The sequence below is a fragment of the Drosophila subobscura genome, chromosome J, assembly GCF_008121235.1.
Source record: "Drosophila subobscura isolate 14011-0131.10 chromosome J, UCBerk_Dsub_1.0, whole genome shotgun sequence".
In the NCBI taxonomy this organism is placed as follows: domain Eukaryota; kingdom Metazoa; phylum Arthropoda; class Insecta; order Diptera; family Drosophilidae; genus Drosophila; species Drosophila subobscura.
Genome location: NC_048532.1, coordinates 12,865,554 through 13,109,346, shown reverse-complemented (window position 1 = coordinate 13,109,346; position 243,793 = coordinate 12,865,554). Strand labels below are relative to the sequence as shown.

General features: G+C 48.3%; 15 protein-coding genes and 2 long non-coding RNA genes across 30 annotated transcripts; 6 read left to right on the top strand and 11 right to left on the bottom strand.

The window, feature by feature from the left end:
* Positions 1-4,791: 4,791 nt before the first annotated feature.
* LOC117894497 (platelet glycoprotein V) lies at positions 4,792-7,032 on the bottom strand. 2 transcript variants are annotated; one of them, XM_034801607.1, is made up of 7 exons: positions 6,425-7,032; positions 6,223-6,366; positions 5,862-6,172; positions 5,657-5,805; positions 5,339-5,598; positions 4,984-5,266; positions 4,792-4,920 (listed from the first exon to the last, which is right to left on the bottom strand). In XM_034801607.1, exons 1-7 carry the CDS (start codon positions 7,012-7,014, stop codon positions 4,837-4,839), a joined length of 1,821 nt encoding a protein of 606 aa, XP_034657498.1. In that variant the 5' UTR covers positions 7,015-7,032; the 3' UTR covers positions 4,792-4,836. The 2 variants fall into 2 exon arrangements, with proteins under 2 accessions (XP_034657498.1, XP_034657497.1); XM_034801606.1 differs by having other exon boundaries at positions 4,792-5,266.
* Positions 6,874-7,820, top strand: LOC117894499. The gene is made up of 4 exons (XR_004648879.1): positions 6,874-7,015; positions 7,106-7,378; positions 7,455-7,590; positions 7,658-7,820. It is a non-coding gene; the product is annotated as an uncharacterized LOC117894499 (long non-coding RNA).
* Positions 7,821-9,767: 1,947 nt separating this feature from the next.
* On the bottom strand, positions 9,768-11,233 carry LOC117892956 (uncharacterized oxidoreductase YjmC). Its single transcript, XM_034799289.1, has one exon. It carries the CDS (start codon positions 11,202-11,204, stop codon positions 10,041-10,043), a length of 1,164 nt encoding a protein of 387 aa, XP_034655180.1. The 5' UTR covers positions 11,205-11,233; the 3' UTR covers positions 9,768-10,040.
* A 29-nt stretch (positions 11,234-11,262) lies between these two features.
* Positions 11,263-28,876, bottom strand: LOC117892949 (dynein heavy chain, cytoplasmic). 8 transcript variants are annotated; one of them, XM_034799273.1, is made up of 15 exons: positions 28,537-28,876; positions 27,241-27,815; positions 26,349-27,183; positions 25,684-26,287; positions 25,523-25,628; positions 25,108-25,146; positions 24,733-24,888; positions 20,617-24,672; positions 20,504-20,530; positions 19,285-20,437; positions 17,058-19,166; positions 16,665-16,860; positions 15,255-15,372; positions 11,584-15,188; positions 11,263-11,524 (listed from the first exon to the last, which is right to left on the bottom strand). In XM_034799273.1, the coding sequence occupies exons 1-15, from the start codon at positions 28,778-28,780 to the stop codon at positions 11,359-11,361; spliced, it is 13,989 nt and encodes a 4,662-aa protein (XP_034655164.1). In that variant the 5' UTR covers positions 28,781-28,876; the 3' UTR covers positions 11,263-11,358. The 8 variants fall into 8 exon arrangements, with proteins under 8 accessions (XP_034655164.1, XP_034655163.1, XP_034655166.1 ...); XM_034799272.1 differs by lacking the exon at positions 16,665-16,860 and adding an exon at positions 15,873-16,071; XM_034799275.1 differs by lacking the exon at positions 20,504-20,530.
* A 219-nt stretch (positions 28,877-29,095) lies between these two features.
* On the top strand, positions 29,096-31,931 carry LOC117893482 (probable leucine--tRNA ligase, mitochondrial). Its single transcript, XM_034800112.1, has 4 exons — positions 29,096-29,264; positions 29,325-31,119; positions 31,184-31,422; positions 31,482-31,931. The coding sequence occupies exons 1-4, from the start codon at positions 29,175-29,177 to the stop codon at positions 31,929-31,931; spliced, it is 2,574 nt and encodes an 857-aa protein (XP_034656003.1). The 5' UTR covers positions 29,096-29,174.
* Positions 31,932-31,960: 29 nt separating this feature from the next.
* On the bottom strand, positions 31,961-38,757 carry LOC117892952. Of its 3 annotated transcripts, XM_034799283.1 has the most exons (5): positions 37,207-38,757; positions 36,989-37,138; positions 36,461-36,904; positions 35,255-36,404; positions 31,961-35,203 (listed from the first exon to the last, which is right to left on the bottom strand). In XM_034799283.1, the coding sequence occupies exons 4-5, from the start codon at positions 36,093-36,095 to the stop codon at positions 32,127-32,129; spliced, it is 3,918 nt and encodes a 1,305-aa protein (XP_034655174.1). In that variant the 5' UTR covers positions 36,096-36,404; positions 36,461-36,904; positions 36,989-37,138; positions 37,207-38,757; the 3' UTR covers positions 31,961-32,126. The 3 variants fall into 3 exon arrangements, with proteins under 3 accessions (XP_034655174.1, XP_034655173.1, XP_034655172.1); XM_034799282.1 differs by having other exon boundaries at positions 36,461-36,909; positions 36,989-38,757; XM_034799281.1 differs by having other exon boundaries at positions 36,461-38,757.
* Positions 38,758-38,873: 116 nt separating this feature from the next.
* On the bottom strand, positions 38,874-119,520 carry LOC117892961. Its single transcript, XR_004648773.1, has 8 exons — positions 119,188-119,520; positions 118,850-119,012; positions 85,935-86,037; positions 85,579-85,838; positions 85,291-85,473; positions 79,509-79,556; positions 49,967-50,064; positions 38,874-39,421 (listed from the first exon to the last, which is right to left on the bottom strand). It is a non-coding gene; the product is annotated as an uncharacterized LOC117892961 (long non-coding RNA).
* Positions 40,295-42,284, bottom strand: LOC117892957. Of its 2 annotated transcripts, none has more exons than XM_034799291.1 (2): positions 41,828-42,284; positions 40,295-40,694 (listed from the first exon to the last, which is right to left on the bottom strand). In XM_034799291.1, exons 1-2 carry the CDS (start codon positions 41,900-41,902, stop codon positions 40,350-40,352), a joined length of 420 nt encoding a protein of 139 aa, XP_034655182.1. In that variant the 5' UTR covers positions 41,903-42,284; the 3' UTR covers positions 40,295-40,349. The 2 variants fall into 2 exon arrangements, with proteins under 2 accessions (XP_034655182.1, XP_034655181.1); XM_034799290.1 differs by having other exon boundaries at positions 41,780-42,276.
* Positions 51,816-56,253, bottom strand: LOC117892960 (titin). The gene is given in 4 exon segments (XM_034799293.1): positions 51,816-54,126; positions 54,129-54,245; positions 54,290-55,579; positions 55,664-56,253. Coding segments are annotated over 4 exon segments (3,543 nt in total). The 5' UTR covers positions 55,667-56,253; the 3' UTR covers positions 51,816-51,993.
* LOC117892950 (dynein heavy chain 3, axonemal) lies at positions 65,996-99,924 on the top strand. Its single transcript, XM_034799280.1, has 53 exons — positions 65,996-66,239; positions 66,306-66,509; positions 67,985-68,026; positions 68,108-68,377; positions 68,441-68,586; positions 68,647-68,744; positions 68,800-68,947; positions 69,614-69,730; positions 70,347-70,513; positions 70,573-70,864; positions 70,917-71,502; positions 71,559-71,773; positions 72,955-73,145; positions 73,363-73,547; positions 74,365-74,482; positions 74,556-74,703; positions 74,761-74,918; positions 75,321-75,387; positions 76,205-77,095; positions 77,150-77,254; positions 77,327-77,497; positions 77,871-78,018; positions 78,080-78,178; positions 78,230-78,344; positions 80,105-80,273; positions 83,279-83,472; positions 84,385-84,587; positions 85,614-85,801; positions 86,430-86,600; positions 86,781-87,989; positions 88,046-88,189; positions 88,283-88,465; positions 88,803-89,008; positions 89,069-89,383; positions 89,443-89,674; positions 91,498-91,623; positions 91,771-92,858; positions 92,916-93,227; positions 93,293-93,440; positions 93,809-94,019; positions 94,077-94,211; positions 94,287-94,459; positions 95,086-95,253; positions 95,482-96,041; positions 96,102-96,276; positions 96,351-96,523; positions 96,826-97,308; positions 97,366-97,545; positions 97,603-97,762; positions 97,821-98,230; positions 98,730-98,940; positions 99,012-99,050; positions 99,159-99,924. The coding sequence occupies exons 1-53, from the start codon at positions 66,020-66,022 to the stop codon at positions 99,480-99,482; spliced, it is 13,191 nt and encodes a 4,396-aa protein (XP_034655171.1). The 5' UTR covers positions 65,996-66,019; the 3' UTR covers positions 99,483-99,924.
* LOC117892955 lies at positions 101,516-103,117 on the top strand. The gene is given in 3 exon segments (XM_034799288.1): positions 101,516-101,564; positions 101,635-102,271; positions 102,274-103,117. Coding segments are annotated over 3 exon segments (1,287 nt in total). The 5' UTR covers positions 101,516-101,561; the 3' UTR covers positions 102,921-103,117.
* Positions 103,332-105,545, top strand: LOC117892958. Its single transcript, XM_034799292.1, has 3 exons — positions 103,332-103,491; positions 104,915-104,998; positions 105,075-105,545. The coding sequence occupies exons 1-3, from the start codon at positions 103,446-103,448 to the stop codon at positions 105,353-105,355; spliced, it is 411 nt and encodes a 136-aa protein (XP_034655183.1). The 5' UTR covers positions 103,332-103,445; the 3' UTR covers positions 105,356-105,545.
* LOC117892954 (ammonium transporter Rh type B) lies at positions 109,257-122,106 on the top strand. Of its 3 annotated transcripts, XM_034799286.1 has the most exons (10): positions 109,257-109,635; positions 109,666-109,844; positions 111,628-111,796; positions 112,219-112,384; positions 112,450-112,711; positions 115,706-115,896; positions 116,501-116,695; positions 116,757-116,850; positions 116,913-117,015; positions 117,321-117,535. In XM_034799286.1, the coding sequence occupies exons 2-10, from the start codon at positions 109,676-109,678 to the stop codon at positions 117,352-117,354; spliced, it is 1,383 nt and encodes a 460-aa protein (XP_034655177.1). In that variant the 5' UTR covers positions 109,257-109,635; positions 109,666-109,675; the 3' UTR covers positions 117,355-117,535. The 3 variants fall into 3 exon arrangements, with proteins under 3 accessions (XP_034655177.1, XP_034655176.1, XP_034655178.1); XM_034799285.1 differs by having other exon boundaries at positions 109,257-109,844; XM_034799287.1 differs by lacking the exon at positions 117,321-117,535 and adding an exon at positions 121,745-122,106 and having other exon boundaries at positions 109,258-109,844.
* Positions 122,107-142,596: 20,490 nt separating this feature from the next.
* On the bottom strand, positions 142,597-168,178 carry LOC117892953 (connectin). The gene is made up of 4 exons (XM_034799284.1): positions 168,058-168,178; positions 160,688-161,739; positions 157,149-157,365; positions 142,597-143,501 (listed from the first exon to the last, which is right to left on the bottom strand). Exons 2-4 carry the CDS (start codon positions 161,699-161,701, stop codon positions 142,636-142,638), a joined length of 2,097 nt encoding a protein of 698 aa, XP_034655175.1. The 5' UTR covers positions 161,702-161,739; positions 168,058-168,178; the 3' UTR covers positions 142,597-142,635.
* Positions 168,179-188,947: 20,769 nt separating this feature from the next.
* LOC117894896 (ubiquitin-conjugating enzyme E2 L5) lies at positions 188,948-201,151 on the bottom strand. Its single transcript, XM_034802186.1, has 2 exons — positions 201,141-201,151; positions 188,948-189,501 (listed from the first exon to the last, which is right to left on the bottom strand). The coding sequence occupies exon 2, from the start codon at positions 189,491-189,493 to the stop codon at positions 188,951-188,953; it is 543 nt and encodes a 180-aa protein (XP_034658077.1). The 5' UTR covers positions 189,494-189,501; positions 201,141-201,151; the 3' UTR covers positions 188,948-188,950.
* Positions 201,152-206,332: 5,181 nt separating this feature from the next.
* On the bottom strand, positions 206,333-209,091 carry LOC117893481. Its single transcript, XM_034800111.1, has one exon. It carries the CDS (start codon positions 209,089-209,091, stop codon positions 206,359-206,361), a length of 2,733 nt encoding a protein of 910 aa, XP_034656002.1. The 3' UTR covers positions 206,333-206,358.
* Positions 209,092-223,004: 13,913 nt separating this feature from the next.
* LOC117894897 (ATP synthase-coupling factor 6, mitochondrial) lies at positions 223,005-223,709 on the bottom strand. Its single transcript, XM_034802188.1, has 2 exons — positions 223,370-223,709; positions 223,005-223,307 (listed from the first exon to the last, which is right to left on the bottom strand). Exons 1-2 carry the CDS (start codon positions 223,666-223,668, stop codon positions 223,136-223,138), a joined length of 471 nt encoding a protein of 156 aa, XP_034658079.1. The 5' UTR covers positions 223,669-223,709; the 3' UTR covers positions 223,005-223,135.
* Between the last annotated feature and the right edge of the window lie 20,084 nt (positions 223,710-243,793).

Genomic DNA, 243,793 nt, shown 5'->3' with positions numbered 1-243,793 from the left:
TGCTGCTGCGGCTGCGGCTGCGGCATGCACCATGGGGCGGGCCGAGAGAGAGAGTGCGTCACAAGCCCCTTTGCAAAATAGTTTCACTGATGGAATGTTTTTGCGTGGCTGCCCTGGTTTATGTCCAGCCTGAATAAATATTCAATATTATTGTTCGACGCTTTGGCCTTGGTCATTAAGTGTTTAATAACCAGTGAGCCACGCCCTGCGGCACCCGCTCTCGATAGTTTTCGACATCAAATTAAAATGGGAGCCCACACAAGTATCAATATTATTGGAAAACTTGAGGCAACTCGAGCAATTTTCGCAGCGAAACTTTTGCATTTCGCCCATGGTGCTCGAGGGCGTATCAGCCAAACCAACCCGCAAACCAGCCACCCACACACAAACACAGGGGGAGAGTGGGATGGAGATACCCACATCGAAAGTCAAATTGTGAGCAGTCGAGCCAAAGTCGAAGTTGAACTATCGGAGGGAGGGCAGCGAGTGTCTGCGAGCGCCTTGTAAAAAATGCATCACGTACTGCGAAGGTTGGCGTCTACCGCCTGCCGCCTGCTGCCTGCTGCCTGATTCCTGGCAATGTGATTAGACCCCAAGCGCCGAGTGCGAGTGCACAAACTTTTCCGCCAACCGCCACCGCAAGGGGAAACCCACAAAACTGACAAGATGCTGCCTGCCAGGGAAAGGGGGAGAACTACCGACTGACAGCACAAGTGCGGCATATGCGCAGCCCCCAGGCCAAAAACTACAACTGGGCAATAAAAATTTGTCGCCCGGCCAATAAATGTAGGCGAGTGGCTTACCAAAGCCAAAGAAGCCATCTCGGAAAACACCGTCACCGAGAACTAGCAGCAGCGTGGAAAAACCAACCGAAAAAGCATTTTCATTGCCGTATTTAAAATGCCGCAAAACTTGCTGCAAGCGAGCACCCAAAAAAAACACCGAAAGAGGAGCGGAAACAATGGAAAAACAGGTGACACCACAGGTTGACTCGAGGCGACTCCAGGCTGCAGCAGCGGTCCAGCCAGCAAACAGATTTGAAGTAATAAAAAATTGAAATTAAAAGTTCCACTTCAGTTGGCCACTTGGCTGGCCACCGCACCACTGGCGGAATGGCACTGTCGGATGGCTCTGTGGGCATGGCAAATGGCGACACACTTTTCACACGAAAATGGGTCGTTAAAATTATGAGCAAATCCGCAGTTTGAGGACACCGAAACGGGCATCGGAAGAGAGAGAGAACCCCCACTGTTTGAGTCTCTTTTTGGGGGTAAGTGTTTCCCCATAGCCGGGGAATTTGTTTCGAAATAATTGATGCCAGCTCTAAATAGTTATGATATCATTTTGGAGAGCTTTTCGTTAGCATAACTTTCGTTTACTTAAGCATTTTGGAGTCGGTTTCCTTTTGAGATCTTGGACTCTTTGCATCGCTGATTTGGGGGTGGGTCTTGGGTAAACATTTCCCCGGTCTATGCCACCCACCTGCCACTGCTTTTGTCCCTTCTCCGCCTCCTCTTTGGGTATCCTCTACAGCTGGCTGCTCAATGAGGTCAATGGGCAGGCATTTCATTTCCATAATTTTCATTATTCCGCGTTTAGTGCAAATCAAACAGATTGTTGTGCGGCAACAACAAAAAAACAAAAAAAAACGAATGAAAAGAATGAAGAATTTTAATTGTTTCGCGTCCTTGGTGTCAATTGTGTGTGTGTGTGTGTGTGTGTGTGTGCCAGTGGGTGGCTCCTCTGTGCTTGTGTCTAATCAAAATTGCTGTGCACACACATTCAGCATATTTCACACATCGTAGCAAAAGAGAGAGAGAGAGAGAGAGCGAAGGAGTGCACATAAGAATAATGTGCGACACGTTCGAGCATAAACCGAATTAAGTGTACGCCGCATTTTGCCAGCCAGCCAGAAGAGCCAGAGCCAGGCAGTGGCTGTGGCTGTGGCATATCCAGAAACATAGCTAGCAGAAATCTTCGAAAGTCGGCAGCCAGAGTCCGCAGTGGACGCGAGCATAGCCGCAAAAACCAGCCACACACCCGCACTCGTCCGTCCGTCCGATCGTCCGCCCGTCCGTCCGTCCGTCCGTCCGCCCGTCCGTCTGTCCTTCCACACATAAACACACTTACACCCAAGTCGCATCTTTATGCGTTGTAGCCTGTGCTCCAAAGTGGCAAGCAAACACACACCACATCGCACATCCCCCCGTCAGTGGCGACTCCTTATGCAGCATGTGCTAAATATGTATGAAAACCAAAAGAAAGATAAAAAAAGAGGAGAAAAAAGGGAACAAAAAAGGAGAGAATGTGGCAGAAAGTTTTGTGCTGGCGGTGGGCACCGCGTGGAAAGGCCAGGCCAACGTCTAAGTGAATTTGCCATAGTCAAATTTTGGTGCGGCTGCCTTGGCATTGCCTTAGGTCAGGCACGGAACGGAACGGAACGGAACGGAATCCACTCTGCCATTCTGCCACACTGCCACTCTGCCACTCCATTCGGTATCCTGTGGCACAAGTGCGATAGTAACCCAAAAGACGGTGGCAGTCCGGGTGCAGGGTGCGGGCTGCGTGCGAGCTGCATGAAATTTGCATTAATTTGCGTGGCCTGCTCATTCAAACAATTTAACTCAGGCACACACAATAAAACCCCCCGAATGCCGAATTATTAAAAATTTCAAATAAATCACAAATTTTGACCAACTTGCAGCATGTTGTGGCAGTTGCGGGTGGCAGAGAGACACGAGGCACAAGGCACAAGGCACGGCAGCAGATGCCGGTGAACGTCGTGGCCGTTTTCTGTCCCGAAACTCCAACTTCCGACCGAGTTCAGTGTGTCAAGCGTCTTCGGGTGTGCATCTAAGAGAGTTCTGCTGAGCAAAGAGCGCGCTTGAGCAGTGAGAAAGCGCTCGGCAGAGTTAAAGAGCAACTTCAGCGCAGTTATGAGTGATTTTGCGAGTGAGTGGGTGGGCCAGTGGCAGCGGTAGCGACATTTTGGCATGCAGCGGATAAAAGGGAAAGACTGCAACGAGGTGAATTCGAAAGCTCAGCGGAAAAAAGCAGTACGGAAAAAGAACAACAAGAGTGTCGAGAAAGCCATGTCGATGTTGTGTATGACTTGAATATGTAGAGACAGAGTGAAAAGTTCGTGTAGAATTGGCAATCAATTTCAGCATAACGAATGTTTTTGGATGCTTAAAATCACTTTCGGTTAACTTTAAATTAATTTAATTTGTGTCGCCATGGGAGAAACTGCTTACTTAAAGCTCGTACTAGCTCAGTTCGTACTAGTTTAGCCTGCATTTGTGGCATTCAATGGAGATGCTTACCCCTTCCTCTGGCTGACCCTCCCTCTCTCACATTTGCTTGTTTCTGGCGGCGTTGCTAGGCCTCCAGCGAGACGCTGCTGCTGCTGCTGCTGCTGCTAAGATGTTTGCTTAGCTGGCAAAAGACTTTAAACTTGAGGGAATTTGCATACATTAGGGGTGCGTTTTGGGATGTTTTGTTATTTTGTCGGCAAAAGGCAATTCAAATCCTTTTACTTCCGCTTTGGGCAGCAACGTATCAGTGGGTTGGGGGCAGGGACAGATGTGGCTGATAGCTGGATTCCCATTCACACTACCACCTACCCCGCCCAAAAAAGAGGCAAAAAATTGCTCCCGTTCCCCTCTTTCCCTCCAGTGTATTTAACGGTGACGCGTGCGTAGCGTATAAAGAAAAAATATGATTACATATTGTTGTGTATTGTATGGGGAATGGAAAAGGGTTGACACTTTTTGCCGCCAATGCCACTGCCGTGTGCCGCAAAAGCAGAGCAGAGCCGCAACCACTTTGAGGCAATCAGCGCCGGTTCCCAGACATCGCACAAACAACAGCAGCAGTGGCAGGGCAAACAACCGATGGGGCAGAAACAACAACAGCAAAAACAACAACAGACTCTGAGCTGAAATGGCGGCATTCAATTTTTAATATTTGCCTTGCAAATTTTCTATAAAATGCATTTGTAGTCTACACGATGACTACACCCTAGACTACACCACTTTCCCCTCTGGGTTTGGGTTGGGTTTGGGGATGGCCATTCATTGCCACGGATGGGAGCCGACAACGATGACAGCCACACTATCGGGCAGGAGCAGAATCAGCAGCAGCAGCCAGGAGTGGGAGTAGGAGGAGCACCCAAAACTGGCAACAGGAAGCAGCCAGCAGCCAGCAGCCAAGAGCCAGCGACGGGGAAAAGTGTGGAAAGTGAATGGAGCATGGCAATGTCAACACATGGAAATGGCAAGGACAGCGGCAACAAAAAAACACAGGGAGGAATAGGTAGGAACAACTATAAAAGCGGAATGCGATATTGCCAACGAAAACTACTGCATGGCAGGCAGAGGAGCAGCTCTCTCCCGGCTGGACTTGGGGGAGGGAGAGATTGCGGGCTGGCTGGCAGTCTGGAGCTGGGGCGGAAGCAATAAATTGGTTAGGTAAAAAGCTTGTCGCAAACGCAGACACCGGTAAAAAGCGGCACGCGAGACCGAGACCGAGGCCGAGACAGGGCCGTAATTTGTGCCAGTCGCAGGACAAGGAGTTCCTGTAGGAGATAGCGGCTAGGAGACGGGCAGCCCAAGGATGGTTTATTTGCCCATGAGGTTGCAAATTAATACTAAATGGCAAAAGCAATGCAAATCCATAATTGTCAGTCGCAAAAGTCAAGCGGAAATCATTTTGTGGCACAGAGGAAGTACCTAGGAAGTCTCGTCTGAGTGGGATCCGAAGGTGTATTTAGTGTGCTTCTCTAACATATTTTCTAGCATAAGCTTTAACATTGAATAACTAATTGTAAATCCTCGATCAATCGTGATGCACCTTTTTGATGGCCACGCTGGTTATCTCTGCCTCTTTGAGCTCCTCGTCGGTGGTCTTGTTGTAGATGTGCTTCAAGTACAGATTGAAATAGTCAGTATAGTTCATCGGAGTGGAGATGCGGTGCTTGCGGACCGGCAGACGTGGCGACAGGGACAACATGCTGGCCCACTGGCCATCGCACAGATCATCGTAGCGCAGCAGGCCCACCTCGTGCCCGCCCAAATCGCCGGGGCCCCGGCACATGGGCTGCTGTCCGTCCCAGAGTTTCAGCACAAATTCGCGTATCCAGCGGGCCAGGTAGAGGGCACGACAGTCGCAGTGCCACGGATTCTTGTCCAACTTGACGGCCACCAGCTTGTCCAGTCCATGCAGCGCCCCCGTGGGCAGGAACATCAGCTTATTGGAATCAATTCGACTGGCGGAAGAGGGAGAGAAAGTTCTCGGTTAAACTTTTGATGTGTGAGCCAGGAAGTGGAGGAAAACTCACAGCTTTTCCAGCTGGGTGAGCGGCTCAAAGGCTCTGGCATCAAAGTACTTGAGAACATTGTTGTTCAGCATGAGAATCTTCAGGCTGCTGAGTCCCTGGAAATCATCCTCCTCCAGGGTGGTGAGATTGTTGGAGAAGAGCGTCAACCGGGTGAGGGCACTGACATGCAGGAAGAGATCTGCGGGGATGCTGGACATTGAGTTCTGGCCGAGGAGCAGCTCATTCAGATGTTTCAGCCCCACAAATGCCTGACCATCGATCTATGGAAGAGTTTTGGATTAATTCTTTGCTCTGAAAGGGGTAAGAAAAATATGTTACATGACTGATCCGGTTCATTGTTAGATCCAAGGTCACCAGATTGACGAGATTATTGAAGATGGTGGCCGAAATCGATGAGATGCGATTGTTGTGCAGCATCAGGATGCGCAGGCTCGTCAAGCCCGCAAAGAAATCATCGTCTATCCGGGCTGTGGATGCACAAATAACATTAGATAATGGATGAGTAAATTCTGATTGGGTTCACCAATTTGATTCCAGCCAAAGTCGAGAGTTTTCAGCTTGTCCAATGAGCGCACACTGCCGGAGCCGAGCTTCTCGATCTTGTTCCGTGACATGTCGAGCTCCTCGAGCTCCAGTTGATCGCGCAGCAGGTTGGGGGGAAAGTTCTTTATTTGATTGTCGCACATGTTGATCACGGTGAGCCGCTGGGCATGGAAGAAGATCGTTTCGGGCAGCAGACCGATCGCGTTCTTGCTCAGATCGAGAATGTTTAGGTTGCGCAGCTTCCAAAAGGTGCGCGGATCAATGTCCTCCAGTTGGTTGTTCTGAATGCGACTAGAAAAGGGAGGGATAGAGAATAAATATGGGAGCAGAGATGTACTTACAGATGCAGTAGACTATCCAAGTCCTGAAACAAATCAAAGGGTAGAAAGTCCAGCACATTGTTCGAGATGTCCAACTCCTTCAGCAGCGTCAATCCCCGAAAGGTGTCCTTGTGCAGCGTGGAGAGAATGTTCCGAGAGAGATCACTGGTGAGTAAAGAATTCTTATTTAGAATGCTTTTGAAAGTAACAAAATTCTACTTACATGGACACCATATTCATGGGAATAACCTGGGTGACCGGCACCGACTTGAGGTTCGTGTTCCAGCAGGTGAAACTCTTGGTGTCCGGATTGCAGCGACACACGCCGGAGGTGCAGTGATTCCACTCGATCTGGCTGCCGCTGGACAGGTGCCAGATGGGCTGCTCCACGGACCGCAGACGACTCTCGATCTGACGCACACGCTTCACCAGGTCAAAGTTTGCCAGGTGGGTCATGGCGTTCACCTCGTCGCTGTTGGCATCGCCATTGCCACCATGGACTTCCTTCTTCGGCTTGGACGGCTGCTGGTCTCTGGCCGCAGACTGAGTGCCGTTTGGCATCGAGTTGATGAGCATCAGCAGCTGGGAGACAATGCCCAGCGACTCGCAGGCATTCAGCGTGCAGTTCCGAGTGTCCGAGGAGATCAGCGGCAGCAAGTACCGCTGCCGGAACTCATCGAGGCTCTGGGTGGGCAGATCCCTGCCCTGCGGCAGACCGGAACGTACTCCCGCCGTGCACAGCAACAGGATGATGCTCCATGATGATAATTCCAGGACTGGCAGCGACATGGCGTTCGCGGTTTCTCTCAACATTGTGAGTCGAGTGCACCTATTGCCAGCGCTATTTATAGTCCATTTGTTTTCGCTCATAATTTGAATCATTTACGAAAATTTCCATTTACAGCAATTACCTTAAGTAGTTCAGAACGCCACAGGGAGGCCCACTGAGCTGCAGCGTATCTTACGGTCGCTAAAGCTGCACCGGACAGAATATTACGGCGGACCCGACCAGACCCGAGCCGGCAAGAAACCGAAAGTCTCAGCGTGATGCAATTATCCGTGTTTGAACGCGGAACCCATCACTGGAGGCATCTGGAAGCAGCAGCCAGAATGGAAGTGCCAGCTGATGCATTCGGAGAGAAGGTTCTCGTCGGGGATTGTTGCCTCTCATTTACTGGTATGTAATTGATTGTGATTGCGTTTTGCTAGTCCTGCGCGTTTCAATTAATTACCTATTGTGGTTCTCTTTGCAGACAATTAAAGGCAACTAAAACACTTTTCTCCTACGAAGACCCAACCATTCGGCGACTTGGGGAATCTCTTTTGCTCGATTGACAATTTTTACGAATTTATTCAGCAGAAATCATTGGCCAGCAAGGCCAGGCCATGGTAAGTGTGTTAATAGACTCTGCCTCTCATTTGATCTCCCATTTTAATGTCTGCAATTCCATTTCAGTGTCTCTATTATGTATATCGGCCAACATTCATGAACATCTCACCCAGGAGAGGGGGCATCGAGGACGATGGACACAGGACACCTGCATCCCCGCTGATCTGAAGTACACATCGAACTACCCTTAAAAAATATAACTAAAAATGTATGTGTAAAAATGCAAGTTCTGATAAGAAAACGAGAAGGGACGTGTGAGACGCTTCTTACGCGTCACAACTTTTATACCCGGCACTCAGTACTACATCTGCACTTTAGCGGTTATTTGTCCAGTTTTACATTTTTTCTTCATCTGTCATCTACATCAACAACACTACTCACACCAACACGCTCCTTTAGCTCGCCACCCTCCCCTAGAAACTAACTGCAGAGTTGCGGCAGAGTCAGCGGCAGAGGCAGCGGCAGAGGCAGAGGCAGTGACGTGTCAGGGGCCAGGCCATAAACAGCGCGAAGCAGAGTGTAAATGCTGCGGGGCGGGGTGGGTTTGGCCACTGCAAACTAATTTCTTCATTGTGGCTATAATAATGATCCAATCGGATCCCAATTTGGTGATCTGATAGATATGGTCATTCCCTACGGAATGGCGTTTTTAGTTTTCTGTTATCTTCAAAATTGTAGATTTGGGAGGTTTTCGCCCTTTTGCGGGGGCGGAAGGGGGCGGGGCTCATTTTTGAAATACACTGGTTTCAGTGTGAGCATACAGCAGTCTGGTGCCAAAATTTGGTGGCTCTAGCTCTTATAGTCTCTGAGAACTAGCCGACAAACAAGACGGACGGACGGACAGACGGACAGACGGACAGACGGACAGACGGACAGACAGACATGGCTCAATCGACTCGGCTATTGATGCTGATCAAGAATATATATACTTTATGGGGTCGGAAACGTTTCCTTCTGTGCGTTACATACAACCGTTATCCGCACAAATACAATATACCCTATTTACTCTTCGAGTACCGGGTATAAAAAATGGTATTAAGTAAAGAAAATAAATAAAGAAATAATGTATTTAAAAACCGCGGCATACTTTTGTGGTTGGCGTTTTTAAATAAAAACTCAATATACTTTTGGGGGAATCTTTGCAAAAATAAAAAAGCGTGGCATACTTTCAGGGTGACAACTTAAAAGGGCTTAAAAATGGTTGATCCTTGTGGTCCTTGAGGTCCTTAGTGGATTCAAACGATTCACGAGACTCTTCCGCTCACAAGGACATGCATCACGTCCTGGTCGGATGTGAAATGGCCAAAATATAAAAATTATATCCTTAGTCCTTGATGTCCTTGATGCCAAAATGATGCAAAAGGATCAGGATTTTTGTCCTGATTACGAAAAGGTACGGCATGTCCTGATCGGTCAACGAACGGCCAGGATATGGCAAAAATGTCCTTAAAAGACAACAATTTTTAGTGACTTGAGATTTAAAAAAAACGGTCGTTTCATGGCAGCCAGCTTTTGATTGGACTAGAAAACATAAGACCAGCTACCTTCTGCTGATTTATGTTCGCCTAGTACTCGGTTCGAAAAGTGCCAAGCAATTTCAACAGTCGTTGAAGACAAAAACCAGTGGCAATTTCGGACCGAGTACTAGGCGAACATAAATCAGCAGAAGGTAGCTGGTCTTATGTTTTCTAGTCCAATCAAAAGCTGGCTGCCATGAAACGACCGTTTTTTTTAAATCTCAAGTCACTAAAAATTGTTGTCTTTTAAGGACATTTTTGCCATATCCTGGCCGTTCGTTGACCGATCAGGACATGCCGTACCTTTTCGTAATCAGGACAAAAATCCTGATCCTTTTGCATCATTTTGGCATCAAGGACATCAAGGACTAAGGATATAATTTTTATATTTTGGCCATTTCACATCCGACCAGGACGTGATGCATGTCCTTGTGAGCGGAAGAGTCTCGTGAATCGTTTGAATCCACTAAGGACCTCAAGGACCACAAGGATCAACCATTTTTAAGCCCCAAAAGTATGCCGCGGTTTTATCGTAAAATAAATAAACAAGTCGTGTTTTTAGTTAATTTTATTATAATAAAATAAGCTTAGCTATCGTGTGCCAGTTCTATTTTTATATATATATCTATATTATTCTAGCTTATATTAATGTGTGTATTCTACTCCCAATGACAAATTTCCCTTTTTAAAACTACAACAGATGGTGCTAGTACATAGTCCTTTTCGAGAAAAAAAAACACTGTTCCCAGTATTAAAAGTCCTTTTGGCCAAAAACAACATAGATGACGCTGGAGTAAAAGTCCTTTTTCGAAAAAGCCAACAGATGCCGCTGCAGCTGGCGTCCTTTTACGAAAATAACAACAGATGCAGCCACAGTAGAGTCCTTCACGATGCCACTCCCTCATACGGATTATTTGTTTTTCATTCTCCGCTCATCCGTCCTTTTTGAACAACTGAATGGGCTTGACGCTGAACTGTTTTGCAATGGCATTGTACTTTCGCAGCAGGCCTTTGTGGTATGGCAAAGCACCCAACTTCTCCACGAGGTGCATGTGGCGCATCTCCAGCTCCCCTGGCAGTTGGACAGGGTTCGCCACGTTAACAGGGCAGCTGTTCTGGATGCACTCGTTGAAGTCGTCGAGTCGCTCCATAAAGTCCGGGATAAAAAAGTCCGGATCGATTGCGAAAAAGATGTGGCCTAGGTTGGGGCATTTGCCACAGACATTCGACCTCCAGGGTGGAATCTGCGTGGAGAAGTTGGCTCCAGAAAGGACCCCGCACAGCAGATCAATCATGGCGGCCAGGCAGTAGCCCTTGTGTGCACCGGCAGAGGCTAGGCGCGGGTTACGCATGGCCAGCGTGGGAAAGCTCGTGGAATAGCCACTCTCATCCGCGGCCCAGCTGTGCGGAATATATTCGTCTTTGGTGACGGCCCATTCAATGGAACCAATGTCCTTCATACTGGCGGCCATGTCTAGCATAAAATACGAGTCCCGTCCCCTGACGCCAAAGGCCAGGCAGTTGGCACCAATGCTGGACACCTTCGAGCGCGGCGGCACCATCATCGGAGCCCCATTGGACATAACTAGTCCCGCATAGCCGTGGTCGAGCGCCTGTAGAGCGTACCAGCTGGCAATTCCAAAGTGATTGGACTGATTGGCCACCACAAAGCCGACGCCAGAATTTTTCGCCTTCTCCACAGCCAGGTCCATGCAGAATTTGCCCACAATGACGCCCAGGGCACCGTTACCATTCACATGAGCACTGGCCATGGTCTCACGGATGATCTCTGGCTCAGCGTCCATATCGGCGCGACGATGGCGCAGGTCGTTCAGGAAGAGATCGAGCTGGTTGAGGCCGCTGCCATATATGCCACGATAGTCGGCGGCCACTAGAAATTCGCTGACGCAGCGCAGCTTCGATTCGGGCACGCCAATCCGCTTCAAGCAGTCCCGTATAAAGCGACGCACCTCCTCCAAATGCACCAGCGAGTAATCCTCCAGCTTGGGATACATCATCGGCATGCGGAACGTACTCATGCGCCTTCGTTGTTGTCGTTGTCCCAGCAATTGCGCTGACCGGCGCAGCCAGAACATTGTTTTTGTTGATTTTATGTATATGGATATAGAATTTTACGAGTACTAAGGGGAGACGTAATCGTTTGCTGGATATTCAATAATGTTGATTATTTTGTTGTAGTTTGAATAAATATTGGGCATATTGTAGCATAGCGAGTATTAGATGCGATATTTAGTTCAAGGCGGTGGACGTGAGAACGGCCACGCCACGCTCGTAGAAGCTGTGCGAATCCTGCCCAGCGGCCACAGCCAAGTCCACGGTGAAGAGCAGCTCTGTGCGAGTCGAGTTCAGATAGACAGGCAAAGTGAGCTTGCTGATGCGTGGCTCCGACGATATCCTGAGGGAAAATCAAATTTTAGTGTATGCAAATTGAAGTTTACCAAGTCATGTACTCACTTGACCCACTTAAGGATGGTCACTGGTAGATCCATCATAATGGTGGAGGCCAGAAGCAGCTCGTTGTTTTTGCACTGAGCGCCCTGCAGCTTGAGTCCGGTCACGCCGAAGCAGCAGTCCTTCTGGTCGGTCTTGAGGCCTGCATCGGTGATGGTCACCTCCAGTGCCAGCTCCTCCAGCGACCAGCTATTGGCCTGCGCCACACACTGCCTGGTGGCCGTGATGTACGCCTCGGGATTGAGTAGGCCGCCCAGCCAAACGGGGAAGCCCTGCAGCTCCTTGGCGCCCGCCTGCGAGACCAGCTGCGACACCTTCTGCAGCTGCTGCACGCGATTGCTGAAGTCCGTGATCCACTGAATGACGGTGCAGCCGGCTGGGACTGTGTAGCGCTTCCAGCCCTTGGGTATGATGCCGCGCACCAGCTCCGAGAGCATGGAACGATGATGGTTCGTCTGCTTCTTCTCACCCTGACAGATTAGCACGACGTCCTGCAGGTCAAGGATCACCGTCTGCAGCAGCCGGGCGCCGCTGGTCACTTCGCGCTCGAAGTAGCGATACAGCGGATCCTTGATGTTCTCCACTGTGCGCTTGAGCACCTGCAGACTCTTGGGCAGCAGCTCCAGCCAGGCGGTGGCCGAGTTTTGCAGCGCCTTCATCCAAGACGGGCGTCCATCCTCGCTGCGAGCCACAGCCAGAGCCTTCTCTGCTGACTGCTCCTCCACGCTGTACGCCAGCTCGTCATCGTCCTCCAGTTGTTGCATTTTCAGCAGTTTGCTCACCAGATCCGTGCCGCGAGTGGTCAGCAGCACCTTCTCGGCATTGTTGGGCAGGCCCAGCCAGGAGGGCGTCTGACGATCCGTCAGGTTCTCGATCCACTTCAGGAAATGGTCGCGACGTGTGCCGTCCGGCATAGTGATGTGGCGCAGTCCTCCCGAAGCTCCGTCCACATTCGCCACCAGGGCAAAGTCAGCCTCGAAGCTGCGGGCGGTGAAGAGCTTCTTGAGGAACGACTGCAGCAGACGCTGGTCAAAGTCGTTGTCGATCTTGCCGCCGTAGATGGACTGGGAGAGCAGCGTGACGAGCGCATCCCACGGCACCTTCTCTGGGGGCAGATTGGTGCGGCCCATGGCCGTGGTGTCGATCCAGGTGTCCAATGTGTCGCAGGCCACGCGCAGATCCGACTCGTTGAACTCGTACTTCTTGGCCCAGCCGAGGGGCACGTAGCGCAGACGCTCCTGCACAATGGCGTGGAACCAGGCCAGCAGGAAGTAGAGTCTGGCCCGCTCGCTGGGCGTTTTCATCATGCGGGCCGCCGGCACCGTGGAAAAGGTGCGCAGCAGATTGGCCCGGATGCCCGGTGGCGGCTCAAACACGAAGATACGTCCGGCACGCAGCAGGTTGACCGGCACCTTCGGGTTGATCTCCATGGTGAGGAAGAGACGGAAGCCCGAGTGAGGCTGCAGCGAGTGCATCTTCTTCTCCAGCTGCACCAGCCACTGGGGCGCCAGGTGCACGTTCTTTAGCAACACCCAGCGACCGGTCTTGCAGGCCATGTTAATGGCACGCTCCGCCTGATTGAAGCCCTCGGCAGAGCCAATGGCAATGCTGGATATTTGCTTGTTCTGCTCAGCGGCCAAGTCATCCACACGGCCTGAGGCATCGAAGCCGGGCACCGAGCACAGCAGGGCGGGTGTATTGCAGTTCAGCTGCTTCTCCACGACGGCCGTAAAGTCCAGCTCCTGCTCGGCGTTGGGCATAAAGTCCTCGCCGAGGACAGTGTTCACCACATTGTGGGCAGCGGCAATGACGCGATCCGGTCGGAAGGCCTGGATGAGCAGCAACTGATGCACGGAACTGGCCACGGGACTGAGAGCCTTTGACTCGTCCCACAGCTGGGGCACGACCTGCTCGGGGGAGCTTTGCTGCAGCCAGGCACCCAGTTCTGGGATGGATTTCACCTTCTCGAGCAGTTTGCGGAAGATGGGAAGGCGCGTGGCCAGGCGATTGACGCCCTCAATCTGCTCTCCGCTGAGTCCCTCCACGGGAATGGGATTGGCCAGCAGACCCTCGCGGCTGCGCAGGAAGAAGTTGAACTCGGCGTCCAGATTGGACTCGGATGTGCTCTTCAGATGGATCTTGCACATGAGCAGGGCGAAGGTAAGGCGATCGTTGTGGATCATGCCGCGGGCAACGCGCTCGTAGCACACCTGGAACAGATCCTTGGTCACGATGCCCAGACGCTCGGAGTGATCGACGCGGCCCTCGAGTCGTGGATTGTTGTACAGCACCGTCGAGAATATGTCGAGGAACATCTTCAGCGAGTACTGGTAGAGGAAGTGCACCTGGTTGAGGCTGTCCATGGTGAAGTAAATGTTGCTGCAGGCCACGGACAGCGGCAGATACTGCTGCGACACAGTCTCAATCTCGGCAATCACCTTGTCCGTCTCATCCACCTTCTGGTTGATGTCGTAGGCCTCCTTCTTGAGGGTCTCCAGCGTGGTGATCACCGAATCATCGTCGAGAATCTTGCCCTTGGCATCGTTGAGTGCCTGCAGCAGACTCTTCTCCAGCTGGCGCAAACGCAGTCGGAACTCGCCCTGCAGCTTGAGCAGATCGGAACGCTTCTCATCAATGTCCGGACGCTCTGCCTTGAGCACCTGGTTGAGGCACTGCGACTGCAGCGAGCTGCGCGTCACGGTGAAGTTCACGAACGTCACCCTCGAGCAGATGTCGGGCGGGAACTCCACGGTGGGATCACGCGTCGACAGGAAGATGACAAACGAAGGCGACAAATCAATGTCCTGGTCGCCGAGAGTGATCAGCACGCGGCCGCCAGTGCGACGAAGCTCGCGATTCAGCACGGGGTTCAAAATCGGATCGTAGTTCTCCACATCCTGCACCAGCAGGGGATTGCCGAAACGCAGAGCCGACTCCAGGTTCTTGCGGAATGAGTCGTCCAGGAAGGAGGTTTTTGTTATCTTCTTGCCCGCATACTCGTTGAGCAGGAAGGTGGTGGCCTGCCCCGAGGGATCGATGATCAGCGGATAGCGGTTGAAGCGCTTCAGCATGATGGCATTCTCCGTGCAGAGGTCGTCCGTGGGCAGAGCATTCGCCTGCCAGCGCAGCCGCTCGTCCGGATTCGACAGATACTCGGTGCGCGCCATGTCCGCGCGATACTGGATGCTGGCCGACTGCAGGTGCTGCGACCAGGTGGTGAACAGATTCAACCGATAGTGCTGGTCGAAGTAGCCGCCGTAGGCAATGAACGCCGCAGACAGCAGCACGTCGCCCACAATGGTGGACATTTGGCTCTTGAATGTCTCGCTGGTCGACTCCCAGCGCTCGCGCTCAATGTTGAGACTCTTGAGCAGCGCAATCGAACGATCCACCTTGGCCTGCACATTCTCCAGATCCGTTTTGATGGCCTGAGCCTGCGAGATGAGCTGTGCATACTCCTCCTTGTAGGCAGCAATGCTGCGCTCGAGTTGCTCCACCAGATCCTTGGTCTCCTTGGCACTGGCCAGATTCACATCGGCCTGCTCCTCCAGGGAGCGCAGTTCCTCGCGCAGAGGCTCCACACGCTTCAACATGTCAGCGTACTCGATCTGTTGGTGGAAAACATATGCAGATGTGAGTAAAGAGTTGAGGGATTACTCTTATATAGATCTTACCTGTGCAATTGCCCATTTCACCATGGGACCGCAGGCCATACTGGCACGGTTCACCTTCTCAAAGTTGTAGTCGGGATTGCTCAGATACTTGGACTTCATCTTCTCGCGCACATCATCGCTTAATCGGGTTGATTATAGAGATTATAGATTAGTATTTCCAGCGGGCAAAGAGATAATTTGGGGGAGTTATTTGAATGATTTGAAGCAAGCAAAGCAGTAAGTTTTCTATGGGAATCAACGATAAATTTGACCAAAACCAACGGAAAAAAAATAGTTACTAAAGCCAATAAACCGATAGATAAGTAAGTTCAAGTTAAGGTTGGGGTTGGAGGTTAAAAGTGAAAGTTAAAGTGGGATAAGTATTTATATACATTACAGCTCGCATAATTGGAAAAGGATAAATCAAAAATCGAAACTCAAATGAAAATCCAACTCAATTTTTCTACGCTCAAAGGAGGAACTAAAGCACAAAACTTGAACAAAGACGAAAAAGAACAAAATAAATAAATACACTCGAGTATCTCGAGAACAAAATGTGTGTTGTTGTTGTTGTTTGTTGTTTGTTGTTTGTTGGTTGTTGTTGTTTGGGTAAATAATTGAATTTTTGTTCATGCTTACGTTATGTTCTCGGTACCGAAGTTAGATACAATTGAATTAATGAAATTTTCACGCATTATCACGGCACGGATTGACTTCCAATCGGTCGCATTCTCGCCCAGCAGCAGGCAGATCGATTCGAGGGCCAATTTAACCACCGATGGTGGATTGGCCATGGTTCGCACCTCAACGAGCTGTTGCTTGCGTATCGATTTGACAGCTGATTGATTGATTGATTCGATGGATTAATTAACACTTATCCAAAAGGGTTATACTATTCGTAAGATTAGGCTACAGTCTATAGTTAATTACTAATAAAAAACCGAACCGAACAAGCCCCCTTCCCTTTTCATGTAGGATTCGGTTAACCGAAGCCACAAGAATCTATCCTAATTATTTCCCATCTCTGGGGAGTGTTTGTCCAACTATCTTTTAGTTTTAAACACACACAAAACACAAATGAGAGAGGACAGAACTTGGATTATACACAGCAGCTATACACATGGGGGAGAGATTTCAGAGAGACAGAGCACTTCCAGAAGGAGGATGGTGGTTATGGGGTTTGGGGTTTAAGTTGAGTAAAGGCTTTGGCCTGTGCATTGCGTATGCTTTGGTGTGTGTGTGTGTGTGTGTAATTGGTTGTTGTATAATTTGTAGTTATGAATGTGAAGATTATATGATTGTTCGACTATTATTGGTTCGCTGGCCAATTAGTAAACAGACGCCACAGGGTTGAGACAATGAGTGAGATGAGAGATGGCAATGTCTGATGTGTGAGGAGTGTGGTATAGAGAGAGAAAGAAAGTTGCGTACGTGATCTTGTCAGTCTCCAAGTTAACGATCGAGGAGATGAAACTATCTTTCACGAGGATGCCGCGTATGGCCTTCCAATCGGTGGCACTCTCATTGAGCAGCTCGCAGACCGATTCCAGGGCCAGCTTCACCACAGCCGGCGGATTGGCCATCGACCGGACCTCGGCCAGGTGTTTCTTTTTAATAGAGCTAACGGCTGTGGGAACATAATGGATGGGGGTTGGTGGGATATCGGAGCAGATTGTGTGCAGATTGCAGTTTGGTGAGGGTCAGAATTGAATGCACGACAAGAATTAAATCATAATAAATATCCACAAGGGTAGAGACATAATCTTAGACCTAACTTAGAGTTCGTCCCGCCCAGAAGAGAGTGGTGTGGCCCGAAGAACATACCTGCTTGAGCATCTATCACTGCAGGTTCCACCTGTGCCAGATCGGCCATCACGTATTTGCGCTTCTCCTCAATCTTGATCGTTTGATCGGCGAGACGTATTTGGATCTCCTGTGACTGGATCTTCTTCTTTTCCGCCTCTTGTTGATCCTGGAACATCTGCTTGAGCTTGGCATTGGCTGCCTCGTTCTTGGCCTGCAGCTCCTGCTTCTTGACAGCGAGAGACTTTTGCATCTCCTCCACCTGCTCCACAGTTTCGGCGATCTTGTTGAGACCCACATTCAGATGGAGCTGCTGCTCCTCGAGGTCGCTGCGCTTCTCGTTGTACAGCTTCACAAAGTGATGGATAAAGTCGAGGTAGTGGCGTGGGGTGACTGCCATGGTGCGGCCGCCACGCTTGGCCAGACGAGCGTTGGCCTGATGCAGCGTTTGATGGACATAGACGCACGAATTGATCACCGCATCGCGATGGGTGGGATTGGCCGGCACCAGGGGGCACACGGAGGGGAAGAAGTCGGGCGCATGCCAGTTGGGACGCTCCAAATCCACGCGAGTGGTGAACTCCTTGCCCACCTGGAACAGGGCCGAGTCCGACCAGTCACCGAACCAATTCAGGACACAACGATTGAACAGCGCTGGCGAGGTGGCAGCACGATCCTTGAGGCCATCCGTTGAGGGGTTCATGGTGAAGACAACGTGCAGATTGCGCATCACCTGCTGCGTGAACCACTTGTACAGCTCGTCGCTGGAGTCCAGCATGAGGCCCTCGCGCTGGGCGCCCTCCTTGCACTGCGTCATCAGAGTGGTGTACTCGTCGCCCTCGAAGAGACCGGGAACCTCGCCGTTGGCCAGCAGCGTGTTCATGCGCTCCAGGAAGCCAGAGTCCAGCACGTTCGACTCGTCCAGAATGAAGGCAATCTTCTCGTCCTTGCAGCCAGAGCGGCGCAGCACGCAGCGCAGATCCTCGTCAAAGTCCTCGCTCGTGTACTTGTTGTGGACCTTGATCTGGAATATGGACAGACCGTTCATCCAGGCCACGAAGCGGGAGAGTGTCGTCTTGCCAGCGCCAGAGACGCCAATGAGCAGCAGATGGCCCTGCGGCTGGCGGAAGATTCGATCGATGCGGAGCACATGGTCCAGCACCTCGTCGAACAGCACCAGAGGCACATCCAGCTCCTCCTCGTAGAAGACCTTGAGGCGGGCGCGCACATAGTCGCGCAGCTCCTCGCGATTCACCGGCATGTAGTCCTTGGACAGCCAGTTGCTGTACAGGATCGGACGCTGGAGCGCCTCCTCCTGGTTGATGCCGGGGAAGTGCTTGTGGCCGACAATGTCAATGTTCTCGTTGGTCCAGCGACGTTCTGGATCATCCACCAGACGATCCTGGAAGAGACGCAGTGCCTCGTGGGCCCACAGCCGCACCAGACCCTCCACTGGGAGGGAGTCCAGCGGGCGGATGGCCTCACAGATGCCTCGCACCCAACGTGTCATCTCTCGGGGCGAGTAAACGTAATGCGGCTGCATGTCCTGCGTGAAGCGATCCTGAGAGGCCAGATAGAACTCAACCATGGCATTGGTGAGCGGCTCAGCGTATCCACGCAGGGCGGGCATCAGGCGCAACATGGCACGCGAGAAGGTGCCGTAGATCTGCTTGAGCGACGTCTCTCCCGGGTAGTCCACATAGATGATGGGCACGTGCCGCAGGAAGCGATGGGAGAGCGGCTTGCGGCCCGGATCCGTGGGCGGATTACAGGCGCCCACAAATTGGATGCGCTCCAGCGACACCCAGGCCTGGTCACTGGCCCGGTAGAAGCCTCTGTGCTCCACCAGTTGGCGCAGGAACGAGATGACTCGCTGTGTGCCATAGCTGTCCATGTCCGGCAGATTGATCTCGTCACAGAAGAGGACCAGCCACTTGCCAATCTGCACAGGAGACAGCACCACACCATTGGGTGTCTTGCGGTACTCGCAGTAGTGATCGAACGTCTTCAGCAGCAGCTCTGGTGTGGTGGCCGATGAGAAATTGAGGCCCACCACCTCCATGTCGGGCAGGGCACGCAGTGCCGAGAACAGAGTCATCGTCTTGCCAGATCCAGGTGGACCGCAGAGCACTGCAAAAGGGAAGAGGTTTGAATTTGCAACATAACTCATCAAATATATAGACTTTTCCCTTAAGATCTTACCAAAGAAGATCAAAAGTTCAGAGAAATATTAAAGAATTCCACTTACCCAAGGGTTTGTGCTCCGCCAGCCAAGTGTACAGCAGCGACTCGTGACGTACGGTGTCCAGAGTGGGCACCACAATGTCCGGGGAGGCCACCTTGTGGGTCTCCACCTCGATGACTGGCACCTTGTTGCTCCACGGCACCCATTCGCCGCTCATGCTCACCTCAAAGTCAATGATGGGCGCACCAGCGGCTCCTGGCAGCGGAACGGTGGTCACGCTGCGCACAAAGTCACCCAAATCGATGCGCACCTTGAGCTTGGCATCGCCGGCAAAGGACCAGAGGACACAGTACACCAAAGCCTTGGGTATGTAGTGCTCGAGCTGGTCGGCGGAGCAGGGGAAGTCCGGATGCTGAGCATTGAAGTTGAGCACGTTGCGGGCCGCTTGGTTGAGCATGGAGAAGAGCGAGCTGAGGGCTCGCAGCCGGGTAAAGTCCATGATGTGCTCCTGGTCCATGGCGTACTCCAGGGTGCGCACTACAATGCCATCGGCGGAGAAGAACGGCTGCAGCAGCAGGGCAATGTCGCGTTGCACCTGCAGCGAGGGGGAGACCTCCTCCTCCTTGTCCTTGGCCGGCTTCATTACGCCCACAAAGTCCTCGTCGCCATCCTCCAGGGGAATGCTGCGCAGCCGCGACAAATAGTTCTCGAATATCATCTCCGTGGAGAGCACATCCTCCGAGAACCAGACCATGCCGCAACGCGAAACGGTGGCCAGCGTGGCAAACTTCAGGTCCTGCACCTCGAACATCACACGCACATTGGGAGGCAGCGAGAGACGCTCGCCATTGGGCAGGGTCAGCAGCTTGTTGTCGTCCAGCACGGAGTTGAGATTCTCCACCCATTCGGGATCCACGTCGCCATCGAAGATGATCCACTGACGCTTGTTGATCTCGCCGCGCACATTGTCGATGATCTTGCGGAGAATGTGGGTGAAGAGACCGTCGGTCCACTCGCGTGTGTTGGGATCGAGGACGCCGTAGAGCGCCTCCTTGGAAATGGCCTTGGGATCAATCACATGAGCCACTCCCTCAACGCCCTCGAAGCGTTCCAGGGCCTTTAGGAGAGTTCTCCAAGCGGTGGACTTGCCGGAACCAGAGGGTCCCACCATCATCAGGCCGTGGTTGAGATTGGAGATTTGGTAGAGTTGCAGCACCTGAGAAAATAAGAGGTACATTAGCACAGGAGCAGATTGAGCAGAGTTTGGGGTTATCTTAGTTACTTTGTCCACCCACGTGGAGCCGAGTCCCTGAAGATTTAGTAAGCATGTTTGTGTGTGAATCGAATAATTATTCTATGAAACCCTCTCTTCCCAGTGCCCAAACTGTTGCTTACCTTTTCCATCCAGGCAGCGCCCTGCTCGTCTCCCTCGCCACAGACCAGATAGTCCTCCTGGCACACCTTGCGTATCTCCTCCTTGAGGCCCTTCATCTCTGCGCGCGTGTAGCCCACATTGGGGAAGACGTCGCTGAGCAGCGAGAAGAGCAGCGGAATATCCTCGGCCACCAGCTTGGGCACCATGGTCTCGCACACCGATTGAATGAGAATCTCCTGCTCGGGCAGATTCTCGGCCACAGAGGCCTCGTCGATGTTCTCGTCGCCACGCTGGCGCATCTGCTCCTTGATCTTCATGATGCGATCGCGCTTCACGTTGCCCGCGGAGATCAGCACCGACTTGAGGGCACGCAGGCCGAAGTCGTAGTGGCTCTGGTTGGAGAGCTGCTCGTCGCAGAGCTTGAAGAACGGAACGATCTTGCAGGCGAGCTTCTCGGCAGTGCGGAAGCCCTGCGAGAAGAGCATCACCTCGGCAATCAGCTGGCGATCGGGTGTGGTCATGGCCAGCGAGCGGAAGAGCTTCTTCAGATTGTCCGGCAGATTGGAGCGGCCGGCATAGCCCGGATTCATCGTGATGAAGATGGCCATGTCAGCGGACACGCGCACCTGTTTGCCCACCAGCTCGACGGTGATGCTCTCCTTGTTGCTGTCCATGTCGTACTTGAGCGCCTCCTGGATGGTCTGAATCTGCTGCGAGCAGGCAGACAGCATCCGCTCCTCCAAACGATTGAACTCGTCGAAGCAGCCCCAGGCGCCCACCTGGCACAGGCCCACAAAGATGCGGCCCATGGCCTGGAAATCGAACGTCTCGTCGCAGTTGAAGACCAGCACGAAGCGGCCCAGCTGGTTGCCCAGCGCCTTCACCGACTCCGTTTTGCCCGTGCCAGCGGGCCCGAAGGGAGAGCCTCCGAGGCGCGACTCCAGAGCCTGGGTCATTGTCAGGTAGCAGCGATCCGTGAGCGGTGTCTGCACCAGGCGATCCTGCACTCCCAGATACTCGAAGCCGTAGAAGAAGCGAGCATTGGCCATGTGGATGGTCAGCTGCTGCAGCACCTCCGTCTGGCGGGGATCGAAGTAGAAGCGCATCTCGCACAGCCACTGGAAGGACTTGGGCGATGTCACGCCGTTGGTGATGAGGCGCCTGGTGACCGTGCGCTTGTGCACGAACTCGTTGATGAGATGCTCCAGCTTGCGGCGTCGCAGTGGCGGCTGCTCCTGCAGCACAGAGTCGGCCAGGACATTCAGTGTGTTCTCCACGTTGCCGAGGACTCGCTGCATGGGCTTGGCGTTGTTCGTCTCTGAGGCCTGCTGCAGAGCCGCCTCAACATCCTCGGACCACAGGATCTGAGCAGCGAGAACCACAATCTGTGCCTGGTATTTGTCGCACCATTCCATGTAGGCCTGGGGATCGATCTTGCCATCGCGGAACTGCTTGATGTCCTGCACGGCCTGGGCCAGGAGGGAGGCCAGAGTGAAGCGCATCTGCTTCTCCACCAGCGACAGCCACTCGTTGATCTTGGGATGATCCACGGTGGACACGGGGTTGATGAAATGCACCTCCTCGCCCTCTCGCGACGATATGCCCAGAATGACGTTGCTCTCCTCGTTCAGGAGAATGGCAGCCACGCCGGCGAACATCTTCTTGAAGTGCTTCTGCAGACGGGCAATGTTCTTGCTGTTGCCAATAATCTCCAGCAGATCCTCGTCGCCCACAAAGTAGAATCGGGGGAAGGACGTACGCTCCCTCTCGAGGTACTCGCCGAGGGCCTTCTGAATCTTGCCCAGCAGATCGGCCAGACGCTCCAGCGAACGTTGCACGGCTGGAATGTTCAGCACGTCCATGACTTTCGGTGACTTTGTGACCTTCTTCATCAGGCCAAGGAACTCGGAGCTGATGCTCTGGAAACGCGAAGTCTCCACGGGGAGCAGCGTCTTGATGTCGGCACTGCCCGAGAAGATGCCCTCGAGGTACACCCAGCGACGCTGGACATCGATCCACACGTCAAAGAGGGCGTTGATGCGGTTCAGCTTCTCCTCCCAGGTGAGGGCCTCCTCCTCGAAGACCTTGTAGTAGGGCGACAGCTTCATGGCGGCCACCGAGTTGATGTGCTCCTTGACCTTGTTGAAAAGATCATCCCAGCCGCGGATGATGCGGCACTTGTTCTGGTAGTTGATCAGATCCAGCTCGTAGTTCTGCCAGGACTCGCGCACTTGCTTGAGGAACTCCTCCAGCGCCATCTCGCCCTGTGCCACCAGAATAATGTCCTTGACAATGCCCTCGTTCTTCTGCAGATTGACATCCCACACCTGTCCTAGGGTGAGATCGGAGATGACCCAGTTGACGCGCAGCTGCTTGGTCAACTGCTTCCAGTGGCGCTCCTTGAGGGCGTCCGACTTTAGCTCGACAATCAGCATGTTCACCTTGATGTAGCTCTGGATGAGCTTCTTCACGTACTCGTACGACTCGTACATGCGCAGGCGGGCAGGCAGCTCCTTCAGCTGTGCCATCATGGCCTCCAGCTGCTGGCGCAGCTTGCGTGGCTGCACCGACAGCCAGGGCTTCTCGCGCGTCTCGTCAATCTGGGTCCACACCTTCGACAGCTCTCCCCATACGCCGCGCAGATCCTGCAGCTCCTCGAGGGCCACGTTCATGCGCTCGGCACTGTTGTTGGGCACCGCCGACTCCTGCAGCTCCAGCGCCTCCTTGGCCTTGGCCACATTGTCGCGCTCCTCCTTGAGGCGCGAGTACTTGCTCTCGAAGATTTGCAGCTGCTGCAGAGCATCGTCCGGTCGGATCTTGCCGCCCGTGGGCTTGGTCTTCTCCCAGTCGTTGAGGAAGTCCACGGTACGCGTCTCCACGGCCTTGTCCTCGGCCACAATCTTGGCCTGCAGGCTCGCCACCTGTGTCTGGATGGCCGTGTCCTTGCGCTTGATGATCTCATTGAAAGCCGACCACTCGCCCTCGATGTTGTCCACGTGCAGCCAGTTGTTGGGGAACTGGAAGCGCTGGCGCTCGAGTATGCGCTGCGCCTCCCTGAACACCTCCACCTGCTTGTCCCACGATATCATGTCCTTCTTCAGCGACTGCACGTAGGTGATGAAGCTGACGGCATCCGAGGTGCTGGCCGCCTCAATGCTCTGCATCTCGAGGTCAGTGCGCGACTTGGACACCTTGCCGTGGAAGCTGGTCATCTCGGTGCCCAGCAGCGTTCCAAACTTGCCCAAGGCCTCCTTGTGCCAGGAATCATACTTCAGCGTGACCTTTGCCTGCACCTTGGCGTAATCGATGATGATGGGGCCATAGGCGCGACGAGTGTCTGACGTGTCGAAGGTGGTGCGCGACTGCTTGATGTCGTTGAGGCACTTTATCCACAAGTTAACATCCTCGCCCAGGCGGCCGTACAGCATGTCTGCCTGCAGATCCCACAGGCTCTGGTAGCGCAGCCACTCGTCCACATAGTTGCGCACTTCGCCCACCTTGCTGTTGATGGCTCCATATGCGCTGTCCAGGATCTTGCCCTCGGGCAGCTTTGTCAGCAGATTGCGATACGTCTGCGAGACGGGTTTCTCCAGACCCACCTGGTAGCGGGTGCTCTGCAGGCGCATCTGCGACGTGACAATTGCCTGCCAGGCGAAGAACTGCTGCATGATCTGGAAGCGAGCCTCCTCAATGGAGGGATACAGATACATCTGCTGATTGGTGATGCGAATCTCGTGTACGGCATTCTGGATCTGCGGCTCTCCGCCGAGCTTGTGCGTGGGCTGGGTCGGGGCATCAGTGTCCATGGAGGTGTCCACCTCCTTCTTGTTGCCAGTCAAAGCCTCGGTCCATGCCTGAATACCCGCCTGCAGTCGCAGCGCCAACTTTTTCTCCACCTCCTCATCCAGCCGCGTGACCCAAACGCTCAAATTGGAATACTGACGCAGCGAAAGGTCATCCACAGCGTGCTGAATCTTTGATAGAATCTCCACAAAGGTGGCAGCACTATAGGGACATGTCTCCAGCGAGCGTACATCCACATCCAGTTGCTCCTCAACAACCAACAAGTCATCGACCTACAAATGAGAGAAAATCTTGAGTAAAAATGCACTTTTGTGTTCCACATTTGCGTTTACCTTCTCCTGGAACTGCGTAACGCATTCGGAGAGTCGAAGCACGTAAGGATCCAGCTTGTACGATTCCCAAACGAGTCCAATGCCCTCGGAGACCAAATTCAAGACATCCTTGCGCAGTCCAGCCACCAGCGGCACAATGCTGGCACGATCTTCGATCTAAATGGAAACGATTTGAATTAGCTTAGGCATTGTTTATGCGAGAGGCATGGAAACTAATTCTTAAATTGCATGCGGGAATTGAATAAAATTGAAACTAGGACATATAAATGTTGGTTGCAGGTACAGGGAATATTTCTTGGGAAATTAACACACATTTTTAGGGCAGGGTGTGGGTGAGGGTGGAGGTGGGGGGTTACAACAACGCAACAACACTACCTTGAATACGGAATTTTGTGCTAGACTCCTATTATTAAGCTGCATGAAAGAAATGGTTGTTGTAGGTTCGATACAGAGTTCAAAATAGAGAGAGAGAGAGAGAGACAAAGTGAGTGATGGACTCTCGTGGCGGTGGGTCTATGTGTACTAGTGTCTAGTGTTTGGTGTCTAGTGGTGGTTGGGTAGCAAAATTCAAGCTGCACAAAGCAATGCAAAGAGAACAATGTGGAGCCAGTGGGTGGGAGACTCCAATACGTTGACATCGTGTGTGTGGTTGTGATTGTGGCAGTTTGAAGGGTGTATTGAGAAACAGGGCTGGGCTGTTATCAAATGAATCTGCGGATGCAGCACCTGCGATTCGTTTGATTACAGCCCTTCTTCGCAGGGAATTAGTAGCCAGTCAACGGCAGCTTACCTTCTCCAGGGTGCGTTCGTAGGTGCGAACACTCTCAATCAGCGATATAGCATACGGATAGATCTGGTTTGCCTGATGCGCCTTGTTCACAATGGTCAGCGGTACTCTGTGGAAGAGAATGGCATTAGAATCCGAGTCATCTCAAGCGGAAAAAAACATACCTGAATCCCAAATTCTTGATATTCCGCACCTCCTTGGCCAGCGTGATTATCTCTGGCAAAAAGTTGACCCTCAGCCGCAGCACATTGCCACGTCCGGTGCGAGAGCGCGTTGATTCAATGGTGAAAATGCGACCAGTGCTGCCAAAGTTGCGCTCCTGCACCTTGCGGGCCCACTCATTGAACACTTCAACGGTGGAGAGCTTGGCGCGGAAGCTAACGCCATCTTCCTTCAGTCGCTGGCCCTCGATGTGCGTCTCCCAGCCCTTGCCCAGCACATCCTCCACGCGCTTCAAGTACATCGTCAGCTGATTGTCGATCTGACGTGCCCAAATTATGGAACCCGCCACCGGGGGCAGATCTCGCACAGAGGACAGACGACAGCTCTTGCTCTGCGGATACTGCACCTTGAACTTCTCGTGCAGTGCCTCGATGTCATCCTTGACACGCTGTATCAGCTGCGTCTGGTACTCCCTGATGGCGCCACGAATGTGCGGGCGCACAAACAGCGCATTGAAGCGCGAGAAGATGCGGAACATCTCGTTGGCATTCTTTGCCGTTCCCAGTTGATCGCGCAAATGAGCCGTGATGCGAGTCTCAACGCGATCTGTGAGCAAAGGGAATTCATTTCAGTAATTTTCGAGCAAAGAAATCCAAATTCGAATTACCAATCTTCTCCTCGTAACGCTTCACTGCTGCCTCCCAGGCCTCTGAGCCCTCCTTGGTGATGTCCAAGCAGTCCACCTCCTTGACATTTTCGTAGGCCAGATTCACCTCCTCGATGGCATTGGCATCGGCGGCATCCAGGCTGTAGGGCTGCTTGGTCTCCACTGTGCTGCCGTCATCGCCCACAGCCTGCTTGGTGGGTCGCAGGACGCGCAGTATGACGGTGCGCAGCTGTTCGTGCTGGCGCCGGAACTTGCGCATGTGCTCCATGCGTGTCTGCAGCTTCTTGTGGGCTGGCGAAACGCGCCACACCATCTTCAGGTGCTCGTCCCGCTTCTTCTTTACAATGTCGCGGAGCAGACCCTGCAGCTTGTCGTACTCGTCGTCCCAGCAGCTAAAGATCTCGAAGCACTGGTTCATCACGCGCTCGAACTCGTCGAAGGGAATGTGCATGAGCCGCCGGGTGCCCAGCACCTTGAGCAGCTGCTGCGACAGATCCCGCGAGATGGCCTCGATCAGCTTGAGGCAGCGCTGAATGGGATACTTGGTGTTGCGCACCTTGCGCAGATGCGAGAAGATCTGCTGCACAGCCGGACGAATCTTCTCCAGCTCCGTGGCAGACAGCAGATCGTTGATGGGGAAATCCTTCATCAGCGGATTGTAGTCGGCCACAGTGGCCAGCGCCTGCTTCAGCTCCGTGTCCGTATCGAACGAGACGGTGGCATGGAAGCGCTTGCCATGCTTTAGGATGTCCAACGTCAGAGCCACCTCCGGGGACTCGCCCTTCTCCTGGATACGATAGAGGGCACGCTCCAGATTCAGCCAGAAAGAGATTTCCTAAAAAGATTCATGGTTAGACATCTCAAATTTGCATTCCATAATTATTTTGCTCACCTGCAGCGCAGTACCCGAGCCGGGATCACGATTCAGCTTGGTCACCTTCTTGATTTCGGTGATCCAGCGATTGACGCCATTCTGCAGCTGATTGAGGAACGAAGAATCCTCCACCTTGTCGCCAAAGTCCACCACCTTGGCCTTGCGTCCCTCATCCGCACACTTGCGGATCACTGCGTTGACGGTCTGATGTGCCGTGAGGGTAATCTCCGGAATGTCAATGTTCTGCTGCAAGTGCAGCAGACCCATCTCCAGCTCCGCCAGCTTCTTCTCCACCGATGGGGCCATCTTGTCGCCATCGCGGTCGGCACGGCCCGACTCCTTGACATACGACTTGAAGTAGGGCGCCAGGGACTTGCTGATGAACGCGTGCAGCGTCTCGTACGGGGAGCCATCGGAGAAGTTGATTAGCCGCAGCTGGGAGTGAATCGACTTGTCCGCCTCCACCACAACGCCGCGCTTGATGCATGCCAGCGAGGCCATGCGGCTGTTGGTGAAGTGTACGTCATTGCTGATTTGGTACGCCACCTGCTCCTTCTCCTCCTCCCCCTCCGCGGGCTGTTCGCTGTCGTCCTCTGCAAGAATCAAAGAAAAAGAATCATTCGTGTGGCTGCTATCGCACTGTTTCATTCACCCACATTTCACGGCCTCGTCGCCTATCTGGCCGTGAAGCTCAATGGCGTGGCACTGACATTATTTCATTACCAAGGCGTCGCCTTCAAAACATTCAGCGGCCAAGGGAAAAACCTTCAAAATTCGTACAGCCAAGGCTGGACCTTGCTCCCACATTTGTTGGCCCCGGTGCCAATGTCAATGACAACGCTCAATGCCGCAAGTCAATGGAATGAGCCCCAAGGTCGCTCCACTCCGCTTCGCGTTCGTTGCTTCCGCAAACAAACTTGTTGATATTTTGTTTGTAAACAAACGAAAGCCGGCCGGCAATAAACATGCCACAAGTGGCAGCGCTGCCAGCTGGTCTTTTTTAGCACATTGCTATCGATGTTTTAGACGTGAGTCACGATGTGCGGTGACGTCATGCGCAGAACGAGTTTTAGAAAAAAGCTAAACAAAAACAAGAACTTGCATTGATTTATAACAAAATCTTTGCAGACTTTGGCCAACATGAAGAATGACTCATTATGAGATTAGGGAATATAATCTTAGACACGGGCTTTAATCGGACTACTTTATATGCACTTTCTGGACTTTCTCCTGGCCCAGGGAACGCCATTTTGTGCCATTTTTTTTGCATTGACACTCCCCGTTTGCCAACGTTGCAAGAAAATGTGTTCTCACCTTTAATGCAGTTCCGCTGCACATACAGGGCCTGCACTTGGGGGTCCGAGAGGAACTTTCTGATAGTCTCCTGGTTGATTGGATCGTCCAGGGCTTTATTCAGAGATTGCGGCACCACTTCATCATCGGGCAGCAAGATGGTCACTGCCTTCCGCAGATAATTTGCAAATGCATCATAGTTGGCTATTGATACATTCACGCCGGGGTCCACCGATGTATCGGGGTTTTCCAGGGAATCACCCATGTCCACCAATGGTTTTTAAAACAAAAATTCACGATTTAATGTGCACAATAAGATTTTTTCACGTCTGCCTCGCCCAGTGAAAATTACGTGTGTGTGCACTTTTTTTCTACAGAAATGGCGTAGTAGCGCTGCCACACTGTTGAAATAATGTGCTAAAAGCAAAGGGCTGCCATGCTTTCACACAAATTGCGAACACAACGCTGGGCGCAGTGATGCCGTATCGATAGAATTAGTACCGCCAAAAATGTTACCACCAATATGTTGCCTCGTTGAGCGAAGTGGCAAGGTCAGGTCTTAAAACAGCTGTTGTGCTCAAGTTTGGGTTTTTGATTTTGTTATTCAATACGTGCGGCAGCCGCACAAATGTGCAATTTAATCAATTAAAATAGAGAGAATGCAGGCGCTACGACAATCGCGACCCTTTCGCGGCCTTCACTGGAGCTGTTGGAAGCGCTTCTTAACACACAGCTGCACCGGCAACGAGGTGAAAGTCCCCAAGTAAATCGAGGGAACCGACAGCCTAAAACTTCTCTTTTCATTGCAGTATTTGGAGCTGAGCAGCGATGTGAAGCACCGCATAGAGACACACTGGAAAGGTCAGATCAGTGGTGGACAGTTTGATGCCAAGCAGCCGGCAGACAAGTTCTACGTTCTCTCCATGTTCCCCTATCCCTCGGGCAATCTGCACATGGGCCACGTGCGGGTCTACGCAATCGGCGATGCGGTGGCCCGTTTCCAGCGAATGTGCGGCAAGAATGTGTTCCAACCGATTGGCTGGGACTCGTTTGGACTGCCCGCCGAGAATGCGGCCAACCAGCGGGGAGTGGAGCCTGCCGCGTGGACAGAGCAAAACATTGCACAGATGAAGCAGCAGCTGCAGCGGCTGGGCTGCTCCTTTGACTGGACGCACGAGCTGTCCACGTGCAGTCCACAGTACTACAGGTGGACGCAGCAGCTCTTTCTGATGCTGCACAAGCACGGACTGGCGTACCAGAACGAGGCGCTGGTCAACTGGGATCCCGTGGACCAAACGGTGCTGGCCGACGAGCAGGTGGATGCCAATGGCTGCTCCTGGCGATCGGGCGCCAAGGTGGAGAAGAAACTGCTCAAGCAATGGTTCATTCGGACTACAGCGTATGCCAAGCAGCTGCTGGACGGCCTGGACGATCCCACGCTGCGCGACTGGCGGGACATCATCAATCTGCAACGCCACTGGATAGGAGAGTGCAATGGCTACGCCTTCACGCTGCTCACCTCCGCCTCCAACCTGCTGAGGGTGTGGACTGCCAATCCGGAGCATCTCAAAGATCCAAATGCCTTCCTCGTGCTCCGCAGCAAGCATTATCTCTCGAAGCTGTCGACGGCGGCAGGCGGCGGCCTCAGTGTGGAGAATCCCTTTGCTGGCACCACCATTCCCGTGGTCTTCAGCGACGAGGCTGCCTTCCCACCAGACTGTGATGTGTATCTGGCGGCTCCCAGCTTTCGCAGCGAGGACAGGGAGCTGTGGGACTCCTTTGGACTGGCCATTAGTGCATCTGGCACTGCAGAGACTCGCCTCAATCCTGCCAGCTGGGAGCTGTTGCGGAAGGAGGTGCTTCAGGCAGCGACACGCCTGAATGCAGGCGGCTATCGCGTGTCCTCCAAGCTGCAGGATTGGCTAATCTCACGACAGCGCTACTGGGGCACGCCCATTCCCATTGTGCACTGCCCGAAGTGCGGGGCTGTGCCCGTGCCCGAGGAACAGCTGCCAGTGACGCTGCCCAAGCGGGAGTCGCCGGATTCACTGCTCTGCGAGTGCCCCAAGTGCGGGGGTGCACAAGCGAAACGCGAGACCGACACCATGGACACCTTTGTCGACAGTTCCTGGTACTACCTGCGCTTCCTGGACGCCCACAACTCGGAGCGCATCTTTGATCCCAGCCTGGCGAGTCAGTTCATGCCCGTAGACCTCTACATTGGCGGCAAGGAGCACGCCGTGCTGCATCTCTACTATGCGCGTTTCATGAACCATTTCCTGAACAAGTGCGGGCTGTCGCCCACCAGCGAACCCTTCTCCCGCCTGCTGGTCCAAGGCATGGTCATGGGCCGCTCGTTTCGCGTCAAGGGCAGCGGTCGCTACGTGCGCGAGGACGAGGTGGAGGTTGTGAATGCCAAGAAGAACCAGGCGCTGCTCAAGGAGACCCAGGAGCCCGTGGTCATGACCTGGGAGAAGATGTCCAAGTCCAAGCAGAACGGCGTGGAGCCCGGCGACATGTTTGACGAGTACGGCACGGACACCACGCGCCTGATCATCCTCGCAGATGTGGCACCCACCTCGCATCGCAATTGGTCGAGTGCAAGTAGGTTTCAGGGATTGCTGGAATATGTTTTGAGTTGCTTTAATTGTGTTTCCATTCTTTGCAGGCTTTCCTGGCATCCTCAACTGGCAGAAGCGACTCTGGCTGACGCTGCAGGAGTTCCAGGCAGCACGCGAGGAAGCTCCCAGCGATGTGGATGTGAATAGTGAGGAGTTTCTGGCGGAGGATGCCAAGCTCTTCGATGCGCGCAACTTTTATGTGAAGGGCGCCACATTCAACTACCGCCATGCGCATCAGCTGAGCGTGGCCATCTCCAAGATGCAGGGATTAACCAACTCCATAAGGGTGAGCATGTCCAGACTGCCCGCTAGCAATCCTCCAGCTAATCTCTTTGCTTCTCCCAGCGCACGCCAAAGCACATTCAGCGCCATGGCAGACAGTTTGAGCGCGCTCTGGCTGCCCAAATCATCATGCTGGCTCCCATGGCGCCACACTTTGCCTCCGAGCTGTGGTCCAAGTTTGTGGCAGTGAAGGGGCGCCTGAATGAAGCCAGCCCGGAGCTGCAGTGGGCGGAGGATGTGCTGTCGCAGCGCTGGCCGGACATTGATGCCGCCTACAACCTGGACCTCAGCATCAAGGTCAATGGCTTCGAGAATTGCGTGATCAAGGTGCAGCGCACACTCCTGGACAAGGTGACGCACAGCGATGCGCTGGACATAGCATTCAACACGGAGTCCGTGACGTCGTACCTCATCGACAAGAAGATTCGCACGACCAACTTTGTGCTGTACCCAGGCATCGAGGCCATACTCAACATTTACGTGGACAAGGTGCAGAAGAATGTTAATGTTTAATGTTTAATGTTTATGTTAAATATTTATAAAAAATTGGACTAGTTGTATGCAGATATTGCCTCCTGCCTGCCTGCCTGTATGCCTTACACGAATGGGATTGGTCGAATGTAAATGCCTAGGAGCGTATCGCTGCGGGTTGGTGCTCCTCTAACTAATAAGCCTACAAACTCCACTCAAACCAGTACCTTTCTCGCCTCACTTCATCAACTCACACATGAGATTACGCAGATAGACGTCCAGCTGTGCGTAGTCCAGCAGCGTATTGCGCACAATATCGATGAGCATGCTCGGCCAGAGCGTCTCCAGCTTGTGCAGCTTCTCCACCGCATTGCAGGTGTTCTCCAGCAGCAGGGCAAAGTGCTGCCTGCCCCGATCCCTGGCGCTGCACGCCAGAGCATTGGCTCCACTCTCAGTCGCTGTTGCTGCCGTTGGCGTGGCACTGACTGGGGGCGCTGTGGCTGCATTCTTCTTCCACTGCAGCGCTTCCTTGCCCACGACGAGGCGCAGGGATTTATTGTCTGGCCGCAGGAGCCACTCCTTGGGCGACAGCTTGCTGGCCGTGCACGTTTCGTCCAGGCGGAGGCGGGCCAGCAGCGGCTGCAGCATCACCTCGGGCATGGACCACAGCACGAGATCGGAGAGTCCGGCATACATGGCATTTGCGGCTTCTACCTCTGCCTCGGTCACCTCCTGGCCGTTCAGCTGCTTCAGGCCCCAGTGGGAGAGCCTGTAGATGGCGTACGCTCTCCAGGACACCTTCGCCGTGATGCCGTTGCCCTCCGCATCGATGAGCAGGCTGCCCAGGCCCTGCAGCTCCGCCAGTCCATTCAGCTGGCCGAGGCAGCTGATGTTCGTTTCGCGGAAGACAAAGTGCTCGGCGTGGGGGAAGCGCAGCTTGATCCTGCCCAGAATGGACACGATGCTGTTGAAGTTGATGTAGCTAAAGTTCAGCGTGTGCACGTCGTTGGCCTTGGCCGGGTTCCACTGCTTGTCGATGAAGCGCAGCGCTCCCTGGCCATAGATGTTCAGGTAACGGCCGCAGATCTCGATTAGGTAGTCGCCGCCCTGCTCCCGCTCTCGCTCCGCTGCACTCGGCTTCGAAACGGTGATGGCTGCTGCAGGTGTGGCTGCTGATCCTCCTCCTCCAGCTGCTGCTGCCGTTGCTCCGCTTGATGCTGCTGCGGCAGAGGGTTGCCCAGCACTGCCGCTTGTCCCCGCCGTCGCTGCCTTGCTCTGCGTTGGCACCACAGACAGCGCATTGGGCGTGGCCTTCGCCCGTCCCGTGCTGTTGGAGCTGCTGCTGTTGCTGGTGCTGCTGCTCACGGTCTGAGCTCTCACCAGACTCCCAGGCATGTACCGCTTGGAGGATCCTCCTCCTCCACCACGATTTATCTGAAGTCCCAGCTGCGTGATGGGCGCATGCCTCGGACGCTGCTTACTGCTGGCCGGACGACTGCCGCTCGAGCTCCCTGTGTTGCCCGTGGGCACTGGCAGCGTGGCTGTGTTGGATGCTGGCGCTGGCGGTGTGGGCGTGGAGCACGGCACAGGCGTGCCAGGAGCGGCGGGTGGCGTTAGCGTTAGAGCTGGCGGTGAGGGCGATGCTGCCGCTGTCTTTGCTGCGTCTTGCGGTGGAGGCACAGGCGAATCGACTCCTCCTTCCAGCACCCTGTTGCAGTTCTCATCGATCTTCATTTGCGGCGTCGTCGGGGGTTTGTTCCTGCTGCTGCTGGTGCCTGCTCCTCCCTCCTCGTTGTCGCTGCTGTAGCAGCTGGAGCACGAGTCCACATTCGGTCCCAGGCTGGAGGCCTCCGATGAGACGCCCTCCTCCTCTGGCAGTTTCTTGGCGATGGGCGGCAGCTTGGTCAGTGCCTGCAGCTCGTCCAGCTGCAGCTCCTCCTTGGGCTGTTCGGACTCTGTTTCGGGCTCCTCGTTGGCAGTGCCCTCGTTGGACTCGTTGATCTTGGCCAGTTCGCTGGTGAGGCGGCTCTTGGGGCGGCCCATGGTCTGCTGGGAACGCAGCAGCTCCCAGTTGGTGCGCGCATTCGAGATGACCTCCTCCCGGCGGATGCTGTGGTACGCCTCGGAGCTGCCGTGCGTGGACTGGGCCTGCTCCTTGTGCTGGCGCCAGGCGAGCGCCGCGCGTCTCACCTGCTCCGTGATGGGCATCTGGCTGAGGGACTGCAGCAGCGGCAGATACGACACCAGAAAGGACACACAGTCGCCGGCCAGCGACACGGGATTGTTCTCGATGGTCACCTCGAGCAGCCGCGAGGCGCGTGCTATGCTCGCCATGTCGTCCACTTTGTGCAGTTCGTTGTGGCACAGCCACAGCCGCTCCAGGGCCACCAAATGCTGGAATCCGTTGATGCGCCGCAGCTTGTTCCGCTTCAGGTTGAGCTCCCGCAGGCAGCGCAGGCCCAGAAAGTCCTGCTGGTTGATCTGCCGTATCTGATTCCCGGCGAGATTGAGGGACTTGAGCTGCTGCAGACAGTTGATGCGGCTGCCCAGCGTCGTCAGCTTGTTGCCGTGCAGGTCGAGCACGCGGAGCGAGTCCTTCAGCGAGGCCAGTCCACCGATGTCCGTGATGCGGTTCTTGCCCAGCAGCAGCACCGAGAGCACTGGCAGGCCATCCAGATTGGCTATCCGCTCGATCTGATTGTCGTACAGATCGAGGAAGACCAACTGCTGGAAGATGCTGCCGTAGCTGGCGCTCAGACTCAGTTGCTTGTTCTTGATGCTCAGCTGCTCCAGCGCACAGCTGGAGGCCACGCTGGGCTCCTCCTCCTCGCCCAGTCCGCCGCACAGCGACAGGGTGCTGCCATTCAGGGCGCTGCTCTCGTCGCAGCTCTGCAGTATGCTCCCAGCCAGTGCTCCGCCTGTGGCCTTCAGCTTGGCCCTGCGCTGCATCAGCTGCTGCTGGTGCTTCATCGCCTGCAGACTGCTGGACATGAAGCTCTTCGACTTCTCCATGCCATAGCGCATTCGCAGCGCAGGCGGCGGCTCCAGCTGCGCCTGCCCGTAGTTGTAGCCTCGCTTCGGCAGCTTCGAGCGTCCTCCGGCTCCACCGCCGTTGATGGCCAGCGCTTGGGTGGTCAGCGGACTGCCCGGACTACCACCAGCCTTGGGCGACAGATGATTTGCTCCGGCATTGGTCATGGCACGCGTCAGGCGCGGCTGCTGCTGCTGATGTCCACCCCGCAGGCCAGAGCGTCGCGTGTGTCCGCCCAGATCGGAGCTCTCCCTTGCGTTCCCATTGCAGTGATTGTTGTACTCTGAGGGGTTAAGGCATTGAGAGAGGTTCTGCTTCATAGAATTATACATACCATCCCTTGGCGTGGCCACTGCTGGCGGAGGAGCAGGCACAGACGGCGGCGGCGGTGGTGGCAGCTCCTTGGGTATGTGGAAAGTGTTGATCAGATTGTGCTGCAGCGACAGCAGCCGCAGATTTGGCTCCTGCTCGAAGATGGGAATGGCTGTGAGGCCACGACGATCGTAGTTGATGCGATCGGGCAGCTCCTCGCGCTCCTTGGCCAGCCGCTGGATGCGACAGATGCCATTCGGCTGCGGCGTGACAATTGCTCCGCTCACCAGCGTGCCACCCGTGCTGCCCACCAGCGTGTTGGGCGTCACAGCAGCCGTTGCCGGGCGGCAGTTCGATGCCGCCGAGGAGGACGTCGACTTGGAGCGTTGACGTGTGATGCCCACGCCACGATGCAGATTCCTTTGCTGATTTCGCAGCTGAGCGGCGGTGCCGTAGTTGCGCTTCAGCTGCTGCTGTTGGGGATGTCCCACTTGCAGCTCCGACTGCTGCTGCTGCTGTTGCTGCTGCTGCTGTTGGTATTGGGCTGCCGCTGCGGCCGCTGTGGAGGGCACTGGATGACGCTTCTGTGCGATGACATTGTGGCTTAGGGTGCTATGGGAGCGACCAATAGGACGCCGGCGAAGTCGTTGATTAAAACTAGGAACGAACGGTTCGATTTTCAGCAAAGATGTTTGAGGTAAGTAGTTCTGTTGTTGTTGTTGTTGTTGTTGTGGCGACGGGACGGGAGCTGCAACTGGGACGGGTGCTGGCACTGGCTGTGGCACTGGCACTGGCGATGGTGAGGGCGACTCGGGCGACTCTTCATTGAGCGTTGAGTACTGCCTGCTGTGGCATTTGGCCATGGAGATCAGCGTGCGACGCCTGGCATGTGTTGCCGCCGCCGTCGCCGTTGTTGTCCTTGGCTGCCCTTGCCCTTGCCCTTGCACCTGCACCAGCGCCTGTCCCTGTGCCTGTCCCTGCCCCTGCACCAGACCCTGGGCCGTTGCCGTGCGTGCGACTTCCACCTTCGAGTTTCATAATAGTTCTATCCGAGCGAGCGATTCCGCAAGTGCTTCCGACATGGTTTCCAAATTCTTTCCCAATTTTCTCCTCCTGTCTATCCAGAGCCTGCGCTTCCTAGCGTTGCATAATACGGGAGTAAGGGGCGTGGACTGCGGAGAAATCATTCAGTGGATGCCATGGACCCAAATATTTCCAATTTACTCACCCAAAAAGGAGGAGAGATGCACCTGGTTTCGGTTATCTAATTTGCGTTTTGCATTCAATTCATTGGCTGGACGTTGGATTATGGATTCCACAGATACAGTTACAGTTACAGCTACAGCTACAGCTACAGTTACAGTTATTGCTGCTGCTCCTCTTCCGCTTCTGTTCGCTTCACTTTCCACTTGAGTCGCGCGCTCTGTTTCCGTTGCAGTGGCTGCCTCTACTATCCACTCGGCTCGTGGTTTTCCTCTCTTCCGCCCAAAAATTTGTTTGGTTCAATTTTGGTTGATTTTTTTTTCAGTTCAGTCTTTTCCTCATCGAATGTTTTTCGGTCTCGGGCGCTGGCACTGCCTCTGGCACGGGCACTGGCAACGGTTCTGGTCTGGTTTTGGTCTGGTCTGGTTTTGGTCTGTGTGGTGCTAAAGCCTAAGCCCTCGTCCTGGGTCTGCTCTGGGCATGTTTTATTAGTTTGTTTATTCGGGTTATACATATGTATATGTACATATTGGCGCGGTTGCCATAGACCTACCTATGGTGCAGTCAGGAGACAGTCGCTTAGCGTCGCGTCGCCTCGTTGTCCTTATTCCACACACACACACACAGACACACACACACACACACACACACCGTTCCTCCTCTGCTCCGCATTCCACATTCAGTTATTGCCCATTGCCTATTGCTTCGTGATTTCTGTTATTAGTTTGTTTATTTAAAGCTCTTTTGGAGGCAATATACAGTACCCAGTACCTGGTTTAGGCCCCACGGCAAAGGCGTCCTACCACCACATCACCAGGACGACTGACAGCTAGACAGACAGACAGACAGACAGACAGACACACATCCAAATCCGCATGCAGCATATGAATATGGGGCTTGGGCTTGGGCTTGGCTTGTTGCTGCTGCTTCTAAACATACCAAAACATTGGATTTACTGGGCTGCAGGCGGTACACCGCAATTACTAGAGTCCATTGCATATGCTTCAAATGAAAGCAATCCAAATGCAGTGGCATCAAATGCAGGAATTGGCTTAAAGTTGTGCTGTATTTTCTCTGTTTTTCGGAGCTGACTGCATCAGACGAAAGCCGCGCGTGCACACGATCAGCCAGTAAGTTTAACTCCAGGTGAAATATTAAATGCATTTCGAATTATGATCAGGATGATGCCAAAAATCCCTTATTATCAGATACACAAGCCATTTATTTGCTATTTACAACCTAAAGCCGATTTTACGCAAAAGAAAAAGACAAATTGTGATGATGTGTACACACTTTCTCACCACACTGCTGATCGGTGGTGGTTTTTTGTTTCTTTCTGTTTTTATTTTGTTTTGCTTTTTTGTAGTGTTCTGTGCATTCACCTTGGCCGTGCTCCGTGTGCAACTTTTGAAGGGAAAAGTCGTTTGCATTAAAAACCCATTTCGTGGCTCTTCATTGCTGTTGTTGTTTTTGTTGCTTGTGATTTGCGTATGTCCCGCCAGCGCACCGCTGCCGCACCGCTGCCACCGCCCGACTATCCAGAAAGCAGCGGAGGGAACACGCACATAATTGCCTGCCATCGTAATGGCTTCACGTGCCAGCCAAGTGAGTGGTTTTTGGTTGCTCTCTCTGCCCCCCCGCCCGTCTCTCCGCCCGTGCGAAATATGCAAAAGTTAAGCGACAACCACAGGCACATTGAGGAGACGGGGACGCGACGTTGGCCCTGCAGCGATTGCAGGAGGAGTAAGTGGAGCGGTGTGTTGCTGTGCTCCGCCACACACCTAAACAATTAGCCAAGTCTACAGCCTGGGGGCAAAGGCAAAGGTGGAGGCACGAACATTGCCTGATAGATCCATCGAAGACACTGCAACAATTCGAATTTAATTGATGCCACTGCCACTGCCAGTGCCAGCGCCACTGCCACAGCAACAACAAAAATCGAATGTGCCAAAGCCCCGGGAGTGTGCGTGCGTTGGCATTTATGAGGAGGAAAGAAAGCTGTCGAGGCTCCTTTGGGGCCGCTCTTGCCTGCCAGACAGGACAATAGCTAAGCCGTTGATTGGCAGGCAGGGCAGGTGCATTGCCTGGTGCGAGACTGCGCCTGATTGCTGCCATTAGTCCTGTCTCAGCGTTCAATGAACTTTCCTACGTGTCGAGCAACAAGTGTTTGAATATCTTTACAGATTTGACAAATTTATACTATATTTTAGGTGGCCCAACGTCCTCCCATTTTGGTACGTGTGAATTCCCTAGCTACTGGTAGCTACCACTAGGGTCAAAATGATTAATTCACTTATTTGCTGTTGTTCTTTTGCTCTTTGCTGCCGCTGCCACTGCCACTGCTGCTGTTCTTCCTACTTTATTAATTATAAATAAACCCAGCAGAAAAGACAACAGCAACAGCAGAAACAAATTAACAATAATAAAGCGCGTTTCAGTCTTAATGTATGATTGTGTGGGTGAATGGGTGGGATGGCGTGTGTGCGTGTGTAAATTATTCATAACGGTATTATCAGCTTTTCTGCGCGCTGCCAGACTGATTAAATTGCCCATCGCACGTTGGGTGGGCCAACCAAACCAAGGCAACAACAACAATGGAAAAAAACGGGGGGCAAAGAGCACTTCGACAGAGTGCGCCAAAAGCTAATGATGGCACTCACACATGCACAGATATTAAGTGTGGGTGTGAACTCTGTTTGGGGGGTGTCAACTTCAAGGTAGAGACAGCAAAAAGAAGGAGATTAACTATACTTGTATGGCACATACCAACGATCCCTTTAAAGACTTTAAGTGCACGTAAAATGTAACTTGCGATCTGCCCTCCACCTTTTGTTGCACTTACCTTGAGCTGACGACGACTTTCTTCTGCACTCTCCCACTGTGCGCGCAATTTATCAACTCTGTCCAGTGGCTCGTCCACGTTGCCCCGTTGCCTGCTCCGATCCAACCCATTCTGTGTGTGGTCAGGGACAATTGCAGCAGCGAACTGTAATTATTAAAAAGTATATATGTATGTACTATAGCAGCAGCAGCAACAACAATCGAGATAATGAGCCCAAGAACAACACCCGGGGGAGGGGCGCAAGAGCAACAGTCGGAAAGCGAGAGTGAAAATGTTGCTAAAGGTTGAAGGAGAGAGCGCAGACAAAGGAAAGACAAAGAGCAAAGGTTGAAAACGCTATCGTGGTTCTCCTCCCCAGTCGGCTGCCACGTCTCGTCCATCCGCTGATTCCGTCCATCCGCTCTCCGCGCTCGTTATCTAGAGCAGCGTCGGGCACATGGACATGGACATTCGCCTCACGCAAAAGCCTGCAAAATTAATGGCCAACAAGGATGTCAACAGCAGCGGCAACAACCGCAAAGAGTGAGAGAGACAGAGAGAGCTGCAACGGTAAATAGCGCTAACCAGGCTCCTGGGTTAAGTCTACATCCATTGCAGCAGGACAAACGGACAACAATGCTGCAAGTGCAGCACGGTGGCAGGGCAAAGGAAAAACTTTGATAAAACATTAAAGTGTGGCAGTTCTCAAGAATAAACAAACACAAAAGGAAGCGTGAAAATCAAGCACACAGGCACTGGGCGCACACATTAGTTTCGGTGGTCAAGTTCTGGAGACACGTTCCCCCCACCCAAAACTGCTGCTCCTTTCAATGTGTCAGAGTAATCGTAATCAATTGAATGCATGCCGCCACCGCAAAAGCAAATATCATCAATGCACTGTGCACCATGTCGCTGCGGTGATGCTAATATCGAAATGCTGTCAACCCAGACGACCGCAGTAATTGAAACATTCGGAAACAGTCACCCAACATACCAGTGACACACTGATGCAAGCGATTTTGTATAGAAACTGTACAAGTATGTGGCTTAAGGTATAGTATTTAATCATATTTTGTTCACTTTGATTACAGTTTCAATCAGCTGACTGCAGTCTTCTGCTGCTGCTGCTTTTTCTGGGAAATCGCAGAAACCTCGAACGTTTGCTGGCATCCGTGTTGGACTCCAGCTGCATGTTGTACTCCCTTGGGTAGCTGGATGGCACTTCCAGCTCGCTGCTTCCTCCATTGAGTATTTGTGCTACGTGTGCCTCGTCGATTGTGCCTTTGAATATCAAAGGATATGGCCATTCGTGGCATATCGTGGGACCGCTGTAGTCGCGCAGCGTCTCGATTAGCCTATCCAAGCGTTGCATCTCCTCGTGGTCATCGTTGAGGGCCCTCACCTCGTCCAGCAAAGCGGCCACATCGGACTCGAGCACCTGGATTCGAGATTCGAGAGTGTGACTAGAAATTAGATTACCTGCAAAATCGCTTATTTTGCTCGATTTGCTTGAGCAGAGTGTGAATGGGAAGGGATGGGGCTGGGATGGTGTGGGGTGTGTTGCTTGCTAGCACTCGTGCAGTGGTGTCCGATGACACTGGCAGTAACTACGACGGCGTTACGGTCAATGATAGCACCGCCTGGGCAGTGTCCCCCCCATGCTGTCTGTTTCTGCGGCTCGGATTTCAGCTACAAAATCTTTTCAGGGGCCTCGCCTCGCCTCGTCAATGTCGGGTCTATTAGAACCCAATTAGCAAAGTCTCTGAACCCGGGAAACTAAGCTCATGTTCGATGCATGTTAGGGAGGCGCACTCTCGAGCCCCTCCATCCTCATGTTAGCCCAATGGCCCTACCGGCTTTCTCTAATTAGCGGTCCAAGTAATCACAGCGCCCCCTTCTACCCCTACCGCCTACAAAATCCCCTCCTCATTCGAAAAAGCAGACATTCTAACATTTCGTTACCAATAGTGGGGCTATAATTGCATTAACAGATGCCAAAACTGTGTCGCAACTGTTAACAGCGGGCTGCTATCTGGAATGTTACGCTAGCTAACAGCGGGTGTGAGAAATAAAAACAGTTCCGGTAAAAATAATAGGTACACCAGCTGATTAATAATCTTGAATTCAATTTCGTTATTATTCTTTCGATGTGGTAATGCCATTTGATGCAATGAATTGTTGCTTCTGTCGTACACTTGTGCACCTATTATTACGCACTCAAGTGTTAAACAGATGGAAATCATAATGCCAGAGAGGTGTGAGAGAGAGATAACGAAAGTGGAACGGAATGCAGCCAAAGAGAGCGGAGAGCGCGAGGTAGGGGTAACATTTACAGCTGGCTTGTCCCGCTAGCTTTCGGCAGCAGCAAATGTAAATGCAAACAAGTGTCACTCTGTGGTCGAGTGGATTACAACACTTGTTTGGCTGTGTGTGTGTGGGGTCAAAGAATGATCCGAGAGGGGACACAAAGCGGCAGGCAAGGGATAGGGATAGGGAAAGGGAACAGAGGGTGTGTTCAATTACCAAAAACTCAATATGCAAATTAATAACACATTTTAGCACTTGACGTACACGACCGCGCAAACTTTCCACGCTGTGCAGCAGCTGCCGGCGACGCTGCACCGCCGTACTAATTGGCGACGTCATCTCGTTGTGGGCAGCGGCGTCGGTGGCTGGTGGCCAGCGGCCGGCGGGGCAGCAGCTGCCGTTGTGATCCCGTTAAATATTTAATAGTGGAGCGGCGGAGGCGAACCAACCGACCACTGGCGACACTTGTCAAATTTTTGGTTCGTTTACCGAGAGCTTTTACATAGCGCTAATTTGTTCAAACTCTTTTTTGCTCCACAATTTTGGTTTAATTTTCCTTGTTTTTTTTCGTAGCAGTTTGTTGTTGGTGTGTTTGTTCGTCGCGGCTTTTGTTATATTTTTCGAGTGCTGTTGTTTTGGGGTCTTTGGGGGCTTTTCCGCGGCCTCTCTGGCCCAGGGCTCGGCGTTGAATGCGCGGCGGCCCTCTCAGTGTGTGGTGCCGCCGCCTCTCCCTCTTGACCGACAGCAATTTGTTTACGTGCGTCAATCAGTCATATACTTACACACTCTCTCTCTCCCTCTTTCTTTCCCTCTTTTATTTAGTCAAACACAATCGCGAGAGAGCCGTGCTGAATGGAGAACAAAGAATGAGAACCCGTGACGAGTTTGTGGCAAAGCTTTTAATCGGTTCTTCTTTTATGCGGACAGACTGAAAGTATGGCATGACTTTTGATCGTTTAGAACACGCTGAAAGCTCCACGAACGGAAGCTTTAATAAGCAGAGAGATCTGCTGAGTGTTTAACGGAAAGAATCTCAAACATTAGAGTTCGTAAAGGTACTCTTAGAATTTCTGGGGATTGCTTCAATTTAGCCCTTATATTTACTTCATTTATAGATTATTCTATTGTAAGCTTTGGGAGATGCACTTCTTAGAAGTTTGGGAAATTTTACTCCAAGATTTCCACAGAATTTTGACGATCCCTGAAGCACATACTTCGTGGAACTCTAAGCAGTTGGATCCACTGTATGTAAGCATCATTATATCAGTGTTTGTATTTTTTGCTATCATTGCTAAATATTCATTAGCTCAATTATTTTCTGTAATTTTCTTGTAGAACGAACCAACGAGGAAGAGTACCCTGAACTACTTTCCCATTTCATACCCGCATTCCACAATGCCTTCTGAGCACCGGAATCCAAAGGTCTTGGCTTAAACAGCTCTGCTTTTCGCCTTTGTTCGGATCCACCAATCTGCAATCCCTGCCGCCGCTGCTGTGAAGCCAAAACAAGCATCAGCTGCTGGCCATTAAAATTTTAATTTTGTGCACCATTTGACGCCATCTTGGCCCACTGGGCACCATCAGCAGAAGCATCAGCAGCAGCAGCAGCAGCAGCATCATCAGATGGAGAGCATCACCGATGCCATCGCCACTGCCATCGTCATGGCAATCCCCGTGCAAAGCCCTTGGCTTGAGCGATTATGTTGATGGGCAAACTGGAGGCTGCTTACCTGCATTGTCCGCCCCTGTCCGGACTCGGGAGCACTTGTTCCTCCGCCTGTCCACCCCCCACCCCCCGTCGATAATACGCTCAATTCAATTTGCATATTCAGTTGTCCAATGAAGCGCACACCACACAGGAGCAAGCAGTACAGAACACTCCTCGCCCCCTCATCGTACTCCAAATCCAATCCAATTCAACCCACTCTCTCTCCCTGGTCTTGCTCCTTCCTCATTCATTCCCACCTCATCTCACGTCCAAACAAATGGCTCGTTTTTTTCCCTTCTGCCATTCTCGTTGGCCAACTTGGAAGCAGCCGAAATGTGCCGCTGACAGCCAGGCACGCATGAGGAGATGCTCGAGGCTCCAGTCTCCCGTCTCCAGGCTGCAGGCGCCTGCTCGAGGCAGGACTCCGCCTCACCTGCTGTTAGTCCATTACGTTAGCAATTTAACTTGCGCCACGTAAACATGATTATCATCTTAAGTGCAGTGTGTGTGTGTGTGTGTGGGGGATGTGTGCGTGCAACAGAAGCCAAAGTGGGGGAGTGGAGGATGCATGCATGCATGGGGCATGCATCTCCATTGGGTTGCCTTGGGTATTAACGTTCACTTTGCTGTAAGCCAGTTGGTTCGCTGTTTAACAACTTTCAATCTGCTTAAAATTGCAATTAATTTAAACGCTTTCTTTTCTCCATTCTTGCCAAAACCATTGGAAAAACAACGAGGATGCCACACACACACAGGCACAAGGAACATTCCATTCTACGCTCCACATCCATCGCCATTACCCAATCCCGATTCCAATCCGTTTAGAGTGCTGGCTGCCCTAATTGTGCTTGTCAAAATCAGGCAGCCACCGAGCCACCAGGTACGCTCGTGACACCCACAAAGGGGAGCACACACGCACACACACACACACACACAGCAGCAGCCTTGGCAGCGGAACAAGTGGCAGTTCTGGACCCGTCAACCTCATCATCAGGTGGCGGCCGGATTCTGATGCGATTGCTGCAGTAGCAGATTGAACCGCAGCAAGGATGCGCCCACGCATATGCCAGAGAGACCGGCGTACGGGCCACCGGCGACCGGAGACCTCATCCCAGTGCCATTCCGGTGACAGTTGGTCCAAAATTGCAACAGACGCTTGATTAATTTGGGGGCGTGACCGTGTTAAAACTTGTGGGCGTGTCTGGGACACAACACCATTTTGAGGCCCAATACACGTAACGTGTGTGGGTGCGGAACAAGCGAGGGTATTTGATGATTTAGGGGTATGTTGGCCATGCCAGAGAGGGGAGAGCTGGGAGAGGACTAAAGTTTAGTTCGAAATCTAACGAAAAATATTTGTTTATACTGAAATATGTCTAGCTGCGAATGAGTTCTGTGTTCTACTAGGAAAAAGGTTCCCTAGAAGTTCCATATTTCTCTCAAATAAATCTCGAAAAGGAACCAAAAATAAGCTGTTGCTTATTATTCCATTTTCTAGCAGTCAAAACTTGGCGAAAGGGTATTTTAGTAGTCGTTTCTCCCCTTGCCAGGGATTACCCACTTAAACTCTCGCTCTCACTTGTCTCTGTGCAGTCCACTGACAGAGGGTAAATATGAAAAGCGAGAGCCAGCCACACAGCCAACACAGAGAGTCCATCAAAAAGACAGACAGTTGAAAAAAGGGGAAGCCCACAGACAACTACAACTGCAAATACATAAATACATACTGTACATGCATGCAAATGTGAATACAGACAGAGACAGACACAAGAGAAAGAGAAAGAGAGCGCATCAGAATGTACCGTTGACATGGCCATTATCAGGAAAACAAACCGGAGATTAACTTGGCAAAATGTCTGCAGACGTCACAAAAAAGCCAAAGCAAAGGCAGAGGCAAGCGGGATGGCAACAGTGCCACAGGATAGCCAGGATTGAGCAGCAGCAGGACGTGCACCACCAGATGCTGCATAATATATGTTTGAGTCGTAGAGATAGAGAGGAACCCCACCTGCAGACACACACACACGCACGCATTTGGTTTGCGGCCCTGTAAAAGTGACACACGAGCGTAATAACAGCTAAGACCTCGTCCTAAGCATCCGGCAGTCAACAACCACTTGCTGGATCCCGTATCCGTTCGTAGCATCAGCCTCAGCATCAGCATCAGGCCTCTGTGCTGGAGTCTCCTGACCATGCAACCCCCTTTTTGGCTGGGACGCCGCTGCACTCAGCATGATTACAAATTATAGCGTCTGAGCAATCCATGTCGGCAGGGACAGCGTCTGCCACTCTCTGCTCTGTGTGTGTGTGCTCGAAGGGGCGGACTTTGGTTGCCGCCCATAGGAAATATAATTCCACAACTTTTGCCAACGATGACGACGAGAGCCGGCCCGGGGGTCGCCAAGCGGGGAAGGTGTGGACAAACGACTAACGAATTTGTTGCTGCTGCTGCACGCACTGCCCTCCGTCCACAGAACTCAACTCTGAAGCTCTGGATCTGGATCTGGGTCTGCCTGTGGCTGCTGCCTGTTCCTTTGCCTTCTGGTGGTTGGCCAGACCTGCAGACGGTTCAGCACTTGCCGCTGGTTGGTTGACTCTGTCCAACCCACAGCTCGCTCTCCCACTCCCCTCCGCTTAGATAATTCTGTTAGCTCTCAATGTTTTCGTTGCTCGTTTCGTGCTAATAACTTAATTATGCATTTTGCCTGTACATTTGCTGGAAATGTCTGCCTTTTTGAGCTGCATTTAAGATGGCGACTGGGCACCGCAGGCGTCCTGTCTGTCTGGGGGATTTCGAGTGAAAGTCAAGGTGAAAAAGTGAAGGTGAAAGGCAGCAGCCGCCTGGAGAGGTTAAAAGCGAGCGCCAGGAAGGAAATTAGCCACAAAGTACAAGTCCATTTCCTCTGGCAATTCAACCTCTGTTGCCTTTCCTCTACACATTTCCTTGGATTCGATGTATTTCTACCTTTTTAGCTCTTATTTAAATAATAATAATAACGACATCTATCGCTGGATCGTTTCCCCTTTTTTAGCACATCTAAAACTTATTTTTACTACTACTATTCGTGCCACTAGAGACGCCCACGCTTTATGACCACTTTCGTTCGTTTCATGTGGCAGCTTTCGTTGGGTGTTTCGGTGGTTTGCTGCTAAGGTGGCACGTGGCAGAGTGCGCGATTTTTCAAGGCGCAAGGTCAAGCCAAAGTAACCCACACAGGCAGACACACACACACACACACACACATACACATAGAGCGAAAGACCTAAATCCTTTTTGATTAAATTCAATGGTTTATATCCAATACTCGACCTCTTTCCTTTCCCTTTCCTGTCTCAACATTTTATATGTCTTTGAAACGCATTTTTCTCAGCCGAATCCCCACACACACTCGCACACACGCACACACAAAGAGACATAAAACAAAATGGAGACTGTAAGACAGGAGAAAATAGATTGAAGTGTAATCATGGTTTTGAACTGCTCCTCCTCGGTCATACATTTAATCCGAGCCAACGTAGCAGACAGACAGACAGACAGACAGACACAAAATGGCCAAAAACGACAAAGACGGCCAACAAAACTGAGAGAGAAAGTAAGCGTTTAGCTAGGGTCTAGCTTCGGTCTTCCTTCTCTCTGCCACCGCTCCCCCCCGCAAATATATTAGAACAAAAGACATTGTAATTGGAAGAGAGAGGGAGAGAGAGACGGAGGCCGTCGGCTGTGGGGAGCTCTGGTTGTGCGCTCAGCTTTTTGGGACACTCGTGCGGCGATGCTTATTCCGCCTGACTGATTGGCAGCTCCTTTGTCTCTGCGCTGCTCCCCACCTAGATCAGGATGTCTTCGAGTCTCCCCACTCTGCACCTCTTGGTCTTGGCTCCACTCAGCACCTCTAGGTCGTGGCTGCTCCATGCGTTATCTAAGTTTGTTTGAATAAACTTGAGCGAATGTTTTGTAAGAAGATTTCCCTTACAACCAGAGACAGAGAGCGAGAGACTGTGACTTGGTTGACACAACTACTACACACACATATGGCTGAAGCAGCAACTGCAGCAAGGGGAGCTCCTACCCTGCCCCAAAATCATTGACTGACTTCTGGCATCCTGCCCCGGAGAATCCTTTTCAAGTTCGCTTTGCATTCTGATTGCCTGGCTGCCTGGCACTTGTAACCGGAGACTTCGTTTTGCTTCAATTTGATTCGATTCGTTTTGGTTTTGGCTATAAGTCCAACCAAAGCCACTTGACCCCCACTACGGCCAAGGAGTATCATAATAAAACGTATAATTTTCAGCAATTTAGCAATGCCGGACACAGACACGGCAGACACACGCAGGCAGGCAAACAAAGGCTTAGGTGGAGCCTCAGGTACAGATACAAGCGGAAACGGGGCGAATGTTTCGTTCGATTTACAAAATAATACTTAATGACCGTAAAATGATATAGTAAAAGTCAAGTGCTCCTTCGGTTTGCCTCACTTTTGTGTGGAGGAGCAGCAGCAGCAGCAGCAGGTTTTGGGTGCCATAATCATTTTGCGGTTTGATGTGTTTGGACTTGCCTCAAAAGATGATTGCAAATAATAATACGATACAGGGGACAGGACAGAGCAGGACAGTTGTGGTGTGGTGTGGTGTGGTGTGTGGCACGACGAATGACAGGTTGGCAAATTGATGGAATTTCGGGTGTCCTTTTGCTCAAAACAAACACACACAAAACCAGGAGTCAGTTGTCGAGTGATATTTAATTCCCAAAATGACTGCCGGTGCAAATGTATCTTCAAATTACTACCAATCCGGGCAGGCACTCGGCAGTAGAGTTGATAGTAATAATCTTGATTGCTTTTCCATATACAGTCTCTGAGCTGACGGAATGCTAAATGAAGTCTTAATCCTCCTGCAATAAAACTTCATTTATGGGCACGCCCCACAGTTTAGCAGCACAAGTAAACCCCTGAAAATGATTGAATATTTCAACTCAACAACTCTGTTGCTGCTGCCCTCTGTCCATCGTCCATCGTCCATCCATCATTATTTTAACTCGAAACTTGAGGTATTTTCCACACTCGAACCTTATTTGTGATGTGCCTGTCTGTCTGCCTGTCTGTCTGTCTGTCTGTCTCTGTGTTGCCTTTTGTTTGTCTTGGCCTTTGGCGTTGCTCGTGTCTCTCGGTGCTAGAATATTCAACTTGTGGCGGGCGGGTGGTGGAGAAGGCTCTTAAAATGGTCATAAAGCAAATTGTGAAAAATTATTGTGTATATAAAATTTAATGACATGTCAAAAAGGATATCCGGCATACGGCATGCGGCCCTAGAGTTCGCTCCCGCTCTCTCTTGTTGCTTCCACTGAGTGTGTCTCTGTGTGTGTGTCTGCTCTGACGAGCTGGACAAATGGCAAAGGTCCTGTCCTGTCCTGTCCTGTCCAGCACTGGCGACCATCATATTCTCGTGGGTGGACAGGACGTGTAATGTGCTGTAAGTCCTGCCACACATGACGCGCTGACAATTTTAGTTTAGTTGTTGGACTACGAGTATTTACCCGGACTTCTTTTGGGTAGGAGCACGAGAGCGAGGACGAGAACGAGGACGGAGTGACGGGGCAACGGACACCCAACAGAGCGACACACATAATCAAGAGCAACTTTATTATTTTGTTCAACCAACAACAACTGTATGTACGAGCCACTCTTCTCCTCCCCTCTCCGCACTCTTTGTGCGGGCTATTTTTATGCCCAGCTCAGTGCCCCGAGTCTCTCTGCGAGTATATCTTTATACATATACTCGTACAGCTGTCTGTTGTGTGGTCTTTATGTCCGTCATCATTATGCTTTCGCCTTGGCCTGGCCCCGCCTGTGGGTGAGTCTTTTGCTTGTGCTTGTGCTTGTGCCTTTCGCCATTTGCCATGTTCGGAGCTGCACATTTTATAGTTTTCAAAAGTCACAAAAATGTCAATTGCTTGTCTTGTGCCACACGCCTCCACCTCCATCGCCATCTCCTCCTCCTTCGTGGCCAAATGGCATTGAATAAATTATATTGTGGTCATAAAGTTGCAGCACCATGTTTACCCCACACACAGACAGACAGACAGACAGACAGAACGACATGTCCCTGGCTTATGTCATAATGGGGCTATGCATTGGTATCTCCAAATCTTGTCCTGGTTCCGGACTCATTTTATTTGCATGTGCAGCAGGATGGGAGCAAGGGGACAGAGCTAATCAGCGGCAGGAATTGATTTGGCGCCACAGTGGGATCAACAGAACGAACATTCCCACACTCCAAACCGCCTACGATAATGACCCAACATTAACTGATAAATTATGGCCAAGCATGTGTCGGGGGGGAAGGCAACTTTTGAATTTTAATCAAGCTTTGAATTTGAGGCACTGCCACTGGCTCTTGTGGGTCATGGCATTGGCCATAATTTCACTTTCATTACTCCTACTCGGGAATGTCCTGCCGCTGCCCTGGCCAGACCATAAATCTATTTACTGTCGGGTTGGTTGGTCTCCAGTTCCCTTCTCGGTAATTGAAAATATTTCAAATAATTCATAACATTTTTATGCGATTTTCCCCACTCGAAAAGTAGTTTCGTTTTTCACAAGGGTGCAGAAGTCCTTGTCTCAAGCTATCGGATCGTATAACTTGGCGTAGATAATTGTTTTAATGGTGTCATAATTTTGCACATTTGATGGCGTACTCACCCGAAATGCTTTCAACTGATTTATGCGTGTCCACCCTCCACTCCACCCACTCCCATCCAGGATTGTATGAAGTCAGCATTATTTTGCGGGTTGTAAATCTGTTCGAAATATAAAGTATTTGTATGATAAATTGCTTGCAGAAATTCAAATTCGAAATGGAATAAAAAAGGCATTAAAAATGGGAACTTTTGGGTGGGTTCGAAATATTAATTCAACACACAGAAAACCAGAAAACTTTGCACCAAAGACTGTGAATATTTTGGTTGAACTCTCAGCTGCCCAAAGCGGCAGAGACTAGCCCAAAAGTGGAAGTCAAACATTGAAAATTGAATTGGAAATTGTTCCCAACAAAAGTCTAAGTAATATTTAAAGTTGATGCCCATTTAAATGTTACCTTTTATCTATTTCCTTGTTACATTTCAATCACTATTTCCCCAAGTGTATGCACCTTCTCCTGCTCCTACTTTTACCCTAAAAAACTCTCCACGATTCGTGCCCAAAAGTGGATGATGCATCTGCGTATGGGGACGGACGGTTGCTTTAGGGGCCTGGGGCCCTACTTGTAGATGGAGATAGTGTAGGGGCCATGCCGTACGTACGTACATAAGTAACCAGTTCGCCTCGACTCGACTCGACTCGGCTCAGCTCTTGAGTAGACGAGTAAATAACGGCGTTGCATGATTTATGTGGCCAAACAAAGCGCAACAAAACGAATGTTGCCTTGTTGTCGGATTCCCCCCTCGGGCGATGAGTGCTGTGCCCACCTGAGTGCCCAAATCGCTGACTGACTGCCTGGGTACGGCCGTTGTCCCTGCTCCACATAAACAACAGTCCCCACAATCCAACAATCCACCAATCCACACATATCCACAGCCACATCTGCGGGGCTAACCACTTGAAAACGTTAAATAAGTTGTCTAACCGCACATTAAACCAATTTGGCACTGCGCTGGCCGCCTGTCTGGCACCTTGGATAGCGTAGTTTCCTCCTCTGGCCAGGCCAGGCCTAAGCCAGAACCCCAGCATGGGCACGGCCCACACACACACACACACACACGCAGAGAGAGAGAGAGAAGTCCCTGCCCTGCTGGCTGCCATAAATCATAGGGCAACCCACGTATGTGACTACTTTGGCTAGGGGATCGATAAATTATTATTAGTTGGGGCTGTCCGAGAGTCCCTTCTCTACCCCGAGCGACCTCTATCGTTTTGGTATCGTTGGGAGGCGCGTGCAAAGGAAGTTGTTAGATCCCCAAAAAGGAGCGCTGACCGAAATCCTCCTCGGCGTTGCGGTTCAAATGCCTTTTAACTTAACAACTTTTTTTTGCTGGCCCTCCTGCCAACACCCCGCACACACACACACACACAAATCAATGGGTGACTTTGTCCTGCTGCTGGCCAGGACCCGGGACTCGGCTCCCACGGCCAGTGCTAGGTCCAGGACGGGGCAAAGGCAAGCCCTTAACGTTGTGTGTAAAGTGGACTTGACATGAGATTAACATCTTCAAAAGCATAGCTTAAAGTATTTGTTAGAGCACGTTGAAGTTGCGACCGAACGAACAAGGTGGCAGAAACAGGGCCACGACCAGGACCAGGACCTGTGTGCTGACCCTTCACCCTTCTTTCATCCCGGACACCGTGCTCGCTGTTGCTGGCGTCGTTTTTGGATAATTGCGTTCTTGTGCGCTGAGCCATGGGCTTAACTGTTGCTGTCATAACTAAGCGAAAAGGTATACAATTTATGGAATCGAGTGGGCAGCACTGCTGGCCACCCACTCGTGGCTGCCACCGCACCCCCGCGACAGGTGGAAAGGGCCACACACGACACACACATGTTTGTACATTTCTCTATATTATAACAATTTTCGTTGGATTTATTTCGTTGATTTCAATCGTTAAACAATAGCAAACAGAAGTCCTTCTGACTTAAAGCCTAATAGTGGGTGGTTCTTGGTGGGGCGGAGGGGGTTATAATGGGGGAATGATTCGAGTCGTGAACGAGCCGCAGGTACAGTTCTTAAAGGTGCTTACAGGGCACGACGGTGGCGCAGCTTCAGGCGTCGCACAGTCTTGTACTGGTAGCCAGCATCGCCGAGCACGGCAGAGTCCTGGGCAACCTCCTCAACGGGAGCCTCATCGGCAACAACCTCCTCAGCTGCGGGCAGGTAATCGTTCGAGATCTCCGACACATCACGACGCTGACGGTACTTCAGACGACGGACAGTCTTGTACTGGTATCCATCGGCGGCAAGAACGGCGGAATCCTGGCTGGCTTCCTCCACTGGAACTTCCTCAACGGGTGCCTCAGTCACAACCTCCTCAGCTGCGGGCAGGTATTCGTTGGCGATCTCCGAAACGTCACGACGCTGGCGGTACTTCAGGCGACGCACCGTTTTGTATTGGTATCCATCAGCCGCGAGAACAGCAGAGTCCTGGCTGGCTTCTTCTACAGGAACTTCCTCCAGAGGGGCCTCAGTCACAACCTCCTCAGATGGGGGCAGGTAATCGTTGGCGATCTCAGAGACATCACGACGCTGGCGGTACTTGAGGCGACGGACCGTTTTGTATTGGTATCCATCAGCCGCGAGAACGGCGGAATCCTGGCTGGCTTCCTCAACGGGAGCTTCCTCAAGGGGTGCCTCAGCAGCAACCTCCTCAGAAGGGGGCAGGTAATCGTTGGCGATCTCCGAAACGTCACGACGCTGGCGGTACTTCAGGCGACGCACCGTTTTGTATTGGTATCCATCGGCGGCGAGAACAGCAGAGTCTTGGCTGGCTTCCTCAACGGGAGCTTCTTCCAGAGGGGCCTCAGTCACAACCTCCTCAGATGGGGGCAGGTAATCGTTGGCGATCTCGGACACATCACGACGCTGGCGGTACTTCAGGCGACGCACCGTTTTGTATTGGTATCCATCGGCGGCAAGAACGGCAGAGTCTTGGCTCGCTTCCTCAACGGGAGCTTCCTCAAGGGGTGCCTCAGCAGCAACCTCCTCAGAAGGGGGCAGGTAATCGTTGGCGATCTCGGACACATCACGACGCTGGCGGTACTTCAGGCGACGCACCGTTTTGTATTGGTATCCATCGGCGGCAAGAACAGCGGAATCCTGGCTGGCTTCCTCAACGGGAGCTTCCTCAATGGCGGCCTCGGTGACAACTTCTTCAGATGGGGGCAGGTAATCGTTGGCGATCTCCGAAACGTCACGACGCTGACGGTACTTGAGGCGACGGACCGTTTTGTATTGGTATCCATCAGCCGCGAGAACGGCGGAATCCTGGCTGGCTTCCTCAACGGGAGCTTCCTCAAGGGGTGCCTCAGCAGCAACCTCCTCAGAAGGGGGCAGGTAATCGTTGGCGATCTCCGAAACGTCACGACGCTGGCGGTACTTCAGGCGACGCACCGTTTTGTATTGGTATCCATCGGCGGCGAGAACAGCAGAGTCTTGGCTGGCTTCCTCAACGGGAGCTTCTTCCAGAGGGGCCTCAGTCACAACCTCCTCAGATGGGGGCAGGTAATCGTTGGCGATCTCGGACACATCACGACGCTGGCGGTACTTCAGGCGACGCACCGTTTTGTATTGGTATCCATCGGCGGCAAGAACGGCAGAGTCTTGGCTCGCTTCCTCAACGGGAGCTTCCTCAAGGGGTGCCTCAGCAGCAACCTCCTCAGAAGGGGGCAGGTAATCGTTGGCGATCTCGGACACATCACGACGCTGGCGGTACTTCAGGCGACGCACCGTTTTGTATTGGTATCCATCGGCGGCAAGAACAGCGGAATCCTGGCTGGCTTCCTCAACGGGAGCTTCCTCAATGGCGGCCTCGGTGACAACTTCTTCAGATGGGGGCAGGTAATCGTTGCCAATCTCGGACACATCACGACGCTGGCGGTACTTCAGGCGGCGCACAGTCTTGTACTGGTATCCATCGGCGGCAAGAACAGCGGAATCCTGGCTGGCCTCTTCGACGGGAACTTCCTCAACGGGGGCATCGACAGCAACCTCCTCAGAAGGGGGCAGGTAATCGTTGGCGATCTCAGAGACATCACGACGCTGGCGGTACTTGAGACGACGCACCGTTTTGTATTGGTATCCATCGGCGGCGAGAACAGCAGAGTCTTGGCTGGCTTCCTCAACGGGAGCTTCCTCAATGGCGGCCTCGGTGACAACTTCTTCAGATGGGGCAGGTAATCGTTGCCAATCTCGGACACATCACGACGCTGGCGGTACTTCAGGCGGCGCACAGTCTTGTACTGGTATCCATCGGCGGCAAGAACAGCGGAATCCTGGCTGGCCTCTTCGACGGGAACTTCCTCAACGGGGCATCGACAGCAACCTCCTCAGAAGGGGGCAGGTAATCGTTGGCGATCTCAGAGACATCACGACGCTGGCGGTACTTGAGACGACGCACCGTTTTGTATTGGTATCCATCGGCGGCGAGAACAGCAGAGTCTTGGCTGGCTTCCTCAACGGGAGCTTCCTCAATGGCGGCCTCGGTGACAACTTCTTCAGATGGGGGCAGGTAATCGTTGGCGATCTCCGAAACGTCACGACGCTGGCGGTACTTCAGGCGGCGCACAGTCTTGTACTGGTATCCATCGGCGGCAAGAACAGCGGAATCCTGGCTGGCCTCTTCGACGGGAACTTCCTCAACGGGGGCATCGACAGCAACCTCCTCAGAAGGGGGCAGGTAATCGTTGGCGATCTCAGAGACATCACGACGCTGGCGGTACTTGAGACGACGCACCGTTTTGTATTGGTATCCATCGGCGGCAAGAACAGCGGAATCCTGGCTGGCTTCCTCAACGGGAGCTTCCTCAATGGCGGCCTCGGTGACAACTTCTTCAGATGGGGGCAGGTAATCGTTGCCAATCTCGGACACATCACGACGCTGGCGGTACTTCAGGCGGCGCACAGTCTTGTACTGGTATCCATCGGCGGCAAGAACAGCGGAATCCTGGCTGGCCTCTTCGACGGGAACTTCCTCAACGGGGGCATCGACAGCAACCTCCTCAGAAGGGGGCAGGTAATCGTTGGCGATCTCAGAGACATCACGACGCTGGCGGTACTTGAGACGACGCACCGTTTTGTATTGGTATCCATCGGCGGCGAGAACAGCAGAGTCTTGGCTGGCTTCCTCAACGGGAGCTTCCTCAATGGCGGCCTCGGTGACAACTTCTTCAGATGGTGGCAGGTAATCGTTGGCGATCTCCGAAACGTCACGACGCTGACGGTACTTGAGGCGACGGACCGTTTTGTATTGGTATCCATCGGCGGCGAGAACGGCAGAGTCTTGGCTCGCTTCCTCAACGGGAGCTTCCTCAATGGCGGCCTCGGTGACAACTTCTTCAGATGGGGGCAGGTAATCGTTGGCGATCTCGGACACATCACGACGATGACGCAGCTTTAGTCGTCGCACTGTCTTGTAGCGGTATCCATCTTCTCCCACGAGAGCAGAGTCTTGGGCGATGTCCCCGAGGGGAGCATCGAGGGCAACTTCCTCTGCTGGCGGGACGTACTCGTTCACGATCTCGGAGACGTCGCGACGGTGCCTGGCTTGTTCGACAGGAATCACTGCAGCCGTCGCTGCGGCAATGAAGATGCACGCAATGAAAAGTTTCTGCAATGAGTGGGGAAATGGTGAGGGAAATGGTTGGAGGTAATCTTGATGGATGGCAGGTGGTCCTGCTGCTGCGATATTCACCATTTTGGGTATAGATCTCCAAGCTAATTGTTTTGTCGGTGGAATCTATGGGTCGAATGATTAATAGTCGCAATTTGTCGGCATATTTATACGCTCTAATGTTTGCCGTGCGGCGCTGAGCGTCGCGGCGCCAGCGCAAATCCAAACAATGACCGGCACTTTGTTTGCCAGCAAACAGCAAACGGAAACCGAATCGGAATCCGAATCCGAATGACAGCACCGATACCAGCAAAACGGTAACAAAAGCCACAGAGCTCCACGGCAGAGGAGAGCTTGGGATTTGCAAGCGCAAGCTTTAACATGCGCCACTCAAGCCCCAGCCCTCAAGTGCCTCCCTCCGCCGTTACAGCCTCTCCGTCTCGTCTTGGACTCCACCTCAGCATCAGCTGGAAGCCGGTTCAGTTGCTGGGGCACACGATATGATACGATGATTGCCCAGTGCGGAACCAAATGGAACTCCACAATCAATTGGACTCCACGTTTCGCTTTCATTTTCGTTCACATTGTTTTGGTTTTGTTGCCTTTTGTCGTTCGTTGCTTCGTCGAATGTTTCACGGTCAAGTGCGAGCATCGGTCACACTCTTAACAAGATCTAATGCAAAAATAATAATAATAATAACAAGATTCGAACATTTAAATGACAGCGGCAAGTATTTGGCGTCGTTCCATACACACATACACACTCACATAAGCCGCACACATACACATGTACGTAGTATTTTTATTAATAGCTGCGCGCACATGGCTATCGGTAATTTGCGTACTGCCGCAGAGTACAAACAGTTCAACGAACTGCCTTCAAATTTGTTGGCTGGGAAAAGGTCGCGACGCGTCACTCGCTCGTTTGCGGCTGGCACGTGTTCCTAACTGTACTGATATTTAATTGCTAATATTAGTTCTGATTGAAAATAAGGAAACTTAATTTATACAAAATGGTGAAATGGCAATTGCAATAGCAAACATCGATAGCGATGCCATCGATCGCGAGGAAAGCACGACTCGAGAGGTGGCATCGAAATATCGTATGGCAGGTGCACAGAGGCTCATTGCTACAGAACTACATCGATATCCTAGAAATTAGAGCAGGCGACACAGCGATGTTTGCAATTGGATTTATTTTAAGACATATATTAAGAATGGAAATAAAATAAAGAATGTTGATAAATTTTGTGAGGTTTTTTTGTTGCTACACCAAACTATTCAAGTCAAGCCAATTTTGATTGAACAAAAAACATCGTTGACATATGTATGTCACGATGTTGCTCCAGCCCTAATCTGCATGCACTCGATAGCTGATCTCACATTACTCACGACGCATCTCGATAACTTCATCGAAACATCTCTAAGCGGTGAAGCGGCGTCCTTTTCTTACTAATTCAGCTAATTGCCAAATAAAACAACATCCAGAGCAGAGCGGAGCTTGCTGCTTGGGTTGGGTAATAAAGTGTATCCTGTTAACCCTGCCAAGCAGCAAAGATATCAAAGATTTCTGCGAAAATATGCTGCACAAGGAGCAGCAGCAGCAGCAGTCGCCGCAGCAGCATGGGGAGAGCAGAAAACAACAACAGCTTACAAGTTGTGCGCATGTTATGCGCTGGGGAAAAACTTTGGCTATGAAATTCATAAACTTGGCAAAACAAGCAGCTTGTTCCTTCAAGCAAAAAAGAGAAGAGCAAGCAGGAGGAGGAGTAGGGAGTGGCAGTTCGCAGTTAAAACTTTCAACAAATCATGCATATGATGTTCTTGGGGGAGGATCCACGGCACCCTCAGCAGCACTTTCACTTTTGGCGCAACGACTAATTAAAGGACAAAATTGGGTAAGTTTTGTCTGTCTGCTTCAAGAGTCAAGAACTCATCCTAAGGTTTTGCGTGCCCCACCAATGTGTGTCAAGTGGCAGTAAGTGCAAAACAAAACAAATGGAGTGTGCAATCTGCTGTAAACAACCATAAATTTTGCGAGAACGAAAGCGAGCGCTGCCAGGGGAACCAGCACCGACCGAACTATCGAGCCATCATAAAGAGAGGTGTCCCCAACCCAACCATAACCAGGCCCATTCTGATTCCCAAGAACCAGCTGAGAACCAGCACCATCTTTATCGCAATCATTCACATCGCCACTTGTGAAATCATGGCAGGCAGGCAGGCCACCATCGAGAGAGAGAGAGATGAGTATGCGAATATTTTTGGAGGATGCAGGAATGGGGGGGAATAAAGTAACCGAAGCATGAACATCCTATGACACATTATAATATATATAAACGATGTTTCATGACAATCAATTTGTTACAATTCAATAGACACACTCGGTATGCTCCGGCTCTCTCGTATGTTCTCTGCTCTGTTATGTTATGTTGTGTTGTGTTGTGTTGTGCTCTCATTTATGTGATTATTTGATTTGATTCATACGAACAGCGCAGGCATAAACCCAAAACTTGTATGGAACAGTGCGGACGGAATCAGTGCTCCTCGTCGCATAGCGAATTTTATGAACTAGAAAGTATCATTAATTTAATACGCATTCGCATACGCAAACAAGCACATTTGATGCGCGAGACGAGGAGAGTGGGGGTTCTCTCTGTGTATGTTATATGGTTTACTGAATTGTGGGATCTGTGGCATGATGCGTCCTGCCGTCCCGTCCGTCCGTTAGTTATGCTCTTGATCATTGTAATGTAAATATGGAAACGGCACGCTCTGTCCTGTGCTGTGCTGTGGTTCTCCTCCCTGTCCCTGTCCCTGTCCGCGTGCTATCATAAATAAACATTCGACACAAACACAATAAATGTCAAAAAGTTTCGCCATTATCCGCTTGCCAGTTAATGTCCTTGTCGTTGTCATCGTCCTCGTCCACATCGTCGTTGGCGTTGTCTTGAAAGCATACAGCGCTTTATTATTTTAATGATTCTGCAAGGAGTGAGAGAGAGAGAGAGAGAGGGAGGGAGAGGGAGTGCGAGTGCGAGTGCCCATCCTGTCAGCACTATGGGGTCTGTGCCGCTGTCCCGTGGCATTGTGTTTACATTTGTAATTCAATTCGCGACCAACTCCACCATCTCCAGCTACAGAGCTCTACGGCAACCACGGCGCCGGCTCCGGCTCCGGCTCTCTGCCTCTGTCCGCTGGTTATTATTTTACATGTCGTTCGCTTGCTCACTATAATTTATTAGCAATTTGCATAATTTTCTTTCATAAAGCATTGCCACTGCTCTCCGCGCTCCCCTCTCTGTGCCCACTCCATTCGCTTTTAATGCTGACATCGCGCCGCGTCCGTCAACTCTTTTGGTCCAGTGTTATGCAAATGTTCCATTCCCAACTCCTCCCCTGCCACTGCCGCTGTACCGTCGTAATATTCACGACTTCTGCCCAGTTTACGGTTATGCTCGATCGTTATCAATGCTACACTTTGTGGCCCGATTATTGTTGTTTGTTGTGCGAATCTCTGAATACATCTCGAAATTTGCATTCACAGCTGCTGCCCATCGACAGATGCAGAGTTCAAGCACGAAGGTCTCGGAGATCGCACGGGCAGCAGCAGCAGTCGCTAAATGTTGGTATTTGATGAGGTAAATATGCGCAGAGATCGGGCAAAGATCGGGAGATCCCCGCAGAGATCGGGAAAGTTGTACTGAGGAAGAGGTTGTAGAAATGTCAGAAATATCCACTGGTTTACCCTAATTCCTTCACCTAAATAAACCCAAAATCAAGAGCCAACAAACATCAGCACATCCTGACTAGCCCATGTATCATTTATGCAGCTGATTTCCTCTCATTACCCTAATGAAAATCGTTGAATTTTCAGCATAGCATCGCATCAGCAACAGCAGCAACAACAACAACAACAACAACAACAACTCTCTGAACAAACAAAGGAACGAAACGAAACGAGACGAGACGAAAGTATCTTTATTATCTTTTAGCACTTCAGGAATTGTTTTTATTTTTCCTGCACTTTTCTGCTGCTCTTTTCTGCTGTTTTCCTGCTTTTTCTTTGGCTGAACTTTTGGCTGCATAAACAATTAAAAATTAATTTTAAAACTTTTGGCCAAAGATAAACGCGGGCGGGGGGAGAGGAGGAGCAAAGAGCAAGGAGCAACCCAAGCATCCAGATCCAGTTAGCTCATTAAACTCCGCCACATGGTCTTGCGGTTGGTGTCCTGGGGCAAGTTTCAGCAGTCCAGGACTACTCGTTGGCATCATTATGTAATCTGTGGCTGGCAAGCAAGCATCTGCTGGCTGCTTTGAAGTCAATGAAACTAAGCGAAAACTATTTAAAATACAATTTACTGCCAGCAAATCAATCGACAACGGATGGGTTTTGCAATTAGGCGAAGCCCCCAACAAAACGAGGGAACAAGGGAACAAGGGAACAAGGGAACAGTGGGGCAAAGCCACATGGTGGAGCACACAAAACACCCTGTATAGTCGCTGTACATATAGACAGAGAGTCAACGTTATTTCATAAACACGCTCAAGTGATTTGGCAAACTTATGCCTGATTGGCCTGGCCCCTCAAGCACAAATGCTAACCCAAAGGCACCCAACAAGCCTCCTAGCCCAAGCCTCAAGACCAAAGGCTCACATTTGAGGCTGAGGCAGAGCGAGAGAGAGAGAGAGAGATAGAATTTCTCTCTGTTTATTTGGCTGTCTGTTTGCCCTGACGGCAAAGGTCTCCGGCTGCCCCGGGTGCCCCACTGTTTGACTTGAAGGTATTAGAAACTAATTTGTACAGCAGCCAAAGCAGCCACAAACGACAGTACAGTGGAGTCGAGTGGGAGGAGTGCAGGAGGATCGCAGCGGAGGGAGTGAGCATCTCGGGGCAAAGCTAACCAGGATACAAACAGCAATTGTTTGCCTGCTGTCCTGTCCATCCATCCCGTCTATATCCCAGGCTTTTGGCCCTAGTTGGCCCATCCCCTTTGGTCCCTCGCTGCTCTCGGTTGGGCTTTGTAGCTGGTAGCTGGTAGCTAGTGGCAGCCGAAGACAATAAGTAAAAAATCCACAGGCATTGGCCAAATCCTTAACAATAGCTGGAACAGCAACAAACAGATGGCTAAATCATATGCCTCTGCTGCCAAAAAGCGGCATAGACACAGAGACACACACAAAAGGACAACACATACCAGAGTTTCGTCTCGGGTTCTTAAGTCGCTTGCGGCTTAAATTTTCTTAAATGTTACATTGTCTCTGGCCACGACAACGACAGCGGCAAAGGACAAACGACAGGACTGACTGTCGACTGGCTCTGTCGACCCGGACATGCCATCGCTTTTTATGGTTTAACTAAACAATCTTCTCATGAGTAAATATTTTCCGGCATATTTTGCCATCCAGCCAGATGCAAAACTTTACAATGAAGTTGGTCCACTGCTGCTGCTGCTGCTGCTGCTGTTGCTCCTTGGATAAGTACATTTATCTTTAAGACTAAAAACCATAACAATTTAGTGTGTGGAAATTTTCGAGCTACGCACTGCAAAATGTATCCACACACACACAGCTACAGTTTCCTTGATGGAGTTTCCTCTGTGGGTGTGTGTGCGTGTGCCTGGGCAGATATTCGCACAAATATTTACCCGGGTCGAACATTTTATCTGAAAATGCAGAATATGCTTAGCTAGGCCAAAACGCTGCCTCTGTCTGCCGCTGCCTCGGCCATTTGCTGTCCTTAAATCTAAATATCGCCTGCACAACGAAGACATATTCATTTCTGCTTGGACCAAAACTTTTTCAAAGGCAAAAAACTTGTGAAAAAGTTGCAGCAAAATCAAATTACATTGCATATGAATTCAATTAAATGTTTCCAAGCAACATGTTGCAGGCCAAAGTTTGTGCCCGGCAACCTTAAGATGCGCTGGCAACCCTTTCCATGGCAAAAACTTTAAGAATTTACAGCAAATATGTCATTTTATGCATTTTAAAGCGAAAACTTCCAGCAAAAAATCCATTCAATGTCCCACAATTATATAAAGTTCAAAAACGCTGATGACATCTGTTGTTGATACCCTTTGAACCTTAGACACAAAGGTCCCACTGGGCTTCTTTTTGTATTAGATTTCTTATGCTACTTTTATGGCATGCTGTTCGGATTATCCGATATCAAATGCCATTCACGCATCAGTTGCATGCATTTCCAATTGGGTTGACATTCCTGCCGGCCATCAGATGCCACTTATTCGCACTCGAAGCCGTGTGACCAGTGGTTCGTTGATGAATGCGTGAGTGAGTGCATGAACGAATGATTGAATGACTCTACACTCGAATTTGAAGGGAATTTGCATTGATGATTGTTGACATTAACAACAAATATGAATAATACCAGCGTTTGCAATTTGCAGATTTCATTTTCCAATTTCCACTCTTCAACATTATTTTTTTTTGCACCAAGGGAAATGGGCTAAGGGGGAGTGGCAAAATTCCTGCATTAAAAAAAAGCGAGTTGCAAATTGTTATGATTAATCTGAACACGAACCGGAGAGCCGGAGCCGGAGCTGGAGGTGGAGCTGTGGCCGCTGGCCGGGGGCAAACTTTTCATTATGGGCATTAAATTTTTGTGCATTTTATAAATTTAATTGAATTCTCGATTTTTATATTTTTTATCGCACTTTTCAAAAGCTAATTTATGATTGCTCAATGCGGCATGTAATTGCATACAAAAGCCTTTAATGATGGGTTCTCGCTGGAGCCATAGCTATGGGCTCTCCGTATCTGTATCTGCATTCTGTATCTGTATCTATACGCTGATTGGAATTGTGCAAAATGTCCCCTCTGCTGCCGCACTTTGACATTCCATAATTATATTCATTATTAATGATAACAACAAAAAAAGATATAAAATATAAGCGATGAATTATGAACGCTAAAAGTTGATTAAATTTAAGCGAATTTAAAACGGAAACCCATAATTAACCCAGCCATAAATATGGACGGCAAACCCTTTAAAATGTTCCCCAAAACATGGTCTGTAGCTTCGATTACTTTCTGGCAATTAGCGACTGGGAATTAAGTGCTCATCAGTGCGTCGTGTCTGCACGCCAGCAGCGCTTAAGCTCCCCCATGCCCATGCCCAATGCGAATCCAAATGCCAGTCCCAATCCCATCACTGCATAATAGAGCCAACACACAAATTAGTCCGAAAACCCAGCTAAAGCCCGGCGTGACGTCGTAAACAGAGCTGGAAATGCGCACCCAACATGCAATGCACATGGCCCTGGAAGTTCGAGTTGGAGTTGGAGTTGGATGTGGGATCTCCTTGCAGCAGAAGTCGCATTAGCACGAGGAGAAGGAGTAACAGTTCCACTGCCAATTGTAGCTCCGAGTTTGGTCGCACGATTAATCGTCGTTGCAAATTGTTGGCACGTTTTCAATTGACAACAGAGGAAGAGTGCGTCTCGGGGAGCAGCAAGTCAACCCCTAATTTGCACTATGACCCACCCCGTTACAGTTCAACCCGCAACCCCTCTGCTTTGCTCTCGTTTGTTGCGTGTAAATCACACGGTGTTTGCTCTTTCTCATTCTCCTGTTGCACATCTTTTACGTGCGTCAGGTTGCTTGACATCGAGAAACTTTCACCCCTCCAACTACACCCCCAGGTGGTGTCCCATCCCTCCCTCCGTACGCCCATTTGACAGGCCGTTTTAAAACGCCGACCACGACGCCTTCGTCGTTTATTTTGAATGTAATTTTTCAAGTCGCGACAGTCTTCCTTTCAGCCTTGGCCCATTAATCACGCGGACAAAATGCGATTCCTACCATAGCGATGAGGAAACAAAAAATGAAAAAATAACAACAAAAAGAAGGAAAGAAAGAAGACAAATAAACAATGGGGGAGAAAAATAAAAGAAAAGTGAGAGAGAAAACATAAGAGAGAAGAGGAGCAAAGTTTTGCCTTGACGAGGCAGTTCTTTAATTACACTCTGCCGCAAAAGGAAGGTTGAATTCCTATTGAGAGTTAAGACTCAAAGATGAACATAGATTGGGCGAATATAAACATTCACAGACTTCTTTCCGTTTGCATAGATTTAGCAATAAATGGGAGCAATGTTGCCTAAAATCTTTAGAAATTATTTGGGTTAATAAATTCGATCAAAGATAAAACTGATTACTGATTAAAACTCCACTTTCATTGACTTCTCACACCTAGAACTGCGACTACAACTATTACTGCTCTTTAGCTGAGGCTTTGGAAATGATTTATAAGAAAATTTAACTTATTTTTGATTTATTTCTTGGGATATTTCTTGCCATTGAATAATATCCAATTTCGTGAACCCTTTCAGCGCACAGTCCCCTGCTAAGCGGCTTAAGGGTATGATCAGATTCGACTTATTTCCGCTTGGAGAGAAAAAGTGTTGCACACTTCTCCTCCTCCTCCGGAAGTTGATGCCCGCTTGGATGCCTGAATGGAATGCCTCCCTCCTCGGTTGTTGCTGCTCCTCGTTGACTTTGTTAATAATGATGTTGCTGTTTCTGTTGCACACTCCCCCCTCCCCACACATAGCACACACCCCGCCCCGCTGCTGCTTTTGGCGATATTTTTAGCAATGAGGTCACGTGACTGACAGCCGTCGCATTATACACCCTTTGTTTGACGTGGCCCAAACCCCAGAGCCAATGACAAACTAAATGCAATTTGATGCGTGTCATGCCTAGCCCCCCGCCCTCTGGCGAAAATGCGTGGTAATCATTATTTGTGACAATTGATGAACGAAATCAATTTTTTTATTAGAACTGAGACTGAGGGATCAACCCCGCGGGCTGGGCGGCACTCTAAGCCGCCGCCCAGTGGCAGTTGTGTGGCAGTTAATAAATATTTGTCACGCATGGCTTTGGGTGCAGTGCAGCGACACTGGCAGGCAGGCAGGCAGAACCTGTCTCTGGCACCTGCATTGCGTTGGAATTGGACAGAACAGAGCAGAGCCGAGCCGAGCAGGGCATAGCAGCTTAGGCACGTGACAGCCATGAGCCTGGCGACCTCGTTGGGTTCACCAGGATGTGGACTATTCCCACGACTTGTCACCTTTCGCACACACACACATACACACACACACACATGCACGCTCCAAGAGAGTGCAAACCGCAGCCATAGTCGGCGGTGGTATGTGGCCCCTCAATGTTGGTCAAAGTTGAATGCCTCTTGAATGCCCGCCGGGAGTGGAATACCACAAAGGGCAGCGAGGCGGCAGGCAGCCGCATTTTGCCAGCCATTAATCAAATCTCCAATTAATTTGCCACAATTAATTGTAGTGATAATTGGAGGTTTCCCTTTGGCTCCCCCGCGCGCCAGCCAGCAACGCATCAAAAATCATCCTCTCTATTTGCGGATACTCGATATGAACTGACTGACTGGCTGGGCTGGGCTGGGCTGGCGAAATGCAATTTGATTTTGGCTCGTAAATATGATGGAGCTTTAAGGATTTGCAATCCGCCTGGAGTCGGGGAAGAGCAAACCCTATTAGCAGGACAGGCAGACGAGCAGGCAGGAGGACTGCCTGGCAGCCAGAAGGGTACATGCGCCAGGCTTATCATTATTATTTTCCATCATTGTCGACATATAATCAGGTTCAATGACGAGTGCAGCTCGCTCCTGTTGCTCCTTTGGCCAGACACACAGACACAGGACAGCCAGGCAGATGGGATAATAAATACAGTGGATGCCAGGAGCAGCAGCAGCAGCAGCAGCAGGCGGCAGGCAGCCAGCCAGGCAGGCAGCAGCCTTTATGCAGTTGTGGCTCTTTATTGAAAAATGTGTGCACAATTCGAGAAATGCAGCTATAGTCCTCGTGCTGCTGCTGCTGCTGCTGCTGTTGGTCCTTCGATGCCGAAGCCAGACACAAATATCAAATATTATTGAGTAGAGCGCAGAGCGTGCGCTGAAAGGTGAACCATTGATGGAGTGTCGGGGTGTAGAGACACACCATCACCATCCTTCAGCCTGTCCTCCAATAACAGCACTCACCGGCAGTCGGTTTGCCCGGTTGCCAGAGCAACCTCTGTGCCCCACACCCTGCGCCGTTACCATAGGTCCCTGTGGTGCCTGGTTGCCTCCTGGGAGGGAAACCAACTTTGTTTATAAACATTTCACGTTCAGCTTTGCTACCCGCAAATATTCCGCTGCTCCAGCTACCAGCAACCAGCAAAAACTTCTACTATCAGAGAGCGGAGCGCAGAGCATGATTTTTATTTGATATTTTTCTAAACAATGTCAGAGAAAAGTGTGTGCTCTGCCTTTCCTATAAATTAAAACAAATAACAGCACAGCCCAGACTAGAAATTGTGTTTCTCCGTGTTGTGTTTGCTTTGAATACCAGCAGCAGCAGCAGCAGCAGCAGGACACACACCAACACACCTTTCTGAGAGCTCAACATGCAGAAGAGAATTGCGCCCGAGCGGCGTCCCTACTGCGACAAGCGGCTGCAGGATGACCGCGTGAGGCGGCGGCGCACCATGCACCTGGTGCACGTCTCGCAGGCGCACAAAAAGACCGCCAAGCGGCCACTCAACGATTGCCCCTTCTACAGCATGACCTATGGCTTCGATGAGCTGCCCCTGGACCCAGTAAAGGAGTTCCTAAAAGAGAAGATCTGTGGGTGTCCGCTGCACAAATGTAAACCCAATCCCAGACCTAATTTGAGTTCCAATTTCCCCACAGCGCACATGCAGAATGACAACATTGTGGGTCGCTGCAATCGCGAGTTTGACTTTCACTCGTACAACCTCGAATATGTAAAGGATCAGTATGTGGAGTGCGACGATGACAGCCTGCAGGAGCTGCAACTGGAGGACATAGTCATGCCCGAACAGTTCGAGATGCTGCGCGATGCCAAAAATCATTCCTACAACTTTAATCAAACGGGTGAGTGTGGCACGGGATGGGGTTAGATGAATGTGTGGCATGGGGACCAATTAAATTGAACAACATTTACACATTATCTCAGGCGGGGTACGGGGCTTCACACGCGCGGGGGCTTAGCAGACAAATTGCCAGACATTTGGCGTTATTCAATGAGTGGGAGAACTTTACCGCAAAAGCATAACACTTAATACTTTATTAAATGCGAAAAACATGCCCCGACAGCATCCTACTTCTGCTTTCCCGCCTTTCCCCGCTGCTGCTGCTGCTGCTGCTGCTGCTTTCCCGCCTTCCCTCGTTGGAAAATTGTTCACCTGTAAACATACAAATTCCAAACATTATCCTTTTAACATAAAATTTTATAACCAAAATGTGAGAAGCAACAGCAGCAAAAAAAAAGAAGGTAAAACCGAAAAACAAATGCGTATGACATTTATTTGAATATCCTTTGGGAGTGCAGAACGACGGCATCCGGTGTAGGGATTGCCTGCCACAGGATGGGGTGCTAGGGCGCAGGGCGCGCGGCGGCGTCTAGTGACTCCACAACATGTTTATCATAGTGTTTTATTTAGCATTTACATCGACCATTTTTATGTCTCTCTCACACTCTTTTTGTTGCTGTTGGAGCATACTCTGCCAGGAGGGAGTTGACATGGGTTTTGGTATACAATTTGATAGGAATCTCCAAAGTGGAACTATCATTATTTTCTTATGAAAAGTTGAAGGTTATCTGCAGATATTCCCCCTGAAAAAACCACATCTCTGTCATGCATATTTTGTCTCTTTAGAACCCCCTTAAAGGGCATCCCATGGTCACCATCTACACTCTTTTATTAATAGTTATCTCCCCCGTTCAGTGTCCCTGGGAGCGATTTTTGTCGCTAGTTTGTAGTAAAAATGTTTCATTTTTGTGTCTAGTTTTTTAATATTTAATGCCTGCCCTCCAGAGGGGGAGAGGAGGGACTAATAGGGCAGCACAATGTTGTTGCACAATGCCATAAAAGCGTGTTCTCGATAGAGCGGACATTAGCATAAAAATGTGACAGGGCCAAACCGATAGCCACAGCAAAAGTGGGGGGGGGGCGGGAGGAGGATGCTTATCCCTGGACCTCCCCAGAGTGCGGCTGTGTGTCCGAAATGAAAATTAATTTTGAGTTTAATCATTTTAAAATCGAACTTTGCTGCCGTGACTTTTATTTAAAACCATTTTCCATGCTATACAAACAAGTTTATTTTCCCTGCCTTTGAGGCGGCAAAAAAAACCAGAGGAGCGGAGGGAAAAATCAAATTTGAAAAGCCCAGACAGACACACACACACACACACACACACATATTTATATATATTGCACACACATATCAAGTCGCTGGTCAAATATTAAATGGCATTTTCAATTTTCATTTCATTTTTTACATCACTTTTCGTTTGTTTTTCCCCCGCTGGCCGCCGACTGCTCTCTGCTGACTGCTGCCGACTGCAGCCTGCAATCAATTTCCCTGGATTGACAAATGGATGACTGGCGGTAATAAATAATCGTCCATATTTACATAACGGTGCATTATTAAAAATTTGATACACCCCACAATCCCCTCTCTCCCTGCAGTGCGGCCCAGCGAGCAGGAAATCTATGAAATGACCAGCAACCTGCTGAACATTTACTGCGAGCGGCGTGTCAGGATCTTCTACTTTGACTGCGGCACAAGGTCCTCGCTGTGGACGAATCAGCTGAGACGACAGCATGGTTCGCCCTCGGATTTAATTGCCGCCTACCGATCGCCGGCAGCCAGACATTTGCGCGTCAAATCGCTGCAGAAGAAGCCCAAGAAGGAGAAGTTCAAGGCGGGCGATCATTATGCACTGCGCACACCTCAGGGTAGGTCTTGACACCCCTAAATATAGGACTCTCCCTCTCTGATTATATTTTCTGTCCCTTCAGAGTGCCGCAACGAACTGATACGCATGGGCAAGGTCATAGATAAACTGATAGAGCCCGTGATGAAAGAGGCCAAGTACAACATTGATCACGATCTGCTGCATTATCCCGATCCGCCCAGCTGCATGGAGCGACAAAGGAAAGAGAGAGTGGGTTCAAGCTTCAAACTTTGAGTTTTTCTTATAATTAATTTGTGTTTACCCTTGCAGAAAAGACTGCCCTGCAAAGTGGGCAAGAAGCTGATATGTCGCGAGGATTTCATGACCAATGAGGAGTTTCTCCTTTGCCTCAAGAAAATGGAAGCCACGTGAGTGCTTGGCCGCCGCTTGTAGTCAGTTCTGATAGTCTCTAAATCCCCACAGTCGCTTTGCCTACATGTCGCCGCTGCTGCCCGTGGATCCCGAGGAACAGAAGCGTTCCATGCTGGCCAAATATAAGCAATCCTTCGACGAGGCCACAGCCAAGTTCACTTTGAAGATAGAAAAACGCTACAAATGTCTAATGAAAAGTGTGAGTAGGGGCTAGGCTTTGTGTAGCTGATAGTTTTTCGTGCTGTGGGTGTACACGTGTCATATAAACAAATACTGAATTATGCAAGACAACTTCCCACCAAAAACACATGCTAACAAAAAAAAGAGATCCAAAAGAGGCAACAAAAATTGAAAGCACAAAAATACACAGAGCCCCGGCAATGAGCGACTCCCTTCTGACCATGGGAACCATAAAAAACCCATCAAAAGTGAGCATAGCCATGGACATAAATAAATTTTATCGCTGACTTCGTGGACTCCAAGGGACTCTCTCTCTCTCCCGAATGCATGTCCGAGGCGGAGGCGACTCCCGCTCGTACATAAAAAATGATAATAATAAACTTAATACAAAGTAAATATGTGTGCGTGAGCGTGCGAGTAAATTAAGCAGCCCCTCCACTCCCCTGCCCGCAACTTCCCCTGCGAACGTGCTTATAAAAATTATATAATTCATACCTCGTAAATATTATGTTGGCCGTGGTCGGAGGCAGAGTTATGAATAACGTGATTAGTTGTTAAAAAAAACACAGAAAAAAGATACCGAATAACGCGTGTGTGTGTGTGGGTGTGTGTGGGCGTGTATTACACACCCAATTTGATGAATCTGTTTGCTGAATCTCCTTCGTTTTTTGTCTGTCCTTTGCAGATGTCTATACTGCAGCTGGAGACGTATCCATCGAGACTCATACGCAAGGCGCTGAGATTCATCGATGCCAAGTCCCCGCTGCTTCGGGATGCCTGGAGATTCATACTCCAAGAAGAGGTGAGTGCCCGTGTCAACACACAGCAGCAGCAGCAGCAGCAGCAGCTGAATCCCCAACTTTCAGAGTGTTCCAGAGTGGAAGCGTCTCTCTGGCAGCGTCAACATTATTAGCGAAAACTTAACTCTGGCTGGCGCTCGCCTTTCGGCACACAACTTTTGCGCCGAAAAAGTTTTCATCCCGGCAATGTGAGAGCATATTAAACACGCTCCTCAGAGGAGATGCCAGGTGGGAGAGAGGCATGGGCAGGGGAAGGGGAATGGGAATGAGATGAGATGACAAGTGACGGGGCGCGTGTTGATGTTTTGACGTGAGCGCCAAGCAAAAGTTTGGCAGGGATATAAGCACAGAGGACGGAGCACCGAGCCACCCAAGGAGCCAGGCACCAGCCCAGGCACTTGCCATCTTAAACGGCAAATCAGTGCCGAGTGTGAGGCGGCTTAATGAGCAGCCAGATACACACACACCCAGCTGTCGAAAGGTATCTCATCTCATTCCATAATATAATCCTTAAGCCAGAAAAACGCCCGAAGCAAAGTTTCGAATTAGTTCGCTTCGACTGAGAGGAACGGGAGAGAAACGAGGGGGAAATGCAATGTCTAATCAACTCATTTACAGCAACATTGGCCCGAACTGCCGCCAGAAGTTATATTAATGGATTATCTGTTTGTGGGCGACCGCGGCGTCCGCCAGGACTTGGCCATTCTCATCATTGTGTGCCTCATCGATCTGCAGGAGGATTTTCGCTATCACGTCAAGCGCACGTTCCTGCGCTATCTGCTGCAGTGAGTGCCCTTCCGAATGTACCCATAATATACCCATCAAACACTCTTCTCTTTGTTAGATCCACCATGGAGCGTCGCCGCCTGCAGCTGGAAATGGATCCGCCCGACTATCCATACCTCACGATCATCCCACCCGTGCCCTGGCGCTCCAATCTGCTGATGGGCAAGAGTCGCATCAGCGAGCTGCTCATGGTCTCCCATCCCGCAGTGCAGGCACTGAATCGTCTCTGGTATGATCTCTACGATGATCTGGTGGTGGTGGATCTGGCGCAGCTGCTGCTGGTGCAACGACCCCTGGATGCCGACACAGTCAATGCTTTTATTCAGAAGAGCTGCAGCGAGGTCAGAGATGTAAGTGGGATGGAAACTGCTTCCCTGTAGATACATTAACCCTTTCCCTTAGCTACTCATCAATGACTGGCTGCCTCGCTGTGCGGATCTGATGAACGACATGCGTGCCACGTGGAAGGATATGGTGCCGATGTATGGCAAGTACGGTGGCCGTGCGGCCATTCTCTTTCGCTGCATTCACGGCCTAATGTCGCGGCATTTGAACGGTTTGATCAGCAAGAGCATCAACTATCTGTTCAAGGTGCTGTGCGCCTTCAAGAATGGCAACGGCATCGACAAGTACTCCATGTTCGATCCCAATCTCCGTCGCACACCGCTGATGACGCTCATTGCGTCCGTGGTGGGCGCTCACTTTGACAACGAACCCATTGAGATGGGTCCCGGCGTGCGGCCACATGCGAATATTTATGTGTTTGATGAGGACGATGCCGATCCGTTCCAGCTGCCGCTGGTCAATGTCTTTGTGGACATGTCGCCCGAGGTGGATGATGTGGCGCAGTTCGAGATGGATCACAGCCACAAGCTGTACATTTATCCCTACATGAACGAGCTGCCGCGCATCTTTACGGATCACTTTAAGGCCATTCTGGCCGTGGGCTATGAAATACCACGCCTCGAATTTCTCATGTCTGGCGGAGGTGAGTTGTGGCTTCTGTTCTTCCCCCAATTGATTTGATTTCCTCTTGTTTTATAGATCCCGAAACGAAGGGATTTCTGCACTTTATCGATGAGGATCACGATGATTTCCTGGAGCTGTGCCAAAAGGTCGAGGAGATTGTCAAAGTCAATTGGCGCGGAGTTCATGTCTATCTGAAGCCCATCTACAAGTATTATTATGGACTCTTTCAAAAGCTGATCATGCCCATGGTGGAGAAGACGTGGACGGATAATGTTTTGCCTGATTTAGTGGTGAGCCCTCCCCTCTGCACTGCCTTCCGCTCCTTCCTCTCCTGCTTGTGCAGTGCCGCCTCAGGGCTGTGTGTGTTTGCGCGTCTCGTGTCTAGCAAATGGATTTAATTATTTATTTCGATTTGATTATACGCAATGATGCGTAGAATTAACATAAAATTTCATTATGCAATATTAATAGACTGCTGACAGACAGACAAGCCAAATGACAGACAGACAGAGGGACAGACAGGCGGTTAAAGTGGGTGTACAGCGGGGGGGTAGTGGCAAAAGTGCCTGGCAATTTATGTAATTTGACAAGAGTTCCATTTCCATCTTGTCTGCAGGCAGGCCCATCCTTTGGTGATTTGTGATTTTCTCAATTTCCTGACTAGCATTTGGGGCACGGGTGCATGCACCATGCATTGTTTAATTAGACTCCCCCCCCAGCCGACTTTTGGCATCTGTCTGTGCTTAGACAATCAGTGCAGCATTGCCACCGATGATGCCAGTGACAGGCTCAGTCGCCGTCCTTCATTCGCCCAATTAACCCCTTCCTGTCGATGGTCCCCGCGGCAGCTACTCCTGCCATTCCTGCCACTACAGTTTGCTGTTTCGCATTCATTAAGTTTTATGAAACGACCGACAATTTCCTCTCTTCTCTCGATTCGTCGGCTCTGGTTTGGGTTTTTTTTGTGTGTGCAATTTATATAGAATAAAAATTACTTCCGACTGCGAATGCAGCCCGCGCTGGTCCCCCTGCCCGTGCCCCTGTCCGTGCCTGTTCATGCATGTAATGCGAGTGCGTCTCGGTCCACACACGAATCGAATGGAGTGGATGTGGATGTGGATGCGGATGCGGATGCAGTGGTGCACGCAACAGCAGGGGTATCCAGTGCGGTTGCATGTGCTGCATACTGATTGCTGCTGTCATTCGATTGTAACATTTACAATTAAAATGAACAAGTTTTAGGACTAGAACCCAAACACCGAATGAACAAAATCGATTGGGAATCACAGATAAAATTGGCTAAAAGTTGCACATTGAAACTAATCCCAAGGCTAATGCTAGGAGGGTGCATATCTAAGCACTCTCTCTCCCTCTTTGATGAACATTTTAATATATATTTGTAGTACTTGAACCCCCCTCTCTCATGCGCCACTGTGTGTCTGCGTTGTCCCTGTGTGTGTATTCCCAACAGGTTGTCCAAGAGCTGTTGAAAAAACTGCGAGCCGTGATCGATACGACCTATTATCTGCGCGATTTCATTCCGCTGAACCTGTTCATGCTGGATAACCGTCATGTGAAGCTATCGCTGCGAATGTATGTGCAGACCATCTACGATTTCATAATTGATTTTTATAAAGCCCTCAATTGGAACGAGAATCGAGCGTAAGTACTGCCAGCAGGGGGGATTTGTGGGGGCTGCTCCCTGTGAGTGTTGCTGGCGCAGAGATTGTGCATCAGCTAAATGAAGTGCAAGTGCAAGTGCTCTTTCACTTAACTTTTATGCTGACTCGAATGCCACTTAATAGATAACTTTTCCATATGTGAGTTTTTATTCTCCTTTTTTTTCTGTTCTGTTTTTTTTCCACTTTTGCCACTTCAGCATCTGCGAGGAGCTGGAGGAAATGTCCATGAAGGCCGGCGAGCGGCCAGAGGAGACACCGGAGGTGGTGGCGCTGCAGAACTACATCAACGAGTGTCGGGAGATGCGCATATTTGCCATAAAGGATGAAATCAAGAACGTGTTGAAGCGCGTCGTCTTCCTGCTGACACACACATACCTGTCCAGTGAGCACCCAGTGTAGACCTGCCCTTGCCGCCTCTGTTTCAACTGTTTGTGCAGCTGCCCAAGCGACTGCTGCTGCACTCTCTCTTCCCCACTCTTCCTCTGTGCTAGTTTTGTTTGCTTTAGACAGTGTTTGCCCATGGGTGGCTGGTGGGTGGCAAGCGGCAGCCTCTCTCTCGCTTAACATAATTAACCTCAACTAACAAGCAGTGGATGGGAGTCTACTAATTGGTTTTATAATTACTTGCGGTGAGACATGCCAAACATTGAGCTGCTGCTGCTGCTGCTGCTGCTCCTCCAGTTAAAACTCCACCCGAAAACTGCAACATAATGAGCTTAACAAAATTCATGAATGTGTGAAAGTTGCTTTGACAACCGACAAATGCAGACAAAAATCCACACAGCCTCCGTCCCAGTCTCACTTTTCGGCAGACAATTGCGAGTTATCGTCAAGTGTCGTCGTGTGTATCTCACAGATAGCTACAATGTCTGTGCCTCTGTCTGGCAGATGTAAGTTTATTCCTGTCTGTGCTTTGTCACACCAAATACACGACTGTAAGTAGATGTAGATACGGATACGGATAGCACTTGTTAGGGGGCCAACAGACACAGGGACTCTGACTCCCACTCGTACATATAATTAATTAGTTTGTCCCGAAAAAGAAACAGCACTCGCTGCGTGGCGCAGCCAATTAATTAAGAGTTAAGCGCAGTTAATTAGCAATGTGTAGCAATTCGGAATAGAGAGAGAGAGAGAGGGGGCAGCCCCGCCAGTCGTTCACTTCTAGTCTAGTCATGGTCTCATCTGTGTCCTCCCAGGCGACGAAATCCATCTGAATACGCGCACATTTATCCTGCCCGGTGAGCTGGAGGAGGTGCTGGATCTCAGTGCCGCTCGACTGGCAGTGGTCCGTGATAATCTGGAGGCGGCCTTGCGGTAAGTGAAATGCAGATTAAACACAGAGCCACAAACTGATCCTAACTGACATTTCCCACTCCCCCCGTTGTAGCGAGCGGCGTGCCGAGTTCGAGAAGCTGCTGGCCCAGGAGAAGCGCACAATGGATGGCTTCCGCATTCGGGAAATACGCGATGTCCTCACGCTGGAGGAGCTCAAGGAGCGGGTGGATACGGTCGATATGCTCTTCACGACCATTGAGGTGAGTCCCATGGAAAACTATCAGAGCTCAAGCCTAAGTCTTGCCTTTTCCTCTTAGAATCTAAGCCGCGAGGCAAAGGCCATCAATGTGGAGGAGTCGCTGCTGCAGATTGATGTCTCCGCCTTCCCCCTGCTGGCGGAGATCATTGAGAAAATGGAACCAATCGAGAAACTGTGGAAGACATCGTACGAATTCGAAAAGGATTATCTCATTTGGTAAGCACTGGCGACATTTAAGTCCATTGCAATTATACTTTGCACATCGGCAGCAAAAACAAAACAGAAAGGGGAAGTAGCAACTCCCATTTCCATTTGGCATTGCGCTGCACGCAAATCCCCAATGCCCAAGCGTCATTCCCAGACACCAACACAATTCCTATGCCAATTTCTATTGCTACTTCTATTCCTAGTCCTATGGCAAATGCCAGCAGCAAAGTTGAGTTCAAGTGCGGCGGAAAAATAGTACGATTTGGAGCTGCGACGAGTAGCAGGCAAAGGGACGCAAAGGATGATGTTGCCAATCCTCTGCTGCTCCAACTCCCACTCCCACTCCTCCTATTTCTATGCTTTTTTTTTGCTTGCACTTCTATTTACATCTCTTCGGTTGTGTCCTTGCAGGATGTTCGAGCGCTTCGAATGCCTTAATGCGGATGGCGTGCGGGAGCAAGTGGAGAATATGCACAAGGTAAGTAGTTGCAAGTCGGAAGTTGTGTCCTGCCATGCCATGCCAGGGAGAGGAGAGAGAGCCATCGCCAGAAGCTGGCGGAAATAAAAACGAGCAACGACCGACAAAGTTTGAGCTGTTGTCGGATTTCTGTTGCTCCTGCTCCATGCATGGCCGTTCTCTGACACTGACTCTGACTCTGACTCTGACTCTGAGTCCCTCAATCCTGTAGCTTCTCTGTGTGTCTCTCTTTGTGTCCATCAGTACATCTGTCTGTCTGTAAGCCAATGTAGCAACTAAAATGCAACTAAAAACCTCAAGCCACCTCGGGCGACAGCAGCAATAGTGCCACCAACTAGCCAGTGAGCCAACAGCCAGCCAGGCAGGCAGAGCAGAGCAGAGCAGAAAAAAGAGAAAGAAACTTCCAGTTGGCAGCCGAAAAGTATGCAAGCAAAAAAATGCCCAACATATTTGGCGGCTGCTTCGGAAGCCAAGTCCCCCGACTCCCGACTGGCACGAGGATTGGGCTGGGTTTGGGTCTGGGTTTGGACTTGTGTTGTCCCTGCGTCCCTCTGGGGTCAGCAGGACTGGTACACAAAAAAAAGACCGACCTGCCACAAAGGCGCAAAAGGAAAGTCAGTTGAATTGAATTTTTCGGCACAGCTGAAGCGGCAAAGTGGGAGACACCAGAGACCCCTTAAAAAAAGAGTAAAGAGAAAAAAGAAACCCTCAAAATACCCTCATTGAGAAGCTCTTTAAAAGCAACCTCTCTCTCCCGTATATCCTTGCATTATCTATGTACTTATCTGCACATCCTGTCTGCTGTTTCCTGCCACAGATTATGTACAAGTTGTCCCGCCAGCTGGCCTACAATCCGGTGGCCAAGCGAGCCGCCGAACAGATGCGCATGAAAATCGAAAAGTTTCGCGTCTATTTGCCTGTCTTGGACTCGATTTGTCGGCATGGACTGGAGAAGCGGCACTGGGAGCAGATATCCAAGATACTGGGACGCAAGGTGAATCCGAAGCTGTTCCCCTCGCTCAAGGACATGATCGATGCAGACATTATGAGCATACTGCCGCAGCTGGAGGAGATTGCCAATGCAGCGGGCAAGGAGTACGACCTGAACATGGGCCTGAAGAACATGCAAGCGGACTGGCGGGATGTCATGTTCGATGTGCTGCAGTACCGCGACTCGGACACGCACATCCTGGCGAGCATCGATGACATACAGACACTGCTGGATGATCACATCATGCGCACGCAGGCCATGAAGCGTTCGCCGTTCATTGTGGCCCTGGGCTCCAAGGCGGACGACTGGGAGGCCCGACTGCTGCTCATCCAGAACATCATCGATGCGTGGACACAGGTGCAGGTGACGTGGATGTATCTGGAGCCCATATTCAGCTCGGAGGATATCATGCGGCAGATGCCGCTCGAGGGACGCAACTTCAAGGCGGTGGACAAGACCTGGCGGCGCATCATGAAGCACACGATGAAGGATCGCCATGTAATGGCAGCCACCGAGTACCCCGAGATGCTGGAGATCTTCACCAAGGCCATTGAGGATCTGGAGACGGTGCAGAAGGGCCTCAACACGTACCTCGAGCAGAAGCGTTTGTTCTTTGCGCGCTTCTTCTTTCTGTCCAACGATGAACTGCTGGAAATCCTCTCCGAAACGAAGGATCCCATGCGCGTGCAGCCGCATCTGCGAAAGTGCTTCGAGGGGGTAAGATTTTCCCTTTACGCTTTCGTTTCCTTTTTGATGATTTTCCTTCTTTAGATTGGCACTCTCACCTTTGATGACCAAATGGAGATCACGGAGATGATTAGCGACGAGGATGAACGCGTCTCTTTGGTGCGCAAAATCAATCCCCAAGCGGCCAATGTAAGACAGCTCCTTCAGCCTGCGCTGATGATTTTCCCTTTTGACCTCCACTGATGACTGTTGCATTTGCAGGGCTTGGTGGAGATCTGGCTGAAGGAGGTGGAGATGGTGATGCTCGAGAGCGTGAAGGAGCAAATGCGCGAGGCCTGGGAGGACTATTCATTGGTGGAGCGCATTGCCTGGGTCGTGGCCTGGCCCGGACAGGTGGTGCAGGGCATTTCCTGCATGGCCTGGACCTATGAGGTGAGGCAGTAGCTGGAGCGGGGGCCGATTCCTTTTTGCTACAAAAACCGCGATAGCCACAAGGGCCTCATCTCGGGGCAGCAAACAAATGTCCATCAGTTGGCTGTCAGACGAGAGCGCCGTCTCTCAGTGGCTCTGACAGTGAGATTAGCCCATGGTCCCAGTTCCGAGCTCTCAGGTCCCAGCCCAACCGACGCCTGCCCTGCCTGCTCTTTGCCCTGCCGTTTGTGAGGCATTTCCCTTTTGGGCTTTGACTTTGAGAGAAGTTTTCTCGCGCGCGCTCTGCCAGCGAAATTGAAAATCATATTTTGCCTTTTTATTTGCCTTCGCTGTGCAGTTTCTCATACACTTTATGCCCCGTGCTTTCAACCAGGTGGAGGAGGCCATTGAGACGAGGACGCTGCCGGCTTATTTGGAGAAATCCAATGGCCAGATTGCCGACCTGGTGCAGCTGGTGCGCACGGATCTGCAGGCTGGTGTACGCATAGCAGTGGAGGCGTTGATTGTCCTGGATGTTCATGGTGAGTTTTGGGGGGGGATTTAGGCGAGCGATTAGCTGACTTAATCTTCTGTGTTGTGCAGCACGCGATGTGGTCAAATATCTAACGGATACGAAGGTGGCCAATATACAGGACTTCGATTGGATCTCGCAGCTGCGCTACTACTGGAAGGTCGATGAGAGTGAGTTGTGCCCGTGTCTTGTGTCCCATAAATCACCTTCTTTGGCCATAGAAAACGAGGATTGGGTGTGCGTCAGCATGGTCGTCACAGATGTTAAATATGGCATGGAATATCTGGGGAATCTGCCGCGACTGGTGGTCACTCCACTAACAGATCGCTGCTACCGGTGGGTACAACTCCTTCCCTGTCCCTCTTTATGGGCATATTCCAAAATATTAATTGACAAACCGTTGGAGAAACAGCTGTGCTGCTGCTCCTCCCCGCTAGCTACTGCACTCCTCTGCTCCCCCCCTCTCTAAAAGTCAGCAACGTTTATTGCAAAATATTTATTTTATTTCGTTGCATTTTAAATTTATTTTCATTTTGCACAAACACAAAACAAAACCCAAAAACAAACAAAAAATACGCAAAAAAGGAGCTGAGCTGAAAACCTTTTTGATGTTTAAGCTGGCTGCCGTAGACGACAAACACACACAAAATAATAATACTACCAACAATAACCAGGCGGCGGGGGCCTGGAAGAGTGAAGAGAGAGAGAGAGAGAGAGAGAGAATCTGGGCTCCAGCAGGACACACAGGCTGGCAGGCAGGGCAGGCTGGCTGTAGGCCAGGCCGTGCAGTGCCCGTCGCTGGCAAGCTGGCAGAAAGGACATTTTAATGGGGTTTCCGATAAAACTTTTATATTAAACAAATAAATCAATGTTGGACAGTTTTTCACACAAACACAACAGCTCACACACACACACACACACACACACTCGCATGTATCGATAGTTAAAAAACGGAATGGGAGGGGGACAAAAAGAGACAAACAAAAAAATGGAAACCGAGTATAGAGATATTTCGCATGGCTATGGCCGGAAAAAGCTAAAAAATATATGTCCTGTGCACAGGCCCAGTTCGGGCGGGCAGAGAGGGGGTATCGGGGTATCCTGCCAATATGATAAAAATATGAACTGAAATATGAAAGCAAAACAAGCAGCAGAAAGTAGCAGAAAGCAGCAGCAGAAATTTATGAAAATATGTACATGTAATCCATGGGCATAGGGGAATGGGTCTCGAGGCTGCGAATGCCCTACAAAATGTGTCAAAGCAAACAAAAACATTTTGTAGATAGTTGGGGGTGGGGAAATTAACAAGTTCATGATTCAAGTTGAATATTCGGCACATAAAGAGTAAAAGTATTCATCTGTCAGTAAACAGAGTGCAGATATGTGGCAGAGATAGATTGGGCAAATAATTCATGACGGAATAAATATGCATTGATAGGAGCTTTTTGTAGAGGCGAAAGATGAATGAATAAATCGTAAATTTGATTGGTAATGACTTACCGGTAGATTACAGATGAGAAGAGGCTGCCCGACAAGATCGAATCAGATCTGAAACGACACAGAAAACAGTAGATTAATATGAATAGATTTCAGTAATATTTTAATTTGGTATACAAAATATATTAAGTTAGATTAAATATCAATCTATGTTTAGTTTATACATTTATTTAAATTCTAATTTATTTCAAGCAAGAAAAATTTCACCAGGAGGATAACTAGTTTACATTAAAGACTACAATCCACTGCGAAAACCTATCACAGCCCCTCAACATTTTCTTTTTTTCAACATTTGCCAAATTCCCTAAGCAAACATGCTGCCCCAGTCCGTATACCCCATGTTAAGCCATAATTCCCAGCGATTCCTGCTAGCTGGACAAAGCAATGGTAGGGGAGGTTAAAAAATAGCCATAAACGACAATTTTTTAAGCTGCTGCTGCTGCCGCCTGCCCGTGAGAAATGTGAAAAAATGCAAAATAGATATTAAAAGCATGCAGCACGGCAGCCAGTACTCCCTGTCCTATTTTTCCCTGTTGCTACTGTTACCTACTAAAACCTCTACCAATTTCTAATTCCCTGTTTTTGTGTGTGTTTGCCAGCACTTTGATGGGCGCCCTCAAGCTGTGCCTGGGCGGTGCGCCCGAGGGCCCTGCCGGCACGGGCAAAACCGAAACCTGCAAGGATCTGGCCAAGGCTGTGGCCAAGAAGTGTGTGGTCTTCAATTGCTCCGACGGTCTGGACTACAAGGCGCTGGGCAAGTTCTTCAAGGTGAGTGTAGCTACCCAAATAACAACAAAAGAGGTTGCTCTATGAACAAAAGCGTCGCGCTGTCTGCTCCATTGCTTGGCTTGGCTTTCTAATTGATGACCGAAAAGAGAATCAAGAGTCAAGAGCATTAATCAGGCAAAGAACTCGTCTGGATGCGGCGGCCCACACACACGCAACAACAATCCAAGAGCAACTCATACGAATAGATGTGAATGCGAATGTGAATGTGAATGCGAATGTGAGTGTGGGCTAGTCGGTTAATTTGCCACACGCTGAGTTCTTCATGTCAGACACAGTGGAGCCGCCGCATAAGCTTCCCTTTCCCCACAAACACAGACTGTGTCCGAGTGTGGGTGTGTGTGTGTGTGTGTTTATTGAAATTTATGCAGCATTCGGGATAATCGCATTTGCCCGGACCGTTGACTAATTAGCCAGTTTGTGAAAGTAATGGGCAGGCAGGCAGGCGGCAGAGAGAGCGCTCGCGCGCGGGCCATGCCCTGCCTGTCCTGCCTGGACTTTCGTGCAGCTCCCACTTAAGGTTTATGCAAATTTTTATTTACAGGTCGTTAACCGAGAGCAGCCCCCCTGTGCCCTCACGCACATCTTAAGTGGGTGCTGAAATCTTGCAGTACAATTTATATATAGCCTATAATCGCTTAATACGCTCTCTCACACGGCTAATTGCATAATAGTTTTAAGCCACGTTCACAGCAGGGGATGAGGAGTGTGGTAAAGACATCGTAGATCAAGCAAACTTTAGACTCATTTGCATGGGATTTCTATTATAAATCGAGAGAGCGGGGAGTGCAGAGCGGAGCAGCATCCAGCATCCACTTTTTGGTGCCAGCCGCCAGGCAACTTTGTGGCTTAGTTTTTTGTCCGTCGTTAGGGAGCCCATAAATTGGCTTCTCAGTTCTCGATTCTCAATTTAGAATTAATGAATTTATGCGTTTGGCGACCGACCACTTGGCTTTGGAGTGTTTAACATTTGTTTATTCTATTTTATTGCTTAATTTGGTTTGTGCGGCTCTCATCCAAGACCCATTCGAATGATGCGAATAATAATTGCCATCCCCTGCCATCAAGTCTAGTTTTAGAAAGTCGTTTTGCTCTCTGTGTAGAGTGTGTGGCGTGTGGCGTGTGGCGTGTCGTGTGTGTGTCACCAACTGGACTGGATGATGTTTGTCATTATTTTGTTCTAATAATCTATAGGAAGTATTACTGCCAGTTCTAGACTCTCCCAGTCTCTGCCGGAACAGACAGACAGACAGTCTTTTGCTTTGTTGCCATGCCATGCCTTGCTCTGTCGTTCCATTTCATTCCTGGGAATGTCTCTCTTGAGGGGGCAGGGGGGGGACAACAATGTTGCGACAATAAAATAATTTGCAATTGACAGAATATTCGAAATATGCCAAAGCAATTTCTGCATCTTTGTGCTACACAGTCGGAGAGAGGGAGGGAAAAGTAATCGTAAATAAATTAAATGCAAATAAAATGGCCACAACAATGGCAGCTAACTGCAGAGTTCGCCATGCCTGTGTGGCATGCGGCATGCACAATGCCACGCAGCAAACAAAAGGCGCATCCAATGGATTGCAAAAAGTTATCGCAGCTGCAGAATCAGAAGCAGAAGCACAGCCAGGAGCTGGCAGCAGGACCGTTGGGTTAGTTGCCAATGCCGCCAAACCACTCTGAATGGAGTTCAAAGTGTGCGCTGTGCCACTCTTTTTTGTTGTTTCTTTGCTCTTTGCCACGGCATTCACTCGCGCACTGCTCCTCCGTTCGCCGCTCGTTCCTCTGGACAAACAAAGTCCTAACACAACAACAACAAGAGCTACTCCAACACCAGGACCAGCAGCACCAACACCAATGCAGCGGGCAGAGGCGCTAATTGTACAATAGCCGCATGCCAAGCATCCAGTAGAGCGAACCAACGACGAGTGCCAGCGACAACACAGTGACTGGAAAAAGCGTGCGAACGCGCAATAGAATGTAAACTAGCTGCCAAGGAGGCGAAAGGCCAATAGAGCAGAGTCCCCACCCCACAGCATCTGCATTCGGAGCGGTGTTTGAGTGTGTTATTGTTGCTCAAAAGTACATAAAAACAAACACCAATATGCACATAGACATGCGAAACTATGTAGATAAGTATCTACATTTGCTAATTGCAACTTATAATTTAATACACGCCTGAAAGGCTGTAGTTCCCGGCAAATAATTAAGCTCTTAGCTCTGGCAAAAGTAAAATGTTAAATGAAATAGAAACCCCGAGAGAGAGCGAAAACAATTGTACAAATTTGCCAATTGTTAGTGCTGTAAATAACCACAATGTAGATGTCGAAATGTAGTACATTCGATACTCGTAAAACAAAATCAAAGTAAAGCAATATGTTTGCCCCCCTTTGCCTGTTGCTGGCACCATAGATTTCCCCCTAATTAAGCGAAACTCAAACCATTTTTTCTTCAATTAACCATGCAATATCAGTGGCCGGGCTTTGGTCCAGGCCGGAGGCAACTCAAAGGGACATTTCACATGCAGTTTCACCAGTACAATTGGAGCAGTCCAGCACGGGCCAGGCCATAGCTTTCCCCCCCTTGAACCAATGCCCATGCTCTGTTGCCGATTCCGATTCAGGGTCCAGCCATATGGCACTTGCAGTCAGGTCAGTTCTCTCTCTCTCTCTGGGTATAAAACAGCATATTTATTGCAACATGCAAAAAGGAAGGCATATCAAAGGGTTCAACCTTTGGCCCCCGGACCTGCACCGAGACCCACACCGTTGCAGAGAGAACACTGAAACCAGAAACCCGAGTGCCATGAGAAGGAGAAAATAATGTTTATGCTGCTATTTGCTTTTTCCACGAGTGTGTTGCGACGAGTGTGTGTCCAGGAATTTCTGTTTCTATTTGTGTTTTCCTTTTTTTCCAGCTCTGTTTCTGGTTCTGTTTCTGGTTCTGGTTCTGTTTCTGCATCCTCATTTATGGCGTTGTTTCCTTTTTTGCAGGGACTGGCACAATCGGGCGCCTGGGCCTGCTTCGACGAGTTCAATCGCATTGAGCTGGAAGTGCTGTCGGTGGTGGCGCAACAGATCCTAACCATACAGCGGGCCATCGGACGCAAGGTTGTGAAATTCTTTTTCGAGGATACAATGCTCAAACTGGATCCGACTTGTTCCATATTCATAACCATGAATCCCGGGTGAGTGCATGGGCATGGGCATGGGTATGGGTAGGGGAATGGGACGGGGGCATGTTGTCTGCTGTCGAGGCAACAGCAGCTGCGGTTTCACGCATCGCATTTTTTCCACACGTTTTGCTTCTTCGTTTTGGGTGTTTTGGTGGGTGCATTTGAAAATGCATTTAGTTACTTTGTAAGCCGCCCCCCAGACACCCCAGACCCCTTCATGCAGGGCCTACACAGATGGACACAGAGAAGGAGTACGAGCTGGCAGTTCTCTCTCTCTCGCTCTGTGTGTGACGTGGACAGGGCTATTAGCCAGCCGCCACTGGGCAACCGGTGGAAAGTGGAGCATATGGGTAAGGGTAAGGGTAGGGGGGGTGTTGTCTCTGTGCGTTCCGATATTGGTAGTTATTGCGTTATTGGAGATTTTCCCATCGGGATATTTATTGCTTTGGCATGCATGCGGAACAGCTGCGACAAACATGCATATTAGCCCTCGAGTTTCAGTTTCCAGCAGCTACTCCTGCTACTCCTTCCCCTCCTGCCACTCCTCCCTCTCTCCCTGTCTATCCATAACTGATTGTGCCATTCAGCGTAGGTCTTAATTTCGATTGGACGTCGCTTTTGCTTTTGCCTTTGCCATTGCCAGCAGGCAGGCAGAAAGCTTTCTTTCTTTCTTCTTTCCCCTTTTTGTCTCTCTCTCTCTCTCTCTCTTTGGGTTTCTCTTTTTTGCTGCCTGCCTGCCTGCCTGCCAATTTGTCACGCAACCAGACGTTCTTAAGAGCAGTCACTCATATTGCTTATTGGCACTGGGCACGGGCAACTACTGTGGGCTCCTCCTGTGCTTAGTATTTATGCCATTAGCACTTGCACTTTGATGAATTTGATTTGCCCAATGCCCAACCCATTCTAATCCCTACCCTTTTGCAGCTATGCCGGTCGCACAGAGTTGCCGGACAATCTGAAAGTTCTGTTCCGCACGGTGGCCATGATGGTGCCGGACTATGCCATGATCGGGGAGATCACTCTGTACTCCAATGGCTTTGACATGGCACGCAATCTGTCGCAGAAGATCGTCCAAGCCTACAAGCTGTGCTCGGAGCAGCTATCATCGCAGTCCCACTACGATTACGGTGAGTACTGGGAGGGGTTACGACGAGAAGCAATTATTTCAGAACTGACAGCATCCGGGCTGCCTGCCTGCCGACTGCCGCTTGCCGCCTTCACCTGGCTAATAAGGCGCAAAAGTAGTCAACAACACGTGTTCTTTTCTCTCTCCGGAGTAGAGAAGTTTTCTTTGCGTTGCCAGTCGGGTGGAGGCGGAGGAGGAGGCCAACAACTTTCCGGTTGTCTCATGTCCTGCTTGGTGCGTGTTTTTTCTTTGGGCTCTAGCTTGGGCAAAAGATATTGCTCCTTTTACGACGTAACATGTCATATGACATTACAACATGTCTGTGCTTGCCACTCTCCGTCTCTGTGTGTGTCTCTGTCTCTCTGTCTGTTGTCTACGACTCCCGTCCGTATCCGTATCCGTATCCGCATCTATGTGCATCTTTGTCCAGCCGCTGGCTTGCAGCAATTGCAGGCAGTCAGACTGCTTCTCCCTCTCTCTGCCTCCCTGTGCAGCTGTGTGCAAGTTTATGTGCAAAGTACATTTGATCAGTATCTTATTTTGAGTTTAAATTGAAAAACTTTCTTGCAAGTTTTGCTGCTGCGCTTTTGTGCATCGTGTGTGAGAGACAAATGTGGCATACACAGACAGAGACACACACACTCAGACACATGTTTGTTGGCCTTTCTTCCAACAGTAATAATAAAAACTATTTGTACACTTACCCTGCGAGTCCTACGTCGTGTCCCGCTCCACCTCCTTTGCCCCACTGTCCAGCTGTTTTTGCAAGGTTGCAAAAGTTTAGCATTTCCCTGGCGCGTATAATGAAGCTTCGGCCACAGCCAGGAAGGGAATGGGAACGATAACGGCAGCCAGGCACGGCGACGCCATCCAACGCCATCAAATACCTGAAACGTAGCCGAGACGAAGCTGAGTTATGCGCTCGCATAAATGCCAAGCTAATGCCCATGACCCTCCATTCCCTTCCCCCTCCCTGTAGTTGTAGTACTTACCTCTCCCCTCCATGTTCATGTCCATCTATCGACAGGTATGCGCGCCGTCAAGTCCGTGCTGCTGGCCTCCGCATCGCTGCGACGCCTCTACGTGGACCTGCCGGAGCCGGAGATTGTTTTGCGTGCCATTGTTGATGTCAATTTGCCGAAATTCCTCGAGCAGGACATTTCCCTCTTCATTGGCATCTACATGGATCTCTTTCCCGGCGTCACACTGCCCATGGTAAGCTCTGCTCGAATCATTTTTCAGGTTTAATGAGCTGCAAGCTATGCCAATTAATGCGATAAACGGTAATTAATTATATGTATATAGAGAGTGGAGTAAAGAAAGGGTTTATTATATGAGCTACTCGTACCTGTATCTACCCAATGAACGAATGTTAAATACGCTTGGGAGAGTGTGTGGAGAGGTTTGCTTTATGTTTCCATGTGCCATGAAGAACATCTGCCAAAAGGTTGCTGAAAGTAACAAGAAAACATTGAGCTTAGCATTTTAGGAATGAAAGAAGTTATGGTAGAAATAGAAACTAGATAAAATAGATCTTAACTGAGTCAATTTCCCATGTACCATGGCAATGTCTGTCCGTTACTCTTCCTACTCCTAAATTGATGCCTTTGATTGGGCATAAACGAAGCCCAATTAATTGAATTTTCAACCAGCTTGGACACTGGCAACTCTCCCAGGTTTACTCCCAGAAAATATCCCAGCAAAAGTAAAGTTCCACCTTTAGGAAAGTGAAAACCAATTTATCAACTCTCGCAGCACAAATTACACTTTATTTGTTATGTTATTTTTGGCAAGTTTCTTCATATTTTATTTTATCCATTCCCTGCTGCATCGGTTGGGATAGCCGCAACGCGACGATATACTCAAGTGGCTGCACATCAACCTGGAGGCGAGGAATCTGCAGGCGACACCCTGGTATTTGGAGAAAATTCTGCAGATATACGAGATGCTGCTGGTGCGGCACGGCCTCATGATAGTCGGTGGCTCGATGGGTGGCAAGACCACCGCCTACCAGGTAAGAGCTGGAACATGGACCATGCACCATGGACCGTGGAACATGGCTGAAAATATTTCAGCCGTACGTTTATTAATTTCACCGGCCAGCCAATTAAATGGCCTGGAATTAATGAGTCAACAAAGGACTCAATCTCGGCTACAGCTACAGCTCCTTCTCTTCCACCTTCTCCTCCTTTAGATGCTGGCTTTGACGCTGAAAAATGTGTCGGCGGATGATGAGGCGACATTGCGCGAGTATCCGGTCGTGTTTCGCATCATCAACCCCAAGGCCATCACCATGGGCCAGCTGTACGGCCGCTTCGATCCCATCTCGCACGAATGGTCCGACGGTGTGCTGGCCAAGACATTCCGCGAGCAGGTCCAGGGCCCACGCAACGAGCGTGCCTGGGTCATGTTCGATGGCCCCGTCGATGCGGTGTGGATTGAGAATCTCAACACGGTGCTGGACGACAACAAGAAGCTCTGCCTCATGTCCGGCGAGATCATGCAGATGACAAAGCTGATGAATATGATGTTTGAGCCCGCGGACCTCGAGCAGGCTTCCCCCGCCACAGTCTCGCGCTGCGGCATGATCTATATGGAACCATCGCAGCTGGGCTGGCGCGCCTTCCACAAGAGCTTCAGCAATGTCCTCGTGAAGATTGTGGGCCTCAACGAGATCTACATGACGCTCTTCGAGGACATGGTCGAGTGGCTGATACCCGCCGCCCTGGACTTTCTGCCGCAGTGCAAACAAATGCTGGAACTGTCGCCGATGTATCAGTACCAGACATTCTCCCGCTTCTTCCTGCACTTCCTGGACAAGCACAAAGTGTTCACGCAGGTTTGGTTCCAGCAGATGTTCCTCTTCTGCTATGCCTGGGCCTACTGTTCGGCGTTGACCGGCGCCGGGCAGCGCACCTTTGACGCACTCCTTCGCAAGGTGATCTACGGATCGAGCGAGGAGTATCCCAAGCCCAAGTATTTCTCACTGAATCGCGGCCAGATGTTCCCCGAGAAGCTGCTGTTCCTCGACTATCGCTTCGATGAGGCCGAGAACTGGTGGACGTGGCAAAAGTCCACGGATGATCCGTCCTCTGCGATTCACAACTTTCCCGATGAGGCGCAAATCAGCGAACTGATTGTTCCCACCAAGGAGACGGGTTATATTTCGTATTGGCAGGACTTTTGCATCTCCAAATCGTATGGCATGATGGTCATTGGACCCACGGGCACTGGCAAGAGCGCCATCATCACCAGCAACCTGCTGGCTCTGCCCAAATTCGCGAATATGGTGAACATTATCAACTTTTCGGCGCGCACCTCGGCACAAATGGTGCAGGACACGATCATGAGCAAGCTGGACAGACGCCGCAAGGGTGTCTATGGGCCATCGCTGGGCAAGAAGGTAGCTAAGGGATCTCCCAATCGAGTGTACTTTCATCCTGTAATCTCTGTTTTTAGTGCACTGTTTTCTGTGATGATGTGGCCATGCCCTCGAAGGATACGTATGGCTCACAGCCGCCGCTGGAGCTGCTGCGCACTTGGCTGGATCATGGCTATTGGTCGGATCTGGTGGACACCACCAAAATCGAACTGGTGGACATGGTGTGTAGCAAGCAGTCCATAAACTGTCCATAAGTTATCTGCGAAAACATCACAGTTCATCCATTCACATCTCTCACTTGTTTCCCCACACAGACTCTGATGTGCGCCATGGGCACTCTGGGTGGCAGCAACTTCATTTTTCCGCGTCTCTATCGCCACATGTTCGTGGTGGCTGTCGATTCCTTTGAGGACTCGACCATCGTTCGCATATTCACGGCAATTGGTGATTGGCATTTCGCCAAGGGTTATCCCGACAAGGTGGCACTGCTCTCCCGTGTATGTATCAGCGCTGCCCTCGGCCCTTCCCTCATCCTTTCTCTACAAAAACAACAGCCACCGCACACACAGCAATGGAGGCGGCGGCGGATGATTGTCTGGTCTGGCTGGGGTCTGTTCTGGTCACTGGAGTCAATGGAGTTCGTGTTTGGCTCGCATCCAAGCGCTGGGCGCATAATAAAATTAAAATGGCGTATTTTATAGCTTCATTTCCCGCCGCTCCTCCTGCACCACCCCAAAAAAGAGGAACTCTGAACTGTCTCTCTATCTGTGCCTGTGTTGTGGCTGTGTATTTTTATTGAGGATGTGTGTAACCCTTTTTATTTGTCTGTTGCAGGGCTTGGCCGAGGCAATGGTCAGCGTTTATCGCGAGGCAATACGCACCCTGCTGCCCACACCGGCCAAGTCCCACTACTCGTTCTCCCTGCGCGACATCACGCGTGTCTTCCAAGGCATCGTCATGGTGCCCGCCAAGCGGATGCCCGACCCGGAGAAGCTCGGACGCCTGTGGGCCCATGAAACTTATCGCGTATTTTATGACCGGTGAGTGTCGCTCCTCTGTCTGTCTGTCTGGCATTTACATATATCACATTTCCGTTTCAGTTTGGTGGACCAACGGGATAGGGATCGACTGCTTATCATGGCCATTGATGCCTGCAAGACATGTCTGCGCTTCCCCCTCGAGCAGGCCTTTGCGGAACGCATCGAACCGGGCGAGAAGCTGAGCGACAATGATGTACGAAATCTATTCTACGGCAACTACATGGAACCGGACGCAGAGCCAAAGTTCTACGACGAGGGCGAGAGCTACGAGAAGCTGGAGAAGCTCATGAAGTACTATCTGCGGGAGTACAACTCGTTTTCGAGCACGCGGATGGATTTGGTCATGTTCCGCTTTGCCATTGAGCATGTGAGCAGGTAAGAGGCAGGCCCTTTCATCCATTCCCTTTAGTTATCCAAGGGAAAACTCTCCCCAGGGTCTCCCGTGTGCTGCAAATGCCTCGTGGCAACATTCTGATGGTGGGAATGGGCGGTTCGGGGCGTCGCAGCTCCTGTCGCTTGGCTGCCTACATTGCCGACTGCCGCCTGATGACGGTGCAGGTGTCCAAGAGCTATACGATTACCGACTGGCGGGATGATCTCAAGAAGATACTCATGTCGGCCAGCTTCAATCTGAATCACACCGTTTTCCTCTTCTCCGACGCTCAGGTGAGTGACAGATAGAGATCTCTCTCCCCTCGCTCTACCCACTTGGTTTATGTGTTTGTCTCCCTGTTGTTATGCTAATACGCCATCAGAATGGCTATTTAATAAGGTTGTAAATCGTAGATAGCTTTAATCGAAACCTCCAGGGCGGAGGGAACAACAAACCCATAAACCCACAGACTCTGTTCTGCCTCTAGACTGGGCTACACTCAGAGAAAAGTTGCTTAGTAAAGAGAAAAATGTGCGAACTTCCATTAAATATTCATAAATATTTAAAAATATAATTATTTAAAACACATAAAATCTATAATCAAATTTTTAAGAAATATATTTCATTTAAATATGATTAAATATCGTTTAAATATGAAATATCTTCCTTTTACAAATTAATTATATATCATTTAAATATGAAATATATTTATTTTAAATAATTATTGTATATTTTAATTTTAAATATTTAAAAATCAAATTTTAATTTTAAACCCAAGTTCCACTCTCTCGTCTCTCAGTGCTTAGCTTTTTTCTCCGAGTGCATGTAAATTGATAAATTAAATTGAAATTAATTTGAATATTCTTGGAAATAAAACAGAATTTACACACACACACGCACAACAAACACACGCACGGCAAACGAATTCAGAGATGGACTGTCTTGCATGTGGAATAAATCAACAATTGAATGTCGACTCGAATCCGTTCTCAATACGGAAGCTTCACAGCAGAGCAGCAGCAACAGCAGCCAGCAGCAGCCAGCACTCATTGTTTTAGCCAGAATTTGCATTTATAATTAGGTTAATTGTTCAACTAACTTGATTATTGCACAGTAATTTGCATAGGCAGGCAGTAGGCAGTAGTCAGTAGGCCTAACAGCACCAAATACCAGCCAACAGACAAACCAAATTATGGCAAATCAAGAGCCCAATGAGTAGGCTTCAGAGAGCAGCAGCAGCAGCAGCAGCAGCAGCCCAGGTTGGGGGCTTAAATCCAAATTAAATGTTGGCCAATAAATTAGCATGGCCAAAAATAAACTCCATCAAATATGGCAAACAATAATGCAGGTGCTTACACATTTATTGTTATACAGTTTATCAGTTCAATTCGGATTCGATCCTTTGTGTTTTTCTGCGGCACCATTTGACCGTGAAGCGTGACCGAAAGTATATTGTTGTCGCCCCCCCACATGGGAGGCCATTGGGGCGGATTAAAACTGCCTCTTAATTGTGTGTTGTGTGTGTTGTTGTGTGTTTTTTCCACAGCTAAGCCCCCAAACACAAACACACACACAATAATCAATCGTGTATCGAGTGTCGAGACTACTGTAGACATTCATTGGCCGGCCGCTCGCTCGGGGGGCCAAGAAATCGTTGCCAAGGAATTAGGATTGTTTTTCCTGCCTGCCTGTATCGCAATCAATGATTTATCTCTGGCCTGGCCTGGACTGGTCTCTGCTCCGCATGCAGATATTAATTAACAATTACACCCCGAAATGACCAACCAGGTAGAGGGTGAGTGAGAGTGAGGCATGGGGAGGTATCAAGGGGCACTTAGGTGAATGCAAAATGCATGTACAGAGCAGGCACAGGCACCGGAACAGGGCACACAGAGGGCCCAAAGCCCAAAAAGAGGCTCAGGTTACATAAAAATGCATTTGGCCAGAGCCACAGACACACACAGACACACACAAACACACAGCAGCAGCAGCTCCAAGTGCAGCCCAACTCCTGTTCCAAAATCCCTAATGCACAACTTCGATTTGCATTGCACAATTGTGAATTCCTGTCTCTACTCTACCGTTCTCCTCTTGTGTTTGTCCATTCTCTGTTCAGGCAACGGATGAGGGCTATGTGGAGGATATCAATGGCATACTTAATACCGGTGATTTGCCAAATCTCTACCAGCTGGAGGACAAGGCAACCATCATGGAGAACATGGCGAATGTTGCCAAGCAACTGGTGAGTGCAAAATAAAACGAGGGACTGGGGCAGGCAGTCCCGAGAGTGGTAAATACATTTGAGGCTGAATTTCATGCCCCCTGGCGTCAGTCCCCATCCCCAGTGTTAAGTAAACCCAAAATCTAAGCTCCAACTCCCCTTTTTTAGGGCCGGAATCTGGACCCGTTGCCGAGCGAGGTGTATGCCTACTACATCGACCGTATACGTGAGCAGCTGCACATTGCCTTGGCCTTCTCGCCCATCGGTGACTCCTTCAAGGAGCGCATTCGTGTGTATCCCTCGCTGATCAACTGCTGCACCATCGACTGGTACATGCCCTGGCCGGAGGAGGCACTGGCCCGCGTTGGCACCTACTTTGTCAGCTCCATGAAGCTGAATCGACCGCATGACGAGGCCGAGCAGGCGGAGCAGGCACAGGCACAGCCACCGCGTATCTCCGATGAGTCTGCTCAAAGCGGAGAGGCGCACAGGGAGAGCGTCGAGGAGGATCGCGAGCTGACGCAGCTGGAGAACGATCTCGTGGACTGTGTCATGTTCTTCCACCAGTCGGTGGTGGATGCCAGCGAAAAGTGCTACCTGGAGCTGGGACGCCGCAACTATGTGACGCCCTCTGCCTATCTGGAGCTGCTGAAAGCCTTTCGCACCTTCTACACCCGCAAGCTGGATGAGATTACGCGGCTGCGGGATCGCTACACGACGGGTCTGGAGAAGCTTGACTTTGCCGCCGGCCAGGTGGGCGAGATGCAGGCGAATCTCTACGATTTGCAGCCCAAGCTGAAGGTCTTATCCGAGGAGACGGACCGCATCATGGTGAACATTGAGCGGGAGACGGCGGAGGCTGAGAAAAAGAAGGAAGTCGTGGGCGCCGATGAGGCGGCAGCCAATGAAGCAGCCGCCGCTGCTCAGGCCATCAAGGATGACTGCGAAACAGATCTGGCGGAGGCCATACCCGCCATGGAGGCGGCCCTCGAGGCGCTCAACACGCTCAAACCCGCCGACGTGTTCATTGTCAAGTCCATGAAGAATCCTCCCTATGGCGTGAAGCTCACCATGGAGGCGGTTTGTGTGCTCAAAGGCATCAAGCCTGATCGCAAACCAGATCCAAGTGGACACATGGTGGAGGATTACTGGGGCCCGTCCATGCGCATGCTCAGCGACATGAAGTTTTTGGATTCACTCAAGACATTCGACAAGGACAACATTCCACCGCCCATTATCAAGAGGATAAGAGAGAAGTTTGTCTGCAGATACATAAATATGTCCCCTGATTGATCCTCTTTTCCCTCCCTCAGATACATTGCTGATCGCGATTTTGTGCCCGAGAAAATCAAGGCTGCTTCCATGGCCTGCGAGGGCATCTGCCGTTGGGTGCGTGCCATGGATGTCTACGACAAAGTGGCGCGCATTGTGATGCCCAAGAAGGCCGCCCTGGCCGAGGCCGAAGGCGAACTCTCGCAGCAAATGGAGAAGCTGAATGCCAAGCGGGCGGAGCTGCAAGTTATTCTCGACAAGCTGCAGAAGCTCAACGATTTCTTTGCGGAAAAGTCGCGCGAAAAGAAGCGCCTGGAGGATGAGATAGACAATTGCGAGAAGAAGTTGAACAGGTCTGTTCTGGGCAGGATTTATAGAGCCTCAGCTCTTCTCTATTGATTCTCTTAACCATTTGCAGAGCGGAGAAGCTGCTGGGTGGCTTGGGCGGCGAGAAGACACGCTGGTCGGAGGCGGCCAAGAACCTGCACGAATCCATCAGCAACATTGTGGGCGATGTGCTCTTAGCTGGTGGCTGCACCGCTTACCTGGGCTTCTTCACCACCGAGGTGAGTCCTCGTATGTGGCAGCTACTTTCCCCATTCCCACTCCCATTCCCATTCCGTTGCCCCCCCGCTAATGGCCATTTTCTCAGCTCTCTGTCCGGGAGATTTTCCTCCATAAAGGTTTTTAATATGCATGAGCACGTTGCATTGATTTTCCTTTCTCTCTGTCGTTCCTTTTTTCAATTTTCCCCCCGCTCTTAGATGGCTGACGCGACATTTCCTTCTCCCTCTCCCCCTCTCCCCTCTGCCATTTTCTTTTCTATATTCTCTGTGTATATGCACGAGTTTTCCGTATGCACAAATGCTGACATGTTAATATTTAGCTAAAATCTTCCATCTCCCCCCTCCGAAATTGCATGCCATTTTTGCAGTACCGAGTGAACATCCTAAATGAATGGAATGCCCTGTGCCTGCAGCGGCACATACCGTGCAGCGAAACCTTCTCGCTGGCCACCACGCTGGGCCATCCGATGACGATACGCGCCTGGTCGCTGGCCGGACTGCCTGCGGATAACTTTTCCGTGGAGAATGGCATCATTGTGACCAATTCCAGTCGCTATTCGCTGCTCATTGATCCGCAGGGTATGCAGCGATCATTGGTCCCAAAGGTTCCCTAATTATTTGGTATATTCCTTGCAGTTCAAGCCAACAAATGGATCAAAAATATGGAGAAGAACAACAACCTAAAGGTGGTCAAGCAGAGCGATTCCAACTACATGCAGGTGCTGGAGTTGGCCATCTCCTATGGCCAGCCCGTGCTCATTGAGAATGTGGGTAAGTTCTGGGATTAATTCTGAATTTATCCTCTGTGGTGGCTGAGTTTCTTTTCTGCTTTCTCTTCCGGGACAGGCCAGAAACTCGACTCGAATCTAACGCCCATTTTGGAGAAGAACATTATCAAGCACAAGGGCGGTCTGTTCATCAAGAGCGGCGACACAATGATTGAATACAATCCGGACTTTCGTCTGTACATAACGACCTGTCTACGCAATCCGCATTATCCGCCGGAAGTGATGGTTATGGTAAGTCCGCTCTAGATCGAGTCTCCTACCCTACCAGGGGGGGAGCCTGGTGGGCAATGATGACGTTAGTTGTGTAATAAAACGACCAACTTAAATTGATATTTGGAAAATGTGCAGGCAAGCAGCGCAGCAGGCGGCAATCGCTGGGAATATGCAAATTTTCGTTGGCATTGACGACGATGTCGGGAGGCAGGCAGGACCAGGCGACTAGGACGCTGATGTACGTGCGACGTGGCTGCATAACTAGCACACTCTCAGAGCCAACGAGGGGACATCTATCCCGAGTTCGAGTCCTGGGATTGTCGAGGAGTGTTTATAAAAATTGTGCCAGCATTTCCCAGCTCTTGCTGCTGCTGCTGCCATCGCTTTTTATGTGCTGCTGCAACTGTTGTCAGCAGTTTTCCTTTTAACCATCTCTATTTTGCCACCCACTCTCCCCCTTTTCTGATTCTCTCTCTCTGTCTGCTTTTCCTTGTGCTTTTCTCCTTTTTTTTGTGGCACATTGTGTGTTTATTTTGAGTTTTCTTTCCATTTTACGTGCCACACTCGCTGCTGCTGCCCGCCACTCCATGCCACTCCATGCTCCCTCCCACTGATCCCCTCTCTCTTGTGTTCTCTGTGTTTAGGTAACAGTATTAAATTTCATGATAACGGAACAAGGATTACGCGAACAATTGCTGGCGATTGTGGTGGCACACGAGCGTCCCGATTTGCAAGAGAAGAAGGAGCAATTGATTATTGAGTCCGCAAGGAATCGTGATGCATTGTACACCATCGAATCGAAGATATTAGAGGTAAGTCCTCTCGTCGTTCCTCTCTTCCACTACTACTTCCTGCTGCTGCTCCTGGCATAATAAATATTTTCATTCCTTTGAGCCAACGCTTGCTTTCCATTTGGTTTGCTCTGCTCCTCTGGCTACCCAGATTCAATTAGAACACTGAAATTTATGCTCTTGTGCCTTGGCCAATGACAATTCAATTAAGTGGAAAGCAAAACCTAACCAAACTGTTCTGTCTTTTAGGTTTTGTCCACCTCGGAGGGCAACGTCCTGGAGGATGAGAATGCCATCAACATTCTATCGTCGAGTAAGATCCTGTCCGAGGATATCCAAGAGAAGCAAGTGATTGCCGTGGCCACCGAGATAGAAATAGACGCTGCCCGGCAGCAATATATACCCGTGGCCAAGCACTCGGCCATTCTGTTCTTCTGCATCAGCGAACTGGCCAATGTGGATCCCATGTACCAGTATTCGCTCTCCTGGTTCCTCAATCTGTTCGTCAACACCATCCTGAAGGCACCCAAGTCGGATAATCTGGGGGATCGGCTGACCAATCTCAACGATTACTTTACCAAATCGATTTACACGAATGTCTGTCGCTCGCTCTTCGAGAAGGATAAGCTGGTGATCTCGCTGGTCATGTGTTTGGGCATTCTAGTGTCTCAGGGTCGTCTGGCCAAGAACGATCTGTTGTTCTTTCTCACCGGAGGCATTGGCTTCAAGAGCATTCCACCAAATCCTCTCAGTGCCTGGCTGCCAGACAAGGCATGGGCTGGCGCAGTTCGTGCCACGGATTTGGCGGAGTAAGTTTGGGTTTTCCTACCATTATGGTAGCTGAATAATCTCTCTCCTGTTTGCGACAGCCTCAAGAACCTACCGGAAAAACTGCAAAGCAATGCGGAGGCCTGGAAGGCTTTTTACGATGCTGCCAGTCCCGACCAACTGCCGCTGCCAGCGCCCCATAATGCAGTAAATGAAATGCTATATCTGATCGTGCTCAAGGCCCTGCGACCGGATAAGCTGGTGCCAGCTGTAAGGGTATGTTTTCCACTCCCACTCCCTCTCCACCCCCCCTCCCTCTGCTGCTTTCACTGCATAACTCGTGTCTGCAGGCTTTTATTACGCGCAACCTGGACAGGTCGTTCGTGGAGCCGCCTCCATTCGATTTGGGTGCCTCGTTTGCGGATAGTTCGCCGAAAATACCGCTGGTATTCCTGCTCTCGCCCGGATCGGATCCCATGGCCAGCCTCTTCATGTTCGCCAAACAACGCAACATGTACGACAAGTAAGTTAATTAACGAGAGTGGCCGACAGTGGTGGTGGCTCGGCTCATATTTCCATGTCCATCGTGTCCATCGAATGGGCAGGGGGGTCTGGCACTCCGAACGGAGTGTCTCCCTGGGCGGCGAGGTGGCATGATGTTTTCGATTAAGCGCGACATGTGCGCCGCCTTGTAGATATGTGTGGATGGGGGGTACACTCTTGCCATTCAGCGCTGGCTACTGCCACTGTTGGCACCTCCTCCTTTTTAAAGAACAAAATTTATGCTAAGCACATCCGCTGCCCCATTCTTCGCTCGCTGCACAGATTGAAAACCATCTCGCTGGGTCAGGGCCAGGGACCGCGTGCTGAAAAGATGATTATGGAGGCGGCCCGTCACGGCCAATGGGTTGTCCTGCAGAACTGTCACGTCGCCTTCAGCTGGATGGGCGACTTGGAGCGCATCTGCAATGATACGACCCTAACCGATGGCGCCCACACCGACTACCGTCTGTGGTGCACCTCCTATCCGAGCGCCGTCTTTCCCGTCTCGGTGCTGCAGAACTCCGTGAAGATGACAAACGAACCGCCCAAGGGTCTGCGGGCGAACATGCATCGCTCCTTCACCTCGGATCCCCTCATGCGTGACAAGTTCTTCACGAACGCCTTCCTCTTCTCGGACTCGGCCAACAAGTGCTGGCTTCGTGGCGTCTTTGCCTTGGTCTTCTTCCATGCTGTCGTGCAGGAGCGTCGAGAATTTGGTCCCCTGGGTTGGAACATTCCGTACGAGTTCAATGAATCGGATTTAAAGTGAGTAAATGCCATCACATGAGTGGTTAACCCATAGCCAGAGCCTTCTTCTTTTAGGATCTCCTTGCTGCAATTGAAGATGTTCATCACACAGAGCCAGAGCATTCCCTTCCGCGGCCATGTGTACCTCACAGGGGAGTGCAACTATGGCGGCAGGGTCACGGATGACAAGGATCGACGCTTGATTCTGTCGCTGCTGAATATGATCTACAATCCCACAACCATTGAGGAGGATAAGTGAGTGGCAATCAGCAATATCTTTAGCCATAACTCTTCATCTCTTTCCTGCCTTAGCTATGCCCTCTCCCAGTCTGGCAACTATCGTGTGCCCCTGAGTCCCACGCGCCTGAATTCCATTGAATACGTGTCCAGCTTTCCGCTCAGTCCACAGCCAGAGGTCTATGGCTTGCATGAGAATGCGGATATCAATCGGAATGTCAAGGAAACCAATGCGGTAAGACAAACACTTCCACTTTGTACCCTTAAACCTTTCTCTATGCTCTCTCCCACAGCTCATCGGCGGCGTGCTGCTCACCCAGACCGATCTGATGGCCTCCGTGAAGGCCAGTTCTGCGGGTGGCGCCAAGGAGGATCCCGCCATTGCCATTTGCAAGCAGCTGTTGAGCCAGCTGCCGCAGGAGTACGACATCGATGAGGTGTCCAAGACCTATCCCGTGATCTACACCAACTCGATGAACACTGTGCTGCGGCAGGAGCTGATACGCTTCAATCGGCTGCTCTCGTACATACGCAAGAGTTTGGTCAACGTCAGCAAGGCGGTGGTGGGACAGATAGCAATGATACCAGAGCTAGAGCGCACCCATGCATCGATGGTCATTGGCAAGCTGCCGGCGGATTGGCTCAAGAAGAGCTATCCATCGCTCAAGCCATTGGGCAGCTACGTGAGCGACTTGCTCGCACGGTAAGCATTTCTTTGGCTCTTTTTCTCTGTGTATCTGTATATATATATCCTATATGTGGCATGGGTTCCTTCCTAGACCATTTGGGCAGCCATCAATGGCATTGTATTGAGCGCTGAGCTCTCCTCTACTCAGCTCTCCTCCGAGTTCTTTTCGTTCTTTGCCTCAATTGTGCAAATATAATAAATGTATAAGGCACACACACACACACACACACTCATCCTGTCCTCTGTCCCATGTCCCTGTGTGGCTCCTGCTGCTGGCATTCATGGCAAAAATCTTATTTGCTTTTGACATCAAAGGACGCTTGCTGCTGCTGCTGCTGTTTGTATGCGCTCCTCCTCTGCCACTCCTGCCACTGCCACAGCTTCTGCTGCTCTGCTTTTGTGTATGCAGCATTCCCTTTTATTGTCGTCGCATGTTTAATATTTATTAATAAATTGAAAAATAAGATAACTCCAGCTCTGACCACACACTCACAACTCTCCGTGTGACCCGCAGGTTGGCCTTCTTCCAGGATTGGATTGAGAAGGGTGAACCCACCGTCTACTGGATATCTGGCTTCTACTTTACCCAGTCCTTCATCACGGGCGTTCTGCAGAACTATTCGCGTAAGAATCGCTTCCAAATCGACATGATTTTCATAGAGTTTGCGGTGACCAAGTTTGAGGTGCAAGTCAGTCAGACGCCCGAGGTGGGTGCCTACATTCGGGTAAGTTTTAATACTCCAAGAAAGTACACCTTGAACACCAAATAAACATTGAGTTTTGACACATGCAACAGGAACAAAAAGAGGTCAATGATGAGACCAAATTCATACAAGTAAGACCAGAAAGACTTTACACCTTTGGGCACACATTTCTTAGTTATATTTGCACTACAATAATTCCCATTCCTTCATTAATTTCCCATTCTGTTTCCTCCCAAAAGGGCATCTTCATCGAAGGCGCTCGCTGGAATCGCAAGACCAAGGAGATAGATGAATCCTTCTCCAAGATTTTGTTCGACACTCTGCCCGTCATCTATCTGCGACCTGTGCTCAAGGCCCTGGAGGACATACCCCGCTCAACGGGCGGTGCCGAGGGCGACACCATCTACGACTGCCCCGTGTACAAGACGAGCGAAAGGCGCGGCGTGCTCTCCACCACGGGCCATTCCACCAATTTCGTGATGTACCTGCAGCTGAAGTGCTCCCGGACACAAATGCATTGGATTAACAGAGGCACGGCCTGCCTCTGCCAGTTGGATGATTAACTGGGAGTGGGAGTGGGAGTGGGAGTGGTAGATGGGGGACTGGGTGTGCGATTGGTATTGGAACTGTGTGCCGGATGCCCCCTCGTACAGGTTGTGATCCTTGGCACCCTGGCGCGCTGCTTGGACTGAGGTTGGGGCTTTCCGACTGTCGTCCGGCCTGGACCCCATCTATATGCAGATATATTTTTGCGTGGATTTTTGTTTCGTTTTCTTGTTCTTTTTTTGTTGCCAATACTCCACCCAGGAAGCTCAACCCAAAAAGAGTGGAGGGAGAGTGGAGTGGAGTGGAGTCTTGTTTATTCAGTTGCCCCGTGTTTTCCACATCCGACAACTGGCAACTGAAACTGGGCCACGGGGCATGGGGGCATGGGGACATGGGTGGCAGCTCAGAGTCCGAGGGCGCTGCGAAATGATGATGATGATTGCCAGATATAAATTAAATATGCAGCAATGGTGGAGGAGTGGGGATACGTACATATAGATATATATTTTTTATATGCGCCATTTACAAATGAATAAACGAATGAATAACACACCCAACCCCACCCCTACGTATACCATTTGAAATCGAGAGCCTAGGAAATTGTTTACTACAAAAATACCGAGAGCACTTTCATTTAATTAACTTTAAAGCTCAATAACAATTCGAAGAGCGCCCCGAACAGGATGTACTAGCCATGCGTGGGGGTTGGGGTTGGGGGTTAAGACCCACACAACAGCCAAGAAATATCGACAAAAATAAAAACCAAATTCCATTCTATTCTTATTCAATCGACATCTCGAAATACCTTTTTTGAGCAGACCAAAAACCACTCGAAGTTCTTGGCCATCGAAAGGTGCTCCATCATGCTGCCCCCCCGAACCCCTCTCGTCTTGCGGCTGTATGTCTCAGCTGTGAGTGTGTGGGCTGAGAGGCAGCAGCAATTTAGCATATCAAAAAGATTTATGGCATGCGTCCGTGGCTCAATTGGAGCAAAAATAAACACAATTTAAACATTTGTATAAGAAAAATTGAAATATGCCAAGAGGAGACGGAGACGGAGACGATCGATCTCATCGGTTAAGTCTATTAAATCATTCCTCTATTAATAGCGTAATGGAGCGTAGCCGTAGCCGTAGCCGTAGCCGTGGCTGTAGCCAAAGCGCCGCCAAAAATAGCAACACTCGAGAGCACTCGCGAGGCTCAACCTTCCAAATCCAATCGAATCCCATCCATCCCCTTCCAGTTGATCATATTCATAATCATAATCATATCGAGCTGTTGGCAAACACTCTCCAACGTGCATGGCCTTAAACGCTGATCGAGAGCCTCCAAAAATACACCAATCCATAGATCCAACTCGAAGCCATTTATGCAGCATTCACCGTACAAAATGAAGAAGAATCCATCGACTTCCGCTTGTAATTACCATTGATCCAATGGATCCATTGAATTGACACAAATCTATCAGCTCTATTCATGCCACACACGCACACAATACCCCCAAAGAGTCAGAAACCGACTCAGACATAAGCCGATGCAAATCGAATATCGAGACAATCCATTCGAGAATGAATGCCAAAGAGCCCTCGACTATTGTTAGAGATTCTTCCTACGTCTGACAGATCCATTCCATTCCATTTTGGAGATGCTGCTGCTACGGCTCCGCTCTGTTTTCTGGCATAATCATTTTTTATTGATAACCAAAACATGTGCTGGAGCGGAGTTCAATTGGTGCTTGAGACACTTTTTGACAATAGGCAACTTAGACAGACAATCCGAATCACTAAGCTGCCTGCCCCCCACCGATCGAAACAAGAGCCGGAGCCAGCGATGCGGTAGTTGATTCGTCGCTGATCGGAGATCGTCGTTGATCGGCAACCGGTTTCCGCTTCTGCTCGAACTCTGCTCTGCTCTGCTCATCTCTGACCAAAGTGAATGGACATCGGCCGGCGGCAGCCGAGAACTTTTTTTTTGTGTTTCTTTGGCGGATCTCGGATCGAAATTTTGTGTATAAATAGTGTCGTTAGGTCTGGTTTTGAAACAGAATCAACTTTGGATTAATCTAACATACATCGTCTTGGACATCTTCTAGGAAAATGGTTAGTAAACCAATCGAATCGAGCCTTCCAGGACTAAACCTTCAACTCCCTCCCGTTGATTTTCTTTCAGAAATTCTTTGTCATTGCCTTTGCTGTGATCGCAGCTGCTTCGGCGGCCTCCATTGCCACGGATTACCTGCCGCCGGTGGACAACAACCTCGAAGCTGCCTCCGAGCTGGTCGAGCTGCCCGCTGCCGAGCAGGGTCTCCTCGCCGATGATGGCTACCGCTACAAGACCGTCCGCCGCCTCAAGCTGCGCCACCGTCGTGACGTCAACGAGCTGCCCACCGCCGAATATCTGCCCCCTGTGGAGGGGGCTTCCGAATCGGTTGCCATCGAGACTCCCCTGGCCGATGATGGTTACCGTTACAAGACCATTCGTCGTGTCATCCGTCGCCGTCGTGACGTGAACGAGCTCCCCACTGCCGAATACCTGCCCCCTGTGGAGGAGGCTTCCGAATCGGTTGCCGTCGAGACTCCCCTTGCTGATGATGGTTACCGCTACAAGACCGTCCGCCGCGTCATCCGTCGTCGTCGTGATGTCAACGAGCTGCCCACTGCTGAGTACCTGCCCCCCGTTGAGGAAGCTTCCGAGGCCGTCGCCGTCGAGACTCCCCTTGCTGATGACGGATACCGTTACAAGACTGTCCGTCGTGTCATCCGTCGCCGTCGTGACGTGAACGAGTTGTCTGCCGAGTACCTGCCCCCGTTGAGGAGGCCTCTGAGGCTGTTGCTGTTGAGACTCCCCTTGCCGATGATGGTTACCGTTACAAGACCGTTCGCCGAGTGATCCGTCGTCGTCGTGATGTCAACGAGCTGCCCACCGCCGAATACCTGCCCCCAGTTGAAGAAGCATCCGAGTCCGTTGCTGTTGAGACTCCTCTGGCTGATGATGGCTACCGCTACAAGACCGTCCGTCGTGTGATCCGTCGCCGTCGTGACGTGAACGAGCTCCCCACTGCTGAGTACCTGCCCCCTGTGGAGGAAGCCTCTGAGGCTGTTGCCGTCGAGACTCCTTTGGCCGATGATGGATACCGTTACAAGACTGTCCGTCGTGTCATCCGTCGTCGTCGTGATGTCAATGAGCTGCCCACCGCCGAGTACCTGCCCCCTGTGGGTGAGGCTTCCGAGGCTGTTGCTGTGGAGACGCCCCTGGCCGATGATGGCTACCGTTACAAGACCGTCCGTCGTGTCATCCGTCGCCGTCGTGATGTCAACGAGCTGTCCGCCGAGTACCTGCCCCCTGTGGAGGAGGCCGCTTCCGCCGTCATCGATGTGCCTGCAGAGCAGACGATCCTGGCCAACGATGGATACCGCTACAAGACCGTCCGTCGCCTGAAGCTCCGTCGCCACTAAGCCGCCCGCCCATCGCACACCCACCGCACAGCATTTGAGAGTGTCAGGAATGGGGTGTGGTGTCACCTGCCCCGATGTCCTTCCTGCCGTTGATATCTCATAATGAAAAACTAACTACAAATAAGTCGAGCGTATTAGTCAAACTGAAGAAAACGATTATGAACAATCCCCCGAGTACAAAACACACAAAACGAATTAACAAATAAAATACAAAATCATTTTTAAAAACAAATCTTTGCTCTGGCTCTTATATTCTGACTAATCTCCGCACTCTGCGCCACCTTAAATGGTTCCCAAATGGGAGAGGGAGAGCCTTCGCTTTCGTCTTATCTTATCGCTGTCTGTTAAGGTGATAAGATACGAGCACCTGCCTGCCTGCCTGGTCGCTCACTGCAATCACGCACACAGGGTTTTAGTTCCACTTTGGAGTTGCAGACGTGCGCGTTACAAACTTGGCTAACAGCTAAAAGCACACTTTTTTTGGAGAGCCAACGAAAACGAACGAAACGCAAAACGAAAACGAAAATGAAGTTGTCTAAGAAGTGCTCCACCTACTTGGTGATATGCCTGGGTAAAGTTCTGCATATGGTTTTCAACTTTTGAAGATTCGCTGCTCCGAAGATGTGTTCCCCGTGTTCCCCGTGTTCCCTGTGTTCCCTTATATTCCCTTTGTGTGTGCGGTAACCGATCCCTGGCATCATAACAGCTAGAGAGTCGCATTAAACTCAAGTGTAGCCGTTCAACAGATTGTGCACAGTGTAAGGCAGTGCAGTGTGGGTTTTGGGAATGGTTTTAACGACCATTTTCCATTGGAGACGTTAACGATGAGTAACTGGAGCGAGCAACAACGCCCGTAGTGTGTCATAGTGGAGACAGTGTAGACTTTTTGTCCAAGAAAACTCGACAAATATGTGTGTGCTCTTATCAGCAGGGGTTTCCGATAAGCAGCACAGATTACTCATTGTTGCCCCATCATACACCCTACCCTACACCCTACATAAATGAAATTAAATATTCAAACTTGTCCGCAAATTGTTGCTGCAATGCTGAATTTTGCATTTTATTTTGGGCATTTAATCATTTCTAAAACATTCTCATTGAATTCATTAAATGTTGATTGGGCCCCAAAGTACAATCAATGTGCGCACTAATACTCATGCCGGAAGTGGCAAAAGCTTCGTAATTATTTCGCATATAAATTATGGAATCGAATATAAAGCCCATAAATTCAGAAAGAAAACAACAAAAAATAGAATAAAACCAGGAAAAAGCAACAATTAATTTTGGTTAGCGGCTGGCCAAAGAGATTTGGTTTCCATATCCACAATTTGGACCCCCAGTGCCAGGCCCAATCCCTAATCGAATCCAGCTGGAAATCAATACACTGGACTGCACACACACACACACAGATACACAGAAAGAGAACATTTTCCATATCAACTAACAATCTGTATCTGAATCCGTATCCGAATCCGTTTAAAATTTCATGCCAAAGCAAACACATAAAAAATATTAATTAAAAATACATTTTGATAATTTTACGTGAAATCGAATCTGACATCCGCAATGATGGAACAATGAAGGGGTGTGCAGGGGTCGGGGGGCTGCCCCCCCCTTCTATTTGCCTATGGATGAGCTCAGATATTTGTATATGCCGCGGCGCGCGCGCCAGTAACAGTGTTTTTTGTTGGTTTTTTGCGGCTTTGTTGCTAAATATTTTCTCAATAATTAATTGTTAATATTTTAACAAGTCTTCGGGCAGGCAGCAACAATAGATATAGCCATAGATCTACTAGATGATGAATGGTGAGCGGTGAGTTCCGTTCCGTTCCGTTCCGTGGTTTGATGGATGCCTCAAAGCCACAGCGGGCGACCACACACAGAGCGCCACACAGTTCTTCGAGTAGTTTTCTGCGACTTGGACATGGTCGAGTGCTCTTGTACCCAAATGTTTAATCGTTTATTTTTTGTGCTTTGATTTTTCCCTTTTGCAGTTTTGCTGGCCTGCTGCTTGGAGGAGACGGAGGCCACGCGACGCGTTAACCGCGGTCGTCGCACCCTCACCCGCCGATACTTTAGTGAGTCATCCACAGATCTATGATGGATGAATGGATGATTGCTAACCGTATTTCCTCTTTCTCCTATTCCTTTCAGATGGCCTCGCCATACCCGGCTGGGCATTGATCATCTGCGTGGCCCTTGCCGAGCTGATTGTGGGCGGAGCTCTGTACTTTATCATGAAGAAGGTGATTCTGGACAAGGAGCCAGAGGACACTGCGACCTCTTACACTCCAGCTGCCACCACCTACTCACCGGCTGCCGGCACCCCCGGCACCGCCGGCACCGCCGGCACCACCTACACCCCGGCCCAGACACACGAGACGGCCAATGCCACACCCAGCCCACCCCCCACGCATGCCACGACCATTGCCTGAAGTAACAGCCGGAAGTAGTCCATAGTCCACACTCCATAGAGCACCAGTCAATCCAATTCAACTCAATGCAATTCAAGCCATAAACTGGAGCATTATTGTCATCAAAAATCTGCATGAATCACACACAACACACACACAACTTGCTTAGGTTCTGTGCTGTGCTGTGCCCTTTTGATTACCTTCATTTGTTCGAATAAAATTCATTTTCTTACACAAAATAAAAGGCCAATCAAAACTAGTTCAGATCCGCATCTAAACGATCATTTTGTTGGGGTGTTTTGTTGGCATTTTATTGCACCGGCTACCCATCAATCGGATCCGGCATGTGCTCTGCTCTGATCTGCTCTCTGCTCTGCTCTGCTCTTCTCTCTCTCTGCACACATTTCCGATCTAGTTTAACTGCTGACTGGCACCAGCCAAGCCACGCTTCTTGTGGAGCTTCTGCCGCTGGGTAAACTGGTTTTTCTGGCCATTTTTGTGTGTGGCATAGAGCGGGGCTGTAGCTTGCAGTTGTTTAGGTAGACTGTGGCAATGTCTTGCATACTTTTGAACGGAAAGGCAGAGAGTGTTGCCCAATGGGCTTGCTTACGGCTAGCCCCAAAGACAGGTCTTTGTATCCTCAATATTCTCTCTGTAATTCTCTCTAAAAGTGCAGGAGAAATCGCTGCTAAACGCTTTCTGGCTGCACTTAATTATCTATTGGCCTTCCTTCACTCAGTCCCAACAATTGAGTGCTGAAATTCCACCAATTGTTGGCCGAAAATTCCTGCAATTGTTGGCCGAAATTGCTTTGTATTTATATCTCTAGTCTAGTGGCTATATCGCTGACTGATTTCGCAAGCCACTTGTGAGTTGGGGGGCACTCGAAGCTTCGCTTTGCCGCTGACAAATCGAAATTTATTATAAACGCAATTGAAAAATCCCCAACGCGACGGCACTTGAGCCAAAGTCCTGAGAGTGCCTCCCCAGTTCTGAGCCAGAGCGATGCTACAAGTACACAAGTACGAAGGGAGCGACGTGGCGTGGAGCCGAGTCAAGGGCCTGGAAGCCAAGTAGCTGTAAATGCCAACAATTGCCGCAGGCAAAAGCTCCTAGCTTCAGCTTCAGCTTCAGCTGCCGCAAAGCGACACACACAAGATGGGGCAGACACGAAGCGGCAGCATAACCAAAGCGGATTCCAAAATTGACACAAAACAGACAAAAAGCAAATCGTTTAGGCATCGAGTTCGAGGATGGGCTACAAGGACGCTGACTAGGATGTGTCTCCAAACCCATACAGACACACATGCAGTGGCACTGTGGAACGAATTTTTGGGTGCAACGGAGACCACTCTGATCCCGGAATGCCTGGGAAAGCCAGCCAGCTGAAGGATACTTTGGTTTGGCATAACAAAGCCACACAAAAGAGTTGCTCCTGCATGCAGTTGCAGGCAGCAGCAAGAGCAACAGCAGGCAGCCAGAGCATCTGTCCGTGTTGTTCCCGAAACCATTTTCGCCTTGAATGGCGCTCTGTTCGCTCTACAATTTTATGGGTCAACTCTGGCGTTGCCACTCGCTCCGCTCTGTGTGGGATTAGGCTGCGGAATTTGCAAGGGATTGCAACACAAATAACTTGAGAGAGAGAGACTGCAAAAGGGGTGTTAAAGTTTATCAACATATCGTCAATGTTGTTGTTCCTCTGTTGCTCATATTTATTTATGGCTCAGAGCATCCACTCGAGCAACCCTTTAGAGCATTTCTGCATAACCCTGAACGTGGACTGGTCACAGCTTGGTTGGATTTCAGCAAAAGGGAGGGGCTTGAGTGTTGAGTGTGCATCTTCACAGGGCGCCAGGACAGGCTGACAGTTTGGCAGCCGCTTCACAATGTTATCAAATTTTTCCTGCCCCTCTCCCCATACATCCCCATATATCTTTGTATCTATGTGGCTGTATCTGTATCTGCTGCTTTTGCTGTGGGGATTTAGACATGTACACTTGTTGTAAACAACAACATTAACAAGGGTTTTGCCAAACGTTTGTAGCGGCGTTGGGCGGAGGGACACACTCATAAGCATTCATTGGAAATCCTTTTCGATTTATTTGCGTATTCAAACGGAAACATTTAAAGTGATTGCGGATGCAAATATCCCCCATACCCAGCAGCCACAACAGCAACAACAGCCACAACACTACCTACAAATGCTCTGATATACGGCCATACCTTCCCCCCCCAACCCACTTCATGCCTTTCTTTGCTCTTCTTTACTTTTCCTTTACTTTTTCTTTCGCTTTTCCTGTTTTCCTGCCCTGTTTTGTGTGTGGATTTCCCAAGATCTGAGCGCGTGCCTGGCAACATTTGCGGTTTTTGCGCAAACTTCACACATTTTCTTGTGTTGTGTTTTGTTGGTTGGTGGTTGGGGGTTGGGGCCTCACTTTTCTTCGTGCCTTTCTTTTGGGCATGAGAATTTCAATTTTCACACAGGTGCCGATGCTCGGTCGTGTGTTTGTTCACAAAAAATAAATATCAATCATACGGCCCAGTGGCCTCCCAGCAGCAGCTTTTATGTGTTGAATTTTCGAATGATATTTGCTTAAACAATTAGTTAAATGCTCTCCTCGCAGCCCACACCCTCTGTGGATGTGTTCCAGTTCCACTTATGGCAGGGGTATAATCTTTAATCGTTTTTTTTTCTTATTTCCAATTGAAATTTCTGCCCCCTGCCACCGTGATCCAAACATTTCGTTGCTCTGGGGGCTTTTGGCACGAATGTGCGACTATTCCCGTCCATTAGGTTCGCACTAAACCACTAAAAAAGGCTGTTAATGAGTCGAAATTGTTTGATCAATGAGAACGCGATGTGCTCCCCGATCGAGTCAGCTGCTCCACTTGCACTGCCAGAGCTCGAGCTTCTGCTTCTGCTTCTGCTGTACTTTTGTTTAATTTATGGCCAATTGTTAATGCCTTCGCTGACAGCGCGTTAATTGCTCGCCAGCTGCCAGCGGAATCGCCAGCCGGGCACATGCCCAATCGTATCGCATCATTCTCAACCCAAATCGGTTCCATTGATATGAATGCGAGTTCCAGTAGCTTCCCCATGCACTTGTCCGTTTGTCGAGTGCCAGCACTTGACTGAGGCTGACTGAGATTGGACGCCTTATCGGGCCTCTTGAGGCATTCCTTCTAAATGGGTTAAACGATGGTTAAAGGCAGACCAGCAAAGACCAGCAACAAGAGCCCTGAACAGCCGATAAATATCATTAAACTTTAAGCCACTTTCACTGGGGCGTTTATGCAAATCGTTTGGCCAAAACCTGTAACAAAATGCAGTCTGCTGTCTGGGGTCTGGGAATAAATTTGTAACGAATTACCAATCAATTGACCAAAGAAACAAACAAATAAACCGAATCCCAGACTGCTGCAGACTGGGCGAGCGGAGAGAGAGCGGAGTGGAGACCGCAAAAGAGAGGTCTGAGGCTGCCTTTTGGGTGCATGTGTGTGTGTGCGGGGGAGTGGCCGAGGCAGAGGCCCAATAGTCTGTAAAACGATTTGGAATTGAAATTGCAATGCAACTAAAAATAAGAACAATTTAAATAAAATGAAACCACAACGGGGGCCGGCTCTCTGTGGCTCTGCCACTGCCACTAGCTCTGTGAATAATTCAGCAAGAGTGGAATACGAGTACGAGTAGTAAGCAGCAGCAAATTAAATCAAATAGTTATATCATGCGAATAAATCGCTGTGCTGTGGATATCGCACATACACCCCGTTGACCGCACAAAGCAACCGCTGACTGCCGCCTGCCTGCCTGCCTGCTGCCTTCTGTTTCTGCTACTGCTGCTGCTATCCAGAACGGTGCCGGCACCAGAACGGTACCGAGACTGAACCCCAGAAGCTACTTACACGCCACGCTCATCGCTCTGGGCATCAGTACGCGCTCCGTGCTCAGCCGCAGCAGATCGTGAATGTGAACGTGGTCTACGACCTCCACTCCGACTCCGTCGCGTTGCCGTGTCTCCGGGTGCATTTCCTCTCTCTCGCTACCTCGGGCTAGATATAACTAAAAAGCGCACAAATATTTGCGCACAACTGTGTGGAGTGAGGCGGAGACGACACTCTGCCGCAGCAACGACTTCCTGTCTGGGCCACTTACGGCTTCTAAATCCCCAACCCACGGCCCGACCCATACACGTGCTGCAACGACTGCGGCGTGGATTTGAGAGCATAAACTCCGACTCCGACTGCGACTCCGCTTCGATTCCTGCCTCAATCAGGGGGCAGCTTCTTCATTTGTTATTTTTTGCTAGTGGAATTCCTGCTCCGGCTGCTCCTGCCTGCGCCATGCATTCGCCGGCTGCCAAAGTGTCGGGCTACATTGTCCTGATGATTGTGCAAATAATTTTCCTGGTCCTATTCTGGCTGTTCGTGCGTTACGAGAAGACGGCCATGCCGCCGGCACTCGGCACTGAAGACGCTGGATCAGCAAACGAACACGTTTCGAAATATCCGCGTGAGTAGCAAGGATTTCCCGTGTCTCCCCCCATGCCACCCCGCTGTGTCACCCATCAACCCACTGCCCCTCCCTGAGTGCCACACCCATTGGGATTGGGTGAACATTTTGTAGATATATTTTTAGCTTAGCCACAGATGTGCGAAAATATCTATTAACAGCTTCTGGGTCTCACTTTTGGGATCTACTTTTTGCTAAAATTAATTAGCCATCGGAGGCTAATGAAAGTCACTAAATCGCAACGGGTGGCAACAGCTTCAACCGTCCCAAACTGGACACTGACTAAGACATCGACTAAGACGCACCTCTTTATCTGCATGTGACTTTGGTGGAAGGTTTGTGGGTGTTCCCATTCCCACTGCCTCCACCTGACCGTATCTCCGGACACATTTATGGGTGGGTGTTAGTGCTACGTCAATAGATAGCGCTCAAACTGTTGCCTAAATTAGTTTGAATCACAGCGGAGATTACTCTACGAGTGCTGCTCCACTCCACAAGTGCCACTCCACGGCGAGAAAAAAAACAAAACAATTAGAGGCAAGCACCCCCCAAAAGTATTCAACGACATAAGCCACAGTTGAACCTTTAAATCAAAGCAACAACTTTTGGGGCACACACACACACACACACAGTCCTCCACCCCGTCTCCTAGAGACAGAGCTATTACCCATTCTGTTCCGCTTTTTGCAAAGCATACACTGAGAGAAATTTATGTTTAATTGGATTTAAGGTTGTGTGCCAATTGGTAGATTGAAAAAGATAAAGGTTTCACTTAGATTTTGGCAAAGAAATGAAAATATTTGATATCAAAATATTTCATAAAAAAAAAAAAAAAAATAAATAAATCAATTAAATAATTTTCAAAAATTTGTAGATTGAATATTTGATTTCCGAATATTTTGAAAAGAAATATTTCCCAAAATTGGAATTAAATAATCGAATATCTAGCTGAAATATGTAATTTTTCTCTGAGTGTACACACAAGTTGTCCTAGTCTAATTTTTGGGGGTAGCAAGAAGTCAACGAAAGGAGCAAAAGGAGCATCTAGCAATGCCAGGACCTGGAGCCAGCAGCATTGTGTTTGCCAAGTGTTGGCGGGTCATAAATAAATGAAGTTATTTTTCCGACAGTGGAGCTGCTGCTGCTGCTTGGTAGAGCAGTCTTTTGGGCTCCCGTGGCACCAATTCCATTAATTACTTTTGCCGCCACTCGCTCTCCGAACTGAAAACAAATATGTAGCCGACCAATACACCCACAGATCCACAGATACTCAAACACACAGATACAGAGCAAACACACACACAGCACACACACACACATACGAATGAATAATTAAAGTCATTAATTTCAATTTATGCAAATGCGTCTGTAAACAACTTGTTGCAATTCATAATAAATAAATTAAACCGTATTTCACACTAATTGCACCCGCGCGGAGCACACACACAGGCAGACAGACACACAGCTAGATAGGGAGGGTGGCACACTGGGGACGTACTAGGGGGAGTGGCGTTCTGCTGCAACTTCAAGGGGCAAGACCAACACACACACACACAGAGAGTGGCATCTTCCCTTGGTGTGTGCCCTGGTGACATCAATCTCAATGCAATTGACTTTTGGCAGCAGACAATTGGGCGGTTAATTGAAACGACTTGACTCAATTAATTGGCATCACAACCCCACCCCAGCAGCCTGGCACACTTACCCCACCACCCACACCCACACCCACATCCACCCACATCCATTAAGCACCCTGCTACCCTTTTCCCCTTCACACACACAGAGTTCCAGGACATACAGGTGATGATCTTCATTGGCTTTGGCTTCTTGATGACCTTCCTGCGCAAGTACGGCTACAGTGCCACGGGCTTCACCTTGTTCATGGCCGCCCTGGTGGTCCAGTGGTCCATCCTAATGAAGGGTTTCCTGCACATGGAGGGCGGCACGATCAGGTGAGAGTCCGCCAGAGTGGCATCAATTTATTAATTGCTTTTGCCCCTAAACCCTGAACCCAGCAGCAGAAAAAGAGACACCCAAACAGACAGCCCAGAAGGTGAAATGAATTCCAAGCAATTACTCTAAATGTAGCAGCCTGAAATGGGTTTGGGCGGGGGATGGGGGCACAGCTACTTATGCTAAGTGAAATGACAAACAAAAGACAAGAAGCAGCTCCCTCCAGCAGCTACTGGGACAGATGGGAATGCTTTAAACTGTATTCCCATTTCATTTCATTTGGTCGCCAGTTGCCATTTTGCTTAGATGGCGCCCATTTCGTATGCATGTCAGTGGCAGGACATCCGCGACAGCTCTTGAGCGCGTAGGCGTGTCACCTGTCACACTCTTTTTTACCACCCTCCACGCTCCTCCTTCACAGCCTCTCGCTGGAGAACATCATCGATGCGGACATTGCCGCCGCCGTGCCCCTAATTAGCATGGGCGCCCTGCTGGGCCGCACCACGCCCATTCAGCTGCTGTGCATGTCCATCTTCGAGGTGGCCCTGTTCGCGGCCAACGAGTATCTGGCCCTGAATGTCCTCAGCGTAAGTCCGCACCACCGCCGACAAAGGGTGGCCCAGAGTGAGTCCTTTTTCCCTTTCTTTCGCAGATCTGCGACTGCGGTGGCTCCATCACGGTGCACGCCTTTGGCGCCTACTTTGGATTGGCCGTGGCCCTGATGCTGCGCCCAGCCAGCGACCAGAATGAGGCGGGCAAGCACGAGGGCGCCAACTACACATCCGACATTCTGGCCATGATCGGCACCACCTTCCTGTGGGTCTACTGGCCCAGCTTCAACTCGGTACTGGCCGCGGGCACTGGCGCCGAGCGGGCCATTTTGAACACGTTTCTGTCATTAGCCGCGGCAACAGGTGAGTCACGTGCCGCACTCTGTGTCGGCGACAGGCGACAGGCAACAGCGACAGACGACAGCGTCTGAGCCCCCTGCAATTAGCTGTAGCTCAAGTGGAGGTGCAGCATTCACCCACCCATTCACCCATTCACCCATTCACCCATCCATTCATTCAGCCCTGAGGCTGTCTTTGCTCACACACATCTTCATGCCTCTCATGCCTCATCCCTATCCTGTACAGTGTCTGACCAGCTTCGTTAATTATAATGTTGGCGGGCCTATTAACAAGCTGCCAAATGAAATTGAAAAGGCCCCGAGACCAGGATTCGAGCTGCTCCCACTGCTCCCCCTCCTGGCACTCCAAATCCTTGTGCATGCGCCTCACAAACTAATTAAATGTCAAATAGTTTCGTTAACACATTTGAAAATTTATTTTGAGCACGTAGAGCACATAAAAACGAACCAAATGGGTGTGGGGGATGAGAGAAGGAGCAGCCGGACAAGGACCAGCCGCGTCGGTCAGCCTGTCCAGCAATTCTGCTTAGACTGGAGGCGTCTCTCTCTCTCTCCCTCTTTATGGACAATGTGCTAAGAGCAGTGGGGTCTGGGCTCTGGTATCCCAGAGTCTGGTGCTCGGTTAATGTAAATAACAAAACACAAATTAAATGTATACAAAGGACCTACAGCAACATAGCAACCTAGCATGGCATCCATAGGACAGCAGCAACAGCAGCCATAATAATAGTAGGAGCAGCAGCAGCAACAACAGCAGCTGAGATAAGCCCTGCTCCAAGCGGTACGAGGATTTGGTCGAGGGATTCGTGTAGAGATAGGACCAGGGCCAGGGCGAGTACACGGAGGTTGAACGGGGCGACACTTGGCTAACTGTGGCCTCAGTCTCAGTCTCACTCTCGGTCTCGGTTTGGGTCTGTCTCTCTCCCTCTCTGTGCTTGTGCCTGAGCGAGGGTATTAAAGCCCTCACGTTACGGCGACCGAGTAGGTAACACCTAGCACAAGGCACATGAGCTCCATGGAGCTGCGGGGCTGAGGAAAATGCTTAACGAAGTTGGGATGCTCTCACAGAAGTGTAAGCTGAAGTGCTGATATTCTTAGGCTTGAGAGATTGGAGACCAATAGATGGGAATTCTATTTTTATGATGGGTTGTTTTCTTAGGCTGTTTTCTCTTCAGTTTAAGTGCACTTTTCAGCCTCTACTCTTCCCTATGCCTATGGGTGTTATAAAGACCCCGATCCCGAGTGTTTACAATGGCTAACTACGGTCAGAGAGAGAGAGAGAGAGAGAGAGACAGCGATGCCCAGATACAGATAGCACATGGAGAGCGTGGGCGCGGGTGGTGTCTCTGGGTAGAGCATTTTATGCGGAAGGATGTGCGATTAGTTGAGTCAACGTACGGCTGTCGCTCCGACGTTCCGGTTGCAGTATCCTTTCTCCCCCCTTTCTCTGCTCCCTGCACCTTCATCCTTCGTCCATTCAGTGGCCTGCTGCTTGCCTCACTAGTTGTTGCCTTAATTAAACTAAAGCTGGGGTTCAGTTCAATGCTGAAATTAGAGGCGGTCTGGCTGGGTGTGACCGTCGTCGTCGTCCGTGGCACCATGTTGTCCATGCGGGAGGGTACGACATGCACAGGCGACGGGCCAGAGGACATGCACAGGGGCCACGGCACTGGGCACTGGACACAGGACACACACACACAACAGGGCGGCAGACGGCAGACGCCATTTGGTGTCCAAATGCGGCGCCAACAGCAAAAATACGCCCCAGTTGTTGTTTTCACACCAAGGCAGGCAGCACCACCAAAATGAGAGCCCAAAGCCCAAGCCTTGTCCCCGGCAGTCGGCAGTCGGTGGTTGTGTGGGTCCTGGATTTGGGCTTGAGTCTGGCTCTGGCTCTGGCTCGGGGTCTGGTCAGTGTCGTCGTCCGGAGTCTGCCCGCATTGGCCGACAATGTTAAGCACCAAAACACATTTTACAGTCGCAAGTGACACCATTGGCGTTAATTTAAATTGTTTAATGTTCGAGGAGCCACCCCTGACACATCCAGCTGAATCTCGGATGCCTCTGGCTTGGCTTTGGTTTAGTCCCGAGTACTGCAAGTGGATCTGTGGGCAACACAGAGACAAGGGACAAGGGATCTGGGTCCTGGGACCGGCTGTAAAAAAGCTGTTTAATTGATTTTTAAGCCAAAATTTGCTGTTCTCGTAATTTTGTGTCCGGCCACCGACAACGTCAAAAGCTGTTTTGAAATTGTTGCGGTTGCCCCCGCACCCTCTCCCTTTTGGTTGTGATTTGGCTTAGTTATTTGCTATGTGGCATCCTCTCTGGTGGTCCCCTCTGGTTGCCTGCCTGGTTTTGCCAACTAATTTATGCAAATTATTATTGCTGCAACATATGTTCCGCCATAAAATGGAGATTTTTAAGTATTTAGTGTTATTCAGGCGAGATTTATGCTTGCCAAAGTCCATAAACTCAAGTCCCTGTGTCCTTGTTAGGACCCAGTTATGGTGTGACCAGCCGGGACACTCTCCAAGGGGAAAGCGAGAGGATCTTGGCACTTGGCCTGCTTACATTTTTATTAGTTTTCGTGTTTATTATGAAAATGTGTGTGGTTGTGGTTGTGGCAGGGATTGTGGCTGCTGTTGCTGCTGCTTGAATGATTTAGAATCCTAAAGATACAACGAGCTACAATGGCTTGTATCTTAATGCAGTGCCTGCCCGGAGAGAACTTCCCTAATGAACTCCCAGCCAGGCTGCCCGACTGCATTCAAATATTCATTAAAAATCGTGTAATTAAGCCAAGTAACCCATATACTAACCATCCATTCAATTCACGCTTCATTCAATCCACGACTCGGTGCTCCATAAAGCCAAAACCAGAGCCAGAACCAAAACTACTATGCGCTTCCTGTGCCGCATCCTTCTGTGCGGCTCATCCTCCTCCTGGAGTGTTCCATTTGTAACCCCAACTTCTTTTTCGCTCTCCTTTCCCGTACAGTGACCACCTTCGTGGTGTCCGCACTTGTCAGCCATGAGAATAAATTGGATATGGTGCACGTGCAGAACTCGACTCTTGCCGGCGGCGTGGCCGTGGGAACCGTGTGCAACCTGCTACTCGGCGCACACGGCGCTGTCTTAATTGGCATTATCGCCGGCACGGTTTCGGTGCTCGGCTATCGCTATTTAACCGTAAGTTCAACTCGAAACTCCCATCTGCACACCCCCCAGCACTCTCTTCCAGCGCACGCAAAAACTGAGAACACACAAAAAAACTAACATAAAAAGAGAGAGCAGAGAGGGTGCCGCTGCTGCTGGTGGTCCCTCCTGGCTGCCATGCCATACAGAACATAACCTGCTATTCAAATGCCTCCAGTTACTGGGGGAATGGGCATGCAGATGCGGATGCCAAATGGGGGGAGTAAGGAATCCGGAGCAGGAGGGGGAGTTCTGCTGGCCAGCGGTGGCTTCACTTTAATTAGTGCGCCTAGCGAAAAATGCGACGCTAATGAGTAAAGTTTGTTGCCCGGCGGCCTGGCCTGGCCCGGCCATAGCCCTGGACGTAGTCGGACACAGCAGCAGCACTACCGAAATCCGTGATGTTTTTCCCCGGAGCTGAAGCGGCAATAAATTTGCACAGCAACTACAAATGCTCCTCTAATGACAGTCGTACTCCACCTTCCACTTTTTGCCACCTTTTTGGCATAAATACATTTACATTTTATTCAGAAAATTACGTGAACTTTATGAGAAATCTCGACATTTCCGTGTGACATTTTTGCATTTCATTTTACAGCCTTGGTTAACTGCGAATCTGCGGCTACATGACACCTGTGGCGTTCACAATTTGCATGGAATGCCGGCCCTGATTTCGGCCATTGCCTCGGCTATTTATGCCTCGATGGCCACACAGAATGACTACCAATCCGAGTTGCAGGACATTTTCCCAGCCATGGTGGGCAACAATGGCACTGCCACCAAATTTATGGGCGTGAGTACTACAGCTATTAGTTTATGGCTAGGATAACCCATTGATAACTCTCTCTTGGCAGGGTCTGGGTCGCAATGCCAGCTCCCAGGCGGGCTATCAATTGTTTGGCATTGCCCTGACGCTGCTCATTGCCATAGGCGGTGGAATATTGGCAGGTAAGCGCGATGTTTATAGTGGAAAAATCAGGACAAATTAAACAGTGTTCCCCTACGTTTAGGCACCGTTTTGAAGTACACAAACTTCCGCAATCTGCAGAAGGACGAACAGCACCAGGATGAGCAGTACTGGGAGGTGCCAGCGCTGGAGAACAAAGAGGAATAGTTAAGTTTTGTGCCTGTCCAACCAGGTGGCCTGACCACCTCCAACACCACACCACGAGTATCGAATGTGCCTTGTCTAATTAGCTATGATTATGTATTAACTTTTACCTAATTTACTTAATTTTTATTATACATTTATTATGATATGCACACACACACAGCACCCACAGCCTGCTTTCATCCTGCAACTTTTTACCCCCTTCGCCCACGTCTAAAGTTTGTTTAATTTTAATTCTCAATTTTTTTGTCTGTTCTGGAAATGTTGCTGATTTTGATTTGATTTGATTCGACGCCTCTTTTTGCAGTGAACTAGAAAAAGTTGAAGAAGTTTTGTTGTAAGCGTCCAAAATGCATCCAAACGAGCAGCACAGAAATCTAGAGGAAAGGACAATGGGATACGACAATCCTTTGTTGTCCTTCGCCTGCTTCGCTTAATTTTTGTAGACATTTTGTCGCATTTAATTAAAAACTCCAACAATTTACACATTTAATTAGCGCAGAGCACAGCCAACGCAACTAACAAAAAAGAAAAAACGAAAAAAAAGACGCACAAAAAAAGTTATTAGCAATAAAAATATTTTAAATGTGACATTGCTGCTCTCTCGAACTCCCCGTGCACCCGTACTCCACCCCCTCTCTCTCCCCTTCTTTCTCTTTTTGAATTTATTTCGCATGCTGAGCGCAATTTTTAATGGAATTAAAATCATACACATAAAATCCAACAACCAACGAACGAACAAACCCAACAAATAACATCCCGACGCTCAACAACAATGGCGCGTAAAAAGTTTAAATATGCTTGGCGAACTTTTGGATGATGCCGCCAATGCCTCTGCCACTGCCACTGCCACTGCCGCCCAGACTGCCGCCGCCGCCAACTTTAATTGGCGACCATTTCTGCTACGCAACTGGAATGCAATTGTCCCCGCCAACAATTTGTATGTGCGGGGAAATCTGCACTGAGGAGGCATCAGCTATGGCGCCGGCTCAGAGGAGGAAAAGAAGGAGGAGCAGTAGGAAGAGGATGAGGCCAGTACCAGCACACGCTAATTAAGTGGCTCAAGACAAAGTGCCAGCTAATTAGCTGACTTTTGGCCAAGACACTGCCCCTGGTTCCGGTTTCGCACTGCAGTGTCTTTAGTCCCCCACAGCAGGGGCTCCCGATCCGGTCGGCTTTTGGCCAGCTCAGTCGGCGATTAGTGCACCTGGAACCGAGACAAGAGACCAGAGACAAGAGACAAAAGCAGACCAAGAATAATGTCTTTCAAATGACACTCGCCCGGCGATAAGCTGGCGGCCAACTACTTAAGGTGGATTTGCCTCCTCCTCAACCCAATAAAGAAAAGCCCCAAAGGCAAACAATTACTTGGAAAAGTTCAACAAGTTTCAATAAAATTGTCAAGCTCTCAGCGCCTGGATCGGTCGGGGGCAGGGGTAAACCCTTGGGGGGAGACTCATTTACAGCTAGCCTGATACTTAGATGATGAGCTATGGGAATAGATTATATTTGTGAGAGAAAACTTTCAAGATGTGGCCCAACAAAAATCCATAAAAATTCTATGAGAAAATGTTATAAATATAATAAAGAGATTATGTGAAACAATAATTTATATAAATATAAATATATAAATAAAGAGAAATAAATAAATACATTTGAAAAATGTTGATATAAAATATGGAATAATTGGTTTATAATTTCGGTGGCCGAAATTATCCGCCTCCAGTGGCGTAGCTAGCAGCAAGATGCCTAGCACCACAGCAGCAGAGATTAATTATTTATTACGCAAAGACGGTAAAAGCAAAATCATTATGGTTTCTTCTCTCTATCTCTTACCTTTTGGTTCATCAAATCTCGCCATTACGTTTTATTGTTATTGCGCCGACGAGTTTGCGTTTAAAACGGAAACGAAACGGGGTTTTAACGAACGATTTACGAAACGAATACGAAAACGCACAAGCAAAACCAAGGGAATTGCAATAACTCCAAGCACATTTCACTGAGAGCACACATTTTGGGTAGATTAATATAAGGTGAGGCATAACTGCACTAAAGGCAGGGAGAGAGCGAGAGATCACCAAGACCTCACCTCACCATGCACTGATGCACTTGGTACGAGAGAGCGTCGACACGCTGCGCTCGCGCCTTTCTTATTGCTTTTCTCCCTTCTTCACCTTGGGTATTGGGGTTGGAAAGGGACCGCAACTCTGCGTCTCTTTTGCATTTTCTGCACACACAAGCACACGTACAAACATTGCCAGAGATCACGTGACCAAACGAAAAAAAAGATGTATGCATGAAAAAAAAGTTTTTATGTTGCACTTTGAACACTTCACTTTCACTTATTTCTTTATTTTGCCTCTGCCGCTCTGCCATTTGTATGCCATTTTGCCGTCTGCTGCCGCCGCTCTGGATAAGGAACTTTGCCATTTTTGGGCCTTTTTCTTTTAAAACACTGCCCCACTATACTGCAACCACTTCACTACACTTTTCACTTTCACTTTCACTTTTCACTTATTGCCAATTTTTTCCGCTGCCGCTCTGCCTTCTTATGCCATTTTGGATCGGGAACTTTTTTTGCCATACTGCAACCAACTGAGAGAGCGTCGACACGCTGCTCTTTTCGTATTGCGTTTCTCCACTGCTTTACATTGGGAATTGTAGAGAGAAGGGGAATCATCACACGCATTTTATGGCATCAAGATCAGGAACTATACTGCAACCACTTCACATAACACTTCACTTCACAACAACACTGCACTGCTCCACACTGAACCTTCACTTTTCACTTTCACTTATTGCCAACCGCTGCCGCTGCTCTGCCTTTTCTATGCCATTTTGCCGCCTGCTGCCGCCTCTTTGGATCAGGAACTATACTGCAACCACTTCACTGCACATTTAATTACACCAAATTAATTAATTACTGCACTGCACCACTGCGCGACAATTTTCCCGATGGATTTTTCATCCATTTCACGATTTTCGCGACCCGAAACGCGGAGCTAACTCAAAAACCACGCGCTTTGTCCGGCCGAAAAATTGCAAGTGAAAGAGCAGCGAAGATTTAAATGCGCCGGTGGCTTAGCTTCTAGAACATTCCATGCTCTCCTTCTGATGCTCTTTCTAATTGCTCTCTCATTTGACTTTGTCTTTTGTGTTCGCCTACTCCAAGAGAGCGAATGTTTGTGCGTGTGTTGTGTGACCTGGGCACCTGTGTTGGCTTGTGGATGGAGAGGGGAGTAGAAGCCCCGTAACCCATAAGGGGAGTAGGGAAGGTGAGAATGCACAGCATGGAATGTTCGAGAACCAAGCCACCTACACATTCAAATCTGAGCCGCTCTCACACTCTGTGCATTTGTTGAGTGCCCTCTTGCTAATAAAACGGTTAATGGCGAGATGGGGAAGTTGCTGCGTATCTGAGTTTGCTTGTGTTGAGAGAGGGGGAGAAGATGCCGAGCAGACTATAAGGAGAGCATGAAAGGTGATAGCATGAATGTTCTAGATTCTAGAAGCACATTAAAATCTGTGCCGAAAAATTGCAAGTGAGAGAGCGGCGCAGATTTGTATGCGTCCGGCGGCTTGGTTTCTAAAACATGCCATGCTCTCCTCCATAATCGCTTCCTAATTGGTCTCTCATTTGACTTTGACTTTTGTGTTCTTCCTCCCTTACTTCAACAGAGCGAACGCTGGGACGTGAACAGGTCAATGCAACGGTGAATGGCGAGAAGGGGAAAGTGCTCAATAGCTTGGTTGGTTTGTGGATGGAGAGGAGAGTAGGGAAGGTGACATTGGTCAGCATGGAATGTTCGAAAAACTAAGCCACCCACACATTCAAATTTGGGCCGCTCTCACACTCTGTGCATTTGTTGAGTGCCCTCTTGCTAATGCAACGGTTAATGGCGAGAAGGGGAAGTTGCTGCGTATCTGAGTTGGCTCGTGTTGAGAGAGGGGGAGAAGATGCCGAGCAGACCATAAGGAGAGCGTAGAAGGTGACAGAGGGCAGCATTGAATGTTCTAGAAGCGCATTAAAATCTGTGCCGAAAAATTGCAAGTGAGAGTGCGGCGCAGATTTTAATGCGCAGGTGGCTTAGCTTCTAGAACATTCCATGCTCTCCTTCTGATGCTCTTTGTAATTGCTCTCTCATTTGACTTTGTCTTTTGTCTTCTCCTTCTTCTATTTGAAGAGAGGGTGCGTTTGTCCGTTGGACGAGTGACCACTTGTTAATGCAACTGTGAATTGCGAGAAGGGGAATGTGCCCAATAGCTTGGTTGGTTTGTAGATGGAGAGGGGAATAGAAGCACCGCAGCCCATAAGGGGAGTAGGGAAGGTGACTATGGACAGCATGGAATGTTCAAGAAACTAAAACACCTACACATTAAAAACTGAGCCGCTCTCACACTGTGTGCGTTTGTTGAGTGCCCTCTTGCTAATGCAACGGTGAATGGTGAGAAGGGGAAATTGCTGTATGCCCGAGTTGGCTTGTGGTGAGAGAGGGGAGAAGATGCCTAGCAGACTATACGGAGAGCGTAGAAGGTGACAGAGGGCAGCATATAATGTTCTAGAAGCGCTTTCAAATCTGTGCCGAAAAATTGCAAGTGAGAGTGCGGCGCAGATTTGTATGCGTCGGCGGCTTGGTTGCTAGAACATTCCATGCTCTCCTCCATAATCGCTTCCTAATTGCTCTTTCATTTGACTTTGACTTTTGTGTTCTTCCTCCCCTACTTCAACAGAGCGAACGCTTGGTCGTGAACTGGTTAATGCAACGGTGAATGGCGAGAAGGGGAAAGTGATCTGCACCTGGGCTGGCATGTGCTGGAAGAGAGGAGTAGAAGTAGCGCAAAAACGAATTTGGTTCTCATGTCTGATGAAAGGCACAGCAAATGCAGCAAGAGACAAAAGGAGAGAGAGGGACAAAACTAGTGTTGCTCTCCCACTAATGCATTTATGTAAATGTGTGTTTGGTTTGGGGAATCTCTTTTGCTGTGCGGCTGTTTGCAATGTTTTCTTATCTTGATATCTTTATGTGTATAGGAGGTTGAGGCGTAAGTTAATAGAGCTTGAATAAATAAACTTAATTTCAATTATCAATCAATAACATTCAACTTTTGAGTGGCGGGGGTAAGCTCATTTACCGCTTGAAAGAGGATGAGCTATGGGAACAGATTGTGTGTATGAGAGAGGATTTCCCTTGACAATAATCCATAAAATTATACGAGTAGAAATAAAAATTGACTGCCAATTCGAAAATGTTGATATAGAATCTCCCACATAATTGGCTCATTCATTTCGGTTGGCCATCGACTGGCCGACAGTATCTGCCACTACAGATCTGTGGGCCAAGTGTGTGGCGCTCTCTCTCACTCTCTCTTTGGCTCCATGCGGGCAGAGCAGGGAAATTCCCCAAAAAAATCCCCCACAGATATGCGACAAAGGAGTCGTAGTCAAATGAGTGGCCAAGGCAGCTACCAGACGAGTCTAGGCAGGAATTGAGGATGGGAACAGGCAGTGCAGGGAGTACAGGAGAATGGACTTGGGTGTCTAGCCACACAAATAAGAGGATGGGCGCAGCACAGACCGAGTAGATTGTGCAATTTGGCAAAGTATTCCCCGGTGCACCGTTCGACTCTCTCTCTTACGGTCGGCCAGACGCCAGTGTCGCTCCCCTGCCCAACTCTACTCTGTGTGTCCTTCGTGTCTGTGTGTGTGGATGTCTAAGTGCTGTTTTATTGCCATGTGGTTGGGTTGCTCGTTCGTCCGCCTGTCCACCCGTTCGATTGTCGTGTGCCGGCCGGCCGTCCCAGACGGAGCGGAGCGGAGCGGACACTCACACGTCTATAATAATAATTAACAGCCTGAAACTGAAAGGAAAATATGTCGTCAGTTCCGCTGTTGGAGCCCCAAACCCCCACGAAATAAGCATGCAGCATATTTTATGCACGGCGCCCTGCCATGGATGAGGACAACGACTGTCGCCTCTGACATGGTTGCCATACAAAAAAGTGCACAAGCAGCAGCAACAAGGACTGCAATTAAGGGCAACTTTAAGCGCGTTGACAACTCTGCCGACATCTCGACATTGACTTTGTCTTGCTTTTGCCTCTCCCGCTCTCTCTCTCTCTCTACCTCTCTCTGTGCTCTGCCTTTGCCTTTTGTCTGGCTGCAACAAATTGTTGGCCATAGTTCTTTCCATTGTAGTCGTACTTGTTCCTGGCTGATCCTTCGTCCTGCTGCTGCTGCTGCTACAGCTGGGGGATTTGTTGGTGTTCGGGCGCTTGGTTTAGTTTTAGTGCCGTGTTCGGCTTCTCCTTTCAGCTGCTGCAGGAAACTCTCCTCCGGCAGAACTTGGACTCGGCGACGGAGACGGAGACGGAAACTTGTACAGCATTTTGCAACAGTAATTTTTTGGGTGTTGTTTCCGTTCGGCGTTGACAGCAGCCTCAGTCCCCCTGCTGTCCCACTGTTTATGGCCAGACAAATGGCAGTCATGTCCCTGTCCCTGCCTCTTCCCCTGCAGCTATCTCTTGGCCTTGGGTCGCCCATTTGCTTAATGTTTCATCGAGGGAGAGAGCGCCTGACTGCAAAATTCATGATTTACGTTTAAGTGTCATTGGTGTTTAATTATTTAGTGGGAGCAGCCAGCACGCTTAAGAGTCACCCGAAGGCCACTGTGGGGGAGTCAAGGCATTCCCCAGATCCACTCTGCACTCCCCACATATCGCTGCTTGAGGATTGTATTTGCTTACCTGTTCGGGGTGTGTGGGGCGCTGCTTTCCATTTCATTTTCCGGGACAACTCAGACAGTCGACTGCCAAAAATGTAGCTTGGGCTTGTACTGGGGTTTGCTGCCATAAATATGCGCACACGGCACGCAATGGTGGGGCGGTCTGTGGAGCAGCAGGAGCTAAGCCAGAAGCAGCAGCACTTGGACCAGGGAGTGTGTGGCAGGAGTAGCACTTGGACCAGGGCTGTAGTTGGAGCTGGCGGGGACCCTGCACAATTTGCAATACTCCGGGGACTTTTCACTCCACTGCCGCCAGTTGATATGGATACTGGTCTCTGCCTCTGCCTCTGTGTGTGCTTGGGTGTGGGGCATGTACACACACATGTGAAGGCATTCCAATGTGTGGCACGGTGGTGTCAGGGCAACAAAACGTTCGGTTCCCGGCTACACTGAAAGCAGAAAAGTGAAATTAAATAAATTTTATAACATAATTTACGCTATCAAAACATGCACCACCCCCTGTGGCAGTGCCAGTCCCAGGGGTTACCCTACCCCCCTGCCAGCCACTGCACTTGTGTGTGTCCTGTGTGTCCCGAGACCTGCAGCCGCGTATCGCTGGGGCAGGGGGGTGGGGAGAGCACTGTCTCTCCTCCAGTGAATTGTAGGCTTCAATTAAACGTTAATTTTACAGAGCTTAAGCATGAAATTCGGTTTTGAAGGGGGATTTGCGATTCTCCCCCCCACAGGCCGTAACCAGCAGGAGTTTCCTCCTCCGGGCGGCCCTCGCACTCTCCACATCAACTTTTCATTAAGGCAATGTGTATAAAATTGTGTATTTTATGGCTGCATTTTAATCTTTTTTATTGGCAGCTCTCTCTCTCTCTCTCTCTCTGCCAAAACAGCAGCTCATTTCTTTGAGGCAGAAGCTTACCTGCGGCAGTGGAGAGGGGAAACCCCAGCCCAAAAAGAGGTGCCACAGAGGGGTGCTGCTGCAGAGAGAGTGCTTTTTGAAATGCTGTCTATAAATATAAATAAATGTTTGATAAAATACACTTTTGATATAAGCAAAAGCCGCTTTCAATGCAGCAGCAGCTGGTGGCGGCTGCTCTTAAGCGCTGATGATGCCACACACGGCAGCCACGGGGGCTATAGATGGTGGGAGTGGCTTCTAAAGCAGCGACAGAATGCTCCAAAAGATAAAGCACTCCATTGTATTGGCAGCCAATGAGGTTTGGCAGATCTAAAGTGGGTTTTGGTCTGTGTTTTGAGATGTTTATGGGAGGCACTGCCTGGGAGGATCTCTATTTCAGACTCTTTCTGGTAAGCTCTTTCTGGGAGACTCTTTCTAGTAGCTCTTTCTTCCGTATTATGCCACAATAAATGTACCTTCTAAGCCACACTTTACCCTTCTAAACATTCGATGGACCTCTGACTGACTCAATTGTATGCCAGATTCCAATGCCAAAGCAGCAGCAGCAGCCAGCAGCCAGCAGTCACTGCTCGTTGTTGCATTTTTCTATTCCCATTCCCATTCACATTCCTCTATTATATGTATTTTGTATAAAAATGTTGTTGGAAAGCTTAAGCTTGCCGCACTCCCCTCTTCCCTTTTGCATATATATTTATTCTGTTGCTGGGCACACATTTTTTTGGTGACCCACTTCAGCGACGGTTGAGAGCATCGCATTGCACTTGACTTCACCTTTTGGCCCCAGCAATTGCAGTGCACAAAAAGAAGGGAGAGAGGGAAGAAGGGAGAGGGAATAAGGGAGAGGGAAGAAGAGGGGGGTGAGGCTAGGAAAGAAGCAGCAGCAGAGATGGAGCTCTGTCTGTGTGTTGTGTGTGGAAACATGTTGCAAATAAAATGCATTTGCCACTTGTCCATGCCGCTTGTCGTTTGTTGTGGCTCGCTCCCAGGCCCCTGCAACCCACACACACATTCAAAACATGCTGCGAACTTGAATACGGCAGGGGATAGCCTCAAGTGTTCATAAAAAAGGCGAACCCCCCGCACCCACTGAGCGGGAGACCCCATAAAATCCATATTGACAGTGTGGCACTCGTAAAGGCAGCAGCGGATCAGAGCGGGGGTCGGGGGAAGGGGGAGGGGGCAGCAGCAAAAAAGAAACCATTGTAATAATGTCCAAAAATATGTTACCAACACGTGTAGCATGCAACACACACCCAGATGGGTGGGGGTACGGGGCAAAAAAATATGGAAAATAAACGAAATGTAAAATAAAATTGTGCCCTGTTGACGGGGTGCAGCAGCAGAAAGGATTTTCAGTCCTGTGATCCCCATAAACCTCCTGCCTCTCCTCCCCCCGTTAGCTCCCGTTAGACACGCTTAATCGATGCAGCAGCCGCCACAGTCCTGCTCCTGCTCCTGCCTCGTCCTCGTCCTCGTCCTGTATTTCATATACAGCGGATATTTTATTTAACGCCAGCAGCTAGACTGGGAGACAGACGGACAGACGGACGGACAGCTGCCCCAGACAATGTCAATGCTCAGCGCCGTGTTCGTCATGCCACAGGAGAGAGCCGCTGCCGCATGGGGCAGGGGCATGCTGAGGTGTGTCCGCGTCCCATCCCCCCCACATGCTCCGCTCGTGTGCATAAAAACATAAAAAACGAACAGACAAAAATATGCTGACAATACAAATTTGTTGTCGACTGAAGCGGCTCAGCGGCTCAGTAGCATGCAACATGCTGTTGCACGAAGGACAGGCAACAAAAAAAGCAAGAGGGAAGTGGGGCAGAGAGACAGGAACCCAATGAATGGGGAATACTCTTTTTTTGGTGACTGGAAAGGAGGATTATTAGCTAGGAATGAGCCAGGGAGAGGGTCATTAAGAGGCTTAAGGTAAGACTTAAGGAAAAGCTTAGAGAGGGGAGTTATACAGGCACCAATTGCTGACAAAGAGAAGCCCTTAGATGAGGCTAAACATAGGTTCAATTGGTTTTAAACACAAACACACATCAAGCTCCTTATGTCTTCACTTAAAGCTAATTTAATCCAGGAAAAATCCTGGCAAACGAGCGATTTACTCCCCCCAAAGTGATAGTTGCCGCTAAACCCAAACAAGCCCAACCTTTACCCCGTCTGGCACTCTCTCTGTTTTGGCTTACAAGATCATTCATTGATGGGTTCAATGCCTGTTCCTTGTGCTGCTCGCAACTCCATCGAAAGTTGCCATAAAGCGGCACAGGAATGCGCTGCCATTTGCAATAAAATAGAAACAACTGCGCCTAAAAACCACTCAAGCATGCTCCTGGGTGAAAGTGCACAGCCAACCCAGCACATTGTGTGGGGGGGAACATAGTCAAAAGTTACCAAAGCGAGCCCGTGCCGTGCCGTGAGTGAGTGCCCGTGGATTGGGAGAGCAGTGAGGGGCCGGAGGTACGCCAGGAAGACACGAGACATTGACTAGGTAGCAAAAATAAAGTCGTAAACCTGAAATAAGCCATCAATGGCATTAAAACCCATGCCCCAGACCCACACCCCCCACGTACAATGGCGACACAGCCCTTTTACAGCACTCATCATGTGCCCCGTTGCCGCCTTTTGGTTTCAGAGTGGGCGTGGAGGCAGAGTGGGCGTGGGGGCCGTCGCCATGTTTCATTTGTCAAAGTGCTTGGCGGCTTTTGGCGGCGCTTTGCCACTGTTCCAGCATGACTGCCGAATTTTTTTGTTTGTTTGCCTCTTTTTTCTGTGGCTCTTACGTATGAGTAATCTTAGAGGCGGCGGGGCGGGGCGTGGCATTACTCATACGCTCAAATCACGGTGCTGGCTCCTTCGCTTTCCTCCCTTTATCCTCCTGCCCCACACACACATTTAAAGTTTCCTGATTACATTGCAAATTATATAATTTCGTTGTTGATTTTTGGCCAGCAAGAAAAAAGTTTCCTGCGGGGTTTCAGGTGGGGCAGGGGGCTGGGGGGCTCTGACTGCTTTTGCCCCACTTTCCCGTTGGCGTCATCTCATTTAAAAATCAATATTTGCGCCAGGAGCTGTACGTGTGCGGCATATTAATCATACGCAACCGGAGTCATGTCTGTGATTTCTTTCTGTCGCTCTCTTCCCAAAGTCGTTCTTGCCCTCGACATTCATTTTCACTCTGCAGTCGGCTGCCTCCTCTCCACTCTCATCTCTGTGTTATCATTTTTAGACACTAATAAAAAGTTTCGATGGTGGCAATACGTGTGCGGCTTTGCGGCCGCCTCCATCCATCCCACTATTCCCCGCCTTAATATTAGCATTAGAAGATGAAGCAGCAGCTGGGGTTGCTGTGGCTCCCTGCTCTGTGTGTCTCGCTGACACTTTTCGCGCATAGTTATAATAAGCAAAGTTTTTCTGCTCACTGGAGACGGCAGTGGTGGAGTATCTCTAGCTGTAGACCGCTGTCAAGGCTAATGAATGCCAATCTTTAATCTCTTGATTAAAGCCCAAAAAGCAGGAAATTAACTGGCACTCACTCTCAGGCAGTTTGCTCCGCTTTGAGGTGCAATCCACGCACCGCGAAAGGCTCCATTTGTTCAGCACATTCCACAGATAATTATAGTCTTAGGGCTGCTCCTATTTGTGTGTACTTTTGGTCAGCTGCTTGCCCTGGGAACAACTTCACATGTGTGTGGGGGGCAGGCGCTGCATGAAGACATTAAGCGGCGCCAGCTCTGGGGTCTGGGGGTTCTGCATAATTGCCAGGCCGCAAATTAGTTTTATGCAATGCCGCGCGGTGGTGGCGCAGGTGGGCGATGCCTGCTCCAGTTACTGTTTCTCCTTTGGGCCCCCAAGGATATTAACTACAACTCCAAGTTGGCTTAGCCAAAGCCTGCTCTAGTCTGCGGCATTTGTTTGTGCAGCCAATAGCCCGTGCCAGCAGCTGCCCGCCTGGCTGCCCCACCTGCCACCCAGGCCACATAGCAACACAGTAATGGCCGCCAAGCTCATGAATGTTTGAGCAGCACGCGGGGGCATGCCTTTTCCTGCGCCTCGCTTTTCCGGCTTGCTGAAAATTAAACATGGCGTCAGGTGGGCCTCGCTGTTGCTGCTGTCTAGCTGCGTTTTTTGTGTGCATATTAATTGGATTATCTGGCAAATCTCTGGCCCATATGCGTGAGTTTCTGTGCTGACCCTGGGGAGAGCGACTTGTGGCTGGCAATTGTTTAAAAAGCATTTGCCGCAGCAGGGAGAGTCGCTAAAGAGACGCAAAATCAACATTAGAAAGGAGCAAGAGCCAGCAGCAAGTCGCTCTGCATAAATCAGTGGCCGCCGCCGGAGCAGCTGCTGCCGATGCTGCGACTCCACCGCTGGCCTGTCCAAATATTTACACAATGCCAATGTAAATTAAAAAACAGACAGAATAACAACCAAAGCAACAACATCTGAGAGTGGGCAACAAGTTGTAGTACCAAAGGGGAAAACCCATAAACGGGAAATTGGCTGCGCGGCAAATGGCACTGCGGCCGATACCCTAACGAATGAGTTGTGCCAAAGTGTAACCCTCTATGCAAATGCAAAATTATTATAAAGATATAAAACAGAAGGGTGGGGAGGTGGCGGGGCGCTCCATTCAAGCGTTAACCCCAAAAGGTTGCTGCAGAAACAGAACATAAAATCAAATGAACAGAGCAGCAGCAGCAGGCAGGCAGGCAGGCAGGGAGCGGGCAATGGCAGAGCCTTGGCCAGGCATCATTAGCCGTTGCCGCCCAGTCTAATAAACTAAACATTCAGACACAGACAGACACAGAGTGGAGCAGAGCAGAGCGTAGTCCATGGCGGCAGCAGAACCTGCAACCATGAGCCAGAGCAGTCATCCGCAGCGGATTACACAAACCGACAAAACAAGCAGCTTAAAAACCAAAGGAGCAGCAGGAGGAGGAGCAGCGACTGCCAGCGAGGGTTGCCATGGATTTGCCATTGCCATGTGCCTGAGCCTTTGCCTGTTTCCCGGTCACACACCTGTGCCTGGCCAGCAGGGATCGCTGCTGCTGCTTCCGCCTCTCTGCCTCTACCTCAACCTCTGCCTGCCTTTTGTTTTTGTGCTCACATTTTTGATGTTCTGTGCGTAAATTAACAAATAAATGGCATTTTTGTGCCCCCCCGCATACGGAGTCAGGCGTGCCTTTGTTTGAACTGAAACTTGGAGCAGCAGAGGGGAGGCTACGGCAGGAGCTGTGACTGCTACTGGTAGACCTGGTCAACGATTGGGCCTCGCTGCTTCTTTGAAATTTCATAAATCTCCGTGCAAAATGCGTAAAATTCGGCCAGCACCCCCAGTGGGTGGCCTTTTGCCTGCAACCAAACAGTCAGTCAGTCAGTCAGTCAGTCAGTCAGCCATGTGTGTGTATTGTGTGTGTGTGTGCTGTGTGTGTGTGTGTGTGCCGTCTGCCCGTGTGCTTACCTCAGTCTTTGTCAGGCTTTTTGTCCAGTGCCTTTCGTCCCTTTTGTATTTGACCACAAACAAAAGTGCACTTTTCTTTGTTGCATTTTTGTGTGTGTTTGGTCGGCCTTTGGTTGCTCCCCCTGCCTCCTTTCCCCTGCCCATCCCTTGGCTAAACTCCGTGCGGGCATGCAGCTGACATTACACTTTTGCTGAATGCTCCTGTGGTCGACTCTGATTCCGTTTCAGTGACTGGCCGAGGGAGTTATATTTGCCTGCTGTCATTCATAACTAAACCCGAGACCCGACCCCCATGGGTGCCAGGTTCTGCTTCTGGGCAGCACCTCCTCCTGGCTCCTGCTTGGCATCTCCTCCTCCTCCTCCTACAACATATTGCTGGCCACTTTTTGCGGCATTGTCTGCTCCTCGCCTTAAGCCTTGGCCTGTTCCGGCACAAATTTCTTATTGATTGCGCGATGTCCCTGGACCAAATTGACTTTTATGCACCTGCAGGGGGACAGCCCCTTCCCCCACGCCTGGGCAAGGACAAAGTCAACTTCTCAATTAAATGAAATGAAAGCAAGGGGCAGGGCTGAGGTCATGGGTGGCCGCCTCTCGCTTTTGGCTGTAAATCTCGTGCCGGGAAAACTTTTTTAAAATTAAATGACAAACACACATAAATAACTGCCAGTACGAGTGTGTGTGCTGTGTGTGCTGTGTGTGTGGTGCAGTGCAAAATGCATTTAATTTGCAGCAAAGTGGCTGCCAGAAGGAGGAGCAGCAGGACTCTGCCCCACACTGGACTCCGCGCGTGGCTCCAGTCGCGTCGGCACCGCCTTAGCAGCGGGGTGGAGGGTTGGGTGGGGTGTGGAGGGGTGTTGCCTGTATTTCGGGCCGCTTTTAAAATGATAAAAGTCGCCGCTTGTCGCGACAGCGAGACGCCAACAAAGCGGCGTAAATTTCAATTAAATGTGAAAGCAAAACAAAATTTTAACTTTACTTCGCGCACTCCGAGGGAGCAGCCAAGCCGGGAGCAAGCGACAGCCTTGGGGCAAGGTTTATGCGTGGGTGCAACATGCGGGAACAGCAACAGTGGGAGAGAGAAATTATGTGTGAAGGAATACAAATTTGGTACATGAACTGGCTGTACTTGGAGGCTATTTTCGGGCAGGTAAGCTGGAGGCTATACCCCTAAAAATACCCTCAAATTGTGTAGAAATATTTGCGTAATTTTTGCACATTTTATGGCAGCTGCAAATTCACGTTTTCTCAGCGCGCATAAACCTCAAACTACTGGCTTAAGCGCCGCGTATGCCACTCGTGTGCCTAAATGTAATTGTGAATTCCATATTTCACCTCCCCCCCTCTGTGTGCCCACTGCCACTGCCTCCCCCAGTGTGTGTGCTCTCCCTGTGTCATGTAATTGCCTTTGCTTGGTGGCTGCCTGCTGCTTATTGTTGTTGTTTTTGCGTTTGTTATAATAACAATTACTTGAAAAATACTCGAATATCAGCGTCGATGTCGACAGGACCATGCGAAATTATTTAAATGCTGTGCGGAGGGGATTACAGGAGGGCAGGGGGAGTGGTAGGCAGCGCTTGGGGAATACATTGGTGAGAGAGGGAGAGGGAGAGGGAGATAAACAAACAGGCGATGGAGCACAGGCAGCACATGCTACACCCACTCAGGAGGAGCCTTGTTAAACAATCACAAAAACATACAAGAGCTTTACGAGAGAGAGGGTGGGGGGGAGGTGGGAGGGGGAGGACACAGAGGCAGCAACATGCGTGTGCGTCTGACAGAGTTCCGGCCCGGACTCGGACTCGGACCCGGACACGGACCCGTCGCGGCCGTCAGACAATTTGGTTTAATTGATAGTTTGGATAATGTAATTATAGACAATTGCGTTTCATGCGAAACCGATTTGCTGGCACTGCCACAACAGACACTGACTGCCAGTGCCACATCAGACACTGCCTGACTGCCTGCCAGCCGCCTCCTGCCTCCCGCCCGTCGATTATAATGGCCAACAATGCTCAAGTGATGTCCGTGGCGGATAAGAGGCAGTCCCGTTGCCACGGTTGGACTGGTGCGGGAGGAGAGGACTGATCCAATGGAGAGTGAAAAAGTTCCACTTACTAAATGAAAATGGGCGCCAAATGAAGTGCGTTGCTCCCCATCAAGTGTTATTAAGTTGTAAAACAAAAGGGCAGGACACAAGGGAGGAGGGGGAGGTAGTGGCTGGCGTTATGGCAGTTAATAATCCGTTGCCCAATTGGCAGGCTTTGACCCGACTTTCATCAATCAATTTGCCGCCTGCAACTGAGAGCCCAAAAATGCAAGAGTGCAACTCTAATTGAGGTGGGGCAGGGGCAAGGGCAGGGGCAGGCACAGGTACATGCAATTAATTATGGCCATTTGCAGCAGGCAGCACCCAGAGAGGAGTGCAGACAGCAGACAGCAGTACCTTTGGCTGCTGCCCACCAAATTGTCTGAAATGGTCTGCGGCGTCCGTCCGTCAAAAAGAGCAAAATGAAAGGCTAAATAACAAAGCGGCGCCGCTGCTGTCGCCCAACCCATGACAGAGCTACAGAGAGCTGCAGACAGGGTTAGATATGAGTTACCAAAAGGGGGCCGTGGAGTGTGGATCTGGTAACTGCGCGCAAACAAACGCATAAACGTTGCCCCCGCCCTGCCAGAATCCAACGAATTAAAACAAATGATGAGGTTTTTCGGGCTGCAGCAAAGTCCCAGCCCCTGTCGTGGCTGTAAACTGGCGCCCAAATGGCAATTGCAGCTTCCGGCGGCTCATTGGCTACACCGGCAAATGGGGAACCGAAACCGAAACCGAAACGCAGCCGTAGCTGTATCGATGACAATCGACAATTGGCCTGCCAACTGCAGCAGCAACACTGCCAGACCTCAAACTGCAGTCCAATCCGAGCTGCTGGCTGCATTTTTATGATGCGGTGTCCGTTTTTGTGGCGCTTAAGTGAAATGAACGCGTTGCACATGCAGCCGCGGCATTTTAAGTATGCCTCAAAGGCAAATGCCACCCCACACACAATGCACGCAATTTGCTGCTGGGCGGCAGCTTGATAGAGAAACAATTCCTTACTGCTAGCTGCTTAAATCCCAGCAGCCTTAAACTCTTTTCTGTCGCTTCACGGCACTAATAAAATTAATCAACTTTAATGCACTGCAGGCAGGAGGCAAAGCCCAGAGACTGCAGCGCCAATGTCGAATGACTGAGATAACAATAAATGGAATCCGGCCAGCGGGGAGGAGGGAGGAGGTGGAAGAACTCTCTATTCTCTACTCCTTTTGCGGCACTAAATAATTTCTAATAAAATAAAATAAATAATGAACGCAGCAGCAGCCAAGCGGAGTGGAGTGAAGCGGCTTGGATGCCATTCCCTTTCCCATTTGCCCACATTTTTGCCCCAGTCTTAGGTCTCCCGTTCAAGCTGCTCCCCCTCTGCCACCCCCCTCAAGCCCGGCCTGCCATATTGCGCAAATATTGCAGTAAGTTGCTTTGGCAATGTGTTTTACTTTTATTGCACTCGAGCCGCACCGCCCGGTCCGCCGGTCGCCCGGTCGCCCGCTCGCTGCACATTTTTAGCGCCAGTCATAAAATGCGACGAGCCAGTGGGAAACTCCAGAGCAAATGGCTTCAGCTACAGTTCCAGCTACAGCATTAGAGCACTAGCTAGGTCTCCTGGCTAGCACATTTTTCCAATTTTAAGGCTGAGTAGCGCGCACGGCGAACGCCAAATGACCGTAGAAATGATTGCCAATGCCTGGGCTTTGGCCTGGCCCGGCCTGGCCTGGCAGTGGCTGTGCAGCACATTGGCAGTTGCGTAACCAACGGCAACGGCAACGGCCTGGAGATCCCGGGCAACAACAAGGGTCATTGGTTGGCGGAATGAAGGGAGAAGGTGCGGGTGCCGGCCAGGCGTCGGGGATTCGCACTAAGCCTTGCCATGGCTGCTGCTGCTCCCGCTCCTCCCTCTGCTGTTATTTGCCTTTTGCTTATTTGCTACAAATAAAATCAAACTGCAGTGCCCCAGCCACGACAATAATACAAGAAATTGCGTGAAAGGGCGGCTTAAAGGCCAGAAAGTGTCTCTGCAACGCTTTACGACTCAAGCTGGGAATGCCAGCACCGAGAACGAGGGACTGAGCGGTGCAGCAGGCAGTCATGGATCCTTTCCTGTATTCATAATGTGTTTAGGTGGCAACACCCAGCGGCAGATCCAACCTTGAGCAGACAGTCTCTGCCTCTTTTGGGCTTCAATTAGTTTGTGGCAAGTGTCCCTCCGTGATTCATTTGGGGGCACAGCTTTTCCCGCTGCCAGCTCTATCGACGAATGATTAAGTTCTCCTTTCGTTATTTATTTTTGTTGCTGTATTTGTTGTGTGTGTTTTATTGCCTCGTTTTTTGTGTCCTGTTGTCAACGCAATTTCAATTTATATTTATGACCTTTTAAAGCGCTTTTATGAGCTGGCAACCTCCTACACACTGGGACTTCCCACCCCGCTGCTGCTCCCTGCTGCTGCTGTCGGCTGTGTCCCCTCGGCCATGATGTGATGGCACATTTGGCGATTTTAAAGTAATAAACTTGGCCCATGTACTGCCCATCAAACGAGGCCATTAAACCTGCAAAGGCGTTGGCTTTCTCGGCGGCTCCGCCTCTCCTCGCCTTGGACCGGGACCCGCTGCTGTTAGTTTTCGGAAATTGGCGCTTTCTGTGCGCCGCATTGAGTGACATCTATTAATCGCCTGGCAGTCAGTTCCAACTCCAGAGACGAAGACGTAGCTGAGGGCCAACGGAAATGCTGGGCCCATAAATCACTGGAGAACTTCATTAGACACATTTCATTCCGTGTTCTGTTCTCAGCGCTCGGTGTGTGTTGTGCCTCAGTTGTGGTGGTCGCAGGACAGCTGTCCTCCTGGCTAATTAAGACGACAGAGCCGCTTCGATTGGCTGTTCGACTGCTTCGCCAAAGGATATTAATAATGCCCGCTTCGATGCTCTCCATCAATATCAAACCAAAGTAGAGAATGGAATTGTTTTTTAGCCGCCTTCGCCTGTGTTTTGGTGAATGGTTTGCGGCTGCCGTCTGGCCACATGCCGTACTGGAACTGTGGTCAAGTTGTCATTTCTTCTGGCCCAGAACTTCACAGAATTTCAATCTCTCAGTCTCTCTGCTTACCCTTTTGTGGTTTGTGCAAAAACTGCAGACAGTTTGCCGCTTGAAAAACGCATACACAAATCGGTTTATGGCCCCCAAAGCATAATCCAACCGATGAGCCCGGCGAGAAGGTGAGCAAAAATGCTTTCGGGGCAACAAAAAACCGCTTAGGCAACAACAGAAAACAATTTGGTAGAATTTGAGCTGCCAGAAAGGTTTTTTGTTGATAAATATTAGAAATATTATCCGCAAAGAGGCTTAAAGTCGGGCGTATCCATGTACAGGAGCTGTACATTGCTCTCTGCTTTCAATGGCAATTCGATTGCCTCTCAATTAGGGACATTTTTCTCTCCCACTCTCTCTCTCGACAGCAATCGAAGCTGATGGATATCCTTGCGAGCAGGACATAACTCAATGGAGGGGCGGGCACTGCTGCATTTTTGGCATAATTGAATAATAAACGTCTCGCTGTTGCGAAACTAAATTTCCAGCTGACATTTTGGTGCAAATAGACAGTGTCTTGCAGCGCGAATACCCTTTACACGAGGGGGTGGATGTGTGGCATGGAGTGGAGACACTTTTTACGCCTCTAAGCTGATTAGCGGGTATGCCTTAGTCGTCACCTGACAGCGCGCTGCACTGTTCGGCGCTTTTTACTGTACCAAGTGCACGGTTCACTTGGCTGGAAACCTTTTACCAATAGCTGCCCTGCCCCAGGCTCTTACCCTCCCACCTGTGCATCTATTCCACTATTCGTGAGCGCTGTTTATTTTTTAGTTTTTGTTGCATTTTTTTGCCAAAAGCTTTTAGCTGGACGCAGCCGTTGAAGCGTGCCTTCGTCGTGGCAGTCCCTGTCCCTGTCGCTGCTCCTGCTCCTGTCCCTGCTCCTGCTCCTGCCAGAGTTCGCCTGCATCAAACGACATTTAGCTTGCGCATAAAGTTCACATCATTGCCGTAGCCGTAGCTGTTTGCCATGTTAACTTTATTAGTGCACCTCCCCCACCCCCCTCTTCGTAGCACTCCAGCTAAGGCTGCTCCATGCGAAAGTGCTTCATTTGCGTTATTGATACGCCGCCAGTCTGACGTATTTCATTAGCCCCTGTCCCCGTTAGAGACTGAACGGAGTCTTTGGCTGCCATGAAATGCAATTTGCCAGGCAGCGCATATGCGGAACAATGACAACAATGAGCACAAAGTAAAGCTTCAGCACAGCCCTCAGAAGTGGTTTAAAAATGATAAAAGATGGGATAATGCTATAAAGGAAAAGGGGTTATGGAAGAGCCGGAAAAGCCAGTAGTTGCAGGACAATTTTTGGATAATTTTCCTGATTTGAGCCACAATTAGATGAGCTTGTAGGTTTCTGCATATTGCCAGCTACTGTTGGACATTTCTCTGACCAAAAAGTACACTCTTTAGAGGAATCTTTCGGGGTAAAACATTGCCAGAAGAAGTCCCCAAACCGAACCCATTGACTGTGGTTTACCTTCCCCAAAGACTTAGCGCCCTGGCTGCTCCCTTCCCCAAAGCTTTCCCCTTCCCCAAAGCTGTTCCTTCCCCAAAGATTTAGCTGTGCTGTGGCTGCTGCACTATCCCCAAAGGCAAGCTGCTGCTGCTGCTTGTGGTACAGAAAAATCACTCCACGCGGCTGAGCCTGATCCTGTAAACAGACTCGGCAAAGGCAGAGCAGCAGGCAGGGCACTCTGCCCCCCAGTTTGCCTCGCATTTTCGCATTTCCGATCGGCGAAGCGTCAATTTTTTGTTCCCATACTGACTGCAATGTCAAAGTCTGGCGCTTGATTGATTTTTATACCCGGTACTCGAAGAGTAAATAGGGTATATTGTATTTGTGCACATAACGGTTGTATGTAACGCACAGAAGGAAACGTCTCCGACCCCATAAAGTATATATATTCTTGATCAGCATCAATAGCCGAGTCGATTGAGCCATGTCTGTCTGTCCGTCCGTCTGTCCGTCTGTCCGTCCGTCTTGTTGAGCGCCTGGATCTCAGAGACCATAAAAGCTAGAGCCACCAAATTTTGCATCCAGACTTCTGTATGCTCACACTGTTACAAGTGTATTTCAAAAATCAGCCACGCCCTCTTCCGCCCCCGCAAAAGGGCGAAAACCTCCCAAATCTACAATTTTAAAGATAAAAGAAAACTAAAAACGCCATTCCGTAGGGAATGACCATATCTATCTGATCACCAAATTGGGATCCGATTGGATCATTATTATGGCCACAATGAAGAAATTAAGTTGCAGTGGCTAAACCCACCCTGTCCAGCAGCTTTTGTTGCTTTTACACATTCTCTCATTCACACTCTGCTTCGCGCAGTGGCAGAGGCCTCTTCCCCTGACACGTCTCTGACTCATCCTCTGCCACGACTCTGCCGCTGCCTCTGCCCTGACTCTGCAGTGTGGGTCTCTAGGGGAGGGTGGCGAGCTAAAGGAGCGTGTTGGCGTGAGTAGTGTTGTTGATGTAGATGACAGATGAAGAGAAAATGTAAAATTTGACAAATAACCGCTAAGGTGCAGATGTAGTACTGAGTACCGGGTATAAGAGTTGTGACGCGGCTTAAGACGCGTCTCACAACGTTCCTCCTCGTTTTTTTGCTGTCGCTGTCGCTGCCGCTGCCTGTGCCGCTGCCTCTGTCATTGTCGCAGTCAACGTCATGGCGGCATGGCGGGCCTGGCATGGCTGTCGTTGCCTTGGCATATCGCGTAATAATAGCTATGCCGCCAGCCTTCGCTTCAGCCAGTGCCATGCCAGTGGCTCCTGCTACGGCTCCTGCCCCACCTTGTACCCACTTCAGATGGGGCCGCGGGCACTTGGCAGGCCGCACTTAGCATTGTCGTTGTCGTTGTTGTTGCTGTTGCTGTTGTCGTTTTGTTTGATAACATCGTCTAGCAACGTGTCTGGCAAGCAGTGTGACGTAAGCTCCACTCCACCAGGCCAGCCCACACACTCCACCCACCGCTCGCTCTCTCATGCATGCATTGTGAACTCTCTCTCTGTGTCTCTCCCTCTCCCTCTCCCTCCCTCTCTCTGTCTCTCTATTGGCGCCTTTGGCATAATCAGTTGCAAAATTTGACACGCCGAACATTGGCAAGCGTAAAAAGTGTGCGTTGCCTGTCGCCTCTCCCGGATGTACCTCCTCCCCTTCCGCCTTGCCACCAGCGCCATTTTTCTCATGTACATGAATGGCAGATGAGTGCTGGTTCGTCTCCCTGTGTGTGTGCGTTATTTGCATATCTGTTTTTGATTTTTGTCGCTCATGGCGTCTATTCAATTTGACGTGCCGCTCGGCTGCTCAGCAGCCGCCAACTCCAACTCCAACTCCAAACCAACGAACCAACCAACGAGCCGCCTCCTGGTCCAATGAAATCAATAAATCTGCTCCACTGTTTGAATCCAATTTATCACTTTGCCACAGCAGCGTCAGCAGCTTCACATTTTCTCCATTTTGCTTGCCATTTTGCTTGCCATTTCTGCGTGCAGCGACACGCCCACAGAGCCGCGCGCGAGCGGCTTATCCGCCCGCCGAACGATGTGCATACAAGTTTATTATTAGGCTGCCACACGGGTCTGGCTGTGGCTCTGTGTCTTCCTCTGGTTATGGCTCCTTCTCCGCCTCTGTCTGCGGCATATGCCTTGCCTCACGTATGAGTGATGTGGCACGGGTGGCGGCCATTAATGGCCTGGCAATTCCTTTTTTTTGCCAAGCGTAAATGGAAAGAAGGCAGCGTGTTGGGCTGGAAGCCGCTTGGCTGCCAGTCAATAATGAAATTTAGCGAAATATTGGACGCGCACACAAAGGACGAGTCCTGCCGCGAGTCCTGCGGCGTTTTTTGTTAGCATATTCCTGGAGTATTGTGTGTCGCGGGATTTGCATATTTTACAGCGCGCCATCGAGCCATGTGCCGAAATGCTTTGTGCGCGCTCAAATTGCGGAAGTGATAAACAGGCGGCTCCGGTCCAGGAAGCATTTTCGTATTTGAAGCCCAAAAAGCACCCTGCACTCCCCTGCCCCTTACGGACAATGTTCTTTGATAATAAAATAAAAATAAAAATGAAAAACCAAAAAAATAAGACAATATTGTTTGTTTTTTTTATTTTTTTTACATTAAATATATTTAGATGGTTTTTCCTTTTTCAAAATTGTTTTCTGGCGAGTGACCGCCCCCAAAACGTAGCAGCAGACGCAACAGAGCAACGTGCCACAGGACAGGGGCAAGTGCAATTGCCAGTAAAAGTAAATGTTAAGCAAAATATTTGCAGTTGGAATGTGTTTTTCTGGTTACTGCAGCACTTGCACCCGCCTGCTGTCCTGCTGCTCCCCCTGCTGCTGCTGCTGCCACAACGTTATGGGTGGGGCACACCGCATTTTGTGGGTGGTTTGTTGGGGGGGACATTTTCTGTTTCAATTTAGCAAACTTCTTACATCAAGTACATTTATATTTTGTTCGATTATACATTAAGTATTTACTGCTGCTGCTGCTGCTGCTGCAGCGCTCTGTTCTGCTCTGTTCTGCTCTGTTCTGTGTACATTTAAGTTTAAAATAATTTAAGTAAGCTACATTTAGTTTTTCGTTTCGTTTAATATATTTAAAAATTACTATACTCGCTGCTGCTGCTGCTGCTGACTTCCATGCGCTTGGACACAAAATGAAAAAAGAAAACACAAAACAGAAACAATTTCTAGCATAAATCTAACTTTAGAGGAACACAAAAACTTTCTTTGGTTTCAAAAATTTCACGAAATTTCTTACGCACTAAATATTAAATAAATCTTTTTGTTTTTTTTTTTTTTTTTTTTTTTTTTATTACAAGCATTTAATGCATTAGAATAGAGTGAGGCTAAATCATTTGAATCATTCGCTCGACTCCTGTAGGCATTCGGCTGTGTGGGGAGGCAACTGAAACTCCATTCAATCGAATCAATCAATCATGATCAAATGAGTATACGACAGAAATGAGTGAGAAATGAGTGAGTGAGTGTGTGGCCTGCTTAAACTAGAAGTTTACTGGTAGATTCATTCACTGTTTATTTACCTTTCTGCACATTTATAATTTACCATTCTTTGTGGGGGGCCGTGTTTAGTTTCTCTTATTAGCTAATCAAAACACTAAATACATTTATCCTTATATCCATTTACTTAAAATAGTTTTTTGTGTGTGTTTTTTTGTCATCTATTTTTTGGTTTTTAATTCGTTTTATTTCCCACAAGTGTCGCACGTCTCTTGCTGGCTATTTTCTGTTTGCTTTTTCCACTGTCTCTGTGTGTGTCTGGGCTGCTGCTTTTCTTTTCTCTCACTTATCTGCTGATTGTCCACTAAAACTATGCTTGCTCCTTTATGCTCCTTGCGTTCTACTCTGGTCTCGGCCTCTGCCTTTCAGCTGCTATTCTTTTTTGTAGGCAACATTTCAGCACTTTTCACTTTTGTTTTGGTTTTGGTTTTGCTTTTGCTTTTGGTTTTTTGTTGCTTATTTATATGCTGTTTTTTTGTTTATGAATTATTAAACACATTAATCAAAACATGTATTTTTTTGTGGCTTTTTTAAATCATAGATTTTGTGCATAAGTAATTGGATAAATGTATAATAAATTGTCAAATAAATATGCAGTAATATGCAATTCAATATTAATTCGAATGCGCGCACGACGGACCCTGTGTCATTCGTGTTTCTCTTTTCTCTTTTCGCTTTTCTCTATTTATTTATTTGCTTTTCCACTGCTTCAGCCGCTCTGTGCGGCATTACCCTTTCCGTTTCCCCCCTGCTGTTTGCATTCATTATACAATTACAAATACAATTAAACATACAGTACAGTATTTTCTCTTCCTTTAGTTTTATATATTTTTGTATTTTTTATATGTATGTTTTTGTTTGTTTTGTTTTTGTTGTATATATTAGCATAATTTATCTTTATATATTCAGTCTTAAGCTACAAAAATCGTTATGCATATTTCTGTTCTGTGTTTTTTTGTTGCAGTTTTTATTTTTCTGGTTTCTGGTTTCTGGATTTTTCGGGTTTTCTGTTTTCTGCTCTTTCTGCGTCTGTTTTTGTTTATCCTATTTTGTTTTTATTTCTGCTTACGTTTTATATATTTAATTTCAATCTATTCAAATGAGTTTTATATATAAATTCGCAATGTGTGTAGTTTTTATGTTTATTTTCCACTCATACTTAATTTCTTGATTTCGATTCTGTCTGTGTGGTGCAAGCAAAAGTAAAAGTGAAGCTGAAAGTATTTAGTGTAGTTTCCACAGGAAAATTCTTCATCTTCTCTTTGTCTCGTAGTGGGGGAAAGTTCAGGCGACAGTTTTGTTTCGTAGTTGGTAGGCAAAGCAAAAGCACTTAGAGACTAAAAAGCAGACACTTAAAATTCTAATGAGAACTGGACCCTCAGTGCCAGGGTCTCTTCTATTACACTTATCGATTATCGGCTATCGTTTATCGTTATCAACTATCGACTAACAGCTAATCTGTGCCAACTTTCAGCTTTCAGCGGTTCTTTCTGCGTTATCTTACAGGCATGCCTCTTATTCTTCTTGCCACTGTGCCGTGCCACTCTGTGTCTCTCTCTGTCTCCTACCCTAAGACGTTTAGCGCTTTCCAAGTCTCACTGTACTTGTTTTTGACTGTACTGTACTGTTGTTTCTTTGGTTTTTTAGTAGTAAATGAAATAATGTATGGCTATATTCCCTGTTAAACTATAAACTATGTAGTAGAGTGTAGGCTAACGCATCTTTTCGGTTTTCTGTGTGGTTTCTGTTAGATTTTTCTTTAGTTTTTGAGTTTGTGTCTATTTAAATGAAACGCCAGTTTGCTCGGAGGTTCAATCAATCAATCAGTTTTCGGTATCGTAGAAGGTTTTGCTCTTTGTTTCTATGGGTTTTTCTGCTGCTTTTCGGATCGAAAGTGTAGTCGAGTGTAGTCGTAACATTTACAGCTAACATTAGCTAGGATTATAGTAGTAGGTTTTTCCTTTTCCTTTTTCCTTTTTATAATCGAATTTTCATATCAGTTTTTGTTTTTTTACAATATTTACAAAGACATTTTGTGTTTTGCGCTCTCTATGGGCATAGATCGCTCGTGTTGCATGAAGCTCGTTTCCAATGGGTTTCCGTTTACGTTTCCACTCCCTTCTGCCGCTCCCTCTGCCGCTGCCGCTGCCGCTGCTGTTGTGCTGTGATGAAGTCTCTCGAGTATGTACAATGAATAACCAAACTGAATGCTGAATACAGATGCAGATGCAGAAGCAGCAGCAGGAGCAGAAGCGTTCTCCAACGAGCAGAACTGCCATTCATTGCCGAATCAACCTCGACTGATCGACAGCGACAGCAGCAGGCAGAGGAGCAGCATCAGTCCGGAGAGCAGATCCTGCCGCGTGGCACCGTTCAACGGCGAGTCCTGCACGTTGCTGCGCACATCCATGAGATCGCGGGACAGGGGCAGCTCGGTGGGATCACTCAGCTCATCGTGGCAGGGCAGCATCTCGGGCTTCAGCAGAAAGAGTCGCACATTGACCGTGTTCTTGTTGGCCAAAACATCGAGGGCATCGCCGCCGCCGCCAGTGGCTGACGATTGATGCGGACCCATGAGCACCTCCACATCGTTGTGATTCGTGCCAGTGGCCGTGCCCGGGCTGTAGAAGGAGCCCTGCTTGTGCAGGTTCAGATTATCATCGAGATCGTGGCCCAGTGCCTGTCCCAGGCCTCCATTGACATCGTCGTAGTAGTCGTAACGCTTGTGGGTGGGCGCCACAGCAGCCAGCTGCCCCTGGGCCAGCTCCTGCTGCTGCCGCTTGCGTCGCATCTTGCCCTCCACCACATTCTCGGCCGCAAACTGCCGCTGTCCGCGCAGTGCCTGCCGCGACTTGCTCGTCGTGTGCTTCCTGGAGGCTCCCCCGGCACTCAGATCATCCAAGCTGCTGTAGCTGCTGCCCACGACGCTGTTGCCAATGCCGCCCATGCTGGCGCTGTTGCTGCCAATGGCCGTGAAGCCGCCAACGTTCAACAGATCCAGAATTTTCGATGGCACTGGGTCCACGAAGTGCGACAGTTTGGGGTCCGGCAGCGAGCAGAGCAACTCGTCCAACGAGTCACGCAGCTGCAGGTGACGTGTGCGATTTCTCAACTCAAAGATCCATTGCAGGCGACAGTCGCAAATGAATTTGTTGTCTGAACAGAAAGAGAGGAGCAGAAAGAGAGTTTTTGTTCAGTGCGGGGGCTTAGCCTCGATTTATATTGCAGGCACACACACAAACACATTGACAGCTCTGCTGGCTGCCGTCTGCTGTCTGTCTGCCATTTTGTGCTAGCCATGAAATTGCTTTTGTCGTCAGTCCCCCACCCGCGCCCCCCGTCCCGCTGTCTGTGCCGTGTGTCAGGTGCTTGAGGGCCCAGCAGCAGCTGCTAAGTGGCCAAAGACTGCAACAATTGGCTGTCATTTGATGGCCGATTTTGCACAGCTCCAACTCCAGTCCTAACTTCAGCTTCGATGAGTCCTGGCTGACTGCATCCTGCCCGCCTTCCATTCGTTTTCAATGATTTTCCCACTGCCAAGCGACAATTGAAGCTGCAGTTTTGGCGCTGGAGAAGATGTCATTGGGCACTGGCTGCTGCTCCTCCACGTTAAACGCCTCAATGACATTTCCAATTTAGACAAGACCCAACCTACGACCCCGCCTGTCAGTCAGCTGGACAGCAGCAGGAGTCCCTGCAGCCCCCGCAGCCCCCGCCCTGCTGCCCCACTCTGTTGTCAATTATTTTGTAGTCGTCTCTGGCCGGCCATGCGTTCCCTTTCAATTTGCTGTTTGGTTTAGTGGCGGAGTTTTGCCCCTCAAATTGAGCGGATAAACAAGTGAGGGAGCGGAGTTTCCCAGAGCTTCCCTTGGAGTTTCCCGGAGTGCCAGGACTCTTCTGGCACAGCATCTAATCACCGACAATGCTCTAATGAATAAATCAAATTACGATTCAATGAGTTTTCCCAAGCAAAACTTCTGCAACGTTTTCCCCCCAATTTCCTGCCATTTCTCCACCGGATAATGAGCTGCCAGTCAGCAGCCCGCACCCGCCCGAAGGGTTTACTGACCCTCGCTGTCGCTGTCTCTGCCTGTCTCTGTGTCGCCCTGTCTCTGGGGCATAATTAGGCCCCGAAATACACACACTCCACACTGTGTGTGTGTGTGTGTGACACAGTTTAGCATGTCAGCATGTCGCATAATTAGCATAAACGTTACGAAAAATATTGACTAACACATGACTAGGGCTTGGGTTCTTGCAACATCATTATCAATGCACACACAGAGACACACACGAACAAAGGGAAAGACGAGACAGCAGACAGAGCAGAGCACAGCAGAGTGAAGCTGCTTCACATTCAGTCAGCCAATTGAGTTGGCAGCATATGAGAGCAGTCCTAGGCCCTGTCCCTAGCTGCTGCTCCTTGCTCCCCCCTTTTCCTTTGGGCACAATGACAATAATAATCCGTGGCATATTTTTGTAGCGAAAGCCAAAAAGTTGCCTTGACAAAAGGAAAACTTTTGCCTCCCAGCCCACAGAAAATAGTTGGCAAATTAGTGCAGGCAGCTGAAGGGGGTAGGAAAGGGGGGAGAGCCCAGACAACGACCAAGGAAATGGCAAGACAAAGTCAAAAATTCTAATTTTCCATATGAAAGCATGCAAAAACCATAAATAAAGTTAAATATGCATACAGACAGAGAGGCAGAGACAACGACAGAGAGTGGGGTAAGGCAGAGGCAGCAGCAGAGAGGGGAGACAGAGCCTCAGTCTGGAGACTCTCTTGAAGGCAAAGTCCGGAAAAATGTTTAGTGGGGTGTGGGGCGAAAATGGCCAACGACTTGGCAACATTTAGCAAGCAAATTACAACAAAATTAACATGATAATGAAGTGGAACTGCAGGGGGAGGGGTGTCACAGTCACAGAGAGGGGGGGGGTAAGAGGTTAAGAGAGCTGAAAACTGGCAGCTGTTTGCATGCAGCTGACCAAATGACAATGACGTTGCAGGCAGCCCAACAAAACAAAAAGTAAGAAGAACAAAAAAAGTGCTTAAAAAATAGAAATTACACAGAGGAAAATAAAGGACACACACACACACAGACTCTACTATCTGTGTGTGACATAAAATACTTTTTATATTTTTAATGATACTTGGGCCAAAAGCGGTAGGAAGTGTTTTGGTCTGCTGCACACACTCCTCCACACAGAGCGCACTGGCCCCTCCAGCACTCCCCTCACCCTCTCGAGCATGCAATGAACTTAGCAGCGAAGCTTCCCCCCTGCTGCCACGCCCACTTATATGCATGTAGATATGCGGCTGTTAGTCAACTAGATGACTTTCAACTCTGCCCCACTGCCACTGCTTTTCCTTTTGCCTCTTTTTGGGCTATGCTCGTAGCAGGGAGCTGCCGGAAACGTTTTTACGGTTTGGCAAAAGGACATTTACATAGCCACACACTCAGGTCCCTCCGCTCTAATAGAGCCCCCACTACATATGCATATGCGTCTGTGTGTACATTAAATTTTATTATTGTCATTGCTCCTGCTCTCTCTACCGCCTTCCTTCCTTCCTTCCTTCCTTCCTTTTCTCCTCATAACTTTTTGGTCAGCAATATTTGCATAAGTGCATTTTGGGTGTGCATGTGTGTGCCTGTGTGTGTGTGTGTTTGGGGGGAGGATACACTGTACAGTGTGCCCAAATTAGACCCAAAAACTGGAACTTTGTTTGGCCACTTTTAATGCCAATGTGTCGGTCGTCGTCTGTGTCACATTTTCATGTGCTGAAACATATTCATAATTAGTCCCTGCCACAGTCACCCTCTTAGCATGTTTGTTTCCCCTATCACACAGTAGCTTAGCATATTGAGAGCTACTTTTAGCTACTTTTGCTGGTGATTGGGAGAGGCTTTGCAGGGGGAAAGAGCTACCCAATTGGAAGGCTGATTGGTTGCTGGCATTCTTTTGGGTTGAGATCTTCTTCTCGCAAGTTTTCTTGCTGCTGCTGCTCCCCCCGCTCATAATGAGCCCCTGAGCAGGCAACTGCTTGTCATACATCAACTTCCCAGCCGCCTCGTTTGACCTTCTAAATGGCATTTCATTAGCCATCCAGCAGCGAGCTGCGGCAGTCCCAGTGGCCGCCTCGCTCTCCCTTTAGTGGCAAAAAGAAAAACATAAATTTAATACACTAAAACACACACACACACACACGCACACACAAAAGATACAAAGCAGTGGGTTGGAGCGGGCAAGAAGCGGGTAAAAATACGCTTTAATTGGTTGGTTTTAGGTGCCGCCGCCGCTGCTCCTCCTCCTCCTGCCACTGCCACATTAAGCCATGCTGGCCGCCGCAGTCTGTATTTTGTTGCTCCCTTTTTTTGGTATATTGAAAAGCGCAAAAGAAATCGCAGCTACCATCCATGAGGTTTTTCCTCAAACATCAACACAAACGCCCCCAAATCAGGCAGCGGGCAGCGGGCTGGCTGGCAGGCAGGACCCCACAGCTGCTGGCCTAGTTCCTGGCTTTTGTTTCACTCCGGACTTCAATTCCCCAGAACCACAGCGCCGCCCCCACTCGCTGCAGCAGGGGAGTGGGCAAAGGGAAAGGGGTTCGGGGTTCGGGGTCACAATGAATGCCGCAGCACCAGCAGCAGCGCAACGCGAGCGGCAGCTTTGTATGAAATCAGCTCATTTTTGGTGGACAGAGCAGAGGAGAGAAGTGTGAAGAAGGGCGTGCAGCAGGGAGTAGGGAGCTGGGAGCTGGGAGCAGCAGGGAGCCAACTGCCCAACACGGTGGCTACTGGCCAACTGGGAACTGGGTTCGTTTGTGGCCTGCTGGCTCCCTGCTCCCTGCCTGCTGCTCCACCCTGCTCTGTGTGTGACCCAGCAACGCCGCCGCCATCAGAGGCATCAGGGGACAGGCACGCACAGTTAGCAAGTTTCAAGAGGAGATTCGAGAGTGTGGACCCTTGCCAGGCTCCCCTATGTGTGGGTGGGCGCTGGCTGTTCTCCAGAGAATTTTATCATTTTTTATTACATTTCTCGAGAGCGCTATGTATGCAAATGAAGTCGAAAGTTTCGCTTTGTATATACTTGTGCTCGATGGTAGTGTGGCACAGCTAGTTGCTGCCCCACAGAGTGACTGAGTGAGTGAGTGAGAGAGTGAAGATGATGAAGGTTGAGGCATCCGTCCGGTTGAGAGGCGTGAATTGGGCTGGCCATTGGCTTTGGATACTCTTTCGGGCAGGTCCGGGCATGGTACACATTGCAGGCTGCATATATTTTGCAGAAAATTGATTGAGGGATGGAAATTTCTAGCCAAAGTTGTAGATGGTCAACAGAATTTAAATGTTTCTGTAGGTAGAATCAGTGCAACGGCAAAGGCAGCAAAGAAATGTTACAGAAAATGGAATGATTATGAATTTTCGTAATGTTTTTGAGTAGTTTTCCATTAAGCAAAGATTTCTAAGAAATATTTCTGCTAAGAAGTAATTAATTTTTGGTCATTTTCGGCATATTTTAAAGATTTCTCTTACTAAAATAAATTTGTTCAGGCACAACAATCTGCAATGGAATTATTTTGAATATTAGAGAATATTCCCATTAGATTTTCTCCTATGAGTATAATTTCACCCCTTGAAAGAGTATTCCCTCTCTCTACTTGCTCTCCCTAGAATCGTTGCCTTCTCCCTCTGTGACTCTTTTCTCACAGCAAAAGTTATTTTATTTGTCCAGCCAAGGGGAAGCACAGTCTTCAAATTGAGGAACCTTCTTCCAACAATCGTCTCTGGTGGTTGGGGGCTTTTGGGGTCGTCTCCCTTCTTTTTTAATGAGCTTCAATTTCAGAGTGTTTTTCCACGGCCTTTTTTGCTCCCTCTTTCCCGCTTGTTGGCTTGTTTTCCTGGCTTGTTATGGCTCTGTGTGTGTGTGTGTGTGTGTGTGTGTGTGTGTGTGTGTGATTTGGCTGACTTTTTTGGCTCATTCGCACTGCGTGTATTTAATTTGGTTCTGGTTCCTCTTCCGAGGGCAACTTCTGCTGTTGCCAATGCCCGAGCAGTGCCCTGCAATTTTCACTAAGTTCATTCAAAATCAAATGGGGGTTCCACTTCCTGTTATAGCGGGTTGCAGGGGAAGGGTGCCAGAGGGGGGCAAGCAGTGAGCGTTGGGGCAGTGGCCATTGAGTGCCATTTGAATGGCCGTCGCTTTTCTCGCCCAATTTTCTTTATTTGGCCAAATGGAAAGCTTGCCTCATTGAATGTTTTTTATTAAGCCAAAATGAATACCAAACCAGACGGAAGCAAAAGGGACAAGGCACAGCCACTGGACCCTGGCTTTTCCACAAGTTTTTACTTGTTTTCTTTTTATTTTTTGCTCTTTTTACTGCTGGAAATATCCATGAAATAAGGGAGAAAAAACTCAGCGAGGGATAGGGCGAGAATTTTGTAGTTTTATAATTTTCATAACATTTTCAAATGATTTCCGCTTTTCAATGTTTTCCCTCAGCTGCTGCTGCTTCTTCCGCTGCGGCAAATGCGTTTATTCCGAGTTTTTTTTTTTTATTTTTTTTGTCGACTGATTTTCAATCAGCAAACAGCCAAAACAGCGCAAAAATTACACTTTCATTTCATTTGATATCAAATTATTTTCGTCAATCGAGCGTAAAGTCAAATAAATACACACGCACAGAGAGAGGAAGATCAAACAGCACACCACCCACCACCCCTCCAGGGCACGGCAAACCCCTCTCCGTACGACCCTAAGCAGCGACTGTCAAAAGGGAAAAAGCCCATTGCAGGCGATTTAACAACTACGCCCGGGGATAAATATTTTATGAAATCGCATAAACAAATCAAAGACGAGAGAATCACAGACGGCAAAAAAAAAGGAAAATCACTTTTCCATAAGGGAGAGGGGGGAGGGAAAATCCACAGAAATCAAGGGGCGGCCGATCAAATATGACCACTCAACCGCGCCACAGAGAGCGGGCGAGCGCATTGGGCATTAGCCCTCCAGCAAGTTGGCCAGAAAAAAAGAGAATAAATATTATTTGCACAGCTAAAGAGGGGGATAGAGAAGCAGGGGGTGTGGAAGAAGTTGTCTATGCAACTAATGTGTTTGTTATATGTTAAATCGCATAAAAAATACACACAGACAGTGAGATAAATAGAGGGTGGAGAAACATACAACAATAACAACTTGTTACCCCTATGGGCAGCAAAAGCCACCCCACAGATTGTAGCTCCCCCCAGCTCCCTCCCCTTAAGCAATTGCCCGGCCTAATGTCTGCCGAAATAGCCAACGCATCATCGCAGGCACAGGCAACGCATTCCCCCATTCGATTTGTGCTGCGAATTGAATTGTATTTAATAAAATATACGCCACACAGGAAGAGGGTTCCCCACCGACAAGTAGATGGATATAAAAATCGCATAAATAAGTAATGAAAAGCAGTGTTATTGTTGCTCTGTGATTTGCCAAGTCAAGTGGATGCTCAACTCCCTCGGGTTACACTACAATCCCCAATCGAGTCTATTATCATTTTGTATATTCTATAGAGAGCACGGACTGACGACATGCAGGCAGACAGGCAGGCAGGCGGGCAGGCCATATATCAAGCATCAAGCTGACATAAATTGCAAACTCAAATGTCCGCTTGATCGTGGTAGAGGGAGAGCGGAAGTGTGGGGTTGCCTTGTGCCACATTTGTAGGTGTAGCAAATGGCCATCCATCAATGCCAACACTTGCTGCCACTGTCCATCGACTGGCTGCTGCTGCTGCTGCCCGTTGCGGCTGCTCTGTCTGTCAGTTCAGATATCGTAGCCCACAGATACGAAAGCCACCAAACAGTGTCCGACTTTATATAAATTGTAAACTGAAATTATAACATATTGTAGCCTGCCCCGTTTATTTATGGCTGCTGAGAACTGCAGAGTTATGCGACACTCCATATATTTCTATTGACTGCGGCAATAAGTTGTCCCCAAAATATTCAATTAAATGCCACACACAGTCCGAGTCCTGCCACGGCCACAATTTATGTTTGCCGAGCCGAGCAGGCACTGGGCCTAATGAGTTTTAGCCGGGCTCCAAGCAGGGGGGGGGGACGGACATTCTAAGCGTATTACCAATATGGCAAGCCATGCAAATGCAAATAAATAAGCCAGGAGCGCAGGTACTGCGGAATATTCGGGCTCTCGCTCCCTGTGTGGCTTTTGCAGCAGAGATTTTTAATGATTCTATCGGTTGTGGCTGCTGTTTACTGTCGAAAGCCAAAGCAGGATTGATGACACACAGATGGGAAACGTTACCGGGGAATCACTACTCATAGATACATGGCCTAAGCCCACTCCTGCTGCTGCTCATGGAGCCCCATGCCCAAAACAATCGACATTCGTGTGCCCGTAAAAACCGCAGGGTTAAACATTAGCCCCAGAGAGGCTGGCGCTGAGGCTGATGGCATACCTGTGCATATATTAAGATAGATTACATGCCACACACGAGCGCACATGCAGGGGGTTTGGGGGGGAGGCTAAGTGCTACTCCAATGACAGCCAGCCATGAATTTGTATTAAAAGCAAAAGCCTCTTCAAATATGGCTTCCAAAACATCTATGGGAATGCCTACGGTTGTGGGGGTGTGGGTGGAAATTAACACGCCTAATGCTGCCACACGGCCACACAGACATGCAGACAGACGCGCCACTGTTACCGCACCTTGAAGTGCGCATAAATTATAAACAAGCTTCATTAAGCAACCGCCGAAATGCTGTCCTCAAACTTTGAGCTACGGAAACTAGTCGGCAACAGCTAGTCGACTCCCCCTGCTGCCTGCGCCCAACAATTATAATAAATTCAGCTAATAAACCGCGCTAATGATCAGCCATCAGCCAGCAGTCAGCAGTCAGTCGAGTGGCAAGAGAAAGGCTTTAGTTGCCATTCCCGTTACCAGTTGTAAGCCGCATTTAGATTAAGTTTCGAAAGCCAAAAGGAAAGCCAAAAGGAACGACTTTTCCACTCGATTCAATTTGTAGCACTTTTCCCCCAATTGAGTTTATAGCTTGAAATGATTTTCGAAGAGTGTTTGAGTGGCGGAAAATCATTATAAAATATGCCAACAATTGTCTCTCCCTGCCACATGTGTGAGTGGAAACTTTTTGCCCATTAAACAATAAAAACTCATTAATAATATGCATTTAAGTTATAATTGAACTACTTAATGGAGGCCGCTGGCAGTGGCACAGCTTCCTCGGATGAGGAGGGGGGGTTTCCCATCTACAGATATTGCAAAGAATGGTGTGCAAATTTGTCCATGAATATGATGTCCATTAACATCAGCGTACCGGTGTTCGGTGTTCGCCTCGCTACGGTTCTGCCGCTTCCTGGCTGTGGCCGTTGCCAACGCTTTTCCGCCGCTGCCCCTGCTCCAGCCACTTCCCCTTTATTGTTTGTTTTAAAAGTACTCCCCATGCTCATCCCACATGCCACATCCGACTCCTCCCCGCCCGCACCATCGCATAGTTTCAGTTTTCATTCAATTGAATTGTTTCCTGCGGCTGCTGTTCTGTTCGGTTCTCTCCTCTCTCTGTTCTCTCTCGTATAGAAAAAGGTGCGTAATTAAAACGATGCCCAGGCACACAGACAATTAAATGCATGCCACACACACACACACACACACACACAGAGGGACAGAGGCATGCATAAAGAGAGAGAGAGAGAGGAAGACTTGCCCGAACAATGGCTGGAGCTCCAAAAATGAGCGATGAGTTTGCGTTTAATTACGTGGACAGGCGATGGAAGATGATTTTAATTTATGATCCGTGAATACACAAAGTGCAGGCACAGCAGAGGCAAAAGCTGTACTTAAATCTTGGAAGCAGGAATAAGAGTTCAGAGCAGGAAACAGAGGAGAAGGCAGAGAAGATGCACAGAAAATGTACCAAAGAAATGTTCCAAGAAATCGCTGACAATAATGTAATAGAGAATCATGCAGCAGGCAATTAATCGAAGAATATTTACTTAATTGTATAATAAATGGAACAAAATGTTGGGAGAAAATGAGAGATAATAAAAAAAGTAGGTAAATAAATTCATATAGTAAATAATAAATAAATTCATGGGAAAAATAAAATAAGAATAAATATATAAAAATTGAAGAATAAATCAATATGCAAAATAAAATGAAATCACAAATAGAAAAGCCAAAATAATGTAAGAATAATCAATATATAAAATAATGTTAAATATTGCAAGGGAAAATGTAGAAAAAATAAAAACATTTTAGCCAAAGATTCAAGCAATTAAATGCACTTCGACAATCAATCAATTCTTTGCATAGCAACAAACAAATAAAATATTCAAATAAAATAAGCAAATAAATGTGGTGGCAAGAAATAATGCCATAAAGACTAAAGTGCCAACAAATAATGTGCCAAAGAATTATATCCCAGAATTTAAGAGTAAATCCCAGACAGAGTCTGAGGCAAGAGTCCCGTGGCAGAGAGGCAGCCAAGGACAACGCGCTGGTTGACATTTGCAAAAACGGAAATTGAATTCTAAAATATTTATTAGTCGTCTCCCCCCATGCAACAGCCACCACAGCCACAGCTTAGCATACTTTTCGGTGGGCAGGCAGGGAAAAGTGAGTGATTTATGCAGTGGCGCTTCCAGCAGCAGCAGCCGGAGCTGCCGCAGCAAATTGCAAATGAAACGCAATGAAACGAATCGAAACGGAATGAATTACAACTCGTACTTATGCATGAATATACAGCCCACATCCAATAAGCAGCTCTACGACTACGAATGGATCCCTAGAACCCCCCACAGCCACTCGTGGGAGAGCGGGAGAGAATGCCAATCAAAGCGGGTGGGTGCGGGGAAATCAGGCCACACACACACTTATTACTCAGCTTGGACACACATGTTACACACACACACACACACACACAGTTTGAGCCATAGATTTATTACAAACAATCATCAGGATTTGCCGCCTGCTGCTGGCCTGCTGGCCTGCTGGCTGCTGCCGCTCTCCTGGCCAGAGGAAGTGGAGCGGACATGCGGACATGTGGAGCTAGGACATGAAACAACTGCTGGCTGGCTGTCCTGCTGACATTCGACTATTGAAAGTCAATTTCGGGTGCGTGCCACACGCTCATTTGTCCAGTTTATGGCCGAAACATCATTTTGTTTTTTGGGCTCATTCTCTGCCAATGAGGCGCAAACGCCTTTTATGCGTTTCAATAAATTCTCGCCTTCCGGCCTACAGCTACGACTACTCCCCCCACTCCTGCCCCCTTGCTCACTAATACCTGTTTATTGTTGCAGTGTTTACCAGGCTGCTGACATTGCAATACAAATGAGTTTTTGGGGCTGCTCTCAAAGTTGAAAGTTTAATTTGCTGCCTTGATGGGCAATTAATGTGGCCAGAGGTCATGTCCTGTGTCATCTTTAGGGGGGAAACCTCATTTAGAAGCTGAACTTGGTGCTGTGAAGCAATCACAATTGGGCGCATTTAATGCTAACTCAGGGCAAAGCCTTGTAGAATCTCTACAACAAGTTTTGGCAGCTGCTGTACCTTTCACTCTGTTGGTCAGCACTCACCCAAGAGCACTCTGCACACTCATCTGTGCCGCTCTATGGATATTTATGAACCCTTGACCATGTCCCTGTGCTCTATTAAGTGTCGCTAACCGTAACAGAAACAGAAACAGAACAGGAGCAGCAGCAGCCACCCAAAAATCAAATTGCAGTTGCCAGTGCCTGTCAGAGGCAGCGCCCACGCTGAAAAAAACACCAAAAAATAAATAGAAGCTACAAAAATCTGTTAGAAATCCTATTTATATTTCGAAGCAATAACCATTCAATTCCAACTAACGACTGGGGCCACGGCCACGGCAACGGCACATAACGAACCAATTGAGAGCCACGGACACGGCAGCCCTTTGGGTGGCAACACAGAGAGGGAGTTAGAGGCAGAGAGCGTAGCATTTATTACCAATTGCTGCTGGCCGTATTGTGACCCTTTAAAGCGAAAGCATTTGAAATTTCTCCGTGTCTGTGTGCCCGTTGGGTGGGTGCACTGACCATTGGAGACTCTACAGGACACCGCAGGCGCGACGACACAAACAAAACGTGATTCGCATACAAATAAACAAGGATATAGAAGGCGGAAAAGCCCACACACGCAGCCCCAGCCCCAGCCCCAGCCCCAAACTCCCTTTTAGGTTGGGCTTTTGGAATTGAAACAAATGCCACAGCACCGAGGCATGCCTATAAATTTGTTGCACCAAATACATGACCAAAAAGGTGCAGCCTGCAAGCTGCAACTTGCAACAAGGGCAAAAGGCAGAGCTAGCTGCTGGCTCCTCAAATGTGTGTGTGTGTGTGTGTGTGGTCGTGACACAAAAGGGTCATGAAATGACCAACTGGGGCATTGTTTAGCTGCAAGTGGGCTCCGCCGCACACACAACATTTGAATGCAAAGCAGTTGGATGTCCCAGTCGGTGTCCCCACGGTCTTTGCTTGGATTTGCCTGAAAATGTTCGAGAGCATTTTCCACCTGCCAGCTGTCAATGGCAATTACGTACGAGGCTTCGAGTGTCCAACGGTCTCGCATGGCACTCACAAATCACGGCGCGAAATGAGGAGTCAACTATCTTCGACCTCAGGTTTGTGCAACGTGCAACTGATGCAACTCTCTGCGTGTGATGCATGTGCTGCCATTTCGAGCTGATGATCATTTGTCCACCCCGCAAAACAAATCCCAGAGCTCATGCCAGGCTCTAGCTTCTGGTTTGACAAACATTTTGGCATCTCCCGTTCGTGTCCCTGTCTGGCACACCTTTCCCTCTGATCGATTAGTTGAGGAAGCAAATACTTTCACCCAGGGAATGCTCCGGCTGCTGCTGTCAGTGCTGTGGCACGTTTTATGTCTGCCACTCCAGCCGCTTTGCCGCTTTGCCACTTTCAACTTTATCTTTGGCACGACAGCCTCAAAATGTCTGTTTCCAGGGGACCTTTGCAGGACATTTCTCACATGTCGTGCGACATTTTGTTGCACATTTTTATGTGCACTTGAGTGGCTGCCACAACCCGCACACCCACGCATCAACACATGGGCAGTGGCAGCATGTTGTCACTCGCCAAATTGAGCAACATTTTGTATGGTGAAGGCAGCTGCCAATTACCAGCGTATTTGCCTCATTAGAAAGTAGCAGAAAGTTGATCAAATTTAGGCAGGGCATCAGGGGATATTCCTGCCTCCCATGATATGTAAATGTTGAGCCAACTTTTTGCAGGCTCTAATGAAGCATTCAGCAGCGGAGTGAATGAGTGCCAAACACTCATACGAGGACTACGAATGAGTGTGTGTCTGGGTGTGCGTGTGTGCGTGTGTGTTTACTGTCTATAATCACTGCATATATGAATTAAAAAAGTTTCTCCTGCTCCGCTCGCTGTAGCACATATTTTTGGTTGTAGTTTAAAGCAATTTTGAAGTCATTTTGTAGCCAATTTACGGAATGTGTCTGCCAGCCAGCCTGCCAGCCTGTCGTCTCTCTGTGTGTGTGTGTGTGTCTGCAAATGCAATTACAGTTAGCTCACACACACACACACACAGGACTGCAAAGTGTTTGTTTGCGCTTCTCTCCGCTCTCCGCACTCTGATTTTTTTCTTATTTTTCTTTTGCTTTTTGTTGGCTTGCAAATGAGTCATGCTAATGGCAAACCATTAGCCAAAATGCCACTGTATGTGCCATGTGCATGTACTTCAGGCTGTATGTGTGTGTGTGAGTGATAATTAAGTTGTGTGTGTGCATGTGTGTGTGTGTGTGTGATTTTTCTGAAGGCTGCTGCTAAATATTTAAATGTATTCCATGCCCTTTGTCGATGCGGCGGCGTTGGCTCCGCTCCACTCCGCTCTGCTCTGCTCTGTTCTGCTGATTGCCTTCTGCGCTAAAAGTCTAATTGCAGCCAGCGGCAGCAACACCCCCCCTAACCCCTCACCACAGCTCTGGCAAGACCTTGCAACTTGTTTTGAAATTGGAATTATTAGAATTGAGTTGCATTTTGTGGCCTCAAAAAACAAATTCAAATGAAGTTCTGAACTGACATTTATGGAGAGGGCATTCGTGCACTTGATATTTCATTTTCATTTCACCTGTAATTGAAGCTAATCAACACGCTAATAGCCAGCAGCAACTGACTGACGAACTGACTGACTGACTGACTGACTGACTGACTGCTATTAGCCGCCAGACAGGCGCTCCCCACCAACGGCACATATTTTATTGTTATGGCAGCTGCGGGCTCTGGGCGCTGTGCTTCAAAATTGCACTTTAATGACTAATTTAGGTTTCATTTTGTAAAGGACAACACACGGCGGCGCACACGGCACATGGGACAGTGGCCGCAGAGTGCTGCCAATGACCATAAGTGTCAGCGGAAGCGCACACTTGAGCAACGGGCGAAATGCGACATTTCCTTAATGAAGCGCACAGACACACAAAGTGCTTGCATGCCCCCCATTAAACTTTATGACGCTCTCGCTCTCCACACGGAGTGAGTGTGTGTCGGGTGCTGGTCCGGCCAACATGGCGCATGTGTAATTATAACAACTAGAGAACTTCTTTTTGCGACATTACTTTGGTTGGGGTTACTCCGGCTGTCCAATGTCCAGCCATTTGTGCATTTGTCAGCTTTTTGTCATGTCTAAGTCCCCACACCCCACCCAGTCCGACTGCTCCCCCGATGAGCTGTCAAAAGTTTGGGGGCCAGAGCACAGATAGAAATGAATGGGAAACACGTCCTTACCTGACACCAACAGCTCACTGGTGCTGTTAACCAAATTGTCCATAATTGGCTGGAACGTGTAGAATGTCAACGTTTCCAACTTGTTTGCCTGCACATTGATGGACAGCAGCGCCGGAGTGCCACGCAGCAGACCGTTGTCGATTTTCTTGAGTAAATTATTGCGCAAGTTCAAAGTTTTCAACGTGTTCAAGCCATCCAGAGCACGCTCCGAGATTCTCTGTGAATAAATACAAAAAAGAAGGCAATCTTTAGCTTAGTTTTTAGTGTGTGCTAAAATTTGTAGTGAAGGTTACAAAAATTGTTACATATTTTTTGTTGCTAACATTTTTCCGCATTTCTGCGTATTATTTTCATTGTGTTTTCAGGCACAAAGAGAGGGAGGGAGAGTTTTCGCTTTTCATTGTCTTGCATTGTTTTTGTTTGCGTATTTATTTATGTGTATGTACGGTACAGTCACACACATAAATGTATGCTAACGGTATGAATGTACATATGTGGCTTCTACTCTGTTTTGGTTACGGTTTAAAGGGTATTTCGGGGTATATAAAATATTTGGAAAATAAATCCTGAGTGCCAGAATCATGCTTAATAGTCCTCAATATTTAGAAGCCAAATCTGCCTTCGATTGGTTCATTATTGTAGCTCAAAATAACCCGAAAACAAGTGTAATTTGGCTCCTTGAACAACTGGCCTTCGAGCACCATTTGAAGCGAATTTCAGCGCACACTTTTAGCACATATAAAACCTATCTACAGGGTATCTTATAGTCCTCCCACGTGTGCTCGTCCTCTACACCAAACCTTCCCTGACTGCTTTTTGTTTGTGAAACTGTGCCCCAATTCGTTTGTCTTGGATTTTATTATACGGAACAAAATACACTGTGGTGTGTTTTTCTTTTATTTTGATTCTCTCTTTTTTTGGTTCTGCTGAACGAATGAAAGTGAAACCCCTGCCCCGCCATGTGGCCACATTATTTAATATTCAATATGCTTTGTCGTTTTTGCTGCGGGGAGCGGGGGAAATGGAAAAATTATGCATATTATATGCCGCGTCCAAGGAGCAAAACATGTGAAAAATAACCGAAAAACATGTAAGCCCCCCACCAAGCACTCCGCGTTGTTTTTCTCGTACGTTTTGTTTGTTGAGATGATTGACACATAAAATATATAAATATCTGTGCACATATCTGTGCCCATATTTTATGGCGTTATTTTGTTAGTTTGATGGGCGGCTGCCCATTTATAAGCCTGACAAAGCGAGCAAAATATAATTTACGAGCCATTTATGTGCCGGCACAAGAACGGGTCAAGGGAGGGGTCAGGGGGTTTAAGGATTGATTGAACATTGCCATGAATAATTGTCAGGGAAATGCCCTTTACTTAAACCACTCTTTGCAGAACTTCTTTAAGCTCTTCCTGCACTTTTCCTTAAGCTCTTAATTGCTCTTCAACTTTTGGTGCTAAGTTTGCAGCACTTTCACTTATCCCCTTTATCCTGATTATCTGCTTATCTTTAGCTTTATGCCTGGCATGCAAGAATCTCTTTTTATGTGGTGTCAGGTCGTGCCAAACCTTTTAACGGCAAATGATTTATGAAGTGAGCAAAAAAGCGGCAACCCAGAGCAAAAACATGCAACACAATTTGCTATTATTGGAAGGCGACAATGCCACACACACACAAGGCACTGTGGCAGGGGGGAGACACACTTTTTTCGGGGCTGCTGCGCTGAGAGTAAGCAAATTCTGGGGGGCCAGGAAACAATGCGCAACGTCGGCGATAACAAGCCCAATCATTATGGCTATGACAATGCGGCAAAGGAAGATGGATCCAGTCCGAGCCCCACTTGAGTGAGCAGCACTTGAGGGTCCTGTAACCTACTGGCCTCACAAGAGTCCTCCTCTCCCTGTCTGTGTGTGTGTGTGTGTGCTGGTCCTGTGTGACACATATGCGAGCTGCCTGAGTGTGACATGATATGCGAGCACTTTGTAAAATGGGAAAAATGAAGCACGAGGCGCTGAAGGAGCAGCAGCTGGAGCTGTAGCTGTAGCTGGAGCTGTAGCTGCTCTGGCCGAGTGTCTAACAATGTTGGCCCAGGATATGGATATGGATATTCAGGATTTACGCTCATGCAGAGCAAGGGCGGGAGGAAGCGAACGGTATGCCTTTTGCCACTCATCTTACATAACTTTGTATGCTTCATGTCCTTGCGCTTCGAGTGTTAAGCGACATTTTTCTATTTACCAGACACAGGACACACACACAGGACACACACACACACACACAGACAGAGGACACACACCGAATGGTGGCCATTTTTATAGCTTCGCTTGGCTCCTGCGCTGGCCAGCAGCAGGGTCCCCGGTTCCCATCCGATGGCTGGCAAAAGGAGTGCCTGCCGCCCATAAATCCATTATTCCCATGATTTGTTATTCAATATTTTGTAAGTAGATTAACTTGCGGCGCTGCCACATTTGTTTGCCGCAGCCACAGCAGCGACGAAAGGCGATTGTCAGCGTGTAGTCCGACGCCCAAAGGGAAATGTGCGAATTAAGCAAAGGCACCCACAGGATCCCCACTCACTCCCCCAACCGCACACCATCTCAACCCAAAAAGAACATAATTTACCAATCTATTTATCATATTTTCGCCTTGGACCGTGGGGGGTCAAGCCAATGTCTGAGTGACCACTTAAATCACCACAAGAATAGACATTCGAATTGAATTTATGACACCCGGGCATAAAGTTGTTCTCCTCCGAGGAGGAAGTCTGCGAGTGTGTGTGTGTGTGTGTGCCCCAAGGATATGCCATTTATAGCTGCAGACACAGCTCTAGCCCACTGGCTCTTTCCTTCTCTCTGTTTCTTATGGCCACTCGACAATTTATGACCTCTTAAGTCAGCCGCTGTCCGAATAGTGGGGGGGCAGTGGCTGGGCTGGACAGCTGCTCGTGGGCGGCGGCACCAGACAAATCTCCTTAATCCACTTGCATTAGACTTGATTGAGAAGTTTCCCCTCTTAGCCCCCCGTGCTGGAATTGCATTTGTTTTGCTGCTCCGCTGCCAAAATCTCAATTTACGGCAAATTTGTTTGGAGTTTTTGTAGGTGCCTCAGAGGGGAGCGGTAAAAGGAAGCTGTAACTATGGGAGAATAACTAAAATGTAGTCTATATTCAGTGACATTTAGTCACTTACTTAGCGCTGATATAATTATTATGCAATTTATTTGGTTCATTTTCAGATGAGCCAAAAGGTAGCTACGCTTCTAGGAGCTCAAAAGAAGATTTTTCATTGATTTCTCTAACAAACTTACAGCCAAAGTGGCCTACAAATAGTCCTCTATGTAGCTTTACCTCTAAGAATCTTTCCTTAGCTCTAAATATACACAAAATCTGTACTCTCTGAGGCTTCAACATTCATTTTTTCGCTGCATTTCTGTGAATCTATGCCACAATAAATGCCTTTCCACTCTCTGCACCTCTTTCCACATCAAATCCACATCTCCCCTTCCCCTTTTCATTCCTTCTTCCCCTCTTGACTCACCTCAATGCGATTATCATCCAGCTCCAGCTCACTCAGACTCCACAGCTCCGCAAAGACCGTGTCGCCAATGAAATTTAAATTGTTGCGCGTCAGCTTGAGGACATTGAGGTTGCCCAGACCGCGAAAGATTTCGCTGGTAAGGACATTGATTTGATTGTGCGCCAAATTCAGATACGTGAGGCGTGCCATGTCCGCGAACAGCCCCTCGTGCAACGTGCTGATGTTGTTGTTGTTCAGGAAGAGGCGCTCGCAGAGCGGCAGATTGCGGAACGCATAGCGGTCCATCTCGAAGATTTGATTGTGCTCCAAGTTGAGTTCCCGCAGGCGAATGTGATTGGCAAAGGCATCCTGATCGAGTGCCATAATGTGATTGTTGTTGAGGATGATCCGCTCGAGGAAGGGCAGATTGGCAAAGGCATAGCTCTTGACAATCTCCACCTGGGAGTACTCAATGACAATGCTGCTGAGGTTCTTCAGCGGCTCAATGATCATGGTGGGTATGTAATCGAGTCTGGCATTGTTTTGAATGACAAATTTGAGTTCCCGCAGCCGCTTCTGCTGGTAGAAGCGCGTCCAGGTGGTGTCGTTCTGATGCAGTCCCTCGGAGAACACCCAGCACTCGGCCTTCTGCACGGGCACGTGATTCTCGTCGGGTGTGCAGTAGCACATCAGCTTCATGTCCCGCCTGCGTGTGCAGAAGCCGGTCGAGTCCATGGGTCCAGTGTAGCCGGTGCTGCCGCCCGGCAGCGATGAGCTGCTGGTGAAGACATAGCCGGAACCCCCAGAGTTGGCGGCTGTCAGCGAGGACGAGGAGGAGGCAGCACCACCACCGACGCCATAGTAGGCGCCATTTGTGCTGGCTGAGGCCGAGGCTGAGGCCACGGAGCCCTGCTGACGACTGCGATTGCGGCGTCCCTCCTTGTCACTGGAACGCGCCTCGGAGCCGAGCAGCAGCAGCAGGATGAGGACTGCCGCTGAGGCCGCCACTTTATGGCGCTGATGATGCGGCAACATTTCGCTTTTGGGTGCTTGGCGCTTCAAATGGTTGGCTCCTGCAATGGCACAAGCAATACGGAATGACTTGGTCAATCAAATTTGTTTATCTGTCATAAAAGCAGGGCAGGGGCGCGGCACAGACAGAAGGTGGAAATTACTTCAAACAAAGAGAAAGAGAAGGGAATTCGATTTTCATGGAGTTGGCGCGGAAATGGTTTTGATTTTATGTTGACTTGAGACCTTCTGTTAGCTACCCCAAAAATCTCTGCCTGCTGCCTGCTGCCTTAACCTTTTTCTTGTGCAAAAGTGCTTCAAGTGCTGACTGCCTGCCTGCTCCCTGCCTGCCCATAAAAATGCTAATTAATGTTGTTAACTTTTTCACTTTTTGGCCTCATATTTCAGTTGGGAATTTCCGCGGTGAGTTGCTCATTCTTTACGAGAGCAGCTCTGCCCCTTCATTGCCTCTTTTTCTCACACTTTTAGGCCTTAAATGAATATTGGCCTCTGGCTGCCTCTTCTGTTGGCTTCATTTGACGCTTCAATGCTGCTCCTGCTGCTCCTTTCAACCCCTGCCTGCCCCAGAGAGCTTCTGTCTGCTGTCCTGCTGCTGTTCCCAGCTTTACCCCCCATAAACAAATTTATCGAGCTCATAAATAACTGCAACACTGTCGCTGATTGTTCGCTCAATGGCGGCAAACGGCTTCATTTCGGCTAGGGGGGAAATGCCTGGCAGGTCTCTGCCTTATTTTTGCATTTCAAGTGTCATTGGGCAAAGTGCTCTCTAATTATGCTCGTATTTTTTAATAAATTAATAAGTCACACTGCGACATTGGGCATATTTTTAGTGTCTTTCCTCCCCCTGCTGCTCCCGCTGCTCCTGCTGCTCCTTCCACTTCATGGCATAATGAAGTGTAAATAAGTTATTGTCGGATGTCAAGTGAGTTATCCTCGTTATCGGCAGTCAGGATATGCATAAAATATTGTCGCAATACACAGGGAGGAGAGGCAGGGACGAGACAGGAGGAATCTGCCAGCGAGGGAGCGGCAAAAAAGTGGGGCAAAGCGGCAGGGCAGAGTCAGGGGCAGAGTCAGGGGCAGAGTCAGGGGCAGTGGCAACTTCCTGCTACTGTTGAGGATTAGTTGGCTGCCGCGTGGAGAAGCCGAAAGTCATTTGAGTTATTGACTCTCGTTGCCGTGCTTCAGAGCCTGCTCCCCCCCCCCCCTTGCGCCATGCTTCATTACATTGATTTCGATTATAAATTTTAAATAAAACGATGATAAGTGCTTTTGCGGATGCTTATTCAGGATTATCTGTCATCCTCTGGTATCTGGCAACTGCCCCCCACTGCTTCACGTTCCCCTTGAGATCTCCCTCTGTGTCGAGGGCAAAGTTCATGGGGGGCTCAAGTAGCATTAGAAGTGGCATCACACCGCAGGATTAAGTACTCAAAATATACATGAAAAGTTTTTGGAGCAGACGGCAGACGGCAGACAGGCGCATGAATCATGAAGGAGCAGCATCTGAAGATGACTCCTTGATGACTCCAATTTAAATATCAAAGCGAAAGTCAAAACTAAAATGTCCTGACGCACGCACACACACACACACACACACACGCACAGGACCACAGGAGCCACAGGATATGCGGCAGGCAACACTAAAGTCTGAGAGCCTGAAAGCCTGAAAGCCTGATAGCTCTTGAGAGATATTTTGAAATATTCTTGGAATTTTTAAGTGCGTCGTGAAGCAGCAAATCAAAAAATACAACGCCCCCAGCCCACCTACAGAATCCCCTCTAAATGTGTGTGTGCGTGCGCGTGTGTGTGTGTGTGCGTGTGTGTAATTAGATTTTCAACGCACTCAAAATGAAAGAGCGAGAGGGAGCAGTAGGATTTATGTACATCTTTATTCATTGGCACACATCCACATATGATGCAAGGCAGACGCGCTCCTCGCTGACAGCCAATTACTCAAAAAAAAGAGTCCAAAGCCAGCAGCAGGGAGAGGAAAAAGAGCTAGAGAGAGAGGCAAAGAAAGAGACAGAGCGAGCGTGCATGTCTTCCCTCTGCAAGCAAATGAAAAATCAATTTGTTGATTATGCATAAATCATAAGATTTATGCGACTCCAACGCGCTCTCTGTATATCTCTCTCTCTCTCTCTCTCTCTCTCTCTCGCTGCCTTACAGCCTCTCTTCTCATAACTCATTTATCAAACGACAGACACAACTTTTCTCCTACTCCCACTGCTGCTCCTGCTGCTGCTTTTTCTTTCACTCATGTCACAAAATCACAAAAACAGAAAGCGACGAAGCGTAACAGCAATCGAGAGAGACACAGAATGCCGCCCTCCCTCCTCCCTGCAATCGTCTAGTAGCAGCAGCTAGCGCAGACATCCATCTGCTGATGAACTTCGACTATATAAAACACCAAATCGCAGCTAAGAGATTGCCGGCATGTCTAGACGGCAGTCTGTTCTTTTACACAAAAGATTCTTGCCTGCTGGTGGCGATAAAGTGCTTAGAACTGATCTTGCTGCAGCTTAGAAGGCGACAAAACAATTACACGAAAGCGATTGCCACAGGCAGACACTTCGAAAAGGTTGGAACCTAGTGGCAGCAGCAGCAGCAGCAATGGGAGGAGCAGCAGGTATCAAGAATGGGAAGAGAAAGAGAGCAAAACCGAAGCACAGAAGGGATGCTTTGGGATGCTCTACCATCGATCTTTGTTGCTAAAAGAAGATCAAATTGGTTAGAAAAAGGTAAGAATTATTACCCAAAGAAAGCTACGAATGTTCCCACTGGGAATACCTACAAAGATACCAACTTTCAGTCTCTTTTTCTCCTTCTCCTACCCTCCGATCGCTTGCCAATTAAGAGCACTTTCAATGCCTACGTTTAACCAACAGAAATCGCTTAAATTTCTGCAAATCCAGCCTTCCGATTAAAGTAATTGCAGTGCCTCCCTGCCTCCCTCTCCATAGTTCTACCTTCTAGGAGGCGTACACCAAGTACATAACCGGCAACATCATTAAACAACAGCAACAACAAGGAGCAACAACTGAGCGGGGGGTCGGGGTCCTAGACTTGCCCTGGATATCAGCCGGGCTTAGCCCGCACTCCCCTCTCTCACCGCTCTACCGCTCGTAATTCTGAAGGAAAATTGCAACAAGAAGCAATTTGTCTTGTTGTTTATAATTTCGATTAAACTTTCGAAGCGAGAAACGCACACACACACAGGACTCGGGGCAGGTCCTGTGGAGCGTCGTCGTCGTCGCATATGTTTCGAGTGTGTATCTGTGTGTTTGAGTATCTTTAAGTGTGTCTGTCCTGCCTGCCTGTGTGTGTGTGTGTGTGTGTGTGTGTGCGTGCAAACAATGGGCCATGCCGGCTGGCCCCCACCCAAAAGGGAAGCGTGTGAAAGTGTGACAGAAACTGTCGACAAGGGAGAAAGCGGAACGGTCGGAGCGCAGGGAGCTGAGGGAGCGGGCACGACCCAGTAGGAAATTGGAGCAAAGCCGCAGCCAGTCGACGACGGCTGACAGCTACACTACGACGGCAACGGCAACGGCAACGGCGACTCCCAGCGGCGGCCAAGCCACGCAAGCAATTTTGCCAGGGAAACAGAGACACACACAGTTGCAGATACACACACACACACACACACACACACACACATAGATAGATATTATTTTGTTGTAATGTAAATTTGTGAGCTTTAAAAAACTGGAGGAGGAAACTGCCTTGCCGACTGCCAACTGCCAACTGCCTGCCGTGCGGATGAAGCAACAACTTTGGCTTATCGATGCTTGGCGATATCTATGCAAGGAGCAGCAGCAAAAAGAGGGTGGAGCAGGGGTGCCAGAGCAGTAGTGGCAGCCTCACCGATCAAGACACTGAGGCAGAAAACCCCAAAGAAAATCCGCTCTCGTTTGCTGGCTGTTACTCCGCTTGGAAATTGTTTTCAATTTTCATTATTTGACAAATGGTGACACTTCCGCTGCGTGGCAGCAACATTCCAGCAGAGACTTTTAGCAGGAGACTCTAACAATATGTCTGCCACATGTCTTCCACGTCCTCATGTCTCACTCTTCCTCGAGGAAGTCTCTGGTGAGTCTCACTCTGCCGCGTTGGCAGTCTCTAGTGGGGCTCACTCTCTCTCTCTGTTATCTCTCTCTTTCTCTCTGTCAGTAGTGTCTCCGTCTGTCTGTGTGTCATGAGGTTGTGTCAACAATAAGTTTTTCTGCCGGAAGAGCGACTCACTCCATAGTTGTTTATGGCAGTAAACCATCATCATCATCATCAGCAGCAGCAACATTCTCGCTGTGTGTCTGCATTTATATATATATTTGTATCTGTGTGTGTCTGCAGGTTTATCCCTCCTAACTACCATGTGAATATAACTTTAAGCTCTGACATGAACGCAGCTTCAGAGACGTGCCAGACTTTGACTGACGAGCGGGAAGTCTGCTGCTTGCCCCAATAAAAACTTCTCGCTGGCTGTTGGTCAAATGTTGGGACAAACTGCAGTTGTTGTCTGCGGCTCACGTGCCCCCATGCCCCGTGCCCCGTGCCCCATAGCCTCTTCCCCTTGCTGACAAATGACGCAAAGCTAAAGCCAAAATGGCACACACACAAAACGGCAGCCATCAATCAGTTTGTGTCTCGGCTTGGCCAACTTATGATGACGTCCGTCCGCACACGTTTTATTTGTATTTCTGGGATTTGTCTTTTGCGTCACACACACACACACACACGATTCCCCTGTCAGCAGCAGCAGGAGACTGTCCCTCCTGTGCCTCCTGTCCCTCCTCTTGCTGCTGCTCCTTCAATAATATATATTTATTGTCAGGCACATGTCACACTTCATAAATATTTCATAAATTGCTTCGCATTTGGTACACCAAAACTTTGCTTTCGACTGTCATTTGTTAACCCTTTTTTCCTTTCTCCTGCTGTCCCTTACTTTTGCTTATTGTTATTACTTTTATCAGGCTAGTTAGGGGGGGAAGCGCCTGCCTGGCAGTCATTGCCAGCTGACACATATTGTCCCCAGGGGCACTGCCATCGCCTCTCTCTTCCTCCGCCTGCACTCGCATGGCAAATGTTATTCAAATTCTCACTTCTCGTCGCACTTTCGAATACTTTTACTTTGAGTTTTCGTTTTTTTAGCTCTTAGCATACCTGTCAGCTCGCCCCCAGAATAAAATGAAAAACTAGTTGCCAGAAAATGTAAACTTTCCCTCTCTCTCTCGCGCTCTTTCCCTTGCATCTCTCTGGGGGGATCTCCTCCCGAAAGTTGACACATATTTGTGCTGCCTGCTGCCTGCCACGCCTTCTCCCAGACAGACAACGCCCCACTGCACTTGATCTAGCTGCTGCAACATTACTTTGGCAGCCACTTCAGCCCAGGCCTGCCTCCCTTTCTGCCTTTTTTTTGTCGCGATTTTTTGGCTTTAACTTTTTGCTGCCACAATTCGTTGGCCTGGCCTGCCTGCCACAGCTTCCTCCGCTGCAAGCCCCGGCAACTGCTTAATGCCCAAATTGGCAGCACCTGCCCGAAAGCAGTTCCCTCCCCTCCCTGCCCCTGTGTCTCTGCTGGCGGCTAAGTAGAAGATTTTTTCTTATATTCCGCTTTGACTTTCAGCGAAGTAGAAGCGAATTTATTTTTGCGCTGTTGCAACTTTTGTGTGTTGCAACAACTTTGCGAAGTGAAAATTTGTCAAGCAGCGCCAGGACTCCCCCCCCCCTGCCGCCTGCTGTCTGGATATAATAAATTCTTTCAGTTTAGGCAAAAATGCTGCTCCACAAAGACAAACAAACAAACACAAACACAGAAAATAAACACAGAGAAAAAAGAGGCAAACACAAACATTCGGCCAAACATAAATACAGACGGCAGTTACCCATGGCAGAGGTCCTGCCGAAGGAGCGGGAAGAGCAAGAACGGAGCAGTGCGGAGGCTTGTCTGTGCGACACAACTTTTAACTCACTTGCCAAAATATTTGAGCAAATTTCTGAATAAAACATTGCCAAGATGCCATTTGACAGACTGTGCGTTGGGGCTGGGGGAGGGCATGTTACCCTCTGCTGCTAGGCTTTTCCCTCTCTTTCTCTCTCTGCGGCTGCACCTGTCCCCCGTGCCACTTGTCATACATTGAGCAATGCTTTTAGATGTGCAGAGATTTCAGCATAACGAAGCTCCCACTCAGACGGAGCAGAGCAGACCAGACCAGGGACCGGCTTAATTAGTTGCAAACTCCTGAGGGGTGGGACTAGGACTGCCTGGAGTACCCCTGGGGTTCACACACATGACTTGGGTCCCGTCTGCTCCCTTTCTGGGTTCTCCCCTGTCTAGGGTGCAACGTTTTACCTACCTTATCCTTTCGTTTGGTTTGCTGTCGAAAAGGCCTCGTCACGTTCAGGGACAGGGACCGCGTCGTCGATCTATCTGCTGACTAATGCAACGTGTCTCGTCTCTCGCTCGTTCTCGTTCTCTCTGCAAAATAAAAGGTGGAAAAACGGAATTACAACAAATGTCAGGGAGGAATAACTAAAATTATTCTAATGTCATGTTTTGGTTCCAGTTACAGACGCAATCCATAAAATATTCGTTTCAGCGGGTGGAATATTTGTTGTAATTTATTTATGGCAGTTCCCGACCCCGCCCCCGCCCCCGCCCCCGCCCCTTGCTGCCAGACTCTTTGAATGTTAATGGAAATTATATGTTGAAATATCTATTAGACCGCTGGCAGGTTCATTCCTCTTCAATGCTAGAACTAATCCTTAAGCCCTGCACCCCCCTTCTACACCCTGACCCCCTGTAATTGCGTTAATTTTCTCGTAATTGTGGCTCCTGGCCTGGGGGGCCCTAGGGTTTCCCTTTGTTGCCGCCACAGGACATGCGATAACAGAAACAAAAAGAGAGAGAGAGAAAAAAAGGCACAGAAAAAAAGCATGGAAATAAAGGGAAAAACTATTAACACGAAGTCGGTGGTTAGGGGACACTGCCGCTGCTGCCACATGCCACATATGAGTGTGTGTGGGTGTGTGGGTGGAGTGCGTGGGTCAGATGATGACTTGGGTGGGGCCTACAGGCCCGTGTGGGCTGGCGCGTTATTCAAATAGTTTCTGTTTCGTCAGGGCCCTGCCATGATGATGACGACAGCCCGACCTTTTCCTCTGCTGGCAAAAGGGGCACTGCCACGCCCCAATCCGCCCGCACACTCATATGTGTGTGTGTGTGTGTGTGTGTGTGGCATGAAATAATTGCATTGGCTATGCCTAAACAGAGGAGAAACATTACAAAAAAAAAATGCCCAGCGAGCAAGTGGACATTTCCCTTCCACATTTCCCAGACGGTTTTTTAGTGGATTAGAAGAGGCACAGAGCGGGGCGGGAGGGGTGTGTTTATGTGGGTGAGGAGCAGCTGGCTGCGGGGGCAGCGGTTGTTTGCTGCAATTATAATCGTTGCCCAACATTCGTTGACCATTTCCCCACCTCGAGTCCCCCGTGCCCACTTCCAGCTCTCATTTAATGGTAATTATGCCCGCATTATATTCTGCAGTCAGTCCCTTACCCTTATCTCGCTCCGCCTTCATGTGTGGGTTTGGGGGGTAGCATTTTTTATACCCGGTACTCGAAGAGTAAATAGGGTATATTGTATTTGTGCACAAAGTAAATGTATGTAACGCACAGAAGGAAACGTTTCCGACCCCATAAAGTATATATATTCTTGATCAGCATCAATAGCCGAGTCGATTGAGCCATGTCTGTCTGTCCGTCTGTCCGTCTGTCCGTCTGTCCGTCCGTCCGTCTTGTTTGTCGGCTAGTTCTCAGAGACTATAAGAGTTAGAGCCACCAAATTTTGGCACCAGACTGCTGTATGCTTACACTGAAACCAGTGTATTTTAAAAATGAGCCCCGCCCCCTTCCGCCCCCGCAAAAGGGCGAAAACCTCCCAAATCTACAATTTTGAAGATAACAGAAAACTAAAAACGCCATTCCGTAGGGAATGACCATATCTATCAGATCACCAAATTGGGATCCGATTGGATAATTATTATAGCCACAATGAAGAAATTAATTTTCAGTGGCCAAACTCACCCCGTCCCGCAGCATTCACACTCTGCTTCGCGCTGTTTATGGCCTCTCCCCCTGACACTTCTCTGCCGCTGCCTCTGCCGCTGCCTCTGCCGATGCCTCTGCCCTGACTCTGCAGTGTGTGTTTCTAGGGGAGGGTGGCGAGCTAAAGGAGCGTGTTGGCGTGAGTAGTGTTGTTGATGTAGATGACAGATGAAAAAAAATGTAAAATTTGACAAATAACCGCTAAGTTGCAGATGTAGTACTGAGTGCCGGGTATAAAAGTTGTGACGCGTAAGAAGCGTCTCACACGTCCCTTCTCGTTTGTTATGTTATTTGAATATTTAATAAGATTTATGCCATTCATTGCTCCCACTCCTCGAGCGTCTGTCGATGCCTTTCTGCTGATTAAGCATTGAATAATTGCTGACATGGACAAGAAAATGCCATTGTGGGGGGTTCGATGTGGGGGCAGAGAGCGGAGGCATAGAGTGGTTCCCTGTATCACTGGAATCTGAAATTCGATTGTCGGCGGAATGTCAAACAAAGTTCAAACGGCGGCTGCCACGGGCAACCGTCGACCGACGACCGTAAAAACCCCAAATGGGAAACCTCAGAAAAGCAATTCAACAAAAGCCAAAAGTAGAAAGCCAGAAAAAAATATATACAGGAAAAATAAAAAGATAATCAGAAAATAATACGAATAACAATCCCATACACATGTAGAACATGTGAAAAATTGGTAGTAAATGGTATTGATTGTGCGGCTTAAGTGTTAGGAAACAGATTCAGAGAGTCCGCTGTGATAAGAGCTTAAGTATTGATAAATATCTCTATGGCTATTGCTGTAAGTTAAGGTAAAACTTTAATAGAATTCATCACAGCACACACTAAAAGAGACTTGAAGGCACTTTTACTACAAGTTACAGCACGATCAGTGGCGGAATTCAGAACAGAATTTGTTGCCTTTCAATTTTTGATTGCAAACAAAAGCATTCTTTTGCCTTTTTGGTTGCATTTTTGTACCTTCAACTAACCCAAATCCACAGAAATATGCTAGTACCCTTTCCATTTAAAGCCTAATCCACTTTTTCTGCATTTTTAATTTCCATTACCCCCTGTAGAAGCAGCTTTACCCATCCACAAATTCCTGCTACAACAAGACTCGCTTTTGAAATTGTTTAAAATCAATTTACTTAAACGTTCCCTCTCCCCCACTCTCCCACCTCTGCCACATTCCACTCGTTTCGCAACAATTTGCATGTGGATAATTCTTGGGAAGACTCTTTCTGGGAAATTGCTGCAACGTTTCTCCATTTCATGTGTGAGGCAATAAAAATTTAATATAATTACGCACAATTTCCAGTTGAAGTTTATGACGGAGACATGCACAAACACGTTAACAGGGAGACACAGAGCGGGGGCGTGGCGTCACATGTATGGCAGGACCTGGACGTGACTTTTGACAGCGCCTTTGGATCCTTTGGCTGCCTGAGTTCTACTCTGTCGCTTTCTAGGGACTTTATGAGGCGCCGCAGCCGCCTCTGTCGCCGTCGCCCTTTAGCCAAGACAAACATAAACACTTGTGCGTAGAGGAGGGGGCTGAGTGGGTGGGTGGGGGTTGCAGCAGCAGCAACAGCAGCAGCAACAGCATCAGCAGCTGATTTCAAAGCTTTGCTGCTGTTCTTGCGACAAATAAGCGACAGGCAGAGAACCCCTGAAGCTGCCTCCCTACCCCACTCTGCCTCAGAGAAAAGTTTACAAGCAACCAGGGTTGCCACACACACACACATTCCCTTTACATGCCACACGGCGAAGTGGAGACACCGCTTGCTGCTGGGAGAGTGTGGGCTGTGTGGGGTGCGAGGACGTGCGCCCAGGAGTTAAATATTTGTTTCGCTTGTTTACCATTGAAGACCCCAAAAGCAAAGTTGTGCCACACAGATCCAGGCTGATACCCGACCGATAGCCTTGGCCCTTAAACTCTAGACTCTCCCCCACCGCCACGGCACCCCTCTGCTAGGTATTTCCCCTCTGCAAGTGCTCTGCATGTGTTAAAGTCTTTCCCCATTGAGTCTGTTCTCATTTGCCCTTGGTGGCAAGTTGTTATTTCTTCATATTGAGTGGCTGCGAATGAAATAGGGGTAAAAGCAGTAGAAGAAAGTGGCAACAACAGCAGCAGCAATAAGTGGAAGAAGCATTATGCAGAAAGAGGGAGAAAAATCAGCGAAAATGGAGTGGGAACAGCTGCAGGAAGGAAGATTTACCTCCTAAAAACCATCTCCAACCTCTTTTAAAGAATTCAAAAATTCTGCAAAAAATCTGAAACTGCTGCCGGAAGCTTCTCTTCTTGTTTCCCTATATGTAGACCCCTCCCCTGCTGCCCAACCACATGTCCTGCTGCTTCCGGTGCTGCTGCTAATGTAATTAGGTAATAAAGCCGCTTGGCACCTGCTGTACCGCACCGCTCCCACTCTCCTCTCGCACCCATTTAACCGACTATAAAAACATTAGTGACAAAAATTAATTAGGCCAAAAAAAGCAGCAGAACAGCACAGAACGGCAGAACAGAACGGTAGAACAAACACACACACACACGTTCCGGAGCGTATGGCCATGCTAAATGGTCATAATCAACTTCCGTTATTCCGCACCCACTGCCACGCCCCCTGTGCTCTCATTTACAACAAATAAACAGGGATATAAAAACCATGAAACTGATTTTTCACGCCATTTTCATTTACATTTCTGCGGTTGTTTTTTTTGTTGGTGGAACTTGCCTCTCTTTTGCACTTTCTATCTTTCTAGTGGCGGTGTCTCTGTCCCACCCGCCACATCTGTTTATTTGCTCTGCCCTGCCTTTGCCCTGCTCTGCCCTGCCCGAAGTGGTGGCAGCAGCAGCGGCGGCATCATGGAAACGCATGTGTAATTAAAATATAATAATAATTTCCCCGAATACCGCAACAAGCAAATAAACAAACAAAAGAGCGAAAGCAAAAGCAGAAAACAGGAGCGATGACAGACGTGAAGGAAGAAATGGGAGCAAGCGCAGAGGGCGGCGCAGGTGGAGCAGCGAAAGCGAAATCGAAATCAAAAGAAAACCAGAGCATAAATAAAACCACCCACAGAATGGAGTTTTATAGTGAAACACGAGAAGGAAGCCGACTAAAGGATATCTTCTACTCGGAATATTTATGAAAAATCTACAGAAAAAGATCCAGCCAAGAGCTGTTTAATATCCCAAAGGAAATTATCTAAGTTGCTCGATCTCTTCATGCCAAAGAGAGTATGAGGGCAAGAGCATGGAGCAGTTGGGAACAGATGGAATGGAATGGGAATGATATGCATTGCGGTCGAAAAGGAGAAGAGAGGGAAATACACCATACACCCATGACCTCTCTCCTTTACAGGGTATCACAACAGTCTGACGCTGTATTTATGACGAAAGTTTCGAGTGGGGCACACCACCCTCTCGCCGCTGCCCCTGAGATTGTCTCTCCGGTTGGAGGACCCGCGAGTGAGTCGGGCAGCAGGACGAGTTTGAGTGCCATCTGCTGCTGCTGTCGCTGCTGCCTGCCAATGATTATGATGATGGCAATCCTGCACGCACACAAAATGCCGAACAGGTGGAGCTGCCATTCCCCAGCGCCCCCGCGCACTCGCTGTATGTCCTTCACCTTTGCCTGTGATTCAGGCTATCCACCTACTGGTGCGCTCTCCCCCTTGGTGCTGCTCACCGTTTCGCTTTTTGTTTTGTGCACATTTGTTACGCTCAATAAATGAAAATGTTCATATAAATATTTCATATTTCTGGCTGCCGCCACTTCAGCATGTGCCACGCCCCCACCCCTCCAACGCACTCGCAAAAACAGTTTCCGCCCATTAAATTGACATACGCGCATTCGTATTCGTATTCATTTCCCTTTTGGGCGCTCTCCCTTTCCCTTTCCCTTTCACCCCCACCCACACCCTCACCCACTCTTTGGCAACGTTCTTCCACTCGAAAGCTCTCTCCCACGCTTCTCGCGCTTTTCGTCTTCCTGTGTTCTGCTCTGCTTTGCTTTGTGTATTTTTTTTTGCTTTTCTCCTGTTTGCACAAGTTTTGTAATATTTTCGGTTTATGTTTACAGTTGGCAAACGCATTAAAATCACAGATTTACATTTTTTCACATTCCCCTCTCCCACTCCCGCGTTCTCTTTTCGAACCAGTTTCAATCCCAGCCTGTTGTCACCCTCTCTAAGCGAAGCTCTCAAGAAGTTCGTTCGTTCTGTCGCCCTCTGTCATGGACCGCTGCCCGCTACCTTTCCTCCTCTAGCTACTGCTCAATCCATCGCACCAGCGCTCTCTTCTCCTGTTCCACTTTATCCATTTCAATCCCTTTCCAGTGCGCCTATTCCCAAATGTCTAGCGATCTGCCTACGCATTCCTCCTCCCCCGCGCTCCTCCTCACTCATCCATTCTCTTCCTGAATAATTTAGTGTTGTTGTTCTTGCTGTTATTGCCGATGTCGTCGCATTATTGAATCGGAATGAAGAGAGGAAGCCCACAAGGGTCTTCTCCCACTCTCTCGTTGCTTGGCGTGGCGTGGCGCGCAGCTTATTGTTTCAAATGTTTTCTTGGGGACACTTGAGAATGCAAACTGTTGATAGCACCCTCATCGCGGAGGAGGAGGAGGTGGGCGGTTGCGACAGGGCTGTGTGTCGGCTTAGGCGTGGAGGCAAGGGAAATTATTTTTTAATAAACACGACAACAACACAGTGAAACAGGAAACAGGGACACACCAAAAGGGGGAACGCAAAGGAACCCACCGCTCATCGCTCAGACGCTAGCACCCGCATTGCGTTTCATGCGTCGTACCGTCCCGTCTCCGTCCCCGTCCCCGTATCCTGTGTCCGTGTCCTGTGTACTGTACCTTTGGCAAAAGTGGCAACAGCGTCGTCGTCGTCGTTGTCGTCGAGGGCAAAATAAATAAACCCACTTTAATATGCGCTCGTTATATTATTTTCTTTTCATTTTCTTGATTTTCATTTTCCCTGTGCAGAATCTCCGTCGTGTTACTTTCCCCCCAAACTCTTACCCTCTTCCACTCTCTCACTCGTTCTGTTTTTCTTTCATTTTTTGCATGGCCGTGTATTTTTTCATGTTTTGTTTGCTACTCCAAGCGTGGGGCATGGGCAGCGACTGGCTGCAGCCGTGGCATGGGGCCCCAGTCCAGCCCTGCCCCTTCACTTGTTTGAAGTGCCACGCTCTATTTAAAGGCAAATTGTCTGTAGTCCTTTTTACAAATATTGCGAATACTTTTTTCCGCTCTCGCTGGCTTGCCCCCTTCCACCTCCACACTCTGTGTTTTTCTTCTCTTATTTCCCCTTGGCTCTTGTTTCCAGTGTCTTGCGTCTCTCTTTATCATTCTTTTGCATATTTTTCCGCTGCTTTCCGCTGCAGCCGTCCGAAAGTTGTTTCGGACTGCTGATCCTCTCTCTTGAAGGAGGGGGGTGGGAGGCAAATCCTCTGCAGCGAAAAGACAAACTGCACCTCTGCCCTCTCCCCGCACGCGTCTAGACATCCTCGTGGAATTGGGTAATGCAAACACAACAACAGTCAAATAGCCGTCTAAAAATGCTTAAGCTCTCTCGAGGTCGAGTGGTGGGTGGGGCACAGCGACTATGGACGAACTAATGGGACGGTGATAGGCTCGGGGCAGGGGGCAGTGGCAGTGCCCCTTAGGTTAAATAATCATTTTGAACCCCACAGGTGCAGTGACCTGTACTCCAATCGACATTTGTGCTTTTTATTGCACTACACAAGAGACAGATACTAAGCAGGTACAGAGTTACAGTGGGGGTCAAGTGAGGTGGAAGTAGCTGCAAGAGATTACCATTGCAAAACAGTCAAACCTCAAGCAAAGAGAGCGAGAGCGTGAACAAAGATCCAGAACTGTTTCTCTTTAAATTGGGACGCGTGGCATAGAGACAACGGAACTGCATGTTCAAGCAGATTTCGAAGAGAGCGGAGACAGACAAACATAAAGAGAGCGGCTGTTCGATTTAAGTGTCCCCTTACCGATCGTTCCTCTATGAATCTGCGCTCCCTTGAATGTGTGTCAGGTAACAAAATATGGGCTACTCCCTCTTTAGTTGAGCACATAAGCATATACGCATATCCCGCAGTATCGCAGAAAGAAAAGGAGTAACGGGGAGAAGCGCCTAGTTTCAATTACACACGCACTTGGCAAATGTCAAAGAAGGAGCAGGCAGATAGAGAGAGAGCGCTCGGAGAGTGGGAAAGGATGAAGGCACACGCACAAAGCTTATGGGACATATGGAAAGCCCATCGTCCCTCTCCCGCTTGTTCCACATTCCCCCTCGTACGTTTTGCAATTGTTGCGCCTTTTATTTGTTTGCTTTCTGCTTCTGTTGTTCCTCCGCTGTTGCTGTTGCTGTTGCTGCTGCCTCCTGCTTATGGATGTGCCTTGTGTGCGTTCCTGCTCTGCTCTTTCTGTTTGTTTGTTGCTTATTGTTCTTGTTGTTTTTGCTCTTGTTGTTATTATTGTTGTTGTTAGGACCGTCGTCATCGTTTCGTGTCATTGCCTTTGTTTGCTTTTGCAGCCGTTTCCAGTGCCCCTCCTCTCTCGACCGTTCAGTGACTGCTCTCCTCCCACTTGCCCACCCACTCTTTTACTGCTTGCTCAGGCGGCCTGCCTCAGTTCCACCAATTCTGTGACTGCTTGCTGCCTGCTTTTAACTGCTTACACTCCCTCCACCAGTTACTGCTTGCTAGCTGAGGCCTTCTTCTCTCTCCCTCTCTCACACTCTCATCGTGTTTATTTTCTTTTTATATTTTGTGCGTGGCATTCGCGTTACAGTTACGCACAGGGACACGGACACACGCATATGTCCCGCTCTAACCCTCTCTCTCTCTCTCTCTCTTCAGACCCATCTCCCCGCTGATCCCTCTCTTTCACATGGAGCACTCGTTAAAGGTAAAAATTTATTGTATCTTATTATTATTTTTTTATTGACAATACGTGACGCGTACACCAAAAACAACAACAGCAGCAGCAACGTAAGAAAAACAATGCAAAAAAAAAGGACAATCGTTCGAGGGAACGAAAGGGGTTCCTGGGGTGTCGGGGAGGGTAGGGTAGAAAGATCCTTTCAATGGCGTAAAAAGATTTCCTCCAATCGATTTCGCTGCTCCTCGCTTTCGCTTTTGTTATTTTATAATTTTCGATTGTTTTGTTTTGCTGCCTTTTGCTTTCACAGAGTACACTTTCCCTCTCTGTAGCTATCCCGCTCACTCTCAACGCTCCCTCCTGGTATCCCTTTCCCTTTTGTACACAATCAATCCTTTTTTTGATACCCTGTAGAGTGTGAAAGTCTCAGCGTAAAACCCTTTTAAATATTTTTTAAGTACTCCCAAAGTTCCCCTAAATCCCATTAAAATCTTATAAATTCTCTCCACAAATCCTCCACCCATATCCCTTTTCCCACTTCAAATCCCTTTACAGGGTATCCCATAGTCGCTCGCCCATCTATAGCCCTATTATTGTTTGTTTTTTCGCTGACTTGGCGCTTTTGTTTCATCCCGTGACTGTCTGCTGAGCCCGCATTTGAAGCGGATGACAGAAACTAGGACCTCAAAGCAGAACCTGTAGCAGCACCAGCACCACCAGGAGCAGGGACATGCAAGGCCTTTGTTTTTTTATGTGTGCCATTAAAAGCAGCTTAGAAGATCCTTGCGGGCCACAGTCGTCCGCTTTCCGCGTTGCTTCCAGCGACAAGCGTTAATCATCATTTACCGACCCGCAAATCGAAGATTACTGCCTCCCCACGAACAACAACAATTAGCTTAATCAAATCCAAATCCATTTTAGCCACCGAAAAATCAAGACGTTGCACATGCCACAAGCAGAACTTTTACCCCCCAATCCCCCTCGAGAACGGAGCACCATCAGAATAGAGCGACCGACCGACCGACCGACCCCTTTTGAAGTCCTTAAAGAGCAGAAAACAATTTGCTGTTACCTTTGTTGGGGATCCGTTCGCCCCACAGCCACACACGCACACAGATAGAGGGGGAGAGTGGATTGGTCCTTGTTTTATCTACGAGGAAAAAGTTTTCCCTTGCCTGATTTCCCACTTTGCACAACTCTCGCTCTCGGTCTCCCTCTCGCTCTTCCTCTCTCTCGCATTCGGCCCTCGGATTGCCCGGGGCCAAGTTTTTCGTTTGCTTCAATTAATTTTCATTTGTTTACTAATCTAACAAATTAAACTAACGGTTAGCTATCCCTTCTCTGTCTCTCTGTCTCTCTCTCCCTCTCTTGCTGCTCTATTGAAAGGTTTTCCGCTCTCTCAACCGTTTCGCATTTCTGTGGGTTTTCTCCTCTGAGCAGCGGAAATTGAAAGGATTTTTCGGGACCCTTTGGGCTACGCGGCAGCAGGAGTTGGAGGCGTGGGCTTTGGTTGCGGTGTGGCAGTGGCAGTGGCAAGGGGTTTGCAGATGCGTTGTCCTGACACTGCCAATTGAAATTTTAATCATCCTGATCTGTGTATAGACAGATACAGCAGCAACAGCAGCAGCAGACAGGCAGACAGCCGATGGATGGAATGGAATTGGGCATTGGGTGCTTCCAGTATTTGCTTGGGGATTGATTAAACAATTTCTGGTTTGTATTTCTTGAAATTACGCATTTAAAGGAAACAGTTCCCTGTGCGGTTAGGGCAAGATTTATGGTAAGACGTTCCTTTTGGGCGTTCAAAATTTGGTATGAAATATGTGGGATGTCCGGTACAGGAGTACACATGTACGGGCATGGTAAATATGTCTATTTGGTAGAGAAATATCGGACGGGAATACGGAAAACCAAGAGCAGCTTCTGTACTTCCATCAGGCAGAAGTAGCAGCTCCAAGAAGGAGATGTTCAGCGGCATAAATGTTATTATTTTACAGCAAGATTTCTCTGTGTATTTCTGTATGTTTAAATTCACTCTATAAATAATAATTCTTTGTGTTTCTTTCTGTGACTTTAACCTCCCAAAAGCCACACCGAGATAGATAGATTTGTATCTGTGGCATGTATGTACATCCTGTGCTGCAGTCTCTCTCCCTTTTCCTCCTATCGCTCTGCCGTTGGGTCAGGCATCATCTTATTTCCCATCATTTTTTGGTTCCCATTTCCCGCAACGTGACCTTTGGTCCCTACATCTTCCCATTATCCCGCCTTCCTTTTTCTATTTCCATTTGCCATAACTTTTGTTTCCTCTTTCTTTGGCTATTTTTACAAAGTTCTTCATCGCCTCCTCCGACTTGCCTCTGCTTCTCCCCACTCTCCCATTTTTCTGTGTATTTTATGCTAATTAATTTTTTATAGAGTTTCGGCGTATTCTAAATATATCTGCAGTCGTAGCTCTAGTTGTATTTTATCTTTCAGATTAAAGTTGCCATCAGTCAGAGTCAGGTTAAGTCAAAGATTGCCCTGCAAATTGCACTGAGAGGGTACGAGAGTCCCTCCCATCATTCAATTTGTCATCCAATTTCACCTTTTGGCTGTCGCACCCTCATGCTGCTCATCCATGAACCATTTCTTTGTCCTCGTTTTAGTTGCTCGTTCTTCAGCCTCAGTCCTCGAGTGGAAATCTCTGATAAATGCCCAAATAATTGCCCGTTCAGGCTTCCCTTTCGGATAAGGATCTTAAGGACCGCTTTGCCATCAAGCCAGAGGGAGAGCAGAGCAGGGACAGCCCCTGCTCTGTGTCCCGTGCATTTTGATTTTTTAGCGGCACTGTGGAGTGGCGGGGCCTCGGCCTTAGGTCGCGCTCGCGTCAAATGTCGCGCCGAAAATTATACCTTCTGTCGCTCTGGAAAATATCCAAATACAGGTCTTTTCTCTTGGCGGAAAACCCTACTCCCCAGCCGGCACCGCCACTCCCCGCGGGACACCCTCAGTCATTGTGTGGCCAGGCAAACAGCTTGGGCATTTTTCCGGCTTTTCTTTGGCGCTGACGTTGATGTTTGTTTCGTTCGTTCTTTCGTTTCGTTGTTTCGGCGGTTGTTGCCTCTTTCTCTTTCTCCTGCTGCTGCTGCCTTCTGCCTTCTGATTCTTGTTGCTGCATACAGCCGCCACGCCCCAACGCTGGCTGGAATGCCTTTTCAGTGCTGCCACCCTGCCGACTCTGACCATTTTCCATGGTCGTCTGGTGCCTCGTTTTTATGTATTCAGTCTCAGTGCGCTCACTTGACTTTAATTCTTTTTTCACACGCCCACAAAGCGGGGCTATAAGGCGGGATTGGCAGGGGTGTGGCATGGAGCATGGCAAGTGCAATTTCCTAACGGCTCTTAAGCTGCGGCCAAGGAAGGAGAAGGTGCAGCAGCAGCAGCAGAAACCACGAGAAACATGGGGCACGGGCTTTGCATTCAGATGAGCAGCAGCAGCAGCAGCAACAGGAACAGCAGCTGAAAAGGTGCGTCCTGCTTCCGCACCCAACATGCCACATGCACCTACAACATTCGAGTTTGTAATTGCTCAACATGCCACACATTTCTACAATTTTATGCAGATTTAATAGCTTCCTGAGGCACCACCTGGCCTGCCACCGTTTCTCTCCATCTTATCTCACATTTCATTCGCTTGCGTGACATTTCATTTGCCGGAGTCGTCGGATCCGTCTCCCTAACCGAGATTCCCAGATACACAAATTCCACTTCCACTACAGGCAGGCGTCGTTTGGTCAATTCCTAACTTGGTTCTCTCCACCCCACACCCCACACCACCCTCTCCCACTTATTTAATTGATTTAAAGCCAAGTTTGTCAGAAGAACACATGTCCCTTTCATGGCGATGGCATCGCGTGGCGGCGCCTTGAGGCGGCAAAACTTGTGCCTTTTCCTGCTCCTTTCTGCCTGGACAGAAACCAACAATTTCCGACACCACCCAACCGACGACTCTTGACATGTTAATTGGCAGTCAGGCGATAGAACAGAAGAGTGTTAGATAAGGGGCAGAGAGACTTTACTTTATGATTCCTTTTCTACATTCTGTGCTACATTTTCCAGTTGGGGCAGTCGGCAACATGTGTGCTTTTTCTTGTGTATTTTTATTAATTCACAGTTTTTCTTTGGCTAAGTTTTGGACTAGTTTTGAAGGAGTTTCTGTGTCGTCTAGTCTATTTTTCTTTTAATTAGATCTTTCATGAGTATTTGCTGCTTGGGCAAGACTTATTTTTCATGCACTTATGGCTGTAGATTATTATTTAAATTTTTATGGGATCGGTGGAGCTTTTATTATCATTCTTTTATACTGATTTTGGGACTCTTAACCCTCTGCAACCTATTTCCAAGCTTTATTCTCATACAAAACCTACTTTAAAGCCATCTTTCTCTTCATTTATGTAAATATTTTGTTCAATTTTCTATTGTTCTTTGTCATAACTCTCCCAAACCTTTTCCTGCATATTTTTCCATGGCTTTTAGTCAACAAATTTAAACCCTTTTGCACTCTCTCTCTCTCTCTACTCACACTTTATTTTAAGCACACATTTGTTTTATACATAATTCATAACATTTATTCACACATGAATCATTCACACACAAAATTCACTGCTTCACTTCTTGCATCTTCGTTGCTCTTAGTCGATTGCCACTGTACTCTTGGCAGCCAAAATACAAACAAAAAAAAACACTTTTCAAGCACAAAATATGCTTAAACATCTCATTTGGAATTTCCTTTGAACCTCCACGAGTGGAGGGTTGTTGCAAGCGGAGTGCTGATGTTGCAACATCAGCGCATACATCAAATATGAATTCGTTTTTGGCATTCCAAGCCATTTCCTACACTTTCCTTCTGCTTTTTGGCCCCATTCCTGTTCCAGTTTCCCTTTCCCCGCCCGTTCTATCCGCTTTCCCTCTCTGCCCGCTCCTCATCGCTTCTCGCTGCTTTTTCCTGTAGCTGCGCTGCAGCTATTAAGTATCTGTCAGATACTTTGGTGCACATTTTGCATCTTTTGCTTGTAATTGTATGCAGTTCCCACTGCTGGCAGCAACGGCAGCAGCAGCAGCAGCTATTCCGCATATGAAATTGGCAGCCCAACCCCATCCACCCCTTCTGCTGCCTTTCTTCCATCTTCTAAGCAGTTGATGGAGTATCCCTGCGCCACTCTCCACACTCCCCGCTCGAGTGGACAGAAAGTGGAGCGCCACTGAAAGTAGTTTGCCAAGAATTGTCGCGGATTGCTGATGAGGCAGCGGCAGCGGCAGCAGGCACTGGGAGTTTGGTTCTTATGGATTGAGCGAGGGATTGGGGACTGGAAATGCAGATGCAAATGCAAATGCAGCAAGGGCCAAAGTGGAGGGAGGGTTGTACATTTGGTTTGCCCATTGCAATTCTCGATGTTGCACATTGACTGCCATGCAATTTTCTATCCATCATCTTCCCTTCCCCACTTGCCTTTCGCTTTCTAAGGCGGCTTGGCATTCTCCAGCTTGATTTCTACGAGTGCAAAGCAAATTCAACAATCCACAAAGCTGTAGCCGCAGAGGCAATTGTAGCTGCAGCTGCAACTGTTGTATCTTTGAGTAGTTCTAATTGTATCTATATCTCTGTAGTATCTGTGGCTAGCTCTAGCCTTAGCTGCAGCTTTGGGTTTTTATTTGTATCTTCAGCTATGAGTGCGCCTTTGCCTTGGGGCATTTCCTCATGGTTGGCCCTTTTTCTCTCTCTCTCTCCAGCGTTTGTTTGTCTTTTGTGGCTGTGGCATGGATTTTTCAAACAAATTGCAAATCATTGCCTAACAATTGTTTCTGCCCCCCATCTACCCACACTAAACCACTCTACAACTGTATTTGTATCTGTGTATCTGTGTATCTGTGCATCTGCATCTCCCAGTCCCTGCTCCATACATGTGTGTGTGTGTGTGTGCGTCTCTGTCGTTTGTGGGTTTGTGGATCTCCAAAACCGCAATGACAGTGATTTAGTTTTTGGCTCCGAGTCTATTACATGGTCTATGCTGTGGCCAAAACGGGGCGGAAAGAGCGCTCGGAGCCCCAGCTCCAGACCAAGGTTAATGCTTAAATTTCCCAACTTTTAGCTCATGCCATTTGTCAGTGGGGAAAGGGGGCAAGCCAAGGCAGAGAGAGACGCCCCAAAAAAGAGTTCCACAAACTTAAATTACATTTAAAATTTCTCCTGGTATATTTTTTTTCGCTTTTGCTGCTGCAGGATCTATTTACGTTTGTGATTTGTCAAATGTTCCCCGCTTTTGCTTTTAGGTTTTCCTTTTGCTGTAGGATTTCCTTTCGCCTTTTGGCCCCCAAAGTTAATTTGCAGACAGTTTAGAGAGCCAAACAACTTTGCAGAAAGCAAAAGTGGAAAAGGACACCCCAGCAGCAGGAGCAGCAGCAGTTGGAGCCAAATTCAGAACTGGAGCAGAGCAATCTATTGAATTGAAATTCCTGGAAAAAATTGTGTCCCAGAGATTTGTTTGCCTTTGTTTGCTGGCATTTTATTTGTTTGTTTTTTTTATAGAAGTTTTTTCTATGCCACTTAGCAGCAGAAGGGCGATGTATGAATAAATCTGCAGAACACAGCACAGATTCGAAAACATTAAATTCACAAAAGGAAAATGATCCCAGAGATTTGTTGGCGTTTACAAAGTTTTAAATGAGAAAAATGTCCTGCGTTTGGGGTAATAGAAACAGATTTTGTTCTACTGATAAAACCTTAGAAGCTTTGAAGTCAACGAAAGACCCAACAGCATTTTCACATATCTCTCAGAGATCTAGAACATCAAATAAAATTAAATTTTCTACGTAAATGAAAGCTCTGAAAATGGGAACAGCAAGTTTCTGCATTTCGTTGCATTTTCAAGCACATTTAGTTGCAAAATATTTCGAAATAAACATTTCGTTTATGCACACACACATTTTTGTTGTTGCTTTCTTTAATTTATTTTGGCCCGAACATTTTCCTACATTTATTCCCCGGAGTTTTCTTTGAGTTCTTTTGAGCATATCTCCAGTGTTTGAGCATTCATTGACCCACAAAAAGGAAAGAACAGAGAAGAGAAGAAGGAAGTGCCGCAAAAAGTATGCTGCACCGCACAGAAAAAAAAAGCTTTCGCTTCTGTTTGACTTTTGCATGAAACTTACTTGTGGGGCTGACTGTTTGCTTGCCGCAAAATGTGGCACTCTTGCACAGAAACACACACACCTCACCACACACACTGAAGCACACTTTTGTTGTGCTATTTGTTTGATATAAATTGTTGCAATTTAATTTAAAGTTGCGACTTGTTGCACGACACACAGACACACCACTCGCGACACGTAGCAGCACAGCTTGGTGTCCTTTGATAAACGACCCACCTTTTGGGAGGCGACGCGCGATTGAACGTACAACGGTAATGCGGGAGCGTGGCAGAGCGTGCAACACGTTGTTGACACAAAGACCGTCGAAAGTAGAATGAAGACTAATGATGGCCACGCACACGCGACGACTGATAACTGTGGCACGGCACTGGCAGAGCGGCAGAGGCAGAGCGGCAGTGGCAGAGGCAAAGGCGGCAGAGGCAGTGTACGAGCGAGCACCAGCCGGGGCCGCCGTTCAGTAGCGGGTGGCAGCGTCGAGAAACGAATGGAAAACGAAACTCGAACGAAACTCCTCTCTGCTAACGAGGCGAAACACCCCGCTGCTCCCATCCACCCCCACTGACAATTGAGCTATCAACTGTTTCATTACCCATTCGTTCTGCTTGTCGCCGGCTCTCTTAGCACATTCGCTCTCTTCGTTATTCCGGGATGTTTGTGTGCCTGTGTGCTCGGCTCGTTTCGCTTTCAGTTTCCGGCCGCCGCTTGGTCTAGTTTCGATCGGAGCAGGCGCAGCAGTGGGGACACTCTCTTTGGCTGCTCTTTATTTGCATTTTGGTGTCAGCTTTGATTTCAATTGCTTTCTCTTACATGCAGTTCCACGTACTTTCAACCTGCGTTGCCTCTCTTTTACTTTGCTTTCAATCCGCTCTCTTCGCTGCACTTGTTGGTCCCTGCTCTTGCTTTCAACTTTGCTTTCAATCTCCCAAGCTGTTCTCTTCTGGTTTACTTGTTGGTCAGGAGCTCGCTCTGCTCTTTGTGTCCCAGGTCCATGCTTGGCGTTTCAATTCAGCTTGTTTCCCTGCCTGTTGTTCCACTTACCGTTGCTGTTAAAGCGTTTCCTGCTCTGCTTTTGGGCTTAAATTGTGCATGTCCCTATCCTGTTCAGACCTGTTTCTATCCCGTCCCGTCCCGTGCCCGTGCCCGTGCTCTTTTCTCCACTCTCTTCTCTTTTCTACTGTTCTGTGATTGTTGCTGTTTATTTCATGCGTTTTTGTTGTGGTGTGCGCAACAGGTTCACTTCGCTGCCGCTGCTGTGCTGTGCTTTGCTGCTTCTGCCTCTGTCGCTACTACTCCCGCTCTGTCCCGCGTGCCCTCTTCAGCCGTTTGCCTATTTTTATTTCCCTTTTTTGTTGCGCCTTTTCCCCGGCTCGTTTGTTGTTTATTTGCAGGATTTTTCTTGTCGCTGCTTGTTGTTGTGTATTTTTCTTGTTTTTTTTCCTTGCTGTTTCTTGCATATGCAAATACAAAAACCGTTTTATGCTAGCTTTGACTTTGACTTCGTCACACTGCTTTGACGCTGGCTTTGATTCTGCTTTGATTCTGCACTGCTTTCACTCCCTTTGGCAAGGGGAGGAGTGTTTGTGATTTGTATTAGATTTTTGAGCGGTGGAACGAAGAGCGGTGGTACTTGTGATCCTATAAGTGGGTCAAAGTTTCCTTTTATGTGAATTTACATGGGAGATATGGTCCCTTCAATAGAGTATTCTCAGCTTCGACCACTCCGAGTAAAGAATTTTAACACTCTTTCCTGCTCTCCCTATGCTTTTCTCTGGGTTTTCTCTACACTGCGTGTGTCTCTAGCTTGCCTGGGTGTACACACCCACCGGAATGTGTTCGTGTATACTCGTAAATAAATTTGCATATAATTGTTTGCATGTTGAGTGCCTTTTAATTGATTTTATTGGTTTTACAAGCACTGCACACGGCAGAAAGCAGCATAAAACAGAAGCAGCAACAACACTCTCCTCTCTCTTTCTCTGTCTGTCTCTCTTCAGCTCTCTTTCTCGTTCCGCCTGCTGCTATCTGGTATCTGGCATCTGCATCTGTGGAGCCGCCTGAGGCACACAATTTATTTACTTGTACGGTAAGCTACTTCCACTTCCACCCCCCGCCTCCACAAGCGATTCCCAAAAACCCAGAATTAACAATGCCTCGTATCTCAATCTGACTTTGTTTGTCCATCTGTATCTCTGTGCACCTATTTATGAGTGTGTGTGTTTGTTTGGGTGTGTGTGTGTGCGTGTATAAATTATGCAATTTATAAGCTGCATATTTTATGGGTCGCAGGTCGTAAATTGTTCGAACTGCAGCCCCTACCCTTTCGCCCAGCCATCGTAATGATTGCAAAAATCGATCGACCATTTTTCGACTGCATTATTACACACATTTTAGTATGGAAATCAAAATTTGACTTTAATTTAAATAGCAACAAATATGAAACGAATTTTCATGCCATTGTTTTAATGGGATTACTTTTTTGAATAATTCTAATACAATTATGCTAAGTTTAAATATTTTAAAGTATTTATTTTAGTGGCATTTCACATTGAATGATGGCTCTTAATTTTGGTGGGGTTTCATCTAAAAAATCTCGTTAAAACTAAGAGAAAATCCTTTCGTAAAATATTTGATTTCTCTTCGATAAAATATTATATTTAATTTTAATAATTTCAGAAAATATAAAAAATTCTACCCAAATAATCTTCACCAGCTGCATAAATTATTTAAAAATTATTAAAATTTTCTATGCATTTCTGCAATAAGTTTACTACACATAAAATAAAAACTTTAATGCTTGAATTCATCTAAAAATGTTGCCACACAATTTCCAGCAAATGTCTAATCTGTGAAAATGTGAAAAACTAATTTCCAACAGGCAAACGCTAACACAAAACACAACTGTAATTAAGCGGGACTGAAATATGCCAAAAAAAAGAATACAAAACGTAAAAAAATAAACAAAAGAGCAAAGAAATGGTTGCCAGGGCTGCCACCCCACCTCAGTCGGCTGTCAGGACTGTGGCTGTAGCTAATCAAAAACTGCGATTCATTGCCGCAGCACAAGAAGCAGCAGAAACAGCAGCAAGCAAGAGCCAGAGGAACAAGAAGATGAAGTGCGGAAACGCAGAAACAGGAATCAAAAGCAGAGACAGCAAAATAGAACGAAAGAAAGAAAGGAAAGGAAAGCAAAGCAAAGAGCAAACGACTTCTGCCAGTGACAGCCACTAGAGGGCGCTGGGCGTGACCAGCACAGGAGCAGGAGGAGAGATTCAGAGGAGCAGCAGAGAAAGTAGTGCCAGCTCCGCCCCACCTCCCCGTTCGCAATGGGTGTCAATGACTGGTCTGGTCTGTTCTGGCAGTCCTCTCGGAAGGTGATAATAATCAGTTGGCAGTTTTAACAAGACACACGCACGCCCCACGCACAGCCCCCACACCAGCAGCAGCCACACGCCACATGCCACACACCAACACACAAACCAGCAGCAGCCCATATAGACACATGGACACAAAAACAACAAATAAAACGAACTGTCGACGCTGCCTCCATGGTAATCCATCTTCACAATGGTTGCTCTTGGACACCAGTTATCTATCCATGCTGCTGGCTACTCCCTCGCTCACTCTCTCTCCCTCTTTCTGGGCACTAAATCCGGCAGTAAAGAAACTAGATACAAATATCTTTAGCCCTGGCTTTGATACGAGTATCTCCGTGCCTTTGGCCTCTGCTGTAATTATAGTGGCAGCTTATACTAGTCTCCACACTCCCCCCACTGCCCATTTCCCACTCCCCATTTTCCCATTTCCGTCTCCTGCCATTGACAAGTCCAAGTTGCTCCAACACAGAGGCAGAGGCAGAGGAGGAGGAGCAGGAGGAGTAGAGGCCAGTGAGCATATCAAGTGAACTGCCCAAAACACACACATGAGCACATAAAATGCACACAGACACACACACACACACACACACACACACACACACTCGCTGCAGTAGAAACACTCAAGAATGGGAAGAGAGAATGAGGAGCAGCAGGGACAGCACCGTAAAGCAGTCACATGTGTCCCCTCTCGCTCTCTCAGTTGATGTTCGTAAAGTTGATTCATTCATTGCCGAAATTTATATGACCCCGGGACCAGCAGCAGCAGCAGCAGCAGCAGCAGCAGCAGCAGCAGCAGCAGCAGCAGCAGCAGCAGCAGCAGCAGCAGCAGCAGCAGCAGCAGCAGCAGCAGCAGCAGCAGCAGCAGCAGCAGAGATTTTCATCGCGAGATTGCCCCTCCACCGGCAAACTATGATGTGCCATGCTGCTGGGCTGCGTAGCCCCCAAATGCGACGGCGAATGCGGATGCGTATGATGAGCCGAATGATGATGATATGCCACTGACAATGACGGTTACCCGTCTCCAAACTCCAGCAAATGGTGGCTAATGCCGCCCGCTCGCTGTGCCACGCCACGCACAAAACACCGCGTGGGGCAGCTGCTACACTCGGAGGGGGGCACAGTTTCTGCTTTTCGTAGCCAAATGATTTATCTCACAGCGGGACTGGAACAGAAGTGTTCCTCCGCGCTTGGTGGGGAGGCTTACTGCACAGGGAGAGGGGAATCCAATTAGATGGGTGCGAATGAGGTCTATGAAGGAAGAGGAGTGAAAGCTTTGGCAAAGCAGTTGCAGGAATCTGTGCAAAATGAATCGATAGGCAGCCATCGAATGTTGTGCGATCGATAAATGCTGAAGAGCAGGAGCTGGCAGTGGAAAACAGATCACAGAAAATACAATTTTCATTGATTTATTACTGTTAATTCGAGGGAAATTGTAAGTGCAACTGCAAAGAGATGGTAGAGCTACCAAAGAGTAACTTTCAACGATCAATTTCAATCATTTTCAATATCTTATTTGATATTTTTCCATAATTATTATTGCCTATAAATCATAAATTTCCGGTTAACAAAATTTACTTTCTATTTTCTCGCTGAACTACCATAAACCCACATGAATTTTCCACTTCCCCCCAACTCTTTTGCCCATCTGTTTCCCTGGTTATCCCCCGCACCTAACTCTTCTGCATTGCCTTCTTCCGCTTGCGCGCAAAAGCCACCAATTCAGCATCTGTCGGGCGATGCTCGCTGTAACGCTCCACCCAGGCATCGGCAACTTTGTAGAATTTCTTGGGATCATTGCGATACTCATTGGCCATGTCCAAGCTCCAGGCATTGTCCGGCTGCGGATCGTTGATGGTGGCCAGCAGGCAATTGAGCACCGCCTCAATGCGGGACGTGGGCAGCCAGTGTTCGCTCTCCAGGATGGGCAGACACACCTGTCCGCGCTCATTCACATTCGGATGATAGATCTTTGTGTTGATGTGGAGCCGTGGCGGCTTGAAGGGGTATTGCTGCGGGAAGTCAATCTCCAGCTTGTAGGCCCCTTTGTCGTAGGGCGCACTGATGGGCATCAGCAGGCCGTACCACTTGAAGATGTTGTCCGGTTCGACCTCCAAGCAGCGAAACTGCAGCAACTGCGTGTCCTCGATCATCAGCTTGAGTTCATTCTGCATTCGCTTGGGCCCATCCATGATGGGCTCCTCCTTCTTCGCCATGATTGCGGCTGTCTGCTGCAAGTCCAAGTGTGAAATGTTCGGCTGCTGCTTACTGAAGGGATTTTGTTAACGTTTTTAGCACAGGCTACTGTGAGGGGCAAAGGGCGGGGAATGGCTACTTGAATGCATGGCACAAAAATCCTTTCACATTCGACATTAATCCCCGAAATAGCCGGCTAGTCTGACGTCGACAGGCACTGACAGCAGCACATTAGGATCAAGCGCGGATGTGCGGCATGAAGCAAAAGGGAAAAGCCAAAGCCAAAGCCAGAGAGGCAAAAGCCCAAGGCAAAAACCCTCCACAAATGAAAAGCCGTTTTATGGGTAGTTGCAAGTTCTGTCCATGCCACTGCCACTGCATATTTATGGCGGAGATTTCATAAGCCTCGTGACATGTGAGTGGCATGTCTGGTCGAATAGAATGGCTGCTGCCCGGCTGGCTGCTGCTGAATGATGAGATTGCCATTGACATTTTAGTTTTCAATTAGTTCCCTGAGGCTCCACAAGAAGTTGTGCTCGGTGCGCTGGGAAACACTGCCCCCAGGGAGCAGAGCGCCGGGAAGAGCAATTTTTGTCTCATAAATATATAAAAAATAGCAAAAAAATATAAAAATTAAATAACAAAATATGCGATAGACGACCGTCGACAGGCATCACGGGGCGGTGCGTGTGTGTAATTATTTATATGCCCAGCGATGTCGATGTCATCATGTAAATGAAACCCAGAAGAAGGTTTCCCCCAAGGAGCAGCGACTACTACGCATAATTACAACTACATCTCTCTCTTACAGATCTCTCTCTCTCTCTCCTTTCCTCTTCTCTTCTATATATATTTATCTGTCTTGCTTTCGCTTCCTTCAAGTGTGATTGATAGCTGGCAGTGCCACTGCCCGGCCATGTCCTTTGCTGTTTGGGCAGCTGTCTCTCAACGGGCCAAAAGGTTCTCAACACAAAAAGATACGTTTGTATCTTCCAAGTACTTTAGTTTACTCTCCTTGATTTACGAGCGTGTGCTGCCCGCATTTAAGCATTGATTTGTTTCAATCAACGCACTTTAAATGCTTAATGGAAGTAATTGGGCTTGCGGTTTGAGATTGTGGTAGGTGCGAAAGGAGCTACTTTAGGGCTCCAAACTGCAGCTACTATATTTGGTCATCAATTGAGTTACTTAACAATTTAATGCAACTTTTGATGGCAGTCTGAAGGCTGTAGAAACCTCTCAATGAGCTTGTTTTGGTCTCATATATTTCGTAGCACTAATAATCCTGTTCCCATTGGCACTTATTGTTCTCTGCCCCTTAGGCACTTTCCTTGCTCAACCATTCACAAAGCTACCCGCTGACAGACATCCAGTTTTCCTTCATTTTTCCTTTTGTTTTTTTTGCTGCTTAAATCACAGTTAGCCTGCTGTGGGCCGCCTCTAATCGATAGTTTTCCCATAGTTAGCAAAATGCCCAAAAATTCTGTTGGGGCAAACCCCGCACAAAGTGGCGGCAACATGATAGATGCCTCCTCATCACAAAAGCGAGACTGAGAGCGGGAGGGAGAGGGAAAAACGCGGCGGCAGCCAAGGCGTCTGACAGCTCAGCGGGTAGCCACCCCATTCCCTACCGTTTTGGGTGTCCTAAGTGGTGGGCTGGGTGGAGGGGCTGGGTTTTTTGGCCCATCCATCGCAGCAGTTGCCGGCTGCCGTCGTCGCCATACTTTTAGCATAAACAGCCGGAAGCGGAAATGTTGATGACGCTCGGCGCGGCTCTCCGCTCTTTTGCTCTCTCTCTCTCTGTCATACAACTGTTGTTTGGCTGTGTGTGTGGGCTACACCCACATCTCTGGCTACTCATCCGTACCTCTGCCTCTGCCTCATCCTACTCCTACTTCCAGCTGCTGCCTCCTCCTGTTTCTCTCTCACTCGCTGACATCTCCACCGCATTTTGTGTCATTTGTTTAGCTGTCATTGCCGGCGTATTGCCGCTGACAGCTCAGCCTCAGCCTCTGCCTCGGCCCCTTCCCCCTTTTCCACTTGCTGTGTGGCGCCAAGATTCAAAGGGGCTCGCTTTTTTTTTCTATGAGAAATCAGCCAAAAATTAGCCATTGCCGCGCGGGGGCATTAAATCTAATCTGATCCGATTTTCTATTACCAATTGCCATAGACTCCCGCTGTGAGGCTGAGGCTTTGCTCTCTCTCACTTCGAGTTCCCCTTCCTTTCCTTTCCTGGCTGCGTGTGTGTGTGTGTGGCTCCTTTGTCCCTGTGTCTCTGTGTATGTTTTATCTCAATTTGCCTTGGGCCTGACTGTCGCTCCCCCCCTTTCCGTTTGTTTGTTTGTTTGTTTGTTTGTGCACTTTAATCTTTTTATCGTACTTTAACACTTTGGCTACAGTTTCGTTGACTTTTCGTGCCTTTTGTTCTCTCATTTGGGGTCCTTCATTAGCCTCCAGGCTATGGCCCCCTGCGCCTACTGCCACTGCCCCTCAAAAGGCGCGAAAAATGTCGCGTGCTGATTTGTGCCCTTTTTTTGTATTTGCTTTTCCGCTGGCTGTCATCGACCTTTTGCGCAGGGCTTGGGGTAGGTAACCCTTGTCCAGAGATCTGTCTATCGCTCGAGCGTCGTCCCACAGCCAGAGGATAGATGGCAAGATAGCCAGAGATCCTGACATATGATGCGATTAACATTGGAAGGACCTTAATTGATTTCAGCACAAAGGTCCTTAGCTGGGGCAGGGGCACTGGGAACAGGAATTTCCATGCAATTTCTCAGTCTTTTTGTTGTTGCCACAAATTTAAAATTAATTAAGCGGCGGCTTATCAAAAAGCAAATGGAGGCAAGCAGCCAGCCAGCCACTCATGCAGGCATTGCACACATGCAACATGCAACAGATTATTTATGTGTGGGGGGGGAACGACATCGTCATCGTTGCCCCATCATCATCATCATATCGTTGCCGCTTGCGTTGATGTGTGGCACGTTGCCATAGTATAATATTAAATTACATTCGAAGTAAATAAAAGCAAAAATGCGAGTGCACAGCAGAGGCAGCCTCAGAGACACTCCCCTGACTGTGTGTGTGTGGCATGCAACACCCCACTACAACCCTTCCATAGCTTCTGCCACCCCGTTGCATGCCAGCACCCCCATAGGCGCAGGCACTACCATTTCCAGACCCCTTTGGGTTGCCGTTTTCGTTGGAACTAGTTCCACTTGTGGCATGGACTTGCCAGGGTTGTATTTTTGGAATATTTAGTGTAAAAGCTCTCATTAGATAGCTGTAAGCCTGCTCAACTTTGGACTACTTCAATCTCGGTTTATATTCAATATTTTAGTTCAAGAAATGTGCAAAAATCTCCGCTAACTTGGAGCCACTCTGGAACTAGTTCCCATGTAACTACCTCCCCCCAACCCTTTTGTGCAGCTCACACTCGAGTACCCCACTGCTACCCGCTGCCTGTTCTCCTCTGTCTCTTCTCCATGGCTTAATTTGGAGCCAACTTTGTCATAAATAATGCAAACTGAAATGTTGCAGCAGCCTCCAGCCCCCAGACCGCCTCCCTTCTGCGAATCTGAGCCCCATCTTTAGCCCATTGGAGCATCCATTTCCCCGCTCCCCCTGCCCTGTCTGGGTACTGCTCCTGTTCGTCCTGCTGCTGCTGCTGCTGCTGCTCGTCTGTCGCTTGCTCGCGGGCATTACTCAATATGCAGTTAGCTGCTGCTGCTGCTGCTGCTCCGCTCAAACGTGCTGCAATTACGAGCGGGGGGAAACTGAAGCTACGACCAAACCTGAGCCTCTCCCCCCCCTGCTGTCACTCGCCCCTGCAGCTCTCTCTCTTGGCTTTTTGCAGCCACGTCATTTGTACTTAATGACTTTTCAACGTCGTGTGCGTGCAACATCAGTTTTCTTGAGGCTTTTTGGGCGCCCTCTCGTCGGATGGGGGGAGGTACGCCTCGTTCGTTGTTCGCTCATTTGCTTATTGCAGGGCCAAACCGGAAGGAGAGCCATAAATAAAACACGCACGCAACCTACGTGATGCGTGCCCCCCCGAGTGCCACCTGTTGCAGCAGCAACCACAGTTTGAGCACACATTTAATTGTAAAACAAGTTGCGGCAAAGCCCGAGAATTGTGCTTTAACAAGCAACCAAAAGATGACCCAAATCTGCCCCAAAGACAGGACTGTCTTAGGCTTAAGCCAAATGGAACTCATATTTCGAGGGGAACATCAAAGAAAAGCGAGGAAAAGACTAAAAGGAAATGTCTGCGAGTGGGCAGGAGGCTTTGCTTATCGGCAAAATGTTTAATAAAAACACAACTGACAGACGGGAGGAAGGGGGTCCACCCTTTGGCAGGGGCAGCAGCCGAAATTATTATATATGACCCAGCAAGACCAATGGGCAGGGCGAATCTCGATGAGCGAGGGCTGAGGCGGCCCCAAAAATGATTTAAAATCTTTCCCTTGACAGCTCACAAAGGGGAAAAACATGCCCATTCCATCTTTAAATGGTTTCTAGCAGTGTGTGTGTGTGTTTGTGTGTTTTTTCGGGCCATTAAAGGGAAAAAATGAAATGAAATTGAATAAGCGTGATTTGGATAGCCAACCGAAGCGTGCACACACAGCAACGTGGCAGCCCTGAATTCAATCCTGCAACAAATCTCTGACTGGCCAAAGGCAAACAACCTACACACCCCCCCCCAAGAAATATTTAAGGCGCTGCGTGGGGGCATGCCAATAAATCAAAGGCCCAAAAAAAGGTTTGCCCCAAACAATGCGTGGCGGCGGCATCTGTAGAAGTCTCTCCCTCTCCCTCTCCCATTACTCCTTTTATTCCTTTGAGACAACCTCCTCTCGATACTCATCCAAATGTTTGTTTGACTTAGGCCTTGTGGCAACTTTTTCGTTTATTTGTTCCTTGTGCAACTTTTTTGTTGTGCGGCAATTAAGTTCTCAACTTTCTGTACATAAATGCGCAGGAAATGTGAGCCTGGCTCCAATCAATGGACTATTAAAGCCTCTTCTGCTGCCTGTACACTTTTAGCAGTCACTGTCTGTGTGCTTTTTATGCATATTAATTGCCGCCAAAAAGGGGCCACACAATTTATAGTTCTCGAGTCCCTTTTCATAATTGGATTTTCACACAACCGCCACAGAGTGCCACCCCCCGCTGGGTCAAGTGCAACATCTCAGAACTTGCCACACACAATTCAATAAAATGAATGGCAGAGTGGCAAAGGCAGGGGAGGGGTGCGGAAAGAGTGTCAGAAATGTACACGAGAGTAGTGTTTGACCAGCAGAGGAGGAGGCGGCAAACTCAGTTAGCGCCTTGCCACACAGTGGAAAAGAAGCAGCAGCAGGGGCAGTGGCAGTGGCAGGCACAGAGGTCGAAGGGTCCTTTGACTGTGGCACAGAGAGAGAGAGAGAGCTGCAAAGCTGCTAAGCGGCTTAAAGTTGTAGAAAGTTTTTCTAAACGCATTCGCGTCACCAAAGGCGCCGCCAAAGTTATGAGTGGCCAGCCCCCAACCGCCCAGCCCCCTTGCCACAAGCACACAGGAGTGGGCTCTCCCCCTCCCTCCATCTATGCAGCTGATCCGGCCTACAGTTGGAGGCGCCACAAAGAGCGACAACAAGCGCTCCAACAAGTGCAGGCAGGCAGGCCGAAGCACTCCATCGTGTCGTCATGGCAAATGAAGTGAGGCATGGCGCAGGGGGGCGTGTGTGGAATGAGGCATGTAAAAGGATTATGTACGCTTAATATCCATTGATGAGAGAGTGAGAGAGAGAGAGAGAGAGAGAGAGAGATGTCGCACATAATGCTGTCATTTTTATGAGATTTTCCTCAAAGGCAGAGCTGAGGCTTCCCCCTGCCACTGCCACTGCCACCGCCCCACCTCAGACAGATAGTTGCAAGCCGAAACAGCTGCCACATTCACAGCACAGAGCCACAGTCCAACCCCCAAGGTCAGTTTTGAGGCCTAATTACAGATGCAGCCACCCCCGCGGAGAAAAAAACAAACCAAAATTTCACTTTCGGCAAACTTTATGCAAATATTTTCAGTGGCAAGTCGCAGAACATACGGCGGGCGGGCTGGGCAAATGTAATGAATATTTACGAGTCTGAGACGAGCAGTCCACGGGGCAGTTGCACGTGCAAAATCTGTGAAAATTTCCCACACACCCAAAAGAAAAGCGGCAAGAAATTGCCTTTCGAAATTTTCGAAAATTTACGCTCGAAATATTACTCGAGCTGGGAAAATTCTCATTTAATTATGAACTGTTAAAGGCCTAGGAAGAAGGACGGGGGGCTGGAGCAGGGGTGTTCCACTCCCCCTTTTGTGGATAATTAAAAGTGAAAGGTGTGCTGCATGGTTGGGCTGGGGCGGGGCTTATGGTGGCACAAGTGCAGCGCGGGGGTAATCAAAAATGTATCTTCCAGCGGAGAGAATCGAGTGAGACTTACCCCGACACAGCCCAGACACAGGAAGGACCTTTTTGTGTGTGTGTGTGGCACAGACAATGCCGCCCGGGAGTCGTTAGAGCTGGAGCACTGCAATGAAAATGTGTGGAAAAGCATTTACTTAAATTAGATTTCTGTATCATAGTTGAGGGAGGGTTAGAGTGGAGTGTGCGGACGGGGGAGGTTGCAGGGTTTTTGGGCATTAAGTTAGGGTATAAGTCGGATAAGTAGTGGCTGTTTATTGACTGCAGAGTGCCAGCCAGGAAGGAATTGGAAGAGGAATAGGAAGAGGAATAGGAAGAGGAATAGGGAACAAGAATTGGCATAGGGCACAGATTTTAGCAGTTAAAAATGATTTAGGAATGAACAAGAATAGTTTTTGCTGTCTAAATTCGAATATTTATATTTTATAAAAAATTATTTGAAATATTTCTCATACTTTTGGGAGCTGCAGATAATTCTCTAATTCCTGCTACAGCTCCTCCCTCACCCACAAAATTCTATCCTCAGCGCAAACTTTCTTTCTTTACTGCAAAAACTTCTTAAATTTCCCAAAGAAAAGATCCGCAGAGCATACAGACTTCTTCTATGTTTCTTTCATAATTGAATGATATTGTTGCAGCTGCAGCTGCAGCTTGCAGCAATGGCAAAGCGTCGAATCATGCTAGTTGTCGTTGAAAGCAGCTGCAGGAGAGCCACTCCTTTGCCCCTGCCGCTGCCCCTGCCCCTGCCCCTTTTGTATCGTGGACTGCTTTTCCTTTTGCTCTCTCCTATTTGAAATGATTTCTCATTGCCTTTAAGTTGAAAATCCCCCGAGTAAGCTGCTCATATTTACAAAATGTCTAATGAAAATATTTTTTCAAATCCCCCCTGCCCCCCGCCCGTGCCCCTTGTATGCTTCAGCGCTAAACTTGCTTGGCTAGAAAAAAAAAATCAAATTAGTTGCATGAATGGCGCCGGCAAATGCGCTCTCTGGCTGCGGATTATGGGGGCGTGGCACACTATCTATACGGGAGGAGGAGGAGGAGGAGGCAGCCCCTAAGCACACTTTCAATGGCAGTTTCCTGGCTCCCTTTTTTTTTGTCTGCAGCAGGAGCTGGTTCGAGGATTGGGTTGTGTAGCTCCAAGGATGCTTTTATGTGATTCATGCAGCCCGTGGTAGATGGTGCTTCATGTTTGTGTGCTAATTGCCAGACTCCAGGAGCAAGAGGGGGGAGCCAGAGTCAAGCAGCTTATCAGAAAATTCTTATCGCATTACTTACTTATGCCGTTTTACTTCGGTTATTTGTCATAATTATCCAGCATATGCGGGGTGGGGGGGAACGGGGAGATTCATTTGCCAAATGTGACTGCCCCACACTACTCCTCTCTCCCCTCTTTATCCCTGTCTGAAGTGGCAAAGCTTCCCCATTGAGTGCGAGAGAACGCATTGAAAATTGATGTCCTCTCGAAAAACCTGTGTCACATATGGACTCAGGCACACACAGGAGGCAGGAGACATGGAACGGAAGGCAGAGTCCTCTACCCCCCCCCCAAAGGAATCTCAAAATCTCGACTTTTAACTCTTCTCGCAAGCTGCATGAGAGAGAGAGAGAGAGCGAGAGTGCAGAGTGCAGCAACAAACAAAAATCAGATATCGCATTTAAAATAGAAGAAAATAAAGGGGGAGAAAGCGGGGAGGGGAGCGCAAAGCGCACGACTGAGTAGATGAGCAAAACAGCAGAAGGGGGAAGACAAGGAGAAGGAGGTAGCAAGAGGAGAGAAGAAATAGTCGGAGCAGGAGGGGCCAAGAGGAGCAAAGAAAAGGATGAGCACCAGAGACGTCGGGGGGTGCCGTGCAGCGTGCATGAGTGGAAGGCATGGAAAATAAGTAAAACTTCCAGCAAAAACAGGGCAAAAAGGCGACACACATTCACACACACACAACAAAAAAACACAAACAACAACAAAAAAGAATTGCAAAAAATCGAGAAAAATCAAAAGGAAACTGCAGACAGCAACAAAAAAGTGAAGGGCCGCAAAAAAACCAGAAAGGGTAGAGGAAAGTAAGCCTAAGTTTTGAATACTCTAAGGGAGATTATTGCTGATATAGAGAAAGAAGCTGCGATATTTGGAAAGTAATTTTTAATCCGTTGTTAATGCAGAAAAAATATACAGAAATGTGTGGAAAAATTAAACAAAAGAATGCAGAGAATTAATTCAGAAATGTCCAGAAAATATATACAAAAATTTGCAGAAATTTCTTTAAATTTATTTAAAATTATTGGCTAAAATTTCAAGAGAAAAGGGAAAACAGAGGGGGACCAGTTTGTTGATGAATAAACTGCACGAAAGTTCAACAAAAGGAAGAAATTTTATATTTATTTTATATTAATTCTATTCTATTAACTCCAAGCCAAAGATGGGTCCAAAGCCCTCTCCCAAGTCTGTACTTTCCGCTACATTCAGATACATTCAGCTACATGAAGATAACAAACATCCAAGCAACATCCGAATACCCTTCCGATAGAGCATCCAACAACAAAAACAAGCGCTCAAGGGTTAGTGGAGGAGTTCCATGAAAAGTGGAGGGTGCGGCGTGCTCGTTGGGGTTTAGGGGCACAAAAAACTGTATCAAGTAACTGAGCCGCGGCAAGCGGCAAGCATAGTGAAAATGCAACTGTGCGGAAAACTGTGCGAACATTTTCATTTTCAATGCAGCGCTCTTGGGCGACACACACACACACACAGGCACACTGAAAACCAAACAAACAAAACAGTCAGACAACATTAACAACAAACAAAAGCAACAGCAACAACAGGAGGAGCAGCAGCAGCAGCAGGGCAGAGGAGGAGCCATGGAAAGCTTGGAGGAAAACTAGCAAATAGACAACTTTAAGTACAAGGCGGCAGCCCACACACACACACACAACCACAACCACACACACACACACTTGTGACTCGTGGAAAACGAGGCAAAAAACTTGCTAAAAGAAATCGCAGAAAATCGCTTAGAATGCAGAGGCCCCCGCCAAAAAAAGTGCACCCCTCCCTCCACACACAAACACAGAAAGGAAAGCATATGGCGAAAGTAGGTATAGAAAGTAGGTGGCGGGCGTCTGACTTTTCTTTCAATTTGCAACATTTTTCTGTTGCACGTTCCACAAAAGAGAAAAATCTAAAAAAAAGCGACAACTTCCTTCGTAGCCTGATTTCCTGACGTTCCATGGCGACGTCGAAAATTGCAGGAAACATTTTTATTTAAAGGCCAAACCCCCTGTGCCCCCCCAGCTGCCACTGCTCTAGGCAGCGCTCACCTGACCGCAAATGAGACCAGAAATTATCTGTTATCCTTGTCCACAGACATTCCCCCCAGCAGCAGCAGCCTCACAGGGATATCTCAGTTCTTGTATCTATTTGTTTATAATTTAAGGAAAAATTCAATTAGCAGTGCTGTCGAAAACAGTCGAAGCCCGACAGAAGATGTGGCCCCAGCCCCAACCGCCCCTCACATTAATAATATAAACTTTCTTTTCGACTGCGGCTGCCAATCAGTTGTTGTGCGGCTGCTGAGTCCCAGGAAAGGAAAGGGGCAGGGCGAAGCCTTTAATAAACCCACAGAAAACTTGCCGAAACAATGGAACTACAGTGCCCGCAGCAGGACAGCAGCCCAAGGTACAGTGGGACCAAGGAAAAAAGGGGAACATCGAGGCGCAGATGACACTTTGGATCGCTATGAAAAAGTCGCGGCTGTAGATTTTTTTTTCTTTATTGTTTAGCTCTTTAAGCACTTTAAACCCTTTCCAACTGAGAGTTTTTCACCACTTTTAAACCACTTTTAACCACAGTGCATTCCAGTTAGATAAAGTAGAGAAAGCGATTGAGTGGAGAGTGGCAGAACAGGAAACGCTCCCATCTAAATGCTAACTGAATTGTTGTCTTAACCACGAGACAAGGCCCCCTCACCCACAGCCACCCCCTAGCCCCACTCAACACCTTTCTCTAAAACACAGGTGGGTGGTCTGGCTGCCTCCCTAAAAACTGTGGCCAAACCAACAAAAAATAAAAAGAGTTTCACAAAATTCATTTTTCGAAAATTGCAAAAATAAAGTAGAGAAATAGTTGAAAAAAATAGTTCTAAAAAAATGCAATTTGTTCGAGCAAAAAAAGAAGGAACATAAGTTAAAGTCGCGGAAGGGAATACCCTTTAGCGGGAGTGGGAAAATGTAGAGAAAAGTTTGAGATAATAAAGGAATTTACTTAAGGATATTAATGGTTAAAAAAAACACGCATTCTACGAGGGTTTCCTTCAACGTTTATATTTATTTATAATTTATTTAAGGAAGAAACAAGTTGGGAAGTGAACCAAAATCGATTAAAGAAGGGAATATGTGCGTCAGCTGTTCGGCAAACGTGTAACCAGTGGAAATGAAACGACTTGGAACGAAGAGAATGAAAGGGCAACCCGCTCGTCGTTGCTGTCTTGTTCGTGAGACTTCTATCACTTTTTTGATTCAATAACTTTCAAATTTGAAGCCTTGCAAATACCTGCTCCTACCCCACACCTGTCTGTCTGCCGTTTCCTGCGCTGCCAAAGTGCTGTCCATAATTGGAGTACCCCCATTGCGAGGGTATAAAAAGTTTAAATAACTTTGGCAACTAAATTTAAAGTGAAGCAAGGAGTTCGAGCAGCACTGTGGGAAGAGGATAACTCTACCAGAAGTGCACCAGGGGCAGGCAGGAGTCTGCCCACAGCCGGCAGAAGGCCTGCCTGCAGGAGTCGTGACAAAGTTGTGCAGCAGATAAAAAGTGCAGCAGACGCAAAACTAATTTGCGTGGTTATGTAAATTAGAGACAGGAGAGCCAGAGCCAGCGAGAGTTGCAGCAGCGATAAACTTGTTGAGGGCGAAGCCCAGAGACCAGAGCAGAGAGAGAAAAAAAAAGATGGGAGAAAGCAACAAAAAATCGCAGCACAAATGCGTAAACAAGGTGTGGATAATGTTCTAGAAAGCAGCGCAGCTCAGCCCTGCCCCTCTTTCGCTCTCTGCTAACAGCAAAACAAAGTCCAGCAGCGGCAGGAGCAGCAGCTGAAAGGCAAAAGCAAACACAAAGTTCACACACAACAGAGGCAGAGGCTGAGGTTGGGGCACAGGCAGAGGCTGGGGCTGGGGCAGGGTGCTCTGTGGCGTCTGATGCAGTGTCTGAGGCTTAGGCGGTTTCGTTTGCTCTGCTGCTGCTGCTGCTGCTGCTGTGGGTGGGTGGACTCAAGATCTTATATATATATACACGAATATCTCTGTATATATAATCCCTTAACCGCAAACAGATAACAGAAGAGCTAACCGCTGCACCGATGCCTTCTGCCTGCTGCACCCCGCCTCAAACAACTAAATAATGTGCCTGTAAATTTAGTGTCTGTATCTGAAAGATACACACACACACACACGCGCGACCGTTCTGTGAGTTAATTTTTAAGAGAGAGGCAAAGGCAGAGTGCAACAGAGCTTGGGCATAATTTGGACGCACCCCAAAAGACGGGCAAAGACACACACGGAGACGGCTGGGAGACGGCTGGGAGATGCTCCTGCTGCTCCTGTTGGAAATGCATCCAGCAGATACATCTGTCGGGTGTCTTGGCAACCGCAGCAGGCAGCAGCACACAGGAGTGGGGGTTGAGCCCAGGCTGAGCTGCTGCTGCTTTTGGGGGTTCTAAAGTCATATTAATAATTTTGTTGGGATTTGAACTTCAGCATTGGGGCTGAGACTTCACCGAGTCTATCGTCGGCTGCAGCTTCATGTGCCACATGCTGCTGCAGCTTCTATATGCCCCCTTCTACTGCTCCTTTCTTCTGCCACTCCCTTCCCTGCCAGATGCCTTCTACTCCTTCTGCATACCGCAACAACTTGTCTAGGCGGCAGCTGCTGGCAGAATCGGCATTGAATCCCAGGCAGGACTCCCCCCATTAAAGCTTAGTTACACTTGCAGCCCCGCAGCAGCCTTTCCCCACATGTTTCTGTTATTCACAGTTTTGTTTGCACATTTCCCATGCACACGAAAACGAATGAACATGAAAAAAAGAGAAGAAACGACAGCAAAATGCACATGAATTCTGGTAGGAAAAACATAGAAAAGCACACCTGTCCTGCTGCTGCCTGCTGCCAGAGTATGCCTGCCCCGTGATGTGGCACCTGTTGGTTTTTGAGGGGGGCAGCCTTTGATTTCTACTTCTCAGCAAGATTGCCACTTTCGAGTGTGTTTTTGGGTTTCCTTTTTTTTGTACAAGTTTTTGTATGCCAATCAGACCAATTTTTAGGGGCAGAGAGGGAAGGGATTTTTCCTTAGATTCTGCACAAATAATACGCCAAGATATAGCAGTTGTGGGGCGTAAATCCAAGCCCAAGGAAACTGATTAACAGAGCAAACAAAATTGAAGATTTGTACAGCAAAAAAAATGACAAAAAAGGGAAATTAATTTCTTTCCATCTGTGAATGATTTTGTATGATAAATGCCAAACACAGATGCAGATACATCTACAGATTTCATGGCTATCCACAAATATGAAAATATGTCTGGGAATCCCTGGGGGAACAGAGTCCCTGGGAATTTTCATGTAATTCCTTGTGGGGCTACGCCTCATATTTCTTGTGTGCATTATGGCATCAATATTTATTTGGGGTTCGCTGGCATTTCCCACACAAACAAACACACAGACAAATAATTTACACAGCCATAGAGCTGCGATGTCTTCAGATCGGACATCATTGTGGGCTGGGTTTAGGATGTATTCTCTGCCGCACGACGCACTAATTAGTGTCTGTGAATCCTCCGCACTGACATGTGATATTTTTAGTGTGCGGCTTTGTTTACAGAGAGAGTCCCTGTCGCAGCCACAGCAGACCCTGTCACACCCCCTGCCCTTGTCCTATTTTTAGCTGCAGTTCCGTTTGATTTGGTTCGTTTGTTGGGTCTCCCCCCTCGCTGTTAATGACATGCAAATCAACTTTGGTGGTCGTCGCGGCTTTTCCGGGAGGTTTTCCCAGTGACAAAAACGCGTCGCCGCTGCCGCGTGAATCTCAGTGGGAAACACACACACCAGCACCCCCGCAATTCGATTGTTGCCCCGTGCCCCTTGCCCCGTGCCACTTGTGTTTATATGTTTTTGACAGTTGATTGTTTTATTGAAATGTGGCACGTTCCGGCGCGTTTCTTTGCTGCCACCGCAGGTGGCGACCAGCAAATATTTATTATTTACTTTCAAGACTGTGAGAAAAATCAAAATTAAATCCAGGCACAGCCCACCCAACCCGCACACCCCTTTGGCAGCCAATCAACGCCGTAAAACAAATCAATTTCACTCAAAGGCGGTGGGAAAAAATCTGGCAAAATCATAAAAAATTTAATTAGAATTTTTAAATATTTAACAACAACAACAACTACAAAGTGCAACTAAATTGCAAAATTTCTTGTATCGAATGGCGCGGAAAAAACCGACTAAATCCGACGAATCACACGGCACGCGGCTTTCATTTCATTTTCATTTTGAGATTTTGTGGAAATTGAAAACGCAAATGAAATAAATCTCTGGACAAACAAAACAACAAAAAAATCACACCCAAAAATGTCCATTCTGTGCACTCTGCATTCTGCCGCTGATAAAAATGTAAAAAGGTATTTAAAATGTTTTCCAAATGCGGTTTCCAGCGTGCGGTTTTAATGGCAGCGCGGCCGCCAAAGTAAATGAAAATATTTGCGCCCCCAAACGAAATGAAAAATGTTTGGCCGCCAAAATGCGTGTCCGTCTGCTCCGTTCTGTCTATGAATAAAGAGGAAATTAAAAAGATACACGAGTGTGTTGTATTATAAAACACACTAAGCAACAACAGCCCAAAAATGTTTCATTCAGCCTCAGGATTCCTGCCCATGGGAAGCCGCTTTAAGGTGGAAAAACTGCTGCCTGTTTGCCGACAGATAATGATGGGTACGAAAAAAAACGAGAAGGGACGTGTGAGACGCTTCTTACGCGTCACAACTTTTATACCCGGCACTCAGTACTACATCTGCAACTTAGCGGTTATTTGTCAAATTTTACATTTTTTTCTTCATCTGTCATCTACATCAACAACACTGCTCACGCCAACACGCTCCTTTAGCTCGCCACCCTCCCCTATAGACACACACTGCAGAGTCGCGGCAGAGGCATAGACAGAGGCAGAGACAAAGGCAGAGACGTGTCAGGGGGAGAGGCCATAAACAGCGCGATGCAGAGTGTTAATGCTGCGGGACGGGGTGGGTTTGGCCACTGCAAATTAATTTCTTCATTGTGGCTTTAATAATGATCCAATCGTATCCTAATTTGGTGATCTGATAGATAAGGTCATTCCCTACGGAATGGCGTTTTCTGCTATCTTCAAAATTGTAGATTTGGGAGGTTTTCGCCCTTTTGCGGAGGCGGAAGGGGGCGTGGCTCATTTTTGAAATACACTTGTAACAGTGTGAGCATACAGAAGTCTGGATGCAAAATTTGGTGGCTCTAGCTCTTATAGTCTCTGAGATCCAGGCGCTCATAAGGACGGACGGACGGACGGACGGACGGACGGACGGACGGACGGACGGACGGACAGACAGACATGGCCCAATCGACTCGGCTATTGATGCTGATCAAGAATATATATACTTTATGGGGTCGGAAACGTTTCCTTCTGTGCGTTACATACAACCGTTATCCGCACAAATACAATATACCCTATTTACTCTTCGAGTACCGGGTATAAAGATGGGGAATTGCACAAAAATACACATAAAATGTCTAGTTCCGAGACATAAAGATGTCTCCTCTGATGGGTTCCATGGGAGACCACAATCAGCCATATACTGCATAGCGTTCCATTCCACCATTTCCCTGGCACAGATTTTATGACTCTCTCTCTCACTCTCTTCGTCCGTCTCTCCATCGTCAGCGTCGTCGTCGTCTGCTGTCAGGGGCATAAACCAGGAGATCCCTCAAGCATGGCCAAGCAGCGTCCACCACCCACGCAATAAAAAGAGCAAACACACAACAAATATATGCAAAAACCACTCGAAATGTTGGGAATGACCGGGAAGCTAGAGGCGACACTGGGATACCCATTGAGCAGTTTCTGGCACATCCTGATAATTGATTTTAGTTTGAAGGAGCTGAAATTATGATCCCAAAATGGCATTTAATATTCGATAGAAGAGCCAAGCGATAGCTGGATTTCGCACTTAATTTCTGTACATTTTGGGTATAAAAATGCTTCCATTTGGAGCCTAACAAAATTCTTTTATGATTCTGATTTCTGGAAAAGGGTATACAAACGTCTATAGACAAACCGTCTGCTAATTAAAAACTGTACACAAATTACCAATTTTTAATTTGAAAATGTGGCACGAACTTTAATTAGCCGCGCCGCTGCCTGCCCCCCGCCCACGCCCGGGAACAGCAACAACTTTATGGCACTTGGCGCCACAACACCGATGTTTGCCAGAGTGCAGCATATCAAGACTTTAGTATTTATTGGCCAACAAGGCGTTGGTGCAATTTATGGCCAAGAGTGTGAACGTGCACCGCCTGTCGCCCGAACGCCCGCACCCCCGGGAAGGGGTGCCCTCCCTGCTCTCTCCTCCTGTCCGACCACGAGGCCGCAAAATCCACAGAATAATTTCGGTTGCTGGCAAATGCAACAGCAGCAGCAGCAGCAGCAGCGTTTTGGCTGTGATTTGGCTTTGGCTTTGCCATTCTCTAATTTTTTGCACTCGTTTTTTCCTGCTGCTGGAACGGTGCATCATGTGTGTGTGTGAGTGTGTGTGTGTTTGTGTGTCGTGTGCGAAGTGCGTGTGGGGGATTGTGGCTTTTACCACGCGCTAGAAATAAATTTTGCCAGCACCCGAAAGCGATTTAATTTGCGGTTTTTGTCGTCCGTCGTCGGTCCCTTGCGATTCGAAATTGATAAAAATGTATTTTTGGGCTGGCAAAAAAAGCAAACGATTAAGCAACAAATCAGCGTCAAAGCTGTGCAAAATGTAGCTAAAAAATACAATGGGAAAATTAATCTAATGGAAAAGAATATAAGGAAAATGCATCTGAAATATGCAAAGTCGTAATTCGCATCAATCAGTCGAAAAGAAATGAAAGAGAACTCAAGAATAAACATGGAAATAGATTTCTCAATAGAAAAATGAAGGCAAATTCCGTAAAGTAAATGAAATTAATCTGTTCCAATATACACAAAAAGAAAGAGAAAAACTGCAGCAGAAATTCTAGAAAAAAAATCAAATTTGTTGCATTATTTCAACTTTAAATGCCGAAGTTTTGAATTTTAGGCAGCAACATTGAAGACCCAAACCCAAGCCCAAAACAAGTGTGCAAATGTCTGTGTCATGTGTGTGTGTGTCTAAGGTGTACCAGCAAAGTGTGTGTGTGTCTATGGTGTCTCAACAAGCTGTATGTTGTTATACTTTTTGTGGCAATATTGCCACTTCTGTCGCATTACCGAAATCCACGCATCGCAGCGGCGACGAATGGTCTGCAGGTACCGCTCCTCCAGCGTCTTGTAGGCCAATTTGTAGTATGGTGGCGCCTCCGAGCAGACCACAAAGTCATTTCCATCATCCAATAAATCCTGAACACGCAGCCAGAGCTTCTTCAGGTACTGTGCCCAGGCCAGGATCTCTTCGGGATCGCCATCGGCGGTTGATTCGGACAGCAGCATCGACATTTGATGGAAGAACTTGAGGCTTGAGTGGCGCAGACCTTGGAGGCTGGAAGAGGGCTTCTGCAAGGCCTCCAAAAAGTTGCGGTGGATCTGCTGCGCCTCACAAGACTTCACGGGATGATGTATGATCCCCTGTAGAGCTTTGGCGAGTCTCACTTTGATAGCCGTCAAAGCCTTGACTAATCGCTTGGCCTTTGCTTGTGGCAGCTGCGGCAACGAGCGGAGCATCCATTGGGCTTGATGCGTGCGCAGAGTCAGCCGGAAGGGGATGTTCAGGAGCTCCATTTGCGGCAGCTGCACCACACGCCTCAGCATCCAGTCGCTGGGCACCTTCAGGGCGATCTCCGCCAGGTTGGAGCACGGCAAATGCACAAAAATCATGCTGGAAAATGGCGAAAACGTTCCCTCAATGATAACTCTCAGCTGCCACGTGGCTGCAGTGGTTTGGTTCTCCTCCAGCAGCCCAAAGAATCTCTCGCACTGCTGTTGTTGCAGGGGCAGTGGCAGGGCTGTGGCCATGCAGACACCCACCAAATGCTGCAACTTGTCCTGCAGCTGGAACTTGACGTTCAACAGTTGCCTCGTGTAGCAGCGCACCGCCAGCAGGCGAGTGTGCAGCAGTCGCTTCAGGCTTTTCCGCATAATCTTCGCCAGTGGCACGTGGGGGGAACAGGCCAGTATGCTGCCAAGTACTGTATGAACCGAAGGTGGCTGCATGTAAGTGTGGTAAGCGATAAGCAGGCGCAGCACATGATCCGGATCCTCCATCTGCAGCTGCTTCAGCATCTCTGGAGCGTATTGGGGCCGCGGCTGGTGGGCACAGCGCACTTGGTGGCAGCCCAGATCGTGCAGGAACAACGTCTTGAATGTGTCGTACAGATCATCCTTCAGGATGTCATGGTGCTTGGCCACAAACTGCTCGTTGCAGCGCGTGTCGCAGAGTGTGGCCACAAATGGTGCCGCCTGCCGCACATGACGGCTGATGAAGCGCAAGGTCGGGGCACTGCCGCGGCGATCCTTTTGGACTCTCACGTAGCTCGTCATGCAATCCAAATGATGCTGTCGAAAGGGAAACTCTCCGCTGTGGTTCTGCAGGGTGCCCGTGTGCCACCAGGCGTCCAGGATGCGGCAATATTCCTCCAGTGAGTGCAGCAACAAGGTGGCAGCCATGGCGGCGTGGCAGTTGGGAAAATGATCCTCCGACGTTTGCGGCTTGGCGCTGAGTTTAAACAGCTGCTGCAAAAGTTGCAGACAACAAGCGGCAGGCGGATCTCTGTCCAAGTCTATGCCAAGCGGCAGCATGTCCGCCAGCAGCTGGAGACGCGCCATGGGCGCCACGGCGGCATGCAGAAAGTGCTGCAGAGTGCCAAGCTCCGTGCCACGACGCACGCGACGCTCGTAGTCCACGAGAAACTCCATCACGGGCAGCAGTAGCTGCTCCAGTCCTTGGGCAAAGCAAATGAAAGTCTCCATGCGATGGCTGCAATCGATGAACTGCCGCAGCTGTTGCATCTGCCACAGAGACTCCAGTATGGGATTGTGGGCCAGAGTCTGCGCGATTTGTGTTGCATCTTCACGCAGCTGCAGGCGCTGATCGATCAGCACAAAGTTGCCACAATTTCGTGGCGCAAAGAACATGATGAGCAGCTCTCGCAGCAGCAGCTGCTCCTCGTTTATGGGCTCCACGCAGAGTCGCAGCTGCTCATGGAGATATTCCCCATAGTCCGTGGCAAAGGCCCGACGCGGATCATCCTCTCCCCGATTGCAGGGCATCAGTGTCTGCTCATATATAGTCTCCACGCGTTGATGGAACAACTCCTCGGCTGTGGGAATGTCTTCCGGCAGCACTTCCACTTCCAGTTGCCGATTGCAATTCGCATTGTAGATGACCGTATTGGAATCGGAATCGTAATCCGTCTCGAAGTAGGGCTCATCCTCCTCCTCCTCATTAAATGGAACGTACCGCAGCCAAGTGTCCTCCAGATTCTCTTGCGGAATTGAGCCCTCCTCGGGGCCCAGCTCTTGCTGCAGGCTGCTGATGGACACATAAAACTCGATCAGGCGACACGGCAATTCCTTCATTGGGTGCACAGCCAGCCATGGATCTTGCAGCACTATTTTGGTTAGACTTTTGAGGTCGTCCGCCACATCCCCCAGCTCCTTGAGGCGCAATCGCAGCATAAAGTCCGACAGTCGCTCCTTCACAGCATTCGCCGATTGCTCATCGAAGGCTTCAGGCACCGAGAGGGTTTGCTCGGCACTTGCCAGCAGCTGCTTGTAGTGGTCCGAGGTGTCCGTGCAATCCCCGGGTATGCCCAGCAGCAGTTGCACCAATTGTGGCACATTGCGGGCAATGCTCCGCTGGAGACGCAGCTCCTCCTCGGTCGCCGGTGCTGGCTCTGCCTCCGACTCGGAATCCAACTCTGTCTCTGATTCTAGCATCGTTTTTGCTGAACTAAATATATCTCGACAATTGATAGAACAATAAGGTAGACGCTTGCTCTGAGACTGAATACTTGAATTGTTTTGATTTGATAATTTTCGAGCTAACAATTTTTTAAACTTTTTAAACCCCAACCAGCTCTGAGACCGATGTGGAGCAACAGAGAGAAAAAAGAGAGAAAAGTACAAGCAGCTTATGTCAATTTTCCAATGGCTTACAAAATGCTTAAAAGGGAATGTTCGAACATGTAAATTCCAGTGGCAAGCAGCTCCAGGCCTGCTTCTCTGCTTCTCTCACATAGTGACCCACATTACACAGGACTCGGCTACATGCTTCATCCTTCGTACACATGTCCTGCCCGTGTGTATTTTTGCTCTATTTTTATTGTTCTGACAAGATAAATACCAAAATATTGAATAACTGTGGGGGCCAGACGTGCAGGAGCTCAGATTGGGGGTGGGTTTTGCTCCTGTTTCTCTCTCCCACAGTGGCTGTGCACATCTCTTCCGTTCCTTTCTCCCTCTATGGCTGTGTTCTCTTGACTCTTTCCTTTCTTTCAACGCAGTTATGTTCTCCTCTCCATCTCTTCTCTCTCCCACAGTAGCTGCGTTCCGTATCTTATTTGTAGTGCCGAAAACTTGTTCGAAAAATATTAATTTGCCACCAATGAAAAACTTATTTAACTAAAAGCAATAGACAACAAATATTTTGGCAGACGCAAGCGAAAGGACGCTGCAAAAGTTGCCACACAAATGGAAATGGCTATTGAGGGGCAGGCATAAAGGGTGGCGACTGGGGGGCGTTCGTTCGACTTTATGGAATGGCCAGATTTGCAATCTTAACCAGAAAACAAAAGCCGAAATGTGGAAAAACAAGGAAAAACTCAGACTTGGAAGGCGTGAGGCAAAAAGGACAAAGAAGTCGAAGCAAACCCGAAAAACTTTCTGTCGCACTTGGCGAAAAGTAAGCGAAAACTTAATAAAGATCGCAGCTGAGGAGGCGTGGGGGCAGCAGAGACAGCAGAGACAGAGACAGGACTCTAGAGCAAGCACTCTGTTGACAGCTTTTGGTCAATGGAAAAGGGACTTGCCTGCTGCCTGCAGTCGACTGCAAAGGGGGCGACCGACCGACCGACCACAGCCTGTCGAAATTAAACCAAAACTGAATTTGCACTTACACTTTGGCCAGACGACGAGGACGAAGACGAAGACGAGGACAAAGCCTGCTGCAACACCCAAAGGAGGAACACCTCCCAGGACACCTCCCAGCTGGTGGCTGTCGAAATTGTCACTTTCGCAATTCTCTCAATGGCTGATGCCCCCCACAATGGCGTTGGTGCAGCAGCAGCAGCAGCATCAAGAAGCGCGTAAGTGACATTTATGCGCCTGCCGCTGGCAGACACCCAGAGACGCCGACGCCGACGCCGACTCCGACTCTGACTCCTATAGGACTGCCCCCCAAACTGTGGCTAAACTTTCGCACCCCCAAGGCCGCTGTGTCGACCCAAGTTTGTTTTAATAAATACCTTCATTGTCTCCGCCGGAGACAGCTTCGAGGAGCGGCAGAGGCGTTGGCCAGAGGGCAGGAGGAGGAGCCTGCACAAACTTGCCAACAATTTACGCCGCTCATCGACAGTTCCTCTGGCAGAAGTTGCAACACAATGGAAAGCCAGTCGCCGGGAAACAATCAGCAGCGCCAGGCAGCAGCCACTGGCAGCCTCCAATCACAGTCCAACAGACGAAGCAGACACAGCCGCAGAAATGCAAAAGAGAAAAAAAATTAACCCATTTTTTATGAACTTTGTCTCCCGCTTTTTCTGTAGCTCCTCTCCTTCGCTCTCTCTCTCCCTCCCTCTCGATTGTTTCAATTAAACAAAAGTTTTCTTCATAAAATAAGCTGAAAGTCGATTGGAAAAAAGCAACAGCTCTGAACTATGCAGCAAGATTAAAGGAAACTTTCGACTAGGAAAAACCAAACACTGAGGGAAGTGCAAAGATAGCTTTTTGGAGCACTGAAAGGCAAAAAAACGATCTGAAATTTAAAGTTTTTCTATGGGCAGAAGGCATAATAATATGAGAAAAGTTTTGGATATCTGGGAAACCGAAAAACAGTTGAATTTGAGCGCTTTTGAATCCGAATGCTGAAGATTGCCTTCAAGAAGATAGAATTCGGAAAGTGAAGATTGGCTTCCCCATGCTAAGCCATTCATTTTGGAAAGATTTTCCATCACTCATCTAACATTTAGAAGAGATTAACGCACTTTTCGATTTCTTAATACATTTCCCATCAATCATTCCACTTTTAGCGTTGGTTTCCTTATCAATCATCGACCATTTAGCGCAGATTTAAGGCAGATTCGTTATCAATCGTTCCTTGATTCAAACATCGCCACTTGGGGTTGAATCTGCGACAGCCAAAGAGCTGTGCCCCAGGGAAATACGATCTGCAGCTCCTTAATATTTCATCACATCCGGGTTAACACTTTTTTCCCACCAAACTGCACAGCTCAGAGATCCCATAAATCCATAAAGATCTCCCCCTTTATATTCAACCATAAACCGAAGCGAAAGTTCATTGCATTTCCCCCTCGGGTAGAAGTTCCCCCAAGTCCACGCACACCTCTGATGGAGTCGCACTAAATCTGAGCTGTGTTTGATGGTGTGGGAGAAGGGGAATGGAATGGGAATGGGGAGCTCATCTCTGTCTGTTGGCTGGAAGAAGAGGAATGATGTGAGGCCTCTGCCTGTCGGATGGGTAGAGATGATGAGGCTCATTTAGCCGAAGAATGAGAAAGAGATTTCTTATCAAACGACCGGATGTCGACAGAGAATTACCTTTGGCACCGGGCACGTCTTGCTATTTATAGACTGTTTTCCGGAACGGTTCACATCTGGACAGCAGCAACAGGGGGAGGGGGAGGCGGGGAGGGAGCTGGGGCAGTAGTAGAAGCTAACGGCAAAGTTAATTAGTTGTGATTTTTCAAAGAACATTCAAAAATCGAAGCCAGCAGCAGCCGCCGGAGCAATAGCAGCAGCAGCAGCAGCAACCGAAAACACAAACAAATATTGTCAGGGCCCCGAGGGCTGTCTGGTTGGGCAGCCTGGTTGGGGCATGCAGCCAGGCGTGGCACATGTTGAGTGTATAAAATTTTGATGAATGTTTTGTTTACAAGCCAGAGCCATGAGAGAGAACATAACACCAGAAGAAGCAGCAACAAGGGGTTGATTACGAAGCATATGCCTCATGCCTCATGCTTCATGCAGCGTGTGGGTGTGGGTGGTGTGATGCATGGCCCCTGCTGCATTTGATGGCATCTGGACTGCGGCACACACACATGCGATGCCCTCGGGTGATGCCACACAGCCCGCACCGCAGATTGGAAATGGAAATTGAATGTGAATTATATTGAATATCTCCCCCCAAGCCGCAGCCCCTGCACTGCCCTGACCCTTGCCAGACACTGCTCCATGGCTCCATGAACTGTACGGTAGAGCAGAGAGAACAGCAGCAGCAGCAGTTGGAGGGGAGGGAGCTGGAGCGACTTCATAATGGGATCTCGAACACATGCCACAAATTACGCGGAGCATAAAACCGACTGCAACTAATTAACAAGATAACTGCATCATCAACAGATGGAAATCTTTTTTGTTTTCATCCCCCCGCCCCCGAGATATTTCCCCCTCCCACTGCCTGGTGCAGGTAGCCGTTTGTTGTGTTCCCAAGGGCTGCATTTATTTTCCTAATCAAATTTACTTTTCTTCGGCAGCAGACGAAATAATAATTTAAATATTTCGCCCCGAGGCGGCCACACACAAGTCCCGTTGTAGTCCGTCCTTAGCCCGTAGTCGATGCCCCAAAAATGGGCAACAGGAAATGGCATTCAAGGCAAATGGTCGACTGGGTTTGGCTGCTGCTAACAAGCAACAAACAAGGAAAAACTGGAGTAAAAAACCCTCCACAACAATGCAGGGGAAATGCGGGGGTACAAAACTTAACTCTGCCGCGGGGCACACACACACAAACACACAGAGGGAGAAACGATACAAAAGAAGGCCAAATCCCGGCAAGAAATTAGTTTCTTCTCTGTGGCCCCCGAGGCCTCAGTCTGCAGCTCTGTTCTGTTCTGCTTGTTTGTAGCTTCTGCTGCTGCTCTGATGTTCCTGTTGCGGCCAGCAGACACAAAATTGGCAAATACTCGTACTACAAGCGGGGCTTACACCACACCACACCACACCACAACACACCCGCCCTGACAAACAAAAGACAGAAAAATTCCACAGTGCCCAAAACAAACACACAAAAAACAAGGAAAAAATTCTAGCTTGGGGCTGGGCTTTTACATAACGCTTTGGATACCCTTAAAGATCGATTTTGGGTACTTATTTTATTACACATTTAAGTGAAGAGAGAAGAGGGATCGTTTGCCACATGCCGTTATGTTTTGTTTTTGCAATTTACGCGAGTCAAAGGCAAAGCGGAGACAGAGAGCGCCCTCCATGCTGCCTTCGCTGCGGCTGATCTGCTACCTGCTCTCATACACACAAACAAACCTCTCGAACTTTCTGCAGCAGCTAAGCTTCCTGCAAAGTTGTTATTGCAATTTGTGCGACTGCACGCTCAAGCGTGATCTCGCGCGTAAGTGGAATGCAGGAATGAAAAAAACAACGCAGGCTGCGCTGCCCAAGTGATCGCAGGTAGTGCAGTTATCAGGCATATTCGTTTTCTGCTTCACCCTGCGCTTCGTTTCCCCTTTGTGTTGCAAACATCTTAGCAAAATCGTTATACCCTGCTCCCGCATATGTGAGTGTACAAAAATGTGGGCAATGCAAGAACTTGTATCGTCGCAAAAGGGCGGAAATATTTACAGGCCGCCCAGACAGCCAGACATTCAGACGCTGACAGCAAAGGGCTAGGCTGGACATAAGAGGGTTTTGTGGGGGGACGGGCACCCACAGATAATTGGAATTGGAGCGGTCTTTAAAGCTACCAGAACTAAGCCACTTTCTCCCTTTAACAAAAAAAACAACAACAAATAGTACTTGCTATTTAAATAGAACTTTCCCTTAAAAACAAAACCAGGAAAAATAACGTTACCTTTTTTTCTAGGGTAACGTACATAATCCCTGCCTATGGTAAGGATACTCGAAGGATACTCGTACTAAATGTTATTCTTGCGTCTAGCCAAAAGTTATCTTTGGTTTTTTCAATGCATAAATATATACAGCAAAACTAAAAGCAAATAAAAAGAAAAATGTAACGAAGATATAAAAAGAGGACCACCCACGGAGCCAACAAAAGACTCTCTGGACAGGGCAAGGACAAGAAAGAAGAAAAGAAATACATCCAACATGATGATGAAATTCCATGGATGCCTGAGGGTGTCATTGGTATCCCAGAATCCCTACTCCTAGAAGCTATCGTTTTGTTGAGCTTAAGTTTTGTTCCCCGCAGTGTACAGCACACACTCCCTCTCCCTCTCCCTCTCCCTCACTCTCTCCCTGCGGACCAGGTGTCGTTTCGACCGCACACGCCAAAAATTTCAATAGCGCAATGGCCAAAAGTTTCATTGACTTGACAGGTGGGCAGCATAGCCAGCACCCACCCACCAACCCTCTAGGTAACTGTAATTGTTACCGTTTAAATTCCCATTAAACAGGACTCGTATCCTCTCGTAGGCAAATGGCTTTGCTCTGCTCTGTGAGTTGGCCGGCGGCCGGAAAGCATCCAAAAGCAAAATATGTCACAACATTTAAGCCCAGAGAAAGAAAAGCTTTTGGCAGAGGATCCGCTTTCTGGCGCCTGCTATTAACAAACCATAAAGTAATTTCTTGCTTTCCTGCACGGAAATTAGACATTTTGTCAAGGGAACCACACTCCCCCAGATGGTAACGTCAATGGCATAGCCCAAGGGGCGGACAGAGCCACGACCAAGACCAAGAACAATAACAAGAGCAGACAACAGGGGGAAGCAGCACGAACTAGGGGAGCGAAAAGTGGCCAAACGAGTGAGTGTGGGGTAGGTAGGGGTAGGGGGAGGCAGACACTTGGCTGGGCGCAAGTTGAAAGTGAAAATATTATAATGAAGTATGTTGTTAGCTGTTTCGAGATTTTCAAATGTATCCATCATATACGGATACGCAACGGGGGAGCACTGGCAGGACAGGGACAGGGACAGGGACAGGACAGGAGTTTTCGAGCAGCTAACATTTTGTAAGTAAACAAGCAACGGGAACAGCAACGGCGGCGGCAACAAAAGTTTGTCTATTTAAAAAGTTTTTCGCAGCAGCACTGAAAAGTTATAAAACATGAAAATATTTCTTAATTATTTTTATAAACAAGCAGAAGGCAGGCACCACCAGTCTGCTGCTCCGTCTGAAAACACGGCCTAAGGCCCCCGAGGGATAACTGCCACCGGACCAGGGGCAACAACAAATCCAACCCACAGAGCCAAGTGTCCCAAAATTCAGTGGGTTCGTCTCTGGATTTGTTTGTCTTTATACTGATTTTGAGGCGTACTTTGCCTGAGGTCAGGATTCTGTTTGATTAGCATAAATACAACGCATAAGAACATAAAAAAGGGGCAGATTTTCCAACATTTCTGACTGCTTGCCCTTTAAATGTCTGCAAAATTAATTAGAACAAGAAAAGGAATTCCACCAACCTTATAATCTGATGCCCAGGATGCGTTGCTCTGCGTACATTCCACAAATAGTGGTGGACCGAAGGGGGCGATATCTGGAATGAGAAAAACATAAAAGATGTAGACCAGCTGTAAGATATACGGAATGTTTGTGGGGTTATAAATATTTTCTTAATTAATTGCCAAGTTCGTTTTGCATGGGCAAAAAGTATTATTGAAATATTTTTATACGATTTTTGCACTATCCATTAAACGTGGCAACGCTGGCAGCATTGGCTGGGTGTGTGGCAGGGTACCATCTAGATCCCGTTAGCCCAGAATATTTGATTGCCGTTATCTGCATTTTATTATGCTTTTGGCCACCGCAAAAGCACCAACAACCAATGCACAGACATTTTGGAAAATGGTTTTTGATATACGAGCCATGATGCCCATATGAATCATGCCCCATAAAATCATCCCAAATGGCCGAAAGTGCGGTATTTCGTGTTTTTCAGTGGTTCCCAAAAATAAGAGGTGGGCTCTCTGTGGGCAACTTGAAATAAACTAAGCCAATGATTTATGAGAGAGTGGCAGTGGGAATGCAAACACACACCACAAACATTTCCATATATTCCAAATTAAATTGTCAATACTTTTTAAGATGCAAAAAGCGGCGACGCTGCCGCCGCCGCCACAATGGCAAACATTTGCCTCACAATTTGAATTTGTGTGCGGATTTACTCAATTAGCTTAAAATCGAATTTTGAATTAAGTGTTTTTTGCGTTTATTTGTCATATTTATGGTTCATATACACTGCCATGTTATTGAATATAATTTATTGGACTTTGTTAATTGAATGATAATTATGCCATAATACATAAATTGAGTGCCAGAAATTCAAATTCAATTAAGAAAAGTTTCCATCTAAATGCATTTCACATTTCACATTTATCATTTATCATGCTGTTACAATTTATATAATAATTTTACTTTTCAAATTAATTACTTAAGAAATTTCATCGAATTAAAGTTAAATGTGTAAGACAGAAAGGGAGACAGAGAGAGGGATATACTAGTGTGCATGGTAATGAAACGAATAGAAAAACGGCAGTTCTTGTTTGTGTTGTAATTGCCGAACAACGATCGAAAGAGAGGAAGAGAAAACAGAAGACATTGCGCCTCACTGCGCTCGAAGGCAGAATAATTCGAAATGCAAGGCAAATACAGTGGTGGACAAAAAAGTGTTGCAAGTCCAAAAATATGCAAATAAATAAAAATATAAATAAGCATATAAGTTAGGTATTTAATATGCATAAAAAGTATGTACTGTAAATATGATCTGAATGTACATAAGAGAATCTACCAAAAATAAACAATTTATGAATATTTACACGACAGACAGAGTTCCCTTATTGAAGTAGGTCACTGCCAGTCGAAAGATAGGTGTACGCTTCACCACTGCGGCCAATATCTGTCCCACTTCGCAATGCGCTCTCTCTCTCCCTGTTTGTTTCTCTCTCTCTTTTGCTCATTAATGCACGATAGTTTCCCAATGCGAGTGGCCTTATCTTTAGCTTATTCTTTGCCTTATTCCTTCATTGAATTTATGCGAACACGCATACTCCTTCCTTCCTTCCTTCCTTCCTCTCGTATTTGCTGCGAATTTCGTGATTTACCCATTTAAGATTTATGTGTGGGGAATTTTAAAGCTAACACTGCCACATCCATCGGAGGAGCATCAACATGCGAGCTGCGCTGCAAAACGTAACATTTCAATTTGCTGCAACAAATGCTCATAATTTATAAATTTTAAATCTATTTTCGTGCGCGAACAAAACGGCGACAGCGACCTGAGCGTTTTGCCACCCATAGAAATGGCAATGGCATTGAGCGTGTGGGTGTGAGGGAGGGAGGGGTTAGAGGTTAGGGAATGTATTGTTGCTGATTTATCGAGAGCCGCAGTCAGTGCTGCTGCCGTCTGTGCTGCTGCTGTTGCTGCTGTTGCTCCCATTGTCTGCATTTTTGGCACTGTTAACCCGATTTTCCACTTTTCATGCGACAACGAATGGGATTGGCACTGGAATTGGTTAGAGAATGGCTGAATGTGTGTGTGTGTGTGTGTGTGTAGGTTGCCGCATGCAGGATGATGATTATGTTTACGTTGGCTGCCGCCACCACCACACGAATTGGATGCCGTTGCCGCTAATATGCGGCACGTTCGAGTTCAAGTCACGTCACACCTCTCTCTCTCTCTCTCTCTCTCTCTCTCTCGCTCTCTCGCCTTCGACTGCGGCGAGACACCGCGAAGACAATGGCAGAAGCCAGCAGGAGCAGCAGCCAACAGCCAGCATCAAAATGCATTGGGAAACGAGATCACGTCGCTTCGTGCGAGGATTTCTAAGCAATTTCATATCGAAGAACTATCTTTCAATTAAATTCCTATATTCCCATGAATATATTCATTCTACCCTCTCCTCATTCTGCTGCGTTTCAATTTCAATCAAAACCGTGGCATATCGAATTTTCCGGCAGTTTGCCCCAAAACTAAATTTCCCCCCTACACTCTCTCTCTCTCTCTCTCTCCCTTTGTTGCAGCGCGGGCAAAACTTTTCTAATAAGTATCTGATAGATGCATATTGCTACAGCCAAAGTTGCCACCTTAATTTGATTACCCCCACCCCCAAAAAATTGTCCGTGCAGCACAAATATTTTCATTGCAATTTCCAGCGGGTTCTACAGACATTTTATGTAACAATTTCTCGACTGCCCGTTTTGCGCCATAAACAAATATTTTTCGGTCACGGTGCCGCGCGCTCTGACACCCTCTGAAACAAGGACAATTTATGGTGGGGTTGGGGCTGGGGCAACATCGCTTTGTCGCAGTTTTCAACTTCATTTAATTTAATTTATTTTTCAGCATTTTAGGGAAATTTATGTTGGAACTTTTTTTGGGCCAAGGGCTGCTGCTGCTGCTGTTTAATTTGCATAAAATGAACGTCAACGTGTTTTTTGTTTTAACTGACACATATGCTTAGATACAGATACGAATACAGGTGAAGGTAGAGCTCCCGTTGGTTGCTCCTTTTCCCAGTGAAGCGGTCAACTCGACCATAAATTGCCACTTGATGACTCTCTTTTCGAAGAAGAGCCAACGCCTCCGCACGGCCTGCAATTCGATTTCATTTTTATGGCGCATAAATTATTCAGAGTCTCTCTGTCTATCGGTCTATAAAATGTTGAGCTTCGTTGAGCTCGGGTCTAAGCAGAGAGGACAAAGGACAAAACGTGGACATGGACACAGCAGACACGCAAAAAAGAGCAACAAGAAGGCTGAAAGGGGGGGACTTGGACCTGACCTTGGTGTAGTATCCCTTTTTTTTTGTTGCTGCTTTTCTGTTGTTGCTCTAAATAGACAATTTGCCCATCTTTACGCACTATTGTTTGTGTATTCCATAGAGCGTAGAACATTCGCCGTTTCGTGTTTGGCTTTGGCTGATATAAAAATCAGTTTAGCAGCCGCCTCCAGCCCCCGAGAGCCTCGAATTTATGCCACAGTTCTCAACTCCTTTGTTGTCGCTTTTTTACGACTAGAGAGAGAGGGGGGAGGGAGTGGGAGAGGGCGATGCCCACGTTATGGCAAATCACTTTTCAGACTTCAGACCATCGTTTAAAAACAATTCAAGAGATTCTCGATGGGAATATACAGGGAGAGAAATATACACAGAAGCCGAAACAATGTTGTTGATGGTCTTTAAAAGAAGTCATCGAATGAATAGTAAAATTTTAAGTGGCGAAGGCAACAAACCTTTTTTCCTTGGGCTTGCTTTGGATTCAATTTAGTTTCCGGCATTGCTTTTTAATCCATTTAGAGAGAGATCCCCCCGAACCACTTCCCTGCTGCCGTTGCTGCTGCTGCTGCTCCTTGCTCGTCTCTTGACTTATTGAAAGTGCTGCCTCATTGTTTGTACATTTGCCAAGGATGTGCTGCTGCCAAAGGATGATGCTTTGCTTGCTTCCACATCCCAAAACAAATATAAATGATATTGCACTTTTCTTTTACTGCTGGTATTTTGTTTACAGATAAACAAGCTGGCAAACTGTGCAGCAGAAAACGGTGATTCGAGTGTTTGGAGCCAATTAGTTGAGATTAACTGCATCTCGAAATATGTATCTTGAAATTTCCAAATTTGTATGACCAAAAGATACATTCCTCCACCTCCCCACAGCCTGAGGTCGCTGCCTACCGCTGGCGCATCGCCTGACAGACAGACGTTCGTATTCATATTGTATTCATTCTAAATGTATGAATAAATAAAATTTAATTTTATGGAAAAACTGACAAAACAGAGAGCATAAGCCCGCCCGCCCATGACCCCAACATTTACCCATAGAAAGCAGTTGGATAAGGAGAGAGAGAGAGACAGAAGGAGATAGATTTTCAGCCAGCTAAAACCTTTGCCCAGAGTAAAAGAAAACAGTTTTTGTGTGTCTGTCTTTTCAGTCTGTGTTTGTTGTTGCTGTTGTTGCTGTGGCTGTTCTGTGTGGCATGTTCGAGTGTATTTGCACAAAATACGTGAAATTACGCGAAAAGTCTCTGTCTCTGTCTCCCTCTGTTTGTGTGTCCTTAGACCCTTAGCCACCATGCCACACCACATTCCATTTCCCAGTGGGGCAAACCTTGAGAGATGACTGGGAACTTGTTATTTTTTGTCATTTAATTTCGCCCGAAGTCTCCCCAACGTGCACGGGTATGCGTAACATTCCCCGTCGAACTGTTTTGGGACCCTCAGATACGCTGTAATAAATTTGTATCTGCATTAGAAGTATGCCAGCTCGAAAGTCAGGTGTTTAAACAGCTAAAATAATACTTTTGGTGCTTTAATAAATCTTCTGATGGGTTCCAGATGTGTCAATCTTGTAAATATGAAAATTATTTACCATTCTGCATATACAGATAAATTATAATCATGATATAATGAGCAGCAAACGCTTCCATCACACCCCAAAATACCCATTTTGAGTTTCGCGCATATAAAATATAAATTGTCATGAAAAATCTTTTGTTTAATCTTTGACGCAGCGAGAGGGCGCGACTCTGCGTGTGTGCGTGTGTGTTTGTGTGTGTCTGCTTTCCCTTTTGCCATTTCACTTTATAAGCAAATTATTAATGAGAGCTGCTTGCTTTCCATATAAGTTAATAATCCGCTGCGTAGCGTCAAAAATGTAAATAAAAATAAAATATAAAAAAAAGAAGACAAAAAAGCAAAAGGAAATACGATCCACGGTGGAACACTTTATGGCAGAGGCGGAGCGTCGAGTCGGAAATCTCATTTGTCATGCTGCCTGGCCTGGCCATTTATCAGTTGGCATTTAAAAAGCCATTAAAACCGAATCCGGCAGAAAGACCAGAGAAATTGAATGAAAAATAAAACAACTTTTCCGCAGGAAACAGGCCGCAAAAGCACTGGTCCTGGGCCTGGTCCTGGGCCTTCAATGGAAATAACTTCAGGAGTGCGAAACCTGTGCGAAAACCTGGGCCTGGGCTAGCTGGCTGCCTGGCTGGCTGATTTCTCTTTCACAGTTTTCCACCAGTTCCAATTCAATTCATAATTTAAAAGGCAGCCGATTGACAGCCACCCGGCTCCACCTTTTTCTTGCCTCCCTTCATTTCCCGGTGTCAGAGCCATAAATTAATATAAAAATTCCTCACGCCCAGCCAATAAGTGAACATTGAAGCGTTTTATCGCCACGAACAGGCCAAAAGCGCCCCTCTCCCTCCCCCTCAACATCTTTCAAGGATCGCAAGATGTCTGAGCAGCAGTTTGCTTTGGTCTACCAGTCGACAGTCGTCGTCTAAGGCCCTGGGGGCCATTGTCCGGCTGGCCATGCGGCCGGCCACTTGGCCCAAAAGACATTTGTGGTATGCGCAAATACTCCACTGGCAACGATGGCAAAAACGAAGCATCACAAAAACACATTAAACATTTATTTGCCACAGCGAGATGGTTCCAAAACAGTTCCATGGAAATGCTGCTGCTGGAATTATCCAGCAAATTAATGTGAAAATGTATTTTCTCCGTATTATTACGCAGAATTTTATATCTAGAAATTATTTATTTCAACTTTTATGAATGTTTAGGCGGGAAATGTTTTGATTTTCTTACAATTTTGTGTACGACTTTTCTTGGAAAGTAAATCTGTTTAATTCTGCAAAGATTTTCCATTGAAATTTGTATCAAAAAAAAAGTACCCACTTGCATCCCATTCTGCACTTCCTTTTCCCCAACTTGCTGCCAAAATCTGCCTCGGAAATATCCAAAAACTTCCCCTGGTCATTCGAAATTGCAACCCATATTTAACCTGCATTTCGCCTGTACCTTTTGGCCAAACGCTTAAATCGTTGCGGCCATCAATTAATTTGGAAAGTTTTAGCTACTGGCAGCCACTGACTTTTCCGGCAGGTCACATGCAAAACTTTTCCAGTTTTCTTTCTTCCGTCTGGTCTTTGGTCTGGTCGGTCGCCCGACTGCCTGCCAATGGCCATGGCAACGAACTGGCAACTTTGTTAATGGTTTTGTCATAAATTTTAATTCGATTGCATCAGTGGAGAGACGAGCGGCAGATGCGCCAAGCGGCAGAGACTGAAAAATGCATTAGACTCGAGTGGGAGAGCGGCCCCCAAAAAGCAAAAGTTTTTGATAGTGCGGCGAACCACAGAGACGACTCGATCGAGGCATACACACACGGGGCACACAGGACTCTGGGAGCAGGGAAGAAGCCAAGCCGCAGACGCGTCAGGCAGGCAGTCTTCAGTCTGTTGTTTGAAGACCAAGACTCAATTAATTTATGCAGTGTGAAGTAAAGTTTTTGGGGCCTCTCTCTATGGCTCTCTGTGTGGTTCTCTTTCTCTGTGGCTCTGCCTTCTTTTGGCATTCAAGGAAAAGCCAACAGGACGCCTTACAATTACAGCAGACGAAGTGCAGAGGTGAGGCTGGAAAATGCGTTCAATTAATGAATTTTAAATGCATTCTCATTGTCACTTCCGTATGAGATGCACGCGGGCAGGAAGGCCCATTCTTTCCTTCCTTTTCACCTGCAGGCGGCGTGCCGCACACAGTGCGTATGCGTAATGCAGATATTTGCAAGTCAACCACGAAGCCAAAATCCCCAGCCGAAAAAGGAGCGACAGGCTGAGCGAGAGATGAGGGATGCTGATGAAGGATAAAAGGACATCATTGCGTGCAGCATTATCTTTGTCGTCCGTGTGTGTGTGTGTGTGTGGAGCTGGCACAGTGGAACAATTTAATTGAAATTTTGATTAAAAATAACAGAAACGAAAGTTTAACACTAAAGAAATTGGCATTTTCCTTCGCCTACTTTTTCCGGTCATCTTTGGGCTTTGTGTCCTTAGTTTTTGTCTTTAGCTGTGGCCTTTGTGTCCCTTTGCTTTCCCCTTTGCTTCCTTTGCCTTCTGCTGATCTTTCCCCTTTGTTTCCTTTCTTTTCTGCTGATCTTTTGCCTTATTTTCCTGCTTTTTGTCTCCATTCTTCACTTCCTTTGATTCCTCGCTTTTCTCTGTCTCTTCTTTCGGCCTAATGGAATATATTCCCATCAATATCCACCCCACTTTAGCGGCTCTAAGCCCTCAACTTACTTGGCAAAAATGGACAATGGATCTAGTGTTACCTCAGGCTCCTTGAATTTGGGAAACTCCAACATATCGACGCCATCCCCGCCACCAAATTTCAATGCCAAACGCTCCAAAGTCTCATTTAGTTCCTGCTCGAACTCTGGACCCGCATCGAGAGGCTTTCCAGTGGGACTCTTCAGGCGATATTCGCGCACTTTATCCAAAAAGATCTCATAGATGGGATCCTTGTAGCGCCTTGCTGCCGACAGCCCAATATTACGGCGAGAAATCAGCGAGAAATTCGTAAGGCAAAGGCGAAACATTGTTTCGTTTTTGGGTGAGTATTTAAATGAGAATGAGAATATTCCCTTTCAGAGTGAAACTTCTGCCGGAAAGCCTACTTTGCTCCACAGTTCCTTTGGGAGCTGGGCAGAGGATGTGCGTGTGCTCGCGGCCTGCCTCCACACACATTAACTACAAGGATAATGCCATGAAAAAATAACAAGAAAATGCCTCCAGGCATCGTTCATTACATGCTCGTCGTCGTCCGTCAGACAGCCAGCCCTTTAGCCGGTAGTCAGGTGCCGCCTGTGGCTGGCCGGCAGGCCGTACCTCAGGCTTCCAAGGATCAGCGGCAGGACAAGCGGCATCCGAAATGTTTTATTGTTGTAACTGTCGCCTGGTGCTATAATATATAGTCCGGGAGCAGTGCGAGAGACTGCTTCTCCGCCTTCGCTGACACAAATCACATGCAACCTTTTTTTCTACCTCCTGCTTCCTGCCTGCCTCTGCTCCTGCCGCCTTTTGCTTGCCACTGAAAATGAAGTGGAACTTGCTGGCTGCGGACGTGCCCGCATTGGCCTGCTGCTCCTTCGCCTTGGAGTTTGAGTTTCGGGCCACCAAATTATGTTAGCTTAAGAGGTGCTGCCGCCCATAGAGTCTGTGTGTATCTGCTACCCCTGCGTGGCAAGTTTACCTGTGTGTTTGTCTACCTTTTGTGTCCTGCGTTTTGTCGTTTGTCCTTCCTTCCTTCCGTTTTAACAAATGTTTTGTTAGCGAAGCGACGCGGCGGCTTCTTCTCAGAAGTCTTCCGCTGGGCCCAAAAATTATGCGGAAACGGAAAACCACAATTGAGTGGAGGGTGACCAGCCCCTCAACCCAACCCAATCCTGTGTCCGTGTGTGAGTGTCCGTGTGTGTGTGTCCGTGCGGCACGTGTCGCATACATATGTGAGGCACCTGCTGGCTGTCTGCCTGGCATCCACTTTGTCATCAGGTTGAATTAGAGGACTATTCAATTTTCATTATTAAATAATGCCTCCGAAAGCATTGATGGATGTACGTGAGCGAGGCTTGGGGCACACGAAATTAAATGCACATTGGAATGACCAGGAATAGTGCGTGTGTCCTGAGACGTTAGAGGATGTCCCTGCTCATCCGCCAGATGGAAATTGTAATTTAATTTGGTCCCCAACTAACAGGCGGCAATTTCTGGCTCATAAATCTGCGAAAAGCAGCTAAAACAAGCTGGAAACTCTGGCTGTTGGAACACCTGGCTTTCGGGCACTATTTATTGATGGAGAAACAGCAGCTACAGGAGGATATCTTTTCCCTGATTTTCTTGCATTTTCCAGCGATAAATCAAAACGAAATTCACATAATTTTTATCGTTTTGCACACATTTTCCATAGAAACTCACACACACCCCGCGCACACCCACACACACATCAAGGGGACATGCTACCATTTTCTTTGCTTTCTGTGCGGTTTTCTTTTTTATTTTTTCAAACGTTAAACGTTTCAATAAAGTCGAGCACCTGTCAATAAATCGAAATTGCCCTCTCGTATTATTTTTATCGGCTACGTTTTCTGGTTTACATTGCACGATGGCGGCACACACACACACACACACACACACACACAATCTGCTTCAAATTTCACAGCACTGCCACAGGGTGCCACGCCCACACAGCCACAGAGCTCCTATACCTTGGCATATGTGTGTCTGTGTCTGTGTCTGTGTGTGCGACCTTCGTGGCGCTATCTCTCATTCAGCGTCGTCGTTTTGGGAAAGGTTCATCCTTCGTCCTCGTCAGCGCCATCATCTTGTTCCAGTTGAGCGAGTCCTGCGGGTGCCCCTGCAAAATTGCTCCAACCTTCTGTTGCTACTCCCATCTGCTGCTTCTTCTGGCCTCTGCGGTTTTCCACTCTTCTGCTCTGTCTCTCACTCTCTTTTCGGAATTTGTTGTAGCCTCCCTCCCTCCCCCTAGCTCTCTTCCTCCGCTGCTTCCTTCCTGTCTTTTCGGGATCCAAGTTCCGGGTTTTTAATTCACTTTTTGGCAATCGAATTGTGGGACAGTTTTCATGCCGTTCATTTCATTTCGTTTCGTTTCTGGCTTTAATTACGACCAGCCCCGACCGGCATTCGCCTTTGAAGTATGTATTTTGGCAGTGGCAGTGCTTTAATTTGCCGCTTAAAAGCGACCAAAAGCGAGTGAAATTTTTACGAGCGCCTCTGCAAGCGCCTTATGAAAATTTAATAAGCACCAAGAGGGGCAGGCATGAAGTATGTGTGTGTGTGTGTGTGTGGTGCGGGAAAGCGACTTCTGCTTTTCATTTGAGATATCCGTATAATGAGAGTGCCTGAAAATCAGTGTGAGGGCGCAGCGACTCCAACGCAGTTTCAGCTCCTCCTTCTGCCGCTCCTCCTTCTTTTTCTGTTTCTTCATTTTCTTCATCTTCACTCCCACACACACACACATACATACATATGTCATGTAAAAAGATTGTTTAACAAGCAGCAAAAAAAGAGGAGAAAGCATGAGAAAGCGGGTGAAAAGCTTAAAAATAAAATGCGTTTCTCCTTTTCACATGGCTGACATGTCGAATCGGAGTCGGCACAGTGGATCAAAACGATAGACAGCCGCATGCTAAGGCATTCAGAAAGGGAGAAGGTACCTCCATGATGGCTTTCCATCCACAAAATAGTCAGAAATGACACCTAATCTCATTGAAAACCTATAAAAAACACGAAATCCAGGAGTTCAAAGAGCCAAGATGACACTTTTTGCATTCCTTCTGGTAGCTAAGATCATTCTTTATGATTTTCCATTTTCCATTGTTGCTTTCCACCAATTTACATTCCCTTTTTCACCCTTTTCTAGCCCACTGTCTTTCCTTTTTTTAGCCCACTGTCTCCAACGTTTTTGGCCTTGTGTAAGACGTTGCTCCCCCGCACTCTCTCTCCTCTCTCCCATTCTCTTTCTTGTGTCGTTTCAGAGGCAACAAACAAGCGAAATATTATTTACGAGCTGTCAAATCCCAGTTAACGTTGCCTTACGCTCAGCGACCCAAGGACGTCTCTTGCCACTGAATGAGACTGTGTATCCTGTAGCTGTAGCTGTATCTGTATCTGTATCTTTGTATCTGTCTGTGTATTTGTTTGCTTGCTGTGTGTCCGCATAGTTCGCCAAGAGACAGCTGAAGATGCCCCCGCAGATACTGATACACACGAGAGACACACTCACACAGTGTGTTCGAAAAGTGTGCCACAAGACGTCTCGCCATAGTCAAATGCCTTGACAAACCGAATGCCTCTTTGAGGTGGTGGCATGCGGCATGGGCCAAGCATAATAAAATAAAAAGCAAAAGCATAAATGAAAGCAACCAAAAAGAGGAGGCAAAAATAATTTAAATTTATGTACACTTTTTGCGTATTTATTTGTGCCGCGACCTACTCTCCTCGCCTCCTTCTGGCTGTCTTCTCTGTGTCCTTGATTTGTTTGCAGCAGAAAAAGCATTAAATTCAATTTGTGGCTGTGTGTGTGGCTGCCACTCAGCGTCAGCTACAGCCCGAAGAAGAGTCTTACAGGGACAAGGGCCGGAGCCGGGCGACCTGTTGTCTTGTTTAAGGAATTACTTAACATGGTAAATGCATATCCTACCCCACCCCACACCCAGTATACGTATGTGTTTCAGTCTGATTGTGTCTGTGTGTGTTCTTAATAAATATTTCGGTGCCTTCTTATTCTGTTTATGCCCAGTAGGCCATGCAGCGAAGGGGTATATTGGGACAGCAACTTTGAATGTGGAATGATGAGGAATAATCAGATCTATTATAAATCAAAGTTATGGTTAAAATTGCATCATTAGTATAGCCAAAATGAATCGACAGCAAAGGTTTTTGTTTCCCTGTTTGAACATCTGGATTTCAAATATTAATTCATAATTTTTCCTTTAGAATTAATACAAAAACTGTGTAGCTTTTTTTCCCCTATTTTCTTGGTAGTTTGTTGCTGCCTCTAGAGTCTGTTTTGTTAAGGAAACTCTTATTTACTTATGTTTGTATAGTATTTTCTCTATAGTAAGCTTTACAGGATATCCCTTGTTTCGATCATTTAACCTTAAATAAATGAAAACCCAGGCCTATCTGCACTCAAGACTGTGTGTGTCTTGTGCGCCTTCATGGTAAATTTTTACGCGCTGTTGCTGCCATGCCACAAGACACCCACCAAACCCATTTTTCCACATTACTTTCTCACTCTACCCCTCTCTTTTATCTGCCTGTCTCTGTTCATTGTCTGCTTCTGCGTCTGTGTCTGTCTGGCTGTGTGTGAGTGCGCTTGACAATGCGTGTGGCAGGGGATCTACGACAAGTTTGCTCCTCAAAAAGTGAGACAAGTGGAAATCCGTTAAAGAAAATACGTGAAAACACATAAAGGATCTCCGTCTCGCTCTCCCTCGCTCTCTCCCTTTGGCTTCGCTCCTGTTGCTTCTGTTGTTGTGGCAGCCACATAAATATGCGTGTGCATGTGCGTTTATGTCTGGCACAAAGAAATGTCGTTGGCAGCACACATACAAAAATTAATTGAAAAAAGTTTATCTTAAGGACTTTTCATGAGACAAATTTTTGGGAATGCAGTCGCCAGCGTGACACTGCCACACGCACACTCCTTTAACGTGAGACAGACAGAGAGATAAAGATAGCGTTCAGGGTAAGAAGCAAAATAAATATTCTCGAAGCCTCGAAACTTAGAGATTTAAAGATGGAGATATTTAATGTGAAATAAGCTCAAAGTTTCTCTATTTGAAGCTCCCAATTGGAATGTTCAGCTTTGTCTGCGCTCGAACTTCTTTGATCGAACAGGTATGATCAAACATGTTTGGTCTCCCCGTTTGCCGATGAACGCCGATCAAGCAGCCTTTGACTCAAAGCAGTTTTGAGGTCGATCAGGTTCGATTATACGCATTGCAGCTCGCTCTTTGAGACACAAAGAGCTGCCTAGAGCGTAAATGGGACTGCCAATTGATACGCTAGAGAGAGAGAGAGGGAGAATAAATTGATAGCCTAACTCCTGACTGTCTGTACATTCACGGTAGCCTGCAGCAAGGATCATTGTCACAATGGAAATAAATATGCAGACAGGTGAAACTCTCTGTGATGTGTTCTAAGCTGCAGGCTTAAGCCCCGTGCCACACACCCATACATATGCATGCCAACATGCCACATGCAGCTCATTTCAAATGCAGCCAGCAGCAGGGGCAGCATCGCATCGCATCGCATCACTTTTCTATTCTATTCCTCCCCGCGCGTGTGCCACACACACAGACAGAAATTCGAATTAAAATATATTTTGTGTGTGTGAAAAATATACTAAATCTACATATGTAGATGTAGTTGTAGTTGTATATGTAGATATTCTCAGCGTGAACTAAAAATTATGCAATGCATTAAAAATTTAACAAGCGCTTATCCGCTTAGTGCAACACGCCTGCTGCAACTTTGGGGGCAATAGCCATCGGAGTGGGAAGTGGGCGGGGCGACGCGTCACTTTCAATATTTAAATTTTTGACATTTTCAGCATTTTAGGCGGGGGGTCAGTGCACTATGGGGCATTTGACCACTTTTCCTGGCCGAAACTCATTTGTCAAAAGTCAAAAAAGTAATATTTTTTTAACGGATATTCATAGGGATAACATCAGTCCGTAATGTTACATACCCAGAAAATTAACAGTGCGCACCACTGTTAAGATAACAGCTGTTAAAGTCAGCTGTTTGCTACGAACAATATAAAGTTATCGGAAAACTGATTTTTTTTATGAAGTTTAAAGTGCAAAAATTGCTAAATTTACCAATTTAAGTAAATTTTTTACAACATTCTTGATTCAGACAGGTATTAAAAAGTTGTTTGTGAGTTTGAAATTAAAAAATTAACCTCATAATATGTTTAATGGCTAGTTTTTAACAAGTCCATATTTATGACGAAAATTTGTCTTTGAATAGACTTACAAAGTGTTCGGTTCCCGCCGGAAGCAATAAACTGCATAGATATTGTAGAGTTTTCAATTCTTAATCCAATTTATGTTACTTTTTCTTGCGCTTTTCTGCGTCTTCGGAGATATTTAAGTTTTCGTAATATAACCTAAAGTTTGGAAATTCGGAGTTATTTGCAATGTTAAACTCAGTGAAGAAGAAAGTTGTGGAAGAAGATGTCGATTTGCATTGCATTTAAGTGGTAATACCTGTCACTATCTTTGAGACCGATAAGGGATATTTGTAGACCCTTTGAAGAACTTTTTTTCACGGTTTGTCGATTAAATTGAACAATTCCACGGAAAAATTGAAACAAATCGTAAAAAACTGTGCAGATTGGATCAATTCGTGCTCAATCGTGCAAGTATAATAACGTTGAGACATTTCCAGTATATCTGCACTGACGTGCAGTGCTATTGTGTCCAACATTCAACAAATTAAAGAAAAGAAGCTGCTTGCCGTATACAAGGAAGTCAATGTAAAAATCCGATTATCTTCTACTTTAAAATTTTTAAAAATCCGGGCACAACTTTTTTAGTTTAATATGGCATTGCTTTACATATTCCCATCATTATTTGTTTAATTCAATTTAAAAATAAAATAAAAATTCGATTTTACCCTGAAGAAAAGGCGGTGCCACGCCCATTTTTTCAACATACCTTCCTTTCACTATTATAAACTCATATCAAAAAACTAAATCAAAAAATAATGTTTCGTTTGGAAGTTATTAATTAATGCCACAAAAAGTGGTCAAATGCCCCATAGTGCAGTGGGGCTTGTGGCAGTGTGAATTGTTGCGTGTGTGTGTGTGTGTGTGTGTGTAGTGGGACATGTGCCACATGTGGCACGAATATTGCATTCAATGCAAATTGGGTAGAAATAATATGCAAACATTAGCCAACAAACAGAATGGCAACCTAATTGGCGGCAATAACAAAACTAGCTGCCACACGGCTGGCCAGGACACAAAACGTGGTGCGCATTTCCTGACTCTTGCCACATTTCGACAGTGCCACATTTAAAATGTACAATCAAAAAACAGGAAGGAGCGGGGGCGAGAAGAGAGACAAAAGGGCGAAATGTATGTCAATTTTCACTAAATCTAAGGATTAAGACGGTGCTGCCACGCCCCAGTCATTGCCACATGCCACACAGAGCAGCAGCAGCAGCAGCCAAGGATTAAGCAGTTCTGCCAGCCACGCCCCGCTGCCACGCTGACATTAAAGTAGTTTTAGAATTAATATTTAGTTGCAAGAGAACTTTATTTGCAGTTGCCACACAGCTCCTGCCCCCTGCAGCACTTGCAACACAACAAAGTATCTGCGGTTCGTAGCTGTATCTATGTATGTGGTATCTGTGTGTGTGTGTGTGTGTCTGCTGCGTGTTTTAAAATGCAACAGATGCGCCAAATTAATGCGACCATTAAATTGTATTAGCGTGTGCTTCCCCAGCTTCCCCAGCGGCAAGGGCTGCTCTGCCTCTGCCTCAGCCTCTGCCACATTGCTGTGTGGCATGGAGAGTCTGTGTCTGTGTGTAAATGTATCTGCCATCACCATAGTTACTGCCGCTGAGCAAAATTTGTGTGTGAATAAACATGAGAGTCGTTGCATTAATGCGCGCTGCATACAAAAGCCAACAGCAGCAGCAGCAGCATCCGAGTGCTTGCCACATCCAGTAAGCAGCTTCAATTCCAAGCGAGACACGGTGGGGGGCAGGCAGCTCAATGTGTGTGCTACTCAATGCTAAAATATCAGGCAGCAGTGGCATGCCACATAGATAGAACGATACTAAAGAGATACAGCCAAACCCTCCATGGCGTGGCATTCCCCTTCCTTTTTTTTGGCATTTGTTTTGCTCCCTTTGCTGCCGCTTGTATTAGTGCCACTTCAACGCCCAACTGGAGGCACAACGAATGGGGGAATACACTGCCACAGAAGGAGGGGGACTAACCAGCGGCATAGAACAACCCAAAGAACCCTTTTTGGGGCAGCGCATGCTGCACAGATATTTATTCATTAGCCATTCCGTTGCTGTTATAATTTGTTGCACTTGCCACGCTTTGGGGCTAGCCATTTCGTGTTGCAATTATTGCAAAACAGCAGCAACAAGGCAAGGGGGGAACGGGGCACGGGCTGCGGCTAGCCACTAATAGGCTTCTAATTGGGGCATTCTTCCCATTCTTTTTCTCTGCTTGCCGCGTTTTGTTGCATTCTGTTATTTTTCGGTATTCCAATTAAACTGCATTCGCCGCTGGCTGTGGCAAGTAATTCTCATGGAGTTGCCCGACTGCCAGCCTGCCCCTTGAGCCGGGGGAGAGGGAGAGACAGAGACAGAGACAGAGAGCTGCAGCTCATTAGAGTGAACCCAAAATCTGTGCTTAGTGTTTCGCCTGAAGGAGTGTTGTGTCTGTGTGTGTGTGTGTGTGTGTTGCAAGGTATTAGATCCATTAACTGTGAGGCGGTTGCACCTACACTTTCGTGGGGCACGTTGCCGCGTCTGTTACTGATGCGATTATAGGGAAAGTCCTCCGCTAGTGGCAGAATTTCCATTGAATAAAAGTTGCTCCAAGGGGATTTATTTGTTTAGAGATCTCTCCATGTATCTGGCTCCCCCACCTGCCACTCAGCCCTACTTAAAGCTCCTTTCCCCCCCGCTCCCTGCCTGTCCCGGCTTACATTTGCCCCCACGCCTGTTGCGGTTATAATTATATTAATGAACACACTGCCCAGATACATTTGACCGGGCGGGCGGGCGGTATGGGCGGTGCCAGCTGCCCATTTGCCCTCCTCCTAAAATCCTGTATCTGTAGCTGGTATCTGGTGTCTGTTGGATGCGGAACAAAGCAATGTGTTGCATATATTTGCATTGGAATATTAATGCCATAATTATTTGCCACATCGGACACAATGCCACGAGCACACACACAGACACACGGACACACGGACACATGGACATGGAGTCTACTGTAACTGAATTTGTTGCTGTGTCTCTGTGTGTAACTCTGCGTGTCGTGTCCCCTTCTGTGGCCTGTCGTTGCAATTTCCAATTTAAGCAGCAGAGTTCTGAGAGTTGCATGTGGCATGGCACGGAGTCTGGAGGCAGGGAGTGCTGTGAAATATTTCGGTTTCACTTACCAACTGATGCACATTGCTGCGCTGCACTGCCCTGTCCTGCCTGTCCTGCCCTGCAGTCCCTTTACTTTCAATAAATGCTTTAAAGCAAAGGGATATGCTGAGTTTGGCTGGGGAAATGTTTAGAAATAAGGAAAAGGCATGAGTTTTGTAACTAAAATGTAACTTAGGGTGAGTTAAATCAGCTTGAATTATTTTGATTGCAACTTATGCACAGATCTTTACATTTGTTGAAGGTAAAAGCTGTTTTGCAGGCACTTGGTTCTAAGGGAAGTCACGGATGTTCATTGAAATTAAAGATCGAAAGACCAAGAAGAGAAATGTAGCGTCTTAAAGAAGGTTTATATATAATAAGAGTGCAGAATCTGGTTAGGATTGTATCATTATTATAGCTAAAATAAACAAAATAGGAGTCGATGGAGATCTTTGAGGCATAATTATGGGATTCAGAGTGCACAATTCTTTAACTAATATCTAAATGGCGCTACTGCCGCTATTTCCCATTAAAATATGGATTGTTTCTTTGCTTCAACAAATTCCAAATGCTATAAATATTTTTTTTCTGTCATAATTTGAAAAATTTCATTGAAATTTCATTTTTCCAGCGAATATTGATGGAAATTTGCAACTTTCATTGAAAGTTTATTTAAATGTAATTGAAATTTCCATCTTTTATTGAAATTACATCGAAATTTGATTGAATATTCAAACTATTATCAAAACTTTACCCATTTTGAATCGATCTTTAAGGGCATTCAATATTTGGCTATGCCCAAGCTCTTGTTTTCCTCTGTTGTTGCAATGTTGTCATTAGCTTGTTGTGCCACAACTATTTTGGGGTTTTGCGTCAGGTCTGTCAACAAACACACACACACACACGTACACGTACAGGTCACACACTAATGCATAATGTAACACAATTAATTTGCAATGGCTATTATTTCAAGCTAAATATTCCAGCCACAAGAAGCCGCAAGAAGCAGTCAGTCAGGCCAAGCAGTCAGGCACTTCCTTCAATCAGTTCCTTTAGTCATAATGTCAACCTGTCGCCGTGTCTGGGTGTTTTCCTTTGCGGTGCATGGCATTTCCATCTACTGACTGCCAAAGCGGAAGCTTCCGAGTGATTTTCGACTTGCAGCATAATTATTTATTGATTAATCTATAATTTTGTTTAAATTTTCGCAAATATTGTCAATTAAATATTTACTTGAAATTCTGTTTTTGAGTTGATTTTGTTTGTTTCTGCGTTTTGTTTGGCAAATTCCATGTGGACTGCAAGAATTTTCCATGAATTTCAATGGAGAGAAACATTCTACAGAGTTCAGTCAGGCCACAGGGCCAAATCTCATTATTGGGATATCGATATGGCAGGGTACAAATATCCCATTAAGCCTATACTCCCTCACCCACCCACTCACTCTCCTGCTGCCACTTATTCCTTGTGGCAGAGGCAAACCTTGTTCTATTGTTCACCGGCTCAGCCATCAATATTACTCCACTTCGATGGAGTAGAGGCTAAGAGGCATCATGGCATGAAATAAACAACAACAACAACAACAGCGGGACTAAGGGGGTTCCTGCTGCCTCATTCGGTGGCAATGTGGCAGCGGAATCGACTTAAAACGAGAGCCACAAACAAAACAGAACAGTGTGGCCCTGTGCATAATGAATGAATGCATTTGCTTTCAGCTGCCACTGCCACAGCCACAGCCACAGGCAGTGCTACTGCTGCTCCTGCTTAGCGGTGGTGTGTTGCATGGAGTGTATCCGTATCTGTGCGCTCTAAGTGCGGATTAAAGGTGAAATAACGCAGTCGAAAGAACCGAAAGCAACCACCAAAACGGGGCAAAAGCAGGGGAAACCCAGGCAAACCACTCGAGACAGCAGCAGAGGGTTGGGGGGTTGGTTCTATAATGCCCTGCATTAGCGTGCAATTTGCTCATTTTGCTAGTTTACGATTTGCCAGATCTACCACTACTCCGTCTCCGTCTCCATCTCCTACCCCTGTAATCCCTGCCTGGCTGTCTGGGCAGCCTCCCACTGCCTATCTGGCAACCCCACACTGCATCTGGCAACTCCCACTCCATGCAGTACTTAACGGTTAATCCAATACGCGATGCTGCTGCAGACGCCTGGTGCTGGTGCTGGTCCTGCTGCTGGTCCTGCTGCTGGTCCTGCTGCTGCTTCTGGCATTTGTTTATCAAACAATTTCAATATGTTCCAGCAACTCCCACTTGCGCGCGCTCTCTCTGTGTCTCTTTTCTCTCCCTCTTGCTCCCTCTTTCTCTTTGTTTTATTGCATAATGGCTGAGTGTCTCTGCTGTTGTGTGGCCCGACTGTTTGTTTAGGATTAGAACCCGCAAAAGGCAGCGCCACGCAGCGAAAGGTTGCACCAATCCCCTCGAACTGCTGGCACTGTTGTTTCGTCGGTGGTTGGTGTTGCTGTGTGACCCTTGACCCTGAGCTCTAATTTGAGTTTGACATTTATGTCAATATTTGGTCATCGAGGCCGGGCCATTGTTCGCACTCGCACATGGCTCTTGGGCTCTCTGCCTGCCTGCCTGTCTGTCGTTTCCTTTTATTATATTGTTACGCTTGTTGTCCTCATTTCGCCTGTTGTTGCATGCAACCCCAACCAATTCCCCTGCCCCGCATGCGGGCTACCCCTGTGTGTGTGTGTGTGTCCTGCCACTAATAGAAATTTATTGCCAAATACTAAAATACAATTAAATAAATTATGAGATTTAGTTGCAGTGGACAGCGGGCAGGGGGCAGGGGGACGGGCTCATTTCTTGTGATTTTCTTTGAGCATGGAAATCCTCTAAGCAAGCGAAATCCTCTACTTTCTGCCCCACTTTCACCGAGCGAGATAATCAGGGCATGGCGTGTGGGGGAGGGGCAGTGCTGTGCCAGGTGAAACAAAAGCTTCAGCTTCAACCTTCGTGTTTGGCCAAAAAGGATTTTCTATTAAAAGCCGCAACAAAGTAGCGGCAAAGTAAGACAAAGTAGAGACCCAAGCGAAGCACTCCGCTGCCCTCCCCTCCTTCAAGCAACACCAGCAGTAAAAGCGCAACATGTTGCCACAAGTAGCAAGCAAATGGGGCGGCACACGGACAGCCAGACACACAGACTTGCTGCCTACTTTGTCTCATCTACATGCGGCTGCTGCTGCTGCTGCTGCTGCCTCCCTTCCTGCTGCTGCTGCTGCCCGGTAAATTATGGAGACCCCGTGCACGTCTGGTCATTAAGCCAAATAAAACCGGCGCAAGATTTATACCACGCGCCAAAGAAAAGAGCAGAGACCTGCCCCCACAGAGGGTGGGCGGCCAGAGGGGCACAGGATATAACAGGAAACAGAAGGCTTCGCTTACACTCCACCTGCCTCATTCTCAGTCGAGCGGCGGCAACTTTCAAATGGACTCCACACTCCAAGGCTCCACAGTCGAGGCTCTGAATGCTGCTCGGACTTTGCTGCCTCGATGCCGGGGGGCAGGGTCTGGCGGTTTCGCGTTGCGTTAACTTTTTGAAATAAATTTTCGAGCTGCTTGTGGCACTGCCACTGCCACTTCCACTTCCCGTTTGGCTAAGGCTAAGGCTAAGGCACTTAATTTTACCTCCGGTTGTTGGTACCCCAAAATCCAACTCTATCATTGGACGAATAAGTCTCTCCCCCACTGCCATCGGGCATCGGGCACTTTGGGGCGTAGGCAGCACAGAGACTACGTGCCACCTGCTGGCAAACACTGGCAGTCCGTATGTGTGTGTTGCAGGTGTGGATCCATCGCGCAACAGTTAATCTTAGTTACGTTTTACTCCGAATGGAAATAAACTCACATTTGTGTGTTCTCTATCATGAACGGAGACACAGAGAGAGAAACCCCTTCTCCACCTCCTTTGAAACTATTCTGAATGGCGTTGCCCTCCTGTTTTCCACACTAGCCAGACTCTCCTCCTTTAATAAGATCACGTAATTTATTTAATTTGAGCCGCTTGTCGTGCCTGTGTGTGTGTCTGTGTGTGTGTTGTTTTATTTACTTTTTATGCGCGCTAGTGGGGGGCGATACGTGGGTGTGTTTCGCTGCGCAAAAAGGGGATCAATCGATGTGGCATTAGTGGTTGTTACGAGCGAAAGGATAGAGCAAGGATACCGAAGGGATAGTGAAACGAAAATGAGGGATGCTGAATAGCTAACCTTTGGGGACTTTTTTTCCAAGGAATTATGCGAAATGTGAAGATAGAAAACAGCGCCCCAAAGCAACTTCTTTTTGGAGTAAACCTTTCCTAATGGATTATGGAAATTCAGCAGAGTGCTGGAATTTTTGAAGAATTTCCTTCGTTTTTCCATTCATTTTACTGTTTTTCCAACAAATATATTTTCAAACTCTTTGGGGATAGCTCCTGGATGGTTTTTCAAAGGAAATGTTCTTCGGAAGATTTATAAATATTCATTTTAAAATGATTCATTTTTCTTTTTCCATTTGAGGTGCCTTTTAGGAACAATATTTATGGGGAAATTGAGCGAATTTCTTTGGCTAAACTGTAATTCCTGAAGAAAACATTAAATTTCATCGAAAAATCTTCTGTTTCCATACTTTATATGGAACTCTGCTCTGTTAGCGCCCTTTAAGGTCTTTCTTTAACATATTTCCGGCAAAAGGAATTGCAATCCATTGCTTGAAGCCTTTCCCCTGCTCTTTTCCCTAATATATTCCATTCCTTTGGCAACTTTTGGCCACTAATTGAGTTCAAGTCTTTATGGAGAAGCTGTCTTTGTATCTCCCTACCCCTCCCTCTCCTTCCTAACACCCCATTCAACATTGTTTCTTCGTTTACTTACAGACACTTTAAAGTTTAATAAACTTTATCAAAATGCTGCACTTGCACTACTCGAAATCCAAGTGCCACAGTTGTTGCAGCAGCACAGAACGATACAACTGCAACTCCGTGGCACCGATCTTCATTTCAATAAGTTTTCTGTTTCTGTTTTCTGTGTGTGGGCAGGCAGTCTGGTTTTGGTCTCTGGCAAGTCAACAAAGTGGCGCCTGGCCCCAAAAAACTTTATCTAACACTTTGCAGCATGGCCAGATACAGAACGCTGCCACACGACGAGCGGTAACGGTACGGCACAGAGCGGCGGGTTGGGTGTCCGGGCTCAAGTTTCAAGTGCAGGCCCCGGAATGCGTCACGCACTGATGGCGAAACCCAAACACTTGCCCCACCACCCCAGCCATTGTTTTTGAGGGGTGGGCAACGTCTTAAACTTTTGTGGCACACACACTTGCTGCAGTCATAAAAGTACCCGAAAGTACCCGAAATGTAAGGAGCCAGAGGCCAGGGCCTAGTAAATAGCTAAAACCCTGAAATAAACTGCTAAATGGTTTGCCGCGGACTTTTTTTTTTGTTTCTTGGCTGCTCATAAACTCAGCGACCCAGGGACCCCAAAAGTCTTTGACAATATGCTCAAGGGATACCCGAAAACTATCGTTTCCTTTGACCTTTAACCAAATCAGCAGCAAAGGATAAAGCTTCGCCCTCTTTTTGCAGTGTATAAGTTGGGTTTGTGTCTTGGCTTGCTGCATTTTCTATTGTTTCGTTTGCCTTTTGTTTCAGTTGCTTTTAATTTAGCAAAGAGTGCAGTCTGGGAGTCTCATTTTTTGGGCGCCTTGTGTAGAGTTTTTCCAATTTGCAATTTACCCTCGAGGGCGCCATAATTATTTTGTTGCAATTAAAAGTCTTGACAGTGGCAGAAGCAGAATTTACCCAATTTATGCCGCCAGCATTGGCCATAGTTTGCTTTGGGCCAAGAGGCAAAAGCACAATTGGAGCAAAACTTTGGGTCCAATCTTTTACAATTATTTGAATAAGCAAAGAAGAGGGCAAGAGAAAGAGAGGAGGCTTCGTGGAGCTGCTAACTGAAAAGCTTTAATCAAAAGGCAGACACTTGATTTGTATTCCGCCTCCACCCAGTCTCCTCCTCCCTTTGTTAAGGTCAAATATCAAACGGGCAGATCCTATCCATAAATATTTGATGGCTATCAAAATTTCAATTTGCCCTATTAATTCAGCAAAACGAAAACACAATGCCACCAATATAATATTTCACAGTTATTCCAGGCCACAGAGACCAGTCTTTCGCCCCTTTGGCCACTCTCCTTGGAAATCGTTGCCTCTAAAACCATTGCGAAAATTTAACATAGAACGAAATTAATTTTAAATTATGCATGACCCCGCCCCAGCGCCGCCGAACCGAAACGGAGAGTACACAAACCGCTGGGGGATTTCGAGTATTTCCACCTGCCAACATTAACCCAGAAAAAGAGTCGAGGGTGTCCATGTCCGTGTCTTCTGGTAGTTCCTCCTCTCGCTCTCTCCCTCCCTGCAAACTGAATGTAATTCAAGCCAAAAGCGAACTTAAAGACAACGCAGCTTCAGCGGCAAGAGGGAGTGGCAGGAGGAAGTGAAGTGAAAGCAAGTGCAGCAGAGTGCCATGGATTTTTCATACCCTAGAAGTACTTGAGATGTAAAGGGGTATATTTTCTACAAATACATTGTAAAATAGATTAAATAAATCAATTGTAGGCAGAACATAAAGCAAGAAATTTTGATGTGGGCGGAAATCGGAATTATTTAAAAATTCTCAGACATTATGGGTTGAAAAACCAGAAGACCTCTAAATATTTTAATTAATGGGCAAGCTACGTATTCATTGCCGAAAACGTTTGAGAACTGCTCGCAGGCAGAGATCAAATGAGGGATAACAAAGGGGAGATGAGAAGAAAACAAAGAAACGTTCTCTCCGCTCATAAATGCGCGCACACACATGCACACAAACACATATTGCTTGCAAAATCAAAGAGGGAGAAGACACAGTGCAGTACCAAAATATTGGCATGGTAGCTAGAGGAATAACAAAAATCTCTGTTCCTCGCCTTTTTCTTCTAATTCAAACGAACTTTTCTAGAGGGTATCTTGCTAGTCTTTATATCCGCCAAATGGCATTCTTCCCCTCTGCTTGTTACTTTACGAGTGGCGTGAGTTTTTGCATTTATTGAGTAATAAAATCGTAAATTTTCAAGCGCTGTTACGGCTGCCACGGCTACGGCTCTTCAGCTGCCACGCCACACCCACTGCATCTGCTATGCTCTTCACTGCTGCCACTCCTCCTGCTGCTGCTCCTTCTCCGCTCTACCCCTCCGCCGTTTGGCAGTGCAATTGTTGGACATTCAACAAGCGCATCCGCTGACTGAATTGGAGAATGAAGCCGGGGAATGGTTGTAGGGACTCCTCCGTGCCACTGGACTGGACCCGGGAATCAGGCCACAGGTACCCGGTAACGTCCTGCTGACGCTCGCTTGCCTTCTAACGAGCCGTGGCATACATCCACAGCCCCTCCTCTCCCCTCAGGGCATCCCACATTCAACCCACATTCACCCTCTCTCTCCGCCCACCCTTTGGGCCATCCCTGCCTCGTGGCTGTCTGTTGCTGCTTTTGCTTCTGCGGCTGCTGCTGCTACTGCTACTGCTGCTGATGCGGCGCGATTCCTTTGTGTGCCATTGTCGAAAATTGAATTTCAAATTATTTTCACAGCTCTCTGGCCTAGTGGCAGGCGTCTCTGTGGCACACCCCCTCCAGCAGTTCCCCACCATCCCACAGTCTTGTCGACTGACATTGAGCCGTGACTGTCTCGTTGTGTCTTCTGGTCCTCTGGTCTCTGTATAATCGCAGCTTTATTAATTTTTTATCGCCTACTTGTGCGGCGATTTTTGTGAATTTTTATTGGAAATTAAAAATGCTAATGTCTTGAGTGGCGCGTCGCAACCCCCTAATGCCTTTCTAATTTGTGTTTGTTGTGCCCCAGTCCGGCCGAATGACCTGTCAGAGTTTATTAGGTTTTGACTACGCTTTGATCTGTATCTCCCGTCACCACTCTCCGCCTTGCCTCTGGGGGGTTGTCCATCGTCGGCGAGAGATGTTAATGATGTGGCAAATTATTATGGCAGTTGCCCCTCAAAAGTCGAAAGAAGTTCGTTTTGGGGGGTGTTGCGGGGCATCCAACTGTTGAAATGCATTCAACTTGAATGGCCATTGATTTCGAGTCCTGGTTTTCACTCTTGATTGGCTTTGACTTTGCCTCGTGACTGTTCTTTTTCGTCTTCCATCGGGCTGCTGCCACTGCCCGCCACTGCTGCTGCATTTATTGAAAACTTTTTACTTTCATTTCCCCCGAGGGGCAGTCAACAGTCAAGGCAGTCGGGCAGTCAGTCAATGTGGCACACAATTGTTGAGCACATAAATTTCCCAGCCACATGTCTGGGCTCTGGTCGTAACAGTTTGCTTAGATGCCAAAACAATTTGCTAAATTGGCCCCGGCATTACATTTTTCTTATTTTTTTTTGGTCGGTCTAAAGGCTTTTAAATTAATAAGGGCTCGGTCTTTTGGTATACGATATGCAGGGTTTGTTGTGCAAATAATGAATGCTCTTACGGGAAAGAGCGAAAGTTTTCGTTACCATAAACTTAAATGAACAGACATTCGTATATATCCGCTGGCACTGGGTACCCTGCGCCATCGATCACTGAGCTTGCAGTTATTTTCATTCCACTCTCTCCATTTGTTCTGCTTGTAAAGAGATCGAGAGAGCCAGCAGGTACCTGAGTACCGAGAAACCAATCTAAATAGCAACAAAAACTTTGCTGGAAGCTTGCGGAGGCAGAAAGTAACCCCAAAAAGTAATTATGTTTGTGTATATGTTGTCAACAAGCACACCAAGAGATCAGCAGACTAGCGGAATGCAGAGACTAATGTAAATTGCAAAAACAATTTTGCGTCTCCGCTTTGCTTTCGAGTCGAGGCGAGCCGCTCACAAAAGCTTCTCTGTATGCAAGTTTCTGTGCGCGCAAGTTCACAGTTATTGCAATCATTTCTACCTGCTGTGATCCCTCTTATTTGTTTCTAGTCGAGTTCTTTTTCGTTTCTCACTCTTTCCGTTAGCTAAGCGACCCTCGGTCTCTTACTCTCTCTCTCTCTCGCTTTGACTTTTCGAGTTATTACATTTTTCGTGCATTTTTGATTTGCGTGTTTGGGTTTATAATTTCTTAACAAAAGGTGCATATGATTTTTGTTCAACTGCTAAGCGCGGCCAGTCACGTTCAACATGGTTCCCCCCCTGCCCCATCCTACTGACAACAGTCACGGAAAAATATGAGCTGGAGACGGAGGGAGCACTGGGCGGACGACGCCAAGCGAAAGTCAAATGTCATGTTTATGTCATGTTACCATTTCGCTGGCTGTCTCCCTTTTTGTTGTGCTACCCGTACCCGTACCCGTCCCGAGACATGTACGTACAATCTTTTTCTTTGGGTGTACCCGTATCACCCACTCTCTCTGTCTCTCTATCATTTTGGCTGTACGCCTTATTTCACTTTGGGATTGTTTTGTGTGCTGTTGCTGTGCTGCTGCTGCTGCTGCTGCTTTCTGCGCGTTTTTGCGGCACATTTCATTTTATTTGTTTGGAAATATTTCACTTACTCTGACATCCGCCCAGGACGCTGATAAACTTGGAAGAAAACGATATGAAATGGAGGCCAGGGCACAGACGAGCCGACGCCAGTCACGCACCCACTCCTTGGTGTCCCCTGTCTAACTCTCTCCCTCTTTCCCTCTCACTCTCTTCCTCTGTCGGATCAGCATTCCATCTGCCATCTGCTCGGGGGGGCACACATCGTTTTATGACATTTACCTTTATGATCCCGTATCCCGTATCCCATATCCCGTACCCGTAACCGTATCGGTTGTGTGTGTGTGTGTGTGTGTGCACCTTTTGCAGCTGTATCTGTGGCTGAAATATTAATTTCCCCCTTTTGCAGCTCTTCCTTTTATGGCCGCATGTTGCGTTGCATGATTTATGGCCAAAGGGGCTGCACTCCCCAGCAAGGGGATGAGCTGGCAGGGGAAAATGTGCAACAAACGTCCCTGGAAAAACTCTGGAATTCAATTTAGCATATGGCCATCTTTAATCGACATCGAGAAGCTTTCAACTTGAAGAAAAAATAAAAGAAAAAAAATTAAAAGATTAAACTAAACGCCTGACTGCGCATTCCTAGCCCATAGATAAGCGGCAGGCAACGGAGGGGAAGAGCAGTAGGAGCAGCAGGAGCAGCAGGAGGTGAAGCGGCAACTCCAGTAAAAAGGAATTAATTCAGTTAAAAGTTTCACATTAAAAGCAACAACAGAAAAAACCCAAAGGAAGCCGTCCAAAAGGAAGCAACCAGGATGGCAAGAGGGGGAAAAAAGAAACTCGCAGAACAATACAAAAAATAAAAAATAAAGCAAACACCGCTCGAAGGGTTAGATACCCTGTGCTAGGTTGTACTTGGAATATATTTTTTCACATATTTTGTTCGTTAAGGAAAGAATTTTGGAGCCTATCTGTTGAGTGTTTGGATACAAGCAAATATTATAAAAAACATATTTAATTTTCCTTAATGCAAATACCCTTATTTTTTCCCAGGGTATCACACAGTAGCAGGCACTGAAAGTTGGCAAAAACAAAAACTTTTTAAATATGCTCTCGTCTGCTCATCTGCTGGTTGGCTTTGGCCTTTAAACTCCTTTTTGGCCGCTTTGTTGTTAGCATCTCTTGGCCTTCTCTTTTTGTTTGTGGGGGCGGCTCTGGTTGGGGGTGAATGCAGCAAAACAAATTGCAAATTAAGAACTAATTGGCTTACACAACCTAAAGCAGCCATTAAAAGGGCTGAGAAACAGAGCACTGCGGGGCCAAAAGGTAGACACGCCGCCGCTATTCACTTTAAACTTCTTGGCCAAAGTTTTCTGCTTTTCTGCAGCAGATCACAAGTTGCAGAAGAAGAAAAGCGCTCAAGAAGAGCGTAAAAGATGGCAGGCAAAGCGTGGCAAAAGATAGCCGGGGAAAAGCGAATCAAAGGAAGGAAAGAAAACCCGTTGCAAAAGCGCAAAGAAAACTCCAGAAGGAGTGTCCGGCTGTT

Excerpts from the sequence above, each read along its gene's own strand:
- LOC117892958 (XM_034799292.1), top strand. The coding sequence starts at position 103,446 with ATGAAGTTGTCTAAGAAGTGCTCCACCTACTTGGTGATATGCCTGG. Across the intron at positions 103,492-104,914 it reads CTACTTGGTGATATGCCTGG|TTTTGCTGGCCTGCTGCTTG; the intron begins GTAAAGTTCTGC and ends TCCCTTTTGCAG. Across the intron at positions 104,999-105,074 it reads CCTCACCCGCCGATACTTTA|ATGGCCTCGCCATACCCGGC; the intron begins GTGAGTCATCCA and ends TATTCCTTTCAG.
- LOC117893482 (XM_034800112.1), top strand. The coding sequence starts at position 29,175 with ATGCAGGCGCTACGACAATCGCGACCCTTTCGCGGCCTTCACTGGAGC. Across the intron at positions 29,265-29,324 it reads ACAGCTGCACCGGCAACGAG|TATTTGGAGCTGAGCAGCGA; the intron begins GTGAAAGTCCCC and ends TTTTCATTGCAG. Across the intron at positions 31,120-31,183 it reads TCGCAATTGGTCGAGTGCAA|GCTTTCCTGGCATCCTCAAC; the intron begins GTAGGTTTCAGG and ends CATTCTTTGCAG.
- LOC117892954 (XM_034799286.1), top strand. The coding sequence starts at position 109,676 with ATGCATTCGCCGGCTGCCAAAGTGTCGGGCTACATTGTCCTGATGATT. Across the intron at positions 111,797-112,218 it reads ATGGAGGGCGGCACGATCAG|CCTCTCGCTGGAGAACATCA; the intron begins GTGAGAGTCCGC and ends CCTCCTTCACAG. Across the intron at positions 117,016-117,320 it reads CTGGAGAACAAAGAGGAATA|TGAACTAGAAAAAGTTGAAG; the intron begins GTTAAGTTTTGT and ends CTCTTTTTGCAG.
- LOC117892949 (XM_034799272.1), bottom strand. The coding sequence starts at position 28,780 with ATGGGTGATTCCCTGGAAAACCCCGATACATCGGTGGACCCCGGCGTG. Across the intron at positions 27,184-27,240 it reads GCTCGGGTACTGCGCTGCAG|GAAATCTCTTTCTGGCTGAA; the intron begins GTGAGCAAAATA and ends GAATCTTTTTAG. Across the intron at positions 26,288-26,348 it reads GCGTTACGAGGAGAAGATTG|ATCGCGTTGAGACTCGCATC; the intron begins GTAATTCGAATT and ends CTTTGCTCACAG.
- LOC117894897 (XM_034802188.1), bottom strand. The coding sequence starts at position 223,668 with ATGTTTCGCCTTTGCCTTACGAATTTCTCGCTGATTTCTCGCCGTAAT. Across the intron at positions 223,308-223,369 it reads CCATTGTCCATTTTTGCCAA|GCCGAAAGAAGAGACAGAGA; the intron begins GTAAGTTGAGGG and ends ATATTCCATTAG.
- LOC117892956 (XM_034799289.1), bottom strand. The coding sequence starts at position 11,204 with ATGTTCTGGCTGCGCCGGTCAGCGCAATTGCTGGGACAACGACAACAA.
- LOC117892957 (XM_034799290.1), bottom strand. The coding sequence starts at position 41,902 with ATGACGTCGCCAATTAGTACGGCGGTGCAGCGTCGCCGGCAGCTGCTG. Across the intron at positions 40,695-41,779 it reads ATTTGCATATTGAGTTTTTG|GTGCTCGAGTCCGATGTGGC; the intron begins GTAATTGAACAC and ends TCTCGAATCCAG.
- LOC117892953 (XM_034799284.1), bottom strand. The coding sequence starts at position 161,701 with ATGTTGCCGCATCATCAGCGCCATAAAGTGGCGGCCTCAGCGGCAGTC. Across the intron at positions 157,366-160,687 it reads TGGATGATAATCGCATTGAG|AGAATCTCGGAGCGTGCTCT; the intron begins GTGAGTCAAGAG and ends ATTTATTCACAG. Across the intron at positions 143,502-157,148 it reads CAGTGAGCTGTTGGTGTCAG|ACAACAAATTCATTTGCGAC; the intron begins GTAAGGACGTGT and ends CTTTCTGTTCAG.
- LOC117892952 (XM_034799281.1), bottom strand. The coding sequence starts at position 36,095 with ATGGCCAAATGCCACAGCAGGCAGTACTCAACGCTCAATGAAGAGTCG. Across the intron at positions 35,204-35,254 it reads AGTGGCCACGCCAAGGGATG|AGTACAACAATCACTGCAAT; the intron begins GTATGTATAATT and ends TTAACCCCTCAG.
- LOC117892950 (XM_034799280.1), top strand. The coding sequence starts at position 66,020 with ATGCAGAAGAGAATTGCGCCCGAGCGGCGTCCCTACTGCGACAAGCGG. Across the intron at positions 68,587-68,646 it reads AGCGACAAAGGAAAGAGAGA|AAAAGACTGCCCTGCAAAGT; the intron begins GTGGGTTCAAGC and ends TTACCCTTGCAG. Across the intron at positions 96,042-96,101 it reads CGTGCCACGGATTTGGCGGA|CCTCAAGAACCTACCGGAAA; the intron begins GTAAGTTTGGGT and ends TGTTTGCGACAG.
- LOC117894497 (XM_034801606.1), bottom strand. The coding sequence starts at position 7,014 with ATGTTGAGAGAAACCGCGAACGCCATGTCGCTGCCAGTCCTGGAATTA. Across the intron at positions 6,367-6,424 it reads CCCATGAATATGGTGTCCAT|TGATCTCTCTCGGAACATTC; the intron begins GTAAGTAGAATT and ends TTTACTCACCAG. Across the intron at positions 5,806-5,861 it reads CTTTGGCTGGAATCAAATTG|CCCGGATAGACGATGATTTC; the intron begins GTGAACCCAATC and ends GTGCATCCACAG.
- LOC117894896 (XM_034802186.1), bottom strand. The coding sequence starts at position 189,493 with ATGGCGAAGAAGGAGGAGCCCATCATGGATGGGCCCAAGCGAATGCAG.
- LOC117893481 (XM_034800111.1), bottom strand. The coding sequence starts at position 209,091 with ATGCTAGAATCAGAGACAGAGTTGGATTCCGAGTCGGAGGCAGAGCCA.